Raw genomic sequence first — 288,358 nt, forward strand, 5'->3', positions numbered from 1 at the left:
TTTACTACTTAAAGCTACAGTGCCTGTAACTGTGGACTTCAGTTATCATTTACTACTTAAGCTACAGTGCCTGTAATTTGGAATTAAAGTTTTTACCTTTTACTTTCTTTAATAAATATTCAACTATACGAAATCTGCAGTTGTGTTCCTTCATAACAAATGTTTAAACGTGACAACGGCCATAGACAAGGCCCAAGCGAACATGAAATGCATGTTCGCACCCAAGGTTTTCGGAGGGGCCGGGCGTAGCAGGAACCGTCCACCCGGCCGTGGTTTCCGAGGCTCCTTCCGTGCCTCCAGAGGTTCCTTTTTCCCATCCCAGGGATTTCAAGATCCTAGGACGCCTCCTTTCTTCCCTGCCAGAGGGAGATCTTGGGGCTCCAGATACCCCAGCGGTGCCACTTCGGGCAGACGTCCTTATGGTGAGTACCCTTTCTTCCCCTCTCGCTCATGTACGGGTGGCGGGAAGGCTGGCCTTGTTCTATCAGGGGTGGGCAGATATAACTTCAGATGCTTGGGTCCTGCAGTGTGTAAAGGGTTACCGCCTGGAGTTCGTTTCTCTGCCTGTCCAATTTTATATCCCCAGGGAATTGTCCCTTCCGCCAGATCAGGACGAAATGATCTCCGCGGAAGTCGAGGAGATGTTATCGAAAGGTGCCATAGAAGAGTTGCCGTTTGCCGCTCCGGGCTTTACAAGCAATCTCTTCCTGGTACCAAAGAAAGGGGGCAGGGTCCCCACAGTGATAAATCTCCGTCCTCTCAACGCGTTCCTCCGATACCAACATTTTCAGATGGAGGGCATACACTGCCTCAGAGACCTCCTTCGGCAGTCGGATTGGTTGGCCAAGTTGGACCTGAAGGACGCGTATTTTACGGTCCCGATCACGGTGGAGTACAGAGATTACCTACACTTCACCTGGCACGGGAGGCGATGGCGTTTTACCTGCCTGCCGTTCGGGCTTTCCTCGGCTCCTTGGTGTTTCACCAAGATCAGGAAGCCTGTGGTGGAGTTCCTCCGTACCCGTGGGGTACGACTGATTATTTACCTGGACGACATTTTAATCATGTCCCAATCCAGAAACCATCTCCTAGTACATTTGGAATGAATGATCAATCTACTTCAAAACTTGGGTTTCATGATCAACTGGGACAAGTCGGTCCTGATCCCTGCCCAATCGATGGAATTCTTAGGTTTCCAAGTAGACTCCATCCGCCAATTTCTATACCTACCGGATTCTAAGATGAAGGCCATCCAAAAGGAGCTTCGACGGGCTCTTCGTGTACCGGACCTGTCCATCAGACAGTTGGCACGTATTATCGGCCTCCTTGCTGCCTCCATTCAGGCGATATTCCCGGGTCCGCTACATTACCGAGCCCTCCAACGGCTCAAAGGTTCGCACCTCCGGTCAGGTCATTCCTACGAATCTCGGGTACGACTAGACGAGGAGTCCAGGGATGAACTGGTGTGGTGGTTGGCACACATGGAGGCCTGGAACGGAAGGGCCATCTTCGGTTCCGTCCCGGACGTGGTGATAGAGTCCGATGCCAGCTTACACGGATGGGGTGCTCGTTGTGGCAACGTTTCCACAGGAGGCAGATGGTCCAAAATAGAGAGATCCCTGCACATCAACTGTCTGGAACTTTTGGCAGGGGCCTTCGCGATTCGCAGCCTTACCCCAGGACGGGTGAACTGCTGCGTTCTCCTCAAGATGGACAACGTGTCAGCAGTACATTATATAAATCACCTCGGGGGAACCAAGTCCAGGATGTTGGCTCTATTGGCAAAAGATTTTTGGCAATTTTGCCTTTACAACAACGTCTCTGTAACAGCGGAACACATTCCAGGTCTGGACAATTCGGATGCGGATTGGAATTCCAGACATTTAAGAGACTCGGGCGATTGGCACTTGTACGTTTCGGTATTCCAAAGTTTAGACAGACTATGGGGACGGTTCGAGGTGAATCTGTTTGCATCACATCTGAACACTCAACTACAGTGTTACAGTTGGAGACCGGACCCGGCAGCGGTGGCGACGGATGCTTTTCTCCAGGAGTGGCCATCGGGCCGCCTGTATGCATTTCCCCCATTCAACATGATTGCACGAACAATCTCAAAGTTGGTTCATCACGATTGTTGCCTGACGTTGATCACTCCTCTGTGGAGATCCCGACCGTGGTTCCCATGCCTGATGAAGTTGTCGATAGACTACCCCCGGTTGATCCCGAGCTTCCAGGACCTCCTTCTGGATCCGGACGGGAACTCACACGGATTGGTCTTACGGATTGGTCTTACCAGGTCTTAGAATGGCCGGATCTAACGTTCCAGAGAATAGTCAAAATACTTGCCGAGGTCGGGGACACAGAATGAGACAGAACGATGAGGGAAAGGTGAGGATTGGGTAAGCTAAAAATAACACAGGTGCTGTGGGCCCCTGTGAGTGAAAAGTGTGCCGACCATTTGTGTAAATTCCTACTGTGCTTGTTTGGTAATGTGAACCAGTCCTTATATATAAACACTTGATTCACAGTGTTTGTGCAGAAGATCATACATATAATGAGCAAAAACCACCCAGACCACAATAAAACTCACTATGAATTTTTCAAGTGAGAAGGGTAGACTATTCGAGCTGTTGTCCGTTCTCTGTACTCTTTTGCCTCTTGTTTTTTGAGAATTCAAAGTGATTTCAAATTTAAATCCACAACTACAGAATGGAAAACATAGCTAGTGTGGAGTATTTTTCCAACTGAGCTATTTTTACCTTAAATTTAAAATTCACTTTGAATTCACTTTAGTGAATAACCCTGATTGTGTACAAGTAAAACTACCTAAATAGTGATATAATATTTCTTCCATATGTTGACCTTAAATCATATGAACATGTGAGAAACTAGTGCAAGTTTCCAAGCTTCTAATGATACAATTATAGCACTTATAGCAAATGGCACACGGTCTCCTTTTTGTTATTATCCACTCTTCTCAGCACGTAACACTTATCGAAAGGGAGGAGACCATACATGGTGCATCACTCCAGCCTCAGCAGTGTAAATCCTGTCTTTTATGAGAAATGGCGGTGTTTACACTGCTGCCTAAGGCATCCTCTAGTAGCTGTCACTCTGACAGCAACTAGAGGGAATTCTTGGATGATGACTGCAACGATTGCAGGACCTACGTTCAGCTTGCCCACACTCTGCATGGAGATGCTCAACATTCCCTGTAGAGATTAATTGGCTGCTCCTAGCGTGGCGATTGCCTCTATGGGGAAGGATTGGATGAGATCATCAGTATTGATGATCTCATCCAGCGGATGTTTTTGTTATTTCTGGGGGCCTAGTAATCTAAATAGGTAAGTTAACACCATATCATTAAAAACACATGGCTGTATTCCTAACACTATAGTGTTCATTTAAGTAAACAAACAAGATAATTGTTAATAAGATTGCCCACTCACTTTTAGTAAGGGCCTATATGAGCTTCCTCTGCTTTTTTGGGAAACACAACACCCTTCCCTGTGCAAAACTATTTTCTGAATTGCCTTATCAACACCAGATCCAGTAAAATATATTTTAAGAAAATGTAATAAAATTATGCACATAGTAAAACGAAATATAAAATAACCCGCCGTCTGTAATGTAAGGGCACAGGAGTGTCTTATCTCCTATTTCAATTTATTTATTTTAAAATTAGTGCATATAGCACAGCTTCTTTAACTCCTGCTGCTGAAATCTACACTTTTATAAAGAAAGAAGGGGCACTCAGTTACCATGTAATGGACATCAGCAATTGCTTTAGGAGGTTTGGGTTTTTATTTAAGTAGAGTAGAGAACCATTATGCCAGACACTCCCCTGAGCAAGACAGCATACAAATCAGACCAAGCAAATCTTAAAGAACCTTAAGCACCAAAACAACTTTAGCTTAATTAAGCAGTTTTAGTGTATGTATCATGCCCCTGTAGTCTCACTACTCAATCATCTGCCATTTAGGAGTTAGATTCTCAATTAATTAGTCTGTGCAAAAAAGGAATTGTAAAAATTAGATCTCTCTTTACAGGAAGTGTTTAGAAAGGCTATGCATGTCACATGCAGGGAGGTGTGACTATGGTTGCGTAAACAAACCGTTTTAACTCCTAAATGGCAAAAAAAATGAGCAGTGATATTTCAGGGGCATGATACATACACCAAAATAACTTTATTATACAAAAGTCTATATATAGATTATATTGTCCCTTTAACCACATACTATAATCCTTTGTAACTGAACGATACCTTCAATTCATTATTATTCTGTGAGTCTGTTTAGTGATAAAACTAATATATATGTATTTTGTAAGTACTGTATTTTTTTTCCTTACAATAAAAATACAGTATGTGAAATTGTCTGGGAGCTTAGATGCCATAGATACACATTTTGAGTAAATATAATTAATAAAATGCATTAATTCTCCAATCTTTGCAGGTTATGTATATCTTGTATCCAATATTTCTCTCCAAATTATTCCTTCTTATAGATGAAAAGGAGATGTATTTTTTTTCTCTTTCTTTTTTGGGGGTTTACGGTAACAGCCCAGTACAGACAGGGTTAAGAAAAATCTATGCTTAATAGGACGCTAAATATCAACTAGTCACAACGGGCTAAGGCTGGCACATAATCAGTTTTGCAGGATAACTGATCAGTCCAATCAATCTTAAAGCTCTCACAAGATTTTATTAAAGACACGGAGGCTCCTATTATGCATTCTCTTTCTTTATTATACTCCCAGCAGCAAGAAAAGGGAAGTATGAGAGAATCATAGAAAAAAGAAAACCATAACAATAGCCTGGTAACAGTAGGGCCAATCAGCATACAGTATAGTCCATATAGGTGTAGTGTTCCTTGACTCCTCCTCTTTCTTGCTGCTCCCTCAGACAAGTTAAGTACCTCATCTTGCTACTCCTGAAATTTTATACATTTACTTGTATTTAATTTTACACATTAATTGGTTTTTTCACTAAATTGTGTGTAATACTTATATTGTGTTATATTGTGTTATCATTATCGTTGCTACTGTGGTGTATCCCCTTCTGGTGTCGGGAGAGTGCTGCTTGCCTGCTTCAGGGAGTGATTCCTCCCTGCCCTCACCTATCGTTTTCCCTGTTAGGTGTCTGGGGCTTTTATTTACCTTCTGGTGCTCGGCTTGCGCCTCCGGTTTATGTCCGCGGTCTTTCCGCGGTGTTGCGGGCGGCCGCGCATGCGCGGTCCCTGAAATTAATTTTCCCCTTTCAGCCCGGTCGCGCATGCGCAGTTGGTAGCGCGGCGGCCATCTTTTTGGTTTTTATGTCGCCGGGAATGTAACTTTCACTCGCGGCGGCCATTTTAACGCGATTTCGGCGGGAATCTGCTGAATTGTAGCTCCTACCGGCTTCTCCTACTCGGCAAGCACTCTCCTAAGACCCAGACTGGGATATACTACAGGTTATTGGCTGTCATACCTCTAACTAACTGTAAGTGTGGTGTGGAGGATTAATCTATCCTGACACCCTTCTTTTGTGCTGTTTCTTTCCTCAAGCTAGTTCCTTTACAGGCTATATTTATTGGCTAAGTACCTAGTGTATAGAGGATTTTACTGGGCCCAATATTTTCCACTATTTGAACTAGGGTATATATATTCCCTGTAAAGATTTCTCTGCTATGCAGGATCAGAGTGACAGACCCTCAGGGTCTATGTGCCCCACATCAGGCGTTTCCCCCTCTAACAAGGGAGGTTTAAATGACGCCAGCCTCATGGCATCCGAGGAGTTTCAATCCCTCCTGGACGCTACCATGGCACAATCCATCAACAGAGCTCTAACCTCTGCGATGGGGGTAATGTCGTCCTCTATCACTCAGTCTATAACAGAGGCACTGATACAGACACAGACTAGTGGAATGCAAAACACACGCAACCCAATACCCACTAACGTGGCACAACCGGGTCGTAAGGCGTTGGCAAAGAGCAGACATGTGACCTCCCCTCCTGAACTGCAGGCTCAGCCTGCATTGAATGACACGCCTCAGGCTGTCAAAGATGGCGCGATACCACCGCGCACTAGAGCCCCTGGCCGGGCAAAATCGGCCAGAACTTGGAAACGGGCACGTGCCCATGGGGATTCGTCCGATTCGGACCGGAGTGTGGAGGAGGAGTATGAAGACTCCTATATGGATCACTACAGCGCGGAACTTTCAGATTCCGGGTCTGACATCCAAACAGGCGTTGCTACCCAAAAGAGTATGGCTCAGGGCACTGCGCCTCCTGACTCTGGCGAGGGCGACCTTTTGCGGGACCCACTGGGCAACCTGTTATTTGACCCAGATGACCTCCGTCACCCTCGCTCGGCAGCATGGGAGCCGCCTACTCACATTGCCAAGTATCTCGCACTTCGGGTGCGAAAGCCCTTATCCAAGGAGGGGCGTAATAAGTTACGGGCAGAATGCCCACGTCCCATCCTCCCAGACTCGGTGGAAAAGACACCTGACGTGGACCCTCAGCTGGTCCAATTCTTGAACAAATCTGGTTGGAAACCAAGGAAGGGATTGGATTTTTCCCTCAGAAATTGTCAAGACAAACTCCTTGATACTTTGGGACCCATAACTAAACTATACGAGCTAGTGGAGTCCGCCCAATCGGGCGAAAGCGAATTTGATTTTGAAGTAGCGATAGGCTGGTTGCAGAGATTAGTCTGCATGGTGGGTAACGCCAATGCGGCTATGGCTACCGAACGCCGAAAGGCGATTCTCCCAAAAAATTGAGCCCAAACTGACCAGCATGGCGACCAACGAGCCGGGCCCAGCGGCTAAAGGCTTATTATTTGGCGAATCCTTTATTAAGGATCTGGGGCTGTACGTTAAGACGTTCACGGCAATTGATAAGGCTCAGACATCTCTTAAGAGAGTATTTGCACCACGGGTTTTTGGAGGGGCCGGCAGAGGAAGGAGCCGTCTACCCGGCCGTGGATTTCGAGGCTCAACCAGAGCCGGCAGAGGCTCCTTTAATAATCAGAGACCAGTACCAGAGAGGCACTATACCCCTTTCTTCCCATCTCGGGGTCGGCCCTGGAGTTCCCGTGGACCACGGGGGTCTGTTTCAAGCAGACGACCTTATGGTGAGTACCGAATATCTCCGTTTTTCCCAAGTAAAAGTGGGGGGCAGACTGGCATTGTTTCAGCATGCTTGGAAGATTTTAACCGCAGATGTTTGGGTTTTAAATACGATACAAGGGTACATGCTGGAGTTAACCTCCTACCCGGTTCAGACACAGTCCCCTCGAGAACTAAATATGGCCAGCCAACACCAGATGATGATCTCTACAGAGATCGCAGAATTAGCGTCCAAGAACGCTATTCAACAAATCCCATGGGACACAGAAGGTTTCGTGAGCAACTTGTTTCTGGTCCCCAAGAAAGGTGGCGGGGTACGTCCGGTAATAAATCTCCGGCCCCTAAATGCGTATGTCCAGTACCACCATTTCAAAATGGAGGGTATTCATTGCCTTCGGGACCTCCTCATAACATCGGATTGGATGGTCAAAATAGACTTACGGGACGCTTATCTGTCAATCCCGATCGCAGAAGCGCACCGAAACTTACTACAGTTTCAATGGCGGGGAACGAAGTGGAGGTTTGTATGTCTGCCGTTGGGCCTATCCTACGCTCCATAGTGCTTCACAAAAGTGCTAAAACCAGTGATTGCTTTCTTGCGCACACGAGGGGTCAGATTAATAATTTATCTGGACGACATCCTGCTTCTGTCCCAATCTCAGTCCCAACTTCGCATTCACCTATCCTGGACGATCCACCTTATCCAAAACTTAGGATTCTTGGTGAATTGGGAAAAATCAATTCTACAACCCTCCAGGCAGATGGAATTTCTGGGTTTCCAAGTCGACTCTGTTCAACAGAGATTATGTCTACCCAAAGACAAAATGATTTCGATCAAGAAGGAGATCAGACGGCTTATGCACCGTACAACTATCTCCCTCCGACAACTTGCGAGGATCATAGGACTCTTGGCATCGTCCATACAGGCGATCTTTCCAGGACCGCTACACTATCGTGCCCTACAACGACTCAAAGCCTCATATCTACGCTCTGGTCACTCATACGAAACCTGCGTCACACTGGACGAAGACTCCAGGGAGGAACTAGACTGGTGGCTAGCACACATGGAGGCATGGAACGGACGGGCAATATTTGGATCGACGCCGGACCTGGTCATAGAGTCAGACGCCAGCTTACACGGTTGGGGCGCGCATTGCGGGTCAGTTTCCACCGGTGGCAGATGGTCGAACGAAGAGTCTCTGTTACACATCAACTGCCTGGAACTACTAGCAGCGTCATTTGCCATTCGCAGTATGACCCCCACAGGCATTTCATGCTCAATCTTAATCAAGATGGACAACGTCTCAGCAGTACGTTATATCAACCATCTAGGGGGTACAAAATCGAAGGTTCTCGCTTTGATGGCTCGAGATTTTTGGCACTATTGCCTGAAGCACAGCATTTCGGTAATAGCGGAATACATTCCGGGGCAGGACAATACAATGGCGGACTGGAATTCCCGATACCTTCGGGACGCAGGAGACTGGCATCTCCATCCAATGATTTTCCAGCGCCTCTCGCAGCGCTGGGGACCTTTCAGTAGACCTCTTCGCGTCTCGACTGAACACCCAGCTTCCTCGGTTCTTCAGTTGGAGACCGGATCCAGATGCTCTGGCAACAGATGCATTCCTGCAGGACTGGACCAAGGACAGGAACTACGCGTTCCCCCCGTTCAACCTCATCTCTCGGACCCTGGCGGTCCTTCGATATTCCAAGGGGACGCTAGCACTGATAACCCCGTTATGGAGGTCACAACCTTGGTTTCCTCAATTATTGGAAATGTCGATAGATTTCCCACAATTGTTGCCGGACATTCCATATCTCTTAACCAACCCAGAGGGAATGAGTCACGAACTGGTCAACCAAGGCCTACTACAACTGATGGCATGGCTCATTTCAGGAGATCATGGAATCTCGAGGAGGTTTCGCAGACGACACTCAGTCTCTTGGCAGAGTCATGGGCACCAGGTACCAGACGTGCCTACGAATCGGCTTGGAGAAAATGGTCTGATTGGTGCATGGGACAGTCAATGGATCCCATATCAGCTTCTACAGAAGCAGTCCTACAATTTCTGACTCTACTCTTTGAGACAGGGAAAGCCTTTCGTACTATAAATCTGTACAGGTCAGCTATATCGGCGAGACATATGGGGTTGGATGGCACCCCAATAGGTAAGCATGCCCTTATCTGTCGTTTACTCAAAGGCATCCGTCTTACTCGACCTCCTCAAACTCGATATTCTTCCTTTTGGGATGTCAATGTGATGTTGCGATTGATCGAATCGTGGCCAATGAACCAGGAACTTTCACTGAAACAATTGTCGGGCAAACTGTTGATGCTGTTTTGTTTACTTTCTTGTAAACGAGTCGCTGATGTCAGGGCGCTAGACTGGCATGCACGTGTCTTTACCCCAAACGGAGTATCCTTCAATATTTCACGTAGAACGAAATCCTCGACTAAGGAAGTTTTCTACCCATCATTGCCAGACAACCCAAATTTGTGCCCGATGTTATGTCTAAAGGAATATGAGCATCGCACGGCTTCACTCCGTCCAGGACAGATCCATCCACTGTTCATCTCATTCAAACGACCTCACCTACCAGTATCTACTGCTACTTTAGCTCGTTGGATCAAGTGGTTGCTGTCTATGGCAGGCATAGACACCTCGATTTTTTCCGCACATTCCGTTCGCGGAGCTATGGCCTCTAAAGCGTCCATGTTGGGTTGTAAATTGGAAGATATACTACGGGCAGCCGACTGGTCGAATGAGTCTACATTTCGTAATTTCTATTTACGCCCAGTGCAACACATTTCGAATACAGTGGTTGCTCAGCTTTGAAATAGCATAATAGGAGCCTCCGTGTCTTTAATAAAATTAACAGATTTTACTATTAACATGACGTAAAGTCATGATTTTATTAATGACACGGAGGCGAGTATTATTCCCACCCGCCCTACCCAGGGTGGTGAGTATATTACAACCCAGAACATGAAGCATTTCGGATACCTTAATACGGTAGGTACAAGATCATTCATGACACAGGTGAGTAGTCCACGAATATGACTTATGTGATACATTCTTGATCTAGCTAGATGGCTGACAAATTGATATATTTACATCGTTTGATTAAATGGTTTACGAGTTGTTGATTGCGGAAAACAGTCACGAGATTTCGATATTACCATATTTCTCCTCTCTTTTAGCTTGAATACAACTGGAGAGTTCACGGTTGAAACGGTTCTAGATTGAAGTTCCAGTTATGGTTTTTTGTTCGTGGATTCGTATTTATGGTTGGAATACTTGAATTTGCACTATTGGTCTTCAGGATCTACGCAGAAAGAGGAGGAGTCAAGGAACACTACACCTATATGGACTATACTGTATGCTGATTGGCCCTACTGTTACCAGGCTATTGTTATGGTTTTCTTTTTTCTATGATTCTCTCATACTTCCCTTTTCTTGCTGCTGGGAGTATAATAAAGAAAGAGAATGCATAATACTCGCCTCCGTGTCATTAATAAAATCATGACTTTACGTCATGTTAATGGTAAAATCTGTTAATTATTCACCAATTTTAATTGATTAACTGGCAAAACGCAGGATAATCAGTCTCCCAGCAGAGCTCATCCAACTTTACAGAGTGATTTTCTACTGTTTTGCCACATAATCTATCTCAAAAAGGGGGATTTTAGGGATTGATTTTCTGCTGAAACATCGGGTTATGCATTACTGCTGAGTTTTGTAAAATCTTCGCAGCTTTGACATACAACTCCTACTACCAATTGCCAACATTTTATTTTAAAAAGGATTTTCTAAAGATCATAAGATTTGAACAGTTATGGAGAATGGGTTAACTCAACAATGAGGTTACAAAAATGTGGCAAAAACCTCTACCTCTAAATTATTTTGTCTAAGTAACTGATTTTATTATTATACATTATTTCACCTTACATGAATATTGACCACCATATCCATTACTGAGTATTATACATAGAGCCAAGGGTGGGCTCTAAAGTCTGTAAGCTACCTGCACGCTTCATTGAAGCTGTTGTCTATCCACTGTATTTCAATTCTGCATATATTTATAATTTCTTATCAACTCTTTTGCATGAAAGTTTTTTTTTTTTAATATATATTTACACTTTGTTGTTAGCTTACTTGTTGCACTATGATATGTTTTTCTCTTTTTCTTTTTCCACATGTATTCATGTATATTTGAGTTTGACATGGAGATATCAGTTTATAACTCTATTGATAAGTATACATAGTGTTTTAATACTGTTTAATACTGTTTATCACACCCTCCACTTTCTTGTCTCACCTGTTATCTATCACCAGACACAGTCCCTTTTTTTTTTTTTTGGTTCATTGATACATCACACTTTTCTGTTTATTTCTATCACTGTTTATATTTAAAGGGACACTATAGTCACCTAAACAACTTTAGCTAATTAAGCAGTTTTGGTGTATAGATCATGCCCCTGAAGTTTAACTGCTAAATTCTCTGCCATTTAGGAGTTTAATCACTTTGAGTATGCAGCCCTAGTCACACCTCACCTGGCTGTGACTAACACAGCCTGCATGACAACAAAATGGTTTCATTTTCATTCAAATGTAACTTACAATAAAAGTAAAAGTGCTCTGTAAATTTACCTTTAATTACATAAAGGAGGCTCCTGAAGCGTCTAGAATACTATTAACAGTGCAGGAGATAAGAAATTCTAAATTAAACAGAATTTGCAATAAAGGAAGTCTTAACATTCGATGACTCAGAAAGTGTATAGAAAGGCTGTGTAAATCACATGCAGGAAGGTGTAACTAGGGCTGCATAAACAAAGTGATATATCTCCTTAAAGGGACACTCCAGGCACCCAGACCACTTCTGCTCATTGGAGTGGTCTGGGTGCCAACTCCCACTACCCTTAACCCTGCATGTGTAATTATTGCAGTTTTTCATAAACTGCAAAATTTACATTGCAGGGTTAACTCCACCTCTAGTGGCTGTCTACTAGACAGCCACTAGAGGTCACTTCCTTGTTTCTAGCACAGGTTTCCTGTGCTAGAGCGTCGCTGGACGTCCTCACGCTGTGTGAGGACCTCCAGCGTCGCTCAAAACCCCATAGGAAAGCATTGAAATGATTTTTCAATGCTTTCCTATGGGGAGACGTAATGCGCATGCGCGGCATTTCCGCGCATGCGCATTAGGTCTCCTCGGCCAGTGAGCGAGATTAGTCTCGCCCACCGGCCGACGTAATCATTAGGAGGAGCGTCGCGGAGGCGGAGACAGCGGCGAGGGACATCGCCGCTGTCCCAGGTAAGTGACTGAATGGGGTTTTCACCCCTTCAGTAACCGGGGATTGGTGGGTGGGAGGGAGAGGGACCCTCCAGTGCCAGAAAAACGGATCGTTTTTCTGGCACTGGAGTTTCCCTTTAATGACAGAGAATTAACATGCATAGCCTTTCTAAACACTTCCTGTAAAGAGAGACCTAATTTTTACAATTCCTTTTTTTGCACAGACTAATTAATTGAGAATCTAACTCCTAAATGGCAGATAATTGAGTAGTGAGACTGCAGGGGCATGTTCTACACACCAAAACTGCTTCATTAAGCAAAAGTTGTATTGGTTACTGAAGAGTTCCTTTAAGGAACACTCCAAGCACCATACAACAAGCTGCAGTGTTTATGGTTCCAAGAGTGTCCTGGCACACCCCATTGTAAGTAGTCAAATAATTTTACAACAGTTTGATTTCTTAAATGGGTTCTGCCTTGCACTGTTCCCCCTCCTTTTTATAACCAGGAGAGCCAGAAGCTCCATCTTTGATGCTTCCGTTAGCTCTCCTGAGCTAAGCACTGCTTAGCAAGGCTTAGCTCAGTCAGAGAGCTTGCAGCTCTCTGAAGGCTGTAGTGGGGGCTGAGAGCGGCAACTGATAGACTGCAGGGAACAAGTAAAACCACTCTAAAATGCTAACTGTAGTGGTTATGGCACTTGAAGTGTTCCTTTAATGCCAAAATATGATGTTTAGCAGATCAGCTGTTTCTCTGCAAAACTGTCTAATGCCTGATCAGATCTTCCAAAGAGGTAATTATATTCACAAACATAAAGTCATAACCCATATAAGTATTTACATAACTTTGAGATATAGTGAATTAAAATCCGATTTGCAAATTAAAGGGTTACTCCAAGCACTCTGACCCCTTCAATTGTTTGAACTGATCATGGTATCTGGAATCTGTATGTGCCGTGTTTCACTAGGAAACACTCTACATACAGAGTTTATCTCCTCTGCTGCTACAGGTGTAACTCCACCTCCTGCCGCGTCACAGAGTGCCAGGCGGCTAATATGAATCCTGTGCAAAATTGCCATTAGTGTGCATGTTGGCACCAGACAGTCAATGACAACATGACCTCCCTCTTTGTGCCAATATCTACCTCTTAGTCAGATCCTCAGTTATGGAGGATCGAGCTGCAGATAGAACTTGTCCTCAGTGCTATAAAAGGTGAGTTTTAGGTTTTTTTTTTTTATTTTTTTTTTTATTTGAGTGGGAAATTAATCAACACTGAAATGGTTACTCTGAACAAGACAAGTGTTTTATGAAAACACAGTTTTTTTGGGTGGAGTAACACTCAAATTAGGGCTAAAATAATCGAGCTGTGACCATAGCTGAATTGGAGAATTTTTTATATCAATTGTTTTTTAGGCTTAAATTTTGACATTCTGAATTTGGCTCACTTCAGTTCTGCGTTTAGTGAATAAACTCTTTGAGATTTTCTAACTTTATGATGCTTTAGATTTTTCTTTTTGAAGAAAATTTTGTTTTATGTTTTTTTTTTGCGGGTACTTATGAACATCGTGTTACATTGCGTGCATTAAAGGCAGTCAGCAGAGGTTACATTTTGTAGTAATAAACAGCATCACATGCAAGGTATACACCCAACATTTTATATATAAATTATTTTCTAGCGTGGATTCCTCCTGTCTAAACAGTCGGTTAGCTCAAACATGGATCGGAGGTTGCCAGGAATTAGGAACTTGTGCACCCTTTGTGTTATCCAGTACAGCTATATCTGGGGTTGGTGGAGCTTAGGGCGCGTGGGTATTGGGCTGTTGTCACCAGCAGGGTAAGAACCTAGTCCTTTCTAGGTGGTTTGCTCATAGGAAGTCGCGCCAGCTAGGTTGGCAGTTATATGTGCCCTGAGGGTGCTCAAGCGCTTTCACAAGGAAGGGGCATGGTAGATTAAGTGTCACGGCTAGTAATGTGGTCCAGCACGCAGAAACTATGTAAACATATACATAAGAAAGAAAAGGAAAATAACAGGATAGAGCGTAAACCGGACCTTAGAATGGCCAGACTAATACGCTAGAGACAGAGAATGGTCAAAGGGAAAGCCGAGGTCAAGGAAGCCAGAAAATACTCAATACCGATTAAACAAGCCGAGTCAGGGAAACCAGAGATCAGAATAGCCAGGGAAACGCCAAGGATCAGGATACCAGGAAATCAGAAACACGAAAATAGCACTCTCAGGAAACCAGGAAACTGAAACCACGACAGGGCAAAGTACTGGGAAAAGCTAGGGGTTTAAATACCCCTCTCTAGGCTATGATTGGTCAGAGGGCGACCTCTGACCCCAAAACGTGCGTGTGCGTTGACGTCGTGACGTCACGCACACGTTGGTATAATTCTCGGGGGCGGAGCTACTCCTAGGCGCGACCACGTGGTCGGCGCCATGTTTGATTCGGGCGTGATGCCCGGAAGAACGGAAGGAGCGGTTCCCGGCTTGCTGATGAGCAGGTAAGCTCGTGTTGTCGGCGCGGCCGTGCCGGTCGGGCACGGCTGTGAGGCTCGGCGGGCCGGTGACCGCAACATTAAGGTGTGGGGTAGGTGGCTGGTCATAGTGGCTGGTTAATGGCTTGAAGAGCCAGGTACATGAAGCATATGTATATATGCATATTTGAACCGAGGGACACGGGGGACATAGGTTAACCTTTCCAAATATTACCACATAAAACGAATGCAACAGAAAACATAAAACAGAGCCTTGCGTGGCAGCATTAACAGCAGGCGTTGCTGGGTTCAGGTAGAGAGAGCGTCTGCTCCCGTTCTTGTTCCTCTGGGCACGAATGGGCTGATGTTTGCTATAGTCCACGAGGGGCGGGTGTCCGCCGGGGTCGCTGCTATCGGTAGGCCTAGGGCTCGGAGGAAAGTCGGCGCTTCAGACTTGTGTGTTAAGATGTGTTGCTTGCCATCTCTCTCCGCCATCAGTCGGTGCTGCCCCCACTTGTAGGTTATGGATTTCTGCCGTAGTTGTTGTGTAATCTGTCCCAGTGACCTCCTCCATGTCATAGTGTATCTGGATACACTATGACATGGAGGAGGCTCCCTTGAGCCTAGAGGCTCCCTTGATAAAGGCTTCTTAGCCGAAACGTTGTTTTTTTTTTTTGATTGACTCTGTCCCTGCTTCTCACTGAACTTGGTATGGTTTTTTGCATTTTTTATATGTTTGGGTTTTGATTATACTAGTACTAAAGTGGTCTGTTTGCATGATACTTCTTTCATTTATATATCACGCACTGCGCGTTTATATATGTCCAGAATTTTTTTCTGGTAAATGCTTTACAATAGTATGACTTTGTATCTTTGTTGATAAAATTTAAAGAGACATTCCTATAGTATATACCCATTTAATAAAGATTTTTTCATATATATAAAGATTTATGGTTGTGCTCCTTACTCTATTCACATTGTTATGTATTTTGGGTTCTTTAGGGGATAGAGCCTTATGTGGGTGAGCACCCAGTATTTATTTATTTAGCCTTCTCCTGGGGCTATTTTGTTGTTTAGTCGAGTGTGCCCACCTTGTCTCATTTGCATTATTCGCTAATCTGTCAGGGTTATTTACTTAAGTGATCCACTGTCCTTATATTAAAGTAGTTACATTTTTTCATGGGGGAGGATGGAATTTAAATTCACACTTTGCTTACAATAAGCCTTGGGTGGAACCCCTGCCATTATTGGCGTTCAGGAGATAAGAATAAATGAAATTATGTTTCATTAGTCATTCGCAATAGGTAGTAAACAAAACAGTAGTTATGACTACTGTTGGCAAGTAGCTCCCATTTTTGATTTGTTGTTTTTTGTTCCTATTGGTGTTTCAAATGTTCACTTTGTTTATGATAAATTTGAGCACTACGTCAATGAGATGACCTTTGTGAACATGAGAAGTAACATTTTTGTTCACAAGAAACTTTGCAAGAGGTAAAAGCCACTGGTATTCCTATGTTTTGCAATCAAAATGGAGAAAATCATTAGCAACACTTAAGGGAAAATTCTGGACACCAAAACAATTTCATCAGAATTATTTTGTTATGGTCTAAGAAAGGCCCAGGTGCCATCTTATCTTCAGAGGTTAAACAATCTTAAAACGTCTTTGCTCCTTCGCCCGACAGCTCTACCCAGTTACCTCTGTTTCGATCTTAGACTTCAATTAGAAAGTCTTGGATCAGGATACCACTGATAGGCTATGTGAATCAGCTAACACTCTTGGCTCATCAGTAGGACCCCATTTAGAAAATTAACTGAAAAAGGTATACAGAGGTATTTTCTAAGAAGAGTTCCGGGCGAGTACTAAGTAATGGCACTTGCGGGAGCTGTAGTGGTCATGATACCTGGAGTAAAACTTTAATGTGCAAACATATCATGTTTCTGTGACCAATATATTCCAGCATGTACACATATTTATTGCTTGGTTGTACCAAAATTGTTCCTCCAGCATATCCTGACTTTTCACAAGTTGGGTTCCTCAAGGTTGCTGGAAACATTTCTTAAATAGTTTTGCTCCTGCTAGCTTTAAGCGGTACCTGCATTTTTTTTTTTTTTACTTAGTTTATTGAATTGAAATTTTGGGATTGTACAGGTTAAATTAATAAAGTAATTGATGTGTTTGAGGAACCAGCTTGATATGATGCATGTTGTATGGCATGGTGCATTGCCCTGCTGGAATATCCATTTGCAAATATTTACAGTTTTTCTATATCAGAGAGACATGTATTTAGATATGTTGTGCTGCTCAAATAATGGTCATTCTGTATCAAAGGGCGATGCTGCTTCAGCTTTCCGTTACAAAGAATGTCAGATACAGGAAGGACAGGGGTCACAGCAGAACAGTGCTGGAGCACAGACTTTGAGATTACTCCATTCATGAATGGTTTACCTCTTAAAGGTAAGCCAAGGCCAGGGATTTTCTGGCACCATAACAACTTAATTTCAATTAAGTTGTTATGATACCCAAACTGTTTTATTATCTTGAAAATTAACCCTACTACATATTACTACTACATAAATACTACATATTATTGTCACCCATAGCCATAACCCTAATTTCTATCCCTAATCTTAAATGTCAACTATGAACCTATCTTTGCTGTCCTTAACTTCTATTCCAAAAATTTAACATTTCCCCTAATAATAAATTCTATACCTAATCCTAAACTAAAATGCTAATCCTAAATTCTATGCCTAAAACTAACTCTAAATATTACCCCTAACCATAAATATTACCTCTAAATGTCACCAATAACCAGAACTCCATCTTCTACTATAATCTTAATCCTAACCCTAAATACTCTCCCCACTCGTAACGTCTATCCCAAGTCTCACATTTCGTCTCTGTACCCAAATGTAAATATTACCCATAAATGTCAATTCTACATCTGATCCTATCCAATCTTTAATTCTGTAACTGTAACCCTTAGAATCATCTTAACCATAATCCAAATTCTACAAGTTATCCTTAATACTAAGTATTATCAGTAATCTTAAAAGTTATCATTATTCCTAAATGCAATTCTTAACTCTAGTCTATATGCCTAAATGTAACATTGGATCTCTCCTCTTTTTTTTTGCATGGAACTACCAACTATCTGGTACATAGAACAGTATGTGCGAGACATGTGACATACTTTTATATTCCCATCGCTGTGCTTGCAGCTCCTCAGGTTCCGAACCACTGCTACACCTTATCAATTCACCAACGCCATCAATATAAAAACCAATGCAATCACCATAAACATTTGTTTTTAAAAAGCTTTTACATCTTTGTACCACTTTTCTGATTGCCACTTTTATTAATCTCTGCCTTAGTTTCTACTATATGAGTTGGATAGAGTAGCTTATCTGGACAATATTTACCATGTCCAGATAAGCTACATCCATGTCTACTAACCTACTATATCTGCTAAGATATAGTAACCAAAAAACAAAATACCATAATTATTAGAACTGATAATCATAAGATAAACTGATTTGAGTGGATCTTGTATATTACTAGTCTATATTTTTTCTAGAGGATAACCATGTATGAATTACCTTAATGAATTCCTATATTATTAATCCTTATTTATTAATGTGTTTAGAAAACACTTTTTATTTTCACCTGGGACTATTGAATGCAAACCATCTCCTAATATGACTTTGGAAGGTTCCAAAGTTTTATTAGAATTTTATGTATTTAGATATTTATATTTTATATTTATATTGTAATGAAGAACATGTGGATTTAAACATTATAATTACAAATTTACTTGTGAAAAAAAACATTAAGAAATGTTCTGTATTCGTCTGTTTGCCCTTCATTCTTACTATACTACCTTTTGTTTTCTTGATCTCACTGAAGCGTGTTTTGTCTTTCTGTCTGGTATGTGTCTGTGTTTGTAGATTAGCTGGGGTGGGGGACAGGACAGGCGGGAAGTGCAAGCTGAAACTGTGGTTTCAAAATTGTCCTTTCTTCAGTTTTACTTTAAGAGAGCAGATAATGAGGAACTACAATGAGCAAAGGTTGTAGTTGTCAGATCTCCTTAGAGGGAACGCCCAAACATTGTCTACAGCAAAGTTAAAAAAACGAACTACGACTTAATTACTTATGAATCCATGCTTGACTGAAACAGGCGAGCACAAAATCAACACATATAACCTGTGTGCAAGCATTATGTTTACATTATTTAACCGTTTAAGTGCTGCATGGTTGAATTAAACAAAAAATACAGTGCAAATGGCTTTTGAATTCCATGAACGTGACCTTTAACAGTTCTGTGCATGTTCAAAATTAGCATTGTTTTTGGAACAATAAAACTCAATTTACATTATTAAAAAGGTCAGGCGTACTGAATTAAATATAATGAATATCTTGTTGTTGTTTTTTCATTAAAGTGCACTTCACTTCCATGTAGAACATAATAGTATTTGCAATCCCTTTGCCAAATTGCCAAGTTAAATTTCTGGACACAGCTGACCCTCCATATAACTTTGTTTGAACTTGCAATTTTATGTTCAACATTCCACAATGCCTGCCAATTAAAGCAGCACTGTAACCTGTACAGTCTTTGCATTTTTTTTGCAACGACTACACAAGATGACATGTCTACTTGTGTGGAGAAGATAGGCAGATTTTCTTATCTTAAAACGTGCCTCCCCTATCTCCTTTGGGTTGTGATGACTTCCTTAGCTCGGAGCCACCATCACTACTGTACTTTCATGCATGCACAAGAGTACAGAATGAGGTCTGTGAATGATCCCATGACACCGGGATTTCCCATAGACAGTCTTGTGCACAATAAGGTGTCATGGGCATCCACTGCACATCCCGCAAGATGATGCCTGTTCCTATCACGTCTCTTTTTGTTAAAGATTGGCAATTACATGATACAAAGTAGATGTAGACTCTCAGCTTTTTTCACTAAAGTGAGAATTCAAAGTAAATTTCAAAGTTTACGTCGGAGTAGCCGAAGTGAGAACATAGCTGACTCAGAAAATTTTTGCAGTTCGGCTATTTTTACCTTAACTTTGAAATCCCCTTTAAATTCTCACTTTATTAAATAAACCTGTCTGTCTTCGTGAAAAAAGCTCAAAAGTGACTGTGCCACTTTAAATGCAGTGTGTAAAACCCTTCTCAGTATTTTGAGAGTGCACAGCAGACAGTTGGATCACTTTATGTAAAATGTGCCAGCACAGTTGTGGATTGTTAATGGATGGCAGTAAGCGGGTTGCATTGTGAAACATGGGCAGAGGACGTAGATCGTCTTTACGTTTGTTGCTAATAGCGACCCATCTTGCTTCTCCTAAATTATCTGGCAGTAACATTAACCACCTGTGTTTTGCATAACCTTCTGCTTTCTCTCTGAGTAATAATAAATGTTTGCTTCAGTGTTAATACCTGATATAAACAAATGAACCTTCCTGACTCCTGTCTGAAACAAATAGTCTGGCTGTCCAACATAGAACCATTATATCCAGTTATCTGTTTTGTTACATATTTGATTTATTATGTCATCCGCATACTGCACACAGTTACACTAAAGAAAACTCCCTAGACTCAAGGCTGGCATGGTTGTCCTATTGAAGTGACAAAGTGACAAATCTTTTATTTAGAAAGTTTCAAATAATTCTCACTTAATCCTTGCTGGTGATGCTGACTGTCACATCATTTATAATTATTTCACATTCTGTTCTTATATCTCTTTCCTCTCACACTTGTGAATCCTATATCCACACCACCTGCTGCCAGTCTCTATTGCAGACACTGTTGCATTTGCTTTGATAGTAGCTTAGTACATTATGCTATTATCTGTATAAAGATCAACGTTCACAGACGAGGACGCTCATCTTTCCTATCTCCGTGTCAGCAGAAGGTACAATGCCATTCTAGTAGTGCCAGCGAGCTGTGAGTCTGCCTCTTTTCTTCCTCTGTCCTGAAAGGCAAATACTGAAATGCTGAAGCTTGCTAAATCCAGGTCAAGTAAAACATAACACAGGGAACACGTCATGAACACTGGCTTTAATACTGTGCTATTTAGTAATTATATAAGAAACGCGTAAATGCCTTGAAGCTGGTATGTTATTTAAATTCCTGTCAGCCTGAAGGGAGGTTTTTGTTTCTGCAGGGTTATTTACTTAAGTGAGAATTGTGGGATTTCAAAGTGAATGTCAAATTGAAGTCCAAAGTAGAAGAACTAGAAATATAGCAGACTTGGAGAATTTGTCCAGTTTGGCAATTATGGCCTTAAATTTGAAACTCACTTTAACTTCCTGACAATTCTCACACTGGTGAAAAATCCAGATTTGTTCTAATGTGTGCCCTGTTGATGAGAGTTTCATTAAAGGGATACAAAGCTATATTCCTGGAATTACAGCTCCCCCTGGTTCCCCCCTTCCCTTGCGCCCACCCTTCCCAGTAAATAAAGGGTTAAAAACCCTTTATTTACTTACCTTTTTTCCTCGCACCGATGTCCCTTGACACTGGGCCGACACTCCGCCCCCTCCTCCATCCCGCGTCGAGCAGGATCTAACGCACATGCATGGCAAATGCTGCATGTGCATTTGACCTCCCCAAAGAATCAATCAATGCTTTCCTATGGGGAAAAATCTGACACTGGATGTCCTCATGCAGAGTGTGAGGACATCCAGCATCAGATACCGGACCAAAGGTCCATTTCAATTCAGGAAATTCTATGGATGTGCAATGTTTTACATTGAAGCACTAAGTGCAAGTGCCTCTGTTTTTTGTTTAACCTGTACAACCTAAAATCCCTAGCTACTACAAGTTAAGAAAATGTGTTTCCTAAAGGTGCACTCCAGGCACCCAGACCACTTCTGCCCATTCGAGTGGTCTGGGTGCCAGCTCCCACTACCATTAGCCCTGCAACTGTAAATATTGCAGTTTTCATAATCTGCAATATTTACATTGCAGGGTTAACTCCTCCTCTAGTGGCTGTCTACTAGACAGCCACTAGAGGGCACTTCCTGGTTTATAGCACAGATTTTCTGTGCTATAGCGTCGCTGGACATCCTCATGCTATGTGAGGACCTCCAGCGTCGCTGAAATCCCCATAGGAAAGCATTGAAAGCATTTTCAATGCTTTCCTATGGGGAGGTCTTATGCGCGTGCGCGGCATTACCGCATGTATGTCAGTAAATTATTATTCTAAAATGGCACCTATGTCATTAAAACATTGTCTGTTGCCAAAATAATATTTTGTTTGAGACTAATTAAAAAGTGTCTCAAATTTAAACGAACATTCTCTGTGGTTTTTAGACAAATGAATCAGGTGCAAAAACAAACAACAACAAAAAAAGAATCATTATGTCATCTTAGCAAAGACTGCATTTTCTTTATTTAGAACAAAACCAGTTTTCTGCAACGAATGATTCTCAAAATTTCTTCTCAAATCTCTAGATTGTAAGTTCTTTCAAGCAGGGTCCTCATCTACCTATTGTTCTGGTAACATTTTGTAATTGTCTCATTGATTGTGAAATTCCCCCCGTTATAACATTATAAAATTCTGCGAAATAAGTTGGCGCTATATAAATGCCAATGATAATAAATCAAGATAAATTCGTACATTTTTTTTAAAAGTAAAAATCCACTCTACCGCACTTACCAACATTGTGGAACTGAGTGCTGAATTCGATTGTGATTTCAATTGTTAAATATCTAATAAAACTTTAAAAGGAAACAGAGCATCGTATGAAAAAAAGTTCAATACAAGTCATAGGTGATATTGACTGTTTTATTCAATGGTGTGATTTCCATTAAAAGGGACGGTTCCCCTTTTTAAGAAACGTTTTTTTTCTGTTGCGGCTGCTTGTGCATTTAGTTTGTTTGAGACATTTACATATATATCCCAGTAAGAATAAGAATAGTACCAAATGTTACATGGCGAAATAATGATTTCTTGGTAGTTTTAAGGCACTCATAACTAGTAGAGTCATCCAGCGTTATTTACTAGAGGGAGAATTGTCTGGAATGTAGAGTAAATTTAAAAACGTAAGATCAAAATAGATCAAATAGGAAAATTCTCAGAGTCTGCTCTAGTTCAGGTGCTGTGGCCTTAAATGTGAAATTCACTTTGCATTCCCAACAATTGTCAGTTTAGTGAAAAATGACTAATGTGGGAATAGTTGGAAATTCAACTTAAAGGAAGCATGAAGTGCCACTGATTGGCATGGAGTGCCATGTGTGGGGGCATAAAGGGAACACTAGGTCCCCTCCCATTTAGTTTTATAGCCCCTACTCATGGGATACAGGGGTACACTATGTCCCCCCATATTAATTATTTAAATAGGTTCCCCTATTGGACTGCTATTCTTTTTTAAATAACAGCAAACAGCAACTGGTAGCTGTTTAGCAGACATGCAGCCTTTTACCCACAGAGGGTAGGAGAGAGGATTTAACCTCCATTGTACTAATATGGGGTCATATTGACCACCATAGACTGAGGAGGGTGCGTGGGTTTGTTTTTAAATATGTTTAACCCCTTAAGGACCAAACTTCTGGAATAAAAGGGAATCATGACATGTCACACATGTCATGTGTCCTTAAGGGGTTAAATATTACAAGAAGAGTAGCTCCCTCCTTGTAATTAACTAAACTAACTAAGAACATATAGCAAGGATGAAATTACATCCAACAAGCAAATTGGTCTTCATTTCATATGTTGTGAATTGTATTCGTTCATTCGTCTTTTAGATGTATGGACGAATAACTGAAATTTGGACAATAATGTGTCCGTCCAAAAATGAATGCACGAGTCTATTGGTTATATGTTTAATTGTTACTGTGCTTATGCTTGTGATGTTTCTTCATCCTAATTAGTGGCTTTTAAAAAAAATATAGGGACATAGGGACTTGGTTCAGAAGTAATTTTGTATCTTTTGATTATTGTGACCAATATCTAATTTCCTGTTGCATATTATTTCCCATGGCACAAAAGGAAATTGAAACAATATTCATAAATGGAAAGCAGGCTTCAGTTTTGTTTAACTTTAGAGTTGAAATGTTGTGTTTGACTTTTTCCTTAGGTACATATGCTGAATTGTAGTGAACTGAAATACATACATGCTTCAAAATTAGACTAAACTAGCAAAGCTGTGACTAAAGCCGACTCAGCTTTGTAAGTGCTTGCAGACATTTTTTTTTAATAGAAAGGAGATGACAAGATCTGTCCTTCAGAACCACTAATGGATTTTCTGAGATTTTTCTTTTTGGATTCACCGATCAGGTATTGATCCCAAACCTTTCATCTGCCGAGAAAATCAATGCAGCACGTCTCACCTGGGTCCATGGATTTGGGTATGTAATGGATAGGTTTTTGAGAGAACATGAAAAGCTAATGGGACTTATATTTGGTAATTGGATAACTCACCAAATACCTAATATTCAGATAAATATATTTATATAGATCAGAGGTGCCCAAAAGGTTTATCGCCAGATGTTGTAAAACTACATCTTCCATGATGCTTTGCAAGTCTTTAGAATGCTTTTGAATGAATAAGCATCATGGAAGCTGTAGTTTAAAAACATCTGTGACTTTATCTTTTGGGCACCCTTGATATAGATTAACTCATGAATACAAATGTAAGTATCCAGAAAATTGAGCTAAGAATATAGTGATAGTTGGGTATTATAATTCAATATACTTATAAACAATAGAACAATGATAATTAACTTGCCTTATATTTAACTTGTAATGTGTATATATATATATATATACGTTCAAGCGTACTGGAAAGTGATAAAAAAACAAACTGTACAGAATATACATACCTTCGGTATTTAATTTTTCAATTATTTGTCACATAAAAAGCAAAACAAATAGAAATCTGTATAGTCTTTGAAAATGTATGGCATGGCAATATACATCTTATTTTGTAAATAAATAAATATATACATTACTATACATAAATCTGCTTCCCATCAAGTTTGGCATTTTTCGAACTTTATACAACACAATGCCGTGGAGATTAAGAAATTTAAGAAAACACAAAAGCACATTGTGATTTGGTAGCAGAAGAGCATACAAAAAAAAGCATATTTTCAAAACCAAGACAAAATAACTTTAAAATGTATTCAGAATATTACAGGGTTACACATAAAAACCAAACTTCATCTAAACCCTTTACTTGAAATTTGCATAATCTGAAAATATGTCAATGAAATCTTGTACCACTTTATAGCAGAATTCATACTGTTCCTGCAAAAACAAAAACAAAAAACGTTGGTTAGGAAAATAGAAATCATGATAATGAGTTTCAATACATTTAATAAAACTTTATTTTTATAGTCATCATGTAGTTGTTTAAAGCTAGATAAATGATATCCGAAATGGAGGGCATATTTGTCTAACATTCAATAGCAATTTCTAGGCATTCTATTGTAGAGCTGCACGTTTAGAGTAATTGTATTCTCAAATAAACTGCATTTTTGGGGTAATTGAAAGCTAGCTCCCCAGCTGCAGTGGAACTACAAGTACCATGATGCTCAGGAAATAACCTATGAGAAAACGATTATCTATCTTTCTAGCTAGCAGCCTTGGATTTGTAGTTCCATATTAACTAGATAGCTCCGTGTTGGTTGGTAATGATCTACAGAGTAGCTGATTAATCGAGTGTAAACTTGCAGCTGTAATGTATTCAACATTTGCAATAATTTCATTGCTGTGGTATTATTTAAACATTAAACTGGTTGAAACCACATGAAAAGAACTCTGCAAAGCCCCTTTTACAATTAGCTTCCACTACAATGCTCTTAAATTTCACGAGAGCTTCCCCCAGTTGTGGAAAATACTGCAACAACATAGTTTAAGTAATTTTGCAGTGACTATTGACCATCTATGCTTTAGGGGTAGACAACCCTCCGCACTCCAGATGTTCTGGACTACATTTCACACAATACCTTCATAGCGTAACGCTGGCAAAGCATCAGGGGAGGTGAATTCCACAACATCTGGAGTGCCAAAGATGTCCTACCCTTGATTATGGTATTGAAACAGATCTTCTGTATATTGCACTTGGGAAATCATCTAGCACAAATGGAGCAGGTAAAAAAAAACACATTTGTTTGGGAAAAAGAACCCAAACAGCATTATTTACTAAAGTGATAATTAAATGGGATTTAACATGAATTCAAAGTGAATTTAAAATTTAGGGCCACTATAGCTGAACCAGAAACTTAACCGACTTAAAACGTGTTTCCAGGTCAGCTATATTGACCCAAAATATTATATTGGATTCCTGACAATCCTCACTTTAGTGAATCTATTTCAGCCTGCAAGAGTGGTGGCCAATCACATCCAGCCTAGATTTTATGTTTGCATTGATAGACAAAAAGATATATCCTAAAAACTGGAGAATGGGAGACTTAGAAGGCTGAAACATGCCACATTTAACCTATTACAGAAGAAAAATCAAAAATAGGAACATTATCGGTTGCAAGTTTTTTTTGGGAGGTGAGGGAGAGGGGTAACAGAACATATTAGAATCTCATCTTACCAGTGTTTGCACCATGTGGGGCCTTTGCATGCGTAAACTTTTCACAGTTTGAAAAACATCTAGAAGTCCTTCAGCTTTCACTCGCTCCAGGATATTGCTGAGAGCAATGAACGTTCCTGTCCTCCCAGCACCAGCACTACAGAGGAATAATTAATAATGTGTTACCATATACACCTTAGGGATACCCATACATCTTGTGGGGGAACGTATGTGGCCAGTAATACAATGCTACACTTATAATGTGTATATTTTTTCTGAACTGCATTACTAGAGTCTCGATGACATATGCAAGAAAAAGCTGTCATTCTGCAGTATCTTATAACCTGTGATATCTTTTAACCCAATACATCAGCTTGACATAGTAGCCAAATGCTACGTGATATACAACTAGTAACAGTTTATATTTTCTGCGACTGCTTCTCTAGACTTCTAATTTACGAAGAAAATGGCTTTCAAGGCAATTTAATAATGAAAATCTAAAGATTAACACAGAAACTGAAGGATTTCCAACAGAGAATATATATACAGTGTTTTGGCATTGATTTTAGTATGGTTCTCTCCAGCATGTCATTCGTCACAGCAAATCTTTATTACGAAACACAGCAACTTAACTCACTGATTTGCTGCAGTCCTACTGCCTTTAATTTAGATGCTGGTTTTCAGCTAAACATGGCAGCTTCGTATTGCTAATTAGATTAGCTAAAACCCATAAATCTGCATATATTTAACAACAAAGTAGGGAAAGCCCAAATGTTGAGGTATAATAGGGTTTAGTATAATTGAAGGATTTACTAATCGGATTTATACCAGAAATTATATTAATAGGTTGACATAACTAATATGCACATGCCAGGCCTCTATAGTGATCACATAAATGAAGATCAGTAATTCCAAACCATCTTGTTTAGTTACGGAGTGGAATTAAAAACAAACTTTCTTCACCTGCAAGTTGTGAAAAACACAATTAAATACTGCTTTTTCACAGGATACTGTATTCTCTATAACAACTTTTTCTAGATGAAGATGTTATAGTGCCTACAATTGTTTTCACCTCCTTAGTTGCTCCAAACCTCAAATGTTTAGTTATTTGAAGGAATCGTGGCATTAAGCTACACCTCCAAGCCCACTGGAAATAAGAGCTAGGACCTTGTTTCCTGGTTCTCATACCCTACCATACCGTGATGTCAACGTCTTCTATTGAGAATCATTGCAAGCTCTACACATGTGCCCACGGAACATTGGATTGGACCATTGGATTGGCCCGTCATCCTGCAGGTTTACCAGGACTGTAGCGTTAGGAACAAAGATATGTATGTCTAACGTTACAGTGTTCCTTCAATTCTCAAATAATAAATGCATCAACCATGTTCTCTTAGACATAAAAATATCTTCCTCTGACACCCATCTCGATGGAGGAACTGGCGTTCGATATTAAAAAAGTGAAGATGGGGAAATCCCTGGGACCAGACGGCCTGCCTCTCCTATACTACAAGACCTTCTTCACCACGCTACAGATGGAAGTTTGCAAATTAATCTGGAAAGGAACCCCCCGTAAAATCCCCCATTGACGTTACCCAAACCCAGGAGCAGCCTACCTCACAAGAGTCATCAGTTAGTCAACGACATAATGTGACAAACCCTGGGTACAGCTGGAGGCAGATAGCTCCGCCTGTAACCTTCATACCTTGCCCTAGATCCCGAAGGAAGCAAGCAAACAAATCCATCTATTGAACCCATTTGTGAAAGCCATGCTCCGGATATAGCACCAATACAGCACTAAACACTACCTTACAACGGACCCCAGCACCCCAGCACAATGCTCCCCCAGAAAGGTAACCCACACTTCCTAGCGGGAGACCAGACCTCTCCCAAGCTTCTCCCAACACCATACTCTGCATAGCAGATGTGCTACTAAACCATTCGCTGTCCGCCCAATAAATGCCCTCTTCCAAGAACAACGACACACATTCTTGCACACTATGGCGGGAGAACAAATATCACACTACGTCAACTCAATCCCTCAAAAACCCTGCCTACTTCGGGACTGAACAGACTTTGAATCTCTCTGCCAGCAGGAAACACTACCACCGAAAGCAATCTCCCAAGTCTATGCCTCACTGGTGACGGGTAGATACCTGCTAGCCCCACCGTGCATCCGACAATGGTACGAAGACATCTACGACACACTCTCGGAGACAGCAAGGGACAAAATCATTAAAGAAACACTATAGTCACCTAAATTACTTTAGCTAAATAAAGCAGTTTTAGTGTATAGATCATTCCCCTGCAATTTCACTGTTCAATTCACTGCAATTTAGGAGCTAAATCACTTTGTTTCTGTTTATGCAGCCCTAGCCACACCTCCCCTGGCTATGATTGACAGAGCCTGCATGAAAAAAAAAACTGGTTTCACTTTCAAACAGATGTAATTTACCTTAAATAATTGTATCTCAATCTCTAAATTGAACTTTAATCACATACAGGAGGCTATTGCAGGGTCTAGCAAGCTATTAACATAGCAGGAGATAAAAAAAAATCTTAATTAAACAGAACTGGCAATAAAGAAAGCCTAAATAGGGCTCTCTTTACAGGAAGTGTTCATGGAAGGCTGTGCAAGTCACATGCAGGGAGGTGTTACTAGGGTTCATAAACAAAGGGATTTAACTCCTAAATGGCAGAGGATTGAGCAGTGAGGCTGCTTCATTAAGCTAAAGTTGTTCAGGTGACTATAGTGTCCTTTTAACCATGTCCAAAAGACCCCAGGGTTGGTAAGACTGCAGGAAAATACATACAAAGTCTTCACCCGATGGTACATCACCTCCGTCATCCTCCATGCCCGGGACCACACTGCACCAGACACATGCTGGCGATGCGGAGGCAAGAGAGGAACCCTTACCCACGTATGGTGGGACTGTGCTCTCATCAGACCTTTCTTGGACACAATCGGGTGAGTCATCCGGGAGGGTACAAACGAGACCCTAACGCAGTCACCAGCCCCCTATATCCTCCACCACACCACTATGACCTATAAAAGCTATCATCCCTATCGACTGGAGACAATTACGCAACCCACCACTCAAGAGATGGGTGGAGGAGGTGGTAGACACAAGGAAATTCGAAGACCTAAATGCAACCTCGGCGAAAGACAAAGAAAAATACACAAATAGTTATTTCCTACTGCCTAAACGGCCGGAGAGCTGATGAAGGAGCTCTGACTCAATAGGGGAACCACGGGGCACGGCGAACCCTCCATCCTGCACCTCTGCCCCTCCACGCACGACCTCCATCCCTCCCCCGACCACCGACCAAGATCGGCACAGATCGACACACTTCTCCCGTCCCACCCCTTCCCACGAAACAAACAATTAGTATGGGCCTTGTCTACCTAACCCATACCCGTTTCACGTCCCCATCACCACAACATCGCCACACACCCTCACGACCACGTCACCATCACAAGCAAGCAAGACTCTCACCACGAACCAGGACACCGACTCCGACCGTCCAAACAAAAAACAGACTAGTCACACAAAGAGAGGAAGGGGGCAACAAACCAAACATAACTACTACCCACAAGTGCACACCACACAGACCACCGAAACCAGGCCCCATCTTACTTACAGCACAAGAAGTTCCTCACATGGGGAGACCACCTGCACAACCGACCAAAAACAGCCACACCCGCATCACCAACGCACCAGTCTCTACATGTTCAAATTCTACATAAACACTGAAACCATACAATGCCACATATAACACAGGGAGCGCAATGCTCCACCACGCACCCTTCCCATTGCTGAACAGGCTCCCCTCTGACACACTAAACAAGAGAAAGCTTCCATGTTCAGTCTCAGACTCAACTCCCACTTCACATACAATTAGTTCTATCAAAATAAAAACACATTTAACACAAATTGCACCTTTGACTACTCAGATCAACACCTAGCCTGTAACAGACTTTGGACAGGTGGTGTTACTCCCGTATAAAAGTCTGTGGACAGGTGGTGTAACTCCCATATAAAAGCCTGTGGACAGGTGGTGTAACTCCCATATAAAAGCCTGTGGACAGGTGCTGTAACTCCCACATAAAAGCCCATGGACGAGTGGTATAACTCCCGTATAATAGCCTGTGCCGGTGTAACTCCTCTGTAAAAGCCTGTGGACAGGTGGTGTAACTCCCACATAAAAGCCCATGGACGAGTGGTATAACTCCCGTATAATAGCCTGTGCCGGTGTAACTCCTCTGTAAAAGCCTGTGGACAGGTGGTGTAACTCCCATATAAAGGCCTGTGGACCTCCTGTGTAAAGGCCCGTGGACAGGCGGTGTAACTCCTGTGTAATAGCCTGTGGACAGGTGGTGTAACTCACCTATAAAAGCATGTGGACAGGTGGTGTAACTCCCATATAATAGCCTGTGGACAGGTGGTGTAACTCCCATATAATAGCCTGTGGACAGGTGGTGTAACTCCTATATAAAGGTCTATGGACAGGTGGTGTAACTCCCATATCAAGGCCTGTGGACGGGTGCTGTAACTTCTATATAAAGCCTGTGGACAGGTGGTGTAACTACCATATAAAGGCTGTGGACAAGTGGTGTAACCCTTAGAAAAGCCTGTGGACAGGTGGTGTAACTCCTATGTAAAGGTCTATGGACAGGTGGTGTAACTCCCATATCAAGGCCTGTGGACAGGTGCTGTAACTTCTATATAAAGCCTGTGGACAGGTGGTGTAACTACCATATAAAGGCTGTGGACAAGTGGTGTAACCCTTAGAAAAGCCTGTGGACAGGTGGTGTAACTCCTGTATAAAAGCCTGTGGATAGGTGGTGTACCTTCCATATAAAAGCTTGCGGACAGGTGGTGTAACTTCCATATAAAAGCCTGTGGACAGGTAGTGTAACTCCCATATAAAAGCCTGTGGACAGGTGATATACAGTCAGGTCCATAAATATTGGGACATCGACACAATTCTAATCTTTTTGGCTCTATACACCAACACAATGGGTTTGAAATGAAACAAACAAGATGTACTTTAATTGCAGACTTTCAGCTTTAATTTGAGGGTATTTACATCCAAATCAGGTGAACGGTGTAGGAATTACAACAGTTTGTATATGTGCCTCCCACTTTTTTTTTCTCAGTACTCAGTACTGTTTTTTTCTGCCATTCCACTTTTTTTTCCATATTTTTTATTCTATTTTTTATGGTATATTTCTATTTTACCTTATATTTCATTAATCGACACAGTCTTTTTTTGCTATATTACTTAGTAGTGTGCACACTCAGTATAGCAATAATTATTATTGTACAAGGTTTTTTTGTCATTGTATTTTAAATATATTTTAGACTTCATATAAGATTAAATAAATGTTTATATGTTTATTATCAACATGTGATTAGACTGTATTTTTTGCACTACCTTAACCATTTTCAGTGTTACTTAACCCCTATAAAAGCCTGTGGACAGGTGGTGTAACTCCTGTATAATGGCCTGTGGATAAGTGGTGTACCTTCCTTATAAAAGCCTGTGGACAGGTGGTGTAACTCTTATATAAAAGGTGGTGTAACTCCCATATAATTGACTGTGGATAGGTGGTGTACCTTCCATATAAAAGCCTGTGGACAGGTGGTGTACCTTCCATATAATAGCCTGTGGACAGGTGGTGTTACTCCCGTATAACAGCCTGCGGACAGGTGGTGTACCTTCCATATAATAGCCTGTGGACAGGTTGTGTTACTCCCGCATAACAGCCTGTGGATAGGTGTTGTAACTCCCATATAAAAGCCTGCGGACAGGTGCGGTGCAAAGATCACGAGCATCAGCGACATACCTGCAATGTACAACAATCGGATGGTTTCCTGTTTGTTGTTGTTGTTTTTGGACAGCTGCAATCAGATCAATCATTCCTTTTCCTTCCACAGGAATTCCGATTTCGGGCCAGCCATGGAAATGAAACTGTCGAACTAATCGTGTATGTTTCTCCTACAATAAATATATTGCTTTTTATATTCTTACGTTTTCATTGTAACAACATTGTCAACAACAGTAACTTTACTCAGTAAAAATATCAGAACAATGAAAATACATACAACACAACAAATTGATAAATAATAAAATAAAAGGAATAACATAATTTTTTTTTACCTGGCAACTCTTAACTACGAAGTCTCTTACACTTATTGCGTCTAATAAACTTTCACTTTTCATGCTTATGCTTATTTCTCCATACGTCACCGAACCCTCTGATGGCCAGTACTGATAACATTTGTCCTGTTGTACAAAAACAAGACATTTTACATTTTACTATTTTGGCTCCACCAATATCGGAAATAGTTATACTGCTTATAAAGCAAAGTGCATCTGTCAGAATAAGTAAATAGAAACATTTATAAGTCATTTATAAGAAATTGCAGCCATTTACCCAATGTACACAATAAAATCTGGTTTCGATCGAGGCGATACTCAAGTACAATTCAGTCTTAAATATGAGAGGGAAATATTGTTTGTTTGTTTTCTCCACCATTCTCTTCTCCAGTCAGCAGTTTTTTGACCCCTTACATTACCGGTATATTATTGTCTATGTATGTGTATGTGTATTTTGTCCGTATCTTCATTCCTGACTCTATTCTAGATTATTTGTTTAATTTCTATTCTAATTTTTATTCCTTTAAAAAATCTGCCATGTGTTTCAGGTGTATGGCTATTTTTTTACAATTTAACTAAAGGAAAATATATAAATAAATAAAAAAGAAAATTGAAAGAAAAAAGTAATGAATAGAGATGGTAAATAAATCAAATAAAAAAAAAAAAATATATATATATATATATATATATATATTAAATTGCAAGGAGAGAGCAATGTTTATCATCCACATCTTCAATCATCTTTTTTGTATTACTGTATTGTTTCTTGTACGTATATTATTTTTTACCATATGAATTATAATGCTCTATGTAGTGTTAAAGGCATTGTACTTTATGTTGTTTTGAATGATTAGGAGAGGTTACTATTTGAATCTTATTATTTATTAATCTATTATCTTTCCTTCTGTTATTCCACATGCTTCCCTATGTGTAATGCTTTGTAAACTATTTTCACTTCTAATAAAAACTAAATTAAAAAAAAATTGTACCCATTTTATTTTGTATGCTACATTGGTAACACGAGTGGAAAATTTGGACCACTTATGAGTAGATTAATCCAACTAAAACCAACATATTATCAATCATTCTTTTAGACCCTTCCTTGCAGTAAGTAATTTTCAACAAAACTAAAATATCTACTTTCACAGGGAATCTGATGAAGGTCTCAGTTGGTATGTTGGTATGATTTAACCATGTTGCAGTCTATGCAGGGATATCTCAGTGTAACCACGCATCCTTTAAGAGTTAACAAACTCTATTTTGCATAGCCATACAAGTAAGTAGAATTTGTCAATGAGCTACAGTAACGTAAAAATAAAAGAAAAAACACTTTTGTCTTTGGAACTGTCTCTAAACAGATCTTGGCATGCATATAGAAAGTTATAGTGAAATAAAGTCCTACCCCTTATTATATATTGCTTGTGAAACAAACATAGACATTGTGCTTAAAAAGGCTAGAGGCTGAAACATTACCTGTTCTCTTTCTTGCAGTTCTGTAAGAATAACTATTGTGTGAGACTTCCACTCCCACACCATTCTCCAGAAATCTTCTACTGTATGAGGCAACGGGCCCTGGGTTGCAATAAAATAGTCTTTCTGTCGATAGCCCTAAAAAACAAAAACTTGTTTATTTCATGTTTCCTGTGGAGCTTCAAATTATAATTGTAGCAGTTATGGGGGGACATAGTGAACTAAAAATGAAAGGAGTATGACAGAAGCAGCTACTGTTTTTAGAGGTTATCAACACTTTAAACGACCACTAAAGGCACCAAGACCAGTTCATCTCGATGAAGTGGTTGGTTGCGGTGGCCATTGAGTTTGGACCATGCAATGTAAAGCATTGCTGTTTAGTAGATGCGTCAATGCTTACACTGTAGGGTTTAGTACGCCACTTGTCTTCCTAACAGCCACTAGAGGTGCTCTCACTTTTAGAACCGAATTAATCTCAGTTCTTAAAGCTAACCTCCAATAGGAGCATAAAGCTGGCCCTGCAGGCACTTTTTGTCACCAAAGCTCCTCCAGTCGGATTGGACAATTACAGGGTCATTTACCAAAGTGAGAATTCAAAGTGAATTTCAAATTTAAGGCCAGAGTAGCCAAACTGTGGTATATCTAAAAATGTTTCCAGTTCGGCTATTTCACTTTGAATTCACCCTGGCACTGGAATAAAAGGTGAGTAAAACCTATTTTTTCCAGATTCTATTTAGATTTAGAGGCCCCAAATCTAAAAAAAAAGAGAACACTATAGCGTTGGGAAAACAGGTTTGTATTCCTAATAGTATAGTATTCCTTTAATCCATGAGCAAATCAGAAAGTCACACCCGTTCAACCTACACATGGTTACATATTCATATACAGGGAGTGCAGAATTATTAGGCAAGTTGTATTTTTGAGGATTAATTTTATTATTGAACAACAACCATGTTCTCAATGAACCCAAAAAACTCATTAATATCAAAGCTGAATATTTTTGGAAGTAGTTTTTAGTTTGTTTTTAGTTATAGCTATTTTAGGGGGGATATCTGTGTGTGCAGGTGACTATTACTGTGCATAATTATTAGGCAACTTAACAAAAAACAAATATATACCCATTTCAATTATTTATTTTTACCAGTGAAACCAATATAACATCTCAACATTCACAAATATACATTTCTGACATTCAAAAACATAACAAAAACAAATCAGTGACCAATATAGCCACCTTTCTTTGCAAGGACACTCAAAAGACTGCCATCCATGGATTCTGTCAGTATTTTGATCTGTTCACCATCAACATTGCGTGCAGCAGCAACCACAGCCTCCCAGACACTGTTCAGAGAGGTGTACTGTTTTCCCTCCTTGTAAATCTCACATTTGATGATGGACCACAGGTTCTCAATGGGGTTCAGATCAGGTGAACAAGGAGGCCATGTCATTAGATTTTCTTCTTTTATACCCTTTCTTGCCAGCCACGCTGTGGAGTACTTGGACGCATGTGATGGAGCATTGTCCTGCATGAAAATCATGTTTTTCTTGAAGGATGCAGACTTCTTCCTGTACCACTGCTTGAAGAAGGTGTCTTCCAGAAACTGGGAGTTGAGCTTGACTCCATTCTCAACCCGAAAAGGCCCCACAAGCTCATCTTTGATGATACCAGCCCAAACCAGTACTCCACCTCCACCTTGCTGGCGTCTGAGTCGGACTGGAGCTCTCTGCCCTTTACCAATCCATCCATCTGGCCCATCAAGACTCACTCTCATTTCATCAGTCCATAAAACCTTAGAAAAATCAGTCTTGAGATATTTCTTGGCCCAGTCTTGACGTTTCAGCTTGTGTGTCTTGTTCAGTGGTGGTCGTCTTTCAGCCTTTCTTACCTTGGCCATGTCTCTGAGTATTGCACACCTTGTGCTTTCGGGCTCTCCAGTGATGTTGCAGCTCTGAAATATGGCCAAACTGGTGGCATGTGGCATCTTGGCAGCTGCACGCTTTACTTTTCTCAGTTCATGGGCAGTTATTTTGCGCCTTGGTTTCTCCACACGCTTCTTGCGACCCTGTTGACTATTTTGAATGAAACGCTTGATTGTTCGATGATCACGCTTCAGAAGCTTTGCAATTTTAAGAGTGCTGCATCCCTCTGCAAGATATCTCACTATTTTTTAACTTTTCTGAGCCTGTCAAGTCCTTCTTTTAACCCATTTTGCCAAAGGAAAGGAGGTTGCCTAATATTTATGCACACCTGATATAGGGTGTTGATGTCATTAGACCACACCCCTTCTCATTACAGAGATGCACATCACCTAATATGCTTAATTGGTAGTAGGCTTTCGAGCCTATACAGCTAGGAGTAAGACAACATGCATAAAGAGGATGATGTGGTCAAAATACTCATTTGCCTAATAATTCCGCACGCAGTGTAGAGCTTTCATTTATAAACCTTGAATTCTAAGCTGGTACATAAATGGAGCAAAATGAAAAAATATTCTTCAAAAAATGGATAATGTGTATGAAGTAATAAGTAAATCTGATTTTTGAAATTCCTTTGCACTTAGCTGCAGCATGATCCATTATCGGCAATTTACAGAAGACAAAACCGCTGTCTCTTTATCTTTGTGTACTGTTTCAGGTCTGTATTCTAACTGGCTAACAGAGTAAAGTCAATCAGCCAATCAGGATACAGCACGAATTTCGAATGTGACTTAATTCGTTAATTTGTTTCGCGTAACTGTGTTACAGAATGAAAGCCTTTTTGCAGCAATAAAAATTCTCATTTTTTTTTTACATACTTATACATTTTTAATAAATCAGTGCACTTTTTCTTTTTTATGACAAACATAATCTTTCCGAATTACTTTTCCATTACATTAGAAAACTGTATTAACTGGACTTTTTATTTAGTTAAATCAAAATCTCAAGTTTACTTAGAATTTAATAAGAATTCTATTTGGCAGAGTGCTCATGAAATGTAATGTATTCATCTGCCAAGTTGACTGCTGAGTTATTCCCATGTTGAGATTGCCACGAAATTTAGCAACTTTTTTTTTTGCAAACCATGCTCACTATACTTTAAATAGAGCCCTCTAAGAGCTTGTTTTCAATTTTGTAAATAGTTTGTACCAGCCCGCCGTGACTCGCTAAAATGTCTTTTGCTGCTGTTAGCAACAATTTTACACAATGCTAGATTTTACTAGTTGTGACAGAGAGTTACTGGCTGCTGTTAATTAAAGCCAGTTGCTAAGCATTCTCTATATTGTCTATTGGAGCCTTGAACCGCAACGTACTGATTGTTCTGGTTCTCAACTGTCTGCAAACGTGTTGCTACTGTGTATTGGCTACTGCTAGCTCTCAAAACTTAACACCAGCCTCTTGCTTGGTACAAAGAATAGTGCAAAGTAGGCATGCTCAAGGTGAGCCTTTATTCGCTGTGCTTTACCAGGGAGCAGCTAATCCGTTATTTGTATCTTTGTGATCAGAACTTATTAGTGGTCAACTGGTAAAAAATAGTGACTAGAAACACTGGCTTCTTTTGATGTTAGACAGTACTTGCAACTGACCACTAACTAGTAACCATCTGCAATGCAGCTAACCCAAGAATCAACGGAGACCTGCGGGTCTCACAAGTTACCTAAATGTTCAAGGAACCTGCGAGTTCCAGGGTTTTTCACTTAATTGACACAGACCTGCGTGTCGTGTACTCCACCGTTCTATGTTATGCTTGATTAAAAAAACAAAACAGTATGATGGGAAACCCTCATATCAAAATAAACAGATATTTACAAAAAAAAAATAGTGACTAGGTTGGAAATCTGTATATAAATAGTAACTGCTTCTAGCTACTGGCTGTTGCTGAAGTGATTTTGTGGGAACAGTGTGTCCTCTTTTTTTTTTTTATTTTACAAATTTCAGTATAGGCTGCCACTTTGATAAACTGACCCAATTACACCCTCCTGGCTGTCAATCAGATAACAGGTCCTGCTACTTCCTGGTTGTTTAGCTCAGTGATGATAAACTCAAGAGGCAGCAATTGCCCAGAGCACCTGTCTTTCATTGGGAAGTCTATAACTGGGAAGCCAAAGAAAGTTTTGGCAGTGGAGGAAGGGGAGGTCTTGCAAAGGCTGCAGAGAAGAGACCTAGAGTTGTTGCAAGTTGTTTTGGGTATACCACCAATGACAAATGCAAATTAAATCCAAGTATGTTTTCACTGGGTATATATCTACTAAACAGTGATTTTCTTTTTTCTAATTTCTGCAGTGGAGTGTCCCTTTAATAGTGACAACTTACAGTATCTATCTACCAAGAAGGTTGGAAATAAGCCATATGTTATTTGATACTTTTACATGTGAGATTTGTGCAGAAAACCAGATAGCTAACTAAACATGCAGCTAGCTTTTCAGTAGAAGTTAACAAGGAGCACTCTCTTTAATTTCTGCTTAAATTTTTTTTTTTTTTAAATTAAGATATTGGGGCAAATGATCACTTACATCAATAAATGAAGCATTGATATAATCCGTGTATTCTTCACCTCTCTTCATTGAAAGAATCACCCTGTTGAAGTCATCTACAAATTTGGAAATTCAAATAAAGATTTATAAGCATTGATACACTTTGATAGATCTTCTTTGTATTAGCCTACAGAATAATAATTGATTAGTATTTACGTACGCATATATTGAACACAAACAAGATGTGTTTCATAGTACTGCAGAATATTTGGTGCCCCATGAAGTATGGACTCTGGATATCTGGTCAGAACAGAGCTGGTATAATAAAGACTGGCATTCAGATTGATTTACAATGATTCTGATTTTGAGCATTTAAAGAAAGGGCAACTGTATTTTTTGTTTGTAACATAAGTTTGTTTTTGGTTTTATAATAAAAAGGGGCTACTTACTGGTATAGGGCAGTGTGTTATGTATGTTTCAAGTACTTGATAGAAATGATATACTTGGATAACACTGGGTGGACCACTAAACTGATTTCTGGTTTTATGATGAAATAATAGATTTGTTTGTGTGAACATAAAGCAATAATATTTTTCTAAGGTCCCAAAAAATATAAAAATATTAGAAAATAATAGAAAATATTGTAGACATGTACAATAGAGGTGGTCTCAGACATGCTGACACGCTGTAAAATATTGCAAGGAATGACATAATACATATACAGAAAGGCTTGAGGGCACTGCTTTCAGGTTTTTTTGAGAGGTCATAGGTGATAGAGATAGAAGATAAGGAATATTTAAATTTGGATTTCCATTGTAGAACTGGACATTCTTATTACAAATGACTTACACGGGATAATCTGAATCACCCTGGCTTTCTTCATGTTGGCTGGTAAATTCCCAGTTCTCATGTTCTCCTTCATTATCCGAACACTTGTAAGTTTCTAAAAATGTAAAAAAAATAGCACAAATCATTTTCATCCCCATCACAATGTTTTTAGGCCCAAAAGTTCATGTTGTGAAAAAGAAAATCAGATCTCAAGACTAAACACTAGTTCAGGGGTGCCCAAAAGGCAGATCCCCAGATGCTGTATAACTACAACTCTCGTGCTTTGTACGACTTCAAAATGATTTTAGAATAGCAAAGCATCCCGGAAACTGTAGTTTAAAACATCTGTAGGTCTACCTTTGGGCACCCGAGCACTAGTTACTAATATACAACTTTAAAGCCATGTTTGTAGAATTATACAGCACAGCATTTCTGCGATTTTTATAAACTGTACAAATTCTGTGGGACGGCACCCAAACCACTTCAATGAGATGAAGTGGTCTGGGTTTCTGTAGTGTCTTTTTATGTAGCGGTGTTTTTGTCACTGTAATGGCTATACTGCTTCACAAAACCACTCTATATTATAATGTCTCTGCGATGGATGTTGGTAGTAGTCAGTGCTTACTTTAAATTCTTGCTCAAGCCCGATTTTATCAAAATGTGGTGCAGGGCTATAGAGCGTTTGAAGATGTTTTTCTAACGAGGCCACGTCAAGTTCTGTATCACCATAGAGGTAGTATTCTAGTAAGGCTTGATAAATGAAGGAATACTGCATCTGGAAAAGAATAAACAGAAATCATTTGCATAATATTCATATGTGTTTGTGGATACTGAAAACAGATTTATGAAATGCTCACAGGGGTACACTGCTTCACATTATGAAATAAATGTGTCATTTTGGCTTCGTGAGAAAGGGTGTCTTCACCAAACAGAGAGAGGCAAATTACATGTTTGTGAAACGTCTTTTAAATGGAAGTGAGAATTAGTTTTGCAATAGAAAGGTCAAAGATTAGTATCCGAAACAAATGATCTGTTTTGCAAATCAAATATAGGCGCTCCAGAATCAGGCAAATATGCACAAATCATGAACATGCATTACACACTTGGGTCATTTCTATCAACAGTTAATACTGGAAAGAATGAAAAGATAATGCACAAAACATAGTCTTCTGTTGCCAAATTAGAGCCCTTTCTGTTCACTTCTATTTCCAGTTGACTGTATTCAAATCATCAGTTTGATGGAAGCTTTTAAAAAGAGAGTCTTTATACAGGGATCACCTGCTCTTTGTAGCATTCATCCTCCCTTCTATCGTGACAAGCTTCCTACTCACTTTGCAAAAAGGCATCTTCATAATATGAACATTGCTGTGGGTGATGTTAACTGGGAATTGTCAGACTTCTAATTCATAAATTACCAACAAATATTAATATATAAATATAATATATTAATATATTATAGGGAAACTATAGTCACCAAAGCTACTGTATATAGATCGTGCCCCTGAAATCTCACTGCTCAATTCTCTCCCATTTAAGAATTAAATCATTTTGTTCATACAGCCCTAGTCACACCCTGTCATGGCTCCCGGCATATCTGACCGCGTGGCTGCACTCAAACAGAGCAGCCACGCCGTCAGAGATAAGTTAAACTTACCTTGGGCTCGGTAGGCAGCTGTCCGGTCTCCCTCCTTTCCGGTCCCCAGTGGGTGCGACGTTCCGAGGAGCGCCTGCCACTGCGGACCGGGCTTTTATAAGAAACCTACCTTCGCCCACGTCAAACATGGTGCCAACGTGCGTGCGGCGTCACGTCATAGACGCGCATGCCCGTTTTGGGGTCAGAGGTCAGAACCAGCCAATTACAGCCTTAGGAGGGTTATTTCAACTCAAAATAGCATTTAGTCATTGCCCTGCTGTGTTTTCCACTAGCTGGTTATCCGAGAGTGTGTTCCTGATCGTATTTTTCTGGTATTTTGACTTTGGCTTCGTTTTGACTTTCCTGATTTTTTAGTATCCTTGACTTCTGACTTTTCCTCATCGTTGTTTCTCATTCTGTATCCCTGACCTCAGCAAGTATTTTGATTATTCTCTGGTACGTTACGTCCGGCCATTCTAAGGTCCGGTTAGACATTATCCTTAGTCCTAGGTGTGATACTATTTCTGCGTGCTGGAACAACAGTAATCCTGACACACCCTTTGTTCATACAGCCTTAGTCACACCTCTCTCCAAGTTATGTTCACAACTTTCTTAAACACAACCCAGATATTTCAGGTTCCTGCATTGTACAGTCTGTTTAATCTAGAATGTCTTATCTCATGCTTTGTTAAAAGCCTGTGTGTGATTAAAGTTACATTTACAGACCAGGAGATAAAAACATCTAAAGTAAGTTGACATCTGATTGAAAATAAAACCTTTTTTTTCATGTTGACTGTGTGAGTCACAGCCAGGGGAGGTGTGGCTAGAGCTGTATAAACATAAACAAAAGTGAATTAACTCCTAAATGGCAGAGATGTGAGCACTGAGACTGCAATCAAGTAATCTATACATCAAAACTGCTTCATCAAGCTACAATTGTTTTTTTTTTTTAAATTCTTTATTTTTGAGTGCAGGTAGATTAGTACATACACGCCAGTAACGCCACAACAGCTATCACCGGCCATTCTTGGTTAACAGAAAGATGGTATTAAATGATACTGCACATTTTTATATTAAGTAAGCTTAGCTTTGAGTAAAAAACATTATTAAGAGAGAAAAGATAAATGGAGAAGACAAAATGATAATGCCAGCATATAATAACATCAGCCCCACAACTCTACGGATAATGACATGTTTAGAAGTCTGTAGCGGGGGCATACACCTTTGGGTTTACTGGCGTAGCCGACCTGTTGAGACATTGCAGGTATATTGGTACATACGCGTCCGTAAAACCGCAATAGCAGTTACTGGCCATTCTTGGTTAACAGAGAGATGGTATGAAGTGATACTGCCCACGGTTATATTGGGTAAACTTAACTTGAAGTAAAAACATTGTTAAATGAGAAAAGATCAATAAAGAAAACAAAATGATAATGCCAATATATAATAACATCAGCCCCACACTTCTAAGGATAATGACAAGTTTAGGAGTCTGTAGTAGGGGTGTCCACCTTTAGGTTTGCTGGCATAGCCAACCTGTTGAGATATTGCAATTTATGAGGGGAGTTTCTAGCATCAGGGAGGGTATTGCGAGTCGTCTTGGCTAAAAATAAGCCCTGTATCCGGCTAAGCAGACAGTTAGGTACAAGTTGCTTTTCGCGGTTTTTCCTTATCTTTAATTATCGTCTGTGTGTATTTTACTTTTTTTTTTTTTTTTTTTAAATCTTCATTTCTATCGTGGAGGGAATCTCCACTGGTTCTGTGGTAACGTATACTCAATCATTACAGGGAGATGAAAATGCAACCTAGCTTAGGTCAGCTATACACCTAGGTCATTCTTATTTAATCGCTCCTAGCTGGCCATGGTGTCATAATAGGGTTTCTGTGCATGATGTCTCTATCCCTCTCTATGGTGTTGCTGTCACCAACGAGATTATAATGGCAAAGCATAAAGTAACAATATAAAAAAAAATTAAGGTGAAACACAAAACCAAGAATAAATAAATAAATAAATAAATAAAATAAAAAAAATGAACACATTATAAGCATTCAAACAGTTAAAGAGTTGTCAGTTAAGGGGTCTGTAAAGGGTGTGGGGGTTTGCTAATCCCAATTGTCACCCGTGTGTCCATCGTGTGTGGTCAGCCCTCCTACGCTCGGGCAGTCCTATGGAGGGTGCTGTAGAATCGGCATTCTCTGTGCCGCTGCCTTCACAGAGCTGCCCTCCCGCTCCGTGTCTTTGCCGGTGGTGCATGGGGTCTTGCCTTTCCCTTTTGCAGGGGGTACGGGTTGTTGGAGTCGGAGCGTCTGCAAGAAATTAGTGGGGTCCTCCTCTGCCGACAGTGAGAGGATTCGGTCGCCGTGTGGGACCACTAGCGTGCCCGATGCTCCCCAGCGATATCTGATGCCCAGGTCTCTTAACTGCCGGGTGATTGGCAGAAACCTCCTTCTTTCCAACAAGGTATTAAAGGGTAAGTCATCAAATACTTTGATGTGGATGTTATCCACTGTGGTAGTAGGCGTTTTCCGTGAGTGGGCCATGATTGCCGCTTTAATTGAAATGTCCCGAGTTATGGCGATGATGTCCCTGGGTGCATCAGCGGGCGCGGCCAGGGCCTTTCGAATCCTGAATGCCGCTGTGATGGGCCACATTTCGCCATTTTTCTTAGCTCCCATAGCGATTGCCAGTTTGTTTGTGAACTCCAGTAAGGCTTCTGGGCCTAGAGTTTCAGGAGTCCCGCGGATGCGGATATTTCTCTTGCGGTGCCTCGTTTCCATTGCGGTCACGGAGCGGGTGAGTCGTTGGAGTTGCTGAGACAGGGAGGTCACCTGGGTTTGGGTCTCTGCAAGTTGTGTGTCTCTATCCCCTTCCCGGTTCTCCACAGTGCCTAGACGCATTGTGATCCCGGTTATTTCAGTCCGCACCTCGTCCAGGTCTGACTTCCATACCCTCCGTAAGTCGAGCAGTAACTTTTTGATGTCACCTTTTGTGGAAGGCGAATCATCTGTGTCAGACTCCTCTGTCCGGTATACCGCATTGGCGTTCCGAGCGGTCGGAGGGGGGTTCTCTGCATGGGTCGATGCCTCTGATTCACTGGAGCTGTGGCTCCTATCCTGCGCCATCTTTGGCTGTGTCTGCTTTTGCGGCCTGTCAAAGGACCTTCTGATGTCAGGCATGTAGGAGCCCTCCAGGCTGGATAATTTTTTATGTTTTCTCCCCATCTCGATGTCAAGGGTGTCTGGGGCAATATTGATCTGCTTTTCAGGTCTTTTTTTTTGTGTTTTCGTGGCAGATTGATGTCTTTTTCAGTGTGTTTCAGCCGGAGCTCCACACCAGCACGTCTTGTTAGCTGCTCAGCTCAAGCTACAATTGTTTTGATGCCTGTACTGTCCTTTGACCATACAGCCTTTTTATGGTTTTCAGATGTTAAAGTTCATATAAATTCTATAAACAATCCAAAACAGTGTCCCTGGACTCCTTGCACTATAACACCTACACTATAGTCTATAGTTGTTATGGTGCTTAGAGTGCTCCTTTAAGTTTTGTATCAGACTGAGAGAAGACAGGTAACATTAAGGTGATGTCTATAAAAATAATATTATGTTATTTATGATGACATTTTTCCTATTAGACTTGGTAAGAAGCTAGCTATTTACACAGCAAGATCAGCAGTGCAGGGGTTAAAGACAAATGTTGGGTTTTGCAGCCTTGTCTGCCAGGTTTCTTCTTTTTAAACATATGGACAAAACCTTTCCCCATCTGCTCTAGCATCCTCTTGGAAACATTCAGATCCTGTTTGATATTCCTGGCTCAGATAAGGCTGTACTTCGAAAAGCTAGCAATCAATAGATCAAGGCTTTAGCAACACTCTCAGCTATTAATTAGTGATTTAATAGCCTGTTTCTGGCTTTCACCACAGCAAATTGATTCTAGAAATCATGCATTGAGTAATACTGTACAGGAAAGCTATGAAATGTAAATCCTACAGCAGTCAAATAGAATAATATCTTGTGGCCGGAACTTACATGGACCAGAGGGGCCTAAGTATAAATAAAAATGTATTTTTTATCACTGGACGTGAGCCTTTTGTCTGTCAAATCACTTAATTTGTAGGAAAATGGGCTTTCGAAATGTGAGTAAAAAAAAAAAAAAATGCACATTGTAATTTTAGCTGCATTTAATAAAAATAAAATTATTTTCAAGACCCAAATAAACAAGGTGATATAAAAATCAAGCAGTTAGCATATATCTGTTAAGACTTTTCTAAATAGTGAACAGCTGAATTCTTAATGTGCCACCAAGCTGCTTTCCTTTTCATCAGTATCGCTGTGGTTATCGTCTTTGTATTTAATTTTTTTTTTTTTTTTAAATGTAACAAGTTAATTCACTAACTAGCAAGTTGTGACATGAAGAAAATGTCTACCAAACCTCTTAGGTGGACACAGGTGCGAGCAATGTGTATGCTGAACACATTTCACTCCTTTATGTTCAAAGGACTGAAGCTCATTGTAGTGGTCTGGGTGCAGTGTCCCAGGTCCCTTAACCCTGCAATGGTAATTATTGAAATTTTTGATAAACTGCAATAATTACCTTTGAGGGTCAACTCCCTCTCTAGTGGCTGTCTACCAATCCTAATCCTAATGCAAGCACGGCCATCATTGTTCATGTGCATTAGGTCCACCCTGTCAACTGACGTCAGCAGGGAAGAAGCAAAGGCAGAGCCTGAACCATCACCGAGGGACATTGGCGCTAGAATCAGGTTTTTAATCCCTTCTTCACCCCAGTTAGGTCTCTACATAGATATTTTTCTCTATTCTGTTTGCTCATTATGATTATTAGGTCAAAAATAATGGCAATGAAATTCTACTGGCAGTCACTTGAATTAAAGTTGATATTTTGTTTTGTCTCTTGTTAACAATCATATTTTTAAGCAAAAATTGAGCTTCTATTCAAAGACAAAATGACAAACAATGATTTTACTTTGATGAATACATTAAATTGCTTAGTTTTTTGACTGAGTAATCAATAAATATTCTCCTTTTAGTAAAAATAAAATGCCCTGGATGCACACCGTATTAAAAAGTACTGCGGACATTTGTGAATGTGGCCTACATATCACAAGCCAGCTATTAACCCATTTTGTTTGTAACATTTTATTATAGAAGATGCGTATTGGTGTGTTTGTTTTGTGGGTGTATTATTTGTGTGTGTTTGTGTGTATGTGTGTGTATATATATATGTAGATAGATATAGTAGAAAGGACCGCACTCCAAGGTCTTTGTGATAGTTTTCAAATAAAATGTAACTATTATTAAATCCATATAAAAGTCAACGTTTCAGCCCCCACAAGGAGCTTTCATCTAGACAAGAAAAAAAAAATGTGGGGGCTGAATCGTTGACTTTTATATGGATTTAATACAAGTTAAATTTTATTTGAAAACTATCACAAAGACCTTGGAGTGCGGTCCTTTCTACTATATCTACATGATTTTGCCAGACCTGCACCGGGTTTAAATAATTTAACCAAGAGTGCAAGCCCTTGTTACTTATGTAGATAGATAGATTTATTACAAAAATTTCAGTGTTGGAAATATTATTGTAGATATATTGGGCTATTTAAAGAGACACTATCGGCAACAAAACAATGTCAATTTTATTAAGCAGTTTTAGTGTATAGCTCAATCCTCTGTAGTCTCACTGCTCACTGCTCTTCCATTTAGGGGTTAAATCACTTTTGTTTCTGTCCATGCAGCCGTAGCCACACCTCCCCTTGCTGTGACTCACTCAGCCTGTGTAAAAAACAAATGGCTTCATTTTCAATCAGATGTTAACTTGCCTTAGATGTTTTTATCTCCTGCTCTGTAAATCGATCTTCAATCACTCACATGAGGTTTTGCCGGGTCTAGAAGGCTATCAACAGAGCAGGAACTAAGAAATTATATATTAACCAGACTGTAATAAAGGAGATTTACACATTAGATCTCTCTTTTTGCAGGAAGTGTTTAGGAAGACTGTGTAAGTAACATGCATGGAGGTGTGACTAGGGATACATAACCAAATGGATTTAACTCTTAAATGGCACTTAAATACAGCAGTGAGACTGCAGGGGCCTAATCTGTAATCTGTACCAAAACTGATTCATTAGTCTGAAGTTGTTTTGTTGCCTATAGTGTCCCTTTATACAATTAGAAAGGACATGTAGAGATATTTTACTTACATCGGTTTGAACCATTTGAGGACGTTGATTCCGAATTTTCCCAACAAAATCAAAGACACCAACTTTCTTTTCTTCATTCATCATGTCAATAATGGCATCGATCACTATAAATGTGCCCGTTCGCCCAACGCCAGCACTAGAAGCATAGTTAGATATTTATTGCTAAAGGTATAAAAGCTTTATTCCTAGTCAATTTCGGTTTTACAAAAAAAGTTATTATAGAGGTGAGGTTTATAATGTGAACAAATCAGGCCCAGACCTATTTACAACTGTTAACTCAGATTCATATCTGCATCACAATGTAATACACAAATACAAATTTCATAATCATGAATATTGGCTAATAATTGTCCAGTTATTATGACATTTGCATTGTTCCAACTATGGCCTGATTAAATATTTTTGGATAAGCTTTTTGGATAAACCTTTTATCCCTTCAAAATAGTAAAATCTAAAAAATATATATATATTGATTTACGATTTTGTTTTATATTAAATCATTTAAATGTTTTTCCAAAAATATTAAATTGAGTACTATATGTGGCTGCCAATATTGCACATACAATTTTTCATGCATTTAAGAAAGGCAACACCCTTTTAACCTAACAATAAATACAAGGTACGTTACAAAACATACATCCCTGTCCTGCAATATACATTTAGTGGCATATGTTACTATTACTAAAGGTGACTATGATTTCTGTAGGATTAAAAAAAAAAAAAAAAAAAAACTGAGAAAGACCACTATAGAGTTTACATACAGAGTTAATATATACATGAGTATGAAGAAAACCAAATACAGTAGTCTCTTGGGAGTCATAATCTATAAACATTTACCATCCCTTGCATAAACAGTAGCTCTCGTCAAACAGTACTAAACCACTAGGTGGCAAGCTTGTTTAATAAATTATATATGTGTATTTATATTTTTCTTCCGAAAGGAAAGGGAATGGTATCCTGTGTCTTATGGTCACAACATCCTCTTTCCTTTTTCTGGCCTGTTTGTTTGTGTAGTAATGAACGAAACTAAAACTTATCTATGCAGTATACACTCATTGGAAAATGTATTATGTACATGTTTCTAATACCGGTATGACCCATCCTATTTGCCCCAGAACAGCCTCAATTATTTGTGGCATTGATTCAACAAGGTGCTAGAAACATTCCGTTAGACATTTTGGTCAATGGTGACATGGTACTGCAGAGTTCCCATTCCTCCACATTCCAAAGGTTTTATTGGGCTGACATCTAGAATCTGTAGAGGCCGTTGGAGTGTTCAAAATTCATTGTTCGGTTTATTGGACCAGCTTGATGGAACTAGCAATTAGAAGTTGAGTAGACTATGCCCAAAGAGTGCTCAGTTCTCAATGTTCAGTTGCTATTGAGGGGCTTTATTTATGTCAAGAAAGTATTCTCCACACCATTACACTACCACCAGACTGAGACCACGTCGGATGGACCATTGGTTCATGTTTTTACGTCAAATTCTAACTTTACTATCTGTGTGTTGCAGCAGCAGTCAATAGTCATCAGAACAGTTCATTAGTTGTCCAGTCTTGCTCTGTCCAGTTTGGTTGTGCCTATGCTCACTGTAGCCTTAGTTTCCTGTTTTCGGCTGACAAAAGTAGAGCCCGGTGAAGTCTTATGTTGTAGCCCATCCATTTCAAGGTTTGGTTTGTGAATTGTTTGGTTTGTTGTTGTGCATTCAAACACTGCTTTTCCTGCAGAACTGATTTTGTTTGTTTATTTTGCACCATTGTTTGCAACTTTGTAAAACTGTACAGTTTATAAGAATCATTCCCACAATCAAAGTCACTCAGATCAGATTTTTCCTAATTCTAATGTCTAGTTTGAGGCAATAAACTCCATGACTATGTCTGCCTAACTTTTAAGCAGTGAGTTGCCACCATAAGATTTACTGATTAGATATTGCATTAATTAAGTTGGTAAAGAGATGCATCTAATAAAGAGGCCATCTTAATACTATCTAAACCAGGCCCCCCCAAACTCCGGCCCTCCAGATGTTGCTGAACTTTAATTCCCATGATTCTATGAATGAAATAGGCTGAGAATCATGGGAGTTGTAGTTCAGCAACATCTGGAGGGGGATGGAGTTTGGGGAAGCCTGATCTTAACATATTGAGCATCTTTTGTGGTTTTTCAATGTTAAATTCGTCATAATCTCTAACATTGCCTAATCAAATGGAACAAAACAGCAGGCCCAGGTAAACAGGAAGTCATTATTTTGCAGACTTAGCGGAATTTTATGCTAAACTGATACAGACCATAAACCGTTAACAATGCACATTGTCCGTGAACGCATTGGCTTTTCTTATTGTTATTTATAGGTAGAAGTAACACATATTTATATCCACTTATTAGTGTTAATAGTCTTTTAGCATCATATTTATCAGGGTAACACAGGTGCCGTACTGGAGCACAGTGCTAAATACGGAGCATGATCTCAACCAATCCAAAGATTCCCCATGCCAAAATTGCCATGCTGCACCAATCAAATGCTGCTCTATGTGTAGAATTTCATCATAACCGAGTTTAACTCGGTAATAGCAGAGACAACACCTCCAGTGGCTGTTAGGAAGACAGCCACTAGAGACCTATTAAACCTGCAATTTAAACAAAGCTATTCCCAAAGCATGGCAATGTTTTATATTGCAGGCATGAGCCGACAGTGGCACTGCAACCAGACTATTTCATTGAGATGTAGTGGTCTGGGTGCCCTTAGTGTCCCTTTAATCTGCAGCTGTGGGATATATAAATCCAGGGCTGTCTGAATTTGATAGGATTGGTCAAAAGTCTCACTTTGTGTCTGCCTTCATTAGGGCTAGGAAAAGAAATGAAATCAGTCTCTCTGTCTCACAGTACCTCTACCTATAGACATGTGCATGTGTTTGTAAGAAACATCAGACAAATATATTTCATGAAAGTAACAATTAAAAACTTAAAAGTCATGAACTGGGGCTGTCAAAATAGATAAGCTCCCCAAGATCTATTAAATGACCTTTAACTTCACTAAAAAATCTATATGGTTTCTTGCACTCATATCAGCAATTCCATGCAGTAATCTTTAGACTTCTTCTAAGGGCCTACCAGGAGTCCAGTGTATATGTAAATCCCTCTAGCTCAGGGCACCGGTGCCTCAATGAAAATGGAGAACCTGACCTATGTAAAGGAGGCATATAACTGAAATTCGGTCTGTTGGTTGATCACATATGATACCCCTAATCATAGCCTCTTTGTACATTTACCGTTTTTTTGTTTCCAAACCACTTAAGGGCATACATATGAGACACTATTTTGTATCCCTTACCACTGTCGATCTCGGAAACTAAATGGTGGTTACTTTAACTGCTACTAGTACATAATGTTTTTTTAGGATCGCTTATATATGCTAACCAGTATATAATATTAATAATAATATAGTAGGGGCTAGTTTGCAAACACTTTAATAAAGCCCTTTTTCTTCTCCTATTTCATTGGTATCTGGGAGCTTAAGTGATCACTAGACAGATCAGTAATGCCTTTTTTTAATTATTATAATGTTTTACTGACCATGTATTTTACTAGTCTATTTGAGCATTATAAGGTTATTTTCTGTTCTACTTTCTATACCAGGTAGCATTTTCCATCTGTCTTCTTTTGGGAACTGCAAATAATTTTAATAGAATACCCCTGATCAAACTGAAGTTTCTTATCTTACAATATAAAAAAATATTTTGTATGATAAGAACTAATGATAACTACTAATAAGAAATGTCTGCTAAAAAAAAAAAAATGCATTTTGAGTCTGCCACAATTAGTAGTTAAGTTTCCACCCTTTTCCTTTAGTGATGGCTCTAGATGCTTCTCATAGGCTAAGAAAATAATCAAGTCAAGATTTTACTTAGGCCGTTTTTATTAAATACCCCGTTTCCTGCATATAGACCCTTTAGATATGCTTAATCTGCTATAACAGGATTTCTGACAGCACACATTGACATTGCATTGGGCTATCAGATTCTGGATGTTCTCCAAGACCGGCCTACATGTTGTCTTGTCTTCCAGGGATGTCATAGGAGAACTGCAACCGTTGGTGAAGTTGAATCTTTTTAAAGTGATGTTTGTCTCTCAAATATATGAATATATAGGTTTATGGTGCTGTACATGCTGTTAAATGGCAGAGACCAACAGGTCAGGGAGGCAGAGCTGAATTCTGGGGGTAGAATCAAGTACCCCACTATCTTTAAATTTTATCAGCTGCCAATGATAGCCGGTACCAATATTATTAATACAATGAATAGTATTAGACAAAGAAAAATGCACGTCTTTATGAAGAAGTTACTATGGATAAAGAACCAAGGTACTCAACAGAAATGGGAACATCTATTTATGTCCCCAGTAACAATTAAAGAAGGAGAACAAGTGAAATAAAACATTTATCTTTTTGACTTTACCTTGAAAAAATATATAAGATTGACATTGAAAGCAACAAAAGCAAAGATAATGCTTTGAATGCTAAGTCTATTAAAATGTCTAGTAATATAACATTTATGAGCTGAAGTTAGGGGAAATTATGAAATAAAAATAAAAGGGTGCATCAATATGGTGTGTGGGAAGATATGTAATAATTGTAATTAATGGAAAATTACAGAGAGAACTTATAAAAAACAAATTACAAAAAAATTGTCCTCTCTGGTATTGATAGGGTTAACAGCGCGGAAGGATTTAAATTAATTCCAGGGAGGCAGCAGCAAAAAAAAAAGGCACAAGACTACAAAGAAAATGGAAACAAAACTTGCGCACAAGAATAGAGACCACAAAGAAACAGGAAGAAGACAGAGAAAAGTAGCCACGGTTAATAAAATAAAAATATTAATGAATGATAAACAAGGCAAGAGAGAGTACAAGTTCTATGTAAAGCAGAATGAAGATAAGGCACCAGGACCAGTGATACCAAGAAGACGCACTATGGATATAAACTTGCTGCCGGGGACATCACAACATATAAATATGTTGGCACTATATGTACAAATAATGCAAGAAGGTTAGGAATTAAAGGGACTGACAATTTTATTTTTATTTTTGGTACGGGCAACAGAAGATAAAGGCACACACAAGCACCAGTTGCACAACTACACAATAGGGCTATAGAGATCTAGCAACAAAGATCCACTTTACACAGCCCACCAGCGTCCACCCTTCTCCCATAATTTAACAGCTATCAAACGCCAGTATACATAACACATTGCACGCATTGTTCGAAATGTAATCTGTACAACTAGCAGAAGAAATGCATTCTGACTCTGTACAGCCAGCGTTAGTAAATAGTGATTGCCATTTGAAATATTTTCTAATCTTCGTTTTTTGTTTTTGTTGTCAAGGTCTGGGTGACTGCTGTGTTATTTAACTGTTATTTGCACAAAATGTTCTTCCACAAAAATCAGTAATCCGTAAGTGTGTGAAAAATAGCTATCAGTTTACACGGAAAGACAATGTCAACAAAATGCTCCCTGTTAAGCAACTTAGCTACTGGCCCACATGCTCCATAGCTAGCGGGAATGTCTAATGCAAAAGAGATAAATGACAACAGACCTATTTTATCTTTCTTTTTTTCCAAGTATCATACTGCAGCATTTAAACTAAATAAACTATCGGAAGGAATAGCATTGGTTAGCTATCCAAAGTTAAAATGTGACATTCTCATTTTAAAAATAAACCATATTATATTAAACCACACTAAATGTACATTTTTTATTAAAACAACTTTTTTCAACATACTTAGTAAAAAATGATAGAGACAAGACATTGACGGCCAAGCCAGTAAAATGGGCAGAGCCACTCAGCCTGGTATGAATGCAAATAAAACCAAATGGCAAAACTAAAGCTAAAACAGCTGATTTGGGAAAGTTCTCCATCCAAGGTTTGTCACTCAGATTTCAATCACAACAATTTGTGTTTAGCGAATAACCCATACAGCTGTAGTTCTGCAACAGCTAGGCATTTGGCTTTGGCAACCCCAGATATAAGAGGTATTGTTAAGAATTACACACACAAAAAAAAAGAAGATATTTTGGTAAACTTGGTAAGATTATAAAATTGTTACACATTGTGTAACTTCAATGGATAAAACAGACATTGAAAAAAGTCAGAGATAAACTCCCATCACAGAATCCAGGACTTGGGAGGCATTTTTTCCCCAAATGTGCAGTTTGGTTGCCAGTTACCTGCTTATTGAATAAACATTCCAAATAAAGGAAACTGAATTCTAACAGTTAAACGTACAGACTATAATCTAATCGTGTATACTGTAAGGGTGGATATTTCCGTGGCTGACCACACAAACCATAGGGTTTTCTGACGGATATGAGCAAATAACAGAAGTTCTCTTTAATGAGGAATTTAGTCAGGGTACACGCTAGTCACAAAAAGTCCCTTGCATACAATTATATTCACTTGAACTTATTTGGTAAACTGTATAAAAGAGCAATTGGGGACGCTAATTTTGCAAAATCAATACATATTATTTTAGGGGTGTTCAGTAGTGACCCCCAACTGTTTTTAGACTACAAAGTCCCTCATTCTCTGTTAGCCAGGATAACTTTACTTTTAAGGCATCATAATGCACACACACCTTTTAAATATTCCTTGGAGCACTGTTAAATACATTATTGAAATAAAACAGACAGAAAGGATGGCACAGCTGTGATACTGCCTAGAGAAAGTAGTCCACAATAGATCTTTGACTGGGTAAGGCAGACATTAGACAGATAAACAACCAATAGTCTGATGGTAAATCTGAAAAAAAGCTGGAGATCCACAGTTGGGATGGGAAAACTGTCTATGGGACAACTGTAACTAGTAACAAAACTGTTCTTCAAGTACGCATGGCAAGAAAAAATCCATTGCTGAGAAAAAGTAACACATAATATCCAGTTTGCCAGAGGGAATTTTGGAGATAAACCAAATGTGTGGAAATCTCCAGTGAGACCAAAAAGCTACACGAGGTGCTAAGTCAACACAAATTATCACCCTGAGACTGTCATCCCCACAGTGAAGCACACCAGTGATACAAGTTGGTACTGTAAAACTGGTTAGGACTGAGGACAAGCTTAAAGGGACACTATAGTCACCCAGACCACTTCAGCTCAATGAAGTGGTCTGGGTGCCAGGTCCTCCAGGTTTTAACCCTTCAGATGTAAACCAAAAGCTGTAATGAAGTGGTTTAAAACCAAAAAGCTATATAGCTTTATCATGGCCCAATGCCCAGACCTCAAACTAATATAGAATCTTTAGAAAAATACTATTCCCTCAACTATTCCATCGTATCTGACAGAGCAGTTTTGCCAAGAAGAATGAAAAACAAAAATGCAAGAACCACATGTGCAAAGGTTCTAGAGACCTACCACAAAAGACTCACAGCTGTAATTTCAGCCAAATGTGCTTCCAACAAGGATGAACTTGGGCATTACCAACAAACGTCCGACTTTTTGTAGTTGTTCAATATTTGTGAAAAACACTTCGTTATGAAAATGACAAAATTAACATTAAGTGTTACGTTGGTGTATATTACTCACCTACAGTGAACAATGATAGGCCCAGCATGCGCTGGATTACAGAATTTCACTTTCTTTAAGAACTTCAGCATGCCAATAGGTGTGAAAGGCACGCCAAAATCAGGCCAACTGGTAAAATGCAGCTGGGTAATAAACCTTGGAGTTTTGCAACCATCATGAACCTGAAAACAAATATTGCAATGTTGGATGACATGACACTTACAATGTTGTAAAATTTAACCTCTGTACCATCACAGTGAAAATCCTGAAAAATTGTGGGACACAACATACACTCCATACTCATCCATCCATCCCTCCCAGTTTTATGCACATCTAATCACGAACACAACTGAAGTATAAATCATTAAGTCAACAACATAAACTGTACTATATTTAATATTCAATGTTATTTGCACAAACATTTGTTAGTAAAGTTTAGAGGCTGTCTTTTTTTCCCTTTAATTATAAAGTACAGCCATGTCATATGCACACTTTAAACTAATTTCCCTTAAACAAATATACAAAACACTACACCCACACAACAAATAAAGTGTACAACCAATATTGAATAAAATTTATGATCACATAAATCTAAAGGTGGCTTCACAAAGTTCATCATTAAGCCATATACAAAGTTACCACATACCGGTTGTATGGAAAATTTGCGAATTGTGTAATCCACAAGAACTATCACATCCTCAACTGAGACTCTGATATTTCCATAAAGCCAGCAGCCCTGATCAGGCCAGTATTGGTAACATTTTTCCTGTTTGAAACAAAATATGATAAATAGAAAGGAAGCGAAACAAGATCGGACAAACAGAATTACAGGAACGTTACAGAAACACATAAGTGACTATTGAAGTTTGCTGAAGCGCGTCCACTTTTTTTCTCACGTTATAAAAGTGCCGATTTCAATAGGCATCAGCTTTGTTTTTATAAATGAACCTTGTTACACCCACTTGGCTGTCATTAAGACAGCTGGAACGTTACTTCCTGGTAGTTTAGCTCCATGGACCTAAACTCAAGGGGCTGTCAATAAACCAAAGCACCTTCCTTGGCAAGACTTCTGAACAAACTGTAAGTCAGCTCATTCAGAAGTCTGTGATTGGGAGTCTCCTCAGCTACAGAGAGTCTGTGCTGAGGAGAAGGTGAGGGCTCATAGAAGCTATCAAAACAAACTACATGCATATTTTCTTTAAAGATATATCTTAAGGTTGTTTATTTTTAATGGAGTGTTCATTTAACAAGAATCTTTGTCATTACTTCTAGTGCTGGGATTTTACTAGATAGATAGATAGATAGATAGGGGGGTTAGGGAGGGTTAATAAACCTAGCTGCTAAGTTGCAAAATGTAATGATCTCAATGAGGTGTTTTTGGTGCAAAGATTCTGTCACTTTTCTCAGACAGTGTAAAACACTGCAGTTTATGAGAAATGACAATGCTTACATTTATTCAAACTGTCAGACAGGCAGACAAACAGAAGAAGGAACCTCCACCTTCAGACATTCAGTTTTTTAAAGGACTTCTTATTCAGCATTATTTAGCACGATGCCAACAAACATAGCTAATGCTTCTAAAAAACAATGCTTTTAAGCTTTTCTATGAAGAACTGGATTAGTTGAGTACAGCAATTGCCATTCATGTGCCATAGAACCATCATATTTCTGGCACTTAATTACTGTTAAGTTTAATGTGTTTTTTTTTTTTTCTTGCACTATGGTTTTTGTGTTTTGTAATAGTGGGGACCTTAAATCTGAACTAAAAAAAACAATTTTTGCTAATTCAAAAACAAATATTGATTTATTTTTAATGTTACAATGTTCTTTTAGTTTCAACCAGTTGTGCATTAGGAAATAAAGGTCACATAGAAACAATCTCTTAGTATTTTTAGACAGATCAAATAGTTTTTTTTTTGCCCATTTCTAGTAATATTACCTACTATACATCCTCCCCCATTACATTTATGGAATTCTAATATCTATGGATTTATATAGCACATAAACAGGGCAAGACATTTGACTATGATAATTGATTGTGTTTTGCTTACAAGTCCTGCACATTATTTGGCATTTTAAAATTGTGTATACATCTTGTACTGGAATACAGACATATCCCATTACTGCTCATTGTATCACTTACAGGAAATGACAGTGATTATGCAAGAATCAGTTTTATACTGATCTCAAAATAACCTTGGATTGAGCATGTTAACACAAGCTCTGAGTCATGTCCGTACCATTTTACTCTGTTTTCCTATCGCATGCCTCTCCTACTAATACAATGCTTGGACTTTGAAACATACTTCATAAAATGTAGTGACTTAAAGCGGCACTGTCATAGTCGAATCCAGTTTTTATTTAACACCCCATCCTGACTCCACTACATCTAATAGCCCCCCTAGTCAATCCCAAATGCCCCTAAGCCTGTTTAAAAAAAAACTAGAGCCGACAGGAAGAAATGAAGAACAGATTCTGAGAGAGGGAGAGAAGAGGAAGCGATTGGGGAAAGGTAAGTTTGGCATGGCAGTGCCGCTTTAAACGGAGCAATAAAAATAAAAAAAAAGAAGATTTTGCTGCAAAGAATATTAACAAAATAAATTGGTATTTACCTCTTTTCTTTCTTTTAAGTTGGTTAGCATAACAATCATTGCGGATTTCTGCTCCCAAACCATTCTCCAGAAATCATTAACCGTTTCAGGTTTTGGGCCTACAAGAAAGAATTTAACAGATTAAAATTATTTGATCAAATAATTTTGGTAGTATATAATATATATATATATATATAATCAGATTGATTGCATTTGTATAGTTAAAGCAGTCAATAATTAACTTGACTTTGTAAACAATGATGCGCTTTATCTTATATCTTCAGATTTCCCTTTCAAATTATGATATTCGTATTAGTTTAAAGGAACACTATAGTGTCAGGAACACAAACATGTATTCCTGACACTATAGTGGTAAAATTACTATTTAGGTACCCAGCCCCCCTCTCTTTGTAGTAAAAAGGTGAAGTTTCACACGCCGCACCGGTTTCATTGTGGCTGGCCCTGTCTCGCACCACCTATATGGCTGAGATTATCAAACTTTATTATCTCAGGCAATCCAATACATTCACATAGGAAAGCATTGGGAGGCTATTGCGCATGTGAGGCAAAATGCTGTACCACGATAATCAGCATATCCTCACAGAGATGCATTGAATCAACCAATCTCTATGGGGAACGTTTATGCAGAGCGCTGAGATGCTGAATGTCAATGCTGTGCACTGTGCAGCACTGACATAGTAAGCACCTCTAGTGGTAATCTGAGTGACTGCCATTAGAGGTGTTCCTAGACAGCAATGTAAACACTGCATTTTCTCTGAAAAGGAAGTGCTTACATTAAAAAGCCTGCAGGGACACACTATAGACACCAGAACCACTACATTAAGCTGTATTGGGGTCAGGTGACTATAGTGTCCCTTTAAGCCTCCTCTTCCAGTAATAGCTGCTTAGCTACTCAGTTGAAGTTTTAAAATGTATACAGTACTTTATATACAACTGCCCTTATAACACAGTGTGTGCTTATTTTATATGATTTGTTTTGGTTATATGTTTTATGTTTATATTACACAAAGCGATATGTGTTATATAGTTTGTATAGCATTACATTATCACATGCACACTACAAAGATAATGTATCTCCAATCAAACTACTCACTAAGGGCACGTAGACAAGTGTAAGCTGTCGTCATTAACAACAACAATCAGTGGCTTGTGCAAGTTACACATTATCAACAGGTTTCCAACAACACATTTGTAGCCCTTCGCCCATATCAGTTCCCTTGTAAATACCAACCACATGCATATTAGTGGATTGCACACTTCACACTATGTGGTGATGAAACTCGGTGACAGGTTTGGTAGTTAGACTTTTTGTTTCAGTAGCATGTATGGGTATTCAGCTATTGCTTCACACTAAGCCTGAGGCTATGGTTCCATTTTTTGGGTTCACAGTAGCTTGGTAGTGAGTAGCGATAGCATTAGCCACAACTTGGCACCTGGCTTTTAGAAGCGGCAGCTCTTAACTCGCCTTCACTATTTGTGAAATGTTGCAGCCGGGAAACAGATGCTACTTGCAAACAGTAAAGACAGACATGGTAACAGGTACTTGCTAAACAGTAGTGATGTGGTTATAAACGAGGATTAAAAGAGTTGTTCAACTACACTGGATGCTAGCTTGTGTTTTCTTCCCCAACGTGATATAAATATATATATATATATATATATAATAAAAAGAACACTTATATTATCACATTATAAGAATGTTTTGAAATAAACTATTAGATGAATACTTTTTTAAAGGGAGTCAATTTGAATAATTTGAAAAGGTATCAGCTGAACTCAGTTCAGCACTGTTACATCTAATACGTTCAAGATTTCCTTTAGTACAAATTACGAACAACAGGATATTTGCTTTCATGTAATAATGATATGTTCCATCTGCGACTTGGAAAAAGTGATATTTGTTTAATTTCATGGGATTTATTTCAAAATAAGTATGCACACAGCATGGAGCATACAGTCATCCTTAACACAATAAACCTCGACTATCTTATATGAAAACATCCAATCTCAGGTTAACTGTTCCAGTATTATAACTGGGAGTTATAAGCGGTAAAACTAGGTACATTTAAAGTTAATCCTAAATCAATGGTAAATTTACATCCATAGATGCCTACGTTGTTATAAAGCACATAATTTCCAAAATGTATATTTATTAAAATATACACAAATATCTCTCAAGCCCTAAAAACGTATCTTTCATAAACTGTAAAACTGGCCTCTTTAGCTGAACAAGATCCACCCCCTTTTTGCTCAGCGCTTTGCTGAGCACTGTCCAATCAAATGCTTCTCATAGAGATGTATTGAGGACAAATCTCAGATTCAAAGTTTTCCATAGATGGGTGCTTTACTGAGATTTAGGGATTCATATAAAAAAGACACTTTAGCACTGTATCCGTTCAAGTGCCATTTTCCGGTATTAATTTTGATGCATCCATTAAAATGTTTATTTGTCATATAAAGCTATTATCGATTACAATTCTAATCATGATCAGCCATCCACTGTACGAGGAAGAATTAAGTTAAATCACACATAAGCGGCTTTGCACAAAACTGATATTGCTAACCAGAAAGACAGTATTTTATCTGACTGACAGCCCTGGAAGTTGGCTTTACATAAATACATTTTTTAAAACTATTTAACCCCTTAAGGACACATGACATGTTTGACATGTCATGATTCCCTTTTATTCCAGAAGTTTGGTCCTTAAGGGGTTTAAAAGAAAGGCTACAGTGAACAGGGTCTTTGCGCTATAACCAAGTCGGTACAAATGATGTGGTTATGGTGCTCAGATTGACCTTTTAAATTTATGCAAGCTAACATAACATCATATATCATGAAAGACAAATGTCTAGCTTTTTTATGCTAAAGCACTACTCAAGCACGATTACCCCCGCTAACTGTCAGTGTACATGCTGGAAACAAATAGTTACCTTGAGCAGCGATGAATTTTTTCTTTTCTTTATAGCCCTGAAAAACAGAAAGACACATTATTGCCGTAACTCCAGCTGCATGTATAAAACGCAGTAATGATAAAACACAAACAACAAAAATCTATCTCTTACGTCTATATAGGAAGCATTAATGTAATCTGAACAAGGCGTGCCATCAATTGGTGTAAGAATGACTCTGGAGTGATCATCTGAAAAGACATGAAGCATTAGATTTCTGAGATTACTATCTATTACATTAACATTCTGTTATGTAAAATGTACACTCTAACATAAATAATAAAACATTTAAGTAAATGTGTTCCTTTATAACCTTTTTAACAGTTCTCCCACTCTTTAAGGGTTTCCTGGCTCATTTTATTTGATCTATCATTCAAAACAGAAGTTAGTGCTTCTCAGAGAGAAACATTGGATTTGATGCTTTTCTACTATGACAAGTATTGTGCTGGTGATTGCCACATATATGCCATATGTCTCCAATGATTCTCTATGAGAAACACTTGATTGGACAGAAATCATCACTAATGATGATCTCATTGTAGGCGGTCCGAGCCAGACAAAAGAGACAGAATTGGCTCTAGAAAAGAAGGTTAGTTTACTTGCTTTTTTAAAATTGAAAACGTGGGACTAAATGCAGATAAAATTAACACTTTCACATTAAAAATAACTATATTTATTTTTAACATTTAACAATTTTAACATTTAACATTTCAGTTAAGGGATAACAGTGGAGATTTACAAAGTTTTACCATCTGAAACGTGGTGCAAATTTGTAGCAATCACCAACGGAATGTATGCGAAAGTTACCAAACTTCGTTATGACTGTCCCACTTTTAGAACTTTGTACCACTTTTCAGATTGTAACACTTTGATGAATCTCACCAATTAGCGCATGAACCACCACTTTCATTGCTTCTTGTGTTAGAAAGGGGAGAATGCACGTTAAATGTTAAATAACTGAATGTAGAGTAAAACAGAGTAAACAATAATGCTAAGGCAGCAAGCTGGTTGCGAATTGATGGTTGCTCGTAGTATCCATTTGGTTACAAAACGAAATATTGAGGAGGATGGTTAGTTGCCGAAGGGACAAAAAAAATATGTTCTGCTTTCCAAAGCTGCTTTGAAAAAGCAAACAGTAGTCCAGTAAGTAAGAGATTGAAGGAAAGGACAGAGGGGAAGGAATTTGTTCTAAGAGAGAGAGAGAGAGAGATCTGTTGAAATAGTTTCCTGAGGATATACAGGTGCTATTTTGCATATACCCATTCCTCTCTTGTAATGTAGCCTGCAACGTATATTTTTCAGTTACATGGAACGGAAAAATACATACATATGGAACTACAGACAGTGTAACAAATGTGTACATCTGATTTGTATTTCAACTGAGAAATGAGAACATGACACAGAGAAGAGTCACCATTACAACTATTTTTCTTTATTTGTATAAAACTTACAAGCGAGTATATTGGGGTATCTGTTCTTTTCTTTGTTTTCGTCTCTATTTGCTGCTTCTAGTGATCCTTGTATATTACCGGGCTGTAATGACTAGAAAAATAGACCAGATAATTATAATAATAATTTTAGAAATGTTTTTATTTACAACAAACGTTGAAATTGAAATGGGTAATGGGATATACAGTTCTCTATTCTTCCACATTATTAGCGGAGTTTGTTTTCCATCCCTATATTCAGAACAGCATTTTATGGATTTCATTAAATGAATATTATAGGTCATGGCTCGACAAATCACAGGCGCCAGATTGTCATGGCGATTAGGAATTTTGTTGTGGTGCTTGTGTATCTGTCAGTCCGTTCCCTTCTTCTCCTGTCACCCTGTGTGTGGGGAGGAAGTAAAGGGAACTGTAATTACTTCCTCCCGGCACTAAGGCCACACCGGGGGAATGGCTCTGCTCCCGGCCCACCTCCATTCAGCCGGACGCTGCCCATGTCCTTGCACTGCCTCAGCGCCGGGAGGAAGTTATTACAAGTTCTCTTCACTTCCTCTTCGCACACAGAGAGCTACACAGGGAGAGAGAGACAGCAGGAGGAAGGGAGATGGAGTTTGGACCAGCAGCAGCCCATTCCCATCAGCCGCAGCAAACCTACTAACCTAATGTACTTACTGCTGCCCATTCCCACTACACCCCAGGGAAGCAACCCTCCTGTTTTAATTTCTGTGTGTGTATCTGTGACAGTGTGTGTATATCTGTCGTGTGTGTACAGGGGTGTATTTGCCGCGAGGCAAACAAGGAATTTGCCTTGGGCGGCATTTTTCAGGGGGCGGCAAAAAAAGCCGCCCCCAAATGCCCAGGGCAAATGCCTTGTTAGCCTTGCGGCTAACAAGGCATGCTGGGCGGCCGGCGGGCTGCTGGGAAGTGCGGGTAGGTGGGCGGCCGGCGAGGGAGCACTTCCTCTGAGCGGTCTGCTCAGCTCCCTCGCGCGCCGCAGAGTGATGCTGGGAGCCGGAATATGACGTCATATTCCGGCTCCGCCTCCCAGCATCACTCTGCGGCGCGCGAGGGAGCTGAGCAGACCGCTCAGAGGAAGTGCTCCCTCGCCGGCCGCCCACCTACCCGCACTTCCCAGCAGCCACTGGACCACCAGGGAGACAGATATCCCCCCCCCCCCAGCTTTCCCAAAGGTAAGGAGGCTGGGGGGGTTAAATAAAAAAAAAAAAAATGTATTAAATATGTGAGTGATTGAGTGTGTTTGTATGTCTGTGTATGTCTGTTAGTGTGTGTGTGTATGTCTGTTAGTGTGTGTATGTCTGTAAGTGTGTGTATGTCTGTTAGTGGGTCTGTGTGTGTGTCTGTTAGTTTGTGTGTGTGTATGTCTGTTAGTGTGTGTATGTGTGTGTGTGTGTATGTCTGTATGTGTGTGTGTGTGTGTATGTCTCTATGTGTGTGGGTCTGTGTGTGTGTGTGTTAGTGTGTGTGTGTCTGTTAGACTGTGTGTGTGTCTGTTAGACTGTGTGTGTGTCTGCTAGTGAGTGTGTTTCTGTTACCTAGTGTATGCGTATTTGTCAGTGAATGTGTGTGTGTGTGTATTTAGAAGGCGGGACGGGGGAAGGGTTCGGTGGGGGTGGCGCGGGTGGGGGGGGGAGGGTTGGGTGAGGGTGGCGTGGGTGGGAGGGGGGCGCCTGAGTTTTGTCCTGCCTAGGGCAGCACAAAACCAGGATACACCACTGTGTGTGTATGTCTGTATGTGTATAAGTCTTTGTGTTTCTATAGATATCCGTGTGTATATCTGAGTGTATCAAATCATTCAAAAAATACTTTGAGTTTTTGAGAGAATGTGTGTCTGTCAGTGAGTGCGTGTGTCTGTCAATGAGTGTGTGTGTGTGTGTGTGACTGTCTGTGTATGTGTGTGTCCGGGTGTCTGTCAGTGAACGTTTATGTTTAGGTGACCAGCTCCCCTTCGATATCATTCCTTTTTTCCAACTCCATGCTGGCCTTGCATTATAATCAAGAACAATAAGATAACATTCTGTAAATTGTAGCTAAATCCCATCCCCTGCCAAAACTATTAAGCAGATGAGTGCCAAACAGCAGAGCAGGTAGAACCTCTTGCAGTGATCTTTATAGTGTGACCACCTAAAGTTGTAAAGACTAAGACTGACAATTTCCATATCAATGAAAGTTTAAAACTGTTATAGAGCCTGGGTCTGCATCACAGTTTAACAGTTCCTCAAAGCTGCAGATGTTTTAATTAAAAGGATATTCTAGATAAACTTTTTGGCTGCATGTAAAATGTAGTTGATCTCTGAAACAGCAAATACTTATTTTTGCATTCTTGTAAGTATTTAAAGGAACACAAACCTGTATTCCTGACCCTATAGTGTTTAACCCATTTAGTTGGCTTCCCCTCCCCCCCCCCCTATAAAAGTTTAAAACTCATCTAGTTTCCAGCGCCGCACGTGTCAGCTGCAGCTGGCTCCACCCCCCCTTGTGACATGATCAAAATGGCCGATTTTTAGCCAATCCAATGCTTTCCCATAGGGAAAGGGATATGATAGGGCGTATAGGCCATGGCTCGACATAGGGAAAAGCATTGGATTGACTCAAATCGGCATGGGGCGGGGCCAAACACCGTTTGTGCCAATCAGGACCTACTCATAGAGATGAATCAATTGAATCAATGCATCTCTATGAGGAAAATTCAGTGTTTCCATGCAGAGCGTAGGGACGCTGAACGTCGGGGCTGCTTTTTTGTCAGCACTAACTCAGGAAGGTGGAGGTGTCCCTAGAGGCAATGTAAACACTACGTTTTCCTGAAAAGGCAGTGTTTGCATGAAGAAAGCCTGAAGGGAGCTATTATACTCACCAGAACAACTGCATTAAACTGTAGTTGTTCTCGTGACTATAGTGTCCCTTTAACCCCTTAAGGACACATGACATGTGTGACATGTCATGATTCCCTTTTATTCCAGAAGTTTGGTCCTTAAGGGGTTAAAAAGTATGACAAAATATATTTTTTTGCATGAAATTACATTTGAAATGAAGTGTTAATTTTCTGGAATTAGCACCAGTGAACCCACAATTAAAATCCACCTACAAACCTACTTTTTATTTCATGCGATGCTTCATTTTAATAAAAATGATTTAAGAGATTTAGCAAATAGAATCATAATCCATTTCAGACAAGGCAAACCCAGAGCAAACATTGCAAATGAGGAGGAGAAAGAGACATTTCAATTTCTCCTCTTCTCTAAATGCTTTTTCTATGCTGATTGCCTGCTGCAAACGACAGAACGTATAACGCAGATTGGCAAGGGGCTATGATGGAGGTGCCCAGCTGCAGGATGAAGGGGTATTTTTTTTTTTACACCTCACAAATACCAATTTGTTAAATATAGAGAAAAGTTAACATAATAGTAAATAGCCTACAATGTGACATATTTCTTTTAAATAGATAATATAAAGAATTAAACAAAAATTATTTTCTTGTTCAAAGAGACCGTGGGTTTCAATACAATTTTTTTGCTCTTTCTTTACACAAAACAACTTACATTGTACTCTTCTCGAAATAGCTTTCCATCATCAGCTGATCTAATCCGAACCTCGTCTTCTAAATTCTCCACTGGAATCGGAAAATACTTCTTGAAAACAGTGGGGGAACTGCTGAGCAGCATTTGCTGTTCTATCAGGGTGCCAAAAAAAATGGGGGGAAAAACAACAAATGTAATGATTACATTATTGTGTACAAACCTAAACAAAAAAAAAATGATTGTTGGGGGCAGGGAGAGAATCAGCTATGAATGAAAATCCGTCTATTTCATATAATTCTATTCTGATTGTGCCTTGTTCTTTAGGAAGTATGAGTGGCTGGGTTTAACTATGATAATAAACCCCTATATAGCTAATTAATATAACCTATATAGTATATAACCTATACCAGAACAAAATGCATGTTAGTCTAACAACACATATATAAAAAAAGGCCACAAATTAATACAGCCCACATTTCTAGAGCTCCAAGATGAGTGCCAACACAATGTTCAGTTATGACGAGCCAAACAACTTGCCAAAACTAGATCCAAATCATTGAATAGTAAAAATAAACAATTGGGCTACTGCTGTGTTTCCCCAAAAATAAGAAATCCCCTGAAAATAAGCCCTAGTTGTTTGCTAATCCATCTTCGGGGAATTTTCCCTGAACATAGATTTGCGGGATTCCATTCACGAGTAAGCTTATCTATGTTCGGGGAAGTTTCTCCGATCATAGATACGCAAGATTCCATTTGCGAGTAAACTAATCTATGTTCGGAGAAGTTTTCCGAAACATAGTTTTGCAGGATTTCATGCCCTACTGGTCTATGTTCGGGGGAATTCGTCTGAACATAGACTTGCTTTCTAGCACATGTTTTTCCCCAAAATAAGACCTCCCCCGAAAATAAGCCCTAGTGCGTTTTTCCGGGAGAAAAATTAATATAAGACCCGTTCTTATTTTCGGGGAAAGCCGGTGGGAGATCTTTTTCAACTGTTCAATTATGTGATGAGTCGAGTCTGGTAAATTAAAACCACTCGGGCAAAAACTTAACAAACAAAGGAAGAATATTCATACACTGTAACTAATATACCACACCTAAGTGAACAAGAGTTGTTGAAGCCTGTATTTCATAGATTATAATAAGAAGGATTAAGCCCTAGACAATTCTGGTGTCACATTGGCTACAGACACCCGACTCTGCCTTGGTGGATATCTAATGCCCTATTATCTAATTTCAACTGTTATTGTGATGTAAATGTTTCAACTTACTATAAGTGACTATATAGTGAGAGAAACAAAATGACTATCACACCTAAAAATATTATTTTCCCAGATACATAATAGTTCCCATAAACCAGTCACATGCAAAAATAATACCAAAACAGAAATATAATTTCTAATTTTGAATATCAGTAATACTGGTTGTAGCTCTTAATGTGTTAAAATTAGGTGTTAAAATACACTTCAAACCAATTTTTTTAAAGCACAGTATGACTTTACCAGTTGATAAAATGAAATGCGTTGCAATAAGGGTTTCCCTTTCAATTAGCAAGTGGATTTTTTTTTTGTAAAATTTCTCACACACTATAGGTTACGGCAAGTTTCCCTACATACATTTACCATAAATAAATGATTTAGTAGGGAGCAGTTCTTTTAGACACAGGAAGTCGATCATTTTCCTTTCCCACTCCCATTTCCTGTTTAATGTAAATGTTAAACTTGAAATTTATAGGAGTCCTGAAGCATCCACAGGGCTACAGGTTATCTTCCAGAAATGTCTATTTCCCTGGTAGTGACAGAAGGGGTGTATGTAATGTTCTACTTATACCCAAAGTTCAGAGTACTGTAACACTGATGAGTGAGATGTATTAAAATGTACTAAATAGGAGGGTGTCCACCTCTCTTAGTAAAACCCAGCCGGTTCCCAAGTATTATTCTAAAAAGCCAATTAAAATCAATGCAGACTTTTTGACAAATTAACAAGGTAAACTAAAATATTTAAGATAAAGTAGCCCAACTGGACACTCAACAATTTTCCTGTTCAGTGAATAAGCTCGTCATAATACAACAGTTCGATATAGAATAAGACACATTTAAACATTTAGCAAGATTCATAGTAATACCACATACTGTAAGTCAGTGGTTCCAAAACTTGTTCTTATGCCAAAGAACTCGATTTAATCAATACTCTCACTGGATCAGAACTCCACCATCCTTTAACCAACCTGTATGACAACTGATCTGTGAACCTTATTTCACTTTAGTAATGTTTTTACAAAGTTCTCTCTAGCACAGGGGTACCAAAAAGGTAGATCTCCAAAGGTTTCAAGAACTACAGCTTCCATGATGCTTTGCCATTCTCAAGGTATTCTAAAAGTAAGCAAAGCATCATGGGAGTTGTAGTTTTACAGCATCTCTAGCATATAAGCAGTCTACATGGCAATGACAGGAGCTATTTGCATTTTTTTTTTATGTTACTTCAATGATGTATTAACAATATGATTTCCTATACATAAATGCAAATATGTACCATTTATAGCAGTGACAGATACTTGACCCTACAGCTTTTTGGGTACGCTAATCCCTATAAAGCTTGGCCAGCCTAAGCACAACCTGATCTTGTATTGCAATGTAATTGCTTGCTATTTCAAATTTAATTACATGTACTTTCAGCTACCACGACATCAGGGATTCTGTAAACCTGACAACCTATGTGCAAGGAGACAAAACGTTGCAGGATAACTTGCGGTGGCTGAAACAAGTCCACTAAAATTGGATTTGCAGCGGTGGACTAACTATATTCCAGTAATTGATAAAATGCTCTACAGATGGTTACAAACAGCTCATCAGCCAGCATAAACGATGCTGGTATTCTGAAAACACAAATAATCCCTGGATAAATGAATGCAAATTAAGCCTGAATATGCATTATGGGAAATGTAGTCCAACACTTGCATTGCCAAAGTTAGTCGTCACTGTTTGTACCATTTTTTTTCATGTTAGTATAATAGTTAGCAGAATAAAATGATTCAAATGAGTTACAGTGAAGATAGATTCCCGAGATAGAATGATAAAGATAAAAGCTCTAGTTTTCTTGTAATAGTAACATTGCAAATCCTATACAGTAACAGCAATAAATCATCTTTTTAGTTGTACATACCTTGCTCTTCTAACATTTTATTTGGCATCTTCTTATCGCTGCAGTTAATATCTGCCTTCCGATGTTTTCTGGCCCTTAAAATAAACATGTTAAAGTGACTTTAATCTGAATGCTTGTTTATAGTTTCCTATGAACTCATAACACCCAGATAAAATAAAGGAAGTTTACATTCTGTTGTTTCACACTTTAGTTAGCAATGACGCTCAAGCCTAGAAGCAATTTGCAGTTCCTCCCACTGAAAAGTGACGAATACCCAGACTGGGGGAAGGCAACCTTGAGTACTCAGATCTTGTGGCTGTAAGAGCATTGTGAGAGATGTTGTCCAAAACATCTGGAGTGCCAACGGTCCAGACGTGGTGGACTATAGCTCTCATAATGGCCCTAAAGCAATAATTCTGGCAAAGCATCAAGGGGAGACATAGTCCACAACAGCTGGAGTGCCGACGGTTGCCTACAACTTGCCTAGACACTCACATTTTCCATTTGCATTACTCAGCATTTGATGAGATTTTAAAATGTATAATGCCATTCAGAATTTCAAATAAGTGCTATTTTTTTTTATTGGTTGTTGCTGTAGAAATGACTAAGGAGAAGGGTCATTCCAGAACATTTCAATTGGAAATATGACTTTCGGGGCCATGGCCCAGTTGTGGTACGGCCCGGGAACCCAGCTGAAGAGATCAGCTCATCCTTGCAAAAGTTTGGAAAGTTGGAAATGGGAAGTAAGAATTAGTATTTGGAGCTTTAATAGTTAGAACAAAAAGAATGGAGCAAATGAATAGTAATCCAGCAATCCAAAGCAGGAAGGAGTAAGGTAGGAGGCAATACAAGAAACAGTTTCAGAAAGCCCTACTCAAAAAATAATTTGAGGATTTTCTAAATTGTATTCACTCTGGGAAACTATTGTTCAGAAAGAGCCAAAATAATCTGTCCATTCACATTGAAAAAGTCAAAATCTGCCATTTCACTCTCACAATTTGCCAGTTGATCCTGAGACCCTGATGATTTATCCAGCCTCAGAATCTACTCATTCAAGTGGAACCTAATAACTTAATTTGCAACCTTGACAATTTCCCCATTCATCCAGACGCCGTCAGAATCTACTTCATTCCGTCTGACACTTTTATAATCTCCCCATTCACTCATCTGAATCTGCTCATTCATGGACAGGGTCACAAAACAATGGCGGTAATTACATGTTTATCTAGTTGCTTGAGGTTTGCAAGGTTAAAATCTGTTGCAAGGCAATCTGCAACATCGTCTTCCTGAAAATGTCACAATGAACACCACCCTCAGAATAACATTTTGCAACTTTTTTTTTGTCAAACAGGCAGCGTCATGAAGTACTGATGGAGAGGAGTAAAAGAAATGTCATGGGGAAATAAATTGTCTTTTGTTTTTTCATTTTGCTGACAAAGGTATTCAGTATGTTGTCCACACCCGACCAGCATCAATAAAATGACATTTTATTTGATTACTAAAAGTGATCAGTCTTGTAAGATGACTGACATGTACTATACTAGTATAACATTAATATATATATATATATATATATATATATATATATATATATATATATATATATATATATATATATATATATAAGAACAGTGGATTCTTTATACCTTACTCATGACGCTCATTTTCCTTATTATATATGAGTACGCATAGCTCACTTGAAATCATTTCTATTGATTAGGGGTTAAATCAAGACCTGATATTTAAAATATATTTTCTTTAGAATTTTCAGCTTACTATAACCAATAACATCTTTCTGTCAGGTACAAATAATAATAATTATATGGCTCAAAACAATACTTGGATATTTGAGAACATTTGGACAACTTATCCGGGGTCCACTGCTGTCTCCTCTAGAGCTGAAAGTTCCTTTCCAGAAGTTTCCTTTAGCTCCACTGGTGTGCAGGATTGTCTCGTTGGCTGAGAGGATCCATAGAGAGGTCTCAGTCGATGAGCACCACCCTGCAATGCTGGACTATACACATTGCAGAGCTTTCTGGTTAGTAGTGGGCCCCATGTAAATTGTCAAACTGTTCTCAATTGGTTTGAATATTAACCCAGGGATTCTTACCTTAAAAGGTATCCAGCCAAGATGATGAGGACAAAGCACACAAAAAGAGGAACCAGCACGGAGGCTACAAGTGAGCCTTGGATCTCAGTGGAATTTGTAGATGCTAGACATTTGTAGATAAAAATAGTCCATTAGGATCCCAGGATTCCATTCAATCTCAAACATACACACGTTTATATTTGTTACCATTTTCCAATATGATTCATGGAGACATATGCTTATTTATAGATATTTGTTATGGCTATTCTTTGTAAACATCACCAGAATATCTGTGTCAAACAGCAAACAGTTAAAGCAGCACTCTAATTTTATTCCTGTTTAGAATGTTGAGCTATGCATGGGAATGAGGATACCGCCGGACCTGCACAACATAAATAGAGGTAATTAGCACCAGTCCAGGGACTACTAATTATGTTTTGGAGGGGGGGGGGGGGGGGGTACGATAGAAAAGTTGGTGAACAGTGAATTTAGGGACAGAACCGCTTTAACTACTCTTATTCAAAGGGATATGTTAAACACTAAAAACATTTTAGCTTAATTATTAATTATGTAATTATGCCCTGTAGTGTCACTGCCAAATTCTCTGCCATTCAGGAGATAAATAACTTTGTATATCGAGCCTTACACACACCTCTCCTGCCTGTGAGTCACACAGCCCCCACAAAAAAAAAAGCACAGGGTGTTTATCCTAGAAGTTCTTGTCTCCTACTCTGGTAATTGAACTTTAATCACATACAGGAATCTAATGTAGGCTTTAGCAGGCAATTATCAAAGCATGAATTAAGAACTTCTAAAATAAACACTCTTTGCTATAAAGGAGACTTAAAAATTAGATCTTGGTGCAGGGTGACTGTGGCTGCACAAACAAATTGTATTCAACTCCTAAATGCCAGAAAATTGTGCACAGACATATTCTATACACCCAAACTATTTCATTAAGCTAAAGCTGTTTTAGTGCATATAGTATCCCTTTAATAGTGAGAAAAAGTTTTTTTTTTTTTTTTTTTTCTCTAAACAATCATTATTGGAGGTCTGAAAGATAAGAAGTACAAGTAAACAAATTGTGAAAGCGTACGATATTGTCACAAACATCTGTTATCGGGAAAATAGAAAACTTGCTTTCCACATTAAACATTTATTAGCGTTTTATTTTCATTCCGAACAATTTACATTTCCTAGTAATGATTTTATTCTTATTTTATGATCACCTAAAGTGTACTTGTGATGGCAGACAACATTTAGTTTCATTTCAAATAGTATTGCAATCCATCTTTATATTGCTAGCAAATTTCTAATTCCTCAGCATTAGACATTAGGTGTACCAACACCATACAGAGTCTAATGGCAATGAGAGAGAACCTTCCCGTAGGTAGTTCTCTTTCTTGCTTTCGTAGAGCAATTTCCCCAGCATGCATTTTAAATGCTTGCTGGAGGATTATGGGTAGCACTAATGCCAATGTGCTGGCAGTGAAGCTCAGCCTGGAGGATTGCCCTGCTTGGAGACGTGTCCCCAAGCAAGGCCAAGCACAGCCACAGGAGGTGGCAATGAAAGGTGGGTGTTAAAATATAGTAAGAGGCATATAGTGAGTGGTGGCAAAGAAGGGAAGGACTGAGGTAAGTATTGTAATAACAGCTTCTAAAGCACAAAATATATGATTTATAACTATGACATCTTATATTTAGTGCCTTGAGAACTAATAACAGTTGAAATGATCCTAGAGTGACAGGTTCACTTTAAGAAACCTTCGTTGTCAAATCCTTTATGTCTTTTTTTGGGGGTCCCTCAGTTTTGATCCTTTCATCAATTGTAGCTTTTCCTGCTGCTGTTCCAAACAAATGGAACATCATCGTTTAGAAGAATATAATATAATGCTTATCTGCTAATTCTCAAGGTTAGTGAATGGGGTTCTTGCATTGGATTCCTGTGCAATTTTATAGCCGAATGATTCCATTTAATGTGTCGATGTGTACACTGTGGGTGTTTTGTTTTTTTTGTTTTTTAACAGAAGACCGATTTTGGTGAGTTTACTATGACTCATTGTTTTAAAGAAAAACCCCTAGGTCTAGTATGGTTATAAAATCACAGTGTTGGCGCCACATACTAATATTAAAAAGGACCGCTTAATCAGAACAATCTATATAAACAACATGAAATGTAGATTGCCTGTCTGGAATAATATATGAAGTACGGCTTGTGTATTTTTTTTTTTTATATATATAGAAAAAAATTTAAACTGTTGCTGCTGTCATTCTTGAAGATACAAAGTTTGAGGTGTACACGTTAAGGTATAGAATTGTAATTAGTTTGTTTTGTTTAATGTCACTTTAATCTCTTTAAAAGACCTGCAGGTTTAGAAGTTAATTTGTTTTGACAGATGTGGCTGTTTTGATTTTCACAATCAATTAATCATGTCAAAGAATTATATTAAAACAAATGTTGATACAAACCTATTTAGACAAACTATTTTCAAAGTGCTCAGCCCTTAGTTTAAAACTCTTATTACCTTTTAGATGTGTCATCAGTGAAATATACACATTCTGAAAAGGTAAATTCTAGTTTCCTAGGTGACACGGAAAAATGTGGGAGCATCGGGAGAACAAATATAAAGATATTTTGGTATCTTTGTTTTATCCATTAAAGGAGAACTGTGCATAAATTACATATAACTAAAAATCATATTTTCAATTATTATTATTAGCATTTTCTTAACATCTTCATCTAACCATTGTATACTCTGACAGTTATCATCCTTTTTAGTAAATGTAAAATGGTAACAATAGGTGTATCTGCAAAATGACCCCAGCATCCCGAGAGTCCTGGTTCTATCCAAGTGGTGTTGCAGTACATCGATTTATGGTGCATTACCAGAGGAGCAGTGAGGTGCATGCTTCCTGTAGCACAGATTGCTTTTCTCCTGCACCCTTTCTTGACTTTACTGTCAGTCACTCTGAAAGCACTGGGGGATATTTTCTATACCACATCGATACTTATTATATTATACTAATTATATACCTCTTTTTTGTAGCTATTTATCTAGATTGACAATAATTTAAAATCACACTATTTTACTATTTTTTTTTCTTTTCACTTTTCTATGACAGCTGTCATGTTTGCAGTCTAGCTTGTAGTCTGGGCTAGTATCTGATTGTCCTTTTTGTGGCAATAGAGGTCCAGGATTGTAACTGAATGTTCATGAGCCCCTGTGTTGTGTGTCCATTGCTCCATCCAGTGCAGATACTCATCTCTCCATTCTTTTCCTGCACATTCTATTTTGATATGACAGATAATTTACTGGTTATGTAGATGTGCAGAAGCAAATAGAGAGGCTCTAAGAACCCTTGCATTCAAATATTCAAATCACAGAAGTTCTGGTGCCACAGTGATCAAAAACATGCTTTCTTATGGCGTTTTGGGTGACGTTGGACGTCCCTATGCATAGCGTGAGGACGTCCAGCGTCATTTAGGCAACCAAAAGTCTCCTAACGGCTTGCCTCTAGTGCAGGGATAGACCACCTTCAGCACTGCAGATGTTTTGGACTACACCTCCCATGATGCTTTGCCAGCATTATGGCTGTAAGAGCCTTGTGGGAGATGTAGTCCACAACATCTGGAGTGCTGAAGGTTGCCAACACCTACTCTAGTGGCTACCTGGTAGACAGCCACTAGAGAAAGAGTTAGTCCACCCAGCTAATTATTGCAACTTCTTAAAAACTACACCCAGGCCACTTCAATGGGCTGAAGTGGTCTTGGTGCTTATAGTGTACCTTTAAGCTCCAGTTCATATCCCACTGCCTGCAACCCATCGACTTCTGGCCTTTGATTCAATTTTGTATTTTTATATATCACTACTAGCCATGACCAGCTTTCTGAATCATTGTTGATACTTTACCCAGATAGCATGTAATATATACCTTTCAATTCTTCCTGCTTAGCCACTATCTCTCTTTGCAGATGTCCACCAACATGTAATAATATAAGCCTGGTTGGACCTCAATTCCTTTTTTTCCTGATTTCCTAGCACTTTTCCATACCAGTGAAGTATTAGGAAGTGGATACACTCTTGCTGCACTCAGTATTAAAACACTTTGGTGATGCTTTTATTGCAGTTTGATATTAAGGCTTTTCTTGATCTTGATTGGGGACTAAAAAGGATATAATTGCCAAGGATGCTGTTTGTTTGTTTTTTCTTTCTTTCTTTTTTTGGTAAAGGGAAATTCTGACATTGAAACAATGATAAAAGTAATACAACTTAGATGCAATTTTTTATAGTGACTTGCTGTCAATCAGTCATCCTAGAAAAGTTTTTTTTGCAGCTGGGTAGGAGGACTCTATTTTATCAATGTATCTAACAATAATTCACTCTGATTGTCAGATGTGAAGAGATGTGACATAGTGTGTAGGTGGAAAATTGCTGCAAGGGCTGTGTGAGAATACATGTGCACGTGACATGAATGCCAGGTTAATTTAATTATTATAAAGCTGTATAGATTTTTCTATACTTCTGTTCCCTAGCCTCTCATCAGACAATATAATATTGGAAGGGGGAGGGGCGTTAAGGGGTGAAACCCCAAAACATTGTGTGTGATCTCATAGAGATAGGTGAACAGACTTTGGGGTTCTTAAATTGTAAGTTGTTATGATTTTGAAAATCTGTTCATTTTTTTAATAGAAATTTTTTACCGAAATATATAGAACAATGGTAGTGGTCTTTATGTTGCCAGTGACTCCTTCTCAGCCTGTGTTCTACACCTAGAACTGTCAATCCTGTGAAAAGCACATGCTACTTGCTGCTACTTTGCCTGCTCTATGTATATAAATAAAGCAGACACATACTTGTAAATACCATAGTTTTCTCTAGTTCCCTCTTAGGCCTTCATCAGCTACAGGCTTTCTTGCTGCTATTTTTGCAGGCGCCTGGAGTTTAAGGGGCACCATGTTCAGGGCAGCAGTTCCACAGACTCCAGATTTTGAAAGCTGAGGGCATCTAGGGCCCAATGGTATATGGGCCAAGACAGACAGACAGCAATCTGGGACTCCGGACTAAATTTGATCCTAGAACCCCTGAAAATTGACATATGTGCTTCAAGCTGGAGTTAACCAAATTTTGTATTAAAATAAACACTCAAAAATATAATAAAATAAAAACAATACATATTTGTGGTGCAAGGAAGTTTGAGTAAAGATGGATGATTTATTTATAAAGTAAGGAAGTGTGTAAATTGGGGGGGGAGGAGGTATGTTCATGGTGTGTCAGTGTGAGTGTCGGTGTATATTTCTTTGGAATGTCAGAGATTGAATGTGTGGTGTATTTCTATGGGTTGTGTGTGTGCAAGCAGTTTATGATTAGGCTTTGTGGTATGGGTTACACCTATGCACTATCTATCAAGTCTTTTCTTTAGCAGAACTTTGAAAGAAGAAGCTTAGGAACGTTCCTGGAAGCTTAGTTAGTTGAGTTACAAACTCAGGAGGGACCATGTTTAAAAGCTATGGACTTTACTGCATACATGATTAGTGATGAACAAATTCTGTCTCGAGTTTCAGTGGATACCACCCAGTGTCAAAAGTTATGTCTCTGTAAATGATGGCTGCAAAAGGTCGATTGATAGAAAGATTAACAATGGTCTAAATATCAAAAGTTCTTACTTGGTGAAGTTGTGTAAGGTGGTATAGTTGGATTCTCATCATCAGCAAGCACCCAGAATAGTCCAATGTTGAAATATAAAATACGTGACAAATGATGTCCTGCCATGATTCTCTAGAAAAGGAGCAAAATAAATTATAATGAAGTACACTGATTTTTTTTTGTTTGTTTTTTTAAAAAGACCAATATCAACTCACCACACACACACACACGCACACACACACACACACACTTTACATTTTATAACGTGAATGCCAAAGAGTGTGTAAAGGACACGTCATCACAAGATACTTGAAGTGGGGATAAATGGTAAAAAGTTTATACATTTTTTTTAGAAAGAGGCAACTCAATTTCTCTGATAAAAAAAATTAATGAAATCTCGTTGTAGAACACAGTAATATGGAATATGGAATTTGAACATTGTGACATAGCTAGATACATTTAAAATGTCTACCGCTACGAAAAAACATAAGTCAAAAATATTAAGAAAAAAAGAAAGATGGTCACTACCTGTACATCAGAGTCAGTTACTTGATGTTTGGCATTATAAGTGAGTTTGTACTATGCTTGAAAAATGTCCTGCATAGTTATACACACACTCTAATGTCTATAAAAATATAAATATGCACAAGCAATACTAAAAAAAGAGATAATTCAGTCACTGCAGGTCTTTAAGGACCATTAAAGTCACTTAGGTCACTACATCTCTATGACGTGGTCTGGGTGGAGTGGTCCTTCAGTTTTAACTCTGCAATGTTAAACAATGCAGTTTTTTTTAGAAAGTTTAATGTTTACATTGCAGGATTAAATCCACCTCTAGTGCAGTAAGACTCAGTCACATGATGTGGAAGCCCCTGTAGGAAAGCACTGAGTCAATGCTTTCATATGGGAAGGCTTGAAAGTGCACATGGCTTTCGCCACACATGCACATCAGGACCCCAATGCTCCTTTATGGAAAGCATTGGATTGCCTACTTCATGACTTTGCGTGAGGCAGGGAGGTAAGCAGCACCGAGGGAGCCTTACTGCTGGAAAAAGGTCAACAAAAAGTTTTGTTTTATCATTTCTATGCACACATTTTTGCACACGTGGGGGAGGGAGTATCTAACCAGAGACAGTCTTCCTAATGCTTTAGTGTTCTGTTAATCTGTGTAACAGATATATTTGTCAGGGATGTATGTTGAGGAGATGCATGAAAACATAGCATATCTAAGTTCAAGTTGCTGATATTGTGAACTGTGCTCTGAAAAAAGGCAGGTCTGGAAACCAAATGGCACAGAAACATCATAGTGTTGCCTTCCTTCCATCTGATGTAATAAAAGTCAAATGTTGGCATCTGCGGCATCATGTATTGCTCAATAGAAAAGATCATGTGGAAATCTGCGTCCTAATCTAAACTCCGCCTGTCAACACATGCAGAATTGCTAGAGAAATAAAAATGTGACTGCCAGCATCCCACATTGCTTAATGGCATGTATGTGCATGAAAAAGAGTTTTATTTAAAAAAAAAATTAAACTCAAAATCCAGTCAAGGAATATGGAACTTAAAGGCTCCAGGGTACTGTTTTCTACTGGTCAAAGTTCTGCATTTCTACAAAAATGTGCCATGTATTAAATCTATCAAACTATTATTCACACATTTTTTTCTTGTATAGCTATCTATTTTTTAATGCACATTTGCGTGTTTTTCTTCTGACATCATTTAATAATGCCTAGCAATTACACACACTGACAAACAAAAGCAAAAAAACAAAACACAGTTATATTTTATCTGAAGAATCAGACTACATGTACATGCATGATAAGTAACAGGACTGTGTGCTACGGCATGCTAAGTCAAAAAAAAAAATAGCCATCCTGTTTGTTTGTGCAACTTCCTTCTCTAATTTTGCAAACAGATACCCGTCCTATTATCTCGCTAAAGGAGTTGGGGTGAATGAATTATGGCAAATTTAAAGTCAAACTGTAAAATTAAGACAAAATAATTTTGTTTGTTTTTGTAAATCTTGATGCTAATTGTGAGATGATCTTTTTTTTATTACACATGTGCAATTCCAGGGCACAGTTCTAAGAGTGGAACGGTCAGTAGGTTTCCATGACGACTGCACTGTTTATAGAATTTTACATAGAAAAAAAAAAAATACTTATCCCCTCTACCAAGCAATGATCATGTTTCAAAGTAGACTGTTATCAGTGGCACAGACAAATGTTAAAATTAAATGCCTGTGCAAGTATGTTCTTTTCCACAACTGGGACTTTAAAGGCAGCACAGATTTCAAAAAAGAAGAAAAGAAATGTTGTTTTCAAGACAAAGTGTTTTAGCTTCAAACTGCCTCCTATCCTGTGTCTCAATATTCTTCGGAGGAGCGTGAAACAAGATAGCTTTGTTTATCAAATACTACACAAGTGCCTTGCTTTTTAATCTTGTGAAGGGACTTGAGATTTGCAACTTCAAGAGATACACACAATAACACAGATACGATACACAAAAGAATATATTATCAAAAAAAACAAAAAACCTGCAAAGCATGAATATCATATTAGAAAATATTGGTATACAATGTTAGTTTATTTATGTATATATCCTTTATGCTCACTTACAGTAACATATGTGCACACTCAAATACAGGGGAAAGAAAGAGAGAGAGAGAGAGAGAGAGAAAAGAAAGAGAATTTGATGAAGGAAAGAAAAAACAATGAGAAGAAACAAGGACATAGAGGCAAAGGAAGGATGAAGAAGAACTGATGTTACTCAAGCATGTGCTGCCTAGAAAGCGTGCAGGAGGTTGGACTGCGAAGATTCACACTGACAAAGGACATTAAGATTCTGTTACAGATAAGGTTAGTTACTCCACTGAACCAAAGTCAACAAAATGGAAATAAGGCGTGATTATAATTTTTTTAAAAATATGTAGAACTCCCGTTTTGTTGAAGGTGGGGTGGAAGGTGAAAATTTTGCAGCCATTTTGATTTGCTAGCAGACTGGATTTGAAGCACCTGAAATGCGTTAATATATTGTTTGTGAAATATAGGATTTAGAGTTCATTTTTTTTTTTTTTCATCATCATCTCCACAGAGCCTTTACCGATGTCGATGTTTGGATTCTCTCTTTGCTCAATTAGCTTTTGGCCGAATAGTTTGGATTCTCTCTGTTCTTAATTCCCTTTTGGACGATTTGCAGTTTCATCCAGAAGTAGGGCAATTGATTGGTCGTCCGAATTCCGTAACTCTGAAGCGCCATATGTACATATAACCGAACAAAACTATTTGTGCAATGGACAAGCATCATTGTTTAATTTGTGATTCGGAGTACAATAAGTGACGGCAAAAAAAAATTGATGGGGGAAAAAAAACAAACTGATGGCTAGAGGACAGCCAGGAAATGTAGATTTTATTCATAGATCAAAGGAAAAGAGCCCAAAGGAAGCAAAAAAGGAGCAGTAAAAAAAAAAAAAAATAATAATAATAATAAAAAAATATATATATACTGTATATAAAAATATAGATTATTTTAGTACTACTCCTCTTTTTTCCCTTTATCGGTTTGCGCCTTATGTCCTTTATTGGTTACGTCTTGATCTGTTAATCAGTGTACTGCAAATATACACACAATAATTATATCATCTATGTATATAATTTGCCGAACACAGATTGGCCCATTTTCGCACCTTTCTTTTTAGTCTGAATAGTTCCCCCAAATATTTTGCGCGGACCGTATTCGAACGAGCTTAATCACCCACATGGACAACGTTCGGATTACTCAAACTACATTTTTTTATTATTTTTTTTTGGCCAAAACCAATTTTTTTTCCACCATGCACAAATCTTCAAACTGGTTGCAAGTTCTCAGGATATACTATTATCCAAAAAGGAGTGTGTCTCCAATTGCTTTCAACCTCTGTTTGTTACATGTGCTTGGAGAGACACAGGGTACATCTAATATTTGTTTGCTATTATTGTTCTCATATTTATTTAAGGTGTATGCAAGCAAAACAACATTTATTTAATAAAATGGAACAAGTATTTATGTTTGAAAAAAATAGTAAAAAAAAATCTAGTTTCAGCACGTACTCTTCAAGTGAGATTGCAACAATCATCTTGGTGGTTGCATTAGTGTCAGGTTATATTTATAGTTTATGCACAGAGAAACCACATAAGTAACGTGAGAGGGAAAATTAAAATGAGCAGGTAATGTAGAAAAGTGTACTGAATTACTAGTCCATCTGCCCCTCAAAAAAGTTGGAATCTTTGTGGAAGATTGACGTATAAACCAGACAAAAGCGTTACCTGCGCACTATCCCAGATCTCTATGCACATTTTAATAACTGAGGTTTTTAGTATCACTCTACTAGCCCCTTAAGTGTAAGCTCACCTGCCACATTAGGGCAAAACCGCTTTGCCGAGTCCTACACTAACAATTCACCTTGCTTTTTTTTCAGCTTCAGGTGAAAAGTCTCTAATGAGACAGAGAGGGGTATTTTTCTTAACCCCTACACATTTATTAAAACCATAATAGGGAACACATGGGTGGGCGGCAGCACTGTAACATGGCTGTGTAATACAAAAGGAAATATAAACATACACAAATTAAGCCCTGCACTCAAACTCCCACAACTCCTGGGGTGCAGCAATGACTATAGTACACATCAGCCCCAATACATACAATAAAAGCCAAAGAAAATAGTTAGTTGCCCACTATCCCAAATCTCTATGTACATTTAAATTACTGGATGATTTTAGTCTCACTCTAGTGACCACTTAAAGGGATTCTCCAGTGCCAGGAAAACAAACCTGTTTTCCTGGCACTAGAGGATCCTGGAGTGCCCCCCTTCCTCCCGCCCCCTATCTCATGTCGCGGAAGGGGTTAAAACTACTTACCTGAATCCAGAGTCAATGTCCCTCGGCGCTGGGTCAGGCTCTGCCCACTCTCCTCCCCGCCATCATCAGCTGGGTCAGGCTCCGCCCACGCTCCTCCCGCCGCAGATGTCAACCAGCGAAGACGTCCTAATGCGCATGCTGCAATGGCCGCACGCGGATTAGACCTCCCCATAGGAAAGCATTATTCAATGCTTTCCTATGGGGAAAATCTGATGCTGGAGGTTCATGAAGACGTCCAGCATCAGATCCGTTACGAATACGAAAGCACCCCCAGTGACTGTCTGTTAGAGCTGCAACTAAGTGCAAAAGGGACACAGCACCCAGACCACTTCAATTAGCTGAAGTAATCTGGGTGCCTACAATGTCCCTTTAAGTGTAAGCTCACCTGCCTTGTCAAGGCAAACCTCTTAGGTTTGTATAATTACAAATATCTTATAATCAGCATCTGATTATATTGAATCAATGCATCTCTATCGGGACAGTTCAACGCCTCCATGCAGAGCGTTTCCATGCATTTTAAACAGTTGACTTTTAACCAGTATAAAAGTCCAGTTACTTTCAGTATCTGGCTATTTTTGTCTGTGTAAAACATTTAGTTATGTGTATGTTGTAAACAGAAATGTAAAGAGAATATGTATGAAGCCAACATGGCCAAACAAACTAGATCGGTAAAACACTAAAAGATAAATTGCACTAATCTGACTTAAATGCAAGCCTATATTGAATTACTAAGTGCACAGGAAGGAAACGCTAATGTGTTCATTCATTATTATCACCACAAATCAATCTTTGTAGACAGCCCAATTTTAGATTTCATACAAATTCCAGCCCACGATATGACACCAATAAATAAATTGAAAAACAGGTCGCATGCATATGTTAATGTTTTTTACCAGATCGCTGAAATGTTATTTACCGCCATAAGTCACAAATATTCAATAAGAAATCCCATGATTCACCTCCAGCTTTTCGATCGACCACTCTAATGGGTGTTGTAGATCATCATCAAGTCAAAACCCACCTCTTGTAGGGTAGTTTTACTAAGTTTCAAATCCATTGCAAATCAGAGGCAAACGTTGGGAGGAAATTCAATATATTTAGTTAGCATTATTGGAACTGCACAAGGGCACCTCCAAATTGCCTCAAATTAGTCCAAATTACAACAACTCTGAATTGGCTCTGAAATGGAGACAGACTGCCATAAAAAGCCACGGAATATGGCACACAACATTAAGAATTTAATGGAAACAAAACATTTTGTTGTTTAATTAGTCCAAAAAGAAAAAGAAAATCAGGAGCTTTTCCTGAAGCTGTGAAGGTAACAGGATAACAAATATATATTTGCAAAATGAAACCGGCCATTTCCTTTACATACCAAGAGGGGCGTGGTATTGTTTGTGCCAAAAGAACTGAGCATCCAACGAATAATCAGTACATCCGCCAAAAAATCAGTTCTGTCCCCTCACATTTGGACCTCTTAACAAGTAATATAAAATCTTACAATATGCTATAATTAGTGTAATGAGTGCTGGATAGTGTAATGAGGTGTTCACTTATTGGTTGTGTTAAATGGATTTAAATGTTAAATAAACCATTAATTATTCACCATACTCCATTTTCTCTCTATCTACTATTTTAATAGCTGGTCAGGTAACATGTGTCTCTTCTGCTAAGTTACTTTGTATGAGCAAAGCCCATTAATACAGGCCGGTGGACAGAAAATAAGGTATGTATCTCTCTCCCCATGGTTATTTAATAAAAGAGCCAAACAAACAACCTATTGTTTACTGCAAAGCAGTAAGACAAGATCTGAATGAATTTGAAATTTGATTTGTATACAAATAATGGAGTTATTTTGCCCAGTTAATATGTTGTGAGATAGCTTGGTTCGGTTGGTCAGTGTACAAATTGGCTAGTATTGCATGTGTTCCTAAGAGCAACTTGATTTCAGCTGTTCAGACTTCGAGACTGATACATCATCTTCTGTCAAGTTGATTATTGAACAGTTTCTGTGAGTTTAAATGGTTACTTTTATCACTATGACTTCTTCATTGCTTTGAAGTGGTTTTGATGACTGGAGTGTAACCCCACCTGTGGCAGCTTCATTATCCAGCTTAGAAAATGGTTCAAGTTGGCTAATGTCAATTCTGTCCCCCTCACCATGGATGAGGGCGGTTGGTCATGGAGAACGGACTGAGGGGACAACATGAACATCACAGAGGGGTCTCTGTGCTGCCTCGGTCCTCACCTCAATCTGCCCTCCCTGTCCTACCTCTCCTTTGGGGAGGTGGAGTTACGCCAGGCAAGGAGGATGTGCTGCAGGGAGAACTTGGACTCAGCTATGAAAAGGAGGTGTTTTTTTTTATTTATTTCATTAATTTGGACTAACCTCCAAAAAACACAGTTTTTTTGTTGGAGTAACCCTTTAAGGGACATGCATAGCACCATAAACATTACAGCTTATTGTAGTGGCTATGGTGCCCAGTCTCTCCAGATTTTGCCAAATGTTTTCAAGTTGTTCGAGGAAAAAATAAAAATCAGATTCACAGTGATGAAGTTTTACTTTCTGATTATCTATCCAAGTGATTGTACATGTTCGCATGGTGCAAGCACACCTTTCTACATGACTGTCAATTTAGAAACGCCAAAAAGGCTTCAGTGATGCGGCACAGCTAAACCCTTTTATACCCATCACACATTTGTTATTTATTTTTTTATAAAATGTTCTGTTTTGCAGAAAGTTGTCAGTGCTATGTTGGTTGTACATAATAAAATTAGAAATCATTATTATAATAAAGTTATGCTTTCATATGTCAATAATTCTTTATGTATGGCTCTACCACCTGTTATAAATTAAAAGCATTATAATATGCCAGGCAATGTAAAAAATGAATCTAATTCCAGGGGAAAAAATGAAACCTAATCGCATTGACTTTTACATAATTCTCCTGAAGCTCAGCTCATTAAAGTGGTGTCAGAGTTTCTGTTGAGTGATCTTCAAATTAGTACAGTTCAAATGGCTTTCCCTGTCAGGTTTGGATTAAATGCATGTTTATTCAATATAAGCTAGCACATCAACAAAGGAGTCTCTGAAGATTATTTTTTTCTTTTTAAGCACTAATTCATAACCATCCTAAGTAACTTTACCGAAACCAATATTTCTAACCAAACAGTAATAACAAAAACTGGGTAAATGAAAATATACCTGTGGTGCTCCACATGAGAGTATTTTTGAATCAAGAAAATGTAGCAAATTTAAGATATATTTATTTTTCGATACCTTTGTTTTTATTTTTAATAAGGTTTTGTTGAGGCAAAAATAAGACACATTTTAGATAGAGTGTAGCAATAGTAGCTAGTAACGTCAACGATACAGTAAATAGAAAATATAGCCTAGTGGAAATGATTAATACCAAATATTAATATTCTGGAAGCTGGGAGATAAGTGTGGGACGTGACCTTAAATGAAGGTCACTTTGGAAGCTCTTATTGATCATACAACAGTGAGAATATATTCTGCTTCAAGTAACTTGTCTGTTAATTCAAACTTACCGTAATTAAATAAATTGAAACAAAATAAAGCAAGGCTCCACCTGCAAAAGATCAAATCATTATGTGCAAGAAATAGTCTCACTATTCGTAAACAACTCAAGTCAATGGAGCAGGTAATATGTAGAGCACATAGTCAAGTATGTTTTCATCTTTCTCCATGGCAATGGACACTATCACAGCCAACACCGCACCTGTCCCCCCATATTATAAACTGAGATATGTGCAGACAGGACAAGCAGAGTCTCTCCTAGAGCAAGGTTTTAGACTTCCAACCAAAGCAGTATGGAAGGATGACACAACTGGAAACAGGTAACGTAGTCCTTAGCTGCACTTGTGGAGTATTTGGTTGAAAGCGTACTAATGACCTCAAGCAGTATAAGCAGTCAGTAGCCAGTAAGCAGGTGGAGCCAACAAAACTGGGGTTGACCAGGATAACTACTCCTGTTGCCTGGCCATGGGGGAGGACTGGGCCAGCAATCTTCCTCATACAGACGTCAGGAGCAGACAGCCATATCTTTCACATCCAAGACCATACGTCACATCCCTTACCAGGACTGTCCTTAAAAGCTTAAAGCAGAGCCTGACAGAGACTCAATGGGTGTCCTGCCTGCCATGAGGTGCTTGCGTGGTAGGTATGCTTCTCATGGTGTGGTAGGCCTCAGGTGGGTAAACTTATATTTTCAGGTGGCAAATTTTAAAATGATGTGAGTGGCACATTCCTCATGGCATACTCAATGTGATATTGCCAAATATGATTAAGTAGATTGTAGCCTCTTGGGCTGGAGTTACAGAGGATGATGTCTAGTCAGCACAACAGCCAGGCCCCACCTCTGCATATTTGTTTTCATATTAAAATTAATGATTTTACTCTGATGTGACATCTGCCTACTTAATATTCACACTGGGGTTTTCTTATTTCAACTAACCCCCCTAAATTAGTAAATACAAGACATGAGCATTCTTTGGAATTACTGTTCATTTGTCCAAATCACGACTGCATGATTCACTCAAATATCGCACACACAAAAAAATAACTAAATAATAATAACCAAAATTTCATACATCTGCAATTAGTATTTTTTTTTAAATTGTATTCTATTTAAAAAAATTCTTAGTTGGGGTACAAAAAGAAAAAGGGGAGTAGAGAACAACATGATATGTAAATATAACATAAAAAGAAATATGTACAGCGCTACGGAATGTGATGGCGCTATATAAATAATAAAATAATAATAATAATAAATAAGCAAAACGTATATATAGTGGGCATCCATGGATATACATTTTTTTTTTTTTAAATATTGTGACTTCGGGCACAATTCGCAGTTGCCAGTATAGGTTGAATAGGTGCACTCGGAAATTTCTGCTTTAGTAACTTTACATATGTATTGTATTTAGAAAAACAACATTACAGTCCTACATCAGGACTTTTACATATCTCCCAAGTGTCGCTATTTAGGAAAGAAGGTCCTTATTTTGGGTCCAAATCCCTCTGTCCCTCTCTTATATCCATATGTCCCTCTTTTGTAGGATCACTTTTTGTGTCTAAACATACCAGAGCTCCACAGCAATAATGCTCACAGTAACGTGCCTTTCAACTACAACAAATGTGTTTAGAAATCAGTCTGTGTAAAAAAAAGCACATTGTGCTAAATTACATTTTATTTGCATAAATTGTTAAGAACAAGTCACCTAACATTTTTTTATGAACGTACTGTGATAAGGTACTGATCTAAAACAGTTGCATACTTTCACTTAATATTACAGATTTTAATTCCATCTGGACAGGAGGTCGCAGATGGGATCTAAAGCTGTGTACTTGCCATATTGTTTGCATTAGATATTCATTTATTCTGAGTCATTAATTACTCATTTTAATGTTTCCTTAACTGTTCACAAACTGGGAGCATGTCTGTAATCCCTAAACACCATTGTTATAAGCTGTGCATTCTGTTTCTGCCTTTTACGTATCTCTATAAAACACTGTGCTATTCGCAAAGAGCCCCGACGGTGACATCGCCACTGGGTGACCCATGGCCTTGGCAGGTAAAGGTGAGATTTAGTTACATAAATCTGTCCCTTGCGGGCACCGTCAGGGTCTAAGAAAGTCAGGCATTGGAAATATACTTTGTTATGTACGTATATCCCTTGACTGGGTTGAAATTTCAGTGAAATTGTAACACAGTCAAAATGAGTATTTCCTAAAGAATCTATCATTATGAAATGCTCATTTTACAGAGGGGGGAGGGAGGTTTGGTGCAAAGGGTCTAGCGGTATAAAACACACTAACCCCTTCTGCACCTCCATGTTCAGTGACATTATTTTCCGATCATGCACGAAGTGCATCTGACTAGAAAATGTGTACAAGCACACGCATACCCAGGCGTTACTTACAAAATGCTGTATGTACTTGTGTTATCTGCTGGTGCTCACATGCGCAACGCACCATGGTGTTAAAATTATTTACACTGTATGTTCTGGCAGTACTTCAAAAAAGCCTGGCACATGATGTAAATAATACAAATAATAAGAACAACTTTTAGAATGTTCAAAAAATACACAACTATGGCTAGCTTTTGTTTAGCTATTGGGTTGTGCCACCCTGACTCTCCTTACCTTAAAAAATAAGCATTGTTATAAATATGAACACCATGGGCGTACGCAGGAATTTTTTCGAGGGGGGCATAATTGTAATGACATCCATGCTCTGCCCCTTTTTGACAGTGTCATGAAGGGTAAGGGGGATAGTCATTGTCACATAAAGCGCAGGCATGCAAAAGATTCGAGAAACCTGATGCAAAAGCTTAATAAAAGAATCAAGTTGCCATTGTCTAATTATTGCAATTTCTAATCTGTTTTAATGTTAACACTATTCAATGCACAACATTAGTCATACACATATGATCAAGGCATTATAACTGAATTATAAAAATAAAAATGACTGCACACAAAGCTACCACCACAGCACTAGGTAGTTGACACAGTATTTGGCATCAGCGTACTAAATGAGGGTGAGGCGGTCGTCCATCCCGGGTGCCACCAGGTAAGGTGGTGCCATGACCCTGGTTTGGGGGCTGGAGGGATGTGTGAGCTGTGCCCCATGGCAGCTGGGGTGCCGGGCGGCCGGCACAGGTCACACATGCAGAGACCAACAATTAGCTGAACTGGCCGCAAAGAAGGAAAGAGGGAGGGGCTACTAAAATTTGAGGGCGGAGTCCCAATCGTCAGCGTCCTGCTTCTCCATTTAACAGGCTCCAGTGCAGGACTTCAGTGAATCCACTCCTCCTCCAGCCCACACTATCTGTAAGTAAAAGTGTGTGTGTGTGTGTGTGTGTGTGTGTGACTGTATGCCTGCCTGTAACGGTGTTTGTGTGTAACTGTCTGTCTGTAACTGTGTGTGTATGTGTGTGCGTAACTGTCTGCCTGTAACTGTGTGTATGTGTGTGCGTAACTGTCTGCCTGTAACTGTGTGTGTGTATGTGTGTGTGTGTGTGTGTAACTGTCTGCCTGTAACTGTGTGTATGTGTATGTGACTGCATGCCTGTAACTGTGTGTGTGTGACTGCCTGTGACTGTGTGTACCTGTCTGCCTATGACTCTGTGTGTGTGACTGTCTGCCTTTAACTGTGTGGGTGACTGCCTGTAACTGACTGTGTGTGTGTGTGTGTGTGTGTAACTGCCTATAACTGTGTGTGTGACTGTCTGCATGTTACTATGTGTGTGGGATTGTCTGCCTGTGACTTTGTGGTGTTGCCTGTAACCGTGTGTGTATGACTGTCTGTTTGTGACTGTGTAGGTGTAACTGTCTGCCTGTGACTGTGTGATGCTGCCTGTAACTGTGTGTGACTGTAACTATGTGTGTGACTGTCTGCCTGTGACCTTGTGTGTGACTGTATATGTGACTGTCTGCCTGTAACTGTGTGCGTGACTGTCTGGCTACGTCTATGTGTTACTGCTTGTAACTGGCTGTGTGTGTGTATGTGTAACTCTCTGCCTGTAACTGTGTGTATGACTGCCTGTGACTACATGTGTGACTGTCTGCATGTGACTGTGTGCGTGTGACTGTCTGCTTGTAACTGTGTGACTGTCTGCCTGTAACTGTGTGTGAGGGGGTGCAGGGGTTTGTAGAAGGGGCAAGGATTTTGTATTGGGACAGGGGTCTTGTATAAGGGGAGCTGAGCAGGGGATTTGTGAAAGGGGAGTGCAGGGGTTTTGTAGAAGGGGCAGTACAGGGGTTTGTAGAAGGGTGCAGTACAGGGGTTTGTAGAAGGGGGCAGGACAGGGGTTTTGTCGAAGGGGGCTGACAGGCAGTGCTGTATTTTCCGCGAGGCAAACAATGCATTTGCCTTGTGCGGCACTTTCCAGGGGGCGGCAAAAAACTCTGCATCCAAATGCCCAGGCAAATGCATTGTTAGCCCGGGGCCGGTGGCTAGCTGAGGTCCAGGTGGGTGGCGAGTGAGCTCTCCCTGCTCAGCTACCTTGCGCGCCGCAGAGTGATGCCGGGAGCTGAAATACGACGCCACAACTCGTAAATCAGTGTTCCCTCGCCGCCCGCCTGGACCTCAACTGACCACCTGCCTGCCCAAAAAGCCCACTGGACCCACTGGACCCCAGGTAAAAAAATCACCCAGCTCTCCCAAAGGTAGGGAGGCTGGGTGGATTTAAATTAAAATAAAAAAATTATCTGTGAGTATAGGGGGTGGGGGGAATGTGTGTGTGTATGTATGTATGTCTGTCAGTGTGTCTGTGCATGTATACCTGCCAGTGTGGGTCTGTGAGTGTGTCTGTCAGTGTGTGTCTGTGATTGTGTAAGTCTGTCAGATTGTGTCAAATCAGTGAGTGTGTGTGTATGTCAGTGTATCTGAGAGTGTGTTTCTGTCAGTCAAAGTGTGTGTTAGTCTTTAACAGGAACAGGTGTGGTCTTGACAGGAAGGGGTGGGACAAATGTAAATTAGGGGGTGCCTGAATTCCGCCATGCCTAGGGCAGCACAGATCCAAAATACATCACTGCTGACAGGCGTTTTAAAAAGTTTACAAATATGTGCAGTACAAATAAAAAACACATTTAAAAAATGTTGTAGGTTTAAAAAAAAAAAAAAAATATATATATATAAAATATATATATTTGGAGAGGGGGGGGGGGGGGAGGGGAAGGCAAACACAGGACCTGTCCCGGGTGTAACATACTCTAGGTACGCCCCTGGTACTTGGAGACATTCACAGCACTAGCTATAACATTAGGATGTGCCCACAGTACCAGATTGAATCCAGCACCTTATAAATGCCAGTAATAATAATAATAATAATAATAATAAAGGGCCCTTGAGGGGAGCCCTCTAACAATCACAAAAACAAACCCTAGTGATCTGTCTTTCAACCCCTTCAACACGAGGCTCTTCCCAAAGAATATGTTTTTTATCAGCATCCATCAGAGAGTCTGTTAGATACAAAATAGTCTCTTAACCACTGTTTTGTGTTTCTTGTCTCATCTTTTGAATGTCTTATCCCTCTTAGTGTATCTACCCCCTTAGTTTACTTTATCCTCCATTTTTCCCCTTTGTTTCCCCCCCTTTGTGTGTCTCATATTTTCCCATGTGTGTGTTGTACTTTCCCTCAGCCCCTTTGTGTGTCTCTTACTTCCTCCAGCCCCTTTGTTTGTCATTGTCCCCTCCCCCAGTTCCTCTGTGTGTCCCTGTCCCCTTCCCAGCCCCTTTGTGTGTGCCATTGTCTCTTTCCCAGCTCCTCAGTGTATACTTGATCTCTTCCTCAGCCCCTCTGTGTGCCCCTGCCCTGATCCACAGCTCCTCTGTGTGTCATTGTGCTCTACTCCAGCCCCCCTGTGTGTTCCTATCCCTTTCCAAGCACCTCAGTGTGTTTCATTGTCCCTTTCCCCAGCCCCTCTCTATGTAATTGTCTTCTTCTCCATTCCCTGTGTTTCTGCTCCCCACCCCTAGACTGCTGAATACATGCACACACAGACTGCTGAGTACACACAGTCTGCTGAATACACACACACAGACTGCTGAAAACACACACAGACTGCTGAATATACATACGCAGATTCCTGAATACACACAGAGACTGCTAAATACATACACTCAAAACTGAATACACACACACAGACTGCTGAATACACACACAGACTGCTGAATACATACGTTCACTGCTGAATACACACATACAGACTGCTAAACCCATACACACATACTGCTGAATACACACGCACAGACTGCTGAATACATGCAGAGACTGATGAATATAAACACACTGTGGGCAGAATTAATGCACCTAGTTAACCCTTTCGTGATGGTAACCATTTCCCTTTTCTCTAATGTATCATATGTGGTAATAGTGAATCAGACTACATGGGCCATACAGCAGAGATGACTACATCGGACATACAATAAGTCCTGAATTATTTTCTATAATCCTGAAGGTGATGATTATCAGCTAGTTAAATCCATGTGTTATTAGATTGAGATTTATTTTTTAGTAGAGCCTGTCAATCCACTGGTGTCCCCCCACACTCATCTCATGCCTAATTTACCTAATCTGCAAACTGCCACCCCCATGCCTCACTTACATAATCTGTAAACTGCCAACCCAATGTCTCACTTACCTAATCTGTAGGCTGCCCACCTCATGCATCACTTACCTGATCTGTAGTCTGCCCCCCCATGCCCCACTTACCTAATCTGTAGGCTGCCCCCCCATCCCTCACTTACCTGATCTGTAGGCTGCCCCATCCCTAATTGACCTGATCTGTAGTGTGCCCCTCACTATGCCTCACTTACCTAGTCTGTAGGCTGCCCCCCCTCCGCCATGCCTCACTGAAACGATCTGTAGGTTACCCCCCATTCCTCACTTATTTGATCGGTAGACTGCCCCCCCCATGCCTCACTTACCTGATCTGTAGGCTGCCCCCCATGCCTCACTTACACCATACTGTTTCTATGCTATTTCAGCTACTGTAATATAACCAGACAAAAAAGGAATCTATGCTCAGAGAAGAGATACAAAAAAGGTATCTGTGCTCAGAGGATAGATTGCTACAGCATTGATAGCAATATCACTATTCGCCTGTACCTAGTAGTTTTCTACAATTTCTAAATCACAAAAACAAACCCTAGTGATCTGTCTTTCAACCCCTTCAACACAAGGCTCTTCCCAAAGAATATGTTTTTTATCTTGTATAAATATCATCACATAGAAAATGTGACAGTAATTTGTACCAAAAGAATTTCAATTGCATTCCCAATTCCATTCCTGTTCCAATTCCATTGACGCTATTTATGGTCATTCGATTTGAAGAAAAAAAAAATGTCTAATAGAACCAAGTATCTCGAGCTGAATAGTAGTTGAATTTAGGTCAAATAGCCGAGGAAGCAGTGTTAGAATAATTTCTGAAAGAAGCCCAAAATAAATATGTAGGCCCAGAGTTTTTACATTTTATTTTCAATCCCATCATGCACCAAAAAGAAAAATATTAAACTAATTTAACTTCCTCTGGATGTCACAATTTTCTATAGCCTGCTAATTTTATATAGTTGTACACTGACTGAGGCAGTTATGTGCTTTCTGATGTCCATAGATCTCAACAATCCAGAATTTGCTGCAACAGCCCTGCACTTTGAAATACTGTTCCTGCAAAAATAGGTCTTGGTATCCTATCCCGCATTTTGAAATCTGCCGGCACACTTCAATATGCAGGAGGGACTGGCCACTAGGACCATGCATAGGGTGCTTGAGCAGCACTTTGGACATGGTCTACCTTGAGAGGGCATTCTGCTAGCCTGGCCACACGTTTTATTGTTTTCAATGGAAGTAGTGTTTACCAATGCTTCAAAAATCTAACTTGCAATTGCATATGGAAGCAGTACAGGTTCTAACACACAAAAAACTATAAATGGACTACGATGACACACAAGGAGTAGAGGCATTATAGCTGCACCAATGTTTCCAAATCACTAAAGCTATGATAACTAGATTACAGGAGAAGGGGATACGTGAATTACAGCAGTGTTCTCCAACCCAGTCCTCATGGACTACCAAGAGTTTTTTCAGTATCTCCATTGGAATAAAACTGGGAAATACATAAATCCTGGACTATTGGTGGTCCATGAGGACTGGGTTGAGGACCACTGCGTTACAATATTTAGAGACATATAAATAGGATGGGAGGGCAGAGTTTACATGGGGGCTTGTAGATTATGTCAATTGCATCACACTCATGAACATATGAGAAGATATAAGTGTCTCTGTCCATCTTGCATGTCGTCTTTAAGTCAGTACCCCATGGCTACCCATGTGTAAAGGCCTCAAGAATGATGAAAGCAAAGCACACTTAAAATCGGGACTGTTCTGTAAACTGTGGGACAGTTAGAAGACACAGGTAGGAAGGTTAAATAGCTAAAAAGAGGCATACGTCCATCAAGTTCAGCCTCTTCCACATTTGTTTTTGCTGTTGATCCAAAAAATAAAAAAAAACCCAGTCTGAAGCACTTCCGATTTTGCAACAAACTAGGTACGGGGATAAAAAATTGCTCATGCAAGGAGTAAAGGTAGATTAGGTCCTTCCTTTTAAGATACACACTGCCTTATATAGAATATGTTCATAATTTCTGGCAGTTATCTACCCAGCAATCAGTAACAAACAGTGGAAAGGAGGGGAGCTGTAGTTTTTGTCTTAAAAATCCTTGTTTTACTCCAGCAATGCAAAAATGTTATATTTTTTTCTGAGTAGAAAACACACATTGGAACTAATGTAAATTCAATCTCTTGATTTACTTACTCATTAAATACATATTTTCCTTTGAATGCTGCTTTACGCAATATTAAACTTTCTCGGTTACAAGCACTGTCTGTACTTTTTCAAAATGCATTTTAAATGTCTGTAAATAAATAAACATCCGGAGCACGAGCAAATGCTGAAATCAGTAGAACAATGAAAATTTTTACTCAACATATTTACAGTCAGGAGTTCGGAAAATGATACACGTTTATTACTATAACACAAATCAATTTTCTATTATGGTTTTGCTGTGCAAGATATACATTACTTGATGAGCCACAAATCTTTTTGCAGCATACTGCAGATGCTGTGAATTCGGACTTCAAGTCATGGATTCAGCCCAATAGAGTCAAAACAATGAAAAGCAATGCTGTGTAGGCAATGTTAACCTACTGGATGGGACAGCCATTGTCTTCATGCGTTTCTGTAATTAACTGGTTCGGCTTTTAAACAAATGTGCCGTGCTTTGAAGACACACTGAATTATTTCCTTGCAATAATAATTATGGAAAAAAAATTCTATAGAGAAATAATAAACCCCACGACCGAAAGTATTATGGTGTATTAATGTCTCTAGAACCCTGAGATGGCATTATTTTCCCTTAACAAACACATTGCTATTATGTATCTGTTATGTTACATGACATTTGTGGGTTAGGGTTATTGTTAGTGTTAAGGTAGCGTAAGAGTTAAAGGGACCCTCTAGGCATTATAACCATTTTTCATCTAATTAAATTGGTTATAGTGCCTGGAGACTCCTGACAGTGTCACTCTATTCAATTTTAAACCATTTTTGAGCAGCTTTAACACTGAATGAGATTCCCTAGCTTCCTACAGCCCGGCCTCTATTGGAAGTATGCCAAAGGCAGCCATTACTCGTCCTTGCATCATTCCAATTCATACATGCTATGGAAGGCTGTGATAGGCTGAAATTGGTCAGCTGACACTCTCAGCAAATCACCACAACCCACTGCGTCACAACAGGCTAATGTTTCCTCATTAGCCCATGCAGTGCAGAGCTGCTATGGATACTGGTTGAGCATTAAACCATTAAAAAGGTTTAACACTGAATGGATGGATGGCGCCAGGGAATTCCAGATACTATAAACCCTTCAATGAGATGAGGCAGCTACAGTGCCTACAGTGTCTCTTCAATGCTTAGTGTAGGTTGGAGGTTACTGTTTAGTGTGGGAGTTAATGTTTACTGATACTGTGGTGTGTTAAAGTGATGTAGAGTTTAATGTGTTGTGTGTTATGGTACTGAATGGATTAAGGGTTAAGACTTTACTGTAAGGGTAGCAGTGGGATATACATGTCCCAGATTACTACTATGTCAATAAGAGGCTGAATCAGAGGTACCTGGGGGGACCCAGGTAAATGTTAGAATATAGTTTGACAGTACGATGACGCTAGAGCAGTTTGTTGTGGTAATGGTGCCTAGACTTCCCCTTTAGGTAGGAAAGTTTTAAATAGAAATCTATAAAATGTTATTTTGATAATAATAATAATCTATGTATGATGTGATTTACCCAGTTGCAGCCTTTTACCTTTGATATGCATAGCAGCACATTGACACTTTGCACATGTCTATAATATTTGATTTGCATGAGTTCTACAACAAGAAAATCCACATCAACATACAAGTCATGTGAGAGCATTTCAGAATTCCACAACAATGAAACACATTCTTGATCTTAAACTAAACGCGTTTTAAAGGTTGTTTTTTTCTAATTAATATAGTCTTATTTTTAAGTAAACACTGCCATGTCACCGGGCCCCAAGAAACTGACATTTAATTAACCCTCGGTTAGAAGTATGTACACATCTGGTAGAAGATCACATTGTTTGGCTTGGCAGCACATTTATATTGCTTTGGCATCAGCCAGCATCATCAGGGAAAGCAGTGTGATCTTCAGACAGGTAAGTGCGTGTTCTCAAGCAAGACTGAAGCAGATGGCAGTGCACAGGGAGATAAGGCCATGGTAACAGACAGTGTTCCTTTAATGACATCTACAGTTACATTTACTGCTATCATGATTTTACCTTAAATGTCTGGAAACTTATTACATTAAGCATACCTCCCAACATTTTAAATGGAAAAATAGGGACACTTTAATTTTAGGGGTATGAGTAACGGCATATTCAGGGGCAGGGCTGTTCTGAGAAATTGCATGTGACTTATAAATAATAAGCAAAGAAAATTTAATTTAGAGAAGAACATTTATTGTAGTTTAAAAACACATTGCTGTTATGCACTCAAACACAATAACAATATTGCGCTCCTAAAAAAGAGGGACATTATGACATAGAAAAGGGACAGAGAGATTTAGGCCCAAAAATAGTGCTCGTCCCTCCTAAATAGGGACACTTGGGAGTATTGCTTAAAGGGACAATTCAACTGGAAACATTTTATTTTTTTACAATTTAGTAGATACATCTCCATTGAAAACATTCCTGCATTTTAGTATTCATTTATTCATTGGGGAATATCTAGAAACAACTTGACAGAAGCTGCAGATCTCTTGTCTGTAGCCTTTGCAAGCCCTCCCATTCTAACCCCGCCCAGACTTTCTGTGTCGAATCACAGACTTTCCAATGCAGCTCAATGAGAAGGAAGTTCCGAGGGCAATTGCTGCCTCTTGAGTTTGTGTTCTATTGAGCTAAACTAAAAGGACCAGTTGTCTGATTGACAACTTATCAATTAATTAATAAATTTTACATGAAATCTACACTTTTTGTAAAATGAAAAATTAGGGCACCCTCTTCACACATAAAGCTTTTCTGCACGTTTAAATGCTTTAGATGTATAGAATGTCCCTTTAAGTAGTAAGTCATACCTTGCAACGCCGACATCCCAAGAATTGGGACGCAAGTGGGAGGGGTGGAGCTGTGACACAGTTATATAACTAGTTCTGCCTCCAAAGGGATACACACACCAAGAAAGGAGGCATTAAATAAAGGCTTCTTTAAATAACATGCACTGTGGATATAACCTTTATGTGAAAAATATGTGTAAGAGAAAAACAAGAATATAAACCAACTGGAAACAACATATATATATATCAGCTGGAAACAGATAGGTTGGTAAAACGCTAAAGAAATAATTGTGTCAGTCTAAGTCATAATTTAACAATAGAGGTCAAATCAATTTAGATCAAGGTTACTGAGATGAGCCATGAAAGATAGACTCAGAAGTCCAGAACAGAATATTAATTGAGACACAAGCTATCTGCCCGATGCAGTAATTACATTAAAACCTTTTAATTAGAAGTGAGCAAACACCTCCTGTATATTTTGTATACTAGTTTAAAATATAGCAACGTTGGCCATTTTTACATAGTAATATCATGGCATTTTAAATGAATAGGTTGTAAAATTGGACCTTCTGTAGGATGTGCAAATGATTTAAGAGGTGATCAAGAGGATTGAAAGAACATTGATCGTGTTAACACTACGGATACAATATATAGTTCTAGAAATGTCAGCCTTGGGAATTCATAGTTCGAATTGTCACATTGATATGCAGCTTACTAATTCTACCAGGCACAAAGTTATAGTGAGCTCAAGTGTAATGTAGATGGATGATATTTAACTTTTAAGTATTTTTTTAGTTATTTTTTTTGTTTCAGGCATACTCACACAAACATAATTCTAGAATTCAGTGATGCAGAGAGAGCACCAAATATAACAAATTTCAAATAAGAAACTTCTAGTATAATAGCTCTACCATACGCACGTTACAAATGTATTGCTTAGTATAAATTATTTTAGTCAAACATCAGTATCTATATAATTACTATTAACATTTATAACATTTATTATTAGCATTTATATAGCACTTTATAATTATAGAATTGGGCATTTGACAAGTAGTTAAAATACAAAATAATATTGACAAAGACTATAGGTGAAAATGGCCCTACTCAAATGAGCTTACAATCTATGAAGTGCAACAATCCCTGTGTATTTTAATACATAAAGTCAAAGTGAATTTCAAATTTAAGGCGAGAGGAGCCGAACTAGAATCATAGCTGTTTTGGAGTATTTTTTTGGTTCAGCTATTTTGACCTTAAATTTGAATTCACCATTTAGTGCATAAACTCTGTATACAGTGGCGGAACTACCATGGTCACAGGGGTCGTAGCTGCAACTGGGCCCGTCACTCCAGGGGGCCCGGCCACCGTGTCGACCCCTTCAACCGTGGGCTACCCAAAGGTGGAGGGCCCAAGAGGATCCCTGTGACCAGGGGCCCTGGAGGACCCGATGTGGCTTTTACTCAGTGAGGCAGAGTAGGCACCTGCTTACCTCACATGGCAGGTGCCTACTTTACGCTGGTCTGGGGAGGGAGAGGAGGCAGGCACCTGGTGAGGGAGGCTGACCTGGCAGTTCCTCACTCCTCCCTTACACACCCTTTGTGATGCGGGGAGCTGGAATATGACGTCATTCCGGCACCGGCATATTAAACAGCACGCGGGAGGAGTAAGGAAATGCTCCACACTGGACCCCAGGGAGAGGACCCACGGCCAGCACTCCAAAAGGTAGGGAGGCTAGATGGGCCTCAAGAATAAGGCATGTGAGATTGTGCAGGAATCTGTTTGTGTGTGTCTGTCGGTGAGTGTGTGTACGTGTCTGTCTGTGTTTGTCTGTCAGTGTGTGTGTGTGACAGTAAATGTGTGTCTGTCAGTGTGTGTGTGTGTGTGTGTGACAGTCAGGGCCGCCATCAGGGCATGACAACCATAACAGTTGTCATGGGCCCGGCGGCCCTGGGGGGCCCGGCCGCCCGGGCCCCACGTGTGGGGCCCATGGGGTGGCCCACACACTTAGGGCCACCCGATGAGCCCCCTCCTTCAGGGGCCCGGTCAGCGCTATGGCCGTTGTATAGCGCGACCGGGCCCCTTTAAAAAAAAAAAAAAAGCAGCCGCAAGTGCTGCTGGGAGGAAGTGCTCAAAGGAGAGAGCCCGGCATTGAAGAGGGAGCAGCGCCGACTCCCATCATCCCCAGCCACCCTCCTGCAAAGAAAAGGTAAGAGACAGGAGGGTGGCTGGAAAATGAGCTGTGTGTGTGCATGTATGTATGTATGTATGTCTGTGTCTGTCTGTATGCATGTATGTGTCTGTCTGTCTGTCTGTATGTATGTATGTATGCATGTATGTGTATGTATGTGTGTGTGTCTGTATGCATGTATGTGTATGTGTCTGTCTGTATGTATGTCTGTATGCATGTATGTGTATGTGTCTGTCTGTATGTATGTCTGTATGCATGTATGTGTATGTCTGTCTGTCTATCTGTGTGTCTGTATGCATGTTTGTGTATGTCTGTCTGTCTGTATGCATGTATGTGTATGTCTGTATGTATGTCTGTGTGTCTGTATGCATGTCTGTGTGTCTGTATGCATGTATGTGTATGTATGTATGTGTGTCTGTATGTCTGTCTGAATGTCTGTCTGTCTGTATGCATGTATGTCTGTCTGTCTGTATGTGTATGTCTGTATGCATGTATGTCTATGTATGTATGTCTGTCTGGATGCATGCATGTCTGTCTGTATGTCTATGTCTGTCTGTATGCGTGTATGTCTGTCTGTATGCGTGTATGTCTGTGTGTCTGGATGCATGTATGTGTATGTATGTCTGTCTTCATGTCTGTATGCATGTATGTCTATGTATGTATGTCTGTCTGGATGCATGCATGTCTGTCTGTATGTCTCTGTCTGTCTGTATGCATGTATGTCTGTGTGTCTGGATGCATGTATGTGTATGTATGTCTGTCTGTGTATGTATGTCTGTCTGTATGTATGTATGTATGTCTGGATGCATGTCTGTGTGTATGTCTGTGTGTATGTCTATGTCTGTCTGACTGCATGCATGTATGTCTACGTATGTATGTCTGTCTATGTATGTTTGTGTATGTCTGTATGCATACATGTATGTCTGTATGCATGTATGTCTGTATGTATGTCTATGTATGTGTATATGTATGTCTGTATGTCATTATATATGTATATATGTATGTTTGTATGTCAGTATGAATGTATGTCTGCATATTATTATGAACGTAGGTCTGTGTGTATGGATGTCTGTATGTATGTATGTCTGTCAGTCTGTATGTCTGTATGCCATTATGAATGTATGGATGTCAGTGTCTGTATGTATGAATGTGTGTGTGTGTATGTATGTATGTATGTCGGTGTCTGTATGTATGTGTGTCTGTCTGTCACTATGTATGCCTGTGTGTATGTCTCAGTATGTGTGTGTCAGTATGTATGCCTGTATGCGTGTATGTCTGTTTCAGTATGTGTGTCTGTTAGTATGTATCAGTGTGTGCGTTTGTGTCTGTGTGTGGACCCAGTGAGCGGTATTTGGAGGCGGGCCCCAGGGGGCCCAGACCCTGAGCTGAGTTAGGGGCCCCAAAATTTCTGGTGGCGGCCCTGGTGACAGTAAGTGTGTGTCAGTGAATGTGTGTCTATCAGTGAGTATGTGTGCCTGTCAGTGAGTGTATGTGCCTGTCAAAATGTGAGTGTCTGTCAGTAAGTTTGTGTCTGTCAGTAAGTGTGTGTGTGTCTGTCACACGTGGGGGTTTGTGGGAGGGAGAGACACATGGATGGGCTGAGGGGGGAGAGACACACGGAGAGGCTGGGGGTGGTGGGAGAGACACATGGGGGTGGGAGAGACATATGGAGGGCCTGGGGTAGGTGAGAGAGACACATGAAGGGGCTGGGCAGGTGGGAGAGACACATGAGGGGGAGAGACACATGGGCTGGGTGGGAGAGACACATAGACGAGCTGGGGGAGAGACACATGGAGGGTCTGGTAGGTGGGAGAGACACATGGGGAACTGGGGGATGAAAGACGTGGAGGGACTGGGGTGATAATGAGACACATAGAGGGACTGGGGGGGGAGAATGAGACATGTGGATGGGGCTGGGGGGGAGAATGAGACACAGAGGGGCTGAGGGAGAAAATGAGACAAGTGGAGGGACTGGACAGAGAATGAGACATATGGAGGGGCTGTGGGGAGAGAAATATGGAGGGCCTGGTAGGTGGTAGAGACATATGGAGGGGCTGGGGGGAGAGAAATATGGAGGGTCTAATTGGTGGGAGAGACACAGGGAGGGGCTGAGGGGGAATGAGACATGTGGAGGGACTGGGGGGGAATGAGACATGTAGAGGGGCTGAGGGGGAGAATGAGACACGTGGAGGGACTTGGGGGAGAATGAGACTTCTAGTGGGGGGGTGAGACTCATGGGGGGCCCCAGGGCAATTTTCACACCGGGGCCCGGTTGTTTCTAGTTACGCCTCTGCCTGTATATGTCATTTTGTGTCTTTTACTGTGCTCCCTCAGTTGCTCTGCAAAATGCCCCCGCTGGCCACATTTCCTTGCAGATGTATTCCTGTATTGTATTATTTTATATGTAATGTAAGTTGGTGATTTATTTAATTAAGTTATTTATTTATCCTGTATGATTGTACAAACCCTTTAATGAATACCATGACGCACCTAATATTTTGTTGTTCGTCACTGCATTGTGGTTCTTATATAAAAGTTAATATTACATGCTCTGCTTATGAGAGATTTTCTATTCTCCAGACTTTGTGCCCAGATACAAGCAGTGCCCACAGAATACATTCTGCATTCAGAAGCTGGCAGTGCCGCCTCAAACACACTCTAGCAAAACATATGCTGATATATCTCCCAATCTAATAAGCATATAAACATACCTGCTAAATAAATGATTTTACATACACCCCAAGCATGGGAGGCCTTACCAAGTAACCCAACTTCCATTATTCATTCCTAATATGAATGTCTCTCCACAGATCCTAGAATCACACCCTGCCCCCCCTCCCCCCCCCCCCCCCCCCTTCGCCCCATCTCTTTGTCTTTTTCCTACATATTCAGTTATGTACACTGGTCAATGGGACTTTAACATTGTTCATTCCTTGGTCATTCCTAGTGTAGTCTGTCCAGAATTTAATTATTGTTATTTCTATGTTGTATTTTTTTTTTCTGTTATATTTATTTTATAGATTTCCATTTTGTTTACAAATCACTTCCATTATTATACGGTTACAATATAACATTAATGCACACAGTAGCGCTCAGTACCTTCAGATGACGTTAATGATAATTAATGTTAATGATTATTAGATCCTTGGCACATACACAGATCTCTTGACTTTATTCTGTGTATTAACACTTAACAGTGTATTGCTTTTCTTAACATTAAGCTATTTCTACACATACATAAATGTACAGCACTGACATACAAAATATCCCCTAACTGTTTTGTAACAGTATGTTTTGTGACATTAAAAGGATGGATCTCCAAGTAAAAGCAAAGTGAATCATGCCGAATCAGTTTGCAGAAGATGTCACAAATCTATACTGTGTAATAAAACAATAAAATATCTTGACGTAAATTCCCTGCCATAGAAGCGTGATTTCATGTCTACTTTACGCATATCCTTTGATCTAGGAGGAAAAAAAAAAAATATGTTTTCGATCTTTATTTATTTCACTATGGATTAGATACTTTTCTTACAGAACATTTAACTGACCTATAAAAAGGAAAATGCTCCCAGCCAAACATTATCCAGATACATTATTTCTAATTACGAATTTGCATCCTGACAGAAATAGCAGTGGGAATTCTCACTGCATTTATTATCTTTCAATGTTTAAAGCAGAAATATAACTTTCTCAAATGCTGTATATGGTAGTTCAGTACACTAAATTAATTGAGTACAATATTTTCATTAAGAATGGAGTCAATGAGAACTGCCATTTTCTACATAATATAATATTTGTAGTTCCTCTATTTGCTTGAATTGGCCCTGTCATCTAGAGGGAGATGATTGGTTTTGGCAGGATGAGAAAGGGAAAAAGCGTTATTTCCAGGTTTAACCGCACATAGTTCGGAAAACTCCACTCTACAAAGATCTCATTGAAATGGAAACTACACTACTGGCATACAAAATAAAGATTAAATTCCTGGAATCCGTGGTTCCGGACCCTTACTTAGCCACTGGTGTCATGGTGGGGGGGTGCTCTTGGGCGGGGTGTGGGCGTTGACCTAGCGGAATGCCCAACTTGATTCATTGTTTCAGGCAGTTCAGTGGGCTGAATGCATCATTAGTAGAATCTGTTCAATTCTTTGGGGTCACAGGTTCAAATCCCAGCAGGGTTGACCCAGTCTTTCATCCTTCCGAGGTAGATAAAATGAGTACCATTAAATTGGGTATCCCATGGATGTTGGACAAAAGTAACATCCCCAGGACGAACTTGGAAACCAGAGTAATCTGAATGTACCTTTCCTGGTTAAATATTTTGTTATCATTCTTATTAATTGTGGACTTGATTTTTCCAGTCTTCAACCTATCTCTCTCCACACTCTACTTATTTCCTGGGATCCTGCCCTCTCCCCCCCCCGTATCCACCCCTTTTATAGCCGCCCCCTCCTTGTCCTGTCCCCTGCTTCCCCGTCTCTCGCTCCACCAATATGTCACTTTGATATGATTTTATTGTGGAACAAAGATGTAGTGCAAGTCCTCCCCAGTCTACTCAACTGGCTATATAGAGCAGACATATGCTAAAAGAAATCCCACAAATCTTTCCATCACGGGAACCTTGCCGAGAGGCGACAATAAGCACCCTCAATAGGCTAGGTGTCCCTCTGTGGCATGGTGCTGATTCAGAGAATGTATTTTGTACAGACTGTACAGACCTGGAATGGACAGTCCACTTGACATGATGAGTTTAGTTTGGCATAGGCTCTCACATGATATATAAGTACAGTCTAAGGGGAGGTGCAGGGCATATGTCAAAGGCATATCTGGTACTGTAGATACAGTGCATCACCATTGTGGAAGATCTCCCCCACATGGACTGACAGATACCACACCACGATGAACTCCAACTCATTCAGGCGAGAGACCAGCGGAGGACAATAGCATACACCTGGGATGGCATTTCAAACTCCCCCCATCCCTTCCCCTTCATTTAATCTTCATCCTACTCTCTTAACCAATGCCCAATTGGGCGGCTGTTATTGGTTTTATGTTCTGTTATACTCGCAATGTCTGGTAACAGTGAGTAGCTACCAAATGTATATGATATCAGATGCACTACCTTAACCAAAGCCTATTTAAAACAAAATAAAGATTAAAAATAGGCATAACTTGTACAATACTCAGGAGGTGACTCCAGTTTCTAATGTTTTAACTTCCTCTAATATTTCAACCTCCAATGGAAAACAAACTGTGCCAGACCCCACACAGGAATAAGTGCAAAACTTGAGTATCAATAATATTTTAAATAAGTCATCTTCAACTTTGATAAAATTGGGAGGTGGACGGATTGGTACAGGAGCAAACCTTATGCATTACAAAGCAAATGTTTGTTATACATTATTAAGGTTACTTTATCAAAATCTTACTGTTCATAGGGTTACTTTATCAAATTTTATAGAATCTACTATAATAATGGTTTAGTTTACTCGGTATTCCGTGGTTATGCTGAACCATTTAACTACTTGCAGAATGTAAAATGCATTGCTATCACATAATATATTGCTATACTTTCCATTAATTTCCCAGTATTTGTCACAATAAATTTCCAAAAGCTATAACCACCTGACTTCTTTTGTTTCTTCATGTAAAAGAGACTATCATTTCTCAATAATATGTAATACACACATTCGCTAAAACCATAGAACTGTAAAAGTAATTATTACCATTTGTAGCATCTGAAATAGTATCGATTTCTCAATTGTCGAAATAGAACATGGCCATTGACTGCTGAGCTTCAGACGTTATTAACAAAACATATCTCAGATGTACACTTGGTAAGATCTCTAGGAACCTTTGCTATGGATCATATATGGACCACCACTAGCCAGAGAACCAGTTGTGTGCTCTACCTCATTGTCACTAAATACTCTTTTCTTTAAGACATAAAAATCTAAATGGAAAGCTACCTATCTTGATTTATCTGTCCAATACATGGAAATAAGTTACAAACCACCCATCTACAAACATTTCTAAGAATGCCACATAACCTTTTCATGCTGTAATTATTTTAATCAAATCAGTTATCTAGTCTACCGTACTATCGGAATTATTTATAAAGATCAACTAGGTGGAAAAGTTCTAAAATTGGTGAATGCTATACTTTCAGAACTTGCCCTACAAATGCTCTTTATATATGACCTCATTTGTTTATTTTTAAACTCATCAGTTTAATTTCTTCTAAAGTTAAGTAAGCAGAACGCTGTGCAATGATACTCGGCATTCTAAATGTGAAGCTACACACTTCAGTGCATTTCAGACACACAGATCATATGGTTATTCAACTGTGCCGAACTGTGTTCATGTGTCTCTTCCAATTACGGGCAAGCTCTGATTACATTTATATAAAAATATAAATATAGGATACATAAAGGTGAACCATGTATTATGGGAAAATATCATTGACAGGTTCTGGACATATTTTAATAAACCATGAGGCCAAGTGTGTACAGAATTTTGCTCTTGAAAACAGATTAGTTGACCCAACAAAATCTTCCCTTGGGCTGCCATGAGTAACAGAACCAATTTTATCAGATCCAACTATATCTTATTATATTAGTTACTATTGGGGTTATGTATTAAAGCAAGAATTCAGGGTAAATTAAAAGGGAATTTTAAATTTAGGTTTAAAATAGCTACTTGGGCTTAAATTTGAAAATCACTTTGACTTCTCACTTTAGTAAATAATCATTTGTGTTTTTGTAAAAAAAAATAATAAAAGATGCTCATGTGCATCTATGGGAGCTTCCGTGTCACGTGACCAAGTGTCAGGAAGACAGCCGCTAGAGGTAAACTTATCCCAACAATGTAAACATCCCAGTTTTTAGAAAGCTACAATGTTCTACATTGCAGGGTTAAAAGGACAGGACTATTGCAGCCAGACCACTTCATTGAAATAAAATGGCCTTGGTGACTTTAGGAGTTTGCATAGGTTAGATATATTACCTGCTGGTAATTTTCTGCACAAGCTTTATTTGTCAATCTCCCCAGCTTGACTGAAGCACAAAGGCAAGGAAGTGGAATTATCTAAAACATTTTCTATTTTGCAAACTGGAACTTAACACTCCATAATGCATGCACGTTACAAGACAGACAAGAGTGGCGTCCCCAAACATTGTTGGTGACTTCCCTCTTTAAGGTTTAACTCACTGTAATGCACATTCAGCATAAGCATATTTTAATGGCCAGATTAATGTAGGCCCATGCATTGCAATAATCAAGTCACCAGATTTTGAATTTTTTTTGTGAAGTGCTACTGGTGCCAAAAATGCAGGGTTCCGTGCTGATAACACGTGGCCAGTGCGGCACAGATTTCTTCTTTTGGCTCACTGCGCATCATTGTCTTTAAAATCGAAAGTACCAAAGACAGCTTTAGATCTATTCCCTGACTCAAAATGGTTGGGCCTAAAATATGCCCTGGGCTCATTGCTTGTAGTTGTTGAGTATCTCTCCTCCAAGCTCATTGCACATAGACCCATTACCCAAAGGAAGGATTCCCCGTGCCCTATGACCTGTAGAATAGGCTGTGTCCATTTTAATTGCTAACTTTCCTAGTTTATTTCTCTGTTACCATGCCTGCTTGTGAAGATGGAGTTGGTGGACATTTCCAGTCTATAAAGGCATGCAGGGATAGTATTATCTTTGGCCGCAGTCTAGTTGCAAACGGCAGCCAGACACATGAGAACAGAAACACAAATTCAAATTTTGTATTTAGTCTCAGCAATAATTTTCAGCTCCCGGCTCAAGAAGTTCACAATCCAACACAGTATGTTTTAGATTTGTACTTTACATTAACATACAAGTACAAAACAGAACACATATGCCTTAATATGCCTTAATGCTCCTTTCAAGCCTATGGAGGTCTCTGATGTTCTTATAAGCAAAGAGCACAATGAGACGGGAACAAACCGTTAGCTATTGTCCAGGCATAATAGTTTTACTATGCATCTGTTTAACTTGTCTAGTGCTGGTGGGTCGAACACTAGGCAAATCATAGCATTGCTTCTGAAGTACTTAATTCTCAATGGGTGAAATTGTTCTTTCTTTTCCGAAGTAGACTGCTGTTCTAGCAGAATAGCCATTCTGTATTTGAACAGTAACTGTAAAAATAATAATTGACTTTATATTGTGTTTTTTTTTTCCCAAGGAGACTCAAAGTACAAGACCGCAGTTAACTGGAAAACAAAAATGGTAGAGTAAAATGTTGTAAAATGATATAACAGGATGTTCTAAATGTTCTGCATATTATTAATATTAAAAAAAAAAGTGTATATATATATATATATATATATATATATATATATATATATATATATACCACAGGGTTGATGTTCCAGGAGGGATAAGCCAAATGGCTAATGATTTAGATAAACTAGAAAATTGGTCAGAGTTGTGGCAACTGACATTTAATGTGGATAAGTGCAAGATAATGCATCTTGGACGTAAAAACCCAAGGGCAGAGTACAAAATATTTGATAGAGTCCTAACCTCAACATCTGAGGAAAGGGATTTAGGGGTGATTATTTCTGATGACTTAAAGGTAGGCAGACAATGTAATAGAGCAGCAGGAAATGCCAGCAGAATGCTTGGTTATATAGGGAGAGGTATTAGCAGTAGAAAGAGGGAAGTGCTCATGCCATTGTACAGAACACTGGTGAGACCTCACTTGGAGTACTGTACACAGTACTGGAGACCATATCTTCAGAAGGATATTGGTACCTTAGAGAGAGTTCAAAGAAGGGCTACTAAACTGGTTCATGGATTGCAGGATAAAACTTACCAGGAAAGGTTAAAGGATCTTAACATGTATAGCATGGATGAAAGACGAGACAGGGGGGATATGATAGAAACATTTAAATACATAAACCACTTCATCTTCATAAACCACCCTTTTTATAAAAATAAAATATTGCTTTTCTAGAGAAACTTCAATGATTGCATTTTGTCTAATGTATGCCTCTGGTGGCTATCAGACTGACAATCACTAGAGGCACTTCCTCACTGAAGAACTTCAATTTTTAAAGGTCTCCAGTGTTCAGCGTCATCACACACAGTATACTGACGCTGAAAACCCTCTAATGCTCAATTCATTGATTTTTTTTACTCTGCTTTTTCAAAAGAGGGATTCTAAAACAACAAAGGAAAACAGCTGACCATAAAAGTAACAAGTGTTTTATTTTTTTATTTCTAAAGCTATATAAAAATGTCCTGTGACAGAGTTTGTCCTAGGAGGTAAGCTTTGCAGTGACACTTTTTTTTTTTCACTAATGTAACTTCAATCCCAAATTATTACTTTACGCAATGATGCATAAATGTGCATTTTATGTTTTTTCCTTCCTATGTACAGGTGAAACCTTGCCATGTTTTGCAGTTTCCACAAGACACTGCGAACCTTGAAAAGCATATTGTCATCAAGTAAACCACTTTTCACGCAGGATTCCCCAGCAGTCAGAGATGCTGTATACCATAATGCCTATTTCACCAAAGATACAATAATACAGATGTAGAGACGAGCACTCTACTCTTCCATAGGGTTATTTTTAAATATCGCCATAAGACACGATGCATGAAACCAGAAAAACTTTTTAGTATCCAAAATACGGTGTTACAAATCTGGCTACAAATAATGGATACAAAATAATTGATGCCTATTGTCACACATAACTTTCAAATGAGTGATTAGTTGCTCAGCTGATAATGAAATAAGTGCATGCATCTAAGTGGATGGGATTGAACATACAGTAAGTTCAAGGTCGATCAACCTGGTTAATTGACTTTGATAGCCCTCGTGAAACACTTAGAACTGTTTATGCTGCTGCCTTTGTAAATGACAGGAATAAAGGGTGTGAAGAGAGATTGTTTTAACCCAAGGAACACAGTGTATTTTGTAAGTACGTGTAACAGATTTCGGATTTATTTGAACAGTTTCCTTAAAACTTCTGGAAGCCACTATACGCTGCTGTTGTCCTCAATTAGATAGGCTCTTGGTGGGTTACCCTTCATTCAGCTTAGTCCTTCTTAGTTGCTGCTCAAAATCAGATTAGATTTTTTTATTTTTTTTTATTTTATGGATAAAATGAAGCTAAAAGATCCTGGGAACATTCCACCTAGAAGTTCAGCATTGGTTAAGCCTTTTCGTTTTAAGAGAGACATTTAAGACATATAGTACCACTGTAAGTATGGTGTATGTATTTGAGATATAAACCCATCTTGAAGGCTGTGCCAAATATCCCGTCATCACAGCTTGTGTTTTCACCAAACATGCATAATGGTCTGATAGATATCCTATATTCACATAACAGCCTTAGCCAGTGGACAAAGTGTTGAGGCAGTAATCCACTTCTATGATGTGGAATTTACATGTATCTTTAAAACATGTGACCTGGGGCCTTATGGTCATGTACGGACAAGTCATAAACCCCCACCATATGAGTAACAAAGGGTTAATGAATTAAAGGACGTATTCCCCTTTAAATGCATATCTTAATTGCTTCAGATGACTAACATTTGTAAATGTTCCAAGCTTTAAATTTATCTGGAGTTTAGCTGAAAAAGTCAAGGCTCAATCTGAGGTTTCACTGTAAGTATAATAATTGTCGCTGCTGTTTAAGTAGTTCTTATCTGCTATTAAATTATATGTAAGAGTCAATTGACTGCTCTGCCTAACTTGTAAATGAATCACTCCAGGGGGCGGCTGTTGGATTAGGCAACTCACTAGTAACAATTCCGGAAACATAAGTAAGCTTTCTTATCATAAATGTTGAATAGGTTCATTTCTGAAATAAATTATAAACCCAATAGAATTTTTATTTTAATTTTTTTTATAAAATTGCCTAAAGTTTTAATCAGTATCCCAAGGCTACTCTGTATAATGCTTGAATTTATTCCTGAGTGTCAGAACAGAGAGAAATCAACAAGCATTTACTTCCCAGATTACCACATATTTGGTAATCACTAATGTATATAAATTTAAAGCATCATGTAATCCAAACATGAATTAATATCCAATTTTTCAGCAGAATTGGATTTAGGTCATATATATAGCTAGCTACAAGTATTACAGATGTTCCTTCACTCAATCAAATGGCAATTTAGGGTGGATTGTCTCTTGTTTTTTCATGTAATATAACATTTATGACTACAAATATATTACAATGTCCATCATTTGTAACAATTCCCCAGAGCTGCTGGTTTTGACATGATGTCCTCTTTAACCAGATATTGGCTAAAATCTCTCAGACAATTCTTGCCTCGGGATCTGTATAGCAACATGTGTACATCTCACAAAATCCACAGAGTGATCTTCATTCATCAACACAAAAGCAAAAAATAATGAAGATGCACATAAACAAGAAATAAAAACTGATCAGGATACAATTTGCTTTAGTGGTTCTCATTAATTTAATTAGTAAATTAGAAGCCTCTAGTATGGCCATGTGCACACTCTAAGAAAAAAACCCTAAAAGTTCTACTTTTTCCATAAATCCAAACACAGCTGTCTACCTTGCAACACTCTTTCTCTTGGGTAAAAGTGAATCAAGGGATAGAACTGTGATGTAAATGCTATTTGCCTATTTGGTATGATGTTTTATCAGTTCCAAGATTGTGCCCCTCTCTAAAGCGCCTTCATGGGAGATGAGTTGACAAGCTTGTCCAGATACATGTATTAACCTTATGCTTGTCACAAGGGATTACAGTTATCTAGAGAAGACATTATAGGTGAGCTTGGAAGAACTCTGTGAGGAGATTTCATCTAAGGCAAAGAAAAGGTTTTTTTTACTGTAAGAGAATAAGGATATGGAATTCTCTGTCTGAAGAGGTGGTTTTAGCAGAGTCCATACAGATGTTTAAACTGCAATTGGATAAATACTTCCAAAAACATAACATACAGGGATATAATTTCAAATTAGTGGGGTAACAGCTGCTTGATCCAAGGAGACATCTGACTGCTATTTTGGGGTCAAGAAGGAATTGTTTCCTAGTTTGTTGCAAAATTGGAAGCGCTTCAGACTAGGTTTTTTTTTTTTTTGCCTTCTTTTGGATCAACAGCAAACACATATGTGAGGAAGGCTGATCTTGATGGACGCAAGCCTCTTTTCAGCTATGTAACTATATAACTATATGTCTGAATGTTGATCACCATTTATTTGAAGGTTTTTTTTTTACCCGTCAGATCAAAAATTATTATGCTTTATTATACCCCGTATTTTTTAAATCGTTGGGTCTTTAAACCTGTGCCACAAAATCTAATAAATGAGACGCTTGGCTTGTTTGAGAAACAAAAGCCGGTTCCTGCAAAATTGTATCCCTCTAGGTGCTGGGCTATAATTGCCATCATTTATATACAGTTCTAGCTGATGGGTTGGTGTGAGTTATATCTCGGCAACAGCGAAAGGTTCATTGACGATTTAGTCCTGATCAGTAACAGGTCACCGATGTACAATTACATATTGTGCCTCACAAAAACGTTGACTTCTGTCTGCAGAAAAATCAGTCTTACTTCAAAATAAATACCCAGTTTGTCTGTTTTTTTCCGTAACGAATCCAATTTACACAGATCCCATAAATCACTGTGATTGCACTATCTTTGTTGCCCTTTCTTACACTTTCCTTTGTATGTTTAACATGTTACAGCTCATTTTTTATAGTAATGGGAATCACAAAGCCCCATCTCTCAGAATGGCCTATATTTCAGCATATTCATATAGAGCCTTACCAAAGAGCAATGAGGTAATTTATCATACGCTGGAGAAAGTCTCGGAAGCGTTAAGATGTGCATCACTTCTACCTAGCATCGTAGAATTCTTTCCACAACAGAATGGAGAGCATCCGTCACATTTGCATTTTTTCTTAAAATGTCGCTTTCTCTGCAAATGCATACTTGCCAAGAAAATTACTTTGCAAGGATTTCATCAATCTGTTCCGATAACATTTCATATAATACAATTAAGAAGAAAATTCTACTAAATTCTATTCTGATTACTAAACAGGAGTTTTTACAGTAGTGTTGTAGGAAGTGTTACTGGCATTTCAGGAGCTCTGCCACCATCAGTGCAGATAGTCAGGTATAACCTTTAGAGAGACAGTCCCAATTGGGATTACACTAAAGCACAGTACAAACTTTCATTCTCTATGTGAGCATATCCGTACGTACATGTTCTAGCAGTAAACAGAGTCTCAGAACAGGATGAAAGACGGTATGGCTTTATATGTGCACACAACAATAAACAACACATGCACAGCTGAGGTCTCACGTCAATTGTCAGGTATTGATTAGCTTGACCAATAGCGCATGGTTAATCTATCTGTGCATGCGCATCGGCGAGCTGCCCTTTTCGAAAAATGAGAATCTATTTTCCTTTGGTATACTATGTGCCTTTTGTTGCTGAGACCAGAAAACAAAAGTTGGCTTTCTTTACATTAACATTTTTATCAGGCCGTTTATTCTTCAACACACACAAATGTCGTTCAGAATTGTTGACAAACATGTCTGTCAAATGTCAGCTGATAAAACTAATTATACCATCTACCTGAGAATAAATATTTCAAAAAACTTTGTCAATAACATATTTTTATTTTATAACTTACACACAAAGCAAGATGGTAATACATGTTCTGGTTTTAATGGTATTTATGTTTGTGTTTTCACATCAGTAGCAAGTCAGCCTGGACAAATGAGATTTTTGTACATCAACCACTTTGGCCTAAAATTAGTGGTCAACTTAAAAAAAATCACTGTTTAGTGAATCAAACCCCTTAGTCCTAGAATCAAGGGTTGAGTGTATATTACAAGGCATCTGAGTCAAAGCTCTGCCCATCTACATGACCTACTTATTGACCTACATATATTAATAATGTGTGGAATTAATACCATTGATTTAATGTTCGTGAAACATACATTTGTAGGAACTCAAAGTATTATTAATTTGTGTAGGTCAATAAACAGGGTGACATGCACAGGATGTGTTTAAGCATGAGCTGAGACTCATTGCACAGGAGAAAGGGCTATTGCCAATACTATATCTTTGATTCCCATTTTTAAAAATTGAAATAATGCAGTTACTAACAGAGACTCAGAGGGCAAATGTTCACCGTCTATCATAGATTCTTCTCCATGGTTACTGACCTAATTTCAGTACAAATTTCCCTTAGGGTACACAGCAGGAATTAGGAAATGGACATGTATCCCAGAAAACCCAGACTGTAGTAAACAAAATCTATTTCACATGATCAAAGCAGCCATTTAACACATCACATTTTTTTTTCAATGGTTCAAGTTGATTAAAGAGTTCAATTTGTAGCAGATATTCCACGACAATTAATGTAGGAACTGATTGTCATTAGGCTATTTATCCAACTGTGTTCCCAAGTAGATTTACAATGTGGGTTACATAGATAAGGCACAACTATTTTTGTTTAATGCGATTATAAGCTAATACAAATTATTCTTGTAGGAAATAATGTCTCATGAACATGGGACTATTTCGACAAAATAGAAAGCCAAGCATATTAATTCTAACTAAGTACACCAAATATGACCTTGTGATAAATTTTACAATATACTTAGGGCAGGTCAGCTGTTTGTTGTCTACAAGCTAAAATAGTGTTTTTTGTGTTTTTTTTTACAAAGACAATGCAGTTTCAGGTAAACACGACATGATCCATTTATCAATTGTATAATTAACTTGGCATTTTTTAATTAACATTTTTATTAAAATTTTATTTAGGGAGAGGTGTATAGAAAAAAGAACAGGGAAAGGAGGGGGAGAAGACTTATCAAATCTATTGGTACAAGGGAAACAGGAACACTTGGTATCTCAGTATATATAGCTACACATTAGGATACACATCAGTTTACCAGTAGATCAATACCCTGTCTGTTATTCAATTAAAGAATGCATAGGGATTGTAGCGGCAGTGTTTCCATGGAGAGGAACCTATTGAGTAGAGTGGCGTCTGGGGGTATTAGAGTCGCAGGCCAAACGGGAGCATAGCAGCATAGTGATGCCGGAGATTCTATATCGACTGAGGTTTCTTTTAGTCATTTGTTATTAAATAGTTTTCTAGTGCATATTGCGGTGACCTGCATTGAAGTACTGTTGACATGATCAGAGGGGTTTTCTGATTTTCAAGACTTGGCTAACTGGAGGGTTGCAACTCTGAAATGATATGAAAGTCCAGTTTTCATGGCAAAATTTCTAGCATAACTAACAGTTATCATAGCTGGATTAATTATAGGCAGCCGACTAGGGCCCAGGGGTTAGACATTGGCCCCACAACCATGAATTTGCTTGACCCCAGTCACCATCCCTATGTGAAAAATTACGGGGGTCCCAAAACAGAGGGATCTTAAAATTGTCTCTCACAGTAATGTTAATAATATGTGTAATTAATGTAAAACAATGCCCTAGGTAAGGCAGTACCACAACAGTAAACTTTTTATTGTGGTCAGTGCTCTGCGACTGTCAAACATAATGGGCCTGGCCCATAAAACAGGATTCATTAGAATAGCATGGTGACCCCAGTTTGCATACAACTCAGCTGTTTAAACACTAAAGCTAAAAGCTTCCATGCAGGAAGTGACCCCATACAAATATAAACAAAAAGTAAACTAACATGCGTTAACGTTCTTGCTGCTTCTGCACTTGCATAGAAAGTTCCACCAAGACCAGGAGAAAATACACCAATCTGATCCAGCCGCTCTGATTCTGGTTTATGGGATATGATTTTATACCATGAACAGAGCCGACATCACGGGCTTTCGGTGCCATGTAAATTATTAATATCTATACCAAATCAGACTGTAATGGTGTAGTGGCCCATAACGGGCTATACTGTGACCCCCTTTACCACTCCGATGCGACAGGACTAAAAGCAGTAATGTCATATCGTAATCTCTTAGCGCTCTAAGAAAGCTGTGCAGGATCGAACAGAGCAGAACCTTCATATTGCATATAGCCTGGTGCCTGCGAGATCCCAGACAGACCTGCTATGGCAGAATTATAGCCAAACCGGAGGGTAGCTAAACTCAATATGCATTTTAATATTTGTCCGACTTTAATATTTGTGTATCTGTGTGTTTCTAAGTGTCAATGTTTACCTGTATTTGTGTACGTTTGTGCACATGTACGTGTTTTAGGGAGTGTGTGTGTGTCTTGGAGAGTGTGTTGAGGCAGCGTCCAGCCACCGGTTGTGTAAGAGACCCAGGGCCGGCCTTAGGGGTGTGCGAGCTGTGCGGCCGCACAGGGCGCCATGGAGCAGGGGGCGCCGTGCGGCCGCACAGCCGGCCGGGATTTAAAAAAAAAAAAAAAAAAAAAAAAATTTTTTTTTTTTTAAATTTGCAGCGGGGGCGGAGCTTACCTGCGGCGGGGGCGGAGCTAAAAGCGCCGGAAAACGGCTGCAGGGGAAGCAGGAAGGAGTCCCTGCTTCCCCACCAAACAGTCACCAGGAGCTGCACTGCCTCCACAATGAACTCCACAGGTAACTGTGGGATTGTCAGGTAAGTGTGACTCCCTGCCTGTGTTTATTACTGTCTGTGTGTGTATGACTGTCTGCCTGTGTGTGTCTGTGTGTATGACTGTCTGCCTGTGTGTGTCTGTGTGTATGACTGTCTGCCTGTGTGTGTCTGTGTGTGTGTATGACTGTCTGCCTGTGTGTGTCTTTGTGTGTGTATGACTGTCTGCCTGTGTGTGTCTGTGTGTATGACTGTCTGCCTGTGTGTGTGTGTGTCTGTGTATGACTGTCTGCCTGTGTGTGTGTCTGTGTGTGTGTGTATGACTGTCTGCCTGTGTGTGTCTGTGTGTATGACTGTCTGCCTGTGTGTGTGTGTCTGTGTATGACTGTCTGCCTGTGTGTGTGTCTGTGTGTGTGTGTATGACTGTCTGCCTGTGTGTGTCTGTGTGTATGACTGTCTGCCTGTGTGTGTGTGTCTGTGTATGACTGTCTGCCTGTGTGTGTCTGTGTGTGTGTGTGTGTGTATGACTGTCTGCCTGTGTGTGTGTGTGTCTGTGTATGACTGTCTGCCTGTGTGTGTGTGTGTGTGTCTGTGTGTATGACTGTCTGCCTCTGTGTGTGTCTGTCTGTATTACTGTCTGCCTCTGTGTGTGTCTGTGTGTATTACTGTCTGTCTGTGTGTATGACTGACTGTCTGCCTGTGTGTGTCTGTGTGTGTGAGACTGTCTGCCTGTGTGTGTGTGACTGTCTGCCTGTGTGTGTGACTGTCTGCCTGTGTGTGTGTGTGTGTGTGTATATGACTGTCTGCCACTGTGTATGTGTATGTATATGACTGTCTGCCACTGTGTGTCTGTGTGTATTACTGTCTGCCTCTGTGTGTGTGTCTGTGTGTATGACTGTCTGCCTCTGTGTGTGTGATTGTGTGTATGACTGCCTCTGTGTGTATGGCTGTCTGCCTGTGTGTGTCTGTGTGTATGACTGTCTGCGTGTTTGTCTGTGTGTATGACTGTGTGTGTCTGTGTGTATGACTGTGTGTGTCTGTGTGTATTACTGTCTGCCTCTGTGTGTGTCTGTGTGTATTACTGTCTGTGTCTGTGTGCATGACTGACTGTCTGCCTTTGTGTGTGTGTGTGTGTGTATGACTGTCTGCCTGTGTGTGTGTGTGGATGTCTTCCTGTGTGTGTGTATGGCCGTCTGACTGTGTGTGTGTGTGTGTGTGTGTGTGTCACATACAACCAATCCACGCATATCACACACTGTTAATACACCCATTACAAATATCACACATAGCATACATATCACACACAGTCATCACCCCTACTATCACATACACAGACAACACAAACATTACAGCATACATGGATGACAGGGGGGGAGGGGGGGGCGCTGTGAATATTTTTCGCACAGGGCGTCAAAATGCCTAAGGCCGGCCCTGAAGAGACCTATAGATTCTGATTGCTGTCCTGCCCATTAAAACATGTGCAGCATTTCTTTATAGAATATGTATTCAGAATTCATATTGTGTTTTAACATATAGTAGAAGTTAGGATGTATATAATAACTTTGAATTATTTAATGTTATGAATATAATTTTAAAGATAATTTCCAAAGTCTTTCCTTACAGGGGACAACAAGAACAACATAATGTTTCCTTCCTATTAAGTTTGTCCATTTCTACATTTGCAACTGATATCTGGCTAAAATACAGAAGTTGAGCTCAAGGTGCAAGAATAATTCTGCAGAATTTACAGAAGTAAGACACCAGCAAAATTCGAATATCTCCTATTTACAAATAGACAACTTCTGAAGGTTAATTTAATGAGACCACTTCCTCAGAGGTCAATCTAGCCACATAAACAGGTAGGAAATACTCTTTGTGATAATAAGCTGCTGTGTCCCCGAGCTACCATTGTACTACAATCCCCATAATTCTCGGCTAGTCTGCAGCTATGGAAAAGAATTACTGAGCAGAGCACAGAATTAAACTGTTCCCCCCGTTAGGATGTGACATTACACCCTGAACACCATGGGCTTAAACGACGTTAGGACATAATAACACATCCTAACATCTGTGCTGCTGCTGCGACCCGCCGGCATACAAAACCTCGCCAGATCCGATCGGAGGGACCGCCTGGACTGCCAGTCCCGCAGCACTGGTTGCGATCTGAGTCACGTGACACTGTGATCCCTGATACAATGTCACAGGCAATGATTTGTATGGGCTGTGACATTGCATTATACCTTTCTCTTTCCTTACTTTGTTGTGACTCAAGAGAGATCACTATTATAGTGTCCCAAAGTTTTAAAAACAAGTGTTGGGGAAAAAAAAAATATTTTTTTCAACACTTTCAGTGCTGATATACTTGGAAAATAAAATGTATTAATTTCTCACACTTTTTTTTTTTAAAGATTTTATTAATATTAAATTATGTTTCACATATAAATATTTGATGTGAAATGAAAGTCCTATTTCTCCTGAACAAAATTTTGTATAATTAGTGTGGGTGCACGTAGTATGAAAGAGGTAAATTGGTTGGACAGACATATAGCTACAAATTCTAGGTTTTGTTTTGGTTCAGAACTTGGACAATTGCCTCCATCCTTAAGGGATTAATTATATAAAATTAAAAAAAATAATATATATATATATATATTTGCAAACAAGCACTTTACTTGACATTAAATATTATATATATTTTATATTTTTATATTATATATATTATATATTTGTGATTGTGACTATGATCCATCTGCCTTGAGATCATTAACAAGGTCCTCCCATGTAGTTCTGGGCTGATTCCTCACCGTTCTCATGATCATTTAAACGCCACAATGGGAGATCTTGCATGGAGCACCAGACCGAGGGAGACTGACAGTTATTCTGTGTTTCTTACATTTGCGAATAATCGCCAAACTGCTTGGCGATGGTCTTGTAGCTCATTCCAGTGTTGTGTAGGTCTACAATCTTGTCCCTGACATCCTTGGACAGCTCTTTGGTCTGGGCCATGGTGGACAGTTTAGAATTTGATTGATTGATTGCTACTGTGGACAGGGGTCTTTTATACAGGTAACGAGCGGAGATTAGGAGCACTCCCTTTAAGAGAGTGCTCTTAATCTAAGCTCGTTACCTGTATAAAAGATACCTGAGAGACAGAAATATTGCTGATTGATAGGGGATCAAATACTTTTTTCACTCATTGACATGCAAATCAATGTATAACTTTTTTGACATGCATTTTTCTGGATTTATTTTTTGTTTTGTTATTCTGTCTCTCACTGTTAAAATACACCTACCATTAAAGTTATAGACTGATCATTTATTTGTCAGTGGGTAAATGTTTAAAATCAGCAGGGAATCAAATACTTTTTTCCCCTCACTGTATCTTGTCTAGTGGAAAATGTAATGATCAAATTTGCCAAAATCCACAAATCTTTGCTCATATTTTTTAACAGTTATAAGCCCAACTTTGTGGTAGACACTCATTTTATATTATTACTACATGAATAGGGTAGAAGTAGTTTAGAGAGAGGAGAACTCACAGAACAACCTTTCTAAGTATTATATATCTTAGCAATCCCATTTGATTGATTGATTGATTTATTAATTTATAGGAAGCAAAGCTATGAATATGATGGTAGAAAGAGCCACTAGCCTTTTATATATTACTTCCATTTATATGATCACTACTACTTTTTTTTTTTAGGCCAACTGAACTTTCAACACATTTAGTAATAATTCAAAGGTGGGCTTATAACATGTTAAAGATTCTGATGAAAAAATTACTCTGAACATTTATCACCAGGACTACTATAAGCATAATACACCTTAGCATTTAAACATCTACTTGTTCCGTTATTTTCCCTGTGTTCATCCTAGACGAGGATTTCCCGTAAACTGATGTGTCCTCTCTGTAAGGAAATTGACCAGTAACTCATCTGGAACAAATTAAGAACGTGTTTTGCTCTCTGATTACAGAATGATATAACTCACGGAAGAACTTCATTTTTAGATTCCACAACCTAAACATATGAAGAATGAAGCTAATAAGCAGTTAACACAGTTCCAACTGTTCTTGAAATACTCAATTTATCCATGAGATATTTCTAAAGGTGCCAAGGGATTCTTCAAAAACATTTAAAAAGGTACACTATATGCAACAAAATAACTTTAGCTTAATGAAGCAGTTTTGTTGTATAGATACTGGTTTCTCAACCTGTGGTACACGCACCAAAAACACGGGCACGTTTAGGCCCCCAGAAGGCAGTTTGTGTCAGTAAGAATATGTCAGTGTGTGTCAAATTAGTGCACAGTCTTTCTAAACACTTCCTGAAAAGAGAGATCTAATGTTTAAACTTCCTTTATTACACATTCTGTTTAATTTGGAATGTATTATGTGCAGCTGTGTTATTAGCATTCTAGACCCGGCAGACGCCTCCTGTGTGTGATTAAAGTTCAGTTTAAGGTAAAAACATCTAAAGCAAATTAACATCTGATTGAAAATGAAACCATTTTTCTATACAGGCTGTGTGATTCACAAACAGGTGAGGTGTGACTATGGCTACATAAACAGAAACAAACGTGGTTTAACACAATTTAACATAATCCTTACATTTTTTAAATGAATGGTATTTGCTAAGAAATGTCGATATCAGGGGCAACGGTCAATTTATAAAAAGGATGGACACTCCACAACTGGTTGAACAAAATTACAACCAATGCGGTTAAAACATAATTGACATAAATTCAGTCTATTCGAAAGTTTCAAAATGAAAAGCTTTCCAGAGTGAAACCAAATACTATTGCTTTCATATCTTTCTGGCAGGCCCACGCTTACAAACATGAAATGTCATGGTACTAAATATGTCCTTCAACCTTCAGTCAGAAGAACTTGCTTCGTATAAATTCTCGGAATGTTGCTAAATCATCATCCAACGTTCTTCCTACAATGTGGAAACTGTACAAGCATGCATCAAGTTAGGCAGAGCCTAAAGTAGACAAAAAAGCTACCAACTATGTTCAGTCTGGACTTGATCTTGATCTTTTATTTATAAAATGCTGTGTGGGATACATGGCCACTTTTGGATAAATCACCATTACAGCCCACTTAGTGTACCTCCATGATTTACTTTGCTATAGGGAAGTAAGGGGGTTAAAATTTGTTTGATTACCATCACATTTTCTAGCTTTTTTATTTGTAATAATATAACGTATGTAGTTTCTGTATTGATTGGAGTTAGAGATGGGGATAAGTGCAGCCTATCTCTCTCATTCTCTGGAAACCATATTTACAAAATAAGCTTTTGGCTCACTAGTTAAAGGAACACTATACAAATATGTATTACTGATACTATAGTCCTGAAGTGGTTGCTAAGGTGACTGGCTCCATTCAATCTCAATATAAGGTTTTCTAGTCTAGCTGCAGCTGGTCCTGCGTGACTCTGCCTCCGTGGTTGAGATCATCAATCTATATGATCTCAGCCTATTCCTGGAATTCACTAGAAGGCTATTGCGCATGTGTGACAAAAGCCATGATGCGCCAATCATCATCTCCTCGTGAATAATGAATCTCTGTGGAGGGTATTCAGCTTCTCCATGCTGAACATGGAGATGCTGCACACTATGCAGCACTGACACAGAAAGCACCACTAGTGGCCATCGGTGTGATCGCCACTGGAGGTGTTAATAGGCACCAATGTAAACACTGCCTTTTCTCTGAAAAGACAGAGTTTATATTTAAAAAGCCTGCAGGGACATGCTATACACACCAGAACCACTACATTAAGCTGTATTGGTTCTGGTGAATATAGTGTCCCTTCATGTGATTAAGCTTATAAATATTGTACTGTGTAGCAATACAGAACACACTCTGCCTAGATACATACAAACATTATAAGAAAGATTGTTACTGTTATTAAAAAACATGTATGATTTATCCACAATGTTTCATACAGGCAATAATTAATGGTTCATCTTATTTATAATAGATTTGTCACAAAATATGCTGGTGTAGATTTAAATGAATATAATAATATTGGATTTAGAAATTATTTTATGTGATGTTTTCTATTTCAACTTTAAACAATGTCTTTGCCTATCCAAAGGAAAGCATGTGGCTATTGAGTATGATTTGATAAAGAGAGAGAGAGAGAGAGAGAGAGAGAGAGAGAGAGAGAGTGTGTGTGTGTGTGTGTGTTTTATTCCATAGTTAGAAAGACATGTAGCACATACAAGTCAAAGTGTAGCCTTACACGATTCAAACTACAAAGGGACCTATTTCAAAGGCATGAGTAAAAAATATTTCAAGTAATCTCAAAAAAGAAAACAAAAATATTTTACCAATATTGGTGTCCCTCAAATGGTAATGGTAAAAAATTACCTGTACCTTTTTCACACAGTTTTGTAAATGGGGAGCTAGCAATAGACTGAGAGTGTCACCCTATCAGCGGTGCCTAGGCTGAGGCTTCCTCATTAAAGCCTTGAGCAATAACCAGAAAACTGGGGGGGAGAATGGATAAGCATCGCCTTCGCAACTTAAGGATAGACAGCATCCTAAAAACCCTGGCACCATGACAACTTCATTGAGATTAAGCTGTTTTGATGTCCGGAGTGTTCTTTTATGGGGCTTAGAGCACTGTGGTTTTAACCCTATCTACTATCATTTATTTTATAAATATATTTTCCATTGTATCATCCTAATCATAACAGGCAACAGTTAAGATTTCTCAAGACCGCAAATAGCTGTAGAATATCCAGTCTTGGGAGTTCTTTTAACGCTACCCTAAACAGATCTAGTCCTATCAATGAAGGAATATACTCTAATTTTTTTTCTCCAAAATTTGAAGATAACGTTTATTTTTTATTTAGTGCTTTTATGAAGAGGATTCTAAAAGTTTTATAAGCAGCAGTATATATATTCAGACATAATAAAACTATTTCTGGACCTTTAAAATGCATCAGAGTCATGTTTTTAAAAACAACACTATTAATTATTAAAGTATATGTGTTTAGTCATCAGAGGTTCAATCTAATGAGTAACATTGTATCTGGGAGAGTTGAATTTTTAGTTTGAAAGGGTTTACTGTAAATTGACCCTGTTTTACTGAGCAGACAATGCCATTCATAATATAAAAGGCTCTCCGCTGTTTTAAGAACAAACTTGAAAAACAAAAATAAGTAAAAACGAAAATCCCAATTCCTGTTCCTATCTGAATTGTGGATAAGCCATTTATATTCTGTCTGCTATTGACATGCATACCTCCTCCGTAGTCAGAACACTGCTGTATTCAGAGCACACACAGAGCACTATTATACATGGGAAGGTTTAGGCTGAAATGGTATTTTCTATTTTTGGGCAAAATAACTTCCCACAAGCAGAAAAATTCACAAATCAGCTTCACTCTTTCTTTGGAGTGAGAATAATGTAAAAGGCAAAAATCCTCTATTTTTTTTATTTAAAAAAAAAAAGTAAAAGTATAAAAAATAAACAAAATGTGATTATGCATATCATACCATTAGCACTTTATCAATGAAAATACTTATTTTCAATATCGTAAGGGGCTGACTGAGCAATGCCATCACCTGCTCATTAGTTTCCAAATTAAAGAGTTACTCCAACCCTCTTTTCGGGGATACCTTTTTTCATTTAAAATGCTCTACTGGGCACTATTAACCCCTTAAGGACACAGCTTCAGAAGCTGGACATACCCTTAAGGACACAAGCATTTTTTGCATTTTTTGCTGTTTGTGTTCAACTGCAATTTGCATCTCTCTCATTTATTGTACCAACACATATTATATACCGTTTTTTAGACAACAAAAAGGGCTTTAATTTGATGTGACCTATACACTGCGTGCAGAATTATTAGGCAAATGAGTATTTTGACCACATTATCCTCTTTATGCATGTTGTCTTACTCCAAGCTGTATAGGCTCGAAAGCCTACTACCAATTAAGCATATTAGGTGATGTGCATCTCTGTAATGAGAAGGGGTGTGGTCTAATGACATCAACACCCTATATCAGGTGTGCATAATTATTAGGCAACCTCCTTTCCTTTGGCAAAATGGGTCAAAAGAAGGACTTGACAGGCTCAGAAAAGTAAAAAATAGTGAGATATCTTGCAGAGGGATGCAGCACTCTTAAAATTGCAAAGCTTCTGAAGCGTGATCATCGAACAATCAAGCGTTTCATTCAAAATAGTCAACAGGGTCGCAAGAAGCGTGTGGAGACACCAAGACGCAAAATAACTGCCCATGAACTGAGAAAAGTCAAGTGTGCAGCTGCCAAGATGCCACTTGCCACCAGTTTGACCATATTTCAGAGCTGCAACATCACTGGAGTGCCCGAAAGCACAAGGTGTGCAATACTCAGAGACATGGCCAAGGTAAGAAAGGCTGAAAGACGACCACCACTGAACAAGACACACAAGCTGAAACGTCAAGACTGGGCCAAGAAATATCTCAAGACTGATTTTTCTAAGGTTTTATGGACTGATGAAATGAGAGTGAGTCTTGATGGGCCAGATGGATGGATTGGTAAAGGGCAGAGAGCTCCAGTCCGACTCAGACGCCAGCAAGGTGGAGGTGGAGTACTGGTTTGGGCTGGTATCATCAAAGATGAGCTTGTGGGGCCTTTTCGGGTTGAGGATGGAGTCAAGCTCAACTCCCAGTTTCTGGAAGACACCTTCTTCAAGCAGTGGTACAGGAAGAAGTCTGCATCCTTCAAGAAAAACATGATTTTCATGCAGGACAATGCTCCATCACACACGTCCAAGTACTCCACAGCATGGCTGGCAAGAAAGGGTATAAAAGAAGAAAATCTAATGACATGGCCTCCTTGTTCACCTGATCTGAACCCCATTGAGAACCTGTGGTCCATCATCAAATGTGAGATTTACAAGGAGGGAACAGTACACCTCTCTGAACAGTGTCTGGGAGGCTGTGGTTGCTGCTGCACGCAATGTTGATGGTGAACAGATCAAAACACTGACAGAATCCATGGATGGCAGGCTTTTGAGTGTCCTTGCAAAGAAAGGTGGCTATATTGGTCACTGATTTGTTTTTGTTATGTTTTTGAATGTCAGAAATGTATATTTGTGAATGTTGAGATGTTATATTGGTTTCACTGGTAAAAATAAATAATTGAAATGGGTATATATTTGTTTTTTGTTAAGTTGCCTAATAATTATGCACAGTAATAGTCACCTGCACACACAGATATCCCCCTAAAATAGCTATAACTAAAAACAAACTAAAAACTACTTCCAAAAATATTCAGCTTTGATATTAATGAGTTTTTTGGGTTCATTGAGAACATGGTTGTTGTTCAATAATAAAATTAATCCTCAAAAATACAACTTGCCTAATAATTCTGCACTCCCTGTACATGTATAAATTCTCATTTATTTAAAAAAAATGCAAAATAATGTGGAAAAATAAAAAAAAAACGCTTTTTTCCCCACGTTTTGGCAATAATAATGTGTGTATAATATGTACAGCTTAGGAAAAGTAATTCAAAATCAATTCATTGATGTGTCTTGATTTACAAAGTACATAATATGTGTAGGATTTCAGTTTATTTTGAAAGTTACAGGTCACAAACTACAAGGTCTAAAATAAAATTTAAATGTGAAACAATTTTAGAAGTTGGTATGTTTGTCTTGGAAGTTTAATACCCATTACAGGAAACAAAATTGCCACACAAAAGTATATATTTATATAAAGTAGACATCACAGGCTATTTACCTAAGGTTAGTTTGACACTTTTTGCGTAGCCATTTCACCGCCAATCTCTGCTAAACATTGTAGTAAAATTGTGTTTTTTCTCTATTTTGGCATATTCACATATAACAAGGTTTTTGTAATGTGTATTTCGTAAATATAGTGTGTGCTATCCCTGTACAGAACCCCATATTGTGTTCAGCTACATCTTCTGAGTACAACGATACCCCCATTGTATACCTTTGCCCCTATTCTGTGAAGCTACAGTGCCATATAGGAGACCATGCTATTTCAGTTTCTATAGTTGGAATTTTCATAGATGGTCATATGTCTGAATTTGTGGCATTATAGCCATTTGACTGTTCAAATAACCCTATAAAGGCCTTCCATTTGAGAAAGCAGATACCCAAGGGTATGTTATTAGGCATATATTATACCTTAACTTGCCGCCATGTTTTCACAAATTTATTTCAAATTTTGTGGTGAGAAAAAAAAAAAATATTTTTTACATACATGTTGCATTTTCGCTGGGTATTTCTTACATTTGATAAGTGCCACTGTCATAAATTCCCCCTAAGTATGCTCAGTTACCTCTTCTGAGTAAAACAATATGCCCAATATATGACCCAGACACTATTTTGTGAAGTTACAGTGCTGTGAAAGAGATGTGATAAGTTCAGGTTTTTAAGTGTGAATTTACATGGAGAGTTTTAATGGGTCCCTATTCTATTTTTAAATATGTTAGCAGGCTGCTTTTTCCAATTACCCCAAAAAGGCATACTATTTCTTAAAGAAGACGCCCAAAGGTATTTCTAATGGCAAATTTTGAACCTTAGCGTGGGATAATTTTTCCGTTAGCTTGTATCAAGTGCAGTGGTAAAAAGCATTTTTTTTCTGCCTTTTTGACACACAGTGAGTTTGTACTGTATATTTTGCAAACCTTATGTGTGCTACGGCTTTATAATACTTTATATATTGCTCAGCTATGTTGTCTGAGTACAGCAATACCCCCGTATGTACCTTTGCCACTTATATGGGGACGTTGAAGGGGCACATTTCAGACACAGCCATTGCAGGTTTTGTCAAACTTTTAATTTTTACGCTGTGTTGTTACCCCACTTTGAAATTTTTTAGCGGGCTATATATTCCAACTATCCCATAAAAGCATACTATTTCTTAAAGAAGACATCCCAGGGTATTTCAAAAGGCATATTTTGAACCTTAGTGGGGGATCATTTTTCTGCTAGCTTGTACCAAGTGTAGTGGTAATAAGCATTTTTTACTGCCTTTTTTACACACACAATGAGTTTGTACTGCATATTTTGCAAACCTTATGTGTGCTACGGCTATATAATACTTCCTATCTTGCTCAGCTATGTCGTCTGAGCACAGCAATACCCCCATATGTACCTTTGCCAGGTATATGCAGACATTGAAGGGGCACATTTGAGACACAGCCATTTAAGTTTTTTCAAACTTTAAATTTTTACGCTGTGTTCATACCCCACTTTGGAGGTGTGTTTGTAGATTAATTATTCCAGCTACCCCATAAAGGCATACCATTTCCTAAAGAAGACACCCCAGGGTGTTTCAAAAGGCATATTTGAAACCTTAGCGTGGTATCATTTTTTCGCTAGCCTGTACCAAGTGTAGCGGTAATACGCATTTACCCCCTTTTTTAAACATTTTTTTAACTTTTTAAAAGTTTTTTTTAACTTTTAAAAAGTTTTATTTAGCATTTAACAACTTATTTTACTATTTTAAAACTTTGTTTAAACTTTTCAAAAGTTTTTTTAACTTTTTATTGTTTTTTTTTTACTTTTAACCCCTAACTAGCCTAACCGTAAATCCCCAAATTTTCCCACTAACTTCTACCCACCTTAGCTAAATAAATAAATATTTTAAAATATTTAAAAGAATTAATTAAATACATTTAACCCCTGAGGATTAAAAAAAATAAAAGTTAACCCTCAGGGGTTAAAAGAAAAAAATCAGATCACAGTGAAATACTGTGATCTGTATTTTGATCACTGCAGGCAGTGATCAAAGTGCAGGGAAGGGGTTAAATTTTATTTGAAAGAGGTGAGGGGGGGGTGGGATTTTGCAACAAACACTTTTTTTTTTACAGCCAGAGACAGATCAGCACCGATCTGTCTCTCTGCTGTTTACAGCTCACATGGAGCTGCAGGGAAACAGATCGGGTTTCACTGCAGTATGTGTGATCACTCTGACTCCCGGTCAGAGCGATCACATGGGCTGTGAAAGTGAAACTGCCTGTGTTAGTGTGCCTCCGATAGGGAGACACACTACAGGAAGATTAACCCCACGATTGCCGCGATTGTGGCAATCAGGGGTTAATTTTCATTTTGGACGGAAATTTTCCGTCCAGCGTCCTTAAGGGGAGTGCTGCAATGACGGAAAATTTCCGTCATGCGTCCTTAAGGGGTTAATTATGCTCCCCTTCATTTTGCAGTAAGAAACATTTTCACTTGCTTGGAACCCACCTTCCAGCACTGTCTTCCCCGCCTCTTCTGACGTAAAAGAGAAGCCTTTGATCGGACCATTTTGCTGGCTGAGAACGCATTTATGCCGACAAGGATAGGGGAGAGAGAATGGGTATGGAGATTGGGAGCGAAGGTGGGAAATTTAAAGGGACACCATAGTCACCAGAACAACTACAGCTTATTGAATTTGTTCTGGTGAGTAGAATCATTACCTTCAGGCTTTTTGCTGTAAAGACTGTCTTTTCAGAGAAAAAGCAGTGTTTACATTACAGCCTAGTGATAACTTCATTGATTCAATTCATCTCTATGAGGAGATGCTGATTGGCCAGTGCTGTGTTTGAATCATGCTGGCTCTGCCCCTGATCTGCCTCCTTGTCAGTCTCAGCCAATCCTATGGGGAAGCATTGTGATTGGATCAGGCTACCACTTCTTATGATGTCAGCAGACTGCTTGTTTTTCTGAGTCTAACAGCATGCATAGTTACAGCTTCAGGCTTGAATACAGTAAGATTTTTGCTATATTTATGGAGGCATGAGGGGGCCCAGGGGTGCTAGATGGTGGTTTTAGCACTATAGGGTCAGGAATACATGTTTGTGTTCCTGACCCTATAGTGATTCTTTAATGTAAAAACAAACAAACAAAAAACTAGCAATATTTAGGGTATAGGGAGGGCGGGAGGGCTCAACTCAGGGAGGGAGGGGAGAAAAACTCAAGGGAGACACTTAATATGTGCAGTGTGAGCAGCCAACAGACTTATTTATTAAATAGCACACACCCTACAATAGTAGGGACAAAGAATAAAAATAAATAAACTTAACTTGGTGACAGCTTCCCAGCGGCAATTTTCCACAGAATTGCCTAGTAGAACGAATGTGTACAAAGATAAGGGGAAAACGCTGTCTATACCTATAAAAGATTAGCAATACATAGTGAAGACCATAACAGACATGTACTATAAGACACGCTATCAGATACACTCACAAGATGTAGATAAAGAATGCGCATTCAAAATACCACCACCTACTCCTGCAGGGGGGTTACAGCTGGATCCACTGGGTGATTAGAATTCAAAGATCCGGAAACCAAAAGGAGAGCAGGAACAATAAGTATGGTAAAAAATTGATATATTTATTGGTAAAAAAGGCACTAGTCCAACGCGTTTCGTTCGATCAGAACTTCATCAGGGGCCTCTTAGGTTAAAAATAATAACACCAAATTAGCAATTTCCATACAAATAAAAAATTCCCGCTATACCCTCCCTCATCCCACAGTCCCAATATATAGGGGAACCCCAAATCCTATTGGTGGTGTAGTGGGTGTGTTCAGGCTTGGTTCCGGATCCATCATCAACTTGCCGCAGGAACAGCTGATCGTAATGAATTTCCCGCTCTCTACTTCCTTATACGTCACCAGAAGTGATGTCAGCGTTTCAACTGGCACCTCCGTGCGTTCCAGCAAAGTCTCTTCACGTCAGAACGTGTATTAGCTTTTATGCGTTACCATAGTAATATATGCGCATGTGCAGTCGGCAAAATGCTATACTTAGAAAAAATCTGCATTAGTCTTACAATCAATTGTTAACATTAAAAAAGAAAACATTATATCAGTAAAGAATACATCTAAATGTCACCAGATGGAATATACTAGGTGACAATATACAATTATTAATCAAATATTAGTGAAAATATATTAAATATTTAAAATGAAAAACAAACAAATACATAAATCATTATTAAAATAATTATATATAGAAAATATAAAAACTCCATATATCTCAAAAAATAATACAAAAAAATTATATAAAAAAAAATAATATATAAAAAAGAACTATACTAAAGAAAACAGACCAAATCTATGTCCACATTTAACCCATTCGGTTCCAATGTCTGCAAACGGTGAATCCAATAGGTTTCCTTTTGGCATAGTATTTTCAGTCTATCACCCCCTCTCCAATGGGGGGGAACATGTTCCATGTCCATACATAGAATTTTTTTTAAATCAAACAGAGGACATGATTGGCAGTGCACAGGAACCGAATGAGTAGTGAGACCTATTTTTATATTATTAAGATGTTTCATAATTCTAACTTTTAAAATTCTCTTGTCCATCCCACGTATTGCTTGCCGCACGGACATTGTAGCAAATATACCACAAAGTCCGTGCGACAGCCAAAAAGTGACTTAATTGAGAAAGATTCCCCTGTTGTCGTGCTATGAAAGGTGTTGGAATAAGTTAAAGAGGCTGTCCTACATGCCACACAACTCCTACAACTTCTAAAGCCTTTGTTATTCTCTTTTTTTATATATTATTTTATTTATATTATTTTTTTGTATTATTTTTTGAGATATGTGGAGTTTTTATATTTTCTATATATAATTATTTTAATAATGATTTATGTATTTGTTTGTTTTTCATTTTAAATATTTAATATATTTTCACTAATATTTGATTAATAATTGTATATTGTCACCTAATATATTCCATCTAGTGACATTTAGATGTATTCTTTACTGATATAATGTTTTCTTTTTTAATGTTAACAATTGATTGTAAGACTAATGCTGATTTTTTAAGTATAGCATTTTGCCGACTGCACATGCGCATATATTACTATGGTAACGCATAAAAGCTAATACACGTTCTGACGTGAAGAGACTTTGCTGGAACGCACAGAGGTGCCGGTTGAAACGCTGACATCACTTCCGGTGACGTATAAGGAAGTAGAGAGCGGGAAATTCATTACGATCAGCTGTTCCTGCGGCAAGTTGATGATGGATCTGGAACCAAGCCTGAACACACCCACTACACCACCAATAGGATTTGGGGTTCCCCTATATATTGGGACTGTGGGATGAGGGAGGGTATAGCGGGAATTTTTTATTTGTATGGAAATTGCTAATTTGGTGTTATTATTTTTAACCTAAGAGGCCCCTGATGAAGTTCTGATCGAACGAAACGCGTTGGACCAGTGCCTTTTTTACCAATAAATATATAAATTTTTTACCATACTTATTGTTCCTGCTCTCCTTTTGGTTTCCGGATCTTTGAATTATATGCACCCAGTGGATCCAGCTGTAACCCCTCTACAGGAGTAGGTGGTGGTATTTTGAATGTGCATTCTTTATCTACATCTTGTGAGTGTATCTGATAGCGTGTCTTATAGTACATGTCTGTTATGGTCTTCACTATGTATTGCTAATCTTTTATAGGTATAGACAGCGTTTTCCCCTTATCTTTGTACACAGACTTATTTATTACACAGAATTGACACTAGGCACTCTGGAACTGAGCTCCTAGGCTACCAAATCACATGTGCCGGGGTGTAATAAGCCTCCGGCACAGAAGTGCAGATTGCTTTTTATGTGTTCAAGCAGAAACACTACACATACAGACACCTACCACCATGACCACTTGAAATCACTTAACTGATCATGGTGGTTGAACTAACTCAAAAGTTAGGGACCCTCAATCGGTGATGAACTGTTGGAAAACAGCTTAACACTAAGTAGAGGGACATTGCCAAGGGACTCCAGACATTATAACCATGTCAATGACATGAAGTGGTTATAGTACCTATGGTGTCCTTTTAATGGCAAGCATATTTATTAATAGTTTATCTCTGTTTGAAATGTAAAAATTCATTGAATATGGCTTTTATCTCTCTCCCATAGTTGCTTCATTCACACACATATGTTATATTCCTCTAAAAACATATTGGTGTGGACGCAAGCTGTGTGTGTGTGAATTCAGAACATTTGTCAATGATCATATGCCAACCATAATTTTAAAGCACTTACATACAAATACATACTTAAAAAAAAAAAAAAAAACTTAAATACATACATACAAAAGAAAAGTTTAGCCATAATATAGTTAATCGCACAATGGTTCTCGAAGTACATATTCTTAATTGCATAACATACATTACAAACAAGTGACTACGTTCGGGGAAGCATAAATATAAGGTTAGCTGGTTCAAAAGACCTACCTCAAGTATCCATCACACGCTACATATTCAAAAAGGGGCTGTGTTTAAAATCTTTAGGAGAGGGCTCACACTCATATATTGCTATCCCTTAAATGAGAAAAGCAAATTAATAATAAGCAGCTTATATTCTCAGGATGTAGGGTCTAACTCAGGATTCCCCAAACTCCGGCACTTCAGATGTTGCTGAACTATAACTCCCATGATTCTATGAATTAAATAGATGGGCTGATAATCATGGGAGTTGTAGTTCAGCAACATCTGGAGGGCTGGAGTTTGGGGAAGCCTGGTCTAACTTTTTAATCCACTCGTCCCACATTTTATATTTCTTGGGGTTGACACAGAATATAGAAGCAATTCCTCTCTCCATTTTACACTGCTGTAGAACATTTCTTTTATATTTTGCCAGGATTCTACCCGTGGCGTTTTTAAAGCACTTTTTTAGCATGCAAGTGTATAAGGAAAGTTCTTTATTTTTTATTTGCTTAGGAAAATGGATGCCGTGTGAACAAACAAAATTAAAGTAAAAATGAATTAAAAAAAAATCTGTAGCATATAATCAAAAATCCTCGTATGATAATAGCTGTCTGACCCTCCCACGTAATTGCATTAGTTGGAATTAATGCAAATAGTCTCTCTCTTGAATACATTGCCATTAACCGTTTAAGGACCGATGATAGTGTATTTCATTTATAACATGCCAGTCCTTTACAATTCTACCTTGCTGTGAATGCCCTACTCATTGAGCATTCGCAAGCTTTTACAGACTTGATGATGGTAACAAATGTTCTACGGTAGTTCAGGGCCATGACAGTTTAGATTATGATCAAGTGTGAAAGTCGTTGGTCCTTAAAGGACCACAATAGGCACCCAGACCACTTCAGCTTAATGAAGTGGTCTGGGTGCCAGGTCCATCTAGGGTTAACCCTGCCTGCTGTAAACATAGCAGGCAGGGTTTACATATGGGTTAATCCAGCCTCTAATGGCTGTCTCATTGACAGCCGCTAGAGGCGCTTCTGCGCTTCTCACTGTGATTTTCCCAGTGAGAAGACGCCAGCATCCATAGGAAAGCATTGAGAATGCTTTGCTATGGACTGACTGAATGCGCGCACAGCTCTTGCAGCGCATGCGCATCCAGCTGATGACGTCCAAAGGAGGAGGAGAGTCCCCAGTGCCGAGGGAGCCCGGCGCTGGAGAAAGGTAAGATTTTAACCCCTTCCTCCCCCTTCAGCCCAGCGGGAGGGGGGCCATGAGGGTGGGGGGACCTATTAAAATACTATAGTGCCAGGAAAAAAAGTTTGTTTTCCTGGCACTATAGTGGTCCTTTAAGGAGATACTTTATAAAGTCACGAGACTCCACAACTCAACAACAAAGGAAAATGATAATTTTGTAATGATATTTAAATAGACAAACATTAGACGTGGAGACACTCTTTACAAGAACTGGATATCTAAAGTCAAATGAAAATGGATAAACAGCAACTAATGATCCTGGTTAAAATGTAGCCACAGTACAGATGTGGATTTTTCCCGTGAAATGTTTTTAACCTCGGCAATAATGGTCGTTTGTAATTTGCTGCCTTTGTCTTACATGGAGCGCAAAAAACCCATCAGATTTAATGAAGCTACAAATAAGAAAATGTAATTGAAGGCTAATGCTACCTGATTTTAAATATTCATATTCCTCATTATGTATACTCCTGTGTTAATTGCATTTATTATGATCAATAAAATTTGAACTGTAATTAACCTTATAGCTAAAAATCTAAATTAACCAATATCAACGTGCTCTAGATTCTGCTGAAACAAGCATTAGACCAGGCACTCCCCAATATGTTTTCGAGTGATGATTACATTGCTATTGAAAAGTGAAGGGTCATTAAATTAAATGGAATTTAATTCCACCCAAATGACGTGTAATGCACATCGGCAAAGTTGTAGATAGCATGTTATCATTGATTATTATCTTGTTATGACTCCTCTCGTACTGCAATATGATATCTATAGTTCATTAATAGCAGGTAGATCAGATATTAGACATACCCAGAAGAAATTAAACATAAGAATAAAACAATGTCTCCTCAAATTGGGTACGAAATGTGATGGATTTATAGATGCCCAGTCAGAGTGTTCTATAATTCTAACTAGTGTCACAAGGACAAATTTAATGATTAAACATTATGTTAAGTAATGTCAGGGTAGGGCAGTTAAGATGGTTGATCCACTATCAAATTAAGTAATTTCATGCGCTGCAGGGATATCAGATGGTTCAATCTTATTTGCAGCACATTTTACTTAACCACATGCTGTGTTGATCCATCCTTAACCCCATGTTATCAATGTGACTCTGTGATCTATTAGCTAGAATTATAGACCGAATCCTACTCTCAGGCTGCCGCTAGCAGTTCTAGATATTCTGCATGTTCTAGGTCCTGTGTGGTAACCCTGAGCCCCAGGTTATCAATAGGTCTAGTTCCATCAACAATGTTACATAGTTACATAGCTGAAAAGAGACTTGTGTCCATCAAGTTCAGCCTTCCTCACATATGTTTTTGCTGTTGATCCAAAAGAAAGCAAAAAACCCAGTCTGAAGCGCTTCCAATTTTGCAACAAACTAGGCAAAAATTCCTTCTTGACCCCAAAATAGCAGTCAGATATCTCCTTGGATCAAACAGCTATCACCCCACTAATTAGACATGTTGTGTTTTTGGAATTATTTATCCAATTGCTGTTTAAACATCTGTATGGACTCTGATAAAACCACCTTTTCAGGCAGAGAATCCCATATCCATATATTGTTCTTACTGTAATAAAAAAAAACTTTTCTTTGCCTTAGATGAAATCTCCTTTCTTCCAGCCTAAATGTGTGACCTTGTGTATTATGTATAGCCCTGTTCATGAATAGATTTCCAGATAATAGTTTGTACTGGCCCCAAATATATTTCTACAATGTTATCATATCTACCGTTTTTCCAAACTAAAGAGATTTACATTTTTTAACCTTTCTTTGTAACTAAAATGCTCTATTCCTTTTATCACTTTTGTAGCTCGTCTCTGCACTTTTTCAAGTGCCATGATATCCTTCTTTAGAACAGGTGCCCAAAATTGCACAGCATATTCAAGGTGTGGTCTTACCAGCGATTTATAAAGAGGCAAAACTATTTTTCATCCCTCGAATTTATGCCCTTATTTATACATGACAAAACCTTACTGACCTTAGCAACTGTAGATTGGCATTGCATATTGCTACCTAATTTGTTGTCTATAACAATTCCCAAATCCTTCTCGTGTGTGGTTATCCCTAATTCACTACCATTTAGGCTGTAAGTTGTTAGTGCATTCTTGACCCCGAAGTGCATAACTTTGCATTTCTCTACATTAAATTTAATCTGTCATTTTAGTGCCCAGTCCCCCAATCTATCTAAATCCCTCTGCAGCAAAGCAATATCCTGCTCACATTTTATTACTTTACAAAGTTTTGTGTCATCTGCAAACACTGATACATGGCTTTTAATGCCTATTGTAAGATCATTTATAAATATGATAAATAGAAGCGGTCCCAAAACAGATCCCTGGGGGATGTGTAGCAGAGAAACCAGTTACCCTGGGGCAAATTTTTTTCTTTATATATTTACACTGTACCATATCACAGTTTCTTCTTACTGATTTGTTTACCAATCATATTCCACAATGCCACCCCACCGCTGAGCTTTGATTCCTATGTCTAGTGGGTACTCTGATTTAAAAAGAAAACCTGGTAACCACATGTTCTAGGGTTTCAAACTAGGGAGGAAGTGGATGTTAGGATGATGCTAAGGTACTCAGTGCAACTGTTCCCACCAGTTCAACCTAGATTTTCTGCCTGGGCCTACTATGTTCCTACCGAACGTTCCATTCCTTGTTTCTCATTTTGTCCTATCAGGTTTCCTCCAGATATTTAATTTCTTAACATTAACCATTGATTTGTCAGCCCAACTTAGCTGTAGTTAAGAAATATGAACTTACATCTAGGATGGCTTTGAAACCAACGTTGCTACTTAATACCCCAGCAAGCCAAAGTCCTATTTGAGTCAATATATGCTCTAGTTGTTTAATTTCAGCAGGCTTTCTTATACCTGCTATATGAGGTACAGTTGTGATTGAGTTAGGAAAGGCTGTTGGCACAACAAATAGAAAACTTTAGATGTGATACCGTAGGGTTCGTAATGACACTTCTGTAAATACTGCTACCATTTTCGCTTATGCCTATTGTTGAGGGGTTCCTGCTATGACATCCTGAACAGCCTATTTTGAGTGTTCCTCTTTATTTATGAGTCAAAGACACGCTGAATGTAGCCATTTCCTGATATTTGTACTATCCTGTATGGTCAAACCGCAGCACGTTACATACACTAGCATTTAATAAGAGATATCAGCTACAGAATTCCAATAAACAAATCTGAAAAAAAAATCTTCAGCATTCCGTTTTTAAAGAGACACTCCAGATCCCTTAAGTACTTTAGCTTGCTGAAAAGCTTTATGTGTGAAAATTGTGTTCTGTTTTTTCATTTTGGAAATAGTACAGATTTCAATAGAAATTGTCACTTTTATAAATTATACTGGTTACACGCCCCTCCCCCCCCCCCCCCCCCCCCCCCCCCACCACCAACTCCACTCCCCTCCTCCACAGCTTTTCAAGCAGACAACGGGTCCTTTTACTTCCTGGCTTGATTTACTTATTTGCACTGAACCCAAGAGGCAGCACTTGCACAGAGAACCTGCCTTGCAAAGACTTCTCATTGAGCTGCAGTGGGAAGACTGTGATTGGACAGTAACAGAAAGTCTAGGCGGGGTTAGAAGGGGAGGGATTGCAAAGGCTGCAGATAAGAGATCTGCATTTTTTTCCAAGCTATTTTTAGATATAACTCCAATGAAAAAAATGCATAATTTAATGCATACAAGTTTTTATTTGGGGTATATCTACTAAATAGAGATTTTTTTAATGTATTTTTTATTTGGGCAATGGAGTGTCCCTTTAACTGAATTTATACACAATGCCAAAATATATACGATTTAATATGAATCTTGATACATTAACCCAATAACCATAAACAAATGACCCATAGCATGTATTGATCAATGGCACTTTGTGGGCTAATTGCATAAATGCCATTTGTGTTGCCACTTAATTCACTGAAATATTTATCGTACATCTTTATGGAAATTTTCAAGGGCCTGATGAGAAAACCTGATACAGCACTTGGGGGTGCTTTGTTGACACCATCGGTTACGAGACAGTATAGCTCCCTGTGCACATATAACAATTCATTATGTTAATTTAACAACCTAACCAGTGCATTTTTTTTCTTCTAATTAAATGATATGGACTGGAGTAAGCACAAGTGTTTTTTTTTTTTAACCCCTTATGTAATAGTAGTACTTAGAACAAGACAGCTTCCTTGGCATAGGGAGTAATGTATTTTATTTATTCTTCACTTGGGGGAATATTGCTGCCAGTGACCGATGTATGATGGACTTCTTTCCTGCCAAAAAAAAAAGGATGTTTGCCATTGCATGCAAAAGACAGCAAAGTCGACATCTGTACTAATTAACCGTTATGTCACGTTAGGTCCGTACAGCATGTAACCAACATGGTCAACTATTATTTACTCAGCACTTCCTTACTCACCTGTGTGGGTCTCAAAAGGGATAAGGTAAAGAGTTTTGTTAAAAAAAAAAATTAAAATAATTAAAAAAGAAGTGTCTATAACTGCCAGAAGAAACTATCTCTGTGACACTGAAACATAGGCAAATACTTATTGACATTTCAAGCAATCACCATTTCCTTCCACTTCCTGTTGTACACCAGTAATGGAAAATATTTTGTCGTGGGAAGCTCAGTGGCCCGATGACATGAAATCTGTGGGGAAAACGCAGTTTCTTCTGTGATTAGGCATTCAAGGAAGTTGAATTCACTTGTTTCAGTCACGTAAGGTCAGGGCAACAAAACCAGATAATAAAATACAAGTGAGACGTGCAGCTTTGGGGAGTTGGTGGACTACAATATCTATCACAGTCAGCCAACAACAGATTTTAAAATGAAAAAAAAGAAAATTGGTGTCTTATGCTTCTTTCCTGATTAAGCGTATAGCCATGACTACTGGGATTGCATCTGTTAACTGACCCCAAATCTCTTAAGGTGATAAGTGCACCTGGCACAATTAAACAAAGGAACAGGTACGAATAATGTGTGCTAGGAATACCAGGAATATATCATTTAAAACTTTCTGCGCATTAACTTAATCCATGATAATTAATTAAACACATAATTATGGGGTCCCAATGAAGATTCTACCTTCTGCAGCCAGCATTACTGTTTGGACCATTTCTGAACCCTGCACAAAAATTCAACATTCTGTCATTCGGCACATGAAAAGGTCAGCCTGCCATTAAGTAGGTAGCATCTATGTGGTACCAGAGGGAAATCAGTTAATCAAATGGGATGCCACAGGATGTTCAAATGTGTTAGCCACCGCAAAAAATGTTAACCACTGTTTTTAATTATACCATATCTCTGTGCAGCTGATACAGATGACGAATGTGTATCATGTTGCCAGTGTGCGTAGATACATAATAAAGTCTAAGCATTTTTGTACCCATAACGCTTTGATGATGTCCTTTTCATCTATGTACCGGTGACCTGGGAAGCTTTAAAAGTATCTTGCCACTTGTTTTCATGCAACACCTGTAGAGTTTTATAATGGAGAGAAATGGCGATAGATCTTATGTGAATCCGTTCGACATCATATTTTAGCAACTGTCTATTTTCTGTTAAACGGCCGAAAACATTTATTAGCCATTTAGGGAATCTTAATCTGTAGAAGAAAAAAAAAATCAGTGCTACGCATCTGAAGGAAGGTTGACCAGATGTCAAAATGTTTAGACTAATATTTAAATTGCTATTTGAAGTTTCGATCTTTTGATGTTTCCACGAGCAGATGCTTTGAAGACTGAATTTTGTGTGAAGTATTTCCCATAGGAACGTTTCTGTTTAAGAAGACACGAGAAGTGTTGCTTTCAATGCATTTCAGTGAAGAATATAACAAGATAAACTAGAAACGGCTTCATGGTGTCTTTTGCATAAATGCAGACTTTTCAGCCAAATAAAAACCATACGAACAAAAATTGCTAAATTAGCTATACTAAACGTAACACTGTGACCCAGACTGTGTGATAGGATTTATTTTTTTAAATGCAGTCTTTGTTGATTGTTCTTAAGCACTTGTTATAGTGTTTTCTTTCTCTCTCTTTTTTTTTTTTTCGTCTGTCATTTGTCAGTAAACGAGACCGTCTGCATAAAGTGCTGCGGGTCAGTGTGCTCAGTTACTGTGACTGATTTAACTGCAAGTTCCTTGCCGCATCGCTTACTATGCTCATACTCCAAGTCAAGTGGAAACAAAATATCTTCTTCCATCTCCGATGCACAAAAATCTAATGCTTGTGTCAGGTAATCTGAGTAAATGTGTTATACAAAAAGCTTCATACAAGAAAATGCAATCAATTACACAAAAAGGTTTTTGTTTTTTTTTAAGACAAGTGGGTTATGTGCATTTATCTATGAGAGTGTGTTGTGTTGTATAAATATATATATATATATATATATATTATCAAATGTATCAGCAGCACCATTTGGATGTATTTATCCAAACGAATAAAGAAATATTAAAACATTTGAAATATAAAATTCAGCTGATGCTCAAAAGTATGTTTCACACCAAAAAATACATTTTGGTAGCAATGTTTCAAAATAGACAAAAATATTGTCAGACGCTGCATTGCCAAACACAAATACTCCAAGCACCATAACCACTACAGCCAGATGTTTCTCAGCAAGAACGTCCATTACCTCCCCTGTGCTACGCACTGCAACGCAAGGCTTAGCTCATTGGCTAGGTGTCAGGGTCTTACCTGAGTTGGGAGTCTGTAGCGCAGATAAGTTGCTCACCCTTGCAGATAGCCACAGGCCGAGGTGGTCAGGTAAGAATTCACCTGGCCTGTGGGTCTGTGCACGGGGGCTGTGCAGGATGCAGTACCAAATACGCAGGACAGGCAAGGACAGAACCAGCAGGATAGTCGAGGGATAGCCGAGGTCAAAGGATGCCAGAGGTCAGGAACAACGAGGAGTAGCCGAAGTCAAGGAATGCCAGCGGTCAGAATAAACGTAGTCAGAAGTCGAGGTCAAATATACGAAGCAGATAAACTGGAACACTGGTACGACACAGGTACACTAGATCAAAGACTTGACACTGAGCACAGGGCGAGGCTGGGTTAAAATACCCTGCTGATGACCGATCAGAGTCAGGTGAGACACAGACAAGTCAAGGTGCAGCCCCCGGTGTAGTAGCCATGCCAGGATGAACAAGACCGGAATCAGTAGTCTCTGTGTAAAGCTGCTGTGGCTCAGAGGCAGAAAGCAGGACTAGGATTGATAAGTTCCCCGGTTCAAGTCCCCTGTTGGGAATTCCAGGAGCGACCACGTCTGGCTGTCTGTCTAACAGGTGAGTACCCTGACAGTACCCCCCCCTTTAAAAACGACCTCTGGGCGTAAGTAGGTTCTTCATCGAAATAATCCGCCTCTCCAGAGTCACTATCAGAATCCATCGAGTCCCCATAGTGAAAGTCCTCAGTATGGAATCCCTTATTAGCTCGGGATTTCCCAGTACCAGCTTCTGGTACGGCTGACGATCTGTCCAGGTTTTTTGGGTTCCGGGTACAGGTGGCAAGAACTTCCACAACTTCGGCAGGAACAGTGCTCGTAGCTAGCAGTGCTTTTTCGAACACTTCTAGGTCTTTTTTACAGACCGTAGTGCCATTAGAAGCAATGACACAATCCATAGGTAAATCCTTTTCAAGTGGGCATGAAGTAGTGGTGGTACTACAGGAAGTAACTTTGGTAGTAGATGCAGACGACTCTGGAGCAGGAGGTATAGCATTTTCCATGGAAGCCAAGCCTGGGCAGGAATAGCGGCTCCCTTGTAGCTCTTTAGGCTGATATGCGGTGTACACTGGACGAAGGAAATTATTACCCAGTCGGAGAGCTGAAGGTCTAGGAGGGCGAACAGGACAAAGCGTGATGAAGTGTCCTCCTTCTCCACAGTAAAAACACAGACCATGGCATCTCCTTCGGTCCCTCTCCCTAGGTGTGACTTTGCAGTGGACACGTCCAATTTGCATAGGTTCCTCAGGGTCAAGTGGAACACAGGATACCTCTGGAGTTTTCCTGGGAACTGGATCATAAGAGGGCATCACTGGGGTGTGGTGATAGTACTCGGTTCCTTGGTAACGTAGACTCTGCGATTTTTTAGTAGGTGGAGCTGGCTTGGGCATAGTGGTCTTGCATTGGGCGTCCATAGCAGTAATAAAGGATTCCCAGCTGACAAGGACAGGACTCTTCGTCTGCAACATTTGGTGAGCCCAAACTTTGATGCGTCCAGACAACAGGTTGATAGCCGCTCTGACCCTGATGAAATCTGTGGCATAAGTTCAAGGCGTTAAAGAAAACAACACCTCGCAATCCATCTTGAAGCATTGAAAGGATGTGCGGCTACCATCAAAACGGTCGGGCATGATGACAAACGGTTCAGGATAAGCCGGTTCCGGGGCTGGACGTACTGCACCATTAAGAAAAAAAATGTCTTGCTGCAGCTCCGAAACAGTCTGGGCCAGGCTGGACACTTGCTGGGGTGAGGGTGAGCACATCTCTGCGGACTCCATATTGGTCAAGTCTTTTGTCAGGGTCTTACCTGAGTTGGGAGTCTGTAGCGCAGATAAGTTGCTCACCCTTGCAGATAGTCACAGGCCGAGGTGGTCAGGTAAGAATTCACCTGGCCTGTGGGTCTGTGCACGGGGGCTGTGCAGGATGCAGTACCAAATACGCAGGACAGGCAAGGACAGAACCAGCAGGATAGTCGAGGGATAGCCGAGGTCAAAGGATGCCAGAGGTCAGGAACAACGAGGAGTAGCCGAAGTCAAGGAATGCCAGAGGTCAGAATAAACGTAGTCAGAAGCCGAGGTCAAATATACGAAGCAGATAAACTGGAACACTGGTACGACACAGGAACACTAGATCAAAGACTTGACACTGAGCACAGGGCGAGGCTGGGTTAAAATACCCTGCTGATGACCGATCAGAGTCAGGTGAGACACAGACAAGTCAAGGTGCAGCCCCCGGTGTAGTAGCCATGCCAGGATGAACAAGACCGGAATCAGTAGTCTCTGTGTAAAGCTGCTGTGGCTCAGAGGCAGAAAGCAAGACTAGGATTGATAAGTTCCCCGGTTCAAGTCCCCTGTTGGGAATTCCAGGAGCGACCACGTCTGGCTGTCTGTCTAACAGGTGAGTACCCTGACACTAGGAGCGTGAGCTGATTGCTCTCAGCCAATGAGCTAAGCCCTGCGTGCCAGGACTTAGTTTAGAAAAGCCGATGAGGAACTTCTGCCTTTTGACAGGGGTACTTAAAGTCAGATCCCATCTCTCTCTACTCAATGACACGCTGGGCAGAGGAGTTTGAATACCCTCTGGTCGGTATTGCACAGCTAATCTACAGGAGAGCAGGGGAAAGTGCATATAAGAGAATAGAGGGTGTATAGGATGAGGAATGGGTGTAAACAAAGTGAAAATAGTGGAGTGAACAAAGAGAATGAGAGGGTTGGGGTGAGGGAGTGAAAAAACAGAGCATGTGGGGAGAAGACATACTTGAAAAAAATGGAGTAGACTAACAGAATGATGGGTAGAGAAATAGAAAGTTGTTGGTGGACATACCGGGAATGTTGGTGGAAGGATGGACAGACAAAGAATGGGAAGTTTGGGGGTGGACAGAAAGAAAATGGGGTGAACAAACAGAAAATGGGTGGGTGGACTTTGGAACTCCTTGTGAGTTCTTGCCCCATAACCATTACAATAAGCCATGCTGGCTTTGGTGCTTGGAGTGATGAGGAGGGGTTCCAATGTTCAAATCTGCAATCTGTACCAAATAGATGTCTCTGTTCAGATCATGACCTAAACCCACATCAAATATTTCTCAGCCATGTAGATAACATGGAAAATTATGATTTCTGTGTTTGCAATATCCACATTTTTTGCATACAATTTGCGAAACATCATAACAGCTTCTATGAGCAAATTTCAAACATATTTGCTTGTTTTAGAGTCACATCAGCCTCAGCCAATATCACATTTACATTTACATACACCTACAGCTAACAGTCCTGCTTCCATGTCCTGTATTGAAGATTACATTCATCATATGTTGTATGGCGAGGTGGAGATAGAATTGTGTAGGATGTGGTCACAGAGTTGCAGAATAGGTTTGGGAATACCTGAAAGGCTGGAAACTGTATAGATAGGGATGTATAGATGAGATCCCACAAAGAGCTTTCAAAAACCTTCAGAAACATCCAAAGATTTATGAATTTAGACTGCTCAGCATGAGTGGACTGGAGAATAAATGAAGAGTTACTTATAATGAGCAAATATTAACAAAGTTCTGAATGTGGAGATATCACCATTGGAACTGATGGAATGTACCTACAATACATCAGACATGACATTGGCCTCAGTCTACATAAACCCTAATTTCATCTATTATTGTATTCTCACAGTAAAATAATTTTGGCATGGTAACTATTTTGGAAATATTTAATCATTACTCTAAGCAAAGTGCCAAGGTCGAAGAAACAAAACAAAAAACACTAAATGTACAATTTGTGTAATAAAAAATAATGGCTTTTTTTATTATATTGGTTAGGATTTTGTATTATACTTGGCAGAAGATGTAAATCTAATTTCACTATTGGATGATGGTCTTTTTTGTTATATATGTGTCTTAATTCAAAACATGAGAGTTTGTTTGCTGATTGCTGTTGTTATTATTCCAAGATTACTTCTAGTTTATCCAGCTATTAGAGTGGTGTGTTACTTGGAACGCATACATCTAAGTCTTGGAACGCAACGTCAGTGTCCATGACGTTTGTTGACATCTGTAACCGGAAATACGTATGTGGAACGCAACCGGAAATGGACATTTGGAACGCAAAGCAATAATACGCACACGGACGGATAACAGCTGAATTTTGCCCCACATTTTTCATGTGAAGATCATCTGGAGGTAATATTCCCTTATTGGAGAGGTGTTTCTATGAGAAAGTCCTCCAATCAACACACGGACTGGTTGTATTTAAAGGACTCTGTTGGGGGTGGGAATTATGCATGCTTTGTTTTTTTATATCACTGTTTATACTGCACAATTATCTCTGAGGAAGTCCAATTTATATGGACGAAACGCGTTAGATTGCAGTTAATTTTAAATTTAATTTATTGATTTTTGATTAAGGCTTGTTATTGCCTTAAAATAAACATTTTTATATTTCAACTGGCATACTCCCATTTCTTGGAAGACAGAGTTACCTATCCGTGGAAGGTGAACGCTACTTCAGCCCCATGTGGGCTTAAAGGCGCATTATTCTACACTATTTCTCATTCAGCTGTATCCCATTTTTGTTTATTCGCATAATAAAAAATAATGGCTAATCCTGATTCTTTGTGGTTTAAATTTATATAATTATATAGCTAGTGTAATAGTAGATGTTTGATTTTTTTTGTGAATGGGTGCGGTCCTTGTTACAAATTTACTATAAACATAATTACTCAATATACTAGCTGTGATTAATCGTGTTTTGACTTCTGATCTCCCTACAATGTCAATCCACAAATGGGTAACTAAGTCCTCGATTTAATAAACTTTTGACCTAGTGCAGCACTGTTGTAAAAATGTTCCAAATAATATTTCTACAGACGTCTTCAAAAAAGTCTACGGGATTTTTTTTCGTTTTTCGAATAGTTTTGAATCATTTGGAAAGCTTATTAAATCGAGGCTCATGTTTTAGCATGATGACAGTACTGAAAACTATTCTCTTTATCCATCTATAGCTCCTGCACGCAAAGTATAGTGTTTCTATCAAACATTGTTATCAGTGGGATTATTTATTACCATCTACAAATACAGTAATAGAAACACTTTTCACATAGCAGAATGGATTCTGTATTATACTTCTCCAGAACTGGAAGTAGGAAGGGAAGTGAAATAGGCTGCAGCATTGAGCCAGTCCTAATGTTAAGGGACCATGTCAAGGGCAGACTGGCTAACAGTCTGTCTGTCTGGCCCATTCAAGACAGACTTTAAAGTTGCCCTGGGGTTAATCAGTACAACACAAACGTGGCTTTTGATGCTCTAGAGCTATTGTAGACATTTCCCTACCCCCCCCCCCCCCCTGCAAATATGGGCCACCAGGGAACAGAATTACAAGATGTAAATTTTTATTTGGAATGATCCCACATTATATAGAACAGTTAGGAGATGTGCAATATTCCAAAATGCAAAAACAAAATTGATTAACACATTTGTAATATAATATACATTGCAAAGTTTGAACGCCTGCCCTTGCAGAAAAGCAAAAATTAAGCTACATACATTTTCTGGCATTGCTGCTAGCACAGTGTATAGTTGAAATTGTATGCTCTTTCATTCACACCTGTGAGAGCACATCCATTTTTTGACATAACAGTTTGTACAGCATGTTTAACCGAAAACTCACGTCTGTTCCATCATCAGTTAGTTTCTCCACAAAAAGAACCCCAAGTTTAGTCTTGTTTTGCATGCTATGTAAATAGGAGCTAACTTTACCGCCTGTGTAAAAGAATAGAAAATGAAATCCTAAAACGAATAACATTCTTTAAAGAGGAAGGATACCCGAATCAAATAGACATCTCAAATTGCCGAAATGTGATTTTGCAATAACATGTTTTTTTAATAAGGTCAATAATTTTGCAGAGAAGTTTGTGGTTTTATGGAGTAGTCTTTCAAAGTAAGCTGTAGGAACTAATTCTAAAGGAGAACTAATGAAAGTGTTAGATAGATGTGCTGTCCATACGAGCAGACCGAGTGGGTCAATTGCTTTTCCTCTGACAGGTTTCTTAGTAACGTGCAATCTCGTGAGAAAATGATTGTCACAATGGTAGAAAAGTTGCGCAATGTGATTACTTTGCACTTTACAATGTTTGAGCATCTGCAAGACACTCTAAGCATTATAACAACTACAGTTTATGAAGTGGTGATGGTGTAAGGAGGTTAACGATGCACCTGGGGACAGTTCCCTCTTTAATAATTAGGTATAGGCGGTTTTTAAAGTATTGTATCATAGTAGAAGGAAAGTTTTTGTATGTCAAATAAATTTTATCAAAGCCTCCAAAGCCTGTTGAATGTTTCACAGCATGATTCTTATATACTAGGTACACGGATACAGGAAACCATATGCTGTGGCTAGAAAAAGAAGCTGAATTGTAGATTTCATGTGAAGCATATTAAATGTGAAATATATATAATATGCTTATCTATTTATAATGATATGGAGAAAATCAAGACTAGAATGTAGCAATTTTGTAACGTAAAGAAAAAAGGTTTAAAACCATTTTTTAAGTATTAGGTGAACCAGATGCTTCTCAACATCAACAGCTCAATTCACTTGAGCGGGATAATTTAGGCGTTGTAGCAAAGTTTGTTTAATTTTTTTTAATGTTTTATTTTTGTCGTGCAACGACATAGAGATACGCATATATAGATATTATTATTATTATTATTATTATTATATTTATAGAGCGCCGTCAAATTCCGCAGCGCTTTACAATGGGTGGACGAACAGACATGTAGTTGTAACCAGACAAGTTGGACACACAGAAACAGAGGGGTTGAGGGCCCTGCTCAATGAGCTTACACGCAATGAGCTTACATGCAATGAGCTTACATGCTAGACATGTCGCCAAGGTTCGGCCTATGCTTTTTTTTTTTACATATACTAGGAATCTGCAAAGCAATGCTGCATTTGGCCTTGATTCAGATCCACCAGATAGAGGACATAACATAAACCTTATCAGTTATAACAAATACTAGTCTTGTAAACTCAAACTAAAATATGGCAAATATTATGTTGGAGACAGCCTATGCCCAGGCCAGTTTGTGATCCGTATCTCTAGCCCCAAGCAAGTTTCAGAACCAACACGCATTGTCCAATTGCCTCAGCACACCATGTGCGTAGGGCAAAGTCCTAAACAATCCTTTGTGCAGAGTTCCTCCAGATTGTGGACTGCATCCATGGGTTGCAATGCAACATAAGCAGCTGCCATCTTGAGCTTAAGATGATGCATATTTTCACAGAAAAAAAAAATGGGAATTGTGGGCACACCCAGAACATGCATTTCCAAGCAGTGGTTCTGCCGTAAAGTCCAAAGCATATACAAATACAGTTAAAGGAACACACAAACAAACAGCTTTACATTTAACACAGCTACTTAAAATCACCTATCTCAGAAAACAAACATGGGGATTCAGTACCGCTAAATGGCCACATTGCGTTAAGTCCACCACTATGTCACAGTACTCCAATATCGGTGGGTCCTAGGTGAAATTGCTGGGACATCTACTCTTGGCAAGATTAGTGCTATGCTCTGAGGCTATACAGCCAGCTAGACCCCATAGGAGTTTCTCTATGGTAATTTAAATTGTATTATGCCATTGCACATGCATAAAACATAAGTTATTAAAGGAACATTGTGGGCACCATAAGAACGTCTTTAGTTAGTTGACTGTCTAGGACCATTCAGTAGCTCACCATTCATAGTAAAAGGCAGTATTTGTGAATAGGAACTAGTAATTAGCTTAGAGTGTCAACTGACCGTTCTAAGCCAATCAGAGGTGCACTTGCCCCATGCTGCTCGAGCTTTCATTTATCAAGGATTACAGCCAGTGGAAGGGCAGGGGAGCAGAGTGATCAAGAACTGGAACACAGACTTTGGGGTTAAATCGTTCGTAAATGGTTTAAACCCCAAAGGTGAGCCAATGCTAAGGACTTTCTGGCACCATATTATCTTAATTTTGGTGAACTTGTTATGGTGCCCAAACTAGTCCATTAAGATGAATCTGAAGTTGTTATAATTTAAACAGTTTGGATAATTTTGCATAATTTCATCCAATTGTAGTAATTAGTAAACAATTTGTTTATATACATTGGTCAGTGGAGTTAAAAATAGATTGTACCCAAAATAAGAAACATTTCTAATAAAAGTGACTAGTAAGTTATTCTATGTAACGTTAATTCTAGGGTGTATGAAAAAGCATTAAAAAAAGGATTTCAGACTCAACTATACAGGCTAAAAAAGCTCCTGTTAGATGTACGCATATGATTCCTCTTAGAAATATCTATATAACTAGTGAAGTTACTGTACCTCCCTTCTTCAGAAACAAATCTTGTAAAATTATATAAAAATACACATACATATAATTAATGAAAATTTAAATTATGCAGTTACTAGAATTAAGGATTGTAGAACTTTAAAAAAAATCACTTCAACTAAAAAATGCCCCATCTGGAATGATAAATAACACTATTTTAAACTTCGTCAACAGAGATAACATATTTCAGAAGAATATAAACATGCATTCCACTTGGAATCAAAATAAGAATGCAAACCAAAATCATTTGTTAAAATGTAACAACAGAAAATGAATCTCTATCATACTGTGGGTACAACATCTCATAGATAGGCTGCTAATTGCAAGTTTTGACTACCCTGTAAGATCAACACACAGTTACACGGAAAAGAACCAAATATTCTTGGAATTCAACTGGAAAAGAAAACAATTTTTAAAATAGGAATATTTTTTGCTGCGAATGAGACGAAACCTGTGGTTTAAATTTTGTATATGAATGCTATTGTACACATAAATATATACAATCATAAAAACATATAATCAAAACCGTATTAAGTGGTGAACTCACAAAATAATAACCAGTACTGGGATAATACATAAAGACCTGATTTTTTTTTTTTAAATAAAGTTTATTAATACATTTGATTCAATTTGAGGCAAATGTTAGCGTGTTCACTAAATATTCTATCCTCCTAAATTTTTAAATCTAAATGAATTCTAAATAGACCCCTATCTGAATTAATCAAATATGACCTTGAGTGCTCCCATTCCTTGAGAAGACCTGAGATGGACGAGATTAGTTCAGCAATTGCTTATAAATACAGTTCTTATCAATTTACAATAAGGTCCCAAGTTACAGAAGTATGTTGGTTTGCTGTAAATACACAAAAGCTATATTAAAATTATAAACTACCTGAGGATTCCTTGAACCTCCTATCAATGGGAAGGGGGCTGGCCTGCTCTGAAGAAGGTAATCAACTTTTGCTAATGGGGAAGCAGATATCTCCTAATATACCGGAGATCTTACAAATTTGGGGTTATTATTTCGTCATACAGAGCAAGGCAAAATGCAGTTGAGAAATTCCCAAACCCAACTATATTTTCAAACTTTGCCATTTTGTCCTAAATCTTGCAACTTGGTTGGCAACACAACACAACTCACTGTTAAGTGACTCAACCACACACTGTACTTTCACTTTACAATCAATGCTGGAATAATGTTTGTAGATGAGCTGTCAAGAGATAGACAGGTTAACTCACAGATTTTCCATAGTTAATGAAGAAATCCCAATAATGGATATTGTACAAGAGGACATATATAGGAACTGGAAACTGCACAGTGTACACATTGGATAATAGTAAGTCGAGTTTTCAGTTATTGTACACTACACATATATATATAAAGGAGCCAAAATATACCAAGTAATGTACACATTTGGGGTACACTGTATAGGTAAACCAAACATCGCTGTCCTTTTAAATGATACTAAAATAAAGATGCAGACATCCCTTAATGTACAAAAGACATATCCCATTAAACCCATACTGATACTGTGTGTAGCACAAATTAGATTTAGTATTTAGTGGACCATAATAATGTATTAAACACGCCATGAATAAACCTTCATGATCTATATATGAATTTACTGTGGGTGCACATACAGCAAATGTATGCAGATTGCTACAAAGATATTAATCACCTCATTAATTATGAGCTATAGTCTTCAATGCAAAACTAGATGCTATTTTAGATGCAAAGTACTAAAGAATGTGCAATCACCATGGAAACCAACAGAATGCCTCACAACCTTAAGCCTGTGCCGTGAAAAATATGGTTCTATACATCATTTCATATTGCCCAGAGACACCTGTCAGTAGGTGATTTATATTAAGGTACAAGCATTAATCATTCAACACAGGTGGAACATTTAAAACAGTCACAAATATATTACTGGAAATAAAATAAAATAAATAAATAACTGTATAGGTTATGGGTCGCTGGGTGGGGAGTGTGTGAGTTAGTCACTGAATAGGTGGGAGGAGAGTTAAATATCGGTGACCAGATGATGGGAGGGTACTACAAACAGATCTCGGCTGCTGCAGAACCTCTTTACAATGCAGTCACAGTCTCTATGCGGTAGTGAAAGTCTACGACTTCCACAGGACTGAATGGACTGGCTTCCTCTCCAAGCCCTCCCTCAGCGGAAGCGTGAGGAATGTACTGATAATCAGGGCCAGCTTGGATCCTGTGCTGTGAGCCTGCCTGCCCCATTCTATCTGGAGATCACTGACATTCTATAATGTATCCAATTCCTACACTACCTCCCCCGTACAATGTCAGGCTCTGCTGCTCCATAGAAATGAGAGAAGTTGCTTACTTGTCAGCTGCACTGCAGATCTCTGGAGCTTGTCACTGCTTGCTAAGCATCATCACACCGCTGGATCTGCTCCTGCTTTGACCACCACTGACAGTCAGCCCTCTTCTCATACCAGTCCACATCTTCTCCTGACTGAAATTACTCAATGGTAGGAACTAGCAGAATCACTGCCATGTGCATGCCTACTCCAAAGCCATCAAGTAGAGGAATCCCCAACAGACTCACTCTCTCTGTAATGCAAGTCCCTTAGAAATTGGGGTGGGTGGGAGGAGGGGGGCTGTTAACCCACCAGTATCTCACAGACTATCTCCAGCACTCGATGCTCTTGGCGTATTCCTCCCTAACATGAGCTGGGGGTGTGTTATAAGCTCCCCTGATTCAGAATGAAGCTTCCCCTGTCAAGGCCAATTCCCACCCAGTATATTCCGATACATTGTAACTGGGCCAGGCCCCCAGCAGGCGATTGGTTTCCTTATACTACTGTACATGTCGTTGGTATTATTAGCACAGCCCACATATCTATCCACACATCCTGCTTCACATCGAATTAAACCTTGCTCAGACTGACTGTCCCACAACACACAGGAATAAAGAAACACATTGCCTGCTTCAGTCAGAAATCATTCATTTATTAAACACTGTATAAACCGTGTCACTGTTTCATTCACTTGCTGCTTGTATAGCCAATGCTTTTATGCAAAGGTCTGGAACACAGAGGCAATGGGACTTCCTTATTTGTCAATTTTAGGTGAAAGTTGAGTGTATTTGCATACCAGGTTACAATAAAAGGCTTCAGTCTTCTTTCTTTATGTCCCTTTAAAAACTGATCAAATACAAGTATTTAAAAATGTGATTAAAAAACTTTATCAATATAAATTTCAGGAAACCACCACATTTTCCACGTATCTATAAATCTGGACATTTTTGTCGAATTGTTTCTTAAACAAAATGTTTTATGTTTTGTTTTTTTTCATTTACATAAAATGCCAGACATAGAATGTGATTTACATTAACTACCACATGCAACTCTATTGAAGGAATGATTAAATGCGCATGTGCTCTAACGCCATTTCTGTGCAGATACCTGAGCGTGCCCCACGAATCCTGAGCAAATATGTCGCCACGCACTGGACGACTGTAACGAATAACTGTGATTTCAAGGGCAGTGACAGTTTCCCTTTCAAATGTATTTGTATATGGTATATAGACGCTATAAAACAAGAGAACTTTATTGGTGTAACACTTTGCGTATTTAAAATAGTAAGGAAATAAAAGTAAAATAAACATTTTAAGAACAATGATTGACATTAATGAAGTATAATAAAGCGATTTTAGTTATGAAACCTATTATGCTTGATAAAATGTATCAACCTGAGGACTGAACGAGGTTACCATCCACATTAAAGTTTCAGTCTAAATACTTTAGGAGCCCATTGAATGGCAGTCAAAAGCATTCTGAAAGTTCACCCAAATTACTCAGAAAATACTCAAAATTTTGCACAAAAATATCCTTTAGGCGTTGATCAGAATGGGTGAAAGGTGACGGGGCTGGGTCCTAAGTGAGGTTCCTGAGGAGTCCCTGGTCTATTCTTTGTTGGCCACTAGTCCCCTGTAAAACTGACAGAGAAATAACTTCTCCAATTATATAATTTGTGACAGTGTCACTTCAATTTAGCATATTTGGAGTCAATTATACAGCACGGTGTGTGGTTATTGCTGTGGGTGCAGGATTTTAATTCAGAGGGGTAAGGAATTACACAGTATGACTTTTTATACAGCAAGTGTGGTGTTTATGAATATAGTTTCATGTAATACTTTTTAGTGGACATTAGTCCATAGGGGCAGGTGCGGTGGCACCCCAAATTTTTCTTGCAAAAAAACCAACAATAAATTGGCTTTGTAAGTGGGGGATGGATTGTATCAGTGCTTGTAATATGGCTGATAGAACTTCCGTGGAACCAGAGTCTCTTCTTTTCTGGCAGAATGGTAGGTATAGAAGGTAGTGTCAGGAAGCAACGCCTATCGTAGTCTTCTCAAGCTCAGTGAAATATAGGGGAGAGAGGAGAAGACACGGATATAGTGTAGTATGTTGAATTGTTTCATAATGATAAATAAAGAAAAAAATTGCACTTACAATTTTCTGGAGCTTATATTCAGCTCCAGATATATGCGCCTGGATGGTACAATCCCCGTCTAAGGATATGATGATGGTATCTGGTGTACTCTCAGATACCATCATCATATCCTTAGACGGGGATTGTACCGTCCAGGCGCATATATCTGGAGCTGAATATAAGCTCCAGAAAATTGTAAGTGCAATTTTTTTCTTTATTTATCATTATGAAGCAATTCAACATACTACACTATATCCGTGTCTTCTCCTCTCTACCCTATATTTCACTGAGCTTGAGAAGACTACGATAGGCGCTGCTTCCTGACACTACCTTCAATAAATTGGCTTTGTCAGGTCTACTGATAAATGTGTGTAAAAATGTGTCTGTAATGAATATATCTGCAGTCTTCATTCTTCCCTTTATTGATGACGGGAGATACAGCTAGTTTTGAACAGGGAACGGCATTCATGGGGTTAAGTGGGAAGAGCCCAACAAATCAGCCATCTTTAAACTTCACCAGCCACCACTGCTTTTGATAGATGCATTCCATTCTATGAGCTGTTGAGCACACATTTTGCTAACTATTGGCTTTGGGTCAGAATATCATTGTCTAGAGCCACACGCTAAGTTGGTGGTAGAGGAGAAATAGTAGCCAGGTCAGAGAGGACCAATAGATTGAAAAGAAGGGAGGCAGTTTGCAGTGAGATTCAGACAATCCTACACTTGTAGGAAAATCTGCACCCAATTCTCCATTTTAAATTTACAACGGGCAGCAAATAATCCTATCATAATTGCAAGAATGGCAGAGGAAAAGTGCTAAGGTCAATGCATTGTTGGGACTGAGGGAGGAGGCTGTCATAAAACGTTAAGTCAAACTTAATGCTCATATGTACATAACACACCTGTACACGGTGCTCATATATCTCTCACACGTACATCTAAAAGCTGCAGGACACATACCTCATGCTTCACTCATGTTAGAGCTTGCAGGAGTAGGATCCTTTAAAGGGGAACGATCATTTCTCTGGATATTACACCATTGAATCAACTCCAGCGATTATCCAGTCCAGGCACAGGCCGTACATACATTGCAAACTAGGAGGGGAAATAAATTCATTGTTTCAGTTCTCCTTTTCTCTGTATGCTTTCCCGATTCTGACTGTGAAATGCAAAGGACAGATATTATTACAATGATTGACAGGAAGTTAAACTCACACTCTAAACCCTAAAACCATTACATCTTAATGTAGTGGTTTTGGTGCATAGATGCTTCCTTTTTGTTGGACAATGTAACACATTACCATTTCTGAGAAATAATATGTACATTTGTCTTAAAACATCCCGCATGTTCAGCCATTTTCTCTCCACAAAAAACAAAAAACAAAAACAAATACTGTCAGATTAAAAATGTACAGAATAAAAGCAAGAAATTGTTATTATGGTTATGCTAACCATATATAGATATATATGCAACCATCGATATGTTGATGCAAAGTCGTGTAGTGACACAAAATGTTATAGGACAAAGTCGGTTGAAGTGTGCCGGAACCGACGTATGCCAGTAAAAAAAGTGGGCCTCCTCAAGTAGAGTATCATGAATAAAGGGTGTGGAGGGAGGGGCATGCAGAACGCCAGACCAATGACGGTGAGGTAGGCCAGGGGGGAGTCCCTTATATATGTCCATATGCGCCTCCCACAACTTCAGGCAATGCCTTAACATTTGTGTTTGGTGCAACCATCGATATGTTGATGCAAAGTCGTGTAGTGATGCAACAAGTTATAGGACAAAGTCGGTTGAAGTGTGCCGGAACCGACGTATGCGGTAGGCCAGTAAATAAAGTGGGCAAAAAGGAAGAAGTATCTTGCCAAAGAAAATGTTAATACAATGAACAGAATACAAAGAAATACCTTAAGATGGCATTTTTTCAAAAGCCCTCCGCATCTCCTGTATGGGTTGCGGTATGTATACTGAGAAGGCAGATGACTTCTATCGACCTAGTGATTTAATAACATGGACTGGTATGTACTGACTGGAGGCAATAGATGTGGCCCCTATCCTGAACGAGTGTCCGGAATATCTACTAGGATTGAAACCCAGTCTTGTTAGTAACAATTGTACATACAACATGAACTTTGATTTAGTTAGGACTGCCCAGTGAAGTGACAGCAAAGGTGTGTCTGATGGTGTAGGTAGGGTGAGGATATAAGCCTCCAAAACCTTCACTGGGCACCATCTGTTTTACGTAGGGTAATATGTGATCTGAACCGGTTGTCCCAGCTGACTAGGCTTGGTACCGGGTAGTGACAGTACATAATGATTGTGATGTCTAACCAAATAGGAGCGTTTGAGGCATTCATGGGAATGATTTTAGCCCTGCCCCTTTGGCCGAGGTCATCAGAATTAATGATCTCAGCAAATCCAAAGTTTTCGAATCAAAAAGCATTGGATTGGCTGAGATTGTCAGTTTTGGCCCATGCAGAGCTGGAAAAAAGATAAGATTTCTACCTTTTTAAGGGAGGCAATGGTTTTTTAACACTGTAGGGTCCGGAATACCCATTTGTGTTCCTGACAATATAGTGTCCATTTAAATAATTAAATACAGTATGAGATAGATATGGACAGATGGACATATATTGTCAGAGATCACGAGTGATGGAGCATGTGGCGGAACCAACCTCGCCACTGTGCACTGGAGAAGCCTGGTTGCTCGCCTGCTCCCTTTAGACTATGGCCCAGCAGTTAAAACCTTTTATTTGCCCTGTTGAAAGGCTTATTCGTGCCTTTCTGCCAGGGTGTTCGGTAGATTCAATCTACCGAACAAAGTACCGATCGATGGACCACTTGGGAACTGGAGTGTGCCGTCAATTGACTGCCCAGAAGCTGCGGTTAACCACAGCTTAATTGACGAATGCTGGGTGGCCTTTGTTCGTTTGCCGAACACGTGGCAGCGGCCATTTTAACTCCCGAACGGCCAGCGGTGTTCAGCACCCAAGCTATGGAACTGAAAATGGACACTTAATAGCGTGAACACCGCTGAGCCGCCAGCCTCCTTACCTCTGCATTCGGTAGTGGAACCGACTGACTGTTCATTCGGTAGTTTGACCGTATGAACAGCATCACCCCAGATAGCCATGCCATGGAGCCTATTCGTGTAACAAAAGACTATGGGAAAGACTTTGGCTCCATGGCGATTGAACTGTATGTATGTGATCTGAGCGCCATTCGGTAGTAATGTGCGCTCAGATCTAAGCTATCTGGGGATGTGTAGAATGTGTGTATTTTATGTGATAAAGGCAACCGTGTGTAATTTTATGTCTTTTTACTAACATGTGTGTAATGGAGTTTTGCCTCTGTCCTTGGAGATAATTGGATTACTTCCCAATTATCTCCAGGCCAGAGAGGAGGAATTGTGATGCATTGTGGGATTGTTGAAATGTGTAAGTCTGTGATTGGTTCTTTTACCCTTTGTGTCCCAATCTCCCATCTGGTCCCCTAGGGGAGTGTCCACCAGGTGGGAGACCTGCATAAAAGCCAGGCAGTTAGCCCCAGTAAACCAGATTCTGCTTGACCCTCAAAATGAAGTGTCGTCTCGTTCTTGGGGGGAATTGGATTGTATGCTGATTGCCAGGAGTGTAAGCTGATTGTATGCTTTTCCTGTTCGGCTGTTTCCAGTGTTCGTGTGTTTCCTGTTCGGGAGTTGGAGGATTCGTGTGTAGCAGAACCCCTTTTTGGCTGTTCCATTTATTGTTTTATTGTTGGCACTGCAGAGGGTTTTCATATGCCTGGAGGACACAGATTTAGATTGCACCATCTATGGCCATACTTTGTTCGGTATACGAACAAAGTACCGAACAACCGGACCACACTGATATACAGTATTCATGTAATTTACCTCCCTGATCCCTTCTCCTATTCCCTTTGTTCATATGAACACGCTGCTATATTCCCTGGGTGGCCGCCATTTCGGCAGCCAAACACGTGGCGCCGGCCATCTTAAACCCACGAATAGCGGTGTTTGGTCGTCAGGTGTCTGGAACTCAAACGGACACTCAACTAGCCGAACACCGCTAAGACCTCCAGGGTGACAGAAACTACCAAAAGAAACCCACGAACGGCCCGTCGTTCGGTAGGATGAATCCCATGAACTAGGGGATTCATCCGGTTACCGACTCCATTGTGTTTGGTATAGCCTTTCGGGACTTTTGGGGCACGAATAGAGATCGACCGCAGGGCCAGATCTCATGGAACTATTTTCAGCATCTTTACCCACGTGGTCGGTCAAAACTTTACCTTCCTATAACTCCCAAACCCCTGGTCTGATCTGGGTGATTTTAGGATATGTTTCTCACCCAGATCAGGGCTACTAGGGGGTACCATATTTAAAGGTATATCACACATATGTGGGGTACATCTAGAAAGTGGGGAAAAGTATGTGTATTATAATTGTTTTATCTGTGAAGATAAGGGGAGGAGATGTGTGGGAGGTAACGTCTATATGATTGGTGTAATGTGTAATTGATGTGAATCCCTACCTTGCATGGGAGAATCTCATAAAAGCAGGAATGTTGCCATTAAACTTCAGTTCTACTCCTGATACTGTGTGTCGTCCAGTGATTGGGAAAGGTGATGGGATACTATTGGATTTTATTGCTGATTGTGCTGGATATTCTCTTGGATTTATTACTTGTTCCTGCATCCTCTTAATATATTGGTGGAGTTAAGCTGTGAAAAATCAGCTCTCCGCTACATTGTGTAGTTTGCAGTTCGGGAGATTGGTGTTTGCAGTAGCTGCCTGTGCATCTGGAAAGGGGAATATCGCCTAAACGGTTTTTAACCTCTTGCGTCCGTTACAGAGCATCATAACCTCCATGAGTTATAGCTAACCCGCTAGCTAGCTGTTATTACATTGGCGTTTTAGTTCAATAATAGATGGAGATTAATATTTTGGTCAATTAGTTAACATGTAAATAGAGACATTCTGAGACACAGAGAGTATATCTTTCAAATAGCTTTTTTTCAGTGCAGTAATTCTCTGTTTGTAGCAGAATTGTCTGCATTAACATACGTCAAACTTCTATCTTCAGGTGAGAAACAAACAGATAAATATAGGGTGCTGATGGGAATACGCAGCTGCAGTGTTCACCTCGACAATTATTGTTTCTGAGATAGCTGGACATTTTTCCCTTTGTTACAAATGGAATTTATGCATCCTGAGGATTTTGACATTCTGCAGGTCCTAGAGACAGTTACTGAACTGGAAATTGAAAAGACAGTTTATTTGCACGCTAGACACCTAAATAAAAATCCCCATAAAATATATGTGGAGGACTATCCGCTGCATAACATTTGGAGAATCAGAGTTGTCAATCACTGCTCCATCTTGAAGTAAGCCCCAGCTCATTCATTAAATGCATCACCGGCAGTGCAAGGCTTAGATCACCGAAGAGAGCTCCAAGCTGCAGTGAACAGACCCCAGTTAAAAAGTTAAACCATTAGCACAGGGCTGGGCAATCTGCGTCTCTCCAGATTTTTTGGACTACATCTCCCTTGATGCTTTGCTAGCATTATGGCCCTAAGAGCATTATGGGAGATGTAGTCCAAAACATCTGGAGGGCCGCAGATTGCCCACCCCTGTATTAGCAAACAGATTGACTACTTACATTGGGAGGGTGCGGGGGGTAATCTACATTCATATTGTAGCTGCTTTGGGTCTATTTCAAACTGTGGGAACTTGAGGTGTGGGTTGTACAACCCAATGTTAATATGGCCCTGGTTGCAAGCTTTAGTAAACAAGGATCTTCACAGTATCTATTTGTTTTGCTTTTTTCAAATACAAGAAATATGTGTCTTTTACATAGTGTACGGAACTGCAGCGTCAGAATCTTTACATCACCAAGTAAGGGGACCAAATGTATTTTATTAACTGTAGTACTGGTCCTTATCTGAAGAGTTGTCAACGTCATATCTTCATTCTGTTGAGAGATGCATGAAAAAAGTGCTGTAAGTAGGAACAGTATGAACAATTCACATGCTACCAAGGGAAATCTGTTTGTTAACCAAGGTGGTACCTTTACTGCTATAAATAATTGTTTTATTTTGCCATTCCAGCAGAATATGGAACCTATATTTGGGAAAACATGGCTGAGCTACCATACCTGGAGTTGATTTAGGAAACACCTATAAAAATATACGTGAGTGATATAATTAAACCAGTAAAGCCCTGACATATACGTTTTTCATAAACATTCTTGAATTAAATGGTGTTCTGGGACCCTAACATTTCTAATAGATCCTTGTGAGTTCTGTTTCAATCCACTGCCATATTACATGGGCAACCATTTGTCACATTTTACTGCATATACTTAATAAAGCACAAATGTTGTTGGGCTACATTAACATCTTTGCTTTCCTGCAGGATGTTTATTTTATAATCATCTCATACTGAAGGGGCAGTAAGGACACCCTTGAATATTATCTGTGATAGGCACTTTGCAGTAACAGGCACAATGTATGAGAAGAATGCACTTCAGGGTTTGGATAAGAATGTTTGCTACCAATTGTAAACCTAGAATTATTCGCAAGGCGTCCACTGTTTAACCATAAAAATCCACCTTCAAGTGGTTGAGAAACAGTATAGTGCTGATTTGCAGCCCACTAAAAGATATTTGAGGCTACAACTGACCGGCTGTGAGATTGGTTTGCTGTGATGACTTGTAATAAAGTCTTTTCAGGATCTCGATGCTTTTCACACTGCAAGGTTTAATGTTGCTTATGGAAAAATGAATGTTGTTGAGCAATACTGGTGGTCTGGTCCATAATCAACCTGTCATGCAAGTAAAAAATGATGTTTAGCCCATAACTTTTAGATTGGGCACTACCATTGCCAGATCGTCATATTGAAAAGGGGAAGCCTAGTGGTAGGACCTCACATTTCAGGGGCATAACATGTTCATCCATAGGCACTGCCAGACGTAGATGTTGGAGATGTCTTTGGGACACTACGATGTGTAAGTATGTATATTTTAAGTTCACGTTATCGGGAATCTTGTAAGGGCAAAGTTTTCATGGTGGATCAAATGATCTTCATTTTAAAATTATCTCAGAGTGATAATATTTTCCTGAAGATTTTGAGACTATGAAGAATAGAGAATGAACACTGCTTCGGTTTTCTGATGATGGGTCAAGGGCTTGCAAACATTTTTGTTGAAGGATAGATATATAGGGTGAAGCACAAGGGCGGATAAGCCTGTTAGCACTGTTCCACGGTGTAGGAGTAATTTTAATGAAGATTGTTCATGGTTCGTTAATTCACTAAAACATTACATTTATTTAAAAATATATATAAAAAGTGGTAACATAGCAATTCAAGAAAAAAAAAAGTAACTTGCTCCTAAGACAGCCGCGTGTGGCTCTTAATCTTAGGCAGCAATAGACTTTATTTTTTTATTTTTTTATTGCTTTAGACAAAGTTTGCTACTTTACCAGTTTTTATATATATATTCTTAAATAGATGCTGTGTTTTAGTGAATTAATGAACCATGGACAATCTTCATTAAAAATACTCCTACACAGTGGAGCAGTGTTCACAGGCATATCCACCTGTGTGCTTCATTTATATCATTATGACTAATGACCAGTGTTTTTCAATTTATGTATTTTTTCCAACTCTTTATATTTTTCTTGGCTTTTTGATGCAGTATTATTTGGACTCAATGATTTCTTTTTCCGGAACCCTTCTGTGTGTTTCTCAAGGACAGATAGAGCAAAATATAGAACATTGGATAACTAGTTGTCTAAATTCACTTACAGGATAAGTGTCAGAATACACTAAAATGCCCCACAAACAAACTTAAGTAAATATAAAGAAATCCTTTGGCATATTACTGGACCTTAGAACGGCTGGATTTAACGTATAAAAAGAAAAGAACAGGACAGGCTGAGGTCAGGAATACAGAGAGTACGTACATGGTAGGCAAGCCAAAGACGTCAGAATAGTCAAATAACAAGCCAAAGATCAAGGGATACAGAACTCAGAATAGTCCAGTAACAAGCCAAAGTCAAAATACACAAGACAAAATACCATAAGTGTCCGGCTTCTCTAATGATCTTTGACCCGACTGCAACGTGAAGGGAGAATCAGGGGGAGCGTCCGCTGGGACCAAGGCCGTATTCGGAGTGAGACTAGTGAGAGTTGCAAGTGTCAAGTAAGTGAACCAACAGTTTTCACATTTTTACATGGAAACGCCGCCGGGTCCAACACCGCTCTCTGACAGGAGTAGATATGGCGGGCGCCGTGACAATAGGAATCAGTGGATGCATCATTATTAATTTTCAAAGGGTTTTCTATACTGCAGTATGGACCACTTTTCTTGACGTGGAAAAGGACTTTCGTGGGGGAGGGAAAATTTTAAGGAGATACTTTTTACCTTCTAGCAATGCAATTCATGTTTGAAATCTTAAAAGTATGTTGAAACAGCTGTGACCAAAGTATACAATGATCTTATCACTGCTAAATCCCATGGTCACTACTCTATCCTAATTCTCCTCAACCTTTCTGCTGATTTTGACACTGTTGATCATCAACAGCTTCTTCTCATCCTGCGTAATCTGGGCCTACAATATACTACTCTCTCCTGGTGCTCTTCCTACCTCTACCAGCGCTCATTCAGTGTTTATTTCTCTGGCTCTGCCTCTTCTCCCCAATTCCTCTCTGTTGGTGTTCCCCAAGGGTCTGTTCTTGTTCCCGTATTGTTCTCAATCTATACTGCCTCCCTTGGTAAATTCATCAGCTCCTTCGGCTTCCAGTATCATTTCTATGCGCATGACACGCAAATGTATCTGTCCTCTCCTGATTTATCACCACCTCTCTTGAATCGTGTCTTTTTCTGCCTCTCTACTATTTCCAGCTGGATGGCTGCTCATTTCCTTAAACTGAACCTGTCCAAAACAGAACTTCTGGTCTTCACTCCCTCAAATGTTGCTACTCCCTTGTCTGTGTCCCTCCAAGTCAATGGTGCTACCATCCGCTCTACCTCTAAGGCTCGCTGCCTAGGTGTTCTCTTTGACTCCGACCTTTCCTTCCCCCTTACGTCCAATCAATCGCCAAATCCTGCCGTTTCCATCTCAAAAACATTGCGCGCACCCAACCCTATTTAATACCTGATACGGCAAAAGTGCATGTCCATGCTGCTTTCTTCTCTCCCCTTGACTACTGTAATCCGCTTCTCAGTGGTCTTACATGTTCCCAACTTGCCCAGTTACAGTGTATAATGAATGCAGCGGCGAGGCTCTTCTTCCTGTCCGCCTGCACCTCCCACGCCTTCCCCCTTTTTCAGTCCCTCCATTGGCTTCCTGTAAGATATAGGACTCAATTTAAGATCCTGACACTTGCTTACAAATCTATACACAATGCTGCTCCCACCTACTTATCCTCACTAATACACAAATATGTCCCCTTCTAGACCCTTACGCTCTGCAGGAGACCTAGGTCTAACCTCTGTTCGTACTCCTACCTCTGATTGTTACCTTTAAGACTTCTCTAGGGCTGCACCGTTTCTATGGAATGCCCTTCCCCTCTCTGTTAGACTCTCACCCAATCTCCACTCCTTCAAAAAAATATTTTAAAATGTACTTCTTTAGGAAAGCATATCAATTAAACTGTGAACAGCTTTCCTCCCCGCACCCTGAATCATTTCCTGAAACTATCATCAAAACAAAACACTAAGCCCTCAGTGAAAACTATCCTAGCAACCTACTTTTCTACTCTACCCTTACCTTTTGTGTCACATTACCCCACTCTCTCTAACATGTAAGCTCATTGAGCAGGGCCATCAATCCCTCTGTTCCTGTGTGTCCAACTCGTCTGGTTACAAATACGTGTCTGTTAGCAGGGGTGTATCCTGGTTTTGTGCTGCCCTAGGCAGGACAAAACTCAGGCGCCCCCCTCACCCCCAACCCCCCCCCCCCCCCGCCACCCCCACCCAACCCTTCCCCCGCCTTCTAAATACACACACACTGACAGATACGCATCCATTAGCTAACTGTTAGCTAATGGATGCGTATCTGTCAGTGTGTGTGAGTGTATGAGTGTGTCTGTGTGTGAGTGTGTCTGTTAGTGAGTGTGTCTGTTAGTGAGTGTGTCTGTTAGTGAGTGTGTCTGTTAGTGAGTGTGTCTGTTAGTGTGTGTCTGTTAGTGTGTGTATGTCAGTGTGTGTGAGTGTCTGTTAGTGAGTGTGTCTGTTAGCTGCTAACAGACACACTCACACACTCACTAACAGACACACTCACACACACTGACATACACACACTAACAGACACACACAGTCAGACACACACACACACTCTAACAGACACACTCACTAACAGACACACTCACTAACAGACACACTCACTAACAGACACACTCACTAACAGACACACTCACTAACAGACACACTCACACTCACTAACAGACACACTCACATACAGACACACTCTCACACACACACACACTCTAACAGACAAACAGACACACTCACACTCACCAACAGACACACATTAACAGACACACTCACACACACTGACACACTCACACACACTAACAGACACACAGTCAGACACACTCACACACACTCTCACACTCACTAACAGACACACACACACACTAACAGACACACTCACACACACTAACAGACACACACACACTAACAGACACACTCACACACACTAACAGACACACACAGTCAGACACACTCACACACACTGACAGACACACACACACTAACAGACACACTCACTCACATTAACTCATTTTTTTTTTTAATTTACCCCCCCAGCCTCCTTACCTTTGGGAATGCTGGGGGGGTTCTCCCTCTCCCTGGGGTCTAGTGGGGCTGCCGGTCGGGCTGCTGGGCTGGTTGCTGGGCGGGCGGCTGGCGAGGGAGCACTTCCTCTGAGCTGTCTGCTCAGCTCCCTCGCGCGCCGCACAGTGAGGCTGGGAGGCGGAGCCGGAATATGACGTCATATTCCGGCTCCCAGCCTCACTCTGCGGCGCGCGAGGGAGCTGAGCAGACAGCTCAGAGGAAGTGCTCCCTCGCCAGCCGCCCGCCCAGCAACCAGCCCAGCAGCCACCAGCCCAGGATGTCTGTTAGCCGCAAGGCTAACAAGGCATTTGCCCTGGGCGTTTGGGGGCGGCTTTTTTTGCCGCCCCCTGGAAAATGCCGCCCAAGGCAAATGCCTTGTTTGCCTCGCGGCAAATACACCCCTGTCTGTTAGTCCACCCATTGTACAGCGCTATGGAACTTGTTGGCACTTTATAAATAATAATACTATGATGTAGCCTATTCTTATGTCCTGTTTGTTTCCTGGTGTGGACTCAAGTTGCTTATACAGAGTTCTAACCCTTGCAAAGTGAATATTGTAGCCACATTTTCTATCTGCTGACATCCGTGCACTTTAGGCTGTAACAGTTATTGTTGAAAAATATAGAGCACTATCTATCACACTTTAAGACCATAATGAAGCAGTTTATTATTTGTGTGTGAATATTTTCTGATAATTTCTTAGTTGTGATCTCACAAAACTCTGTACACACCTTCTAGAGTGTGAAAACGAAATGATAATGCATTAATGGTTTTGTCTGACAAACAGGAAATATAACAGTGCTGACTGAAAAGTCGAGCAGATACATTTTAATGTATAAAAGTATTTAGTTCACAGAACATAAAAGCCAGAGGAACAAAACCCACCAACAGGTTCAATCTAAGAAACCAACCAGTTTAAAGGGGACACTGTAGGCACTATAACCTTTTCATCTCATTGAATTGGTTATAGTATCTGTAGTCCTCTGGAACTATGACTTCATTCAGTATTAAGCCATTTTTAAGCAGACTAACAACTCCCTACTGGAGGAATGCCTAAAGGCAGAGATTACACATTTCCTTCTAGCAATACCATTTCATACCATCAATGAGCACTGCGATAGGCTGAAAGCAGTCAGCTGACACTCTCAACCAATCAGAGCCAAACAGTGCTACTCAGGGTATTTATTCTTGATTAAGCCAAGCAGTATAGAGGAGATGTGCTGCTGGGGACTCTCTTTATGTAAAATATTAAAAGCATTCAATGGTGAATGGAAGGACCAGATGACTCCACTTCAGTGAAATGTAGCGGTTACAGTGCCTACAGTGTCACTTTAAATGGATACACTAAGCACCAAAATACCTTTAGATCAATTAAGTGGTTTTGTTGAATAGACCATAACTCACAGTCTCACTGCTCAATTCTATGATGTTTAGGAGTTAAATAACTTTGTCCATCCCTGGCTGTGACTAACACAGCCTCCCTGTAAAACAAGTTTCCTTTTCATACTGATCTCACAGCACAGTGTGTTTAATTTAGATGGTTTCTATCCTTCTCTTTTAATAGAACTTTAAGCACACAAAGGAGGCTACTGCAGGCTTTACCAGATAATTGTGCAGTAACAATGCAGGGAAATGATCTTTACACTAAACCTGCTTCATTAAAGGGACACTCCAGGCACCCAGACCACTTCTGCCAATTGGAGTGGTCTGGGTGCCAACTCCCACAACCCTTAACCCTGCAGGTGTGATTATTGCAGTTTTTATAAACTGCAATAATTACCTTGCAGGGTTAACTCCTCCTTTAATGGCTGTCTACTAGATGGCACTTTCTGGTCTATAGCACAGGTTTTCTGTGCTAGAGCGTCGTTGGAAGTCCTCACACTGTGTGAGGTCCTCCAGCATCGCTCAATTCCCCATAGGAAAGCATTGAAATGCGCATTAGGTCTCCTCAGCCGGCGGGCGGGATCAGTCTCCCCCGCCGGCTGACGTAATGAAGAGGAGGAGCGGTGGCGACCCAAAAGCACCGCGGCGACCCAAAACTCACCCCTTCAGCAACCGGGGATGGGTGGTGGGAGGGAGAGGGGACCTGCAGTGCCAGGAAAATGGATTGTTTTCCTGGCACTGGAGAGTACCTTTAACTAAGTTAAAGTCGTTTTTTGGTGCTCCTTTAATTTCTACAAGAGATACAAAAGCTGCTTTAAATGGTTTTACAAAGTGTTTAATCATTGATGAAACTTGTATTCATTACTTTCTGATGGCTGTTTTAAAGAAGCTCTCTCAGCAAAGACATACAATAAAGGTTTCCTGTTCTGACATTTTCACTTCTATTGAAAGGGATAAAGTAAATTTACCGTAATTTTAAAAGGACTTTCATAGAAGGTTTTATTATTTGTGGTCGATTTGTTGGTGGTTATAATATGACTGAACTTGTCAAGGCTAAGTGAATAGTGACCACAATTCCCAGGGCTTAATTGCTGCAAATGCAACAACATAAAACAATTTTCTTACAAGTATGATTTACCAATTATATTGAGCAGCATACATAGCGCACAGTACAGCAAGACAGTACAGCAAGACAGTACAGCAAGAAAAATTATCAAGTACTGGCTCCGCATTTTTAGTTGGAGCCATTTCACAAAAAGGATATACTTTTATAGCATGGTGGACTAAGTAATTGGCCAGTTTCTCGTCTCCTAGCTACTCTGTAATAATGGAGAAATTTTTTTTTACAAAAAATCTTGGTTATTTAAAGAAAGTCATTTCAAATGTGGTAACTGTGTTTGCTACAATCATACATTAGTTTGTTCTCACTTTGTGTCATCCTCCCTTTCTCAAGTCGAAAGCATTTCTGAGCAATACCACACATACAAGGTTATTCACTAACGTGATAATTCAAGGTGAACTCAATGAATTTAAGGTCAAAATAGCCGAATTAGAAAAATCCTCAAAGTTGGCCATGCTTTTAGTTCGGCTGCTCCGACCTTAAATTCACGTTGCATTCTTTGAAACCCTGATAGAATTCAAAGTTGTGTTGTGATACATGGATTAAAGCAACATGAGTGCAGATATTATGCAGGTCTTATTTAGGGTAAGGAAAAAAAATAAAACAGTCACCATTAATCCTGGGGGTTGTAAATTAGAAAAAAAAGGAGACTAGTAAAAGTTACAGAATATATGCAAATCAAACAAAATGGAAAATTGTGTTTACAGGTCACTAAAATCTCAATACTTACTCCAATCTAGATGTAAAAAATGGTAAAATAAAATTATAAGAAATTTATTTATTTATTTATAAAATATTTCACAAGGAAGGATACATTGAGATTTCTCCAGTTTTCAACATTGCATTGTTACAATATGGTACAATATTAAAAATAATAATAATAAAAAATAATACAATACAATATACAAACTACATATATATAAGTGGTAAAAATAGATGGATGCACTCTCGGTCTTAAATACAAATTTACTTTTATTTCAACTTCTTAAAAGCAGGATCAACGTTTCAGTCCTCCTCAAGGACTTTCATCAGGTTTATGATCCTGATGAAAGTCCTTGAGGAGGACTGAAACGTTGATTCTGCTTTTAAGAAGTTGAAATAAAAGTACATTTTTATTTAAGACCGAGAGTGCAGTCGTCTACTTTTACCACTTGGATACTGGAGCCCTGGTAGTGCAGCCGGCCACGTAATTTTGAAACCAGAGTGCAAGGTACTGTAGCCATATATATATATATATATATATATATACACACACACACACACACACACACACACACACACACACACACACACACACATGTATATATATATAAATTCAATACATAACAGGTAATAAATATAGTCAACCATGACAGGTGCATTCTGTGCTGAGGTATATTGCCATAGATCTCTTAATAGATTTTAGATTGAATTAAGATTTGACTGTGTCCCTGAGGTTATTCCATAATTGCGGTGCTCTGTAGGAAAATGAGGATCGAGCCACTTTATTTTTGTATTGCGGTATGCTAAATCTCGTGCTGGTACTGGATTGGAGGTTATAGGAGGTGGGAACAGCTGGGTAGAGCAGTCTGGAAAGATGAAGAATGCGTCAGGAATCCAGCGATAGTAACTTTAGCTCTTTTAACATCTTTTAAATCTAACAAGATAATGAATATAAGCAAGGAAGAATGATATATGTATAATAAAATAAAAAGACTATATCACAATAGTAATATAGTATTGATTTATCATGAAAATCTCCCTCAAATTAATGTGTTCGGTAACATTGTATATCAGGGGTTGGTAATGTTTTGCTCTCCGGATGTGGTTGGATACATCTGCCATAATGCTCTTACACTCATGATGCTGGCAACCTGTTAGGGGATATGTAGTCCACAACATCTCGAGTGCCGAAGGTTACTTTTCTGTATTTATTTATTTTTTATATTTTCAAGTTGATTGTTAATCTATAGTTAAAAAATATATATATTGATTTATTTTTTTTGTAATATGCATTATTGCAGACTCTTTGCCTGGGTTTTAAAACTGGTTTGCTTATAATCTACCCACCTCAATAAATATATATCACTCTCTGTCTTTATGCTTTTACACTTGACATTTTACAGCGGATTTAAATATCACTGAAATTGAAAGAAAAGTGTATAAGTGTGTATGCTGGTCTATGGCTTCCATTGGTTCCAGTAAATATACAGGAAACAGGAAGTATTAATCCATTGCACAATGCATGAACTTCATGACATAGCTGAAACATATTTCTGCAGAACTAGGCAAAAAGGAAACAATTATTTAAATTTAAAATGAAGTAATTTTGAGCCACATATAGTTGCGAAACACAAACTGGAAATTGGACATACATTGTTGATTTATGTCCCAACATTCTGAACATCTTTGAAATATTAATTTTACAGATTTTAAATAAATGGATATGTTTTTTTCAAGTATAAGGTAGGTTCATTGTTAAACAAATAATCATCTACTATTTGATTAATGTAGCTGCTAGTAAATATATGCTGCCATACCTGTATTTAAAGGGACACTCAACTGCCCAATTACAAAATAAATAACAAATTTTGTTTAGTAGATATACCCCACATAAAAACATCCATACATTTTTTTAATTGGAATTATATCTAAAAACAGCTTGCAAAAATGGCAGTTCTCCTGTCTGTTGTCTGTGCAAGCCCTCCCCTTCTAACCCTGCCTGGACTTTCTGTGACTGTCCAATCACAGACTTCCCAATGCAGCTCAATGCGAAGTCTTTGCAAGGCAGGTGGTCTGAGCAATTGCCGTCTCTTGAGTTCAGTTCAAATAAGCTAACCAAACCAGGAAGTAACAGGATCTGTTGTCTGCTTGAAAAACCAGGCAGGTGTAACCAGTATAATTTTTAAAAGTGTCAATTTCTATTGAAATCTGCACTTTTCCAAAATGAAAAAAGTAGGACACACTCTTCACACATAACGCTTTTCAGCAAGCTAAAGTGCTTTAGGAGTCTGGAGGGTCCCTTTAATTGCTATACATCTGAACCAAAACAAAACCTAGACTTTGTGCTATGTGTTTATCCCACTGTAATTTAAGAGCTTTTCTTTAAGAGCCCTTATAAATATGATATATTTGTTTTCAAAGGACAGAAATGGCTCTCTTTTAATATCCTATATGTATACCTAATGCAAAATTGAGTATAAATAAAATGTTAAAAATAGGAAAAATGGAAAAAAAAGGCCACTTTTTAAATATAATGTGTATACAAAGTGCCAGTGCCTAGTGAAAAAATCCCCTTAGACAAATAATCTGGAGTACCAAAAATTGTGTAAATTCGACCTTATATGTCTAGAGTCCCAGTTCGTATTCAATACAATGCAGTATAGGTCTATGAGGATGGGGATATGGGTCCTATTTGTTCCACAAAGTGTCCAAACGGTAACCTGTCCAAATATATATCGGTACCTTTAAAGGATACAAAAATGCGCACATAGCGTAATATTGCACACTTTATTAATAAAAAAAAAAATCCACTCCCCCAAAAGGAACCCTTACAAAAAATTGATGTGGTACTATTTCTAATAACCACACAAACAGCGATGTAACACTATTGTGGATATGTTACCACTCCGATGGACGGTTGTCACTGCACCCAGACCGAGATAGAGATTCGACAAGGCTGGAGGATGCCTGTACTGCACAACGCTGTAATTGCCTAAAGGCTCTGTAGGCCCCTCTCCATCAATATGTTTCGCTCGCTTCCTATGGGCTTTGTCAAGATCTTTGTCATAGGAAGCGGGCAAAACGCCTTGTGGAAGCTCCATCTTGCTGTTTGTATGGTTATTAGAAATAGCACCTCCTTTGGGGGAGTGGGAATTTTTTTATTAATAAAGTGTGCAATATTACCGTTTGGATCCTTTGTGGAACAAATAGGACACATGTCCCCACCCTCCTAGACCTATACTGCATTGCATTGAATACGAACTGAGACTCTAGACATATAAGGTCGAATTTACACCATTTTTGGTACCCCAGATCATTTGTCTAAGGGGATTATTCGCTAAGCACTGGAACTTTGTTTGTATACATTTTAACATTGAGAAATGTGGGATATTATTCGTGTGCTCAGCTGCTATTACATGAGAAAGGCCAACCCCCGGAGTGGATAAGGAGGGGGAGCATGACTGCTGCCCGGAGAGGTTGCCATGGTGACAAAAAATTGATACAATGTTTAGGATGAACTTGGACCGGGGTCACTGGGAAATACTTACCAGACCCCTGGAGAGCACGCTGAGGGAACCTAGCAGTGCTGTTTCTGGTCATCTTAAAAGAAAAAAAAAAAAAAAACTGCTGTTAGTGTTTTAAAAACTGCTGTTCCAGAATTTTGCCACTGCAGTTAATAACTTAACATCATGGCTCATGTCCCTGACATGCCCAGAGAGGCTCTACTCACGATTTTGCAGGCCTTTCAGAGGACACACGGCGCAGAATCCTATGCTGCACTGCTTCACAGCGTCCAAAACACCCAGGAGTCTCAAGAGGGGTCGGGGCCCACCAGAGGACGTCGTACCCGCCGTTCCAGGCCGCCATCCAGATTGTCTCCCAGTCCGGTGAGGAGAGCCAGGGCTGTGCCACCAACTACTACCAGTCCGGGGCCGAGCGAGGCTGGCCCCCTGCGGAGGAATCCGGTTTCCGGAAGAAGAAGGAGCGGGGAGAGGTGTTCCACGCGTCGGATGGCCCGGTCGGGGCCTGGCCATCAAGATGGCGGATCCCAAGATGGCGCTGTGGGAGAGGTGAGGTCGCGCAGTCCTCACCCTTCTCTTCCGGCTGCAGCGGATGTGACGTCAGGGCGTGCGGCTGCACGCCGGAAGAGGCGGGGCGCCGCACGCCGGAACGCTGGTGGCGCGTACGTGACGTCTGCGGGTCAAAGAGCGCAGACGTCACAGGCCACTGCCGAACCCGGAAGTCCGGGTGAAGATGGATCCGGGGATTCCGGAACGGAGCACCGCTGGCCCCCCGAAAGTGGAGATGGCCAGCGGGTGCAGGCAGGCCGGCGGAGGAACTCGCCAGGGCATCTTGGGACCACCAGGGAGAGGAGAGGGACGCAGGATTCCCCTCTTCTTCATCACCCCAGGAGACCTGAAGGTGCTTCTGCAGCCACAGAGGAGGGAGGGACGCAGGATTCCCCTCCACACACCCACCCCAGAAGATCTGGAGCTACCATGGGGGTGAGCCGCCAGCCCCCTGGAGGGCAGGCTGGCAGGCTGGCCACAGGACCTGTATTGACGGATGGATCGGATGTGGAGCTGATGGAGAGACCCCTGCTCCAGAACCGTGAGTTGGAGTGCGCACGCGCTTGGTTAGGGGCAGAGGGGGTCTCTGGGCTGGAACAAGGGAATACTGGGGAAGTCATAAAATTGCTGCGCTTAGTATTAGATCGCTTAGGGCAGGTTGGCTTAACTGCGCAGGACGCTTCGCTTCCCACGGGGACCCCTCCGTTGGGTTCTCTGGAGGGTACTGCAGGGGGGCCGGTGTGTGACATAGCCCCCCTGGGGATGCATGTGTCGCTGGAGGTGAAGGAGAAAATATTGAAGGGTGAGTATGTGGACCTCATATCGTTAGTCCCTTTTGATAGGGAATCTGCTGATAGACCGCGACGCGGTGAGGCGACGGAGATTGGAAAAGGTAAGGAGCTCCCCCGTACCTTCGGTAATTGGTTGCAAGGATTTGCAACTTACGCTAGTATTTTGTCGACGAGGTTTCCAGAGCGGGCCCCGTCTTTGTTTTCTTATTTGGATTTAATTTGGGGGGCTTATAAAGTTTATGGGGGTCAATGCTGGTTTAAATACGACCAGCAATTTAGACAAAAAATGGCGGTTCGACCGCACATGCATTTTGGCATGCAAGATGGTAACCTTTGGTTACTTCTCATGACCCCGTGCCGTCCAGCCTCATCGTCCTTTCCTTCGGCCGCCGGCGCTCCTGGTGGAGTGTCGGCCGGGATCAAGAAGGGCATCTGCTGGCTCTTCAATGAGAGTCAGTGCAGGTGGTACAACAGTTGTCGATTTAAACATGAGTGTTCCCACTGTGGTGGGGCTCACCCGGCAGTTCGGTGTTTTAGAAGAGGAAAACCCCTCCCCAGGACGTCATCTAAGGATGACGCTCCTCGGGGGGAGGACTCCGGTTCGGGCGGAAAAACTGCTTCCGTGGCTCGCACGGTACCCCAGGCATAGGGATGCGCGGGTGCTTTGGGAAGGTTTCACCGACGGTTTTAGGATCCCATTTACTCCGTCTGGGGAGGCGTCGTTTGCGCACAATTTGTCCGCGATTCGGGGTAGGGAAGGGATTCTGGCGGCTAAGCTGCAAAAAGAAGTGGACTTGGGACGGATGGCGGGTCCGTTTTCCTTTCCTCCGTTTGATAATTTGCGGGTGTCCCCTTTGGGCCTCGTTCCTAAGAAGGAACCGGGGGTGTTTCGGCTGATTCATCACCTGTCTTTTCCAGCGGGGGCTTCGGTTAATGACGGGATTGCGAAGGAGGATAGTCGGGTCCGATACGCTTCTTTTGATCGGGCTCTGGATCTCGTTCGGGAAGCAGGGCCTAGGGCCCTGATGGCTAAGTCTGATATTCAATCGGCCTTTCGGTTCCTCCCAGTTCACCCTTCCTGTTTTCATTTGTTGGGATGTCAGTTTCAGGGGGAATTTTTCTACGATATGTGCCTCCCCATGGGTTGCTCGATTTCTTGTTATTATTTTGAAGTTTTTAGCTCATTGCTGGAATGGATCGTATCGGAGGTGTCAGGTTTTTCTTCCCTCTTGCATTATCTTGACGATTTTCTGTTCGTCGGTCCGGTTCACTCTTCGCAATGTGAATATTTGTTGGGACAGTTTAAGGCAGTTATGCGAGATTTAGGGGTTCCAGTGGCAGAGGACAAGACAGAGGGCCCGAAGGCGGTTATTTCCTTCCTGGGTATAGAGATTGACTCCATCGGTTTGGTCTTTCGTTTGCCCAGTGATAAATTGGGAACTCTTACGACCATGGTTGATCGGGTGAAGGGTGCGCGGAAGGTGCAGCTTCGTCAGATGCAATCCCTGTTGGGCCACTTGAACTTTGCATGTCGGATCATGCCTATGGGTCGGGTGTTTTGTAGACGGCTGTCTCTGGCTACTGTCGGCATTAGCCTTCCCCATCATTTTATTTGGGTCACCAAGCGGCTCAAGGACGATTTGAATGTCTGGAGTGAGTTCCTCGCAGGGTACAATGGTCGGACAATTTGGCGTCGAGAAGCGATATCTAACATGGCCCTGGAGTTGTTTACGGATGCCTCCGGCTCCCTGGGCTTCGGGGAATTTTTTCGGGGACGTTGGTGAGCCTTGGCCTGCTGCATGGCGCGAGGCGGACCTGATACGTAACTTGACTTTTCTCGAGCTTTTCCCTATTGTGGTAGCAGTGGAATTGTGGGGGGAGGAGCTTGCGAACAGGCAGGTGGTTTTCCGCACGGACAACATGAGCGTGGTCCATGTGGTGAATCGTTTATCATCTGGCTCGGTTCCAGTATTGGCTTTGTTACGCCGGTTGGTTCTGCGTTGTTTGGAATTTAACATTTGGTTCCGAGCAATCCATGTTCCCGGAGTGTCTAATGTCATTGCCGACTCTCTTTCTCGCTTTCAGTGGGATCCTTTTCGGGAGGTCGCTCCAGGAGCCGAGGAAGCTGGTCTGGTATGTCCCACGTGCTTATGGACCCTCGATTTCGGAACCTAGCAGACCTGTTCAGGAGATCGCTGGCTCCCGCTTCGTGGTCTGCCTATCGGGCAGTGTGGGATCGGTGGCTGGTCTTTGCGAGAGAGTTCGGTTTGTACTCCTCTGAGGGTAGGTTGCTGTCTACTTTGGCTTTCATGTCTTCCTTACGGGAGCGCGCAGCTTCGGTGTCATCGGTGGAACGCAGTTTAGGGGCTCTTTCTTTCCTGATGCGTTGTATGGGGTGGGAGGACCTTTCAAAAGAGTTCGTGGTCCAGAGGGTTCTTCGGGGATGAAGGAAAGATAGGGTTCCTGATTGTAGACGGCCGGTGTCCGTCCACTTATTGGATGATCTATGTGGGGTTCTCTCTGCGGTGTGCTTCTCCCCCTTCGAGGCGCTGCTTTTCAGGGTGGCCTTTTCTCTGTGTTTTTACGCTGCGCTGCGGATAGGTGAGTTGGTGGCCGCGTCGGCTAGCTCTCTGGCATCTCTTCAAAGGGGGGACGTTCGCATAGGGCAGAGTGGAGTGGAGGTTTTCATTCGGAAGTCCAAAACAGATCAGTTAGGTCGGGGGAGGTCGGTTAGCATTGGTGCTACTGGGGGTAGGTGGTGTCCTGTGGCGCTGGTAGGTCAATACGCGCGCTTACGGCCGGAGGCTGCAGAATCCTTTTTGCTTCACGCAGATGGGTCAGTCTTAACCCGGTCTCAGTTCTCCAGTGTTTTTAAGACTAGTTTGCGGGCTTTGGGCATAGAGGATAAGGGATATTCTCCCCACTCCTTCCGGATTGGTGCAGCAACTCAGGCGCGACAGGTAGGGTTGTCCGATGCTGCAATTCAGCGCATGGGTCGATGGGATTCTCGCAGGTTTCAACTGTATATACGTCCTCATCTGTTATAGTCTGTTGGTAGTTATGATGTGTTGTTTTCTTCACAGGTTCCCCCCGGTATGTTTGGATCATCGGTCACTCCTTTATTTATTGGGCGGCTAGGCGCGCTGAGCACAGACCGTACGGCCGGAATCTAGGGCTCCCGCATGAACAGGTTAGGGTTCGATGGCGGGGGATACGGGGTTTGGAGTGGCACCAAGTGTATCCGGAGTGCGTCGCGCTCCGGCGCTTCGTGACCGGGTCAGTGGTTCTGGTACTTCATGCCGGGGGGAATGACTTGGGACGGTGCCGAGCTGTGGATTTAATTTACGCGTGCAAGCACGACTTGGCCCGCTGTATGGCGCTTTTCAGCGAGGTCACACTGGTGTGGTCCGAAGTTATTCCTCGACCGGCTTGGGGGGCGCTGCCACACGCCAGGGTGGTGGAGCGCGGCAGGCGTCGTTTCAACATGACGATTTCACGTTTTGTGCGTAGGCTGGGTGGCTTTGTGGCTCGTCATGTGGAGCTGGAAGGGAACAACGCAAACATAATGAGGGCTGATGGGGTCCACCTAAACGAAATTGGGCTGGATATATTTAATTTGGGATTACAGTCAGCCATTGAACAGGCGCTGGCTTCGGGGGGACGCAGGCCTCTCCAGGGATAGGGGAGAGGCTGCGGTGGCGGTTTGTCCTTCGCCAGCAAGTGGAACTGAGAGCAGTGCCCGGACGGGCTTGGGGAGTCGCAGCCTGGTCTGGTTGAGGACGGACTTCAGGCTGAAGAGGCTCTGGAAGATTTGTTGTGTTAGCTGTCTGCTGGGAAAACCCAGCAGCTGACAGTTGGTTTAAATTATGCTGGCTTAATAATAAAAGCTGTGGCCGTTGCCCTTACCCACAATTTGGTTGTCTGTGTTTTATTGGGGGGAAGGGTAACGGAAGATAAAAGGGAGAGGGTCAGCAGTCAAGGCCAACCCCCGGAGTGGATAAGGAGGGGGAGCATGACTGCTGCCCGGAGAGGTTGCCATGGTGACAAAAAATTGATACAATGTTTAGGATGAACTTGGACCGGGGTCACTGGGAAATACTTACCAGACCACTGGAGAGCACGCTGAGGGAACCTAGCAGTGCTGTTTCCCGCCCACCCTCCCTGGGTTGGTGTGAACACGGGATATGTTATGGTTATATGTGTTGTGTTTGGTGTGTTTTCTTTTCTGTTTCTTTTGTCACAGCTGCGGTTTGTCCTTCGCCAGCAAGTGGAACTGAGAGCAGTGCCCGGACGGGCTTGGGGAGTCGCAGCCTGGTCTGGTTGAGGACGGACTTCAGACTGAAGAGGCTCTGGAAGATTTGTTGTGTTAGCTGTCTGCTGGGAAAACCCAGCAGCTGACAGTTGGTTTAAATTATGCTGGCTTAATAATAAAAGCTGTGGCCGTTGCCCTTACCCACAATTTGGTTGTCTGTGTTTTATTGGGGGGAAGGGTAACGGAAGATAAAAGGGAGAGGGTCAGCAGTCATGTAGCTCTAATTATTTATTGAGAATATATTTACTGAATGTATGATTGCGCTCTCTTGATTTTATAATATTCTTAAAATAATGTGTGTTTATGTTTTACACATGAATTGCAACTAAAGAAAATGAACTCAGAATAGATTCATCTATCAGTCCTGATTGTTAAATGACACGTATGTCTAGGATCCCAAATCATTTTTGGTAGTTAACATTAACCCTATAACAAATACCAACTCTATACCATTTCTTAACCCTTTGCTTAAGGTAACTTTAAGCATATACCTACCCTAACCTTAACCCTTCACTATCCCTATATCTAAAACAGAATTTACCCTAATGCAGCATTAACATTTACCTTAACCAAACATTACCTCACACCAATACTAAGGGATACCCCTTTAACCCCTTAAGGACCAAACTTCTGGAATAAAAGGGAATCATGACATGTCACACATGTCATGTGTCCTTAAGGGGTTAAAGAGCTGTATGCTGCACTTATTTTGAGTGCTGCATACACCTCATCTGCGAGTAAAAAGAGGGGCCCCCCATATATCAATTCCTGTAGTTCACCCTGCTCACCCCAAAACCGAGTTAAATCCCACTATGTGGATGGTAGCGTGGAACATCCTAACGTTATTACGTGGTTAAATTGTAACAAATGAAAACTGGATTCCGCTATTTATTTATCTGTTTAGCCTAGTTTACCATTTGAGTTTTTATTGGATTTGCTAGAATTCGACGTCCGGTGACTAAATCCCGACAGTACATAAACCCCAAACAGCACTGTAAACAGCACTGTAATAATGCACAAGCGATATTGTACAACAGGAAATAACTGTGGCCAGAAGATATTATACATCATCTCTAATGAGTTTGTGTATGATACAGTTAGTTATTAAAAGGTTAACATAATTGTTTGCCTACATTATGACTAGTTAAGAGACTCTAATATGGCTATTGTATATTGTATGGGTAGCTCCCAATATAGAAAATGGCTAAAAAAAAAAGGTGCACTTCCTTGTTTTATAGGGTGTGTCTGAAACTTTTTAAGTGAAGTAATGATCTATTGTTAGCTCTGTAATAAGTCATTTACAAAAAGGGCATTTACTGCAATTGAAGCACATATTAACATTATTGCTGTGGCGGTTTGTGATATATTCATACAGAGCAGACATTACTGTGAATTTAATTGTTCCGAGGATTTGTGATACTAATATAAGCCACATGTATCTCTGATATTTACACATGTGCAGCTCTGTGATACATTCATACACATGCACATAATTGTGTATTGTGTACATAAATCTCTGTTATAAACTCATGTCTACCTCCCAATACTGTGAGTTTTATTGCTGTGGAACTTTCTGATACACTCATGGTCACCTCCCAATACTGTGAGTTCTATATCTGTGGAGCTTGGTGATGCTCATCTCCTCTACTATATGTTCATGCTAATTGTCCATTACTGTGAATTTTATTGCTTTAGATCTCTGTGATACATTCATGCTCTTTGCTCTTTACGGTAGGTTTTATCGCTATAAAGCTCTGTAAAACATGAAGACTCATTGCCAATTACTGTGAGTTGTATTGCTGTGGACATTTATGATGCACATATTCCACAAAATATTTGTTTACCTTCAAATTTTTCAATTTAAATGTGAATTGTCACAATTAAACTATTACTAAAGCTAAGTTGTAGAATTTCTCCAAAGGAAAGGTACCCTATAGTCACCAAAACAACTTAATAAAGCAGTTTTGGTGTATAGTCCAGGGCCTGCCCAAGACATTGTGCTGCCTGGGTCCAAGTATGAAATGCTCCCCTCCCCCCCCCCCCCACCACCCCCAAAAAGAAAGAAACAAAAAAAAAGCATATATGCTTCTGCAATGGTAGTGTCTCTATGTGGGTGTGCTGGGGATGAAATGTGTGTCTGTGTGTGTGCTGTGGATGTAGTGTGTCTGTGTGTGTGCTGGGGATGTAATATGTGTCTGTGTGCATGCTGGGGATGTAGTATATGTCTGTGTGTATGCTGGGGATGTAGTGTGTGTCTGTGTGTATGCTGGGTATGTAGCTTGTGTCTGTGTGTGCACTGCAGCCAATACACTTACCTATACACTGTGTCTGTGTATATGCATGTGTGTCAGTATTTTGTATCTGTGTGTCTGTATCTGTATGTGTACCAATGATTGTATCTGTTTGTTTATGTACCTGCATGTGTGGCAGTGTTTGTGTGTCTGTATATCTGCCGTGGCTCCAGCGTGGTCTATGGACGAGCTGGCCCTGGTATAGACTATGCCCCTGCAGTCTCACTGCTTAATCCTCTGCCATTAAATCACTTTGTTTATGCAGCCCTAGCCACACCTCCCTGCATGGGACTTGCACCGCCTTCCTAAACACTTCCTGTAAAGAAACATCTAATGTTTAGACTTCCTTTATTACAAATTGTGCATAATTTATAATGTTTTTCTCATGCACTGTTCATAGCTTGCTAGACCCTGCTAGACCTAGGAGCCTCCTGTATGTAAGCAAAGTTCAATTTACAGAGCAGGAGATAAAAACTTTTAAAGTAAGTTAACATGTGATTGAAAATGTAGTCTTGGTCAGTCACAACCAGGAGAGGTGTAACTAGGGCTGCATGGACAGAAATAAAAGTGATTTAACTCCTAAATTGGATAACATTGAGCAATAAAACTTCAGAGGCATGATCTATACACCAAAACTGCTTTGTTAAACTAAAGATGTGTTTGTGACTATAGTGTCCCTTTAAGCTATGCTCTTACATACACACCAAGCATTTGAGCTATTACAAATCAGGGATGATGGGTTGGCAATGAGGACATTATCATTTTCTTGCAGGAGATCAATGTGGTTGGTGCAGTGGTCATGACTGTACAAATGATCAAAGGACGACCTCCACTCCTCGTCCGAGATAGACATGTAGAGATATTTTGTATACCTTTTATTTATCTCATAAAATAGATACATCCAGCAACCGAATTACTAGTAAATATGACCATTTTACATTTTGGAACAAATGTCTTCTTTTTTTAATGTGTTTGTACCTTTAGAAAGTCTCAAGTTGTAAATAAAGAAGAGAATATAGAAGCCCTGAGCAGTTTTTTTGTAGCACTTGCTATGTTCTGTGTTGTCCAATAATATTTACAGTCCATTCGCTGATTTACCTAATGATTTCCGATCATCTGATTGTTTTTGATTATACAGTATCACTGAGCCGAACAGATGTAAGGGATGCAGTTATTTAAAGATTTTTCCAGATGGACCCCATAATAAAGACTAAAGTGTTGCTAAGCAACTATAGCACTCAGGCTTTCCCTGAAACAAAGTTACAGGTGTACTCGAGCTAAAACCATATCTTCTGAATAGGTGAGTGAGTTAAGAAGACGCTGCAGACTACTTCTCAATGTTTTATTAGGTATAACAATTGAAATAAATACAACATAAATAATACATCTGGCTTTCCATTGTTTGCTACATAAACACATAAAATGGATGCGTTTTCTTAGGTAGTCAGTGCCTCTCCCTGTTTTATCAGTAATTAATACATTAGGTTACATATTTTACATTTTTAGTATAATGGAGTGTATATTACATAGCCAGAAAGTATTGTATTGCATAGGTTTTGTAAATATACTGTATGTGTGGACATAGGTGTAGGCTGTAACAGAAGCCTGCAATGGTATTTTATAATGTATTTCCATGGTTTTAACCTGGTGATTATATTTACAGTAGGTCAGCATTATATATATATATATATATATATATATATATATATATACTGCTGGCATTGTGGAAATCTGCTTTCCCAAAAATGGCAGTAGATTCTTTACAGGTGCCTTTACAGGTGCCTACATGCAGGGCATTTTAGCCTCACCTACTGTATAGGTAAATGTATGTTTATTTTTCTACATTAATTGTGTAATTTTGACTCTATTAAAAGGACATCCTAAAAACTGTGCAGACAATGTATGTTTTGCCTGTGTGTACATGTTAGTGTTGCATCCCATACTATAGAGGATTTATAGCTAACTAGGAGATCCATATAGCACACACAACCTCGTCAAACTCAGGTAAAACAAACAGATTCTTGTCATTGCAGAGTGGAATGCTGTAAGTAAAAGCTCAGCTGTTTCAATGCAGATATTTGATTCGCTGCTGACTTAACAAGCTCTCATGAGATACTTTACCTACAATAACTGTCACTGAGATGTTTTACAATTCTTATACAATGACTAAAGGATTTACCTCCACGCAGAAGAAACTGTGACAATTCTCAAGGGAAAACTTGCTAAAGCATTATTACATAAAAAATATTAATCGATTTGTAGTTTTCAATTATTCTTCATGTAAAAAAAAAAAAATCTGGAGATAGGCCAGCTTTAACATTGGCTTAATGTAAGTAATTGGTAAATTCATTTACTAAATGTGGATCTTTATCTTATCACTTGACCTTTTGGCAAATGTAAAAATAATGAGTTTTCATAAATAATTGATAACGGATATATCATGATGCAGCAAAGCCCGTCGAGCAGAGTACACAACAAATCTATGACCGTTAATGTATGATTGTATCTTGGGTTCCAGTGTCAGCTAAAGTACTAAAACGTGCTGCGATTGGCTTCCTGCCATATTGAGATGCTTAGAAATCTTTTTTCTTTTTGCCCTAGGAAATGTTTGAGAATGTGATGGAAAATATTTCACGAAAAAACCTTTTGACATCTGACACATGACATCGAGCCTTCCTGGATATAACCGAGTCAGCAACTATTACTTATGCTTTTTTTTGTTATACACGCCAGTGACACATTGATGGAGATGTAACAATTAGAAACATAAATATGGTATTGCTACATCCATCCATTATTTTCATCTAAACTCCCATGCATACGTGATTTATAGTATAGTTAATTTATCTCTCTTGACCAATAATAGCATCAAAATTGAAGAATATAATTCCTAAAAAGAGATTTTTTTTTGTGTGCCTTTAAAACTAGTGCCCTAACAATATTGTCAGTTATTCACTAAACAATGGATTTTGTTTGGATGTACAAAATTCTGTGAAAATGACAATCTACGGAATGGCAATTCTCATATTTCAAAAAGCCGATTCCAGTCTGAATTTTGGTCAACCCGACCGAATTAGCACCAACTGTCTTTAAAATCAGTGCTTTTACTATACAAACTCTATAAAAGGTATAGGACCCACAATATTCACCAAGCACCAATTTTAAACAAAACGATGACTGAATTTTCTGGCAGGATGCACATTTGAAAATGATTGATCACTTGCTTTCTGCAAAATTGGCAGTGAGTTTGGGCTAATAATATCATAACCAGGGGTGGGTGGAGCAGGCATCCACCCGTTCCCAATGGTATTTAAAAATAAAACAATTGCATGTCTACCCATGGTGTTCAGGGGTGGTATTAACACCAAAAGGGAGTGGGTGGACATGATATTGTCCACCCTCTCAAAGATTAGGGACAATTCCCCTATGGAAATTGCTTGGGGTCCCCAAGCCTCTAACTACCCCCAATCATTTTTAAAATGTGGGCCCTGATTTTAAACATACGTTTTTGGTCCAGGTGAAATCTAGAACAAATTCATGCTCGTTTAGAGCCTGATTTGCAAAGTCCAGGTGTTAAATGTTTTGCCCCATTCAGTATGAAGTCTTTTGGACTTTAGTGTATAAACCTGTATAAAAGTGTGTGTGTTTATGCAAATATTACGTATAATTTCTAACGGATTAATTTTCTATTTTTATATGATGCTTTTAAAACATAAAAGTCTCCCTATGGCAGACTGATCTATCAGGTCCTCGGTCTGGGATTGCGGGCCCGACTCCGCGATGGGGCCATCTGGTGCAAGGCCCCTCCTAGCAGTCTGCCCATAGAGGGAGAGAGCCAGTGCCTGCTGTCTGCAGCTCCGCTGGATGCTGAGCTGCAGACCATGGGATAAATGTCTTGTGATCTCTGCAACGTTCTGACTGGGGCTCGCGAGGCTCCTATCATAGGGTCTGAAGCTCAGCACATAGAGGAGCTGCAGAACGGATTGCTACCCCACCGGATCACCAGGAAACTGATCACTTGGAAAAAAAGGTATTTGAAGCGATACAGTGTGTGGAGGCTGTTCGCTGAAACACAGCCTCCCCATACACACTGTCACCCCCTCTCCACACACTGTCACCTGCCCTCACCTGTCGCCCCAGCCACATTCACCTGCCCTCACTCTTCACCCTCCTAATCCTGTCTCTCTCCAACCATACCAAACTCAACTGCCCTCACTCTGCCACACTCACTTGCCCTCACTCTGCCACACTCACCCGATCACATTTGCAATTCCTTGTCAGTACATCATCATTTTCAGTTCTTGTAATTTGCATTGGTTTTCTCGATTATTATTTACCATTTAAGCGCAGAACTGCTTTCTACACAGTCTAAAATGTACCCAAAAGCTGAAAATTATAAAACAACAAAACATAAAATTGACTTAAACATGCTCTTAAAATATACATTATATAATGCTGTTTGTACAAATACGACAACATATAAGAAAAATAAACAACCTCACAAATTCCTTTTAAAAGCAACAGTTGCTCATGTATGCAAAATAATCGATTTGTATAAAAGATAGGAAGAGGCAGCCATTTTATGATCCTGCTTGTGTTTTCCTTATATCTCTCCTGAATTCTGTATCTATGGCAACATAGTTCTAGAGATCAGGGTTCAATTACCAGGAATATTTATTGCCTCTGCCAGTTCAAGGTTCATTTGGAAAACCAGCTACAATGTGAAACCCAGTTTAACTTTGTCACTAAGAGGGAAAGGCTCACCGAGTAACTGCGTGGATGACTTATTAGAAAACATTGGGAATACAAACACATACAGAAGACATGCCTTCAAAACAGAAGACGTTATTATTCTTTTCTGGTTTTGTTCTAAGTATTGGATCATTTGCAATTATTTGCACATCTTTGGGAACCCAGTCCTGGGTATCGAGCAGAGTTAATTTTGATAGATCAAATGGTAGCGGTTACGCATTGGTGTCATATGGCCTATTCCAAGTAAGACATCAAAAAATAGAAAATGGAGGACTCGACACACAATTAGTCATTCACCAAGGTAAATTATTCTCCTTATTTATTTCACTCACCGTACATATGCATGCAATTTAAAGATCATTTAAGCAATATTGATTGCCATAGCCTCTCTAAACATTTTTACATAAAATAAAACGAAAGGGAGAGTATAGGCAATGTGAAAGGACGGTGAAGAATGTATCGAAAATATGTTTAGCACATATTCTATTTGTCCACCTCTAATTATTATATTCAATAGCTGAAATGATTGACAGGGCACACAGATGGAGGCACTCAGTTTTAGAATAGAGCAGTGTCAATTTCTATATTTAATTTTATATTCTAGACAAACACTTATTCGTTAAATACAGGGGATAAGTAAACATATTACAAATTCTGGGAAGTAACGGACCCCTTTTAGGTCTAATTCGACAATGGTAATGTTCTCGAAAAGCACAGGAATGGCGAGATTGTAATCACGCCAACATCAACAGTGTTTAACGTTCCGATTATTAGCATATGATAGCTTTTAACTCACCCAACTGTTAATTAATCTGAAACAAGTGAGATAGTCTTATATACATGTATTTCATTGTGTTTCTTTTTCAGTTCTACAGATGTTGAAACCAGGTGACTCCCAGCATATCATTCAAATATTGGTAATATTGATTCTAGTGGTGGGCTTACTATGTTCTTTCTTGGGATCAGCGACAACATGTTTAAACAGTGTCAGTAATCCATATCTGACATTTCTGGGTCCTTTAGGTGTTTATATATGGGCTTCGATAAATGGTAAGTATGCATAAACATATAATTCACATTTATTTTTGCTGGTGTTGTTTGATATGCACTTTTTATGATATTATGATTAGTGATGTCCCGAACAGTTCGCCGGCGAACATAGCTTGTTCGTGGTGAACGCGGTGGGCAAACATATGCGATGTTCGGTCCGCCCCCTATTCGTCATGGAGGTGGGAGGGTCTGGGAGGGAGGGTCTGCTGCTGATTGGCTGGAATGTGTCTGCTGACTGTGAGGTACAGGGTCAAAGTTTACTCAATGATGACGAATAGGGGGCGGACCGACCATCGCATATGTTTGCCCGCCGTGTTTGCCGCGAACAAGCTATGTTCGCTGGCGAACAGTTCCCGGCGAACTGTTCGGGACATCACTAATTATAATATATTGTTGTATCATTATATTATTGTTGGACTTCATTTTTTTTATTTTTATTTTTTATTACAATACTGCTTATGAAATATGTAGAATATGGAGTAAAATTAAGTCGGACTGGACAGGGGCAAAGAAATGGACTTAACAGCAAATAACAACTCAGGCTGAGGATTACAGTTAGAAGATTTACAAAAAGGGGTAGGAGAATTCGATATTGGCTTCTTTTGAGTGAAAATCATGGGAGTTATAGTCCACACCAACTTATTGTAGGCAAGCATTTCAGAAACCAAAGTCCCTCTTAATCCTAAATCCCAAATTTTGTGTCCCTATAACTTTATCCCCTAACAGTACAGGTTATGGCTCCCCGTAACCCCCAATTATATTCTTACATAAACAGTGTCGAATGGAGCATACTATGTAAAGTTACCTTACCCTGCTGATCTAATAAGGAGTTCCGGGTTATATAACTGTGACTGTGTACATTAGTTGCTTTCTCCCACCCATGTCACAAATTATAATACAAGTTTGATTATATTATATTATATTATATTATTGCCAGCAAATAAGGAGAATTGTTTTGAATGTTATCAGGAGATACTTGGAAACAAGAAAAATCTCCATGTATCCATCCTGGTAAAATATTTTATTAATAAATATTTTAAATGAGATTTTTTTTTTTTTTTTTTTTTAACAAACTCATTTTCCTGGCACTATTGTGCCCTGAGTGTGCCCCCACCCTCAGGGTCCCACTGCCGTGGCGCTGAAGGGGGAGGAAGGGATTAATCCCTTACCTTTTTTCCAGCGCTGGGCTGCCTCGGCTCTGGGACTCTCCTCCCTCTTCTGACGTCCCTGGCTGAATGCGCATGAGCGGCAAGAGCCGCGCGCGCATTCAGCCAGTCCATAGGAAAGCATGCTCAATGCTTTCCTATGGACGCTGGCGTCTTCTCACTGTGAAAATCACAGTGAGAATCACGGAAGCGCCTCTAGCGGCTGTCAATGAGACAGCCACTAGAGGCTGCATTAACCCATAGGTAAACATAGCAGTTTCTCTGAAACTGCTATGTCTACAGCAAAAAGGGTTAAACCTAGCTGGGACTGGCACCCAGACCACTTCATTAAGCATTATAGTGGTCCTTTAATAGTGTTTGAAAAGTAATTTTGCAATGACTTTTCTCATAAACCTTCAATAGAGCATTTTGGTTTGTGGCCCAATTGTTACACAAGAAAAGGTATTGGCTGGTTTTGAGTGGGATCAGATATCTAACCTGACATAATAAACAAAAAGTTAGATAATAAACAAAGTTAGAAGGAGAGTCCCTAAAATACACAAACATGAACTACATTGTGTCATAAAGCAGCAGGGAGATGACTGAAAAGATTATTTTATTTTTTATGTTGTGTTAGTGTTCTATATCTGCTTACTGGTATCTCTAATTTCAGCAAAAGCTGTTGTGAGTATAGAGACCATGTACAAGAAGCAGTCTCCCCTTAGAGCTTATTAAAGTGAGAGTGTCTTGGCTGGCACTTTTAGTAACACATCAATTTTCACAAAGCGGAGGGTGAAACCTGCAAAAATGTGCAAGAGGCAGATATTAAAAGGTACATAGATCTATTTTACCTTTACAAGAACTGTAACCACTAAATTGTGCTGTTGTGGTTATGGTGCCATTCGTTTTAGAACTGTTTAAATTCGAACATGTGCTCTGCTGGATGCTGCTCCCTGGTCTAACTACTTATATTGGGGACACTAGGACATTCCTTTCCCCATAAACTACAGCACTCTGTAGTTGTTATGGTACATCGAGTGCACCTTTAAAGGAGCACTTTAGTCACCTAAATTACTTTAGCTAAATAAAGCAGTTTTAGTGTAGAGATCATTCCCCTGAAATTTCACTGCTCAATTCACTGTCATTTAGGAGTTAAATCACTTTGTTTCTGTTTATGCAGCCCTAGCCACACCTCCCCTGGCTATGATTGACAGAGCCTGCATGAAAAAAAAAACTGGTTTCACTTTCAAACAGATGTAATTTACCTTAAATAATTGTATCTCAATCTCTAAATTGAACTTTAATCACATACAGGAGGCTCTTGCAGGGTCTAGCAAGCTATTGACATAGCAGGGGATAAGAAAATCTGAATTAAACAGAACTTGCAATAAAGAAAGCCTAAATAGGGCTCTCTTTACAGGAAGTGTTTATGGAAGGCTGTGCAAGTCACATGCAGGGAGGTGTGGCTAGGGTTCATAAACAAAGGGATTTAACTCCTAAATGGCAGAGGATTGAGCAGTGAGGCTGCAGGGGCATGTTCTATACACAAAACTGCTTCATTAAGCTAAAGTTGTTCAGGTGACTATAGTGTCCCTTTAATAATTACATCAGTAGGTGCTCTTTGTATATATCTGAGCTCTATATTTAAAGCAATTAATTGTCTATTTATGTCAGTTTAACATTTAACATTTAACATTTAACATTTAAGCGGCCTTGCTGCTTGAATTATCACTGCTGGTGAGATGATCACTTTATTACTTTTATCAAGCAGAATGTAATATGTTGTGAGTTTTTACAAAAAAACAAAATATAAATGTAAAAATAATTTTGTGAAAACGTTTACTGTAAATTTACACACAATATATGTAATAAAGTCGCAGGCTCACATGCACGTACACACTCATACAGATATATAAACTAATAAGACAAGACACACTTTCATAGTAAAAGGGATAACATATTAAAACCAGTTTAAAATTGTGCAGAATTTTGTATAAGATTACAAAATGGTTCATAGCTTTTATTTATAGTAGTGAAACATAAGCAATTAAACTATTGGTACAGTTTTATAATTTAATATTCACTATATGTCTGTTGTTCCTTACTCATTTACTATAAATAGTTACAGAGGAGTAGCTCCACAAAATAGCATTCAATATTGTTGGGCCTTTGTCTAATCTTTTGACTGCATGTCAGATTAAGAATCTTAGAATATTCTTCCTGAAGGAATAGGGAACAATAGATAGATGCATGTCAGCATTCCATTCTGGTGATGTGCTTTCTGAATATCTGAAGTGACATTTAACTATTGGTAGTATGATTAACTGTTATTACGCTTGTGCTGTAATATAGATAAGGGATAACGTAGCAGGATTTCTGGTATGTGCAATAAATTAGAGCAATTAAAAGAAAAATTCTAAACACTGAAACAGCTATAGCTCAATAAAGTGGTTTTGGTGTATAATTCAGGCCTTCACGTATCACTTCTCTGCTATTTAGGACTCAAATCACCTGGTTTATGCAGCCTTAGCCATGCTTCCACTGGCTGTGACTCACACAGCCACTCTACAGACTTCCTGAAAAAGACTCTATTTTGTTTCTAAAATTCCATTATTGCACACTTTATTTAATTTAGAATTTTTTTCTTCTGCGCTGTTAATAGCTCGCTAGAGCCAGCAACAGCACCCTGTGTGTGATTATGTTCAATTTACAGAGCTTCATAAACAGAAACAAAATGATCTAACGCTTAAAATGGCAGAGAATTGAGCAATGAGAATGCTTAGGCATGATCTATACAACAGAACCGATTTGTTAAGCTTTGATCATCATGTTTTGGTACTTATAATGCCCTGTTATCCTCCTGTTTCATCTGTTTTTGCCAAAATGAGTAGTGCTAGGATGTTATGTGATAAAACTGGATGCCATATAGTTTTTTGAAAGTTATAGCGTAGTTTGTAATTTAGAAGCAAGATGATCACTGATATGAACTAAATGCAATTAACCAGTAACATTGTGTCACATTACCTTATGTTGCATAGGCTGTGACATGGGCTGAGGAGGTCCAGGAAGAAGAGAGAGACCCTTCCTACGGACCCTCTCATGTCTCCAGTGGTTCCAACGCCGGCCACTATAGCTCCAACCCTTTTTATGATGCAGCGCATGTGCGCCAACGTCATGCCGCTGATGACATCATGGCCTGCCAAAACGTTTGACTCCGAATGTTTTGGGGCCGTGGCTATAAATGAAAGACATAGGGTATAAAAGGACCACTCAGGGAATGGATCATTGCCCTGTTGTGGTTTTTTGTATTGGTTCTGATCTAAACTGACTATTCTCCGTTCTGTTCTCCTGTGACTCAGCTATTGTTTTTTTCTCTTCCCTGATTTCTGGCTTCCCTGACTCGGCTTGTCCCTGACCATACTTTTTCTAACAACATATAACCCGGCCATTCTAAGGACTGGTTAACGTTGCCTAACTATTATCATATATACACTGCATGTTGGGTCACTGGGTATCATGACACATTGTAATACAGCCCTTTAATATTTTTTGAATCATCGTTTGATGTCAAAAGGTATTGTTTCACCTATTTTAGCAGATTAATGGTTTGACAGCAAACAGAAGCACTAGTTAGATCCATTCCTTTAAAAACAGTGACAAGTTCGCTCAGATCAAATCTCTAAAACAGTTATGAGCTCACAAAGCATTAAACAAGGCTGGATAAGACCATGAGGAGCCAGGCAAGCAGCCATTTTAATTATCAATTGGTAAGAGCTTCCCTCCCTCCTCTTAATTGTGTCATGTTTGTTTGTCTGTGTGTTTTGTCTGTCACAGCTTGGTTGCCCAGGGGGCATGTTGGGTGCCCAGCAGGCTACTTGGGTGCCTAGTGAGCTTGTGAGAGTTCTGCGGGCATGTGGTCGCCCAGCGAGTGTGTGGCGGTATATGGCCCTTGTCAACCGGGGGCTTGGGCCAGCAGTCCATGGAAAGTGGATGGCTAGGGCTGTCCCTCCCCTAACCTCTGGATAATGGACATGCCCACTTAGACAATAAATGGCTAGTGGTTAGCATTACGTCATGGAGGGCCCAAGTAAAGGCATTGAACTGGTTGGATTGCGGGTAGATGGGGCAGCTGACCTAAGTTATGTTTGGTTGGCAAGGTGGCCTTAGTGATATATCTATTTACTGAGTAATTATGAATATAGTATTTATGTTAAAGTTGAAGTTTTAATATTTATATATTTATAATAAAGCTGTGGCCTATTTACTCCAAAGCAAGTCTGATGTGTTTCATTTCAGGAATAAATGGTGGGGATCAAATGGTAAAGTTTTATGTCCATACACAGTTACCCTCTACCTACACACAAGAGTTTGTTGTATCTTACCTTGTTGTATCTTACCACTGGTTCCTCACCCTGGCAAGTCACCTATAACTTGTCTTAGTCTTTTTTTTTTTTATATGACGCTCTATTAACTTTGAACATTTTCTTAAAAAAATTGCACTTGACATTACAATCCTTTTCAGTCCTGAATAGCCACGGCACAAATTGCAACAGAGGAGGAGAAACAGAAATATTGTGTTTCTATGTTGACTGACAAGTGTATATAACAGGGCTTGTAACGATGATTGACAGGGAGCAAAGATTACATTCAGTTACAGGGTGGAGGTAAACAGCACAATGTGTTTCAGCCCTCACCAACACGTATTTGTTAAATACAAGGGATAAATATACATAATATTAAAACTATAATATTGACGATTCCCCCCTTTAAATAGATAATTGATATTATGAGTGATGTAACAGCCTGACTCCTTGAAAATGACCTTGTGTCTCGCTCTGGTAGCCTATTTATATACATGCTTATATGTGTTTAATGTCTTCTAGCACTCTTTTATTTGCCTTTTTATACGTTTGTTATATGTTTGGTATATGTGTTATTGATTTATAAATAAAGCTGAATTTAGCAGTGGCATTGGGGTGCACCTTGATTATTGATGTATACTTTTCGTTTTGATACTAAGGGGAGTCTCTTCTAAAGGTTGCACTAACTGGTACATACCTTATATAATGTATGCTCTTCTATCTAAATCATCTGTGATCGTCTATACTACTACTCATGTATTGGTAAAGAGAGTCCATAGTCACAGAGTGACAGGACAAAAGAAAACTAAAGACAAATGAAAAACACATGAGTAACTATACAACTAGACTTTTTTTTTAACTTTTGCCAAAATGTTTTAGCTTATATAACTTTTACCTTTTTTTTTCTCCTAGGTTTTGCTGTTCTACTTGCAATGGTTTTATTTGCTTCTAACACAGAGGCAAATCAAATGCCGAAATACCTTGCACAAGTATTCGATAAAAGCACTGATCGGTATCATAAAAGTGAAAACACATATGGATATTCATATTGGCTGCTTCTCCCGTGTATATTTCTAAATATCGCCACAATAGGAGTCATTTATTATTATCAACACGCACGATACAACAAGAAGAAAGAACAAGAACGACCAATGGAAAATGCATCCAAGGATGTTATTTTATTTTGAATGGAGAAAACATAAATGAATGGACTGTGACTGCAGGCAGGGGAAGTGACTGATTATTTAATTGCATTTATTGTCTTTATCACAAGCCACTTTCAATAAAACAGCAGGCTCCTCGACAGAAGATTGGCTGAGCCGATAAAATTGAAGCTTTGATGCTGACATAATGCTTTTTTCTCTGGTCATTATTAGATGTTGGGTTTTTAAAAAAAATCTGTATTTAATAAATGCATGCCATTATGTTGAATACAGAGAGCTCTGAATACATAGCATACAGAGAGAGCTAACCAAATACTCATTGGGCTATTAAATACCTTCCAAACGCCCAATTGTGGGTAGAACAGTCTTGATTCTGGTGGACCAATGTCACTTTATTACACCCTTTTCTCCCTATTGCCTAGTTGTAGCAGGATATTGTGGGGACAAGTTACTGTTAACTGGTTTGCTCCATTATTAACACTATCAGAAACCAGATTAAGGAACACATTGCAATGCACGGTTGGTTTAAAAACTTGCACTCTTTTTAAACCAATCTCTAGAGTCCCATGCCAGCTATTTTGGAAATATTCGAAGGTATTCTTTTGTTTCAAAGCAGTTTTATGCTTCCGTACTAGTCCTGCGTTTGATTCCAGCCTCTTCAGCCTATAGTTCCTTTAAGTTTTTCTAATTGTCTCATTTATTGTTAAATGCCCTTGTACTATTGTAAAGCGCTATGGAATTTGTTGGCAATATATAAATGCCAATAATTATTATTATTTTCCACCAGAAAAAAGTAGGTCAATGGAATAGAAGTCTATAATCAGGACCCCACTTCAAAAATTGGGATACTCCAGGGGCTGTGATTTACGAGTGGAAAGAAAATTATGAAGCAGATATATTTTTTAACAAATTGATGATAAATGCAAAAATAATATAGTAATATGGAGGGAACCTACATACAAGGAAATAGAGCCATAAAGAGCTATGTTTGGATTCAGAACTCAAAACTTTACCAATGATGCCCCCCCCCTGTTAAACAACATTGCATCCAGAGTTTTATTAATGCTGCAATGTTATTTGAGTGGTAACGTCAGCTGCTATTTATCTATGAGACTATAAAATAAATGTAGATTTGACAATTGTACTTTATATATAACAAATTATTTTAGTTTGCTGAGCATCAGGATGAATATTAAAGGGTGATGCTGCCAACAATGTATATTTATGTATGCTTCGTTGCATTTTTAGTACCATTTTGACTATATTTCTGTATTTAAGGTTCTTTTATTTAACATTTATTAGCACGCTGTTCTCATGGAGTAGTGCTTATTGCACACCCAAACATCTTATTAACTGCCATTTTGTTGCAAGACTGGTATGTGTATTCAACCTACTATCTCTTAAGATAAAAGCTCCTATTATTAAAGGACATCAACTACCACCTTGAAATATTCTTGATTCACACTATAAAGGGTTGCATTTTAAAATTCATTGTTAGAAATGTGGTAATTATTGGCAAAAAATATACATTGATCCTGCTATCTTCACACACACACACACACACACACACACACACACACACACACACTCTCTCTATTTTCTGCCAAAGTGTTCTATTGCTATCTATTCTTTAAACAGCTAGTTGCGTTGACTTGAGAACCAATTCATCAAAATATTGAAGGACGGAAAAAAATCTTGAACCCAGCCAAGTTGTGTATTTCTGTTATTCTAAATGTATTTTCGCCTTGACTTTAGCAGGCAGGCTCACAGCTTGCTGGTTGGTGAATAGACGTCAGACTAATTACTATTGCATTCATTAATTAATGGCTAAGGTTCTAACTTACCTAATTAATGAATTACCCAATTTTTACGGAGGTGTTTGCTTTTTTTTTTTTTTAAAGCTTCACATAGCGAGGTGATGCACAGAAATTCTTTCTCTACAAATGAAAAACGTATTTTTATGTGTGATGCTTGGATGGGGAGAAAGACTGAGTATTATTTTATTTGAAACATAGGATGCTTCAAATGATGTATGCATGACAAAAATCACTTTGATTTATAGATCGCTGTTTGAAAACCAAAAAAAATAAAATCCTTTAAAGAAAAAAATAATTTATTTTCACTATTGTTTTAATATGTTACAAAAATATGGGGAGAATATACAATTGTAGTGATTATACTGTATACTTGCAGTATTGCAGAAGTACTCTATATTGATTGCGCAGAACCAAAAATATAAAACACACTCAAATATCATGTCAACAGGTATATCTTAAGCATTTCTAAACTATGTCTGCATGTGGCTAAATATATATATATATATATATATATATATATATATATATATATAAAATACACAAACCAGTGCACTCGCTTATTAACTAAACAGTGATTTCAAATCCTACATAGTACTATTTAAAAACACCTCACCTAGGTAACAAATAATGGGGGTTTGGTTACATTATATGATCATACATTGCATAAGCCTGCCAACTGCATCAAAGTACCCCATTCTTGGCAGGTCCTACTCTAGCAGCCTAATGCTTGCTCTTATGAGATTAATCCACTTACTTGGGAAATGCTTCCTTACTGGGACTCTCTGCAAGTCAAGGCTAAATAGGATCCTGGAATGAGACACCTGTGGCAGGGAGGGGTGCAAATATATATATGTATGTATGGGTTACTTTTTAGAACTTCACTTTTGAAACAAAGTAAACCTGGTATTCCAGGGTTGGTGTGCTCCCAGAAGATATTCAGGATCACTAAATATAAACTGGAGATTAACTAAAGGCCTTCTGACCCTTTATTTATTTATTTAAATGACGGCATACTTGTTTTATATCTACAGGTATAACTGATATACTAAAAAATATTTCTTTGTATGCTAGCATTGTTTATTTTCAAGTCTTGGCAAACAGAGACATATACATAATATACACCTTTTGTTCCAAATGAGAGGTTTGCTTAAACCTTGATCGCTTACGCTTAGCCCTTTTTTTCCAATCTTTGCAGAATGCTGTCGTTTTAATTAACATGCAAATTTTAGGCAAAGTTTTGCTGACTTAAATCTTTGGAGACCAGCAGTGAGATGAGAATGTCTGCAAGGCAATCTACACAAAAATATCCCTCTTCTATCGATCTGTGGCTTTGAACATGAACATATTTATATGTATATTTACTGGAGGCCATGCGATACCCAGGAGTATTGTGGCATACTTGCCGATACTTAATGAAATCTTTTACGCCTATCTTAGCCTTTTACTGTATTTGTACTGTATTTTTTACTGTATTCATATTTCAACACTTTTCTCCATATCTTACAGTCAAGGTAATGGGAAAAATGTTTAAGTAACACAAATCAGAGATACAATAATTGTGGTTTGCCATAATTCTGGATATTGGGTTTAACTGAAAAACATAGGTTGCAAAAAGAGGTTATTGTAAGTTTGGCAATTTGTTAAAAGCTATCAGTAAGTTGAAGAAATGTCCAAAGCCGAATTTACATTGTAGGCACTCTGAATGTGGCGGTTAGATGTAATTAATGGGCAACAACAAATGTCTTCCACAAATACCTTCAATATAAAATATAATGCTTGTAATAAAAGGGCATGGCATGTTAGAATAAAGGCAGTAAAATTGACTCTGAGAGAAGGAAGAATGAGGCCAATTTGTACAGTCTTAGATAGAAGATTCTGAAAATGGGGCTTCATGATGTGGTTGTCATTGATCCAATGGGTTAAAATCCAATCCTTTATTAATATATGATTGAAAATCAAACTGACCGGCCGCCTGAACACACTCTCATCCATTGTCCCTTTGTTGAGAGGTAATCATAGACCTCTCTCAGGCAAAAACCATACAGTTCAATGCTAAATATATGAAGATTTTTAATATGTTCTCAATTTAGGGAAACTTGTTGGCACACTAGGTAAGTATAACTTTCCAAAACTTGCCAAGTAAAAAACAAAACAACAAAACTGAAAAAAGCAAAACAAAGAAACACTCTTAATTATGCATTTTTATTAATTGGGGATGTATGTAAAAACAGTGATGAGCACTTTACATATAAAGTTCATGGACACCCAGTAAGAGCCATGCAGTAAAAGAAAGTAAAGAACACGAAAAGGAATTTCGAGAAATGCTTGGAATGTTCGGGAAGCTAGCCGGAAGAAAAATGTATGAGGTCTAAATACAGGTAGGCTGGATTGGTTCTTATCTGCTTACACAATCTAGTTTTCTGTGAGTGTCGTTGTGCTTGAGTGCTGATATTTACACAATTAACTCTCAGTTACAAATCGCATTAAACAGCACTTCTTTAATGAGTCGCACTATAAATGTGGCCTTCCTATATACAAAAAATACATATATAAACAGACTGTGTATTAAACTTGTGCACAGCAGAAAAATTCACCACAAAAATGTGGGTTATCCAATAAAAAAAAATGTTTTGGTTGATGTTTCAGTTCAAGTGAATTTCATCCATGAAATCCATGAAAGTGCCTGATAATGGGCCATTTAATGCACTGCAAAATATAAATATTACGAGTACATTTTCACTCCATCTTGTTCACAGATCAAATGAGATAAGTAACCATTAATAAAATAGAATTTTTTCTCACTGCCCCTTCTTTTTCTCTCTCTATTGGTCACTTCTCACTTGATCTGTAAATAAAATCAACATTTATTGGCTGTCCCCTAAACACATTAAATTTGTAAACCGAGGTACCACTGTATGCCAAAATGGGCAATTCCAATTGGCAACTTACAAATTAAATGTTGGAAAGATGTTGAAGCTTCCCCTGATAGAGGGACATTTTATTCTATTTTATTGATTTTCACTATACGCACATAATATTTCCTGTATAGCATTTTTTTGGTATGATATAGCAGGAAAGCACAAATTTCTATAGAGAAAAGTAGAAAAAAATGCAGCAGGTTTAAAAGGATGAATTTGTATCCCTGTTGAACTAACGCATAGCACATGTTTATTTGATAATATCTAGGCTAAATGTGGTGTACCATTAACATTTCAGCAGCAATGGCTTTCATCCTGATGATTAGCAATGGCCATAAATATGTTGTAGAATAGCCATGATGTTTAGAGGGAGTACATTGTTGAAATCTATAAACACAAAGTGCCATCTAGAGGCTTGAAAAGAAAACACACTATGATAGCTTACTTACCTTTTCAAGTTCATTTTTCTTTTTTTATTATTATTATTATTATTGGTATTTTATAGCGCCAGCTTATTCCTCAGCGCTCTACAATAAGAGGGGAATTTACCAAATGAGACAATAACAAAATGTAACAGGAACAATAAGTAGTTGGGGGCCCTGCTTACATGAGCTTACAATCTTATTTAATTTTTAATGAAAGATTATTTTGCTCACATATTTTTGAAATTGTGTTTGAAGCATATAGACTACATATGGTAACACAGTAAAAAATACAAAAGTTGGAAATCCCAGAGAATAATTATACTTTCTTTAGGTTTATGTGAAATTGAATGTGTTGTTATGTTTTTTGGAAATACCTACCTCCATGTAGTACAGAGGTGAGTAACCTCTCATGATGATTCGAGTAAGTAGTGTTAAGTTACGTTGAGACGTTATTTTGGTGTAACTGCTGTTAGGTCTGCTAATATTGTCACATTTATATTTAAAATATCTAAAACAATTGGAAGTGGAGCACAATAAGTAAAAAAAAAAAAAAACGTCCGTACAGATTTGTCCATATATAATGGAACAGTTGGAGAGGACGTGAGTATGTTTGAAAAATGAATGAAGCTCCATTAGAACAGATGACTAAAAAAATTAATTTTTGTTAAGTATTCATTTAATGAATGCTATTCAGCTAATGCTTTAAATAGGACTAAAGGTTCACTTTAACCCCTTAAGGACACATGACATGTGTGACATGTCATGATTCCCTTTTATTCCAGAAGTTTGTTCCTTAAGGGGTTAAAGATGATTTTACAACTAGATGTTTTTAATCAGAACATATGCAGGCTATTATCAGGGCTGTACTGAATATATAAAAAGCCTCTTATGTTTGACTTTATCAAAGAGTCATGAAGACATGTCAATGAGTAGGCAGTGGTTTAAGTCCCACCTGAAGTAGGAAACCAATATTAAAGGGACACTGTAGACACCTAGACCACTTCAGCTATTTGAAGTGGTCTGGGTGCAGTGTCCCTTCCTTTTAAACCTATTGCTGCAGTGTTAAACATTGCAATTCTAGAGAAACTGCAATGTTTACATTGCAGCTCTAAGGCTGCCCCCCCAGTGGCTGTCTACCAGACAGCCACTAGAGGGCTTTCTGGATTGAAACGGACCTTTGGTCTGGTATCTGACGCTGGACGTCCTTACGCTCTGCGTGAGGAGACCTAGCGTCAGATTTTTCCCCATATGAAAGCGATGTTTCAATGCTTTACTATGGGGAGATCTCAGGCGCGCTGCATTTGCGCCCACCCGCGGGGACGTTGGAGGGGGCGGAGCGTCGACGCACCGCCGAGGGACTTCGTCGCTGGGAAAAAGGTAAGTAAATAAAGGGCTTTAAACCCTTTGTTTACCCAGCTGAGGGGGCACGAGGGAGGGGGGGAGACAGGGGGAGCGATAGTACCAGGAATACAGCTTTGTATTCCTGGCACTATAGCATCTCTTTAAGTGGGAATAAAATCAGAAAGCAGGAAGTAAGCCACAGAGAAATATAGTGTATTGAAAAATAAACTACCAGTGGCCCATGCATTAATTAAAATTGTAACATTTTTTGCTTGTGCAATGCCACCTTAATTTTTTTAAGTACATATGTCTAGTATAATGAAAAAAAAAAAAAAAAAAGCTCATCGATTTAAAGTAAGAATGCTAAAAAGAAAATATCTGGTTAGCTAATACATATTCACGGAAGTAGCTAAAAATAAATAATCAAAGCAGGCAAAATTAGAACAAATATTAATGATATAAAAAGCAACAAAAATGAGTCTTACTTGTGAGGCATACAGAATAGGTTGAATGACAGCTATAATCCCAGTATTAAAAATGTAAATTTTCCCGGAATGGCAATTTAATTTGCTTGCTACATTTGCATGAAAATGTTATTGTTACCTTACAATGAATGAAAGTATTGTGATGCTAGTTACTTGGCAATGACATGATGAGTGTGGTAGGAAACTAATAATTTAAATTAGACTTGGCACAAATTGCCTGTCTGTACATTTGTCTGTCTCTATATAAATCTAGATGGTATTTATCAACTGAATCAACTTATGGATATTTGAGGAATAATTTAGGAAAATGTACCCTAGGAACAACATATACCCTCCCCCCACCCCAGTTTTTGTTGCAAGAAAACAAAAAATCTATTGGCGTCGTAAGGACTAATGATAACTGCATGTTACAAAAAATCATGTTGTATCTATCATGATGAGTTCTGCAATTGTACTCTTAATTGATGGCAGGAGACGATGCTAAAAGGCTGAGCAACTAATCATGTTAGAATTTTGAGGCATTTTTTAAAAGTATCCAATTTTCTGCTTTACACTCCCTCAAACTTGCTAAATCTGTTCTAAGAAGATTTCTGACATCACCCGTTGACTTTGCATTGGGCCATCAAATCCTAGATGCCCTAAAATACAGGTGTGCAAAATAATGCAGGCCCGTGTATTGCCATGTCTTGTAGGGCTGTCATTGGTTAACAGCATCAGGGGGTTGAGTCAGAACTTTTTTGAAATGGTTCTGGTGTACCAACTATGGGTATTTACAGGATTATGGTGGTAGACATGGCATGCTATGAGATGGAGTACATATACAGGGTTAAGTCATGGCAGAAGCCAACATGTCAGGGGGTGGGGGTAAATTTTTTTGCTAAAGTCTAGTGCCCACTACCTTTAAACTTTACCAGATGCTAATGAAAAAAGACCTGCGTCATCTTTCCTCTGTCCATTAAATTTTCAATATGTATTTTGCACTTTAGCACAGATCTAAAATAATGTTTTGGAGAAAGACTTCCCAGATAAGAAGTCGTCAGCCATGAGGAACTGCCAGTTTATAAAAATGTAGTCTGTGCTTGTCTTTTAGTAAGGTTTGTCTGTAAGAACTTATCAGTGGATCCTGCTCCAATCAGTAGCTGTGACAAGGTGATTTTATACCCATTCCTACTTTTTATAACCCTTTGGACATATGTGAAAGGAAGGACTAGTGGTCAGACACTCTCTAATTATTCGGGGTCCTGAATTTTAGGACTGTTAAGGCCAGTATCAAGCTTTAGGAAGATGTTCTTGTGGATTTGGTCTTGCGTATTTCTAAATCTTACTCCCTGCACTGGAGAGGCTAACAGGGATGTAAATGAATAAGGGTCCTAATCACAAATAATATGGTGGTTGAGTAACAAATATTGGCAGAACAGTGGCATAGCACTGTTGCTCTTTGCTGGTTATGGTGCAGGGAATGTCTCTCCCAGGGAATGTACTTAAACCATGTTGACAACTTACCTGGGCATTGATCACAGCCTCCAGTAAAACTCAAAGCCACTTCCTGATCTTCTGTTAGCTTCCCTGAGCTAAGTCCTGCAGATTGCTCAGCGCTCAGAACAGATAGCTTCTGGCTCTCCTGGAAGAGGTGACTGGTGACCGGCAGACCCCCTGATAAGTTGTCAAATGGTTTACTTACCCTAGAAGGGGGCCAGGTTGCTCCTGGAACTATAACCACTAAACAGTAAATTTGTGGTTATGGTGCTTGAAATGTTACTTTAAGAGACATAAACATTTAATTTAACATACACATAACTACAGACTATTACAGAAGGAATGAGAGCCCTGCACTTTAATTAGCGCAAGTGTCAAGCAGGTATAGGGTGACTAGGAGGGTATTAATAAATCTCACTACTACACCTTAGCATAGCACATTGAATTGCTTTTTTATTCTGTCACATGCATTTACTGCAAATCTATTAATGATGCTATCGATTTGCTAGCAATGTATTGCTTTGTTTGAGTGGCTGGTAAAATCAGGGTTTCGGAAACATTAATTTAAACTATGATCTAGTTGACGCTCTGTAAGTTTAAAAAAAACTCACAAAATATGATAAATAACTCACTGTTGATCAGCAATCAGTGGTATTGCAATTTACATTTATAAATATTAAAAAAAGAATTGTTAAAACCCACGTTATTCAGTAAATTCAAAATACCATCTAGACAATTAATTAACACAGAACAGCTGGGATTATTACTATATAATTAAAATAAGGATAGCACATTGATTTGATTCCTCTTGTGACATACACAAATGAACATTGAATTGTGCTACAATATCAACTTGTGGCCACAAGAGGGCACTATTGACTTTATATTCTTTTTTGACAATGTATCAATTTTAAATGAAAGGTTGAATATTCAAATTTCCAGAACTCTGCTGCATTATATACTGCAATTCAAACGTTGACTATTCCCAATTTCATAATATTAAGGAATTTGACATATAAGACATTTTTTTATTAAAGTGATAATGGATCAGTCAGGCAAGGCTGGCCACTTTTTGCATGAAGAGTAAGTACACATGAATGGCCTTTGTTTTTTCTCACAAAACCATTAGATCTCAGTGTGACTGAGCATAGTCATGGGTAGCATGCACTATAGAGCTATGACATACGGAACCGCTGGAGTTGCGAGGTGTGCCATCCTATATCTTTGCAATCTCCATCAGTATAAGCTGCATTGTATGGAACATTCACAGTGATCTTTCCAGACTCTGATTTCCAGTTACTCCATTGACAATGACTTCTGGCATTTGTATGCCATTAGCATTTGTAATGAATGCCATTATCACCCTGAGGTCACTAACACCTCCATGGACACCATACTTACTTGTTGTAGTCTGGAAGCCAGGTCAGACGCAGATAATATACCAGGGACCAGTCCAGGCTTGGAGCACAGGCCACCAGCTCTTACACAAAGTCATGCAGTACAGTGTCTGACGTAGTGATTGACAGTGTCTGACGTAGTGATTGACAGTGTCTGACGTAGTGATTGACAGTGTCTGACGTAGTGATTGACAGTGTCTGACGTAGTGATTGACAGTGTCTGACGTAGTGATTGACAGTGTCTGACGTAGTGATTGACAGTGTCTGACGTACCGCTTAATTTGTTTAAACTTTTAAGGATCAGTGCTGGTACAACTGCCTCAGAGAAAACTTGGTTCTCTATTGAATGTCCTATATAAAAATAGAACTCCCCAGTCTAGGACTGCATATAACTAGTAATGCTAAATAAGCTAAATATGCTTAATCTAATCAGAGATTTTATGTGAAGCATGAAAAAACAATGGCAAAATGCCTCCAAAACATTGTAATGGTTATTATGCTGCAAGCCCCATCTCCTGGTATAGTAACTGTTTGAATGGTTTGACCAAAATGGGAGTCCATGGACTTGCTCCCACTTACCAGAATTGCTGATGCAAACATTCTAATAACATATTAGCGATATCAATCATATTTAAATGGCATTGAATGGCTGAGCTTGTCAGCTGATCCAAATATGTGGAAAATCAGTATTGCTAATGTGGAAGTGGAATTTCTGCATTAGCAATAGGTAAATGAGAAGAGGGTCTTTTTAAGCACCATAACCACTACAGCCATCACACTGTTAAGAGTCAAACTATATTTGAATGGTTTTGCCTTAACTGGTACCCCTGGGTGCCTGAAGTCTGGCATCTCTTTGCATAAAAAGAGATGTCCAAAGGGTAAATTCCTTTTCTAATTTAACAATATCAATGTTGTCTAATTTTGGGCAGAAGTCATTGGCTGAAGTGTGCTAGCTATTTTTTCAGCCACTAAATTCCATCTAAAAACAGACATATTACATTAGGAGATTAATGCTTTAGGGATATATGTGACGAAGAACCAGACTGTGGGCTTTCAGGTGACTCAGGTAAGTGTCAAAATGTCCAAAAATGGCTTTACTCCTAAAGGCCAGCTAAAGTCACCCAGACCATTTAATGAAGTGGTCTGGGTGCAGTGGTCCTGTATGTTTAACACTTTAATGCCTATTTACATTGAAAGGTTAAACATGCCTCCACAGCACTGACTGAGTAAAACCTGGTTGCGTAACGACTATGACAAGTATTGGATGCATGTAAAGCACTCACAGCGCATGCGCATCACACCCCCAATTCTCTCTTATGTGAACCATTGGATTGGACCATCATACTAGGATGCAATCCCTCCTAAATTACATTGTGGGAGGCAGAGAAGTGAGGAAGTCTTGGAGCTGGGAAAAGGTGAGTAACACCTTTATTTTATTAATTGTTCCTTTATATTTGGGATGGTATTAGGGGATATAATGGTATATAACCACACAAAAGTAATGTAGACACTGAGACTACCACGAGTCTCCTCCCAAGCAGCAAGACAGCACCACCACCTCAGGTCTTAATCCTATGTTTAAACACAAAATAAATTGTTACACATTGTTACAAAAATATTACGCTACAAATATCTTTTACTTACATTGTTACATATCATACAATTTATATACCAGATAACATTTCCCCTGTTTATCAGGGAATTACATTTTTTTTCTATTCTCAGTAGTACATTTGTGGTTTAAATATGAAATAAATCCTCCACCAGTACTACATATTTAAGGGAGAATCGGGCTGCTGTAAAAAGTAATTGTGCTTAACAAGGTTAAAAGTAACAGCCACTGCACCCAGGCCACTTCATTGTAATGGACCTTTAAACAGTTAGCATGAGACAAATCTACTTATCAGATGATGATAAAAATCCATTAAAAGTTTTAATGTTACACACTTATTGCTATATAGCACATACAGCGGTAGAAACTAAATCTATACAACCTGTGACATCTAGAACCTGCCTATCTGTTTTTATATCAATGCTCCTTTCAATCCATATCTGATTGTCACAGTTGGAACATAGGCACAGTCTGTCTGACACCAGGTATCCAATAATTCTCACCTATACAATGCCTGCCAAAATGGAATAGTCTTCTTTTCATTTTATAAATGGGGAGCCACTAATTGGGGGCATCAGCTGAATGCTCTCAGCCAATCAGTGGTTTCCTTGCCTGATGCTGCCAAAGCCTCCCGGTTTCCAGAATTTGAGCAAGTGGAAGGGCACAGGGGATTGCAGAGTAATACTGCACTGGAACGCAGACTTTGGGGTTAAACCGTTCGAGAATGGTTTAATCTCTAAAAGTGAGCCAGTGCCATGGACCTCCTGGCACCATAACAACTTAATTTCAATTAATTTGTTATGTTGCTCAGAGTGTCCCTTTAACAATACCTATTGCCAGCTGCCAGGGAATCAGATGGATGCGTTCACAGGGCCTGCGAGAATAGAACGCATTTCTAAAATCATTAATCAGGTACTAGTCAAAGAATATACAAACAAGAATAGATACAATGGCAAGAACCAAGAAAGAAGAAGATCATTCTAGGTTGGTGTTAAAAAAAAGGATTTAGAAAATTCTGAAACCAAACCAAGTTACCTGGGTGCAGAATCTTAAAAATATTTTTCATGTGGGACTACGTGGGACGTGGGAAGAATAGAAAGATCATAAAAAAGACATGGGAGCAACAAAAAAAAAAAGCAGAGAATGATTAAGATACTACTGGACCCTAGGCAGATTACCAGTTTGCCCCCATTCTTCACATATGGAGAGTTTTGGCCACTACATTAATGGTTCCCAAGCTGTTGCCTAGGGTAACTATGGTTAATCCTTCTCTGAATAGCACAGAACATAAAAGGGACACTCAAGGGCCAGGAAAACAAATCGTTTTCCTGGCACTGCAGGTCCCCTCTCCCTCCCACCCCCCATCCCAGGTTGCTGAAGGGGTTTAAACTCCTTCAGTGACTTACCGGAGTCCAGCGCCGATGTCCCTCAGCACTGGTCCAGGGTCCGCCCCGCCGACGTCATCCAGCGGGGGAGACCGATTGCGCATGCGCGGCCGCCGGCGGGGTTAGACCTAATGCATTAGCCCTTTCAATGCTTCCCTATGGGGATTTTAGTGACGCTGGAGGTCCTCACATAGCATGAGGACGTCCAGCGACGCTATAGCACAGAAAATCTGTGCTAGAAACCCGGAAGTGCCCTCTAGTGGCTGTCTAGTAGACAGCCACTAGAGGAGGAGTTAACCCTACAATGTAAATATTGCGGTTTATGAAAACTGCAATATTTACAGTTGCATGGGTTAACCCCTTAAGGACAGAGCTTCAGAAGCTTGACTTACGCTTAATGACACAAGCAATTTTTGCATTTTCTTGCTGTTTGCGTTCAACTGCAATTTGCATCTCTCTCATTTATTGCACCGACACATATTATATACTGTTTTTTAAAGGACAGAAAGGGCTTTAATTTGATATAACATAAATATATAAATGCTTACTTATAAAAAAAAATACAGAAAAATGCAAAAAAAATGAAAAATATTGTTTTTTTTTACAGTTTTTGCAATCATAATGTGTGCATAATTAGTGCAGGTTAAGGAAAGTAATTAAAAATAAATTCATTTATTTGTTCTGATTTACAGAATATATAATGTGTCTGGGATTTTAAGTTTTTTTTGGTAGTTACAGGTCACAAAGCACAAGGAGTAAAATAAAATTTTAATATGGAGCGATTTTAGAATTTGGTATGTTTGTCTTGTAAGCCTAATAGCCATAAAATAAAACAAAATTGCCACACAAAAGTATATATTTATATAAAGTAGACATCACAGGCTATTTACCTAAGGTTGTTTTGACACTTTCTACGTAGCCATTTTACCGCCAACCTCTGCTAAATATTGGAGTAAAATTGTGTTTTTGGGGGGTTTTCGCACACAAACGTATAACAAAGAACTTCTCATGTGTATTTTGTAAAGTTGTTGTGTGCTATTCCTGTACAAAGTTTTATTATGTGTTCAGTTACTTCTGTTGAGTACAACGGTACCCCCATTGTATGTCTTTGGCACTATTTTGTGAAGCTACAGTGCCATATAGGAGACCTGTCCTTTTCAGTATTCACAGTAGAATTTTGAGAGACGGATATAATGAGCCTATGCTTCCATTTGGGGTATTATAACAGTTTGACTGTTCAAAAACCCCCACAAAGGCCTACCATTTGTAAAAGTAGACACTCCAGGGTATCTCATAAGGTGCATATTGTGCCTTAACATGCCCCCATTTTTTTACCATTACATGCCAAAGTATGTGGTAAAAAATAATTTTGTGCATTTTTTACATACGGATTGCATTTTTGCTGGGCATTTTGTATATTTCATATGTGCCACTAAGTTCAAACCCCCCAAATTATGCTCAGCTAAGTCTTCTGAGTAAAAGGACACCCCCATTGTATGTCTATGGCACTATTTCGTGAAGCTACAGTTCCATATAAGAGACCTGTCCTTTTCAGTATTCACAGTAGAAATTTGAGAGACGGATTTAATGAGCCTATGCTTCCATTTGGGGTATTATAACAGTTTGACTGTTCAAAAAAAAAACCACAAAGGCCTACCATTTGTAAAAGTAGACACTCCAGGGTATATCATAAGGTGCATATTGTGCCTTAGCATGCCCCCATTTATTCACCAATATATGCCAAAGTATGTGGTAAAAAATAATTTTGTGCATTTTTTGACATACGGATTGCATTTTTGCTGGGCATTTTGTATATTTCATATGTGCCACTAAGTTCAAAACCTTCAAATTATGCTCAGCTAAGTCTTCTGAGTAAAAAGACATCCCCAATGAATGTCTTTGGCACTATTTTGTGAAGCTACAGTGGCATATTGGAGACCAAGCCATATCAGTTTTTACAGAACTTTGAATTTTGACGCTGGACCTATGTGCAATTTCCAAGCATCTTCGTAAGTTTTAAATTCAAACTACCCCACAAAGGCATACCATTTCTTAAAGAAGACATCCCAGGGTATTTCAAAAGGCATATTTTGAACCTTAGCGTGGGATAATTTTTCCGCTAGCTTGTACCAGGTGTAGTGGTAATAAGCGTTTTTTCTGCCTTTTTGACACACAAGTGAGTTTGCACAGTATATTTTGCAAACCTTATGTGTACCACCACTCTATAATACTTTATATGTTGCTCAGCTATGTCGGCTGAGTACAAAAATACCCCCGTATGTACCTTTGCCAGGTATATGTGGACATCGGAGGGGCACATTTGGGACACAGCCATTCCATTTTTTTTCAAACTTTAAATTTTTACGCTGTGCCCATGTCCCATTTTAGAGTATTTTACCAGGCTATATAATCCAAATACTCCATAAAGCCATACCATTTCTTAAAGAAGACATCCCAGGGTATTTCAAAAGGCATATTTTGAAAATTAGTGTGGGATAATTTTTCCGCTAGCTTGTACCAGGTGTAGTGGTAATAAGCGTTTTTTCTGCCTTTTTGACACACAAAGTGAGTTTGCACAGTATATTTTGCAAACATTTTGTGTACCACCACTCTATAATACTTTATATGTTGCTCAGCTATGTCGGCTGAGTACAAAAATACCCCCGTATGTACCTTTGCCAGGTATATGTGGACATCGGAGGGGCACATTTGGGACACAGCCATTCCATTTTTTTCAAACTTTAAATTTTTACGCTGTGCCCATGTCCCATTTTAGAGTATTTTACCAGGCTATATAATCCAAATACCCCATAAAGCCATACCATTTCTTAAAGAAGACATCCCAGGGTATTTCAAAAGGCATATTTTGAACCTTAGCGTGGGATCATTTTTCCGCTAGCTTGTACCAGGTGTAGTGGTAATGAGCGTTATTAAATGTATTTTTTTACTTTTTAAAACTATTTTTTAAACTTTTGTTTTGCTTATTCATTTTTTTTAAAGTTTCCTAAACTTTCGTAAAACTTTTTTTTACAGATTTAACATTTTTCTAAGCTTTTTCTTTTACCGTTAACCCCTAACTAGCAGTAAGCAGCACTAACAGTAAATTCCCATTTTCCCATAACTCCCACCCACCCCAGCTAGCAAAATATTGAATTATACAATATTTAAATTAGTTAATTAAATTAATTTACCCCCTGAGGGTTAAAAAATAAATAAAAGTTAATCGTCAGGGGTTAAAAAAAAATTAGATCACAGTATAATACTGTGATCTGTATTTTGATCACTGTAGGCAGTGATAGACTGGCAGGCAAGGGGTTAATTTTTATTTGGACTGGGTAAAGGGTTTATTTTTTACTTAAACGTTATTAAAACTTTTTTTTTTACTTAATTTTTTAACTTTTTAAAGCTTATTTTAAAACTTTTTTTAACGTTAACCCCTAGTTAGCCTAACACTAAATCCCCCAATTCCCCACTAACTTCCACCCTCCCCAGCTAGCTAAATTTATAATTTTAAAATATTTAAATTAATTAATAAAATAAATTTAACCCCTGAGGGTTAAAAAAAAAAGAATTAACCCTCAGGGGTTAAAAAAAAAATCAGATCATATTAAAATGTAATCCCTGCCAATTGATCACTGTAGTCAGTGATCAATTGGCAGGGAAGGGGTTAATTTTTTATTAATATGGGTAAAGGGGGGGTGGGATTTTAATTTAACTTTTTTTTTTAACAGCAGGGGGCAGGATCACTGAAGATCCGTCTCCCTGCACTTCACACTGAACCCGGAAGTGCAGGGAGGCGGAGGCGAGTATAGAGAGCACATGTGCCCGCTCTGGCATGCTGTCAGAGCGGGCACATGTACTCTGACAGCCCGATCCGGTGCTCCCGGTCTGCCTCTAATGCAGAGGCAGACCGGAGCACCATTAACCCCACGATCGCCGCGATTGCAGCGATCTGGGGTTAATTTTACCGCGTGACGGACGAGGTCAGTCACCCGTCGTTAAGGGCATCCCCAGGATGACGGACCTCGTCCGTCACCCGTCATGAAGGGGTTAAGGATAATGGGAGTTGGCACCCAGACCACTCAAATGGGCAAAAGTGGTCTGGGTGCCTGGAGTGTCCCTTTAAGAGAATAACATGCACATTGTTATGTTATTTGTGAATCGATGACATTATTTCAAATACTAAATTTAATATCCGAGAGATATTTATATCATTGGTTTACATGATAATAGACATGAGTATGCTGTCATCTAGACTTGATACATTAAACATTAGATTCTTAGACGTGTAACTAACTGTTGGCAACACTGGTCGAATACGCTGTATAAGAACAGAGAAGTGTGCTTAGAAAATTCTGTTCAAACTTCTGGAATAAAAGGGAATCATGACATGTCACACATGTCATGTGTCCTTAAGGGGTTAATGATTCTTGGCCAATGAACACTAATTTAGCTGTAAAATGCACAGGAAAATGTGCTGTATCCAAAATTGATTTAGCATAATGTTTTGCAACAAAAAACGTAGAAATGCATTTCAATAATTTAGTGTCTATTAAAGGACCACTCTAGTGCCAGGAAAACATACTCGTTTTCCTGGCACTAGAGTGCCCTGAGGGTGCCCCACCCTCAGGGTCCCACTCCCGCATGGCTCTGGAAAGGGGAAAGTGTGTAAAACTTACCTTTTTCCAGCGGTGGGCGGAGAGCTCTCCTCCTCCGATCCTCCTCTTCTCCTCCCCGTCGGCTGAATGCGCACGCGCGCATTCAGCCGGTCACATAGGAAAGCATTCATAATGCTTTCCTATGGACGCTTGCGTGCTCTCACTGTGATTTTCACAGTGAGAAGCACGCAAGCGCCTCTAGCGGCTGTCAATGAGACAGCCACTAGAGGAAATAGGGGAAGGCTTAACCCATTCACAAACATAGCAGTTTCTCTGAAACTGCTATGTTTATGGAAAAAATGGGTTAACCCTAGAAGGACCTGGCACCCAGACCACTTCATTAAGCTGAAGTGGTCTGGGTGCCTAGAGTGGTCCTTTAAGTAGAGTGTAAAGGTTTAAAGCATGTTTTGTATACACTATTGGTCAACTAGATATTTGTATCTTTTCTGAAAGACATGGAAGTTGAAGAGGACGTAGATTATCTTCACAACTTTTCAGTGGAACAGCTGACGACATGAATATCTAGACAACATTCTAATGCTCGATTATGTCTTTCTCCAATAGTAGCCAAAGGACATACATTCAGAAATCTACAAAACATCTGGAGCACACAAATAATGGAGTTTAATACCCACTGTGAAAAGCATGTCAAACAGCGGATTTTGATAGAGCACAAAACTTATGAACAAACGACTTTTGCAGCCACTTGTTGAATACATAATTGCATAAAAAAATATAAATTTGATGACCAAATAGCCATTACTACACGAAAAGAAGGAATAAATGGTCACATTCATATCGCCAGTAGCACGGAGTGGTCTACTTATGAAAATAAATACTGATTGTGTAATGTACACTAAAAATAATGTTTTTAGAGTTTTATTTGTTTTGTGCGTGCTGTTTTGTGAGTGTTTACTGACTATCTATTGCTTCCTTTCACTAAATACCTCAGCCAGGACATTCATATTTTATTTTTGTATGATTTGACATAAATATTCCCATCATTTCAGTAACAGTGTTTTATTAATGGCCTGAACATTTTGTATCTATGTCAAATTGTATATAATTTAGATAATTGTAATAATTGACAAAATGGGAACAACTCCAGAGTTGTCATTTTCCCAGAGCTAGTTGGACTACAGGGAAAAGGTTCAAAGGGGCGAATGTGTCCAGGATGGTTTTTGTCATCATCTGATGAGTAGATTTGTCTGATGGTGACTGTTGTCAAAGAATCACTAAGAGCACCCAGGTCACTTAATTACAATGAAGTGGTCTGGGTGCAGTGGCCCATTCCTTTTAACCTTGCAATGTAAAACATTGCAGTGTTAAGCACACCTCTAATTACTGTCAAATGTGTACATATTTAAAGGGTTACTCCAGCCAAAAAAGTTTAAATCAGAATAATAATTCCTGTACTGTCCTCACATGCAAACAAAATGCAAAAAAAGTGTCTAAAATGTACTTCTGTTTGAGGAAAGGACATGGGTGGCATGGAGGTTATACTGAATACATAGTTACATAGTTAGATAGCTGAAAAGAGACTTGCGTCCATCAAGTTCAGCCTTCCTCACACCTGTTTTTTGCTGTTGATCCAAAAAAACAAAACAAAACAAAACAAAAAAAAAAACCCAGATACATACACACAGACTACTGAATACACACAGAAAGATTGCTGAATACACACACCTCAATGCATACATACACAGGGTACTGAATACACAAACACACACACACACACACACACACACACTGCTAAATACATACACACAGACTGCTGAATACACACACACTGCTAAAAAAAAGAAATAGATACACAGCCTGAAGGACATGGGTGAATTGCTGAATACACACACACAGAGACTTCTGAATATATACACACACAGGCTCCTGAATTCACAGAGATAGCAAACTGCTGAAAACACACACACAAACTGCTAAACACACACACTGCTAAATAAATAAATACACACACATGATGCTGAATGCACACATAGAAAGACTGCTGAAAACACAGAGCCATAAAGCTAAATACATACACAATGACTGCTGAATAGAGATGTCCCAAATGGTTCGCTGGCAAATAGTTCCCGGCGAACATCGCGTGTTCGCGTTCGCCACGGACGGCGAACATATGCGATGTTCGGTCCGCCCCCTATTCTTCATCATTGAGTAAACTCTGACCCTGTACCTCACAGTCAGCAGACACATTCCAGCCACTCAGCAGCAGACCCTCCCTCCCAGACAGTATACAATTTAAATTAATTCTGAAGCTGCATTCATTTTTGTTTGTGTGTTTATTATACATTATCCCCCATAGCCAGTAACCTGTGTTTATTATACATTATCCTCCCATAGCCAGTAACCTGTGTTTAGTCGCTTGGTAGATAACTCCCTATTTCCCTGTAGCGGTACTTACCCTTTCCAGGGGCCGGCCGGGGTCCTCTGTTCGAGCCGCGCGCAGTCCTGCTGCTGCACGAGCCGCGCGTGGCTCATCCGAAGGCAGGAACAGGAAGGCGGGCAGTGACCGTGAGAAGCGGGTCTCGGACGCGTTTTTAAAGGGACAGTGGGAGCCTTAATTGGAAAGGTCTCCCATTGGTCACTGTCATGCCACACTCCGCATACACTTACCTTTTGGGGGCGTGGAGATGACAGGGATCAATCAAAATAGATGTTTAGTTATTTATACTAAACTTTTTCTCTTGGTTCCTTGCGCTATCGTGGTTTCTGTTTCAGTTCCCTTTAGCGCTTGTTGTGTTCCTACGTACTTGACCTTGGCTTTGTTTTCTGATTACGTTCTCTTTATCCTTATCTGTTCGCCGGCTTGCTGTTTACTGTGTACCAGACCCCGGCTAGTCCTAGTTTACGCTGTCTCTTTGTGCCCTTGACCCCGGATCGTTCCTGACTCTGTACTTCTCCTATATACGTCAAGGGTGGGGGCCAGGGGGAGGACATTAGGTCCCCCCCCTTATTCTTGTTTAGGGCCCCCACCCACCGCTCATGTCAGGCTTACCTTGCTGGGAGTCCAACAGGCAGAGATAAATGCTCACCCTTGCAATTAGACACAGGCCAAGGTGGTCAAGGTAGAACTCACCTGGCCTGTGAATCTGTGCACGGGGGCTGTGCAGGTGAATGCTTGAAGTCGCAGTACAGAAAAGGGAATCCAGGAGAATAGTCGTAGGTAAGCCAATGGTCAGAGGATGCCAGAAATCAGGAGATACGAGTAGCGAGCCGAGGTCAAGGTATGCCAGAGGTCAGGGTACAAAACGAGTAGCAATCCAAGGTCAGGACAATACTGGAACGTGGAATAGCAATTCTCTAACCAGAGTCATTGAACTGACACTGCCCTTAGGGAGGGGCAGTGTCTTATACCTTGTTGATTAGGAAACAGATTCAGCTGGAGAGTAACTGACAGGTCTGAGCCAGGTGAAGTCCAGCCCCCTAGTGCTGCAGGCAATTCAAGATTAGACGGGAGTTATCCAAAGTCCTGAAATGGTTCAGAGGTAATAGAGCAGGTTCAGAACTGCTGAGTACACAGGTTCAAATCCCTCTTTGGGCAATAAAGGGGCGACCCCGTCTGGCAGTCTGGAGGTTACGGTGTGAATCCTGACAGCTCAGGTGGGTGGGGGCCCATCACTATTGTGGCCAGAAAGAGTCCCTGTGTTTTTTTTTATAAAATTTGCCTGCTTATTGAAGTCTATGGCGGTTCGCCGGGTTCGCCCGTTTGCGAACATTTGCGTAAGTTCGCTTTCGCCGTTCGCGAACAGAAAATTTCAGGTTCGCGACATCACTACTGCTGAATACACACAAATTGCTAAATACATACACAGACTGCTAAACACACACATTTCTGAATGCACACACATTACTAAATACACAAAATACTGCTGAATACTCATACACTGCTAAGTGCACACACACACAGACTGCTGAATACACACAAGAAGACTGCTGAATACATACACACAGACTGCTGAATACACATAGACTGCAGAACACACACACAGATTGCTAGATGTACACACATACTGCTAAAAACACACAGACAGACTGCTGAATACATACAGACACATAGTGCTGAATACACACAGACAGACTGCTGAATAAATACACACAGAATGCTAACACACACACACACTTCTAAATACATGCACACAGACTGCTGAATACACACACATACACAGACGGCTGGAAACACAGAGCTGGAAAGCTGAATACATACACAAAGACTGCTGAATACACACACATTGCTAAATACACACACAGACTGCTGAACACACACATTGCTGAATACACACGCATTGCTAAATACACACACATACACAGTCTGCTGAATACACACAAAAAGACTACTGAATAAATACACACAGACTGCTGAAAACACACACACACAGATTGCTAAATATACGCACAGATTGCTCAGTACACACACAAAAACTGCTGAATACATACACACACAGACTGCTGAATACACACAGACAGACTGCTGAATAAATACACACAGGATGCTAACACACACACACTGCTAAATACATGCACACAGACTGCTGAATACATGCACATGGACTGCTGAATACACACACATGGACTGCTGAATACATACACACAGACTGCAGAGAACACACACACGGACTGCTGAATACATACGCACAGACTGCAGAATACACACACACATGGACTTCTGGATACATACACACACAGGCTGCGGAATACACTGATAAACGCATTCACACATAGACTGCTGAATACACACGCACAGACTGCTGAATATACACTGCCAGATGGTGGAATTGGAATACACACACAGACTGCAGAATACACACACACATGGACTACTGAATACATACACACACAGGCTGCGGAATACACTGATAAATGCATTCACACATAGACTGCTGAATACACACGCACAGACTGCTGAATATACACTGCCAGATGGTGGAATTGGAATACACACACAGACTGCAGAATACACACACACAGACTGCTGAATGCATAAACACAGACTGCTGAATACACACATGGACTGCTGAATACAGACATTCAGGGACTGCTGAATACACACACACAGGCAGCTGAATATACTGCTGAATGCATTTACATAAAGACAGCTGAATACAGACTGCTGAATACACACACAGACTGCTTAATACACAAAGACAGACTGCTGAATACACACACAGATTACTGAATACATGCAGTGATGGGTGACACTAAGGGATCCTGGGTTCTGGGGGTTATAGGGGATAAGCGGGTTAATGGGGTGACACACAGGGATGGGTGCCTCCAAATACGTGCGATCAGCTGGGCCACTAATCTGAAGAGTGTACTGCGCATGTGCACAGCACAACCTTCCGATATATAGAAATCTGATGGGTGTACTGCGGCATATCCATCAGCTATAGCAATCTGATATACAAATCCTGTCATCCCCTTTGTATCACCTTATTAACCCCTAATATCCTGTATGTTACCCCATAACCCTCCCATCCTCTGTGTGTCACCCCCATTAACCCCCATCCCATGTGTGTCACCCCCATAGCCCCCCATTCCTGTGTGTCACCCCATTAACCCCATCCCATGTGTGACAACCCATTAACACCCCTCATCCCCTGTTTATCACCTCATTAACCCCCTATCCCCTGTGTTAAATCAATAATCCTGCATCTCCCCTATTTCCACATAAGCTTCCACTGTGTATGTTACTACAAAGTGAAAGCTGTGGTATAGAAATCTGATTGATGTACCACACACATGCGCGGTACATCCGTCAGATTTGTATATCAGATTGCTATAGTTTATGGATGTGCCGCACGCATGCTCAGTATACCCACCAGAGTTCTAAAGCTGAAGGTTGTGCCACGTGCATGCGCAGTGCACCTGTCAGATTTCTATAGCTGAAGGCTGTGCCACGTGCATGCGCAGTTCACCTGTCAGATTTCTATAGCTGAAGGCTGTGCCACGTGCATGCGCAGTTCACCTGTCAGATTTCTATAGCTGAAGGCTGTGCCACGTGCATGCGCAGTGCACCTGTCAGATTTCTATATCTGAAGGCTGTGCCACGTGCATGCGCAGTGCACCTGTCAGATTTCTATATCTAAAGGATGCGGTACACCCATCAGATTAGTGGCCCAGCTGATCGCGTGTCATTGAAGGCGGCGTGCATGTGCGTGACACCTCTATCAGAATTCTGTACCCAGAGGCCTGCTAGCACGCATGCACCCAGCTCATCTTACGTCACTTCCGGTGCACCGGAAATGACATCCATATAGAAATCTGATGGGAATAGATTTCTATATATACAAATAGGGGATATCCTGCCAGGGAAGAAATGGCACAACATAGTGAAAAACTGTATATTTAAATGATTTAAAATTGTGTCAAATGACCATTCACAATTTGTAAGAAGTAAAAAGGGAATAGATTTCTGACAGAACAATGGTATTGCAATAATAATGGCAGTAGAAATGCCGGTAATTTTCAGAGATTAAACTGCAGTAGCGGCGCCGACCAGTAGGGGTTGCTGTGTGTGTGTGGAGAGCCAAGACAGGAAGTTACATAATTTCCTTCCCTACTTTTTATAATCACTGAATCCAGGGGAGCAGCTCTTCACTGAGAGCTCAGCAAGCAACTCAGGTAAGTCAGGGATGTGGGGAGACACTGAGACACTAAGACACTAAGACACTGAAATGGATGTAATAGGAGGAGAGAGATTAGAGTTTGGACAGGACAGATATTTAGTAGATAAACCTTCACAAACAAAAACCATGCATGTATTTTTTTCTGAAAAGCTGCAGACCTGCTGTCTGTAGTCTTTTGCAGCCAATGACTTTCAGTCTGTGCTGGGAAATGCTCTTACTAAGAACTCTCTGTGCTGTATCCACACATGCAGTCTCACAAGATTTTTCCAAATCTTCGAATTTAGCCTGAAAGGAGCACTCCAGGCACCCAGACCACTTCTGCTCATTGGAGTGGTCTGGGTGCCAACTCCCACCACCCATAACCCTGCAAGTGTAATTATTTTTGTTTTTATAAACTGCAATTATTACTTTGCAGGGTTAAGTCCTCTAGAGGGACATCCGGGTTCTTAGAACACGAAAAGTGTTTTAAATGATGCTGGACATCCTCATGCTATGTGGTGGGGGGAGGAGCGTGGGTGGCTGATGGTGGGGGAGGAGCGTGGGCGGAGCCCGACCCAGCGCCGAGGGACATTGGCGCTGGATTCAGGTAAGACACTGAAGGAGTTTTAACCCCTTCAGCAAAATGGGATGGGGGCTGCTAGGAGGAGGGGCAAAACAGATATGTTTTCAATTCTCTGCACTACATAGTTCAGTGAATAAACTGCAGAAGTTTAATATTTAAACTGTGAAATGTAGTGAATTGAAATATCAATTTAAAATTTATAGGCAAAAATAATCGATCTGATACAATTCTCCATTTCAGCCTAGGCACAGCGTGGCTATTTTAATCTACATTTAGCAATTCGGATTGAAATCAATAAAGAGTTTGGTGTTTAGTGAATTAACCCTGTGTATTTATACATGTATATATTGTCTATGATGCAGACAGGAATGTGACACAGACAGCCGGATACTGGGTCCCTTGAGTGAGCACTCAGAATGGCAGTTCAATCTCCTCAAACTGCAGAGCAATCCCTTTATACAGCAGAATCAAACTGTAAGTAATTTTTTTGTGATTTATTAATTCTTATCCCTTTAAAATAAAATATGCTTATATCATTGATTGTCAAACCATTGCTGGATATATACCCAGTGAAAGAGCACAAGTATAAAGTTCTTAAAGGGATTCTCCAGTGCCAGGAAAACATATTAGTTTTCCTGGCACTGCAGGACCCTGTGGTGCCCCTCTCCCTCCCACGCCCCAACTAAAGTTGCTGAAGGGGTTAAAACCCCTTCAGTGACTTACCGGAGTCCAACGCCGATGTCCCTCGGCACTGGTCAGGCATCCGCCTATTCTCTGCCTACTCTACTCCCCTGCTGACGTCAGCTGGCGGGGGAAACCTAATGCGCATGCGCGGCAATGGGTGCGCACGCGCATTAGACCTCCCCATAGTAAAGCATTATTCAATGCTTTCCTATGGGGATTTCGGCGACGCTGGAGGTCTAAGTGCGAGGACGTCCAGCGTTGCTTAAAACACTTTATGAAACTGCAATAATTACACTTGCAGGGTTAAGGGTAGTGGGGGTTGGCACCCAGACCACTCCAATGGGCAGAAGTGGCCTGGGTGCCTGGAGTGTCCCTTTAAGCTTTCTTAGTTCAAATCCTCCAACTGGGCTCCTCCATCTTAACATGCTTTCAATTATTGATACAAAATGTTTATTTCTGCTTCTTATCTGGAGGGTTTACCATGGAGTAGCCTTGTTCAGGCTGGGTTAGTTTGCCATTTGCCAAATCTTTAATATAAAAACAAATGTTATAGGTGATTGTATAGATTTTTAAACTGCAACTAGATGCATACTTGCAAAAATAATTCAATGATATCATTTTTCAACTGTATGGTAATAGCTGCATGATACAAGGATACATTTGACTGCCATTTTGGGGTCAAGAGGGAATTTTTGCTTATAACTTTTTTTTTATTTATTTTTTCCTTCTTTTGGATCAACAAAAAAAAACAAATGTGACGAAAGCTGACAAGTGTGTGAACGTTCCATTAAGTAAATGCAAAAACACCATTATAGATTAGGCAACAAGTTTTCATTTACAAATATTACCTACATGTAAAAACTATCAAGCAAAATAAAATTAAAAAAATAATAATTTAGTCATGCTAATCTACATATTAGAGAGCTATAAACAAAAAACAGGTTAAAAGGGAACTCAAACATTTTAACGTGAAATCAAATTAAAATTGGAAGAAGGGGTAAAAAAAACTAAACAAAAATACCTCAGGATAAAAATGGGTACATACCACAAGATTTTGTCGTACAGGAAGCTACACATTTATGACAATACACTTTACTAACCTGTTACTATCAGAAAACTTTGAGGTTGTGTTCATTAAACAGGGTTTGCAAAGAATTTAAAATTAACTGCACATTGTAGGCTAAAGATGACTGAAATGGGAGAAAAATAAATCCTGCCTCAACTTTTACCTCAAAATATGGAATACAAAACCGCCACCAAAACACAAAACCCTTTGAATCGAACATTTCGGCTCTACTACTCGTATGATGGCTTAAAACTTGTATTTCAATTTTTGAGTCCTATAGTCCTCTGTAATGATGTTCCACATAGAACTGATAGAAGCCATGTTGCACACAACTTGTGAGCCACCTTAACGTAGACGAAAGAATGGACGTGGGAAGGTTTGGGCATCTCATACGTTTCAGGTTTTTGAATATCCTCTGGGTTTCTTTTCCTAATGCATTTCATGTATTTTTTTTTTTAACTGGGGAATTGTTTTGTTGTCATTCATAATCCAGAATTTCCTGAGACCTGCTATAAAATAAAGAGAATGTCAAGATGTTGCTCAAAGAACCCTCTCATATACAAGACCGTTTCACATTATAAATAGTGATAGTAACACGTGTAAAATATAAACTGGAATTCAATAAAGGAATTTAAAGTTTTAAACCAAGTTTGAAAACACAGCTAGAAATATTTTTTCTTAACCGTGAATTAAAGAGTTCTGTTAAAATAGTCAGGCTAGACCACCGTTTCCTAAACCACCATGTTGGCATTTAGTGAATAATGCACAACTCACCTGTGAATTTTACTTGAACAGGAAACTTTATGCCAACATATAACACTAAAATTCTCCAACAATTCAGTTATTTATTTAGTAAAATACCAGCTTTTGCAAATTGTTATTGGATACCCCACCCTCCCTCCTTGAGCAGCTACTTGCCTGCCTCTTGAAATTTGAAATTCAGTTCACTTCAAAGATTAAACACACATAAAAAAATAATAAAATTAAATAATTAAATAATTATAATTCAACCAATACTATATAGTAAAAGAAAATAATACTACAAACAACATAAATAAAATCTATAGAAGTGAACAAATTCCAAGGGCAATGCCAATTGGGCTCTGAGCTGGGCCTATAAAGTATCACTTACCTGATTTAACGTCCACTCCACTTCCTTGAACAGTGGGGATATGGTTAAGATGTGTTGAATGCAGTAACGCCAAGCCCTAGAACGATTTCGGTAGAAAGCAAATTTCCGGGCTATAATGTCGCAAACCATTTCGGCAGTCACTTCAAAGTCTGCTGAGAGAGCAAATGCGATGATGATCAGGTGCAGGTAGTAATAATCCGGGCGAACTATCCTGATGGGTGGCATGTGCTCCACCGGGCTAGGGACTTCTGTAAATGGTTCTGAGTACCTCATTTGGAATCTGCCAGGAGAGACGGTCCTAGATGGGATATGAGGCAGTCTCATTGAAAAATCTCTGCCTAGTTTTTGTCTAAACCATCGTTTGGTGATGACATCTTCATAGCCTGGTGGTGGACCTTTAGATTCACTTTCTAACATATAAAATAGAGAGGGCTTATCTTCATTAAAAACTACCATTTTCCTTACAATAATGTAGCAGCAGTAGGTAATCCACACTGTAACTGTAGCAGTAAATAGTCTGAAAATGAATACCACACTTTGCTATCTTCCAGACTTTTGTGATCCCTCTAACCATAACCACCTGTGGCTTTTTTGTGGGATGGGTTTGTAGATGATTTGCTGCCAGTTAGTGAATGGGTGTTACTGTGATTGAAATATGGACCCCCCCCCCCCTTCAGGCTCCCCTGATATCACAAGTCCACCTACAGGAGCTTTTGGTCTGTAAACCAGTACTGAATATGTAAAACCAAATGAATTCAGGATTATCCACCTAATACAATAACAATCCCCAGGATAAAGATGTGAAATAAATACATAGCTCTCAGCTGCGTTCGACATACTTGGCAGCTGAATATTATTTACTGGCATCATAAAGTACCCCAATATTCCAGTAAACCCAAGGTAGGGGTTTGCTGGTTACATTGCACTGTAAGAATGCAGTGCAGTTTTATTTTAAACATGTTATATTTGTTTTGGCAGGTATTGTTACCCTCTTTTATATTTTTCTTGCTGTCACTCTTATAATAATAATAATAATAATAATAAACTAATATTATATAGTAATAAAGAAAATTATATATGAACATATGAAAAACAACTCCATTAACATAAATAAAGCTGTTTATTGTTTATAATTTTTTTATCTAATCTATTTTTCTGGGGAAAAGCAATAGCCGGTCCTTTGTGAAGATGTCGTGTTAAGCACCAAAACGCGTGTTGGATCATGCAGACAGATTTTGATTTGTAGCACTTGTTTTAAAAATTAGAATAAATGACGCATGCTAGACTACATCATCCTTTTTCATACATTGTGATGCAAAAGTCAAGGTTTCTTACAGGGTTATGCAAGGCCTATATTATAATTAAAAGTAAGGCTAAGAAAAATTAATACTCAGGAGACAACCAGAGCAGACACAAAGGACACCAGAGCCACATATTACAAGAAGCCCATCTAACTCGTAAGTTTATATGAATAAGATGCTATTAAACATGTTGATGCGATGTTCATTCCCGAAATTGCAGCGAGCAGTATGATAATTCATCCTAAACCGATAAAGAATGCTAGAAAAGGTTTGACAAAGTTATTGTAAATTTGAGACATTCCCTCAAGCTCCATTCTCAAAATTCCACTTTACCTTCTACTCTAATGGTGTATGAACTGCATGTAAATGGTAATCGCAAACAATCTGCATTCTGGACTGATAATTATCATTCCCCCCATGATTACGTTTCTCCTATAGCGATTCAAAACCAGATGAATTCACATGGAAATATGAACTACTAAAATTGAGTTTTTGGCATTTTATATGTTAAAAAGTAAGTGTGCAGTTTTGAATAATTCACATGCTCTGTAATGCAAATCTACATATATTTCCATGATAGGTTGTTTATCAAAATGAAAGACAATTGGGGAAAATGAGATTCAAGTCTTCTTGGTTTATGTTTTTTGGTAAGAAAAAAACCTGCATCTGGCATCATGTCTGCAAAAAACAAAAAAAACACACTTTGTGCTATATGTGTCTCTTGAATCGTTTGACTTGTAAAACGGAGTACTCTGATTAACACGTGATAGAGAATATTATGAATCACACACACACCTTCATCAGTGATTATTGGATTAAACTGAGAAGGAACATAACGCGATAATTATTACAGATCTCGCCTAATATATCTTTACAAAACGTGCCAGGCAGGAATAGTACAATATTTTCCGATAGTCAACTGATTACCCAGTGACAGACGTCTCTGAAGCCTGAAGCTCTATCTGTGCTTACCGCATCCATTTTACTTCCATTTGTGTACCAGTAGTGACATGTTTTATTGTAAGCAGACAGGCTTTTTTCAAATATTCTCATTAAACTAATAATTTTACATACCATATGTATATTATACAATATCTGCAATATAACTATTTTATCCTACTACGTCACAGAGATACTGGTTTGTTTTTAAAATAAAACTGTCATCAAACGTATTTTTTTTTTAATAGTTTACTGCATTTAATGAAACTTACACTTTTTTTTAATTATATATATATATATATTTTTTTTTGTAAAAGTCACATTTTCTGACTGAGCAGCCATGTTGGGTCAGATTCTACTCCTAACGGATGAAATGCTGCTCAACCTAAAATGCCTGAGCACACAGAATGATTACAGCAGCAGGCAAGTTAGGTTGTGCAGCAAAAAACAGTAGAATCTCAACCCCTCTGTTCTTGTGTGTCCAACTTGTCTGTTTACAACTACATGTTTGTACGTCCACTCACTGTAAAGCGCTGTGGGATTTGTTGGCGCTCTATAAATAACATAATAATCACAATAATAATCTGACCCAACATGGCTGCTTATACAGTTACAAAAAGTAAAATGCTAAAAAAAAAAATAGAATTTTAAAAAATCATTATCATAAATGTAAAAACTTTTTTTTTTTAAATGAGAAGAGGAAATTTGATAACCGTTTTGTTTTGTCTTAATTTTATTTCTATTCCATTTCTTTTTTCAATGTTTTTTTTTTTTTTCCCCCAAAGGGAAAAAGTGTCAAGGAACGGTAATGATAATTAGTTAGTACTAATCAATACTAAAACTTTTTTTTGTTTGTTTTGTTATAAGCAATCTAAGATCGTGGTTATTTAGGGACTTTTGAATGTGAAATCGTCCATTAATTTAGAACAAATAAGAGAGAATCTCAAAAACAGAGTATCTCTCCATAGATCACCCTATATGTTAACGCCACTTATTTCAAATAAAACATCTTATATTTTAGATTTCTTTTTGTTTTTTAAAATAAATATGTATTACTCTGAAAGAAAATCACAAATAATGTGTAAGTGTCCCCACAAACGTGATACAAAGAAACTGCCCTAGTGGTCCAAAGACTGGTTAATAAGTTATTATATGTATCAAGTTTCAGCTAAATAATTTGCTTTAAAGTAGCTGTAAGTATGATAGTTTTGATACACTGTTGCAAGATGAAGATATACTTCTGTGCCACCTAGATTACATCCATTGTTTAATTGATAGAGGGTGCTGTTGAGTCAGTTTGACTAAATTTCAAGGTAGGATAAAATTAATCAGGGTCCTCATTAGATATCTATGCAGGATATTATATTAGAATTTGAGCAATTGGAATAAATTCAAGACGGTTAGGGGAAAATTAGCTCCTATATTGATCACTATCAGAGTCCAATCCTTTCACCTTTTGAATTTAATAAAAAATGAACAATTGTTAACCTAGTATATGAGCAATTATTTCCCAGACTCAGCAAATATATACAGCTGAGGCTCAATAGAAATATAAATTTCACCAATATTTTAAAGGTGATTAGGTAGTGTAGACATTAGGTAGAAGATTCAATAAGCTGTCAGAGAAATGATGAATTATTGTAACTGATAATAACCACTCTCATACTGCTCCAAAGGGAGTCTCCTAAACCTATCTAAAATAAAAGAACAGAAACAGAGTACATTCATTGATGTACTTAAAGCGGTTCTGTCATGGCCAAATCCAGTTTTTTTGTTTGTTTGTATTTAACCCCCCTCCCGACTCCGCTACATCTAACTGACCCCCTAGTCACCCCCAAATGTCCCCAAGCCCCCCATATTACCTAGTTGTTAAACTATATTTTGTGCCCGGACCTAGGTTCTAAGCGCAGCCATCTTTGTGTGGGTAGAGCACAATGTTTTACATTGCAGCACTAAGAACAATATGGACACCCCACTCAGACTACTTAAATTAGCTGAAGTGGTCTGGGTGCCTACAGTGTCCCTCTAACTTACATGTATTCTTGTTTTCAAAATCTGAGGAGTGTATCTCTCTTACTTGTAAGGGCTCTCTGGTAAGCTTTTTTTCAAGCACCTATTTGGATAGCCTCTGTCCCTGAATCTCTTTTTCAAGTCAAGGGCCTTAACTTTGAAATCCTCTAATGAGGAGCAATTTCATCTTGACCTCAAGTATTGGCCCACTGGGATTCCTTTTAAGAGGGAGTGGATGATGACTTTCCCATCTCAACATCATATTTCTAGATGTTGGTTTACAAAAGAGGGTTGTATCAATCTCTAGTGATTCCGTGATGGTTAAAGTGCAATCAGGAAAAATCAGGGAGGGGGTATCAATCTCCATGGTGAATTTAAGGTTTACATTTTCATTCAGGTGTTCTACAAAGCTTGTGAAGAGGTATCTTGTGTCTGTCCAGACAATGAGGACATTGTCTATATATCTCATCCATTAAAAGATGGAATCTAAATATGGAAGAGAAATTTCAGAGAATACCACATTCCTCTCCCACCACCACAGTGGAATTAGTTATGGGTGAGAATGAACCTCAGTAGTTTAATCACAAAGGAGGTATCCTTCTGATATTCAAAGCCTCTGGAGTCCAGAAAGTATCTGACATTAAGTCCTAATTCATGTCGTATCGACGAGTGCAGGGCCTCCACATCCAAACTATAGAGTTGGGGGCCCTGTGGTACCTTTATGGATGAAAGGCACCTAAGAGTATACTTAGTATCCCTGAAATAGGAACGCAGTTTCTCTACAAAGGTCCGCAAGATCTTTACATATATGCTGCCTTTATTTATCAAATTGTTCAACCCAGAAACAATAGGTCAGCATAAGATCAGTAAGGTCAGGTCAGCATATTTTTTGTGGACCTTTGGAAAAAAATTAAAAGTTGAAGTAGTGGGATTTCCCACATAGATATAGTCCTATTCATCTCTTGTGATGACTCCATTATCATATACTTAATCTAGCATAGATTTAAACTCCTTGAGAAATTGAGATGATCGGTCACTAGGTAGTACTTCATAGGTATCGATATCTTTACGTATATTCTCTGCCATACGTATGTAGTTTTCCCTATTTAGCAGCACAATATTACTCCCCCTGGCTGCTGGTTTGATGATTATGTCCTCATTTTCACTTAGCTCCTATAGACCCCTCTTCTCTGCCCTCGTAAGTTTCCTATGTGATTTTAAAGAGTGATTTTTTTTTTAAACCATTTATTTTTAATCATAGTGGTTTCTATATAATGCGTCTGAATAGTGTTATTCGGTCTCCCTAATGTTTTATTTATCATCAAATGGGAGCAAGAGATCCCCAAATATGGGGCACATCTAATTACCATGATTATTTAATGCTCAAAGATGGTTACACCGGTTAAAGGCATGCATTGTCTCCCTTACGCTGTATAAAGTAAATGGGACTGTTTTTCAGTTTTAGTTTAGGGAAGTCAAACTCAACCGTTAAAGGGAAACTATAGTCACCTGAACAACTTTAGCTTAATGAAGCAGTTTTGGTGTATGGAACATGCCCCTGCAGCCTCACTGCTCAATCCTCTGCCATTTAGGAGTTAAATCCCTTTGTTTATGAACCCTAGTCACACCTCCCTGCATGTGACTTGCACAGCCTTCCATAAATACTTCCTGTAAAGAGAGCCCTATTTAGGCTTTCTTTATTGCAAGTTCTGTTTAATTAAGATTTTCTTATCCCCTGCTATGTTAATAGCTCGCTAGACCCTGCAAGAGCCTCCTGTATGTGATTAAAGTTCAATTTAGAGATTGAGATACAATTATTTAGGGTAAATTACATCTGTTTGTTCCTTTATCTGCTATAAGCACTTCATATTCAGAAATACATTTTTATATACCCCAGCTTGTTCACAACCCCAAAGGGGATACATGCTTTAGGATTCCCTTTTCATATATCTAACTAGGGGAAATTCAACTACATATTCAATTGGGTGTTCCCATTGCTGTATGCCTCACCTGGTGGTAAAATTTGCCACTAACCAGGTAATAGTTGTGTGACAGGATAAGCCCACGGAGGTTCACCACAAAGTCCGTATGGGGTTGCAGGTTTGCATCTTTTTTTCTCCAAACAATTTTTCACATGGCATATTCCTCTATCATGTGGTATTGAGGAATATAAAAACTCTATATCTAGAATGCATAGGCTGGCTGTCCTTGGAACCTTCAGTTTTGAGAGGAGGGTCAGGGCTGGCTTTCTTGGTGTCTTGTAGTGATCGAATATAGAGAACAGAGAAATTTCCCTTAGTCTTAGATTAACACAAACGTTAAATCTACGGCTAGGGAAATGGGTCAGAATTGGTGGTACCAGCTCCACCAGATATGGGCATGAACCCTTTTTGATGTGAGGATAGAGAAATGAATGCACAATGCTAAGATTGTTCCCCTTTAAAAGGGAGAACTACTAAGCAAGCTGGTATAGTAATATGTACACGTTAATATTCAGCCTAATAAATCTTAGGATCTGGAGTCCAGTGGACAGGACAAAACAGGGGAGGCAAAAGGAAATACAGAGCGATGCTAGCAATTGTTGATGCAGTGCATAAAAAATATCCCTATATCCACAAAGATACATTAAAACTTTATTAGCCTATTATAAGATAAAGTGATACAATAGCAACTGTGTATCAAACAGAATAACTCTGTTTCCTGTAGTTGCCAGTAATATCTATCCTTGGTGCATCAGAGGATCCTTCCTTTTGAATGCTGTTACCAAGGAAGCTTTTAGGTGATAATCCCTTCAGGTCTTACTGTGAAATCAATCGATTGGGTGATATAGCAACTCAATATCAACACAGTGTTAGAGTCTTGTGGGATGTTATAGCCAGTGCTAATATAGAGAAGTAATACAGAGGGAAAAATTGTCTGATGACGAAAAGGACAGCGAGATCAGGGTGTGTGGTTGTAAGATAGAATCTAATATAACGAAAACCTGTCGCTGTTCTATTGTTTTCCCTTACTTCTGCTAATAAACACCTTCGTGGGTGTTCTAAGCTGGATGGCTATACTGGATACTAATGTCCTCTCGAGAAAAATTGGGGGGATTCCCAGTCACTGCACTTCGGCACATCACAGTGCACCACTCACTATGCACTAAGGGAACCCCTCCTTTCATCACCTTGGTTATGATTATTTCTCGCTAATCACTAGTTCTTCTATCTCCTTCAGTGATGTACCGAACTGTCCGCCGGCGAACAGTTCCTGGCGAAATTAGCGTGTTCGCGTTCGCTGCGGCGGGCGGACACATGCGCAGTTCGATCCGCCCCCTATTCGTCATCATTGGGCAAACTTTGACCCTGTGCCTCTCGGTCAGCAGACACATTCCAGCCAATCAGTAGCACTCCCTCCCTTCCACACCCTCCAACCTCCCTCCCAGCATCCATTTTGATTCATTCTGAAGCTGCATGCTTAGTGAGAGGAGGGAAAGTTTAGCTGCTGCTGATTAGATAGGGAAATTGATAGCTAGGCTAGGGTATTCAGTGTCCACTACAATCCTGAAGGACTCATCTGATCTCTGCTGTAAGGACAGCACCCCAAAAAGCCCTTTTTAGGGCTATAACATCAGGCTGCTTTTTTTTTTTTTTTCCTGTGTAATGTAATTGCAGGTGCCTGCCTGCCAGCTTCTGTGTGAGGTTCACATTGGATACTGTGCCTACTTGCCCAGTGCCACCACTCATATCTGTTTTAACAATTGGTTAAGCTTTACATTTAAAATAAATATTTTTGTTTTCACTGTAATAGAAGAGCAGTTGCCTGCCTGCCAGCTTCTGTGTCAGGTTGGATGCCTTGCCCATTTGCACAGTCAGTGCCACCACTCATATCTGTTTTAACAATTGGTTAAGCTTTAGATTTTAAATAAATATTTTTTTTCACTGTAATAGAAGAGCAGTTGCCTGCCTGCCAGCTTCTGTGTGAGGTTCACATTGGATACTGTGCCCACTTGCCCAGTGCCACCACTCATATCTGTTTTAACAATTGGTTAAGCTTTAGATTTAAAATAAATAATTTGTTTTCACTGTAATAGAAGAGCAGTTGCATGCCTGCCAGCTTCTGTGTCAGGTTGGATGCCTTGCCCATTTGCACAGTCAGTGCCACCAATCATATCTGTTTTAACAATAGATTAAGCTTTAGATTTTAAAGAAATCATTTTTTTTCACTGTAATAGAAGATCAGTTAGTTGTCTGCAAGCGTCTGGGTGTCAGGCCTACTTCAGCGTGTGCTCTGCAGACCTGTGCCAGCGTGCTTTGACAGTTGCCAATCATATCTGGTGTCTCTTTAGCGTGCTTTTACAAAGAAAAAAGGTTTCCAGTGTAAGCTAATAGCAGACAGTCAGTGTCCTTCAAGCGGCTCTGTCAGGCCTTCCTTCAGCGTGTGCCCTGCACAACCCTGCCAGCGTACTTTGACAGTTGCCACTCATATCTGGTGTCTCTATAGCGTGCTTTTACAACCAAAATTTTGTTTCCACTGTAATAGAAGAGCAGTTGCCTGCCTGCCAGCTTCTGTGTGAGGTTCACATTGGATACTGTGCCTACTTGCCCAGTGCCACCACTCATATCTGTTTTAACAATTGGTTAAGCTTTACATTTAAAATAAATATTTTTGTTTTCACTGTAATAGAAGAGCAGTTGCCTGCCTGCCAGCTTCTGTGTCAGGTTGGATGCCTTGCCCATTTGCACAGTCAGTGCCACCACAGCCGCTTTACTTGGTATGTCAGAGGAGTTATTCACACACCCGTTTGAAGAAATGAGTGATGCGCAACCATTATTGCTAGAGGATGTAGATAACAGGGATATGTCTCAGGCAGGCAGCATTAAACACATGGAGGTACGGTGTGATGATGATGATGTTGTACCCGCTGCTGCTTCCTTTTCTGAGTTGTCAGATACAAGCGAAGCGGTTGATGATGACGATGCGTCCATGGATGTCACGTGGGTGCCCGCTCGGCAAGAAGAAGAACAGGGCGAAAGTTCAGATGGGGAGACAGAGAGGAGGAGGAGACGAGTTGGAAGCAGGGGGGGGTCGTCGCAAGGAGCTAGTGGCACAGTCAGACAGCATGCATCGGCACCCGGGGTCAGCCCGACAGCACGCCAATCAACGCATGCTGTGTCCACCACCAGAATGCCGTCATTGCAGAGCTCAGCAGTGTGGAATTTTTTTTGTGTGTCTGCCTCTGACAACAGCGATGCCATTTGCAACCTTTGCCAAAGGAAACTGAGTCGTGGGAGGTCCAACACCCACCTAGGTACAACTGCTTTGCGTAGGCACATGATCTCACATCACAAACGCCTATGGGATCAACACATGAGTACAAGCAGCACGCCTACTCTAAGCCGCCATCCTCCTCCTGGTCCAGCATCTTCAGCCACGTCAACCACTGCTGTCCTTCTTGCCCCCTCTCAACCATCCGCCACTCCGTCTCCCGCCTTGAGCAGTTCCCGCTCATCTGCCCACAGTCATGTGTCTGTCAAGGACATGTTTGAGCGTAAGAAGCCAATGTCACCAAGTCACCCCCTTGCCCAGCGTCTGACAGCTGGCTTGTCCGAACTATTAGCCCGCCAGCTTTTACCATACAATCTGGTTGAGTCTGAGGCGTTCAAAAAATTTGTAGCTATTGGGACACCGCAGTGGAAGGTACCCGGCCGGAATTTCTTTTCACAAAAGGCAATCCCCAACTTGTACTCGATTGTGCAAAAGGAAGTCATGGCATGTCTGGCACACAGTGTTGGGGCAAGGGTCCATCTGACCACTGATACCTGGTCTGCAAAGCATGGTCAGGGCATGTATATCACCTACACTGCGCATTGGGTAAACCTGCTGACGGCTGACAAGCAAGGAATGCGTGGCATTGCAGAGGAGTTGGTGACACCGCCACGAATTGCAGGCAGTCCTGCTGCCACCTCCTCTACTCCTCCCACTCCATCCTCTTCCATAACCTCCTCGGCTGAGTCCTCTTGTGCCGCTGCTTCTTGCTCCACATCAACGGCCCCCCCCAGCTCCCCAGGTACTATTCCACATCCCGGATACGGCAGTGTCACGCCGTCTTGGGTTTGACTTGCTTGAAAGCAGAGAGTCACACCGGAAAAGCACTCCTGTCCGCCCTGAACGCACAGGTGGAAAAGTGGCTGACTCCGCAGCAACTGGATATCGGCAAAGTGGTGTGTGACAACGGAAAAAATTTGATAGCGGCATTGAAGTTGGGCAAGTTGACACATGTGCCGTGCATGGCACATGTGTGTAATCTGATCGTACAACGCTTTGTGCATAAGTACACAGGCTTACAGGACGTCCTGAAGCAGGCCAGGAAGGTGTGTGGCCATTTCAGGCGTTCCTACACGGCCATGGCTCACTTTGCCGATATCCAGCGGCGAAACAACATGCCAGTGAGGCGCTTGATTTGCGACAGCCCTACACGTTGGAATTCAACACTCCTAATGTTCGACCGCCTGCTCCAACAAGAAAAAGCTGTTAATGAATATTTGTATGACCGGGGTGCTAGGACAGCCTCTGGGGAGCTGGGAATTTTTTTGCCACGTTACTGGACGCTCATGCGCAATGCCTGTAGGCTCATGCGTCCTTTTGAGGAGGTGACAAACCTAGTCAGTCGCAACGAAGGCACCATCAGCGACATCATACCATTTGTTTACTTCATGGAGCGTGCCCTGCGAAGAGTGCTGGATCAGGCTGTAGATGAGCGTGAAGAGGAAGAGGAAGAGTTGTGGTCACCATCACCACCAGAAACAGCCTTATCAGCATCGCTTGCTGGACCTGCGGCAACGCTGGAAGAGGATTGTGAGGAAGAGGAGTCAGAGGAGGATTGTAGCTTTGAGGAGGAGGAGCAAGACCAAACACAACAGGCATCCCAGGGTGCTCGTTGTCACCTATCTGGTACCCGTGGTGTTGTACGTGGCTGGGGGGAAGAACATACCTTCAATGACATCAGTGAGGAGGAGGAACGGGAAATGAGTAGCTCGGCATCCAACCTTGTGCAAATGGGGTCTTTCATGCTGTCCTGCCTGTTGAGGGACCCTAGTATAAAAAGGCTGAAGGAGAACGACCTGTACTGGGTGTCCACGCTACTAGACCCCCGGTATAAGCAGAAAGTGGCGGAAATGTTACCGAATTACAACAAGTCGGAAAGGATGCAGCATTTGCAAAATAAATTAAAAAGTATGCTTTACACAGCGTATAAGGGTGATGTCACAGCACAACGGGAATCTAACAGGGGGAGAGGTGGAATTCATCCTCCTCCTCCCACTACCACGCCGGCAAGGACAGGACGCTTTAAAGACGTGTTGTTGATGGAGGACATGCAGACCTTTTTAAGTCCTATGCATCGCCACAGCCCTTCGGGATCCACCCTCAGAGAGCGACTCGACCGACAGGTAGCAGACTACCTCGCCTTAACTGCAGATATCGACACTCTGAGGAGCGATGAACCCCTTGACTACTGGGTGTGCAGGCTTGACCTGTGGCCTGAGCTATCCCAATTTGCGATAGAACTTCTGGCCTGCCCCGCTTCAAGTGTCCTGTCAGAAAGGACCTTCAGTGCACCAGGAGGTATTGTCACTGAGAAGAGAAGTCGCCTAGGTCAAAAAAGTCTAGATTACCTCACCTTTATTAAGATGAATGAGGGATGGATCCCGAAGGGACTGACACTGGGCGATACATTCGCTTAAAAAATGTCTGATGAGATGAGCTGCCTTGGGCTAAAAATGGTCCACATGCTGCTGTATTTTAGCTCTGAATGACGTTTGACTTGCGTGACTTATCCGCCACCAACTAGGGTTCAAGCCGCCATGTTTTAGGGCACTTTCTGCCTGTGAAACATACATCAATTTTTCTGGCCGCTGCTACAGCAGCGGCTGCAACAATACCAAATTTTTCAGGCATGTGTACATGCCTAATTTTTAGGCCCACTGGTGCAGCACTGTGGCTTCAAAAACCAAACCAAAAATTAAAATCCTCCAAGATGGCACCAATATACCAGTGGTCTAAGCATCTTCCCACCTTGGCCTAAAAAGGGGAGGTGATTCAACAATTAAAAATCTCTGCCATTTACACGTCCACTGATAGGAGACGCGGAAGGTATTAAACTGATATGAACAATACTCCACTCCTATCAGTAGGTCCGTCCCATTGTGATTTATGCCCCCCACCCACCGCGCAGGGGTGGGGGCTGAGGGGGGGGAGGACAGTAGGTCACCCCATTGTGACTTATGGCCCCCACCCACCGCGCAGGGGTTGGGGAGGACAGTAGCTCCCCCCAGTGTGTATCAGGGGCTTTGAGGACAGGTGTCAATCCATACCTGCCAAGTGACCCTATGTAGGGGGAACAGTCTCTATTCTGCTCTGTGTCAGTGTGTATCATGGTCTCTGTGGACAGGGAACAGTCCCTATTCTGCTCTGTGTCAGTGTGTATCATGGTCTCTGTTTACGGGGAACAGTCTCTATTCTGCTCTGTGTCAGTGTGTATCAGGGGTTTTGAGGACAGGTGTCAATCCATATCTGCCAAGGGACCCTATGTAGGGGGAACAGTCCCTATTCTGCTCTGTGTCAGTGTGTATCATGGTCTCTGTGGACAGGGAACAGTCCCTATTCTGCTCTGTGTCAGTGTGTATCATGGTCTCTGTGGACGGGGAACAGTCCCTATTCTGCTCTGTGTCAGTGTGTATCAGGGGTTTTGAGGACAGGTGTCAATCCATATCTGCCAAGTGACCCTATGTAGGGGGAACAGTCCCTATTCTGCTCTGTCAGTGTGTATCAGGGGGTTTGAGGACAGGTGTCAATCCATATCTGCCAAGTGACCCTATGTAGGGGGAACAGTCTCTATTTTGCTCTGTGTCAGTGTGTATCAGGGCTGGGCTTTGAGGACAGGTGCCAATGTTAGGTGATTTCTGCCCTTTATGGATTAAAAGCAGACTCTGCATCAACTGTGCAATTTTCCATGGGAGTTTTGCCATGGATCCCCCTCTGGCATGCCACAGTCCAGGTGTTAGTCCCCTTGAAACAACTTTTCCATCACTATTGTGGCCAGAAAGAGTCCCTGTTGTTTTTAAAATTCGCCTGCCCATTGAAGTCAATGGCGGTTTGCGCGGTTCGCCGGTTCGCGAACATTTGCGGAAGTTCGCGTTCGCCGTTCGAACAACACTAATCTCCTTTCTTGGAGTCCAATTTTTCTCGAGAGGACATTTAGTATCCATTGAGAGAGAGTATCTTGAGAAAGTGCATTCAAAAACACTATATTTAAAAATACTAATAAACCTTAAAAGACCGAAAGGACATATTGAAGAATAGCTCAAATTTTAGATGAAAAATATATAGAAAATATACTAAAAGGTGTATCCCAATTGAAGAAAGTAGTGATCATAATAGAAATGGTGATAATAAAACTGGAAAAAAAGATCATAAAAAAGCATTAAGCTCAAAATCTACGTTGAGACCATGGGGAACCAGAGTATTGAGAGTGAAAATCCATTTTGCCTCAGTTTGATCTAGATTGGTGTCTATACTGCCTTCTCTCCAATGCACATTAACTTTTTCTATAGACAAAAATACCAGTCCCGCTGGATCAGCTCCATGTATTTCTTTAAAGTGTTTTGAGAGATTATGGGTTATCAGACCTTTTTAGATGTTGCGAATATGTTATGCTATTCTAACTTTTAAGGGTCTCTTGGTGCGTCCTACATACTGTTTATTACATGGACATGTGATGAGATATATATAACACCTGAAGTGTTACAATTAATCTCAGTTCTTATCTTGTATTCTTTTTTTTATCATTAAATGATACAAACTTTGTGTTCCTAATTTCCGTCATATGATTATTCTTGCACCCAGCACATTTCTGATACCTCACAAAACCTCTCATATCTGTGTCATCTTTTCTTGTAATCTCAGACCTAGTCGTGGGGGCTAATAATAATTTAAGATTAGGAGCCTTTTTAAAAATGATCTGTGGTTTTTCTTCGATAAATTGAGTTATACTTGGGTCACTTCTTAATATTCCCCAATGTTTCTTCAGAATTTTTTGTATGGTTTGTGATTGGTTACTGTATTTGGTAATGAATGCTGGAGTGTTACTGGAAGATTTTATTGATCTATTCTTCTTTTGTAGTGTTTCTTCACGTGGTATCGTCAATGTTTTTATAAGGCCTCCCCCAAAAGCATCTCAGGATATCCTTTTTGAATGAATCTTTCATTTCTTCCAGTTGTTCCTTGCATGTCTCCAGTTTTGAACAGTTACGTCTGATCCTCCTAAATTGATTCTGGGGGATATTTCTTAGCCATACTGGTCTATGGTGACTATCAAACGGAATGAAGCTGTTACAGTCCACATTCTTTTTGAAGGTCTTAGTGTGTATTTCATTTTCTTCCACATATATTCAGATCCAAAAATTCAATTTTTTCTTTGGATTGTGCAAAGGTGAACTTGAGGTGGTATGGATTATTGTTCAAGTATGTTTTAAATTCTTCCAGAGATCCTTGGTCACCTTTCCATATAAAGAAACCGTCAATGTATCTCTGCCACAGGAACAGTTTTGCGCCAAATGGGCAGTGGTCCCATATGAATTAATCTTCCCACTTGCCCATAAAAAGATTAGCGTAGCTTGGTGCAAAATGTGTTCCCATGGCGGTGCCCTCTATCTGTAAATAAGAGACCTTCTGACCAAAAATAGCTGTGTGTTAAAATAAATGCTATGCATCGTATTAAAAAATCTATCTGGTCATTCTTCAGCTCGGAATATACTGCCAAGGAGTATTGGATGGCTTCACAGCCCTGTAAGTGCTTGATAACGGTGTATAATGAGGTTACATCAGCTGTAACTAAAATCATATCATCCTCCCATTTAAGATGCTGTATATGATCTTTTCGCCCAGATTCTGATCGCCAGTGAGGACGGCATGCGTTCCACAGTGTGTGGAACGCATGCCGTCCTCACTGGCGATCAGAATCTGGGCGAAAAGATCATATACAGAATCTGCATCCATCCAAGCCGAAATACAAGGTTGTCTTGCATTTTTACCCGCAATTGACTAGCATTAATATTGTGGATATAACCCTTACTCTATTTTTGATTTTAACAATTTACAATAAATAATCACTTTTGATACCTACAGTTGTTTCTAGCGAGATATATATATATATATATATATATATATATATATATATTGCCTAAGACAAACCAGTTTTTGATGTACTGTTTTTATTTTCTATTTAATTGTCATTTCAGTTTATTTTATTCATTCTACTAAGTAAGCTCCTGGATAACTGCTACTATCCTGTATAGTATCTATAATCTATCTATATTGTTTCATAGGTTCTTGGTGAATCCCTATACCATTCCAGTTTTAGAGCTTTTGTCTAATAGTCTGACTCCCTCTTTTCTGTATACTATATATAGTTAGCAGTTTTTTCTTCTCTATAATAAAGTGATACCTACAAATCCTAGTGAGCATATGTGTATAATAACAGAATAATAGGTCGCGCTATACTAAAATAATCCAATAAAAAGATAAATAAATATGTAGTTTACTCTCATATATACACATAGAATAAAATAAATATAAATGTGTGCGTAATAGTCCCAATATATAGTGGATTCCAATAGGCTGATGGAGACTTGATACTGTAGTAGATGGAAGGCTGAGTCTTCTATGGTGTAGGTAGTCTTGACTCAATGATGATCATGTAAATAAAAAGACAAATAGACTCCAATAGTGCAGGCTGTATAGACGTAGATAAAATAGAGTGGATGTAGGGGGAGGTATTTCACTCACCTATGCAGGAGCATATACTAGCTCGAGTGTAATCAGCGTTCGGTGGCGTTTTACCCCCCACTGGCGGGACATAGATGTAAGTAGTTCCTCGAAGTAAAAGAGAGATAAAATATAGTGCTCACTGTATAAAAAAATATATAAAATAAAGTAGATGTAGGGGAGGTATATTACTCACCTATGCAAGAGCATATACTTGCTCAAGTGTAATCGGCATTCAGTGGCGTTTTACCCCCCACTGGCGGGACATAGATGTAGGTAGTTCCTCGATGTAAAAGAGAGATAAAATATAGTGCTCACTGTATATAGAATAAAAATAAAACTTAAAAGTAAAGGACGTACTCACATTTAAATGAGCAAGATATACTGCTCACTTTGATGGCGTGGGTGGTTTGATCCCCACCTAGGATTCTTTGAACAATTGTCGGCTCCAAAATGACGTATAACCAGGTTGACGTATAACGTATAATTTAAAAAAATATATATTTTAAAATTAAAGGTAAAAAATAGAATAAAAGGTATATGGCAAATGTATGGTGAAAAAGCCAATATTCCTTTATTAGTACAAATAAAATATATATATAAAATATGCCAAAACGCGTTTCGCCACACAGGGCTTTATCAACTGGCAATAATATCTTATTATTGCCAGTTGATAAAGCCCTGTGTGGCGAAACGCGTTTTGGCATATTTTATATATATTTTATTTGTACTAATAAAGGAATATTGGCTTTTTCACCATACATTTGCCATATACCTTTTATTCTATTTTTTACCTTTAATTTTAAAATATTTTTTTTTTTTTTTTAAATTATACGTTATACGTCAACCTGGTTATACGTCATTTTGGAGCCGACAATTGTTCAAAGAATCCTAGGTGGGGATCAAACCACCCACGCCATCAAAGTGAGCAGTATATCTTGCTCATTTAAATGTGAGTACGTCCTTTACTTTTAAGTTTTATTCTATATACAGTGAGCACTATATTTTATCTCTCTTTTACATCGAGGAACTACCTACATCTATGTCCCGCCAGTGGGGGGTAAAATGCCACTGAATGCGGATTACACTTGAGCAAGTATATGCTCTTGCATAGGTGAGTAATATACCTCCCCTACATCTACTTTATTTTATATATTTTTTTATACAGTGAGCACTATATTTTATCTCTCTTTTACTTCGAGGAACTACTTACATCTATGTCCCGCCAGTGGGGGGTAAAACGCCACTGAACGCTGATTACACTCGAGCTAGTATATGCTCCTGCATAGGTGAGTGAAATACCTCCCCCTACATCCACTCTATTTTATCTACGTCTATACAGCCTGCACTATTGGAGTCTATTTGTCTTTTTATTTACATGATCATCATTGAGTCAAGACTACCTACACCATAGAAGACTCAGCCTTCCATTTACTACAGTATCAAGTCTCCATCAGCCTATTGGAATCCACTATATATTGGGACTATTACGCACACATTTATATTTATTTTATTCTATGTGTATATATATGAGAGTAAACTACATATTTATTTCTCTTTTTATTGGATTATTTTAGTATAGCGCGACCTATTATGTTTTTGCCACATTCTTCTTGAGGACATTAGAGGGAACCTCATACCCATAGGTTGCAGCTTTCTTTCTGTTTCTTTTCCTTTAGACCACCCAGCGCTGATCCTTGAAACCCTTTTTATATGTGTATAATAGAGGGAGAAAGGGAAAGCAGAGTAATGCTTCCTAATACCGTGGTTAGTACCCTTTGTTAAAGTAAATTGAGTAATGGACAAGTCTTTATTGTATCATTTATAAATAACAAAGGGATACTATACTCATTCCCCTATAGTGGCTAATTGTGTAATAATGGTAATACTATTACCTATTATATAATATTGGCAGGGGCAAGGAAATTCCCTCTAAATAGATGGGTATAGGCAGAGAGTATGGAGACCGGAGTGATGCCGTCATAAAAAGTGTCAATGAGGTGATATAAAGTTAAATGTATCACAGACACACAGCCACCCTTTCTCTTAGCTAGTTTCCAGAAATGCTCTATAGGTAGAAGGGCTATAAAGACTCAGAGAGGTCTAAGAAGAATCCTCTAAACTAGCCCTAATCTCCTTAAACACCTTCAAGGGTGTTCTAATCTAAAGCTCAATCTAAACGTTTAGATGACTGCCTGATTTCCCATCACAGATGCTGGCTAGAAAAAACACTGTGCAAGACAAAGAGTGGGTCTAAGTGCCCATAGTGCAGTAAAGTGTCCCTAGTGAAGTGAAAAAGAGAATAACGAGCTGGCGCCCTATCAGGGGATGTGTATATGGCATCGATTTTAGGAACCGGGAGATGGAAAAAGATGCTTGGTCGGTCCTCCTACTTCAAATTTGGGGCACTGCGCGTGCAATCTAATGTGCCACCAGATAGGAGTGGTGTGTTAAGTAGTACTATTCCTATCAGTTTAATCCCTGTTAGGTGCCTTTTTTTGGTTTGGTTTTTGAAGCCACAGTGCAGCACCAGAGGCCCGAAAAATTAGGCATGTACACATGCCTGAAAAATTAGGTATTGAAGCAGCGGCCATAAAAATTGATGTTTGTTTCCCAGGCAGAAAGTGCCCTAAAACATTGCGGCTTGAACCCTAGTTGGTGGCGGATAAGTCACGCAAGTCAACCGGCATTCAGAGCTAAGATACAGCAGCGTGTGGACCATTTTTAGCCCAAGGCAGCTCTTCTTATCAGGCATTTTTTAGTCGAATGTATCGCCCACTGTCAGTCCCTTCGGGATCCATCCCTCATTCATCTTAATAAAGGTGAGGTAATCTAGACTTTTTTGACCTAGGTGACTTCTCATCTCGGTGACAATACCTCCTGCTGCACTGAAGGTCCTTTCTGACAGGACACTTGAAGCAGGGCAGGCCAGAAGTTCTATCACAAATTGGGATAGCTCAGGCCACAGGTCAAGCCTGCACACCCAGTAGTCAAGGGGTTCATCGCTCCTCAGTGTCGCTATCTGCAGTTAAGGCGAGGTAGTCTGCTACCTGTCGGTCGAGTTGTTCTCTGAGGGTGGATCCCGAAGGGATGTGGTGATGCGTAGGACTTAAAAAGGTCCGCATGTCCTCCATCAACAACACGTCTTTAAAGCGTCCTGTCCTTGCCGGCGTGGTCGTGGGAGGAGGAGGATGACTTTCACCTCTTCCCCTGTTAGATTCCTGTTGTGCTGTGACATCACCCTTATATGCTGTGTAAAGCATACTTTTTAATTTATTTTGCAAATGCTGCATCCTTTCCGACTTGTTGTAATTCGGTAACATTTCAGCCACTTTCTGCTTATATCGGGGGTCTAGTAGCGTGGACACCCAGTACAGGTCGTTCTCCTTCAGCCTTTTTATACGAGGGTCCCTCAACAGGCACCACAGCATGAAAGACCCCATTTGCACAAGGTTGGATGCAGTGTAGGTGATATACCTGCCCTGACCATGCTTTTCAGACCAGGTATCAGTGGTCAGATGGACCCTTGCCCCAACACTGTGTGACAGACATGCCATTACTTCCTTTTGCACAATCGAGTACAGGTTGGGGATTGCCTTTTGTGCAAAGAAATTTCGGCCGGGTACCTTCCACTGCGGTATCCCAATAGCCACACATTTTTTGAACGCCTCAGACTCCACCAACTTGTATGGTAAAAGCTGGCGGGCTAATAGTTCAGACAAGCCAGCTGTCAGACGCTGGGCAAGGGGGTGACTTTCTGACATTGGCTTCTTACGCTCAAACATGTCCTTGACAGACACCTGACTGTGGGCAGATGAGCGGTAACTGCTCAAGGCGTGAGACGGAGTGGTGGATGGTTGAGAGGGGGCAAGGAGGACAGAAGTGGTTGACGTGGCTGAAGATGCTGGACCAGGAGGAGGATGATGGCTTTGAGTTTGTGTGCTGTTTTTACTCATGTGTTGATCCCATAGGCGTTTGTGATGTGCGATCATGTGCCTACGCAAAGCAGTTGTACCTAGGTGGGTGTTGGACTTCCCACGACTCAGTTTCTTTTGGCACAGGTTGCAAATGGCATCGCTGTTGTCAGAGGCAGACACACAAAAAAAATGCCACACTGCTGAGCTCTGCAATGACGGCATTCTGGTGGTGGACACAGCATGCGTTGATTGGCGTGCTGTCGGGCTGACCCCGGGTGCCGATGCATGCTGTCTGACTGTGCCACTAGCTCCTTGCGACGACCTCCCCCTGCTTCCAACTCGTCTCCTCCTCCTCTCTGTCTCCCCATCTGAATTTTCGCCCTGTTCTTCTTCTTGCCGAGCGGGCACCCACGTGACATCCATGGACGCATCGTCATCATCAACTGCTTCACTTGTATCTGACAACTCAGCAAAGGAAGCAGCAGCGGGTACAACATCATCATCATCATCATCACACCGTACGTCCATGTGTGTAATGCTGCCTGACTGAGACATATCCCTGTTATCTACGTCCTCTGGCAATAATGGTTGCGCATCACTAATTTCTTCAAACAGATGTGTAAATAACTCCTCTGACAGATAAAGTGAAGCGGCTGTGGTGCTAGTGTTGGTGGTGGCGGCAGACGGGTGAGTGGTATCTTGAGAGGTGCCTGAAGCTAAGCTGGAGGAGGATGGTGCGTCAAGGTTCCGAGCGGAAGCTGTAGAAGATTGGGTGTCCTGTGTTAGCCAGTCAACTATGTCCTCAGAACTTTTCAAGTTCAGGGTACGTGGCCTCTTAAAATTGGGCATTATTCTAGGGCAAAAGGGAATCACAGCACCATGACCACGACGGCCCCTGCGGGGTGGCCTGCCTCAGCCTGTCATTTGTTTTGGATTAGTGGTACTATGCGTGCAAGCTACTGTGAGACCAGACATGAGTGGCAATGTGCACTGGCAGAGGTTGGCAGAGTACACGCTGAAGGCCTGACACACCCGCTTGAAGGACACTGACTGCTATTAGCTTACAGTGAAAAACTTATTTTATTTTTAAAGGCACGCTATTGTGACACCAGATATGAGTGGCAAAGTGGACTGGCAGAAGTTGGCAGACTACACGCTGAAGGCCTGACACCCAGAGGCTTGCAGACAACTAACTGCTATTCAATCTATTACAGTGGAAAAATATATATATATTTTAAATGCAAGCTATTGTGAGCTATTGTGACCAGATATGGGTGGTGGCACTGGGCAAGTGGGCACAGTATCCACTGTGAGCCTGACACAGAAGCTGGCAGGCAGGCAACTGCAATTACATTACACAGAAAAAAAAAAGCAGACTGATGTTCTAGCCCTAAAAAGGGCTTTTTGGGGTGCTGTCCTTACAGCAGAGATCAGATGAGTCCTTCAGGACTGTAGTGGACACTGAATACCCTAGCCTAGGTATCCATTTCCCTATCAAATGAGCAGCAGCTACACTTTCCCTCCTCTATCTAAGAATACAGCTTCAGAATGAATCTAAAATGGATGCTGAACAGGAGGTGGGAGGGTCTGGAAGGGAGGGTCTGCTGCTAATTTGCTGGAATGTGTCTGCTGACCGTGAGGCACAGGGTCAAAGTTTACTCAATGATGACGAATAGGGGGCGGATCGAACCGCGCATGTGTTCGCCCGCCGTGGCCAACGCAAACACGCTATGTTCGCCAGGAACTATTCCCCGGCGAACAGTTCAGTACATCACTAGTGTCTTGAATGTAAGATTGTAATTTTTCTACCAAGGGTCTGAGAATTTTGTGTGTGTGTGTGTGTGTGTGTGTATGTATGTATGTGTGTATATATATATATATAAATTTTTTTCCAAAGGGTGCTGCACTCACTGTTTGCTCCAACTGAATGCCCGGTGCTTATTCGGCAGAAATATAGAAGGTAGAATTGACAGCACTCCAAGGACTTCTTCATAAAAAATAACTTTTATTGTTCCAAAATAAAATATCAACGTTTCAGTCTAGCGATTCTAGACTTTCATCCTGATGAAAGTCTAGAATCGCTAGACTGAAACGTTGATATTTTATTTTGGAACAATAAAAGTTATTTTTTATGAAGAAGTCCTTGGAGTGCTGTCAATTCTACCTTCTCTATATATATATATATATATATATATATATATATATAATATATTCTCTTGCACTCCACCAAAACTATTGTATTGCCCGGTGCTTGTCCAGCCAAAAATCAATTCAAAAGGATAACACTCCAGGGACCTAATTAAAATATAACTTATTACCTTGGATAAAAATGCCAAGGTTTCAGATTGATTCCCTCAAGCTTTCATCAGGACACATTGTAAATATATATACTTTAATTTTGTTTCAGGTTACCCATTTCTGAAACTATAGGGTGGCCAGGTGGGTACAACTGGCTTTTATGGACTTTAGGCAGGCGGTAGAAGGTTGCTATTCTAGGCCCACGGGTAAGGATGAATTCATATTCATCTCTAGAGAGCAACCCTCCACTGGTCCAAGATTTCTTTGTATACTATTAGAAAGTAATTTGTTGGATCCTTCTTATGGACTTTCTAAGTGTCTATATCATCTAGCACTTTTGTTACTATTCTTACATTATGTTCAGTGTCCATAATGTAATGAATAGGAGCCTATGCCCTTCCATCTTTCTTTCTCACACTACTAGTTTCAATAGTTTTTCAAGGTTAAAAAGTTGTGTACGTTTAGCAGATATCGAATTAGAAATGTAGCCTAGTAAATGTTTTACCAATAATGTGTGTTGCATGATGTGCTTCCACAGAACCTGAGTACCCTGCTAAGCAGTAACGCTCGGAGGTCGCACAACTGATTACAGGAACGCTATATGAAACTCGTTAGATATGAAACTTGTTAGAAATGCTTCTGGCATTATGCCTTCTTGTCTAATCTATATAAATACCCTTTGCTCTCCCATAAAGGATCAGAAGTTTGATTATTTGACTGGTGTCTGGGTGATTACTTCTCTGGGCTTGTAACTATTATTCTAATTAGGAATCCTCGAAGTATACAAGAGATCAGGAATTTCCCTGACAGAAAATGTTGGTGCTGAAACTGGGGACCTGGCAACTGTTGCTCCTCCGGACCTTGAGAAAGGTTGACCCTCCAGTGACTGAGAAATACTTTACTGCAGCGCGCAGGGCCGGTGCAAGGATTTTTGACTACACAGGCGAAGATGAATTTTGCCACCCCCCTCCCCATCGAAAAAAAATGTATCTTCACCTGTGTGTCTTTTACCACCCTTTTGACTAACTTACCCCCTTTAGTGTTTTATATCCCATTGTGTATGTCTTGCCCCCCCTTTTATCCTGTGTGTCCCCTTTGCTGTATTTTATCTCTCCTGTGTCTCTTACAACCCTCCTTGTGTATTTTTTACTTCCCCCAGCCCCTTTGCCTTTCTCTTTCTCCCCCCAGCCCTTTTGTGTGTCTTTCGTCCCCCTGCCCTTTTGTGTGGCTCTTTCTCCCCAACATATTTGTGTGTATTTTTTATCCCAGTACCTTTGTGCATCTCTTTCTCCCCCTAGCCCCTTTGTGCTTCGTTCTCCCACACAGTCCCTCTGTGCATCTTTCCCCCAGCCCCTCACCCTTCTGCGCAACTCTTTCTCCCCCCAGCCCCTTTGTGTTTGTCCCCCCTCAACCCCACTGTATGTTTCTTTGTGCCACCCAGCCCTCCTGTGTCTTTTTATATTCTCCCGTACCTTTTATTGCCCCCCCTCCCCTCCTGTACCTTTTATTGTCCCTCCTGTACCTTTTTTTGTCTCACCTCCTCCCCTCCTGACCCTTTCATAGTTGTCCTTTCCCTCCTGTGTCTTTCAATGCCCCAGTGCTTTTTAATGTCCCTCCTCCGTCCCATTTATTATCCCCCCTTCTTTTTCTGTACCTTTCATTGTCCCCCCTCCTGTATCTTTCATAATCCCCCTAATGTTCCTTTTACTGTCTCAACTCATGAACCTTTCATAGTCTCCCCTCCCTACCTGTGCCTTTTCTTGTCCCCCATCCTGTACCTTTTCTTGTCTTCCCTCTTGAGCCTGTCATAGTCCCCCCCTCCTGTACCTTTTATTGTACCCCTACCCTCCTATACCCTTTCCCCCTCCTGTCCTGTATCTTTTATTGTCCCCCTCCCCTCTTGTACCTTTTATTGTTGTCCCCTGTATCTTTTATTGTCCCCCACTCCCCTATTCTACCTTCTATTATTGTTCCCCCTCCTGTACCTTTTATTGTCTTCCCTCTTGAACCTTTCATAGTCCCCCCCCTTCCTGTACCTTTTATTGTACCCTTACACTCCTGTTCCTTTTATTGTCCCCCCTCCTATCATGCCTCTTTTATTGCCCCCCCCCTTCCTGTACCTTTTATTGTCTCCTTCCTCTCCCCTCCGCACCTCCATCCATGTGACTGAGCTGGAGGTCCACGGCGAAGGATCCGGTTTCCTGTTCTGGTCTGACAGGAAGCAGTTCGTTGCATTTCCTGTCAGACCGGGTAAGTAGCGCTCCGCCCGCTCAGCCACGCACCGCAGTGACAGACAGGAGGGGAGTGATGCAAATGGCGCCCTCCTCCTTCTGTTCACCGGAGATCGCGCCCCCTGGACCCGCGCGCCCTAAGGCGGCCGCCTGGGCCGCCTTAGGGTAGTGCCGGCCCTGGCAGCGCGGTAAGAAGCCTTTATTCTTACATTTTATTATTTCACATTCACAGGAAGTCTCTCCTTCTGCCCGGGTGAGTGGCATGTTTTAAAAATGCTAGATCCTAAGAATTAGAGGGTTATATGTATACTTTGGTGGATGTCATGTCCTGACTGGTTGTGGACTGTGGAATTGTTTTGCCTATTACAGCTAATTGGTATTATATTTCTGGTAGTCTATTTTTGCACGAAGTTAAAGTTAACTAAAGGACAATCCCATGATTTACTGATGTGAAATTGATCCTGATATTTTGTTGTTGCCTGTACTGTAAATTCCTCTGCCGGGGTCATTAATACAAGCTTTGTGTATTGTTGAGGCAATTAACATGACTTGCTGATTAAAGTGCAGCAAGATGGGAAATACTGAAAGTATTCTCAGAGGGGATTTAGGTCCAGAACAGACTGCTAAACAGATTGTAAAAGACTACCAGGGTAAAAATGCAGTCACAGGAGTCAACATATGTTAAAGAAAGCAGGCATGACTCCTGAAAGCAGTTTACATTTATTAGTGTGGCAAAGATTTAACAGCAATTGTAAGGGTTGTCTCACAGATAATGGATTAGTGCATAAGACTGTTATGGGAGGATACTGCTCTAAAATTCACCCAGGCAGGCTGTAGGGAGACCACCAGGAGAGACATCCCCATATTATCAGTGCTTTACTGATCTCAATAACCCCTGCAAAACCCCTCCGGTTACCGAGGGGGAAGTAGCCACTGAAGCCCCGCCACCTTATCTCACCAAGCCACCCTTGCAGGGACCAGCTCCAACACCCACCCGTGGTCCGCATGACTGGTGGATATGCCCTCAGTGTAGAAGTTGAGGGTTCACTAGCCACCACAGACACCCACAACCTGTACCCCTGATGCCAGTACCACTCTGTAGTGGATTGATCACCGGGACTAGTGTACCCTAACTTAATCTAGACCAAGCTGTAGCAGAAGACCGAGATGGAGCACCCTCCACCTCCACTCCCGCGAGGGAGCACTTCCTATTGCACAACGCAAACCCCACCTTTGTAGTTGGCTTGAATATAATCCCTGATCCCCTTTAAACCAGCTAGTCGTGTTCAAGCAATTACCAGACACTGAAGGAGCCCCTATTTTGTTAGTAAAGACCCTTGAGAGCATTAGGGGTACCTAATGCTACACTTGGTCTGACTTAGAATCCCTTGTGAAGGCAAACGTTGTCCCCCTGATGGCATCTGTCATCACCCAGACCCTGCCAAGGAAAGCCTTCAGCAGACTGATGGTGCCACGGCCACTGCCCAATAGTTCCAGAAAGATGGTGGACTCCGGTCTAGGCTATATCACTGCTATGGAGAAATAGGCAAAGGATAGGCTCATTGATCTCTCTAGTCAGCTCACAGACCTAACCTAAGATAAAGGAGAGTCAGTAGAACAATTCTATGCCAGTTTACATCTGGGATATAGTGACACAGATGCCCTAGCCCAGCGCCTGCTCTGTAATTGTTTTATGGAAGGCTTGCTGCTCTCCCTAGCTGCAGGTCTAAAATCAGCACGCCCTGAATGGCGCAGGAATTGTAGCAGGACCACAACAGCAGACTAACCGAACCCAAGGTGCCCCTCCGGCAAATGAGACCCCTCTAGAATAGAAAATTAGCTACCCGGTAACTGTGCACAACCCTTGAGTACCTGTTGATATGGGTCCATCTCAATCTATTATGGTTACTCTACCCGGCAATAGGACCCTGCCATTTCTGATACTGGGGAAGCCAGATCTGTTGTGCACAAAAAATGTTTCCCTTTGAAAAATCAAATATGGTTAGCTGTGTGGGTGTAGATGGTTCCCCTATGAATGTCCCACTCTCCCACGAGATGAAATTAAGGTTTCATTACTCCAAGGCTTTGGTTGCCCGATTGCTAATTAGTCACACTGCCCCAGATAACCTTTTAGGCAGTGATGTACTGTCAGCAATCACCAGTCACCTGGTTTACAACCCAGATGTACCATCTCATTGACTTCAGCCTTGCATGAAAACTATTTTCTTCAGCTTTCCAAGGCATTGGCAAATACCTCCCTTAATGATTTAACTCCTGCTGCACCTTTAACCCCAGGGCTAGATGAAGTTCCCTCCACATTATGGGCAGCAGGTAAAACTGATACTGGTAGGTTCTGTTCCCCCTGAGCAATTTAAAACTAATACCAAATGCAACACCACCTTGCCTGAAACAATACCCCATGAGCCCGGCTCAGGAAGACGCCAGAAGTCAAACCCTCAATTAGTTCCTACAAGCAGGCATAGTGGTCCCTACAACTTCCACATGTAATACCCCACTGTACCACATTAAAACAAAGCAGGGAAAGGGGAAGCCTGTTGTGTATCGCATGGTTAATGAGCTTAGGGCCGTGAATGCCGTTACTGAACTCCTATCCCCAAATGTTCCTAATCCCTGCTCTCACAGATACCTCCATCTTCCAAAATGTTCATGGTATTTGATTTATTTTCTGTCCCCTTACACCCAGATAGCCAGTATTTGTTTTCCTTTACACATAAACATAAGCAGTATACATAGACAGTTATACCCCGGGAGGCCCAGAACTCGCCCAACATGTATAGCATTGTTATGGCACAGGGTTTTAGAGCCTTGGCCATAGGCCAACAATGTTGTATTACTGCAATATGTTGAGGACTTGCTTCTCTGTTGTCCTGATGAACACTCCTGCAGGCAACACATGCTGTCTTTTCTGTTTCTGGCTCAGGCAGGGTGTAAAGTTACAAAAGCTTAATTACAGTTTTGCCAACCTAGTGTTGTTTTCCTAGTTTACTGCATCTCCCAAGGTACTAAACAACTCACCGAAGATAGGAAGTCCGCTGTGCAGCAGATACCCTCTCTCCGGAGCCCTGCCAAACTAACTACCTTTTTGGGTCTTGTTTCATACTGCAGGCCATGGCTCTGCTCTGCTATCATCTGTATGCAGCCTTTGTGTGACTGTTTAAGCTCTGATCCATTCCAGTTAACCCCTGAAGTTGAAGAAGCATTTTACACTTTAAAATTGTTGGTTACATCTGCTCCAGCTTTAGGTTTTTCTGGGGAAAGGAGTTGGTCCACAAATTTCCGAATTATTACAGTTCATGGGCGAACAGCATGACAATAAACATGATCAGACGGTACACCTTTGCATGTGCTAAATATTTAGTAATAACTAATAGACACACATGGCTTGAAACTATAATTTAGAAACAAACCCAAGAGCCTCCATCTAGTCAGATTACCGGCTACCTGTCAAAATTTATCAACCAAGGCAGGTGCCACCAGAGTCCAATATAGAATAATATTCCCTGATATAACTAAATGTAAACCTCGTAAAAAGAGAAAATTGTATGACATTCTCCTAGAAGCCACTGGTACAGCCACCAGCTTCCTAAATGCTGTAGACCTAGATGTAGTGAGGAACAAGATAGCAGGGGTTGGCAGGGATGTGGATAGCACCCTACAGCTCCAACCACATGTTTCTCCCACAATAATATACTCTGTCCTATAACCAAGAAACCTTACAATTGTTTAATATGAATACATATGCAAGCTTAATGGCCTTCCAGAATCTCAAAGAATTTCTAAAATATACTGCATGTAGCCTACAATACATTTTATATGATTCAGCAGAAAGATATAGCACAAACTAATCTCATTATTTTAGTGCCCGCACCATCTTAGCCTTGTTTGCCACTTATTAAACTGCTCATGCCTAGATCAAGTTAGACCCTGAATCCCAGGTGTGTAATCAGACAGGTTGTACAGGCAAATTCACAGCTATTGACGTGAAGCAATATAATATATGTAAATTTCTGGTACTACCTGTCAATTTTGGTCCACCCTTATATCCTGCCCACTATTGGACTCCTACATTTTCAGGTGACCTAACACTAAAAACATAACCCAGCAGAGCTCAAATTACATACAGTCCTCGCTGGGACTAATATGTGGCCAATCCTCCAAGATTTAAGAACCATGTATGCTACATGACCAATAGATATGTATGTGGAAATTGCACTTTTGTATATTTGCTTTATAAGCTCTCAAGCAGATACCATATATATGCTAAATGTCTCTACCCTGTTTGTGGGATGCTTCAGGAACCTCACCATGCTTAAGTGGTTCAACACAACCATCACCTTCATCCCAGATGCCAAACTTACGCTCACTTCCACTTGGCACCCTTAAGCTATCTGTTTCTTTTCAACCTATCATTGACATAATCAATGACACCCATGATATGGCAAGACATCTAAATATAATAAACCAATCTCTACATGAAACAGAGAAACAAACTATAGTTGCGAATAAACTTCACAATATTGGAAATAAGAGTGGCTGATACAGGCCATTGGGATGGTATATTCACAGGATGGTCTCCCTCTGCTAAAGGCGTCCTCAATATAGTCTTGCACCCCCTTATTATATTATTTGCTGTACTGCTGCTTCTTATAGTATTTAATATATATATATATGTGTTCTGCAACATGAGGCAGGGATTCCAATTCACTTACTACTCAGAAACTTTACAAATTCTAAAGTAATTTGTGGTAGGTGTTCATGGGCTGAGTTTGACCAGAGGAACAGGGGTGAAAATCTAAATAAAGTCCCACAGTGTTGACTAGCAACACTGGAAATACTTTGGCCTACTCCTCAGCCTATGAACAAAAGAGGGGATTTGTGAAGGATAGCAGCCTATGTCCCTCCATCTTGTCTCACACTACTAGTTTCAAAAGTTTGTCTTATAAACATATTTTCGACAGTTATCTCCACCTCCCTCAATTGCCCCATGCTCTTCTTGGGGGATTGCGAGTGCATATCTTGTCCTGTATCCCTGGATGTCTTTCTCACTCTTGAATTTGCATATTATTACCATGAATCGTTTTGACCATACTCCAGCTGCAGACTCCCACTCATCTGTGAATTCAGTGCTCTCAGTATATGAGGATGGAACATTTCTTACTCTCAATCCTCTAGGGATCATGTCTTTTTTAATATAGTGCTGTAGGGATGAGACTTCCCAGCTGACCCTAATCTGTTGTTTATGCATCATATGAAGACTATTGAAACTCTGATAAATGTCAGATGAGGGCTCTGAGGTAGTTAATTTTTCTCCCTAGAATACTCTCAGCATCTTTACACCAGATATTCATATTTGTCCCACATGTGTCACCATGTCTCCCAGTGTCCCCATGTCTCCAAGTGTCTCAGGGCCCCTAGTATCCTAGTGACACGGGACACACTGAGAAATGAGGACACTGACACTGGGAGAAATGGGGACAACTACACTGTGATACATAGGGACACTGATACAAGGCTGGCCTTCCAATTTTTTGGAAAGACATGCCCTATTTTTGGGCATGTTCGCCCCTTTTGGCAATTCTGGTCACATGATTAGCATCAGTGGCCCACCCTTTTACCTCGCCTATTGACCTCCTGCTTCACTGGACACTGCTGTTAGGGGGTATGGATTTACTTGAAAGACGAAAGCATAAATTAGAGAGATTAGCATAGAGTATGTGTTTTCTTATAGCTGCATCCTTTGAGTTTCCCTCCAACACCATCTCCATCAGATACATGACGCTTGAGAGGTATGACTGTTTTAGAGTTTTTGGTCGATAAGATTCTGTAATTAGGCCCGATCATAATTGTTAGCACCAGGCCCACTAGGCTCTTAATCTGGCCCTGGTGAGACATTGCTGAATACTTATACAGATGCTGTTGGACAAACAAAAAACTCAATGGTGTGTGCATGTAATCCACAGCAAACACGCTGAAATCCAATTAATAGGTGCAAAACAACTAAAACTACTTTATGTGTATTATCCAATGTGCAAAGATTTTCTATGCAAGCATATAATAACAATAACCCGTATCTTACACTTTCTTCAGAATCTTGCAGTAATCTCGACTTGTGGCCAAGCATCATTTTATGTATTGTTACCACTTTAAAATACAATTAAAAACGCTTACATCATTGTTTGTAAAACCATTGCTTGATTTATACCCGCTGAAAGAGCACAAGTATAAAGCTCTTAAGCTTTCCTAGTTTAAATCCTACAACTGGGCTCCTCCATCTTAGCACTCTTTCAATTATTGTTACAATTTTATTTCGCCTTTTTATTTGGAGGGTTTACCATGGAGTAGCCTTGTTCGAGCTGCATTATGTTTTCATTTATAAAATCTTATAAAAACAAAGGTTATAAGTGATTGTCAAAGGTGTAAATTGTGAGACCACTTTAGCTCATTGAAGTGGTCTATGTGCACTGTTCCTGTCAGTTTAACCCTGCAATGGTAATTATTGCAGTTATTGATAAACCACAATTCTATATTCCTATCCTATAGTTTCCCCTTAAGTAAATGTAAAGACCACATTATAGATAAGGAACAAAAAAAAGTTTTATTTACAAATATTACCTACATGTAAAAACTAACCAGCAAAATAAAGTTAAAAGACCCCAAAACATTTTAACGTGAAATAAAGTTAGTAGAGGGGAAACAATATAACCCCTCAGAATAAAAATGGGTAAGGGTACATTCAAAAGAGACAAGATTTTGTTTTTCAGGAAGCTACATATTTACAGGACAAAAGATCTTAAAGCAAAAAACAGAAAAACAGTAATTTTACTTACCGTAAATTCCTTTTTTCTTAGTATAGTGGCAGTACTTACAAGTGGGATGTTCCTTCCGGTGTTGGACAAGAAGCTCCCCCTTCTTTGAATAATATAGCTGTGCTCCGCCTGCTGCCTCCATATAACCTGCAAGATTGAATCACCCGCCAGTAATAAAAAAGAACCAAACGGAGACAGACTAATGCAAAAAACATTTAATCCAAATGAAAGAGGAGGGAAACCCAGTACTGCCACTATACTAAGAAAAAAGGAATTTACGGTAAGTAAAATTACTGTTTTTCCCTCCGTATAGTGGCAGTACTTACAAGTGGGATATAGCAAGAACCCTGCATACAACAAAGGGTGGGGACTCAGCAGGCCACAGCTTGCAGCACCTTACGCCCAAAAGCAGCCTCAGAAGATGAAAATATGTCCAGCCTATAATGCTTGATGAATGTATGCAAGGAAGACCAAGTAGCCGCTTTGCAGATGTCTTCAGGTGATGCTGCTGCTCTTTCAGCCCAGGAGGTTGCCATAGCCCTAGTGGAATGAGCTTTCAACGGGAATCTGAGAGGAATCCCTTTGGAGTGATAAGCTAACTTGATGGTATCTGTAAGCCACCTAGCCAGAGAGGGTCCGGAAACAGCACGACCCTTGTACTTGCCTTGAAAGTAGACAAAGAGATGATCTGAGGATCTAAACCCTTGAGTCCTCTGAAGGTAGATCTTCAGGGATCTTCTAACATCCAGGAAATGCCACTTTCTTTCCAGATCCGATGTAGGAGATTGACAAAAGGACGGCAGAATAATAGGTTGGTTAATCGCAGCCCTAGAGATAACTTTAGGCAAAAAAGAAGGCCTGGGGTGCAGGACCACCTTTTCCTGATGGAATATGGTGAACTCCGGAGAAGATGATAGAGCTCGGATCTCACCAATTCTCCTAGCGGAGGTGATAGCCACCAGGAAAGCCGTCTTGAAGGTTAGTAGCTTGATGGGGACCTTAATCAATGGTTCAAACGGTGGTTCACAAAGGGCTTGAAGAACCAGAGACAAATCCCAGGTAGGAAAAGACACTAATCTGGGAGGCCTCTTTAACCGTATGGACTTAACAAACCTTCGGACAAGTATGTTTGAGGCAATGTCACGAACCAGGAAGTGACTTAGAGCCGAAATTTGGCCCTTGAGTGTAGAGACCCCTAGGCCGGCTTCAAAACCATCCTGTAAAAAAGAAAGGATTTCTGGGATAGACGTTCTGGCAGGATCCGAACCTCGAAGAGAACACCAGGCTCTGAATTTCACCCAGACTCTGAAATAGATTTTCGAAGTGGACAAGCGGACAGAGGATAACAAAACGTCACATAAGTGTTCTGAGAGACCATGACCCTGAAGGATCATCCTTGCAGCAACCATGCTGTCAGGCGAAACATTTCCAGGGTTTCTAATGGAAGAGTCACATTCTCTAATATGGTGGAAGAGATCGGGAGAGACCAACGTGATATGGTCATATTTTCCACTTCTGAGAACCAACTTCTGTTTGGCCAGAAGGGCAGGACTGCTAGAATTCTTGCCTTCTCCCATCTTATCTTCTGAACAATCCGGGGAATAAGAGCGACAGGCGGGAAAATATAAGCCATGTTGAAGTTCCAAGGGATCGACAGACCGTCTAGGACATCTGGGTAGTCTCCTGCTTGGAGAGAAGCGAATCTCTGCACTTTCCGGTTTCTCCTTGTCGCCAACAAGTCTATCTCTGGCCTGCCGAAGCGGGAAACTAGCTCCAAGAAAACCTGGTTTGATAGTGCCCAGTCTGCCTGAGACCAATGACTTCTGCTGAGGTCGTCTGCAATAATGTTTAGAGACCCTTTGATATGGGTAGCTGAGATTGCAAGAAGATTGGTTTGGGCCCAAGACATTATACGGTAGCAGAGATTTTGGAGAGCTTTTACCTTCGTGCCTCCTTGGCGATTTAAATAAGCCACAGTGGTGGCGTTGTCCGACTGAATCCTCACCGTCCGATTGGCGATGACTGAACCGAAAGACACCAGTGCCTTCCAGACCGCTAGTAATTCCCTGAAATTCGAGGAACCGCCTGTCTCTTCCTTGTTCCAAAGACCTTGATGGAATTGAGAACCGAGATGGGCGCCCCAACCAGTCTGGGAAGCATCTGTGGTTATCGTAATCCACTGTTTTTGTGCAAAAGATAGGCCTTTTGAAATGTTGCTCCTGTCTCTCCACCAGTTTAGCTGTTTTTTCACCTTTTCGGATAAGTGGAAGGGAGAGTCTAGATCTTCCTGTTTTCGAGTCCATTGTGAAAGAATGTCCCATTGCAATGGTTTTGATTCTGCTTTTGCCCAAGCCACTGCTGGGATTGCAGAAGTGAGGAGGCCTAGCAAACTCATAGCATCCCTGATTGAGCTTAGGTTTTTCTGCAGCTTTAATACGGCTTTTAAGATCCTCCTTTGTTTCTCTATTGGTAAAAACAGAGACAGGGACTGTGATTCTACCTGAAGACCCAAGAATTCCAGACTCCGTGACGGATTCAACTTGGATTTTTCCAGGTTCAGGATCCAACCGTGATCTTTTAAAACCTTCATCGTAATCCTGAGATGATATTCTAGCAGTTGTTTCGATTTGGCTTTCAAGAACCAATCGTCCAGGTATGGAACAATCGAGATACCTTTCAGACGTAAGACTGCTGCTACGGGTGCCAGGATCTTCGTAAAAACTCGAGGAGCTGAAGACAGGCCAAAGGGTAGAGCCTTGAATTGCAAATGGAGAATCCTTCGCTTTCTTGTAAGAACCGCAAACCTGAGAAACTTCCGGGAAGATTCTGAAACCGGTACATGTAGATAAGCATCTTTTAAATCTAATTTTGCCATGTGATCTCCTTTTTGTAAAATGTGCGTTACAGACAGAATACTTTCCATGCGGAACTTCTGGTACGGTATGCAGGTGTTGACTTGTTTTAGGTCTAGTATTGGCCGAAAGGATCCGTCTGGTTTCTGAACCAGGAACAGGCGGGAGTAAACCCCCTGAAATTCCCAACGTTTGGGTACCTTCTCTACCACATCTTTTCTTAAAAGAAGAAGAGCTTCTGTTAGGAGTGCTTCTGTTTTTTTTCTTTGAATGATAGTCTGATAGTAGGAAGGAAGGTTGTGGTTTTGTTGAAAACTTTATCCTGTAACCTTCTGAAATTGTACTTATAATCCACCCATTTGATGTATCTTTTTCCACTCTTGGGCGAAGAACCGAAGGCGTCCTCCCACTCTTTTGGCGTCAAAACTTCCTCTTTTTGTCTTGCCTGTTGGAATCATGTCTAGACCACTGGCTGCTGTTTCCACCCTGTTTTTGAAACCTTCGAAACCGCCCTTGGTAACGAAAGGACCGCTGACCCTTATACTGAAAACGTTTATATCCCTGTGATCTTGATTCCAGAGGTAGGGCTTTCTTTGTGTCCGACATTTGTTTAATAATGTCTTCCAAAGGTGTTCCAAATAGTTTGTTCCTCTCAAAGGGTAATTCACACAAGGCAGCCTTGGACGCTGAATCTGCTGTCCATGTACGTAGCCAAAGAGCTCTTCTGGCCACTGACGACAATCCCATGATTCTTGCTGCTAAACGCATAGACTCATCAGAGGCATCCAAAGAAATTCATTAGATAATTTCAGTAGGAACATAAGATGGGAAGGATCTGCATCTGATTTTCCCATAAGAGATTCTTCCAGGGATTGTAGCCAAACGCTCTGAGCCCTGAGAACCGCTGAACCTGCAATACCGGCTCTGCATTGGTACCCTGCGGCCTGAAATATTCTTCTACATGAAGTTTCGGCTCGTTTATCCATTGGGTCTTTGAGTCCTGAGACTTCGCCAATGGGTATAGTGGTTTTCTTAGATAGCTGGGCAATCTGAATATCTACTTTAGGAAGATCTTCCCACTTTTCTTCCGACTGTAGTTTGAACAACAGTTTAAATTGCTTGGAAATAAATGCACGTCTTTCAGGATTCTTCCATTCTCTATGAAGGAGATCCAAGATTTTAGGTGACATCGGGAAACCTTTAACCTTACCCTTGGTAGGTTGCGTTTCTTGTATAGCTGATGTTACTTCCTTAATAAATTTTTTCAGCTCTTCTGGTGGGAAGCCCTCCTCCACACTGGAAGCTAGGCTGGAAATATCCGAAGGCGAAGAAATAGAGCATTCTCCTGAAGAAACGTCAGACACTGAAGGAGATCTATTCCTTCTACGTTTCTTAGGCTTCTCTTGTATAGCCGGCTCTTGCTTCACAGAATCTTTAAAAGACTCAAACGTCTGGGACAAATTTTCCTGGAACCAGCCCAGGAAGGATGCCATATCAGTCTGCTTAGCTTTCTCTAGCAATTCCACAGAGCACTGATTACACGTCTTTTTGCGACATCCGTCAGGCAGAGGTACAGCACATTCCAGACAACATAAGTGCTTAGATTTGCTTGTGGCTTTTTTAGGGACAGATGCTGACATTTTGTCCTTATCCGCTTTGTCCGGGGGAATAGGACTGGACATATCTGTGGATCAAACAAAAAAATGTTTCAATAGAAATAGAAAATAGAAATAGACATATAAATAGACGCATGCAAAATAATAGATGAATAAAAGGAGAGATTCATAAAATCTCACCTTAAATCAACTAATGTCCGTGTAGGAGGGCTGGTGACACGGAGAACCAGAGCTGTACACCCACCCTTGGGGTCAGCAAGGTTCTGCACAGTTTATATACCAATTTAAAAAAAAAAAAAAATTACATTTTTAAATTTGGCGCCAAAAAAAACCCCCGGTTTCGCGCATGCGCAGTTGCGCGATTCCGTGTTTGGTGGAACGCAACGCCTCCCGGCGTGCGTTCCACCACTGTGCGCATGCGAAAAGCAATCGAGGAGGACCGCCCGGGAACTCATCTTAGCAGCCACAAAAGGGAAGTACCCGGTCGCGTTCCGTAACGCTAGACCGGAAGTACTGCGCCACTCAGTTCCCACCCGGGGAACCATCGGGCAATTACCTCCCCGATCAGCAGCCTGTGCTGATCGCACCTCTCCACCTGAACTGGGGAACCTGTCCGTCCCGTTGCCGGGACAAGAAGAACTGGCGGGTGATTCAATCTTGCAGGTTATATGGAGGCAGCAGGCGGAGCACAGCTATATTATTCAAAGAAGGGGGAGCTTCTTGTCCAACACCGGAAGGAACATCCCACTTGTAAGTACTGCCACTATACGGAGGGAAAAAAACAACAAAACCAAAAACCCTTAGAATCGAACCTTTCAGCTCTAAAACTTGTATTTCGTTTTTTGAGTCATATAGTCCTCTATAATGAAGTTCCACATAGAACTGATAGAACGCCATGTTGCACACAACTGTTGAACCGCCTTAACTTCGACAAAAGAATGGACGTACATAGGTATACTTTTCTGGGTAAGGATTGGGCATCTCGTAGGTTTCTGGTTTTTGTATATCCTCAGGGTTTCTTTTTCTATAGCACATCATGTCTTTCTTTAACTGGAGAGATGTTTCGTTGTCATCCATAATCCAGAATTTTTCTGTCATATGGTGGCAGTAACTTATGGGTTTTGCTCCTCCCTGTGGACAAGACTTTTAACAAGCTATTTTATACAAAGGATCCTCCCCCTTTAGGTATAAATGCTGAGACCGCAAAACCTACCCCAGTCTTCTTTCTTGTCCCAATAGGGAAGGACAGGACTTTCGTCGTCCGGTGAGGCACACGGGATGTTGTCTGGGGGATCCGGTCCGAGAGCTGCCCGGGTGGTAAGCTGAGTGGCCCATGCTCCTGTATCTTGCCATTACGGAGCAAGCAGAGGTCTGTTGGTTTTTATGCCGAGAAGGGTTCCGGCAAAATGCTTCCGGGAGGCGGAGCTCGCTCTGAGCAAGCGCACAGCGGTGGAACGCACGCCCTGGTGGTGTTTGCGTTCCACCTAAGCTTCCGGGTGCGCAAAGACGCATGCGCAAACGGAAGCTTAAAGAAATATACACAAAAACAAACCCTCAAAAATTACACTCCATCATATACAAGACCGTTTCCCATTATAAATAGTGATAATTACATATGGTTAAAATCTAAACTGGAATTCAATAAAGGAAAGGATGTTTTAAACCAAGTTTGAGGACAGAGCTAGAGATTATTTTCTAAACTGTGAATTATAGTATTATGTTTAGATGGGCCATGGCTACAGCAGAACCATTTCCTAAACCACTATGTTGGCATTTAGTGAATAATGCACAACTCACCTGTGAATTCTACTTGAACAGGAAACTTTAGGTCAAAATGCAACAGGAGAAAAATCTCCAATTCAATTATTTATTTAGTAAAATACTAACTGTAGTTGGCTGAAACCCGAATTGTGAGTGGATAACCAGCCTGCCCCTCCCGCTCCTTGTTCAGCTACTGGCCTACATGTTGCCATCTGAAATTCAGTTCACTGCAAGGTTTAAACACCCACACAAAAAATAAAATATGATTTAGAAAATAATCTAATTCTAATAATAGAACCAATATTATATGGTAAAAGAAAATAAAGACGAAGAAAACCTTAATAAAATGTATATACATGAACAAATTCCAACAGCAATGTCAATTAACTCACACCACAAAAAATGTATCCTTACATACATGAAGTGAAACTGAGCTGTTAGAATAGCATTTACCTAATTTAACGTCATACACCTCCACTTCCTGGAACAGCGGGGAAATGGACAAGAAGTACTGGATGCAGTGACGCCAAGTTTTATAACTTATTTGGTAGAAAGCAAATTTCCTGGCTATAATGTTGCAAACCATGTCGGCAGTCAGTTTAAAGTCTGCTGAGAGTGTGAATGCAATGATGATCAGCTGCAGGTAGGAGTAATCTGGGCAAACTATTCGAATGGCTGTTGTGTCCTCCACCAGGCGAGAAACTTCTGTAGAGGCAGTCCTAGATGGGATATGAGGCATTCTCTTTGCAACATCTCTGCCTAGTTTTTCTCTAAACCAGCGTTGGGTAAAGATATCTTCAAAACTTGGTGGTGGGCCTTTATATTCCTTTTCCAACATATCAAATAGAGAGAGGGCTTATCTTCATTACAAACTTCCATTTTACTCACAATAATGTAGCCACAGTAGGTAATCCACACTGTAACAGTAGCAGTGAATAGCTTGAAATTGAATACCACACTTTGCGATCTTCCTAATTTTTATGTGATCCCTCTAGCCGCCTGTGGCTTTCTGGTGAGATGGGTTTGCAGATGATTTGCTGCCAGGTAATGAATGGGTGTGACTGTGATTTAAATATGGTTCTTCCCTCCAGGCTCCCATAAGGTAATGAGTGGTACAGAATGGGTGTTACTGTGATTAGGCTGTGTACCTCCCCTTCAGACTTCCATGAGGTTTTGGTCTGTAGCCAGTACTGAATATGTAAAACCAAATTAATTCAGGATTATCCACCTAATACAATAACAATCCCCAGGATAAAGGTGTGTAATAAAGACCTAGTTCTCAGCTGCGTTCAACATACTTGGCAGCTTAATATTATTTACTGGCATCATAAAGTACCCCAATATACCAGTAAACCCAAGGTAGGGGTTTGCTGGTTACATTTCACTGCAAGAATGCAATGCAGTTTTATTTTAAACATGTTATATTTGTTTTGACAGGTATTGTTACCCTCTTTTATATTTTTCTTGCTGTCACTCTTATAATAATAATTTAACCAATATTATATAGTAATAAAAAAATATATATGAACATATAAAAGACAACTCCCTTAACATAAATAAACCTGTGTATTGTTTATAATTTTAATCTAAGGTGTTTCTTTTTTTAAATAAATGTTTTGTGAGTGCAGCTCGGTTCACTTAATTACACGTGTAATGTATGGCATTAAAACTGCTGCTTGACACAACTCTTATAGGGCTCAGTCACCTGTTCTCTGATTACACTGGGAGCTGTGGGTATCAGCAATAATTTATTGTGTTATAACTTATGTAAATTGTATCACTTTTATTAAAAAAAAACAAAAAAAAAAACATTGCTGCTCAACTCTTTTATAAAGGTAAAACCAGAAAATGAATGCCAAGTTCCCCCTCCCAAAAGTACTAGAAAAGCCTTTAGAAGATTTATTAAATCAGTGTGGGTGTTAGTTCTTTCTGAATTCCTTTACTTTATAAATGAAACCTGGTAGAAATGTGTGAATTCTATTAATATTAATACACATCCATCAAAACTCTTTTGATTATATTATCCCTCCGATACTATATCATTGTAGCTGTGTGTGTGTGTGTGTGTGGTCTTCATTATGCATTGTAGTTTAGCGTCCAGAATTTCATTTGAATATCAATTTTTTTAATTTATTTTTTTAAGTTTGTGTTCAACACTAGGATGTTAGCTCTCCCCCTTATCTATAAGAAAAATAAGTAGTTTATTGTATAGGGGTAAATACAAACTTCATTAGATATATTGCACGTTTTGAATTGGTTAATATGCATGTGCACACAAAGAAACCTTAATCCACTCTTGAATGCACACATTGTTTGGAATGGTTTTCTGTTTTTTTGTTGTGCGTTTGCATTAAGTCTACATTAATTTACTTGAATGAGAATAATAGAAATACGGATATATGTGATATCGTTCTAGGCAGGGCTGTATCTATCGCAAGGCTAACAAGGCAATTGCCTTGGGCGGCACTTTCCAGGGGCAGCCAAAAAATGAAAACCCGGAATTTTATGCTTTTCATGGAATTTAGATATTTTCAGGTTCAGATGTTTTGCTTTCATTTTTGGCTGAAATTAATTTGTTTCTTTAAAGGGACCTTCTGGGCACCATAACAACTTCATATAAATAACGTTGTTAATGTGCCAGCAGATTCCTAGCACTGCCTTATCCTTAGGGGTTCAACAAAAAGTCTGGTCTCCAGCACTGGATCACTCTGCCCCCTCTAACATCTCCTCCAAAGGTTTCAAAATGAACCATTAGGACTGCTCTAGGCAGGGGCGCAGCTGATTGGCTTACAGCCGTCAGCTGACACCCTCTGCCAATCTGTGGCTCCCCATTCACAAAATTACTCAAGAAACATACAAGGGTAATGACATACTTAGTGCTACTTATCAATACTAAAAAAATAAAAAATACATTTTTGTTATAAGCAATCTAACTTCATGGATGTATCAGGGCCGTCTTTAACGCGGGGCAAACGGGGCAGCTGCCCCGGGCCCAGTTGCTCCTGGGGGGCCCAGAGCAGCTGCCCCGTGGGCCCCGCGATTTGCGCAGCCCCCCTTGGACCCGGCGGTGCGGCTGCACAGAGCCGCACCGGCCCGCACGCTGAGGAGGCTCCCCGGGTGGCTCATGCACTAAGGGCCACCCGGGGAGCATGTGTGAGCAGGGGCCCGGTCTGGCGCTGTGACGCTTAAACAGCGCGACCAGGCCCCTTCCTGTACCGGCTGGGAGGAAGTGACGTCACTTCCTCCCGACGGAGAGCACAGCCGCGCGGGAGGAGAATGGCAGGGAGGGGAGTTCCAGAGGAGAACTCCTATCTGCCTCAGCCTGCCACTGTACCCCAGGGAAACCACCCTCCAGAAAAAGGTAAGAACCTGGAGGGTGGCTAAATGTATGCTTGTGTGTCAGTATGTCTGTCTGTGTATGTATGTATGTGTGTGTGTATGTCAGTAGGCCTGTGTGTGTCAGTATGTCTGTCTATGTGTATGTCAGTAGACCTGTGTGTGTCAATACTTCTGTCAGTGTATGTGTCTGTGTGTCAGTATATCTGTCAGTGTATGTGTCTGTGTGTGTATGTATGTATGTCTGTGTGCGTGTGTGTCAATACTTCTGTCAGTGTATGTGTCTGTGTGTCAGTATATCTGTCAGTGTATGTGTCTGTGTGTGTCAATACATCTGTCAGTGTATGTGTCTGTGTGTGTCAGTATATCTGTCAGTGTGTGTTTGTGTGTCAGTATATCTGTCAGTGTATGTGTCTGTGTGTGTATGTATGTCTGTGTGTGTCAATACGTCTGTCAGTGTATGTCTGTGTGTCAGTATATGTGTCTGTGTGTGTATGTCTGTCTGTGTGTGTGTGTCAATACGTCTGTCAGTGTATGTGTCTGTGTGTCAGTATATCTGTCAGTGTATGTGTCTGTGTGTGTCAATACGTCTGTTGGTGTATGTGTCTGTGTGTGTCAGTATATCTGTCAGTGTATGTGCCTGTGTGTATGTATGTATGTCTGTGTGTGTGTCAGTATGTCTGCCAGTATATATTTGTGTGTCAGTGTATGTGTGTGTCAGTATGTATCTTGGAATGTTTTAATGTCTGTCTGTGTGTATGTGCCAGTACGTCTGTCTATGTGTATGTCAGTATGCCTGTGTGTGTGTCAATACGTCTGTCAGTGTATGTGCCTGTGTGTGTCAGTATATCTGCCAGTGTATGTGTCTGTCTGTGTGTGTATGTATGTCTGTGTGTGTATGTATGTCTGTGTGTGTATGTATGTCTGCCAGTATATATTTGTGTGTCAGTGTGTATCTGTGAATGTTTTAATGTCTGTCTGTGTCTGTATGTGCCAGTACGTCTGTCAGTGTGATTGCGCATTGGGCGTAATTGGGGGGAGGGATAGGAGGGGCAGGGCCCAGGGGGCCCAAGAAAATGCATTGCCCAGGGTCCTAATCATATTATAGACGGCCCTGGGATGTATAGTGGCTTTTGACTTGAAATCTTCCAATAAAGTATTAAATTCTGTTTGCTTTTGAGACCATTTCCACCTTTAGTTTTATATAAACAAATCTTGACCCAGGCTTACAAAAACAGTTGTCAAACAAACATAGGTTAAATCAAACAGTCCAGAGACTTTTCAGGGAAGGTGCTGTAAAATATGTGACCTTAGGATAAAGTTGAAGAACTAGAGGAAAAAGCTCATAAGCTATTGTTCATAAGTTAGGTTTGTAGTAAAATGAAATATTATTGTATCTAGCACAGTAGCTGTAAATGTGTCTGAGAAAAGAAGCTAGTGAGTTGCACATTTATTTTTTTTAAAGTCACTAAAATGCCAAGAACTGAATTCTCCTTCGATCTAGTAGCTAAAACCTGGGTAGTTTCTGTTGCAAACTCCATACCCACCAGAAACTGGACAGAGCTGATTTGAACCCACCCAGTTTCACCCTATCAAGCATACATTATGTTGCGGTCACCGGCCCGCTACATGGCACGGCCGTGCCCAACCGGCACGGTCTCGCCGACACCACGAGCTTGCCTGCTCGTCGGCGAGCCGGCAACCGCTCCCCCAGGTCCATCTCTAGCTCCGCCCCCGAAAATTATACTAACGTGAGCGTGACGTCACAACGTCACGACACCGTGACGACGTCAACGCACGCGCACGTTCTGGGGTCAGAGGTCGCCCTCTGACCAATCAGAGCATAGAGAGGGATATTTAAATCCCTAACTCACCCCAGTACCTTGCCCTGTCATGGTTTCCTGAGTGCTTTATCTTTGTGAATCTGATTTCCTGGTATACTGATCTTGGCTTTTCCCGGGTTATTCCGAATTCTGGTTTCCTTGACTTGTGTAAATGGTATTGTGTATTTCTGGGTTCCTGCTGACCGGGTTCATGCGCCCCGTCTTGTCCGGTCATTTCACAACCGCTTCCCTCTTAAGCCGGTTCCTTCCCGCCCTGTGAGTGGTCTTCGAGTGGGGGGTACTGTTGCGGTCACCGGCCCGCCGCGTGGCACGGCCATGCCCGACCAGCACGGTCTCGCCGACACCACGAGCTTATCTGCTCGTTGGCGAGCCGGCAACCGCTCCCCCAGGTCTTCTGGGCGTCGCGCCCAAATCAAAGATGGCACTGACCGCGTGTTCGCTTCCATCTCTAGCTCCACCCCCAGAAATTATACTAACGTGTGCGTGACGTCACGATGTCAATGCACGTGCACGTTCTGGGGTCAGAGGTCGCCCTCTGACCAATCAGAGCATAGAGAGGGATATTTAAATCCCTAACTCACCCCAGTACCTTGCCCTATCGTGGTTTCCTGAGAGTGCTTTATCTTTGTAAATCTGATTTCCTGGTATACTGATCTTGGCTTTTCCTTGGTTATTCCGAATTCTGGTTTCCCTGACTTGGCTTGTGTAAACGGTATTGAGTATTTCTGGCTTCCTTGACCTCGGCTTTCCCTTTGACCATTCTCTGTCTCTAGCGTATTAGTCCGGCCATTCTAAGGTCCGGTTTACGCTCTGTCCTTTTATTTTCCTTTTCTTTCTTATGTATATGTTTACATAGTTTCTGCGTGCTGGACCACACTAGCAGTCGTGACACATTACCCTTTGCAAGTATGACACTTCTATGATATGTCAAATGATAATTTAGAATCCTTAAAGAAACACACACTCCAAGCACCATAACCACTACAGCACATTGTAGTGGTATGGTGTCAGAATGCCCTGGCACCCCCCTGTCCTTCTAGGACACCTAATATATACACTGCATCCCACCCCATACACAAACACTACAGCAGCCTCCCCACACATACACAACGCTTCTGTAACAGCCCACAAACAAAATGCAGTGCAAGGGTGTCTTTAAATTTAATTTTAGTTTAATGGTTAAGTTGATGCCAGCAAGAGTTACTCCCCCCAAAAACCGTATTAATTTGAAACCCAAATCAACTGAAATCCCCTAATGGTGTCTCTTGGAATTAGGAATATCATAATAGGAAAAAACCTCAGTCATGTATAGCTTCAATTTCAGCTACTTTGGGCTATAATTTTAAATTCTCCCTTTAGTAAATAACCCTATTTGTTTTCACAACAATTTGGTGTTTACTGAATTAATTTTCAATTGTTTGATTTCATCAGTGGAATAAACAGAAAGGCAATGACACACCCTTGACCACAACATCTTTTTCCATATATTGTGATGCAAAAGTCAAGGTTTCTTACAGGGTTATGTAAGGCCTATATTATAAGTATAAGTAAGGCCAAGATAAATAATACTAAGGAGACAACAACCAGAGCCACAGATTACAAGAAGCCCATCTAAATCGTACGTTTGTATGAATAAGATGCTATTAAACATGTTGATGCGATGTTCATTCCCGAAACAGCAGCATTGTAGGGAGCAGTATGATAATTCATCCTAAACCGATAAAGAATGCTAAAGAAAAGGTTTGACAGTGGTATTGCAGATCTGAGATGTTCCCTCCCTAAATGGTAATCGCAAACAATCTGTATTCTGGATGGATAATTAACATTCACGCCATGATAACTTTTCTCCTGCAGTGTTTTAAAACAATATGAATTCAAATGGAAATATGAACTACCACAATTGTGTCTCTGGCATTTTTTTTTTTTTTTTTTAATTCTTTATTTTTGCATGTGCATATGAATTACAGACAAGCGTGCAGGGCCACAACAGCAACTGCAAGCATAATCATAGCATTCCAATGAGTGGCATGTTGGTACAGCACATTTTTTTTTTTTACATGAACAGATAGATTACCGGCATATTTTTGTTTAAACGTTAGAGTGATGTTGGGTAGTTTTAAGTTTAGATATAGTACAAGATTGTGTCTGCGAGTTGTAAGTAGGCTTGTGTAGCCACAGTAGGAGATATAGGCTAGTAATACATATCAAGCATTTGAAAGGTAACAGCTAGCAGCTAAATATTTCGTAGAGTCAGCATAGTTTCAAGGCAGTTAAACAAGCATTATAGGGGTGTCTAACGCGTGAAACAGTTAGTTACTAGTTTTTAAGAAAGAGAAAACAAGCTAGGAACATTTTTAAGGCTTATGAATATGAATATGTAGGCATACTAAATAGTGACCGCTAAAACATTGCATGAAATCGCTGCGTGGCTGTAAGGTACTGCAGTTTTACATTGCTCCCCTCCCCCCACCCAATCTCACTATCAAGCAGAAGCACACACTTGAGTTAGCAGAAACAGTTAAACATCAACTGATAAAACTAAAAAGTAGGCAACTCAGCCATGTATCATTGCTGATGGTGGGGTGGTCTGTCCTGGGTGCCAGCCTTATGTGTCAGTATAGACAGGTGGTCATTCAGCCTAAACCCCTGCTGGGCTGTGGGCTTCCATGTGGGGATAGTTCATGCTGGGCTTCCAGCGGCTTGTCCTGCACCTGATACCCTGTAGTTGGTGGCTGCTGGTGCGCTCTGTTCCATCTTGAGGGCCTGGGCTTTGCATGGCGTGGTCCAGGCTTGTTGCTGGTCTTGGGCTGCTGCTGGACAGGGGATGCTGTTTGGAGGATTAACTGATTGGGGGAGAGGGGGAATGCAGCGTTGTGTCTAGGGCTCTGGCCCTCGTTACTGGTAGAGGTGAGGTAGCTCCGCGTGTGCTGCCGGTGGCAGTATCTGTGGTACCGCTTTTCGCTGTGCATCCCCCTTCCTCCTTCTCTCGTCAGCCTCTGAGGGTGGGTGTCTCTTATGGGCCCCGTTCTGCCTACTCACTGTCAGGTGCCCGGCATGTCTGTTTCGCGGGGATCAGCGGTCTATGTCAGGCGATGTTTTCACACGCGGCCTCCGCCATCTTAGATTGAGGCGTCAGGCCGTCTCTGCGGGGTCTCTGAGTGCGGCCACGAGGTGCGGACTGGGATCACCCCCCCAGCCCAGGGGGGGGGGGGGCCGGGCCGGGTCCGTTCCGGTGCAGCGTGACTTTCAGGCTCCGGGTGGCAGGATAGTGGAGCGGCGGCCGTCCACTCCGCTCACCGCCAAGAGAGCTCCCGCCCGTTACGGCAGAGAACTCCCCTCCGGGGGACTAAAACCCCTCAGGCAAGCCTCTCCCCGGTCCGGTGGCCCTCAACCAGCGAGGGTCGCAGTGGTGGGTAAGTTAGGTGATTTAGAGCGGTTTTAGTATGCTTTTAGGGTCAATGTGTGCGGGAGCTGATCTTCTCTGCGACCGCTCCGCTCGGCGGTCCGGCCCCGCCCCCCCTCTGGCATTTTGAATGTAAAGAAGTAAGAAGTGTTTACAGTGTTGAATAATTAGGAAAAACACATGCGTACAAAAAATATCCCAAAACAAAAACTCACTTTGTGCCATTAATTTCCCTTCAATCTTTTGACTTGTAAAACTGAGTAATCTTAATAACACGTGATAGAGATTATCATGAATCACACATACACCTTTATCAGTGATTATTGGATTACACTGAGAAGGAACATAACGCGATAATTGTTTCAGATCTAGCCTAATACTGTATATCTTTCCAAAACGTGCCAGGCAGGAATAGTACAATCCTATAGTCAACTGATTACCCAGTGACAGATGTCTCTGAAGCCTGAAGGTTTTTTTTTTGTTTTTTTTTAATAGTTTATTGCATTGAAAATACATGCTTTTTAAAAAAAAAATATATATATATATATATATATATATATATATATATATATATTTTTATTATGTATATTTATTTTGAGTAAGTCATTTTTTTGTTTCTGGCTGATCAGCTATGTTGGGTCAAATTCAACTCCTATGAGCCGAAATGTTGCTCAACCTAAACTTGCCACATAGAATGATCGCAACAGCAGGCAAATTAGGTTGAGCAGCATTTCGACTCATAGGAGTATATAAATGATCCACCATGGCTGCTTAGTTAGATTAAAAAAAGTAAAATGTTAAAATAGAATTTTTAAAACCCTTATGTTTCCTTAACTGTAATATTAAAAAAGAAAATAAAAAAGAAAAATAGAAGTGAAAAGCTGATGATGGTTGTCTTTTAAATTTTTTTTTCATTTTAATTCCATTTTAAATATATATATATTTGCATTTTTTTCTTTTATTTTTTTTTTTCCCAATGGGAAAAAATGTCACGTTAAGGAAGGGTTATGCTACTTATCACTACTAAAACCTTCTTCTCTTTTCTTTATTTTATTTTTTTTTTTTTTTTTTTAGAAGTAATCTGAGATCATGTAAATATAGTGATTTTTGAATTTGAAACCTTCCATTAAAGTTTTAAATGCTGCTTGCTTTAGAGACCATTTCTACCTTTAGTCTTATATATGTAAATGTGTCTGTTAAGAAAAGCAGCAACATTTTCTAAGTCACTAAAACACCAAGAATTTTGTTCCCCTTCAGTCATGTAGCTAAAGCCTGGGTAGTTTCTGTTACAAACTCAATACCTCCATACCTTCCAGAAACTGGACAGGGCTGTTTTAAACCAAACCAGTGACACCCTGTCAAGCAAGTCTGACACAATTCTATGATCTGTTAAATGATCATTTAGAATCCTTAATGGAACACTCCAAACATCATAACCACTACAGTGCTCTGTAGTGGTTATGGTGTCAGAATGCTCTAGAACCCCCATCCCCTAACTACACCCCCTACAAACATACACTACACACCCCATACACAAACACTGCAGCACCTATTCACATACTGCAGGACCTAGGTACAAACACACACACAAAATAGCCCCTACAGACACTTATGCAGATCCTAGACACACACACAATGTCTGTGACCCTTAGACATGTGCACACACACAAGCATGCTACAGCTCCAAGCTGCTCACAGTACATCAAAAACGAACCCGTTTACACACATACACCAAAAAAAGCCACATCTTGACACATGCAATTTTGTAAGCAGCCTTCAAACACACATATAACCCCACAGACAGCCTCCCCACACATGCACAGCACTTCGTCAGCTCCCCCACAAAAAACTATTCAAGTGTCCTTAAATAAGCTTTAGTTTAATGGGTGAGTTGATGCAAGCAAGGGTTACTCCATCCAAAAATGGTGTTTATTGAAAACTAAATAAAATGAAGTCCTGTTAGGTTGACCTGCAGGTATGGGAGTGATGACTGTGCGGTTCTTACACAGCCATTCTGGGTGTTGCACATTATATGCAAGCATATAAAAACAGTAACACGTATCTTACACTGTCTTTAGAATTTTGCAACATTCTCCACTTTACTTGTGGTAATATGAGGACGTAGCCAAACATAGCATCATTTCATTTATTGTTACCTCTTTAAAATACAATTAAAAATGCTTACATCAATATTTGTGGGGCCATTGCTGGATTTATACCCACTGAAAGTATAAAGCTTTTATGCTTTCCTAGTTCAAATCCTACAAATGGACTCCTCCATCTTAGCACTCTTTTAGTTATTGTTTCATATTTTTTATTTCTCGTGTTTATTTGGAGGGTTTACCGTGGTGTAGCCTTGGTCAAGCTGGATTAACCCCTTAAGGACCAAACTTCTGGAATAAAAGGGAATCATGACGTGTCACACACGTCATGTGTCCTTAAGGGGTTAAGTTGTCATTTATCAAATCTTTAATATAAAAAAACAAACTACTGTAAAAGGTGTAAATTGTGTGAAACGTCCTTTAAAGGGACCCAAACCACTTCAGCTCATTTTGACCTGTTTGTTTAACCATGCAATCTACCAGACAGCCACTAAAGGCACTTCCGGGTCATTAGGTGACTTTTAGTAACACCTACAGTTAATAACTACATCGGCCTAATAATAAAAAAGTGAATATTGTTCCTAATACCAATCTCTAAGGATTTAATAAAAAATAAATAAATAAATAAAACACTCCACCAAAAAAGTATGGTGAACTGAAAACTCCAGTTAAATTTACACAAAAATAGCCAGTTGGAGCCTCAGCCATTGTACCTTGTCTTCTTTAGCCTCAATCTAGTGAAAAGAAAAACATAAACGAAAACCCAAGTGTCTGGCCCAGAGAGTAAAGCTCCATTGCCGTTTTTTAGAGCAAATTCAAAATCACTTCGAGACATGCAGAGTCTGTCTACTAAACAGAAAAAGGTTGAGGGAAGGAAGACAGAATATTAGAGGAGTTGGGACAAAAGATCCTAAAAAGGAAAGGAAAAAAACAAAACACACATAACCACCAACAAAACAAAACAGCTTTCAGCTCTACTATCTGTATGTTGACCTAAAACTTGTATTTCAGTTTTTGAGTCATATAGTCATCTATAAGGATGTTCCACATAGTATTGATAGAACGCCATGTTGCACACAACTTGTGAACCGTTTTAACGTTGACAAAAGAATGGGCGTACATAGGTATTCTTTTCTGGGGAAGGTTTGGGCATCTCATAGGTTTCTGATTTTTGTGTATCCTCTGGGTTTCTTTCCTATAGCATATCATGTCTTTCTTTAACTGGGGAGATGTTTCGTTGTCATCCATAATCCAGATTTGCCTGAGACCTGCTATAAAATAAAGAGAAGGTCAAGATGTTGCTCAAAGAACCCTCTTTAACGCAAGGAGGAGCTTAAGTCCGCTTCATTTCCTGTGGTCCATGACATTTTCTCACAATTCTCACCCTTCCTCTGTGATCTCGTGTTGGCCGTTCACCAGCGAAACTACCGAATTGCGTTCAGTATTGTGAGAATTTCTTTGACCACAGGAAATGGAGCAGACTTCAGCTCCGCCTTGGGTCAAAAATGGTGAAGTATAGGAAAAATACAAAAGACAAAGTAGTCCCTTCTTTGTCTAATGTTTTTAAAGAGAACTAGATCAGATTGGAAGAAATGAACAGATCCTGAGAGAGAAACAGTGCCGCTTTAAAAAAACTTTTTCACATTAAGTGCACCAACACTTATATATCATTTTGTTCAGGAGAAATAGGGTTTTCATTTCACAACAAATATATTTATATATGAAACAACATTTGACATTAATAAAATCTAAGTGTCAGAAATAAAAAAAAAAAAAAAAAATGTTTTTCAAGTTCAGCATGGACCTTTTTACTGAATATCATAAAACTATATCGGAATTAGGAACACATATAATTTGTATTTTGTGATGCCCCACAAGTACAATACTACCCCACATGCAGAGCGTTGCTTTTTTTTGTGGGTTTTTCTTGTGCCAAATATGACCCAAAGTCTTAATTCATGGAAATCTGACAAACTGATTTTCTGGGCCTAGGTTATAGCTGGTCCCTGACGAGGGTGGAATGTTAGGCACTGGCACGTCTGTCGGACCATGAAGTACAGTAGAGGCTCAACAAATTCTAATTCTTGGACATTGACATCCTAATTTATATGCACATAGTGTATTTTGCAAGTGTGAAATTAAAGGACACTTTTTATCAAAATCGGCACAGATTGGTTGAAGCTGAGTATGCAGCAGACTGACAATTTGATGCATAGACTTTGAAAGGATGATGAGAAGAAGTTGGTTGTTGCAAATTAAATGAAAACTCAGCCCACTTATCAAAAAAGTTAAAGGACCACTATAGTGCCAGGAAAACACTTGTTTTCCTGGCACTATAGTGCCCTGAGGGTGCCCCCGCCCTGCTCTGGAGAGAGGAAAGGGGTTAAAACATACCTTTCTCCAGGACCGGGCGGGGAGCTATTCTCCTCCAATCCTCCTCCGATCCTCCCATTCGGCTGAATGCGCACGCACGGCAAGAGCTGCGCGCACATTCAGCTGGTTTCATAGGAAAGCATTATCAATGCTTTCCTATGGACGCTTGCGTTCTCTCACTGTGATTTTCAGTGAGACAGCCACTAGAGGATTTGAGGGCTGGATTAACCCATTTATAAACATAGCAGTTTCTCTGAAACTGCTACGTTTATAAAAAAAATGGGTTAACCCTAGCTGTACCTGGCACCCAGACCACTTCATTAAAGGACCACTCTAGTGCCAGGAAAACATACTCGTTTTCCTGGCACTAGAGTGCCCTGAGGGTGCCCCTCCCTCCCGCCCTTTTTCCAGCGCTGGGCGGGGAGCTCTCCTCCTCCTCTCCGCCTCCTCTCCGCCCCGTCGGCTGAATGCGCACGCACGGCAAGAGCTGCACGCGCATTCAGCCGGTCGCATAGGAAAGCATTTACAATGCTTTCCTATGGACGCTTGCGTGCTCTCACTGTGATTTTCACAGTGAGAATCACGCAAGCGCCTCTAGCGGCTGTCAATGAGACAGCCACTAGAGGATTAGGGGGAAGGCTTAACCAATTTATAAACATAGCAGTTTCTCTGAAACTGCTATGTTTATAAAAAAAATGGGTTAACCCTAGCTGGACCTGGCACCCAGACCACTTCATTAAGCTGAAGTGGTCTGGGTGCCTAGAGTGGTCCTTTAAGCTGAAGTGGTCTGGGTGCCTAGAGTGGTACTTTAAAGGGAAGCTATATTCCTAAAATTAACAATTGTGTTTTTTGGTTTGTTTTTTTCTGGACTGCACATTCCCTTCTGTCCAACCCCCATTGCATTGTTTCCATTGCTAGGACTTCTCCACTGCAGTAGCCTGCTCAGTCTTTAGAATATTCTCCAAAACAATGCTTCACTTAGATTCCAGGACTGAGTTTCACCTGGTTCTGGAAGAGGTAGCGCCCCTAGTGGTCGTCAGAAAGACAGCCACTAGAAGTGTATTTAACCCTGCAGTGTAAACATTGCTGTTTCTACAAAACTGCAATCTTCTACATTGCATGGTTAAAATAACAGGCCCACTGAACCCAGACCACTTCATTGAGTTGACATGGTCTAGGTGCCTTCACTTGTTCTTTGAGTTTTTGGTGTCTGGGTTAGAACTCCGGTACTTGGAAAGCTTGAATCAAAATGCTGGTAGTTGCATATAGCAGATTCTGTACTGAAGTGTAACATCCACTGATCTTAAACAAAGCAGGACAGGCATCTCCTAGGCTCCTTTAGCGGTATGAATAAAAATGTGTATTCCTATTGCTTAATATCTTGTAGCCATTTAAATTACCAGACCCGTCCCCTTCAATCGCATGAAAAGGCAGGTCACTTACTCTTTCTCCCACCCCACGGTTTGCTCTCTCTGTGACCGTTACCATCTACAAGGTTGAGATCATACAGATCGATATTTCCAGCCAGTCCAATGCTTACCCAAAGGAAGGCATTCAGAGCTTAGTGCACATGCTTATAGTGTCCCTTTAAACTAAAAATAAATAAATAGCATTTGTAAAACAGTGAAATATTCAGCCTTTTTATGACTCATTAAAATATGCAGCAAGTATGAAGATTAGCCTGAGAGCGGATATCTTACTAGATACAGAAAAACTACTTTGGGAATTGTAGCATAAATTCAGACTTGTGACAGATACCACACTCAAAATCTGCCTGTGACTGATAATGGCACATTCATTTTCTATGTATTTTATGTTTGTATATGTTTTGCACCCCAAAGCAAGCATCATTTTTTTTTTTTTAATGTTTAGTCATCTTCATGGTAAAAAAAATAGCATGCTTTTTTAAACTTTATACAATATATGTATGTATAGATTCCATTATTTAGTTTAAGGTGCCAAAATGAATGTGTCAATTTAACAATCTGGAATTCAACTTTTCAGTTTGCTGTTGGCTTTTGCGTATTAATTTAAAAAGTATATGATCATATACTGTAACTAAACCCCATTATTTTCTGCCTAGGTAAGGTGTTTTTAAATAAAACTATTACAATCTGTAAGATTTAAAAATCATTGTTTAGTGAATGAGAGAGTGCGCTGGATTGTGTATTTTGTATGTTGTATATTTTGGCCCCAGCAGCACCCTATAATGTATGCATGTCCAGATGAGTGCAGCCCTCTTTGCTGACCCAAAACACATCAGAGTGCGACTCTCCTACCCCCCTCCCTCACTCCCTGTGCCCTGTGTACCTGTGGGGGATATCCTGGTCCCAGCTGATCTGAGCTGCCACAGCCTCATATGTTCCAGTGGGTCCTGCAATACTCCCAAGCTGAACGGGAGCAGAGGGCTCCAAGATGGCGGACACACCAGGTTCAACTACACGCTGCCTGAAACTGCTACAGCCTGACGCAATAGACCCTCTTGAAGACGTCTTCGACAGATTCTGGGCTAAGCTGTTAGACTGCACTAGACAAGCAACGGCTACACAAGTGTCACTTACGGGAGAACAAAAAAGCGGCAAGGGGAGGCCTGGGAAACCTCACAAGGGCACAAACACAAGCTTCTACAACCACATACACTGCCCACAAAGGGGGTTTCTACCCGCAAGTACCGGCCACACACACAATGCTACAAGGTGCAAACTAAGGCCCATATCGACAGCACACAGCGCCCACTGTACCATCCCAAACGGGAAGTCCATGGACATCAAAGTATCCCAGGTTCATGGCAAAAGGGTACTGACTCTCTCACAACCCCAGGGCTGGTGGGGCACCCCACTTCTCAATGCTACACTGCAACCCAAAGTGGATTGAGCCCACACCTAACACGTGACCCCCTTAGGGGAATCTGATGACTGTCTGGCAAATTAGCTCAAAATCTAGCTTGGTTAGTCCACCACATAGCACACTGGACTCAGTTACCAAGCTCTGATGAAGATGGCGCTGGATCGGGCGGTATAGCTACGCAGCTTGACTGCCGATCATACCACATTCTGTGTTTTTATTAATCTCCATCCTACCTACCGCAGTTTGCATGCCTTATTGTACTGCAGTTTTAGACCCATTTTAGTTAGACATAGTATAAGCACCTAATTACATGTAATCTATGTTTACTAGTTTAATTTCTGCATGTAGAGCATCTGTCTAGGCCATTTTGTGAGAGAAAGGAAGTATGTCAGGCTTAGTAAATCATTACCAGCAGCTGTTCGATCGAGATTTTCCTAGATGCTATACTCTTAAACCTCTATAACTCTAGCTGCGGTACTGATTTACTCAACCTACATCTCCCTACAGGTCTATGCTTCACCTAACAATACCAAAGTGTCTTCTTCCTCATGATTATGCAATTGCAACACTAATACTCCATCTTGTTTTATCTTCTCTTATAAAAAATTGTGCACTGTAACTCCATGCCATGCCTATGTACCACGATGTATGATGATATATGTATGTTGATGCTGTCGTGGCACCGCAAACATCCCTTTGAATGTTTGGCCTTGTTACAGACACACAAGGTGACACACACAAGTTAAAATGGCAATTAGAGGTGAATTTCCCACACCTGTGGCTTTTTAAATCGCAATTAGTGTCTGTGTATAAATAGTCAATGAGTTTGTTAGCTCTCACATAGATGCATTGAGCAGGCTAGATACCGAGCCATGAAGAGCAGAAAAGAACTGTCAAAAGACCTGCGTAGCAAGGTAATGGAACTCTTTAAATATGCATAATGATATAAAAGATATCCAAAGCCTTGAAAATGCCAGTCAGTACTGTTCAATCACTTATTAAGAAGTGTAACATTTGGGGATCTCTTGATACCAAGCCAAGGTCAGGTAGACTAAGAAAGATTTCAGCCACAATGGACAGAAGAGGTAACCTCAGGAGAAATACAGGCTGCTCTGGAAAAAGGTGTGGTTGTTTCAAGGAGCACAATACAATACTTGTGAGAGGTATTAGCAGTAGAAAGAGGGAAGTGTTCATGCCATTGTACAGAATACTGGTGAGACCTCAGTTGGAGTATTGTATGCAGTACTGGAGACTGTATCTTCAGAAGGATATTGATAGTTTAGAGAGAGTTCACAGAAGGGCTACTAAACTGGATCATGGATTATAGGATAAAACTTACAAGGAGCTTAACATGTATAGCTTGGAGGAAAGACAAGACTGGGGGGTTGTGATAAAAACATTTACATACATAAAGGGAATCAACACAGTAAAGGAGGAGACTATATTTAAAAGAAGAAAAACTACCACAACAAGAGGACATAGTCTTAAATTAGAGGGGCAAAGGTTTAAAAATAATTTCAGGAAGTATTACTTTACTGAGAGAGTAGTGGATGCATGGAATAGCCTTCCAGCTGAAGTGGTAGAGGTTAAAACAGTGAGGGAGTTTAAGCATGCGTGGGATAGGCACAAGACTATCCTTGCTATAAGATAAGGCCAGGGATTAATGAAAGTATTTAGAAAACTGGGCTGACTAGATGAGCCGAATGGATCTTTTCTGCTATCATATTCTATTTCTCTGTTTTTATACTTGAACAAAAATGAGTTGCTTGGCCGAGTTACCAGATGCCAATGTCACAAAAAAGCCTGGTTACAATATGCATGACACCTTGACATGCCTTACAGCTTTTGGCACACTGTAATTTGGAGTGACGAGACCTAAATAGAGCTTTATGGTCACAACCATAAGCGCTATGTTTGGAGAGGGGTCAACAAGACCTATAGTGAAAATAATACTATCCCCACTGTGAAGCATGGTGGTGGTTCACTGATATTGGGGTGGGGGTGAGCTCAGCTCTAAAGGCATGGGGAATCTTGTGAAAATTGATGGCAAGATGATGCAGCATGTTGCTCTTTGACTTTCTAGCATGACAATGACCCTAAGCACAAGGCCAAGTTGACTTTTCAGTAGTTCAGCAGAAAAGGTGAGGGTTTGGGAGTGTCCATCACAGTCTCCTGACCTTAATATCATTGAGTCACTCTGGGGAGATCTATAACGTGTGGTTCATGCAAGGCGATCAAAGACTTTGCATGACCTGGAGGCATTTTGCCAAGACTAATGGGCAGCTATACCACCTGCAAGAATTAGGGGCCTCAAAGACAACTATTACAATAGACTGCACATTGTAATTGATGCTAAAGTGGGCAAAATACACAGTATTAAGAACTAAAGGTATGCAGTATTTAGAACAGGGGTCATTTCATTTTTTTTTATTTGTTGCCATATTTTAATGATTGTGACATATATATCTGTTTATAATCTACAGCTGAAAATGAAAAGAAATGTGTTTTTTCCTGCTCACTCATGTTTTCCTAAAAAAATGGTACATATATTACCAATTCTCCATGGTGTTATGGATGTAAATTAAGATTAGTAAAATGTCTATTTACTCTGCATAACTGTACTCAATATTATTCAATGTTTACTGTGTTAATCTAGCTGCTAGAACAGCCCATCCCCTCCTGTGTTCATTAACTGCTCAGAAAGGCTGCTAGAAGCTCCCCCTCCCATCGACTAACAAGATGGTGCTGGAATGTGGTGGAGAATCCCATGATGACAGTGATATCACACCCTGTAGGTTGTGCATTAGATATGACACTTAACACTTAACCAAATAAAGAAATATCAGAAACATGCATGACTCAGCCATCAAGTGCATTGGCATGGCACACAATCTAACAGGTTTATTCACCAACGTAAAAATCGTTTTGTATTGAAAGCAAACTTTTAAATGAAAGTAACTGGCAGCATGCTTAATGTGTTATTCACTAGAATGAGAATTTCCAGAGATTCCAAGTGAATGTCAAATTCAAAAACAATGACTTTATAAAGCCCTACAAAACAAAAAAATGCATATAGAAAACCCTACACCGGTGTTGTGGTGCCCTCTACTGCATACTGGTATGTATGCATTTTTTTTTATATTGTTTCTTTAAGAATTGAGGAGTCATCCTGTTTTAAGTGGCTGTCTGCACTGTATTGTACTTGACCTTCACAAACCTGTTTGCTTCTATTTAATGTTTACAGATGTGCATCAAATGTTGCAGATAGGATCCTGTGGGGTAGGAAACTAGCTACAGGACAGAGGTCCCCAGACAAACACAAAAGCCACCTTAAAACGGTGTATACATAGGATTTTCTCAATAGGAACTGAAATATAGTCTAAATCAGGCTTGTCCAACCTGCGGCCCCCCAGATGTTGCTGAACAACAGCTCCCGTGATTCTTTAAATTAAACAGATGGTCAAGGAATCATAGTTCAGCTACATCTGGGGGACCGCAGGTTGGACAGCCCTGGTCTAAATGATTAGGGGTTTACTTTGCTGCTACATTAAAACATCCCAGAACATGAATGTGTCCAAACAAGCACATAAAAACAGCGATACACGTGATTTAAATCTAACGAACTATAGATACACAAAGAAACAATGAACAAATAGAGCATTGTACGTTTTAATGAAATATACATCCTCTGAAACACATGGAAACTAGGAGAAGCATTGAAAACACGGATACAATAATGAAGCTATAGATGTAAATAAAGTTTCACAACAGTTATATTTTTAGGTTTTTTTTTTCCTTTGGATTGATTTAGACATGATCTGATTGTGCTGAGATCATAAAGACATCAGCAATGTTTAGTTCCGCTAAATGAGCAGTATATTAAAGAAATATATTTCTGTTTTAGAAACTGCACTGATCATTTTAATGTTGAATTGTTTATGGATTATAACTGGTCCCTTGCTCTTAGCAATTCTTGCGTCATTAGAGTCTGATTTATTATATCTCTTCTATTAGTCAAAACGCGAGTAATGCAGTTACTTTGACAACTTAATTAAAAGTTAGCCCAATTGGCCATTTCTAATTTGTCATTGAATTGCAATAGTTATAGGTTTATTGAAACCATGTACTCAGTGATAACAGGAGAAGCTCTGCAGAAGATGTAGGTATAATACAATGTGATCTGCTACATAATCATAGATGTGCTTAAAATAAATACTTTTTTTAAACAAGAAAAAAACGTAGTCTGCAATATTCATTTTGATAAGAAAATTTGTCACGGTGCTGAAACAGATTCTGTATACATCAAAAGTTTGTTGAATATTTTTGTTGTTCTAACAAATTGTGTTAAATGTTTAAACATAATTTTGCTACTATAGGCCACTATTCTACTACTAGCAAAAAACAAAAGCAAAAAAATCCAAGGAGATCTTAAATGGGTCACATTAGGGAAACAAAATGGTGGTCCTCATAGATTTCTATTAACCACTGAGGTTCTAAGAGTTTACTATTTCTTATCATGTGAATGGGAGGTAAACCAGATGGTGCTTGAGCATGGCAAACTGACTTACTCTAGCCCCTCACCCCCATACTGTGGACCAAGGGCAATACAATATATTTTGTACTAGAGTGTTCTTAAGCTCTTCAAAGCACTGATTAGAGTCAGAGGATGCCAGCATCTTGATCTCTGTATAAACGAGGACAAAGGAGTCCCCAACACTCCTGGACCTACTGTAGAAACCACCCCCAACACTGGACCATAAGCTGCAGAGTTCCCTTGTTCCAGTGAAAGCAGCTGTGATTATATAGGTTTCACTTTTAAATTAATAATTTATTGTCCTTCTATTTCTTCTTGTTTTATTTATTTATAATTCACCTTAGTTCAGGCCTACACAACATACGGCCATAGGATTTCCGGCTGCCCATGAGAACCCAAGGCCGGCACTACTATAAGTCGGCCACCTTAGGGCTCAATGTCCTTGGGCACACAGGATTGGTTTCACTGGCATGAGGGGAGCACATATCACAGAGCTTTTGCACAATCAATGCCATCTGTAGGCGATTCTGGTGAAACCTAAGGAGGCAGAGGAAGCGGTTGGCATTGTCAGCCTGAGTGGTACAGGCTGATTACGGAGCAAAGGCTCGGAGACTCCCTTCCTGATGGAAACCCAAGCGGACTCAGCAAGACGCACTTGGTTTATGCTCCCATGCAGATAATCCCTCACTAGAATATCAGGGACTTTGCCTGGCTGTAGGAGAGGGAAGGCTGTGGTTAGATATGGAATCTAGGGAGACCTTGGTTACCCTTTACACCTGCTTGGACTTTGTATGTACAAGTGGCATGGCATGAGTGGACTGCTGCTCTGAAGTTCTCTGTTCCTGCTAATAAAATTCCTTCTCTTCATCTCTCAGCCTTTTATTGTGTCCATCTATTCCTGCCCAGTCTAGCACCTTTTGCCTACTCTACTCTATCTGCCTCAGCAATTACTGTGAGCCCAGTCTCAATGTTTGTGGTTCCACAATCACTTGCTTTTTTCTTGTGTTGTCAATTGACTGAGGACTACCTCATTCATTCTGTTCTACATGGCCTCACACTTGTCTATTTTCTGTTTTCTGTATTTATTTTTATATCTAACGTGCTGTATCTCTGACACTTTATGACAGTCTTGCTTCCTAACTCATCTATTCATATCAAAATGTCTGTGTAAGCTTGCGTGCCTAACTAAGCACTACAAAATAAAGAATTTTTAAAAAGGTTGATCTCCAGAATTTGTAGAACTACAAATCCCATGATGCTTTGCATGCCTTTGGAACGACATGGAAGCTGTTGTTTTAAACCATCTGGGTATTTACCTTTTGGGCAGCCCTGAGCTATATATTCACTTTTTATATGCAAAAAAGTCCATCAAACCTTTATTGGGGTAAAAAACAATGAAAGTCCATACTAACCCTTACTTACCCCAACCCTCTCATACTTGTGTTACTATTAGAAAAGGGAGTAATATTTTATAACCTGTGGCAGGAAGTGTGGTGCAGTTGTTGAAGGAATATACATCAGGCCTGCATTGTTTAACAGCACCCTGTTTGCTGGGTTTGCAAACCCATTACATTGCTGGTAATTTGCAAACCATGGAAAGTGTAACCCTGGGATGGAGCTTTTGGAAAGCAGGGTGGGCCAGTGCTTCAACAACACTAATTGTTTAACATCCAGGACAGAGTCTGCATTCTAACCTGGAGTTAGGACAGAGTCTGCATTCTAACCTGGAGTTAGGACAGAGTCTGCATTCTAACCTGGAGTTAGGACAGAGTCTGCATTCTAACCTGGAGTTAGGACAGAGTCTGCATTCTAACCTGGAGTTAGGACAGAGTCTGCATTCTAACCTGGAGTTAGGACAGAGTCTGCATTCTAACCTGGAGTTAGGACAGAGTCTGCATTCTAACCTGGAGTTAGGACAGAGTCTGCATTCTAACCTGGAGTTAGGACAGAGTCTGCATTCTAACCTGGAGTTAGGACAGAGTCTGCATTCTAACCTGGAGTTAGGACAGAGTCTGCATTCTAACCTGGAGTTAGGACAGAGTCTGCATTCTAACCTGGAGTTAGGACAGAGTCTGCATTCTAACCTGGAGTTAGGACAGAGTCTGCATTCTAACCTGGAGTTAGGACAGAGTCTGCATTCTAACCTGGAGTTAGGACAGAGTCTGCATTCTAACCTGGAGTTAGGACAGAGTCTGCATTCTAACCTGGAGTTAGGACAGAGTCTGCATTCTAACCTGGAGTTAGGACAGAGTCTGCATTCTAACCTGGAGTTAGGACAGAGTCTGCATTCTAACCTGGAGTTACACAGGTGTGGACTAATTAAAGCTCACCCGAGGCTGATCAAGGCAGTGTGATCAAAGAAGCAATCTACCTTCTGCAGTGAGAGAAGCCAGCAAGCCAGGAGAGCTGATGGACTGAGGAGTGGTTTTTCTACAAAATATATTTTATTATTGATGTTTGAGTTATTGGTAAGTGGAAAAGTCACTCAATTATAGATAGTCTTTGCTGTCTAGCAAGAGATTTTACTTATTTTTTTTATTAACTAATGTCAACTGTTATTTGCACCTGAATAAATACTTAAAATAATAGCTGATACACTTGTTGAACTACTGGTTAGAATACAGGCTCTGGCCTGGATGTTAAACAGCATTTAGTGTTGTTTGAGCATTATCCCATCCTGCTCCCAAACCACTGTGCCCCAGGGACCCTTACCATGGTTTGCAAATTACCAGCAATGTAATGTGTTGGCAAACACAGCATCTTTCCCTGGGACATTTATTAAACTGGAAATTAAGCAGGCTGTTTTTTATTAATGCAGGCCTGATGTATATTCACTCAACAACTGCACCACACTTCCTCTCACGAACATCATAAGAAATGTTTAAATGAGTATATATGTATCACAGGACACATTGTTTCTTCAATCATTGAATCCTCTGCCCATGGTATAGGCACAAAATTAAAATCGAAAAAAATAATGTATTAAAACCTAAACTGCGCATGCACACTAACCTCCAATGACACTAGCATCAATCTCTACTTGGAGATGGGGCCGGCTACACACAGAGCAGTGTGGTGTGGTAAACAAGGGGGAGTTCACCTAAATAGTGACTAGGGTACTATATTTTTGTATAAAGAATAATGAACCAATGGAAACGGTGTAATCAGTATCAAACAATTAAGTGGGCAGCAGCAAACATACACAAGCGACTTAGCCTGAGTGTAAGCTCAATGTATAAAATGTATGTGCGCTCCTAAATAAACTAAAATAATATCAAGAATTATACAGATATATATATTCATTACTAAAAAGCTTAAGAAAAAAATTCTGTAAATTACTAGGTAAAGAACATGACTAAACAGATCTGTTGTTAAACAATAAAGAAGACACAACAACCAGTGAAAGAAAGTAAATGGATACAATCTTGCACTAGAGTTGGTAAGGTTGCAGGGTATCAGGGCATAACCCAGTGAGTATAATATAGAAGCGAAGAGACTGAGAAAGGTATGACAAGAAATGTCCACCCTATCATCAGTCCCTATACCCCAGGATAAACATGTTCATAATCATGGCTTCAAAAATTGCCAGTATAGAACATAACTGAAATATGTAAAACAATAAATTTTATTGACCCCTTCTAGGGAAGATAGTAAACACACAAAATGAATAATAAAAGTGTATATACATGAAAAAAGTGTAGAAGAAAATATAAAATAGAAATCGTCTGTAGCATGACACACCTTGCTATCACAAAAATAAGTGACACAGTCTCAACGGATAGCTGTCAATGTGTATATAATCGTAACAGTTACCCGATATGTATCACTAGAGTAGCAAGTGTAAAGAATGGAGCTTCTGTATAGCCACACACCTTTAAATAGCAGAGATATTATAACAACATCTTTATGGCTGAACTGGCTTTCAGTGTGTATATTGTGAGAGCGTAACGATAACCCTGATTTGTATCACAAAAGTAGCAAAAAAGTAACTGTTCGTTCGCAACAGTCACAACTCTCATTCAAGGTACTAATAGGAGGTCTAGGTGATTTGCTAGATTGAAGATATGGCAGATCTAACCTACGACCTGATTACTGTAGGGACGGAGCACAAAAAAGGCACACACACTACTCGTGTGTCAGTAACTGCTTCCGTGCTGGTAAGGAGTATATATCAGTAAATATCTTGGTGCTAGTTGGGAGTCTGATTGCTGAAATAGCTAGTAACCCCAGTACCACCATTAACCGAAAGTGTAGAAGGAAAACCCCTTCCTAGTGAACATACAGCAATAAAATACCTGGTCTACTTGACAGGCAGATTTCTAGTCTGATCAGATTCTAGACTGAGTGGTCCCTGAAATCATACAGAGTACTAGTCTATTCTGATACTAGTGCTTTTCCTTTTCTGATAGATTGCTGCTCTGATCTGATCTAATTCTGGACCGAGTGGTCTCTATAATAACCCAGACTTCTAGTCTATAGTCTAAATGCTGGACCGAGTGGTCCCTGTAATAACTCAGACTTCTAGTCTATACGGATAATAAATCAAGTGGTATAGTGAGTAGCGTAGTAGCTCAGACCGGAGTGGTCCCGGTATTAACTCAACGCGCGTTTCGGCGCTGGCGTGGCGCCTTTGTCAAGAGCTTACCGGAGAGGGTGAGCCCGCCACAATTTAAACCTCCAGGCTCCGCCCATGAAAAGCCCGACGTCATCATCGCTGAACGAGCAGCGTGAGTCGGTGGGCGGGGGATGGATGGTTGAGTGGCATGTACAGCCATCCGGCAGGGGAATAGCCAGAACGGTTAACCCTATGTTCGCCAAATATCCGGATGGATGCTAAAGAAAGTCCCTAAACAGGGGCATAAGTAATAAATGTCATATTTCGGATGAAACATCGAGCAAGTACTGCAGGGCAATACATAGACATATGGTGGAGATAAACAATATAGTAAAAAATAGGAGTGCAGTAAAACAGGTGGATAGGCTACCAAACAATTCATGAATACAATAAGGTGGAAAAAGTTGATAAATTTACATATTTACAGATGCAGCAAATGAGATTTAAATGGGAGCTTCACCATCAGAATGACCTCAAAGAAATCGTATGTTGTAAACTGATCCCTAAGTTGATGGAATCAGCTAGTGAACACAATATAATAGATATATTGACCTAGAGTATAGATCATTGAATAGAGTATCCAGATGCTGGATGTATGAATCGATCACATGGTCGATATAGTGAATGAACTCCCATCTTACCCCCTGCAACCCCAGGGGGGTATTTCGATGTATTAAATGAATGGTGCAAATGAGAATCCTTCGTTTAGACCCTTGGGTTGTAAAGTTTTGAGCCTGTATATCCAGAAACTCTCACGTTGCCTGAGAAATTTGTCATAGTCTCCTCTCCTTCTGTCACGTTTAACCAATTCAAGGCCACAAAAGCGCAGGCCCTGTGATTTGCCTGAGTGGCGTTCCTTCAAGTGACGAGCAATGGGTGTTTCAATCGTTAGTTTGGGTGATCTAACGTGTTCCTTAATCCTCTCTTTGAAAGGACGGAACGTCTTGCCCACGTATTTGTAGTCACACTCGCACGTGAGTAGATACACCAAACCTGAGGTATTACAATTGAAAAAGGATGTAATGTTGAAGGTCTGTTTGTTGTCACTATCTGACACTTTTTTAGAATCCCGTTTAATATATTTGCAGGCGACACATCGCCTGCATTGGAAAGTGCCAGTGATGGATCTGTGAAGCCATGTTTTGATCCCCAGTTGTATAGGCTGGAAGTGACTGGGAACTAACAAGTCTCTTAGGTTTTTGCCTCTACGTGCCGTAATGTCTACTCTTGGGCCCAGAATCTTTTTGAGATGGATGTCCCCTGTTAGGAGTGGCCAAAATTTTTGGATTCCGCTTTTTGCTCTGTCCCAGCCTGCGTCATAGGTTGCAATCATGCGGGGACAGGAGATAGTGGGAGGTACAGGTTCCTTTGCACTTAAAAGGGTCTCTCTTTCTGACTCCAAAGCTCGCCTAAAGGCTCTTTTTAGGCACCGGTTAGGGTAACCCTTGGCCTTAAACTGTACTCTCAGGATGTCAGCTTGAGTTTTGAACTCCTGTAAAGTGCTGCAATTCCTGCGTGCCCTAAGATATTGGCCTATAGGGATTCCTTGCTTAAGGGGTTTAGGGTGGAAGCTATCCCAGTTAAGGAGGCTGTTTGAGGCAGTCGGTTTTTTGTAAAGGGTAGTTTGGATCACCTGGTTGTCGACCGAGACAGTCAGGTCCAGAAAATTGAGGGTTTTCCCACTGAATTCAGAAGTAAATCTGAGATTGTGGTCATTGTCATTCAGGAGAGTTACAAATCGGTTAAATTCATTATCCGTACCTTTCCAGACTATTAAAATGTCATCTATATACCTAGCCCAAAGGTGTATAAGGGGGGTAAAGGATGAGAATTTGGTTGATCTGATAACTACTTCTTCCCACCATCCCAGGTGCAGGTTTGCGTAAGATGGAGCACAAGCTGTCCCCATCGCAGTGCCCCGCACCTGGTGGTAGAATTTATTATTGAATAGAAAGTAGTTATGGGTAAGGACGAATTTAAGTAACTCCAAAATGAACTTTGAGTGTGCAGAGAGGTCGATGCCTCTCTTTTCTAAGTAGTATTGGACGTGCTGTAAGCCCCCTTCATGGGGTATGGAGGAATAGAGAGCCTCTACATCCAGGCTACAAAGATTCACAGGTTCATGTAGTGTGAGATTTGAGAGGAGTGCCAAGGTCTGTTTTGTGTCCTGGATAAAGGATGGCAGAGATTCCACAAAAGGGCGTAAAATTTGATCCAGGTAGATGCTACCGTTTTGTGTGAGGCCATCATTGCCAGAGACAATAGGGCGTCCTGGTGGGTCTAGTTTATTCTTATGGATTTGGACAAAGGTCGCAGTAGAGGTCTGCTATCCAGGGAAGAATATGAATTTATTCTCAATAAGAACCCTAGGATAGCGACGTTCTACTGCCTACCCAAAATCCATAAGAATAAACTATACCCACCAGGACGCCCTATTGTCTCTGGCAATGATGGCCTCACACAAAACGGTAGCATCTACCTGGATCAAATTTTACGCCCTTTTGTGGAATCTCTGCCATCCTTTATCCAGGACACAAAACAGACCTTGGCACTCCTCTCAAATCTCACACTACATGAACCTGTGAATCTTTGTAGCCTGGATGTAGAGGCTCTCTATTCCTCCATACCCCATGAAGGGGGCTTACAGCACGTCCAATACTACTTAGAAAAGAGAGGCATCGACCTCTCTGCACACTCAAAGTTCATTTTGGAGTTACTTAAATTCGTCCTTACCCATAACTACTTTCTATTCAATAATAAATTCTACCACCAGGTGCGGGGCACTGCGATGGGGACAGCTTGTGCTCCATCTTACGCAAACCTGCACCTGGGATGGTGGGAAGAAGTAGTTATCAGATCAACCAAATTCTCATCCTTTACCCCCCTTATACACCTTTGGGCTAGGTATATAGATGACATTTTAATAGTCTGGAAAGGTACGGATAATGAATTTAACCGATTTGTAACTCTCCTGAATGACAATGACCACAATCTCAGATTTACTTCTGAATTCGGTGGGAAAACCCTCAATTTTCTGGACCTGACTGTCTCGGTCGACAACCAGGTGATCCAAACTACCCTTTACAAAAAACCGACTGCCTCAAACAGCCTCCTTAACTGGGATAGCTTCCACCCTAAACCCCTTAAGCAAGGAATCCCTATAGGCCAATATCTTAGGGCACGCAGGAATTGCAGCACTTTACAGGAGTTCAAAACTCAAGCTGACATCCTGAGAGTACAGTTTAAGGCCAAGGGTTACCCTAACCGGTGCCTAAAAAGAGCCTTTAGGCGAGCTTTGGAGTCAGAAAGAGAGACCCTTTTAAGTGCAAAGGAACCTGTACCTCCCACTATCTCCCGTCCCCGCATGATTGCAACCTATGACGCAGGCTGGGACAGAGCAAAAAGCGGAATCCAAAAATTTTGGCCACTCCTAACAGGGGACATCCATCTCAAAAAGATTCTGGGCCCAAGAGTAGACATTACGGCACGTAGAGGCAAAAACCTAAGAGACTTGTTAGTTCCCAGTCACTTCCAGCCTATACAACTGGGGATCAAAACATGGCTTCACAGATCCATCACTGGCACTTTCCAATGCGGGCGATGTGTCGCCTGCAAATATATTAAACGGGATTCTAAAAAAGTGTCAGATAGTGACAACAAACAGACCTTCAACATTACATCCTTTTTCAATTGTAATACCTCAGGTTTGGTGTATCTACTCACGTGCGAGTGTGACTACAAATACGTGGGCAAGACGTTCCGTCCTTTCAAAGAGAGGATTAAGGAACACGTTAGATCACCCAAACTAACGATTGAAACACCCATTGCTCGTCACTTGAAGGAACGCCACTCAGGCAAATCACAGGGCCTGCGCTTTTGTGGCCTTGAATTGGTTAAACGTGACAGAAGGAGAGGAGACTATGACAAATTTCTCAGGCAACGTGAGAGTTTCTGGATATACAGGCTCAAAACTTTACAACCCAAGGGTCTAAACGAAGGATTCTCATTTGCACCATTCATTTAATACATCGAAATACCCCCCTGGGGTTGCAGGGGGTAAGATGGGAGTTCATTCACTATATCGACCATGTGATCGAGTCATACATCCAGCATCTGGATACTCTATTCAATGATCTATACTCTAGGTCAATATATCTATTATATTGTGTTCACTAGCTGATTCCATCAACTTAGGGATCAGTTTACAACATACGATTTCTTTGAGGTCATTCTGATGGTGAAGCTCCCATTTAAATCTCATTTGCTGCATCTGTAAATATGTAAATTTATCAACTTTTTCCACCTTATTGTATTCATGAATTGTTTGGTAGCCTATCCACCTGTTTTACTGCACTCCTATTTTTTACTATATTGTTTATCTCCACCATATGTCTATGTATTGCCCTGCAGTACTTGCTCGATGTTTCATCCGAAATATGACATTTATTACTTATGCCCCTGTTTAGGGACTTTCTTTAGCATCCATCCGGATATTTGGCGAACATAGGGTTAACCGTTCTGGCTATTCCCCTGCCGGATGGCTGTACATGCCACTCAACCATCCATCCCCCGCCCACCGACTCACGCTGCTCGTTCAGCGATGATGACGTCGGGCTTTTCATGGGCGGAGCCTGGAGGTTTAAATTGTGGCGGGCTCACCCTCTCCGGTAAGCTCTTGACAAAGGCGCCACGCCAGCGCCGAAACGCGCGTTGAGTTAATACCGGGACCACTCCGGTCTGAGCTACTACGCTACTCACTATACCACTTGATTTATTATCCGTATAGACTAGAAGTCTGAGTTATTACAGGGACCACTCGGTCCAGCATTTAGACTATAGACTAGAAGTCTGGGTTATTATAGAGACCACTCGGTCCAGAATTAGATCAGATCAGAGCAGCAATCTATCAGAAAAGGAAAAGCACTAGTATCAGAATAGACTAGTACTCTGTATGATTTCAGGGACCACTCAGTCTAGAATCTGATCAGACTAGAAATCTGCCTGTCAAGTAGACCAGGTATTTTATTGCTGTATGTTCACTAGGAAGGGGTTTTCCTTCTACACTTTCGGTTAATGGTGGTACTGGGGTTACTAGCTATTTCAGCAATCAGACTCCCAACTAGCACCAAGATATTTACTGATATATACTCCTTACCAGCACGGAAGCAGTTACTGACACACGAGTAGTGTGTGTGCCTTTTTTGTGCTCCGTCCCTACAGTAATCAGGTCGTAGGTTAGATCTGCCATATCTTCAATCTAGCAAATCACCTAGACCTCCTATTAGTACCTTGAATGAGAGTTGTGACTGTTGCGAACGAACAGTTACTTTTTTGCTACTTTTGTGATACAAATCAGGGTTATCGTTACGCTCTCACAATATACACACTGAAAGCCAGTTCAGCCATAAAGATGTTGTTATAATATCTCTGCTATTTAAAGGTGTGTGGCTATACAGAAGTTCCATTCTTTACACTTGCTACTCTAGTGATACATATCGGGTAACTGTTACGATTATATACACATTGACAGCTATCCGTTGAGACTGTGTCACTTATTTTTGTGATAGCAAGGTGTGTCATGCTACAGACGATTTCTATTTTATATTTTCTTCTACACTTTTTTCATGTATATACACTTTTATTATTCATTTTGTGTGTTTACTATCTTCCCTAGAAGGGGTCAATAAAATTTATTGTTTTACATATTTCATTTATGTTCTATACTGGCAATTTTTGAAGCCATGATTATGAACATGTTTATCCTGGGGTATAGGGACTGATGATAGGGTGGACATTTCTTGTCATACCTTTCTCAGTCTCTTCGCTTCTATGTTGTTAAACAATATTCACTAATTATGAAATACATTAAAGGACCACTCTAGGCACCACTAAACTACCTGATTTAACAGCCCTATTCTATACCTGACTACTCAGTGCCCCTCTGAACCCCACTTTTAACTTTTAAATTCTATTCTAAATACCCCTTTACTTACCTTCTTTGTAGCGCTACATCACCGATCGTCGACACCTCCCGCGTGGTCATCGGGTCTGCTGACTTTTCCCCGCTGTCCGCCAATGAATTTCCTCTCATAGGAAATCATTGCGGCCGAAAAGCGCATGCGCGTCCAGCGCAGCGCTCAGCCAATGAAAATCTTCTCATAGAGATTCATTGACTACAATGAATCTCAATGGGAAGAATTTCTATGCATACCACGCATGTGCGCGGTGTGCGCGTTCACGAGCGGCGAACTGAGTGACATCTCAGTTCACCGCCCACTGCCCTCCCTTAGCCTATATATATACCGTATATACTCGAGTATAAGCAGAGTTTTTTTAGCACATTTTTTGTGCTAAAAAACACCAACTCGGCTTATACTCGAGTCAATAGTCTGTATTTTGGCAATTCGCATTGCCATAATACAGACTGGGGGAGAGGGGGGCTGGCAGAGCTGTAACTTACCTGTCCTGCAGCTCCTGTCAGCTCTCTCCTCCTCCGCGCCGTCCATTCAGCACCTCGGTCAGCTCCCAGTGTAAGACTTACACTGGGAGCTGACTGAGGGAGCTGCACGGACGGCGCGGAGGAGGAGAGAGCTGTCAGGAGCTGCAGGACAGGTAAGTTACAGCTCTGCCAGCCCCCCTCTCCCCCCCACTGAACTGCCAATGCCACTGGACCACCAGGGAAGGAGAGCCCCCCTCCCTGCCATGTATCAAGCAGGGAGGGGGGACGAAAAAAAAAAATTAGTAATAATAAAAAAAATTATAATTAAATAATAATACAAAATTAATAATAATTTAATTCAATAAATAAAAATAATAATAATTAATAATAAAAAAAATTAAAATAGAAAAAAAATTGCCCACCCCCCACCAAGGCTCTGCAAAACACACACACACCACTCATACACACACACACTCATACACACACACACACACACACACACACACTCATACACACACGCTGCACTCATACACACACGCTGCACTCATACACACACGCTGCACTCATACACACACGCTGCATTCATTATACACACACTGTAAATAAATATTCAATTAATATATTTTTTTTAGGATCTAATTTTATTTAGACATTTACCAGTAGCTGCTGCATTTCTCACCCTAGTCTTATACTCAAGTCAATAAGTTTTCCCAGTTTTTTTGGGTAAAATTAGGGGCCTCGGCTTATATTCGGGTCGGCTTATACTCATCAGCTCATCAGCATGAGGTTGGTTACTGGTTTGCTTATTGAGGCACAATTTTTCCCCACCATAACCTATTTGGATTTTGCTTCCCAAGCACTACCAAGCCTCAATAAGCAAACCAGTAACCAACCTCATGCTGATGAGTTGCATTAACAAAGAAACAGCTGTCCATGAGTGGTTCACTGGTTTTGCATCTTTTCCTAAATTGTGTTCCAAGCAGTTGTATACTGCAAACACAGATTAAAAGGAATCCATGTTTAAAATGGAATGAGGGAAAAATGTGATTCTTTGTTGAACTAATTTGCATATGCCCACCCAGAATCCTTTGCGGTTGCAACATCGCTGCAGTTTTTGGATTTCTGTGGGAAAAGCAAGTCTTATGGCTTGACTGGTGTGCAGATTTTTGTTTAACATTGTATTAACTATATATATATATTGTATTAGCTTTCACTCCAAGAAGACTTTTGTAGTGCCCGGTGCTGGTTGTGGCAAAGGTAGATATGGGTGTAGAAACAATCGCACTCCTGGGACTTGGTTGAAGTAGTAAAATTTAGCTTTTATTTATTCCATATAAAATATCAACGTTTCAGCTCCAACATGGAGCTTTCATCAGGACAGGTAACATGTAACAAATGTGCAGACAAGAGAATATATACCCCAGATCCCTCCAAAACAAACTGAACACTCAAATTAAATTAAATATGCACCACAGGAGTGTACTTACTGAATCAGTGTCCGGATGTAGCACAGCTGGCCATGGCTGTCTCCCACTCTGCCCTTGTATCTGCATAATTGGGGCTCAGAGGGAAGGGGGGGAGTGTTTATGTTCCAACCATTTCCTGGCAATATCCAGTATGCATGGTTTGAGGTTACCATGATTACAAACAGAACTTTAACTCTCATCATCCTTAGCCAGCGGTGTTGCCCGGGTACTTGATTCAGTAGTGTAAAAAAGCTTGTATAAATAGAAAGTTACTAAGCAGTGAATTATTAAAAACAAATACTCGCAGGACAAGATGGTGAATCACAAAGCTAACAAATTATTAGTATAATAGACGGATAGTT

The 288,358-nt window shown here is 40.1% G+C and overlaps 3 protein-coding genes across 3 annotated transcripts; 2 read left to right on the plus strand and 1 right to left on the minus strand.

The window, feature by feature from the left end:
• The first annotated feature begins 8,854 nt into the window (after nt 1–8,854).
• LOC134574725 (integrase/recombinase xerD homolog) lies at nt 8,855–9,952 on the plus strand. Its single transcript, XM_063433825.1, has one exon. The coding sequence runs from the start codon at nt 8,855–8,857 to the stop codon at nt 9,950–9,952; it is 1,098 nt and encodes a 365-aa protein (XP_063289895.1).
• A 14,752-nt stretch (nt 9,953–24,704) lies between these two features.
• PTPRE (protein tyrosine phosphatase receptor type E) lies at nt 24,705–150,179 on the minus strand. Its single transcript, XM_063435213.1, has 20 exons — nt 149,786–150,179; nt 76,170–76,281; nt 70,526–70,628; nt 68,437–68,510; nt 65,296–65,426; nt 61,742–61,832; nt 60,405–60,481; nt 60,273–60,309; nt 57,342–57,439; nt 55,376–55,495; nt 54,751–54,911; nt 47,180–47,315; nt 39,954–40,103; nt 39,350–39,443; nt 38,540–38,616; nt 34,053–34,187; nt 32,580–32,705; nt 32,266–32,417; nt 26,436–26,571; nt 24,705–25,138 (listed from the first exon to the last, which is right to left on the minus strand). The coding sequence occupies exons 2-20, from the start codon at nt 76,273–76,275 to the stop codon at nt 25,064–25,066; spliced, it is 2,079 nt and encodes a 692-aa protein (XP_063291283.1). The 5' UTR covers nt 76,276–76,281; nt 149,786–150,179; the 3' UTR covers nt 24,705–25,063.
• A 31,991-nt stretch (nt 150,180–182,170) lies between these two features.
• CLRN3 (clarin 3) lies at nt 182,171–190,412 on the plus strand. Its single transcript, XM_063433950.1, has 3 exons — nt 182,171–182,463; nt 183,030–183,212; nt 189,631–190,412. Exons 1-3 carry the CDS (start codon nt 182,235–182,237, stop codon nt 189,903–189,905), a joined length of 687 nt encoding a protein of 228 aa, XP_063290020.1. The 5' UTR covers nt 182,171–182,234; the 3' UTR covers nt 189,906–190,412.
• Nucleotides 190,413–288,358: the final 97,946 nt, after the last annotated feature.

This window comes from Pelobates fuscus, chromosome 10 (genome assembly GCF_036172605.1).
Source record: "Pelobates fuscus isolate aPelFus1 chromosome 10, aPelFus1.pri, whole genome shotgun sequence".
Classification (NCBI taxonomy): Eukaryota; Metazoa; Chordata; class Amphibia; order Anura; family Pelobatidae; genus Pelobates; species Pelobates fuscus.

Bases quoted from the DNA above. Each gene is read 5' to 3' on its own strand.
- LOC134574725 (XM_063433825.1), top strand. From the start codon at position 8,855: ATGGAGGTCACAACCTTGGTTTCCTCAATTATTGGAAATGTCGATAGA.
- PTPRE (XM_063435213.1), bottom strand. From the start codon at position 76,275: ATGGCAGGACATCATTTGTCACGTATTTTATATTTCAACATTGGACTA. The intron at 55,496-57,341 runs GTAAATACCAAT...TGTTTCAAACAG, and splicing joins ACTTAAAAGAAAGAAAAGAG to GAAAAATGTTACCAATACTG. The intron at 54,912-55,375 runs GTATGTGGTAAC...ATTTGTTTTCAG, and splicing joins GCAAATTTTCCATACAACCG to GTTCATGATGGTTGCAAAAC.
- CLRN3 (XM_063433950.1), top strand. From the start codon at position 182,235: ATGCCTTCAAAACAGAAGACGTTATTATTCTTTTCTGGTTTTGTTCTA. The intron at 182,464-183,029 runs GTAAATTATTCT...TTTCTTTTTCAG, and splicing joins ACAATTAGTCATTCACCAAG to TTCTACAGATGTTGAAACCA. The intron at 183,213-189,630 runs GTAAGTATGCAT...TTTTTCTCCTAG, and splicing joins TATATGGGCTTCGATAAATG to GTTTTGCTGTTCTACTTGCA.